This window comes from Pristiophorus japonicus, chromosome 18 (assembly GCF_044704955.1).
Source record: "Pristiophorus japonicus isolate sPriJap1 chromosome 18, sPriJap1.hap1, whole genome shotgun sequence".
In the NCBI taxonomy this organism is placed as follows: domain Eukaryota; kingdom Metazoa; phylum Chordata; class Chondrichthyes; family Pristiophoridae; genus Pristiophorus; species Pristiophorus japonicus.
In genome coordinates, this window is record NC_091994.1 from 26,670,048 (window position 1) to 26,958,405 (window position 288,358).

The 288,358-nt window shown below is 42.7% G+C and overlaps 2 protein-coding genes across 2 annotated transcripts in view; one reads left to right on the top strand and one right to left on the bottom strand.

Annotated features, from left to right (window-relative positions):
* Positions 1-16,521: 16,521 nt before the first annotated feature.
* On the top strand, positions 16,522-209,675 carry LOC139229006 (unconventional myosin-Va-like). Its single transcript, XM_070860669.1, has 37 exons — positions 16,522-16,548; positions 32,970-33,080; positions 41,279-41,450; positions 60,991-61,135; positions 72,183-72,339; positions 75,701-75,844; positions 81,853-81,934; positions 84,186-84,293; positions 92,329-92,441; positions 96,139-96,404; positions 96,490-96,571; positions 97,474-97,614; positions 103,948-104,073; positions 104,689-104,772; positions 111,773-111,910; positions 113,252-113,349; positions 115,068-115,154; positions 119,819-119,927; positions 130,374-130,585; positions 131,332-131,488; positions 133,128-133,367; positions 146,562-146,789; positions 148,372-148,465; positions 151,420-151,568; positions 153,863-153,913; positions 154,379-154,612; positions 159,863-159,960; positions 172,006-172,204; positions 179,849-179,927; positions 180,687-180,827; positions 186,776-186,930; positions 188,200-188,286; positions 189,091-189,241; positions 189,976-190,267; positions 203,065-203,239; positions 204,433-204,513; positions 209,523-209,675. The coding sequence occupies exons 1-37, from the start codon at positions 16,522-16,524 to the stop codon at positions 209,673-209,675; spliced, it is 5,166 nt and encodes a 1,721-aa protein (XP_070716770.1).
* Positions 209,676-219,949: 10,274 nt separating this feature from the next.
* unc13a (unc-13 homolog A (C. elegans)) overlaps positions 219,950-288,358 on the bottom strand; it is a 471,750-nt gene continuing 403,341 nt past the window's right edge. The window contains exons 29-40 of the mRNA XM_070859800.1: positions 287,800-287,943; positions 286,692-286,775; positions 283,569-283,646; positions 277,033-277,121; positions 276,379-276,531; positions 274,479-274,602; positions 257,771-257,827; positions 255,473-255,553; positions 246,998-247,145; positions 230,156-230,248; positions 223,348-223,507; positions 219,950-221,700 (exon numbers count right to left, since the gene is read on the bottom strand). Coding sequence (XP_070715901.1) covers positions 221,415-221,700; positions 223,348-223,507; positions 230,156-230,248; positions 246,998-247,145; positions 255,473-255,553; positions 257,771-257,827; positions 274,479-274,602; positions 276,379-276,531; positions 277,033-277,121; positions 283,569-283,646; positions 286,692-286,775; positions 287,800-287,943 — 1,497 coding nt within the window. The 3' untranslated portion in view covers positions 219,950-221,414. The remainder of the gene's footprint in view (positions 221,701-223,347; positions 223,508-230,155; positions 230,249-246,997; positions 247,146-255,472; positions 255,554-257,770; positions 257,828-274,478; positions 274,603-276,378; positions 276,532-277,032; positions 277,122-283,568; positions 283,647-286,691; positions 286,776-287,799; positions 287,944-288,358) is intronic.

Consider the following 288,358-nt stretch of genomic DNA (forward strand, 5'->3'; position numbering starts at 1 on the left):
GCCAACTCTGCCCTCATCCCACTGTAGTCCCTTTTGTTTAAGCATAGTATGCTCATTTGAGACATTACTTCCTCACCCTCAATCTGTATTACAAATTCAACCATACTGTGATCACCCATTCCAGGATGCTTTCATCTTGTATGAGAGCAGTGTCTCATTCCTGTTTGAGCTTCAGCCACAAGGCCAGAGCTGGTTGCTGGGGGACAAAGGTTACAGCCTCGCCACCTGCCTCATGACCCTCCTCCGCAACCCTCAGAAAGAAGCCGAGCATCGCTATAATGACAGCCATATAGCCACATGCAACATCATCAAAAAGTGCTGAAGCAGCGCTTCCAATGCCTGGACTACTTTGGAGGCTGCCTGCAATACTCCCCTCAGCAGGTCATTGTGGTGTGCTGCAGGATTTGCCACTGGGGACTGCAGGACCACCTCAGGAGGAGAGGGGGCGGGGGGGGGGGGGGGGTGGTGGTGGAGGAGGAGGTGGAGGAGGAGGAGGAGGAGGACGACGACGAGCCTGTCGACAAAGCCATGCCACCACCCCCACCACCACAGTGGAGGTCACGTGGAGCTTTCGCCACTGCAAAAGCCTTACGTCAGCAGCTCATAATTACACATTTTGCATGAAGGCTCCCTTGTTGCAGCTACAATCTGTCTCTCATGTCCACAGATAGTGTGGCAATGTTGCCGGAGATCCCACCCAGGACCTCGAGGAGCTTTCGGCTGAGCTGGATGCTCTCCTGAGACAGTCCCACCAAATCCAGGTGTGCCTCTGCCTGTCTTTCAGCAGACCGACTTTGCCGACTCAGCCTCCGCAGAGACGGTATACAGGATTCAACCCTGGGCGTGCTTTGCTGCAACCCACTTGGACTCGGGGCCTCGGATGGGGGAGAATTTGGTGACTTCCTCTGACGAACTGGTATCTGCAACTAAAGTAGTTGGTGCCTGCATGGACCCCCCCCCCCCCGCCACACTCACCCCTGTCCCCCAGTTAAATCATCGTCTTCGTCCTCCTCCTCCTCCCTTGGAGGTTCCTCGGCGTGGCTAATATCTGTGTCCTCCACCCCCGCAGGATCGGCTGAGGTGGGGGCTTCCACTGCAGGATGTGATGCCTCAGAATCCTCATTTGCAAAACAGAAAACTACAGACGACTGGTTAGCAGCAGGGGAAGGGGCAGGCTGACATGAGTAAGGTCACACAGCACAGGCTTATTTGAATGACCACCACTACTGCATTATATGTCGTCGACAGATACTGCATCACGTTACCCGAACCCTAGCCCACAGTCAGTACATCACGTTACCCGAACCCTAGCCCACAGACGGTACATCACATTGCCCAAAGCCTAGCCCACAGACAGTACATCACATTGCCCAAACCCTAGCCCACAGACAGTACATCACGTTGCCCGAACCCTAGCCCACAGACAGTACATCACATTGCCCCAAACCTAGCCCACAGACAGTACATCACGTTGCCCGAACCCTAGCCCACAGACAGTACATCACATTGCCCCAAACCTAGCCCACAGACAGTACATCACGTTGCCCGAACCCTAGCCCACAGACAGTACATCACATTGCCCCAAACCTAGCCCACAGACAGTACATCACGTTGCCCGAACCCTAGCCCACAGACAGTACATCACGTTGCCCAAACCCTAGCCCACAGACAGTACATCACGTTGCCCAAACCCTAGCCCACAGACAGTACATCACGTTGCCCAAACCCTAGCCCACAGACAGTACATCACGTTGCCCAAACCCTAGCCCACAGACGTTACATCACATTGCCCGACCCCTAGCCCACAGGCGTTACATCACATTGCCCGACCCCTAGCCCACAGACGGTACGTCACATTGCCCAAACCCGAGCCCATAGATGGTACATCACTTTGCCTGAACCCAAGTCCACAGATGGTACATCACTTTGCCTGAACCCAAGCTCACAGATGGTACATAGAAACATAGAAACATAGAAACATAGAAAATAGGTGCAGGAGTAGGCCATTCAGCCCTTCTAGCCTGCACCGCCATTCAATAAGTTCATGGCTGAACATGCAACTTCAGTACCCGCTTCCTGCTTTCTTGCCATACCCCTTGATCCCCCTAGTAGTAAGGACTTCATCTAACTCCTTTTTGAATATATTTAGTGAATTGGCCTCAACAACTTTCTGTGGTAGAGAATTCCACAGGTTCACCAGTCTCTGGGTGAAGAAGTTTCTCCTCATCTTGGTCCGAAATGGCTTACCCCTTATCCTTAGACTGTGACCCCTGGTTCTGGACTTCCCTAACATTGGGAACATTCTTCCTGCATCTAATCTGTCTAAACCCGTCAGAATTTTAAACGTTTCTATGAGGTCCCCTCTCATTCTTCTGAACTCCAGTGAATACAAACCCAGTTGATCCAGTCTTTCTTGATATGTCAGTCCCACCATCCCGGGAATCAGTCTGGTGAATCTTCGCTGCACTCCCTCAATTCAAGAATGTTCTTCCCCAAGTTAGGAGACCAAAACTGTACACAATACTCCAGGTGTGGCCTCACCAAGGCCCTGTACAACTGTAGCAACACCTCACTGCCCCTGTACTCAAATCCCCTCAGTATGAAGGCAACATGCCATTTGCTTTCTTAACCGCCTGCTGCACCTGCATGCCAACCTTCAATGACTGATGTACCATGACACCCAGGTCTTTTTGCACCTCCTTTTCCTAATCTGTCACCATTCAGATAATAGCCTGTCTCTCTGTTTTTACCACCAAAGTGGATAACCTCACATTTATCCACATTATACTTCATCTGCCATGCATTTGCCCACTCACCTAACCTATCCAAGTCACTCTGCAGCCACATAGCATCCTCCTCGCAGCTTACACTGTCACCCAACTTAGTGTCATCTGCAAATTTGGAGATACTACATTTAATCCCCTCGTCTAAATCATTAATTAACAATGTAAACAGCTGGGGCCCCAGCACAGAACCTTGCAGTACCCCACTAGTCACTGCCTGCCATTCTGAAAAGTATCCATTTACTCCTACTCTTTGCTTCCTGTCTGACAACCAGTTCTCAATCCACGTTAGCACACTACCCCCAATCCCATGTGCTTTAACTTTGCACATTAATCTCTTGTGTGGGACCTTGTCGAAAGCCTTCTGAAAGTCCAAATATACCACATCAACTGGTTCTCCCTTATCCACTCTACTGGAAACATCCTCAAAAAATTCCAGAAGATTTGTCAAGCATGATTTCCCTTTCACAAATCCATGCTGACTTGGACCTATCATGTCACCTTTTTCCAAATGCGCTGATATGACATCCTTAATAATTGATTCCATCATTTTACCCACTACTGAGGTCAGGCTGACCGGTCTATAATTCCCTGTTTTCTCTCTCCCTCCTTTTTTAAAAAGTGGGGTTACATTGGCTACCCTCTACTCGATAGGAACTGATCCAGAGTCAATGGAATGTTGGAAAATGACTGTCAATGCATCCGCTATTTCCAAGGCCACCTCCTTAAGTACTCTGGGATGCAGTCCATCAGGCCCTGGGGATTTATCGGCCTTCAATCCCATCAATTTCCCCAACACAATTTCCCGACTAATAAAGATTTCCCTCAGTTCTTCCTCCTTACTAGACCCTCTGACCCCTTTTATATCCGGAAGGTTGTTTGTGTCCTCCTTAGTGAATACCGAACCAAAGTACTTGTTCAATTGGTCTGCCATTTCTTTGTTCCCCGTTATGACTGCCCCTGATTCTAACTGCAGGGAACCTACGTTTGTCTTTACTAACCTTTTTCTCTTTGCATATCTATAGAAACTTTTGCAATCCACCTTAATGTTCCCTGCAAGCTTCTTCTCGTACTCCATTTTCCCTGCCCTAATCAAACCCTTTGTCCTCCTCTGATGAGTTCTAATTTTCTCCCAGTCCCCAGATTCGCTGCTATTTCTAGCCAATTTGTATGCCACTTCCTTGGCTTTAATACTATCCCTGATTTCCCTTGATAGCCACGGTTGAGCCACCTTCCCTTTTTTATTTTTACGCCAGACAGGAATGTACAATTGTTGTAGTTCATCCATGCGGTCTCTAAATGTCTGCCATTGCCCATCCATAGTCAACCCCTTAAGTATCATTCACCAATCTATCCGAGCCAATTCACGCCTCATACCTTCAAAGTTACCCTTCTTTAAGTTCTGGACCATGGTTTCTGAATTAACTGTTTCATTCTCCATCCTAATGCAGAATTCCACCATATTATGGTCACTCTTCCCCAAGGGGCCTCGCACAACGAGATTGCTAATTAATCCTCTCTCATTACACAACACCCAGTCTAAGATGGCCTCCCCGCTAGTTGGTTCCTCCACATATTGGTCTAGAAAACCATCCCTTATGCACTCCAGGAAATCCTCCTCCACCGTATTGCTTCCAGTTTGGCTAGCCCAATCTATGTGCATATGAAAGTCACCATTATAACTGCTGCACATTTATTGCATGCACGCCTAATTTCCTGTTTGATGCCCTCCCCAACATCACTACTACTGTTTGGAGGTCTGTACACAACTCCCACTAACGTTTTTGCCCTTTGGTGTTCTGCAGCTCTACCCATATAGATTCCACATCATCCAAGCTAATGTCCTTCCTAACTATTGCCTTAATCTCCTCTTTAACCAGCAATGCTACCCCACCTCCTTTTCCTTTTATTCTATCCTTCCTGAATGTTGAATACCCCTGTATGTTGAGTTCCCAGCCCTGATCATCCTGGAGCCACGTCTCCGTAATCCCGATCACATCATATTTGTTAACATCTATTTGCACAGTTAATTCATCCACCTTATTACGGATACTCCTTGCATTAAGACACAAAGCCTTCAGGCTTGTTTTATTAACACCCTTTGTCCTTTTAGAATTTTGCTGTACAGTGGCCCTTTTTGTTCTTTGCCTTGGGTTTCTCTGCCCTCCACTTTTCCTCATCTCCTTTCTGTCTTTTGCTTTTGTCTCCTTTTTGTTTCCCTCCGTCTCCCTGCATTGGTTCCCATCCCCCTACCATATTAGTTTAACTCCTCCCCAACAGCACTGGCAAACACTCCCCCTAGGACATTGGTTCCGGTCCTGCCCAGGTGCAGACCGTCCGGTTTGTATTGGTCCCACCTTCCCCAGAACCGGTTCCAATGCCCCAGGAATTTGAATCTCTCCCGGCTGCACCACTGCTCAAGCCACGTATTCATCTGCACTATCCTGCGATTCCTACTCTGACTAGCACGTGGCACTGGTAGCAATCCCGAGATTACTACTTTTGAGGTCCTACTTTTTAATTTAGCTCCTAGCTCCTTAAAGTCGTTTCGTAGGACCTCATCCCTTTTTTTACCTATGTCGTTGGTACCAATGTGCACCACGACAACTGGCTGTTCTCCCTCCCTTTTTAGAATGTCCTGCACCCGCTCCGAGACATCCTTGACCCTTGCACAGGGAGGCAACATACCATCCTGGAGTCTCGGTTGCGGCCGCAGAAATGCCTATCTATTCCCCTCACAATTGAATCCCCTATCACTATCGCTCTCCCACTCTTTTTCCTGCCCTCCTGTGCAGCAGAGCCAGCCACGGTGCCATGAACTTGGCTGCTGCTGCCCTCCCCTGATGAGTCATCCCCCCAACACCACTCAAAGCAGTGTATCTGTTTTGCAGGGGGATGACCCCAGGGGACCCCTGCACTACCTTCCTTGCACTACTCTTCCTGCTGGTCTTCCATTCCCTATCTGGCTGTGGACCCTTCTCCTGCGGTAAGATCAAATCGCTACACGTGCTACTCACGTCATTCTCAGCATCGTGGATGCTCCAGAGTGAATCCACCCTCAGCTCCAACTCCGCAACGCGGACCGTCAGGAGCTGGAGGTGGATACACTTCACGCACACGTAGTCGTCAGGGACATCACATTGCCCGAACCCTAGCCCACAGACGTTACATCACATTGCCCAAACCCCAGCCCACAGACAGTACATCACGTTGCTTGAACCCTAGCCCACAGACGTTACATCACATTGCCCCAACCCTAATCCACAGACGTTACATCACATTGCCCCAACCCCAGCCCACAGACGTTACATCACATTGCCCCAACCCTAATCCACAGACGTTACATCACATTGCCCCAACCCTAATCCACAGACGTTACATCACATTGCCCCAACCCTAGCCCACAGACGTTACATCACATTGCCCCAACCCTAGCCCACAGATGGTACATCACTTTGCCTGAACCGTAGCCCACAGATGGTACATCACTTTGCCAGAACCCTAGCCCACAGATGGTACATCACTTTGCCTGAACCCTAGCCCACAGATGGTAATCACTTTGCCTGAACCCTAGCCCACAGATGGTACATCACTTTGCCAGAACCCTAGCCCACAGATGGTACATCACTTTGCCTGAACCCTAGCCCACAGATGGTACATCACTTTGCCTGAACCGTAGCCCACAGATGGTACATCACTTTGCCAGAACCCTAGCCCACAGATGGTACATCACTTTGCCTGAACCCTAGCCCACAGATGGTAATCACTTTGCCTGAACCCTAGCCCACAGATGGTAATCACATTGCTCAAACCCTAGCCCACAGACATTGCCTGAACCCAGCCTGTGAATTTTGCAGAACTTACCCTCACTCAAAAACGAGGACTCAGCACCCCCATGGGTAGTTGACCTTGGTGAGGCACCAACCAGACCTGCCACTCACTCCTCGAGGTCGGTGAGTGGGATTATCTGGGATGGAACGCCGCCTGTGTGCCGCTGCTCCCCGCGGTTCTCAGACAACTTTCCCTGCAAAGGTGAGATGGGACTGTGAGATGGTGTATAAAGGCACTGCGCACCCCCCTCCCTCTCTCTCACAACTTTCCCTGCAAAGATAACAATACAAATGGACATGAGATGGTGAGATGGGACTTTGAGATGGTGTGTAAAGGCACTGCCCCCGCCTCCCTCTCTCTCTTTCACACCTCACAACTTTCCCTGCAAAGATAACAATACAAATGGTTACCAGAGGGACCTTCTGCTCTTGTGGCACACACACATAGTCATCAAAGCACAGAAACCATACGGTGTGCATTTAATACAGTCCTATGTTTAAAGGCCCTGGTAGTTGCAGGTGGTTCATGAGGAAGACATCAAAGTGCAGAAATATCTTTTGAGATGTCAAAAAGCAATCTTAATAATGTGTAACGATCATTCATGGCAAATAAGGTGCAACACTAAACCTACTGATACCAACATTTGTCACATTTGCAATTTAAGTAATGGGAGTGCATCAATAAAAATATTACTTATTCTGACAACCCTGCAGTGGTCATTCCACCTTTTTCTACATTGTTTGTGGTCCCTCCTTATGGAATCCACTGAGGAAACCTCCTCTGCTACTCTTTTCCACAGTCGTCTTAAAGCAGCTGGGGGGGGGTTTAGAATTACTTATTCATCTCCCCCATCTGCTTTCTTTAGCAGTAATGAGGGCCTCATTAACATTAGGAATGAATTTTCTGGCCCTCTTCCTGCTAAATTCACCTTGCATTTTGTATTATCTTGTCGATGAACCTCTTCAAATGAACTCTCAAATATAGATGATTCGGCCCTGGGTGTGCTGCGCATGCACGGGCACATCCTGACAGGTGACCAGGATCACGGGAAAAAAATCAGCAGAGAAAAAAAATCTGGGGAAAAAAAATTTGCACATGCACAGAAGCTCCGTTATTTTTAAGTTCGGTAGTTCCGTTTCAGGCGCAGAAATTTAGTTGTGCAAGGCCAGATTTTACCGCTATCACTATCGCCATTTACCCTTTGGCGAATTTTGCGAGCTAAAATGATTTCAGTATGTCGGTGATAAAAAAAACGGCACCACGATTAGCGCCAAAAATTGGTCATAGCGCTATTTGGCTAATTTCTAGCCCCAAATCTTCATTGAAGCCATGGGGTTGATATGAAGAGTTCTGAAGCTCAAATGGGTACCATTTACAACACTTGCAGCCAAGGGAACCTCTGATGAAAGTTGTGTGTCCCGTCCAGCTGGTAGCTCTTTTCCATATGATAACTGATGAAGGTGTTGCCCTTTGCAAAAATAGCAATTATCACTTCCCTGATAAATATGTACAGTACAGACCACCTGATATGGCAGATGCCTCCGGGGGCAGTTGGAAGGATACGGTGACATCAAAGCTTCATGTCTGGTAACCTATGGGAAGAGCTCTCCCTGATCAAGAAGTGCTGCAGCAGCTCTCATAATTCTATGGCAGCCTTGTAAAGTAGTGAAGACAGAGCTCCTCTAACATGTCCAAATGCAAAAGACCCAGGGTAGTTGGATTTAGAAGATATTGGATACAATCCTAAATACCATAGCATAAACTAGAATACACTCACTTCTACTGAAAGATTTAAAGGCTTCATCATCACTGGGTCGAAATCTATGTATTCCCTACCTAATACCAGCGTAGGAACACCATCATAGAATCATAGAAATTTACAACATGGAAGGAGGCCATTTCAACCCATCATATCCGCACTGGCTGGCCAAGAGCTATCCAGCCTAATCCCATTTTCCAGCTCTTGGTCCATAGCCCTGTAGGTTATGGCATTTTAAGTGCACATCCAAATATTTTCTAAATGTGGTGAGGGTCTCTGCAGTGAGTTCCAGAACCCCACCTCCCTCTGGGTGAAGACATTTCCTCTCATATCTCCTCGAAACCTGCCCCCAATTACTTTAAATGTATGCCCCCTGGTTGTTCACCCCTCTGCCAAGGGGTACAGTTCCTTCCGGTGTCCCTGACGATTACGTGTGCGGGAAGTGTATCAGCCTCCAGCTCCTGACGGTCCGTGTCGCGGAATTGGAGCTGAGGGTGGATTCACTCTGGAGTATCCACAATGCTGAGAACGACGTGAGTAGCACGTGTAGCGAGTTGGTCTTACCGCAGGAGAAGGGTCCACAGCCAGATAGGGAATGGAAGACCAGCAGGAAGAGTAGTGCAAGGAAGGTAGTGCAGGGGTCCCCTGGGGTCATCCCCCTGCAAAACAGATACACTGCTTTGAGTACTGTTGGGGGGATGACTCATCAGGGGAGGGCAGCAGCAGCCAAGTTCATGGCACCGTGGCAGGCTCTGTTGCACAGGAGGGCAGGAAAAAGAGTGGGAGAGCGATAGTGATAGGGTATTCAATTGTGAGGGGAATTGATAGGCGTTTCTGCGGCCGCAACCGAGACTCCAGGATGGTATGTTGCCTCCCTGTGCAAGGGTCAAGGATGTCTCGGAGCGGGTGCAGGACATTCTAAAAAGGGAGGGAGAACAGCCAGTTGTCGTGGTGCACATTGGTACCAACGACATAGGTAAAAAAAGGGATGAGGTCCTACGAAACGAATTTAAGAAGTTAGGAGCTAAATTAAAAAGTAGGACCTCAAAAGTAGTATTCTCGGGATTGCTACCAGTGCCATGTGCTAGTCAGAGTAGGAATCGCAGGATAGCGGAGATGAATACGTGGCTTGAGCAGTGGTGCAGCAGGGAGGGATTCAAATTCCTGGGGCATTGGAACCGGTTCTGGGGAAGGTGGGACCAATACAAACCGGACGGTCTGTACCTGGGCAGGACCGGAACCAATGTCCTAGGGGGAGTGTTTGCCAGTGCTGTTGGGGAGGAGTTAAACTAATATGGCAGGGGGATGGGAACCAATGCAGGGAGACAGAGGGAAACAAAAAGGAGACAAAAGCAAAAGACAGAAAGGAGATGAGGAAAAGTGGAGGGCAGAGAAACCCAAGGCAAAGAACAAAAAGGGCCACTGTACAGCAAAATTCTAAAAGGACAAAGGGTGTTAATAAAACAAGCCTGAAGGCTTTGTGTCTTAATGCAAGGAGTATCCGTAATAAGGTGGATGAATTAACTGTGCAAATAGATGTTAACAAATATGATGTGATCGGGATTACAGAGATGTGGCTCCAGGATGATCAGGGCTGGGAACTCAACATACAGGGGTATTCAACATTCAGGAAGGATAGAATAAAAGGAAAAGGAGGTGGGGTAGCATTGCTGGTTAAAGAGGAGATTAATGCAATAGTTAGGAAGGACATTAGCTTGGATGATGTGGAATCTATATGGGTAGAGCTGCAGAACACCAAAGGGCAAAAACGTTAGTGGGAGTTGTGTACAGACCTCCAAACAGTAGTAGTGATGTTGGGGAGGGCATCAAACAGGAAATTAGGCGTGCATGCAATAAAGGTGCAGCAGTTATAATGGTGACTTTAATATGCACATAGATTGGGCTAGCCAAACTGGAAGCAATACGGTGGAGGAGGATTTCCTGGAGTGCATAAGGGATGGTTTTCTAGACCAATATGTCGAGGAACCAACTAGGGGGGAGGCCATCTTAGACTGGGTGTTGTGTAATGAGAGAGGATTAATTAGCAATCTCGTTGTGCGAGTCCCCTTGGGGAAGAGTGACCATAATATGGTGGAATTCTGCATTAGGATGGAGAATGAAACAGTTAATTCAGAGACCATGGTCCAGAACTTAAAGAAGGGTAACTTTGAAGGTATGAGGCGTGAATTGGCTCGGATAGATTGGCGAATGATACTTAAGGGGTTGACTGTGGATGCGCAATGGTAGACATTTAGAGACCGCATGGATGAAATGCAACAATTGTACATTCCTGTCTGGCGTAAAAATAAAAAAGGGAAGGTGGCTCAACCGTGGCTATCAAGGGAAATCAGGGATAGTATTAAAGCATACAAATTGGCCAGAAATAGCAGCGAACCCGGGGACTGGGAGAAATTTAGAACTCAGCAGAGGAGGACAAAGGGTTGATTAGGGCAGGGAAAATGGAGTACGAGAAGAAGCTTGCAGGGAACATTAAGACGGATTGCAAAAGCTTCTATAGATATGTAAAGAGAAAAAGGTTAGTAAAGAAAAACGTAGGTCCCCTGCAGTCAGAATCAGGGGAAGTCATAACGGGGAACAAAGAAATGGCAGACCAATTGAACAAGTACTTTGGTTCGGTATTCACTAAGGAGGACACAAACAACCTTCCGGATATAAAAGGGGTCAGAGGGTCTAGTAAGGAGGAGGAACTGAGGGAAATCTTTATTAGTCGGGAAATTGTGTTGGGGAAATTGATGGGATTGAAGGCCGATTAATCCCCAGGGCCTGATGGACTGCATCCCAGAGTACTTAAGGAGGTGGCCTTGGAAATAGCGGATGCATTGACAGTCATTTTCCAACATTCCATTGACTCTGGATCAGTTCCTATCGAGTGGAGGGCAGCCAATGTAACCTCACTTTTTAAAAAATGAGGGAGAAAGAAAACAGGGAATTATAGACCGGTCAGCCTGACCTCAGTAGTGGGTAAAATGATGGAATCAATTATTAAGGATGTCATAGCAGCGCATTTGGAAAGAGGTGACATGATACGTCCAAATCAGCATGGATTTGTGAAAGGGAAATCATGCTTGACAAATCTTCTGGAATTTTTTGAGGATGTTTCCAGTAGAGTGGACAAGGGAGAACCAGTTGATGTGGTATATTTGGACTTTCAGAAGCCTTTCGACAAGGTCCCACACAAGAGATTAATGTGCAAAGTTAAAGCACATGGGATTGGGGGTAGTGTGCTGACATGGATTGAGAACTGGTTGTCAGACAGGAAGCAAAGAGTAGGAATAAATGGGTACTTTTCAGAATGGCAGGCAGTGACTAGTGGGGTACCGCAAGGTTCTGTGCTGGGGCCTCAGCTGTTTACACTGTACATTAATGATTTAGACGAGGGGTTTAAATGTAGTATCTCCAAATTTGCGGATGATACTAAGTTGGGTGGCAGTGTGAGCTGCGAGGAGGATGCTATGAGGCTGCAGAGTGACTTGGATAGGTTAGGTGAGTGGGCAAATGCATGGCAGATGAAGTATAATGTGGATAAATGTGAGATTATCCACTTTGGTGGTAAAAACAAAGAGACAGACTATTATCTGAATGGTGACAGATTAGGAAAAGGAGAGGTGCAACGAGACCTGGGTGTCATGGTACATCAGTCATTGAAGGTTGGCATGCAGGTACAGCAGGCGGTTAAGAAAGCAAATGGCATGTTGCCTTCATACCGAGGGGATTTGAGTACAGGGGCAGGGAGGTGTTACTACAGTTGTACAGGGCCTTGGTGAGGCCACACCTGGAGTATTGTGTACAGTTTTGGTCTCCTAACTTGAGGAAGGACATTCTTGCTATTGAGGGAGTGCAGCGAAGGTTCACCAGACTGATTCCCGGGATGGCGGAACTGACATATCAAGAAAGACTGGATCAACTGGGTTTGTATTCACTGGAGTTCAGAAGAATGAGAGGGGACCTCATAGAAACGTTTAAAATTCTGATGGGTTTAGACAGGTTAGATGCAGGAAGAATGTTCCCAATGTTGGGGAAGTCCAGAACCAGGGGTCACAGTCTAAGGATAAGGGGTAAGCCATTTAGGACCGAGATGAGGAGAAACTTCTTCACCCAGAGAGTGGTGAACCTGTGGAATTGTCTACCACAGAAAGTTGTTGAGGCCAATTTACTAAATATATTCAAAAGGGAGTTAGATGAAGTCCTTACTACTTGGGGGATCAAGGGGTATGGTGAGAAAGCAGGAAGGGGGTACTGAAGTTGCATGTTCAGCCATGAACTCATTGAATGGCGGTGCAGGCTAGAAGGGCCGAATGGCCTACTCCTGCACCTATTTTTCTATGTTTCTATGTTCCTATGTTTTATACAGAACTACCCACAGTACTCCAGCTGCGGCCTAACCAGTGTTTTATACAGTTCAAGCATAACCCCTCTGCTCTTGTATTCCATACCTCGACTAATAAAGGCAAGTATTCCATATATGAACATAACATAAGAACTAGGAGCAGGAGTAAGCCATACGGCCCTTTGAGCCTGCTCCGCCATTTTATAAGATCATGGCTGATCTGATCATGGACTCAGCTCCACTTATCCGCCCACTCCCCATAACCCCTTATCCCATTATCGTTTAAGAAACTGTCTATTTCTGTCTTAAATTTATTCAATGTTCCAACTTCCACAGCTCTCTGAGGCAGCGAATTCCACAGATTAACAGCCCTCTGAAGGAAGAAATTTCTCCTCATCTCTGTTTTAAATGGGCGGCCCCTTATTCTCTAGTTCTACTCTCCCCCATCAGTGGAAACATCCTCTCTGCATCCACCTTGTCAAGCCCCCTCATAATCTTATACGTTTCGATAAGATCACCTTTCATTCTTCTGAATTCCAATGCCTTCTTAACCACCTTAACTACCTGGCCTGCTACCTTCAGGGATCTGTGGACATGCACTCCCAGGTCCCTTTGTTCCTCAACACTTTTCAGTGTCATACCATTTAATGTGTATTCCCTTGCCTTGTTAGACCTCCCCAAATGCATTACTTCACACTTATCCGGATTGAATTCCATTTGCCAATGTTCTGCCCACCTAACTAGTATATTGATAGCTTCCTGCAGTCCGCAGCTTTCTTCTTCATTATCAACCACACAACCTATTTTAGTGTCATCTGCAAACTTCTTAATCATACCCCGAACATTTAAGGCCAAGTCATTGATATATACCACAAAAAGCAAGGCTTTAGACAGGTTAGATGCAGGAAGAATGTTCCCGATGTTGGGGGAGTCCAGAACCAGGGGGTCACAGTCTAAGGATAAGGGGTAAGCCATTTAGGACCGAGATGAGGAGAAACTTCTTTACCCAGAGAGTGGTGAACCTGTGGAATTCTGGACCACAAAAAATTGTTGAGGCCAATTCACTAAATGTATTCAAAAAGGAGTTAGATGTAGTCCTTACTACTAGGGGATCAAGGGGTATGGCGAGAAAGCAGGAATGGGGTACTGAAGTTGCATGTTCAGCCATGAACTCATTGAATGGTGGTGCAGGCTCGAAGGGCCGAATGGCCTACTCCTGCACCTATTTTCTATGTTTCTATGTTTGTACCCAGCACTGAGCCCTGCGGAACCCCACTGGATACAGCCTTCCGGTCACAAAAACATCCATCAACCATTACCCTTTGTTACCTGCCTCTGAGCCAATTTTGGATCCAACTTGCCACCTTGCCCTGGATCACATGGGCTATTACTTTCATGACCAGTCTGCCATGTGGGACCTTATCAAAAGCTTTGCTAAAATCCATATACACTACATCGTACGCACTGCCATCATCGACCCTCCTGGTTACCGCCTCGAAAAATTCAATCAAGTTAGTCAGACACAACCTTCCCTTAACAAATCCATGCTGACTGTCTTTGATTAATCCATGTCTTTTCAAATGAAGATTTATCCTGTCCCTCAGAATTTTTTCCAATAATTTCCCCAATGAATGGACTGCAGCAGTTCATGGAGAGGGCCCCCACCAATCTTTGGTTATTACCCTACATTTTTACAAGAGATTAAATGTGAATCTCAAGGGTGAGAAGGTCAGGAGAGTTAATGGTCAGTTTATTGGCCCCAAACAAACTCCACTTCTTCATCTCACCTTTGCAGTGTGTTCAGAACCCCCAGAGGAATACCCATCTTCACTTCTTTGTGAGGTGCAACATCAAAGCCAGCAGTATACAAGAATAATAAAGGATGGTATTGGTGGGGAAAGAAATTCATAACACATGACACAATGCCCTAAAAGGAGTCAAAATGTATTAGCTCACTTGCATGTGTTGTTTTTTATGTTGTTGTTCTTGGCATGTGTGTTCTTGGCAAGTCCACATATATTGCCCATTCCTAATTGCCCTGAGAAGTTGGTGGTGGGCCAGCTCCATGAACTGTTGCAGTCCATTCATTGATGGTGTTTCCCATGATGGTGTTAGGTAGGGAATTCCAAGATTGTGACCGAGTGGTGATGAAGCAACAGTAGTATACGTCTAGATAATGTGACTCCCCCAAGATGTTGGTGAGCGACTCAGTGATGGTGATACTGTTGCAGGCCAGGGACAGAACTTTTGTTGGAGATGGTTATCGCCTGGCACTTATGTGGCAGAAATAGTACATGGCACTAGTCAGCCCAAACAAAATATTGAGGGGCCTGGACATAGTGGATAGTAAGGGTCTATTTCCATTGGTGGAGGGGGCTATTACGAGGGGACATAGTTTTAAGGTGATTGGTGGAAGGTTTAGAAGGGCTTCTTTACGCAGAGGGTTGCGGATCTGGAACTCGCTGCCTGGAAGAGTGGTAGATGCAGAAACCCTCACCACTTTTAAGAGATGGTTGGATGGGCACTTTCCATAACCTGCAGGGTTACGGACCTAGAGGTGGTAATTGGGATTAGACTGGATGACCTTTGGTTGGATGGCGCAGATATAATGGTAAGTACTGCAGGGAATAGAATACGGCCAGAGTGATCTCCTGGACTAGTTTTGATCACCTGGATGGGTCGGAGAAGAATTTTCCCAGATTTTTTCTCCCTAAATTGGCCTGGGTTTTTATCTGGTTTTTGCCTCTCCCAGAAGATCACATGGCTCCGGTTGGGGTGAAGTGTACAGTGTTTCAGTATAAGGGGTGTTGCAGTGGTGTGGGGCGGATTGGTTGGGCTGGGTGCTCTTTGCCTTTCCGTCATTGTTCATAGGTTTGTAAGTAACCTTTAGGGCTGCTGACAAAGAGCCGTGGCCTTTTGTCGGCCGGCGCAGACACGATGAGCCGAAATGGCCTCCTTCTGTGCTGTAAATTTCTGTTTCTATGTTAAACCTGTCAAAGTCCTGCTGCAGGCTGGCAGGGACTGTTTCATTATTGGAGATGTTGTGGATGCAGCTGCACACTGTAGAATCATAAGCAAACAATCCCACTCTTGACCTTATGACAGAGGGCAGGCTGATGAAGCAGCTAAAGATGATTGAGCTGAGGATCCTATTCTGAGGAACACTGGCTGCGATAGTGTTCTCCTGGCCTCCTATATGCACCTGATGTGACTTTTAACAACCATTGACTTCAGTTTTGTTAGGGCTCCTTGGTACCAACTCACACCTCTCCTCTTCCATTTAGCTCACTTGGTAAAAGTGAGCTAAATTATTCTGGCTCTTCTCACTCCCAAACGTTGTTGTGAAGTCAGACCCTCTTTAACTTCATTGCTGGAGCATTTAAAGGCCTAGGTGTATAGTCAATACATAAGTTTTGATTATCCTTGTACATCTTACTCTTGTTCAATTTTACTCTTGAACTGATGAACGTTCAGGTTGGGCTTTATGATTAAGTGCGTTCTTTATCGATATGGCGGCATTGCAATGGCACACCGTGTTTAAAGTAATGCTGGCTGCCCTCACCCAATGATAAAGAGCTTGTTGTGGGCTGACTGAGGATCCTTCCTCAGAGATTGAGTGCAGGTGTTTGTGCGGCTTGCGGTCACGTGCAGAAAGTTAGTGCTGTCCGGGCGAAGGTCGGTGCCGAGCAGCCTCAGGCAGATGTGGAAGAGCTCGCACTTTAACAATAACAAAAACTTTCCCAAACGCATTTTTAGGGAGTGTGTGTTTCAGAAGAAGCGGATTTCTCTGTAGGAGCAAAATGTCTGTGGCTGAACTTTACACCAAGGTATGTCCAGCCAATAAGTTTTATTAAGCAATAAAAAGTGTTTAGTCATAATACTAATATAATTGATGCTTTCTAACTGCGGAACTTTTAAGGATTTGTATACCTGTACAGAGGGAGTTTTGTATTTAAAAGAAGTGTTTTTGGTTATTGTACGTGAATAAAGTTACATTAATGGCAATAGATTTTGGACTTTAATGTATAATTTGAAACAAGTAGTTTAAAATGTTTGGAATAGTCTATTTACTCCTAAACTCAATTTTCACATCACCTGTTAAAAGAATTCATGCAACAAAATGTAAAATTTTGGAGTTTGGGAAAGTGAGTGAAAGTTGTATTGAAATTAAAGCTGATGGTACCGTTGTCCAAGGACAGTCATGGGAATGCCGTTTTAAGAGTTAATCAAATATCAGTGTCTAGGAATGTCGTTTTAAGAGTTAATCAAATATCAGTGTCCGATATGTACAACAACAACTTGCATTTATATAGCGCCTTTAATGTATTTTATCGTGGACCAATGCCATTTAAAGCCAATTGATGTGAATATAATAGTAATTTGGGGTGTGATTAGGAAACAATGGCTGGATGTGTTTAAGTGTTCCACTTGAAGAAAAATAAGATTATTTTTGTATGTTATTGTAGCTTGTAAACAATAGGAAGCACTGTTGGTGTCCATCAGCTGAAATGGAAATTTGCCCAAGAAAATGTCTTTGCCCATCATCATATGGTCTCCTGTTGTCGGGCAGTGGCAGACACATTGTAGCTTAATTGTCAGATTTTTATATGTTCATAAAAAATACTAGGCTCTTGGTACATTTTATTTTACTAGGATATATGCATACAAAGATTTTATGAAGTTATTATACTTAAAAGGTGTACATGGTGCATACTTCATGAGCCATTGTATGATTAAAGACACACTCATTGTATATTTAAGTGTAAAAGTACACATTTGAGTGTAGATTCCCATCAATAGTTTGTGATGTTGTTGCATGGTATGGTGCCTGTAGGAGGAATGTACTGGGAACATTTGCAGATTGGGGGTTGAGGCAGTTTGATTGGCTCTGGGGGTTTGTGGGGCAGGGCCCTGCTTGTTGGTGGTTATGTTGGCTGGGGTTGGCGGTGCTTATGGCAAAAAGATGGGTGGGTTGCGTATTGAGTGGGCCAACAAGAATGAGCTCCATCCAGACTATCTGATATTTTCCCACTTCTAGGCAGAGACCAAAGATCACTTGTTCTGACTTAGTAAATAGTGTGTTTCAGCCACACATTTGTTGGGTGGGAGGAATGCATCATCATGTTAGTAATAAAAGTCAAGCTAGCTGCTCATTGAGCAGCCTTTTCTATCTGCGAGGCAAGCACGTTACTGGGTCCTGCACAATTGAGACTGGTTATGTTCCTAGGACCTTTTTGGAATCTCCAGAATATATATTGTGGACGTCACTGGCAAGGACAGTATCTACTGCCCTTGAAGGTGGTGATAAGCCGCCGCCTTGAACCACTGCAGTCCTTGTGGTGAAGGATCTCCCACAATGCTGTTAAGGAGGGAGTTCCAGGATTTTGACCCCGCGACGATGAAGGAACGACGATATATTTCCAAGTCGGGATAGTGTGTAACTTGGAGGGGAACTTGCAGGTGATGGTGCTCCCATGTGCCTGCTGCCCTTGTCCTTCTACGTGGTAAAGGTCATGGGTTTGGGAGGTGTAGTCAAAGATGCCTTGACGATTTGCTGCAGTGCATCTTGTAGATGGTACACACTGCAGCTATGGTGTACCAGTGGTGGAGGGAGTGAATGTTGAATGGGGTGCCAATCAAGCAGGCTGCTTTATCTTGGATGGTGTTGTTGGAGCTGCACTCATCCAGGCAAGTGGAGAGCATTCCATTACACTCCTGACTTGTGCCTTGTCGATGGTGGAAAGGCTTTGGGGAGTCTGGAGGTGAGTCACTTGCTGCAGAATACCCAGCCTCTGACCTGCATTGTTGCTATGGTATTTATGTGGCTCGTCCAGTTAAGTTTCTGGTCAATGGTGACCCCCAGAATGTTGATGGTGGAGGGATTCGGCGATAGTAATACCGTTGAATATCAAGGGGTGACTCTCACTTGTTGGAGATGGTCATTGCCTGGCACTTGTCATGAATGCTACTTGCCACTTATCAGCTCAAGCCTGAATATAGTCCAGGTCTTGCTACATGTGGGCATGGACTGCATTTTCTGAGGAGTTGCAATCATAAGTGAACATCCCCACTTCTAACATGATGGAGGGAAGATCATTGATGAAGCAGCTGAAGATGGTTGGGCCTAGGACACTGCCCTGAGGAACACTTGCAGCGATCTCCTGGGGCTGGGTTGATTGATCTCCAACACCCACAACTATCTTCCTTTGTGCTAGGTATAACTTCAGCCAGTGGAGAATTTTCCTCTTGATTCCCATTAACTTCAATTTTACAAGGGCTCCTTGATGCCACACTTTGTCCTTGACATCAAGGCAACATTTGACTGTCATTCTCGCCTCAACTCTGGAATTTAGTGCTTTTGTCCATGTTTGGACCAAGGCTATAATGTGGTTTTGGCAGATTCCAAACTGAACATTGGTGAGCAGGTTATTGGTAAGTGCCACTTGATAACACTATCGATGACTCCTTCTATCACATTACTGATTGAGAGTAGACGGATGGGGCAGTAATTGGCCAGATTGGATTTTTCCTGCTTTTTGTCGACCGGACATACCTGAGCATTGTCACGGGGATGGCAGTACTGTAGCTGTACTGGAACAGCTTAGCTCGTGGTGCGGCTCGTTCTGGAGCACAAGTCTTCAGCATGACAACCGGGATGTTATCCATAGCCTTTGCTGTATCCAGTGCGCTCAGCCGCTGCTTGATATCATGTGGAGTGAATCGAATTGGCTGATTACTGACTTCTGTGATGGTGGGCACCTCCGGATGGTTGCAAATGCTTCAGCCTTGTCTTTTGCATTGCGTGCTGGGCTCCGCCATCATCATTGAGGATGGGGATATTCATGGAGTTTCCTCCTCCCATTAGTTGTTTAATGGTCCACCACCATTCATAACTGGATGTGGCAGGACTGCAGAGCTTTGATGTGATCTGTTGATTGTGGGATTGCTTAGCTCTGTCAATAGCATGCTGCTTCCACTGCTTAGCATGCATGTAGTCCTGTGTTGCAGCTTCCCCCAGATTGGTACCTCATTTTTTGGTACACCTGGTGCTGCTCCTGGCATGCTCTTGTGCACACCTCATTGGACCAGGGTTGGTCCCCTGGCTTGATGGTAATGGTAGAGTGAGGGATATGCCGGGCCATGAGGTTACAGATTGTGATGGAATAAAATTCTGTGATGGTCCACAGTGTCTCATGGATGCCCAGTTTTGAGCTGCTAGATCTATTCAAAATCTATCCGATTTAGCATGGTGATACCGCCACACAACACAATGGAGGTCGTCTTCAGTGCGAAGACGACTTTGTCTCCACAATGGCTGTGCGGTGTTCAATGCTGTCGTGGACAGATGCATCTGCGACAGGTAGATTGGTGAGGATGAGATCAAGCAGATTTTTCTTTCTTCACCTGCTGCCACTCTTGGTGATGGACAGTGAAGTCCCACCCCAGAGTATATTCCATGCCCTCAGTGATTCTTCCAAGTGGTGTTCAACATGGAGAAGTACTGATTCATCAGGTAAGCTATTATGTATGTAAATCTGTAAATACCATGTCTAACCATCAGAGGGCTTATCCCTTGGGAGCACCTGTGTGTATATATAAGGAGGCATCACAGGCTGGAGAGGCACTCTGAGATCTGTAATAAAGGACTACGGTCACACCTTACTTTGAGCTTGCAGTATCTAGTCTGACACTTTATTCAAGATATAACATAAGCGAGGGCAGTAGATGGTAATCAGCAATAGGTTTCCTTGCTCATGCTTGACCTGAAGCCATTGACTCCAGATCCCATGAAGTCTCCAATGTTGAGGACTCCCAGGGCCACCCTGCTATTATTTTCTGTAGTGGCTTGTTACAACTGAGTGACTTGCTAGGGCAGTTAGTTAATAGTCAACCACATTGCTGTGGGTCTGGAGTCACGTATAGGCCAGACCAGGTAAGGGTGGCAGGTTTCCTTCCCTAAAGGACATGAGTGAACCAGATGGACTTTTACGACAATCTAGTAGTTTCAAGGTCACCATTACTGGCACTAGCTTTTTATTCCAGATTTTATTTTATTAATTTAACTGAATTAAAATTCCACAGCTACAGAGGTGGGATTTGAACTGGCGTCTCTGGATTATTAGTCCAGACCTCTGGATTACTAGTTCCATAATTTAACCACTATGCTACTGTTCCCGACAGGATAGTGTCCTTCTGGCTATAGCAGTTGTCTGCTATGGAAGTGGAATTTGTGGAGTGGTGTGTAGGTGTGGTATAATAACTGGATTTTCACTCCCCACTGGACGGGGCCGACTCAGCTGCTCCACCCAGTCACCATCAGCAGTGAGCCTCTGACCAGCTCCGAGCCCAGGTTTGGGCCCCAACTTCACTTCGTCCTCCCGCTCGGGCCTCCCCTCGGCCGCTGGTCCCACTCAACTGTGGAGCCTCTGTCGAGCACGTGCTGTGCACAATGGCTGTGGCCACTCTGACCTCCTTTCACGTAGTGGACATCTGGTTATCCCAATGCCTGCCCTCAGTCAGGAGTTGATACCTATGAGAGGGAAGCATTTCCTCAAATCTCTTTTTCTCTTTTTTTCCCCCCCCCCCATTTCCCACGCCTCGAATTTCTCGCCATCTTACCGAAGGGCGCTGCTCAGCACCGAGCTTACGGCTCCCATCCCACTGTAGGCAACCAGCCCCATACAGCAGTGCCTGGTTTCCAGTCGTCTCGGACCCCCTTGCCACTGGACTAAAACCTTGCTCTGCTGAGCCTGTGTGGTAGCTGGTGTGCAAAGGCCACTCCACGTTAAAAGAACTCTCACACAGGCATCTTCCACTCTTCAAAATGAAGTTCAGGACCCTCATGGACAACCCCAACAGCGACAGACCGGAATGCCTCATTGCCCGGCAACCCACAAACTTTGTTGACATCGCTGCCCTAAGTGAGACCCGGTGGGCAGGGGAAGGCCAGCTCAAAGAACAAGGTGGATGGAGGTTACACCTTTTTCTGGAAAGGCAAACCAGAAGAAGAACGCCGCCTCCATGGAGTTGGTTTTGCCACCAAGCGAGCTGGTCAGCCGCTTCACAAACTCTCCCTGTGGGATTAACGAATGTCTCATGACTCTCCGATTCACCCTATTTCCGGGACCAGTGTGCCACAGTCATCAGTGCGTACGCCCAAACACTCGACACAACAGATGAGGCCAAAAAAGAATTCTATTCCAGCCTCGAACAATTCCTGTCCTGAGTCCCTACGGACAACAAACTGATCCTTCTCGGTGACTTCAACGCCAGAATTGGTAAGGACGGACATCTGGGGAGATATGATCGACAGGGGGGGGTAGGGAAAACCAACTCCAGCGGTACTCTGCTCCTGACACTGCCTATTACGCGACCTCGTCATCACCAACACCTTGTTCCGCCAGAGGGACAAGTACAAGACATCGTGGCAACACCCTAACTCCAAGCACTGGCACCTGCTCGACTACGTCATAGTTTGAGCGAGGGACCGCAAGGACATGCGCATCACCTGTGCCATGACTGGTGCCGACGACTGCTGGACGGACCACCACCTAATCCGTTCTGTCTTCAACATTTAATATAGCCCCAAAGCGGCGACGGCAGCAGAAGCAGTGCCACAAAAAAAATCAATGCCGGGGCACTCAGACTCAATTAAGAGAGCCCTATACAGTCAGCGCCTCACTGCTAACCTGGCGACCCTCGATGACCCTGAGACGCAGAGTGCCCACAGCGCTTGGTCTGTCTCCAGGCCACCATAACCAGCGCCTGCAAAGAGACACTCGGTCACTCAACCAGGAAACACCAGGACTGGTTTGATGAGAGTGACCAGGAGATCCAGGAGCTAATAAACTGCAAGCACAAAGCATTTCTGAACTTAAAGCAGCAACCCAATTCATGAGCAGCAAAGCAGTTCTACAGGCGCCTGAAGGCAGAGGTCCAACAAAAAACCTGCAACCTAAAGAATAGATAGTGGGTGGAGAAAGCACAGGAGCTCCAGCAGCTGGCCGACAGCCATGACGTGCGAGGATTCTTCATCCCACAGCATCTGAAGTAGGTAAAAAAATACATGGGAGTGTAATGTATGTACATAAGGTCTGCCCACCACCAGGGGGTCCTACCGTTAGAGGTCCTATGGTCATACGTACACTCATGCTGGGCCCAGTATATAACCTGCACTTCACCTTTTTATATCTTCACTTCTGGAAGCCATTAAAGACTGACCAAGTTGCACCTAGTGACTGGCTCACAGTACGGAGTTCATTGTATCACTTCATACACTACAGGGAGAATGTGCATCTTTATTGTTCACCCTAGCCAAGAGTGAAGGGCAGGTTGTTCCATCCGGTTAGGTCAGTGAAGGTGGATGGTACATTGGATGGACTTTCATTTTGCATAGGGGTAATCAGTTTTGGCATAATGCAAAGGGACAGAATTACAGTATCTGTATGGAAAACCTCCTGTGTGACGGACATGCCTTCTGCTCTCGTGTAGTTGAGTTTGTAACCAGAGATTCATCCAAATTTTTTGTTTCGGAAACACTTGCCAAGATGTGGTTGGGTTGGTTACACATAGCTGTATCTCCAAAAGCATCTAAGGATATTTCATGTTCATTGCCTCCAGTCTGTACTGTGTATGAAAGCCTGGATTATTCTTTCTTCTGGGATGTGGGCATCGCTGGCAAGGCCAGCATTTATTGCCCATCTCTAATTGCCCTTGAGAAGGTGGTGGTGAGCCAACGCCTTGAACTGCTGCAGTCCTTGTGATGCCTATTCACCTGTTTGTTATGTGGTCAAGTCAAATGGGAAAGGAAAGTAAGTATCCTTGTGTGGTCCCCTGATTCAGTGGGAATGTAGGGGAACTGAGCCCAAAGGTGCACACTGAGGTGCAAAAACTGAATTGTAATCTAACTCTTGACTGTTTTGCCAAAACCTGTTCTGGAGTGCCGCCCAGGAATTTCCACTTGAGACAAAATGCCTTTTTTGCATTCAAGAATGCAAGGGCAGGTGTGTTGGTGCAATTGGGTGATGCACCACATTAGTCACCTTGTGTTCTATGATGGGTGGCACTGTATAAAGTCTGTGTGGACCAGCCCATGCATGACTATCTAGTCTGGAGGCTAAGATCGTGACCAGTATTTTAGTCAGCTTTGGGTTTCTTAACTGATCTGTAAACCTGCCCATCCCAAACTTTGGTCCTGCTAAAATCATTCTACCATCTAGCCTGTTTCTATGTCTCAATAGGCTTGTTGTTCATTGCTTCATCTGAATTGGGCAACGAAAGGGGCTGTTGGGCTGCAGTCCTCTGCTGCATGTCTCTCTTTGGAATCCACTTTCTTTTGAACTGTGATAAGCCCAGAATATCTTTCTTGGCTATTGAAGCAAACATACATGAATTCAAGAGAAAATAAAGTTCTTCTGGAGAAAAGGGATAGGTAGACAGTGCCCCACTGGTAAGAATCATGGCGTTCACTGTTGAGTAAATTAGCCAGCAACAGCACGTTTACAGTTAAACATGGAAATCGGGCAGTTGCTTTCCGAGTTGCCATGAAAGTTGGGACTTGTACATTCAAGTTAAAGTGAATTTTTAATGATGTAATAAGTCTTAATTTCTGCCAAATAACCTCTCTGGCACTGAAAATTGGGAGTCTCAGATCTTAATTATTGCAGATTAAAATTTTTTTAAACGTTATATATTATTACAAGTTGTTGCCTCTCTTGCTCTCGCACGCGCTCGCTCACATTCTAACTTGCACTTCCTGGTTTAGACTTTGTCGGCTGGATTTTTGGGTGTTTTGCGACCGGGTTTTCGCCACGTTTAGACGCTCTGCGGCGAAAGCCCAGTCGCGACCCTCAGTTCCTTGCTGCAGTGGCGCTTGGAAGTACCGCCGGGGAGAGCTGCGCCAGACATGTAATGACTCTCATTGCGTTACCGTCAGAGTTTCGGCACTCACCAGACCGGTACGCCGCGCCCTGAACAGACAGGTAAAATCTAGCGGTGTAGACCTGCCAGCAGCGGCAAGTTAGAAAATCTGAAAAAAGGTAAGTTAAAGGTTTTTTTTTAGTGATTTTATTAAGGGTCTTGGTAAAGTTTTTTGGAATCCCCCCCCCCCCACCCCCGCCAACTCCCAAGGCGCGCCTCGCAGTGCTCCCTGCCCTGCACTAAAGTTGGCAAGGATCTTTTGCGCCGCGAATAATTGTGCGACGCCTCGCTTTGCAACCCTAAAGGCCGAAAGTTAGGTCTTAAATTGGTAACTCAGCAAAAACTGTAATTTTCACACATCGCTTACGTTTTTGCTCAAATCCAGGCCACATCTCAGCAAGGATTTTTCAATCTGGTAGAGGAGACTCCTCGTTGCTTGCTCTGATCACATGGGTCCCAATCCCAGATCCTTTAACAGGCACAACACTGTTTTGGATTTCTAATTACCGCAAGTCCCAGTGCAAAAACCCATAGAATGTATGTGGGCAAGTGTAAGGAACAGCGAACACCGTTCGTTTGTTGCTGACAGCAAAATGTGGGCTGATATTTTTTTTAAAGTTTAAAAAGAAATCAGATTTAATTTTTAGGTGAAATAATGTTTTTCTGTTTCTAATATTTGAGTGTGTCCCAAGTAAATGTCTTCAGTACAGATGTAAATGTCCCACTTGTGTAAAGCAGCACAAGATCTTTTTAACTGCAGAGTAGCAATGAAAAGATCACAATCTGTGTCTTGCAAAGAAAATTGGTTTGCATTATATTAAACATTAATGGAGATTTGAAGTCTAGGTTACAACATCGGACCTAATAGTGCATTCTATTGGTATTAATGAGTAATCTCATCATGTGCTATCCATGATTATTGAGTTTATACCAGAAATAAATATTTTAATACTGTCTTTGGAGGCAGTTTTGCAGTCAAGTGATTTTATACAAGATGACAATTATTGATTTGACATAAATGAGCAAGGAAACTAATTGAATCACTTTGCAGTCAAATTGTGATGGTTTGGCAAAAATTGCACTTGAGATATAATGAGGCAGGCACAGCAATCCGTTTAAACCTGGCATTCCATTTGTGCTTCAATTGCATCAGTCAGTGTTCTTGGGGACACCTTGAGTCACTGGCTAGTAATGCTTTTCAAGAAGGGAGCAATTTCCAATTTTGGACACAGTGCTGTCCCTGAGACAGAAGAGTGTGTCGTCAAAGTGGCTGACTGCTTCTGTGCTGTGAGTGAGTGGCCAAGGTACTCAGCGATGATGAATATTAGTAACCACAAAGCCTGAGACCTGGCATGTGTGACTTCCAACAGAATGGCCAACTATTTCCTTGCTTTATTCCACAGTATGGTAAAGTATTGCTTATTTCTATGGTTCAATTGGGATTACTTGAAAGAAAGAACTTGCATTTGTATGGTGCCTTTCATGAGCATAGAACAGCCAAAGCACTTCACAGCTAATTAAATCATTATTGAAGTGTAGTCACTGTAATGTAGGGAAAAATTTGTGCGCAACAGGGTCCCATAAATGACCAGATAATCTGTCTTGGCGGCATTGGTTGAGGGATAAATGTTGACCAGAACACACACCAGAACTTTCTTGCTCTACTCTGGATGGTACCATGGGTCTTTTATAACTACCCGAGAGGATAGACAGGACACAGTGCTCTGCGATCATGCTGAGAAGGGGCCAAAGGCACTTTGGTCTTTCTCTGTTTTCAATCACCACAAGATTAATCTGTTCTTGTGCTGGTTGAGGGATAAATGATGGCCAGGATGCTAGGAGAACTTCCTTGGTGCTCTTGGAATAGTGTCATGGGATATTTATGTCCACTTCAACAGGCAGATGGGGCCTCTGTTTGTTTAATATCCCATCTGAAGGACAGCGTCTCAGACAATGCTCAAGTCCTAGAGTGGGGCTTGAACCCACAATCATCTGACCGATTTAATACTATCCCCTAATCCAGACTGACTAAAGTGTAGTTTTTGTCTTTTGCTAACTCATCCATTTTTCTCACGTGACCATTTGAGGCAGTCATTTTGGAATATATAGAAAAAATTGTTCAAGAACAAAAAAATACCAGATTCAGAATGTCTGCAGCTTCTTAATTAACTTTGCCCATCACACTTTGACTTTGCCTTGCTTTATTTATTTAAAGTTCGGATCTACCTGAATAGCAATTAAACTCTGATCTTCTGCAAATATGGTCAGTAAGTACAAAGAGCTGAACACAGACACTGTTGAAAAGAAAACTCATGAGTGAAAAAAGAGCATGTCTTCTTGAAATGGTCATATCAGTTGCGTTTATATAAAAAAAAAGTTTCCACTGAATTGTTTGGAGGGAGGTCCTGATATTAAAAATTAATTATATTTTGGTAACAAAGTACTGTTGTAGATATATTTGAGGAAAGAAACAAGTTAACGCCCAAAATTTTGTGGGTAAGTAGGGGCACGTTTAGTGTGTACACTGATATGTAAATAACAGCAATTTTGTGGTGAGGAAATGCCCCACGAGTTAAGAATGATCACAAGTTGCTGGATGATTTGTGCTGCTCCGCTATTAGCTCCTCAAAAATGGGAAGTTGCTGTCAAACCCTGCCCCCAGAGTTTCAAGGAATAGCTGCATTTGCACAGTAAATACAGATTAAACTTGCTGCAGACAGTTGGGGCTAGTACTTGACAGCAGAAGGACTCTTAACAATGAGATTTATGTTCCTCAACTTCTCCAGTTCAAAAAGGGAATCTCATTCCGACAAGTAATAAATTGTCCTTCAGAGATTTAAAAGAAAAATCAAATGTTTAATGTGTTCGTTTTCTTCCTTCTTTTGCTCTCAATCCAATCTTTATTTCCCCCTTGTTTTCTGTACCTAATTTGACTTTAATTCACCATATTTCCTTCTCTGCGGCTCCTGCTTTTTCCCCTATCCTTAAATTTTCTTGGTTAAGGAGATACGGTTGGTCCCATTATTCACCATGTCTCAGATGCTCCATTGTCCTGCTGTCATCACTTCCAGTCATTTGTGACACAAAAATTTCACACCGCTGTTTTGGACATCCCTTGTAGCCTTCTCTCCAACTTTTTGGGTGCAAATGTTCCCCACCCCCGCCCGCTCAGGTGTTAATTGTGAGTTAAAAATTACTGTAGGAAACCTGAAATTATTTAAGGTATATTACCATGTTATTAACTTTACACTGGACAGGCAGTAAATTGAACTTTTATGTTGATTAAAATCACATTTTATTTCACTGTCCTAAGCATATGATGTAGAAATACATCTTGCATTTGATTTTAGTTTTAAGGTGGTAAGTGTTAATGCAATCCAAACACAGTAGCTCGACCACCTTTTTTTACTGGTTCCATTTAAGCAGTAATTATGATTCACCATTTGGACAACTGTTCCTGTGTCAAATTCTAGACAAACTAGTTTCTGCACTTCCACCTATTAAGTGCAAAATGACATGCAATACAAGTATTCACAAGTTAATGTAGACTAGTCGTGTTCTACAGACTAAAGCACCAGATGTGTGTGTGTGTGTGTGTGTGTGTGTATAGTCCGCTGCCACCAATATAAGCAGGGACAACAATAGCCATTCAGTGCACATCATGAAGTTGTTCATTTAATATAGTAGCACTTGTAGAATATTTCTTTGTAATTCACCAATTTGCTTTTCCATGCTGTCAAACCTTTTACCTCTACCAAAATTGTCCATTTTTAAAATGAATCCACAAGCTGAGTGATGCAAGAAAATGTTAATTTTTGTTTAAGGTTCACATCTAAAAGACTGACGGGTCCAGTTTTCGCTCGTTTTATCAGCACAATCTGGGTGAAATTGATCGAACCCAAGTGTAATTGAGTCTCCACAATCTTTAACGCTGGTTTAAAAATCATTTTTGCCGGAGGCCCCCATGTCCCCCCCCCAAAAAAACCTGGTCTCTTTCTCTTTCCCTCCCCCCCCCCCCCCCCCCCCCCCCCCCCCCGGATCGAAATGGTGAGTTTTTGTCTCTTGCGGCCGTTCGAGGAAGGTCTTCAAATTGAACTCACCGTCTTCGGCGCACAGCACCTTCGTTTTTGCATATCAAAAATATTTTATTTATTCAACTGACTACTGTACACCAGTGAAACTAGCAAATGGTTCAGTATATTTTGTTTTAAAAGACATTTTCAGTGATTTTAAAATCAGGTTACTCACAGGTGGTGGACTGGAATCTCTTACTTAAATGCTTATTTTTTTGTGAAAACCATTTTCAGCTATATTAATAAAACTGCACCGGGTTACCATTGTTAAATACAGCAATGAATATTTTTTAATTGAAAGGAAAAACAAACTTGTTCTATTACGCTGACTGAGCTGGTTGTGGAAGATTTTACATTTGTGTTTAAGCAAATGGATTTTGGCGGAGACTTGAACTGTTTTTTTTTAAAAAAACTAGCACAATTTGCACCCAATTTCCTGATTTACGCCCAAAGCAGAAACCTGCCCCTTGGATTTTAAACAAGGAGAGGTAAGTTTCATTTTTAACACAAGTTTTCACAACATTTTGTAGCCACAAGTAGTTGTAAAATTAGTTACTTTCAATTCTACAACCCTGGGTTCTGAAATAGGCAGCTGCAGGTTTAGTGACTGCATTGGTTGTGATCGTCCAGAATTCCCGAGATTCTAGAATGGTCCCAGCAGATTGGAAGGTAACAAATGAAACCCTGCTACTCAAGTTCCCCGTTTTCTCTCTCCCTCATTTCTTAACAGGCCAGTTAGGATGCAATCAGTCGTTGGGAAAATCCTGGAATCCATTATTAAGGAAGTGGTAACAGGGTACTTAAATTATAAAACCATGTTGACTCTGCCGAATCATATTATGAAAGGGAAATCATGTTTGACAAATTTATGACTTTTTAGAAGGTGTAAATAGCAGGGTAGATAAAGGGGAACCAGTGGATGTAGTATATTTGGATTTCCAAAAGGCATTCGATAAGGTGTCACATAAGGTGATTATGCAAGATAAGGTCACGTGGGGGGGTAAATGTACTCGCATGGATAGTTCTGACGAAGGGTCATAACCTGAAACGTTAACTCTGTTTCGCTCTCCACAGATGCTGCCTGACCTGAGTATTTCCAGCATTTCCTGTTGTTATAGCGTGGATAGAGGATTGGTTAATGGACAGAAAACAAAGTAGGGATAAATGGGTCAGTTTCAGATTGGCAGGCTGTAACTAGTGGGTGCCGCAAGGTTCAGTGCTTGGGCCTCAGCTATTTACAATCTATATTAGTGCAATGTATCCAAGTTTGCTGACAATACAAAGCTAGGTAGGAAAGTAAGCTGTGAGGAGGACACAAAGCCTGTAAAGGGATATAGACCGGTTAAGTGAGTGGGGCAATAAGCTGGCAAATGGATATAATGTGGGGAAATGTGAGGTTATTCACTTTGGGAGGAAGAATAGATAAACAGAATTTTTTTAAATGTGAGAAACTAATAAATGTTGATGTTCAGAGCGATTTGGATGTTCTAGTACAAAGAGTTAGTAAGCACTTAAGGCAAATAGCATGTTGGCCTTTATTGCTAGAGGGTTGGAATGCAAGAGTAAGGAAGTCTAACTACAATTGTACAGGGCTTTGGTGAGACCTGGAGCACTGTGCACAGTTTTGGTTTCCTTATCTAAAGAAGGATGTACTTGCCTTATGGGCGGTGCAATGTTCACTAGCTTGATTCCTGGGATGAGGGGGTTGTCCTATGAGGAGAGATTAAGTAGATTGGGCCTATATTCTCGGGTGTTTAGGGGAATGAGAGATGATCGCATTGAAACATAATATTCTGAGGGGGATTGACAGGGTAGATGCTGAGAGGCATAGTCTCAGGATAAGGGGTTGGCCATTTAAGACTGAACTGAGGAGGAATTTCCTCACTTAGAGTTTGGAATTCTCTGCCTCAAACAGTTTGGATGCTCAGTTGTTGAGTATATTCAAGGCTGAGGGATTTTTGGACTCTAGAAAGATCAGCCTTGATCTTATTGATGGAGCAGGCACGAGGGGCCTTGTGAACTACTTTTGCTCCTAATTCTTAAGTTCTTGTGCTCTTAAATAGTATGTTGCTTCATATTTTGGATAAACCAATCTAAAGGATATGCTGGAGGCTGGACTTTATCTCTGAGTTCAGGTTTGCAAAGCTCAATTCTGAATATTTTTCCCCCAAAGAGAGGTACCTAACCCTCCACTTGGGCATTTCCTTTCTGTTCCCTTTGCACAGCAACAGCATCCAAGGACAATAACTCTGAGAAGTTCGTGCAATGTACCACCCTTGCCATCGTACTATTTTGTGTAGATGTTTGTTGACCTGAAGTCACTCAGTTGAATTTGGGGAAAAAAAACACTAGTAGGAAAAGAGAGATCATACACTTAGCATCGTTTATAAAGAAATTGCAAGCAGGTGGTACCAGAAGTTAATCTGAAATAAATACAAAAATAGCATTGCTCTTTAGCCTCTGTTCTGTTAACTTGTGCTGCTTTGATTGGGATTCAGTTGTCATGGAAACACAGCTAGGTTCTCTGTGGTGGTTGCCAATTTGCACTACACTCCCACACACACTTCAACTGTGGTACAGTATTTTTCAAAGGAATAAATGTTTAAAAATGTGATGCTCAGTATTGTGGTTGAGTCTCAAAATTGTAAAGTCAAACTCCATTCCAGGCCTGGAGAACATAATCTAGATTGACTCGCTGGTAGTGCATTGTTGGGAGGTGCCATCATTTAGATGCAACATTAAAGTGAAGCCTGCCTTCTATTGAAATGGACATCTGATCCTGCAGTATTCAGAGTTCTTGTGTCTGGGTGGTGGTCTGATTTCTGGGCCAATATTTCTTAAAAATAATAACTGGTTATTTATCTTATTACTGTTGTGGGATCTCTGTGCAAAATGACTTGTCTTAATCATTGCCCTTGAACATAATTTGTCTTGTGTGATAGCTATTTTTATTCATACAGCAGCACCTTTAATACATGCAGGTGCCATATTCTGCTTTTCACTGAACTCCTGATGCACTCTTCCTTTTTAGACTTCACTTTAGGGGCTCCCTGTAAATACTGGCATGCTCTTGGAACTGCTAAATGTAGCTTTTTGAAAGCATGGAATCTATCCAAAGGAAACTATGATATCGCAGAAAACATTATTAGTGTTGGCTACAGAAAGCATGGGCTAGTGAGTCAACAAATACATAAAGGAACGCTTGGCTCAAATGGGCATAATTCTGTTAGTCTTGCAATCCTTTGGGTCAACTTTTGGACCCTAGTTGAAAGCCGATGTACTGCACTGAGTAGACTTGTGACCAGTAAACTCCCAAGTGTCATCCTGGTACACAAGTAGTTAATGATGATCACCTCAAACTGAAAGTCTCTAGCGGTTTTGCTCGTAGCTGAGTTTCGATTATTTTTTTTTTCTTCAGGGTCATTTTGTGTAAATGTTAAACCTCTGCTGTGCAAAATAATGGGTAACAGATTTCATGGAGCAAAATAAAAGCAAATGAATGCATTGCAACAAAAAAAAGTCCCAGTGGGAATATTAAAGTATGAGTCATTGAGGGAGGGGGAGGCGTTGAATAGAGGGAGAAGGTAACAGTTTAGCTGGAATTTGCAAAAACCTAGGGCTAAAATTGATATGAATGGGAAGGCCAAATCGGGTGCATAATTACATTCTACTGAGTTCCATTAGGCCAAGTCTGAGCTGTACTGTCTTGTACCACTGTAGTATTAACCAGCTCTTTTTTTTTTAAAAAAAGCACTGAAATGAGTAATGTATGGTATCTTGGGAAAAATCTATCCTAGGCATCTAAATTGTGTGTAAATTATGACCTAGGGCAGGCTCGTGTGTTTGTGTTATGCATAATGTGTATGCAGCATTCCCCCAGTACTGCACTGATGTCAGCCTAGATATGTTTCTCGATTTGGGACTTAAATCAACAACAATCTGTGAGTTTGAGCATGCTACCATTGAGCCAAGGCTGATGACAAGTTCAGCTTTTGAGGCTGTCAGATTTCTGAGGCAGTTGGTCAGCTTCTGCGTTCTGCAGGTTGGCATATATATGCAGTAGAGAGATGGTGGCGGTACAGTTTGTGAGATTGGAGTAGGGAGAAAGTGTGATCAAAGTAGTGTTAATCAAATCATTCACTGTTGGTTTTGCCTCAAAGTAGTATATACCTGTACTTAAATTGCACATGATCTCTCTGGTGAAACTTTTTTTTTCAAAAATGTACTCTGACAGTGTCTACTTTTGTTTGTGTTAGTCGACCAAAGTATGGATTCCTGACCCCAAGGAGGTGTGGAAATCAGCGGAAGTAACAAAGGATTACAAGGAAGAGGACCACATCCTTTACCTTAAACTGGAAGATGGAACTGTAAGTTTAAGCAGTGCACAATATCGTGACTCCCTTGGGGTTTGCAGCAACAAATGTTGCAGATTTGTTTCAGATTTCTGTATTTCATGCTTTCTATCAGGTGTTTGTAATATTGAATACATGGAAGAGAAATTGTGTAGCAAAGGATTCTGGTCTGATTACTCTTTCTGAATGGCTTGCTCAGGTCTTTTGATGAATGTTAAAATATCATCTTCAAACATCAAAGCATAACTTCTCAGGTGTGTATTTATAATGTCTTGTCTTCTAACTACAATAGTTAAAGATCAAGTAATAGGTTACATTTGAACACAGTCTTTAAAAAATACATCTCTTGCAAATCTGGATAAACGCACCGTGCAATATGATATTGAGTCTTAGAGCGTCATTAAAAAATGATCCTCAACCAAAATCCTGTTGTCTGCTCATTACCCTGTTTGTGGGACCTTGCTGTATGACATTGGCTGTCCTGTTTCCCTACATTGCAATAGTGACTACTAAAAAGTACTTAATTGATTATGAAGCACTTTGGGTCATCCTGAGGTCATGAAGATGCTACAGAAATGTTCATTTTTTTTATTCCTTTGATCCAATGACAATTATCTTTGTAACTTCCTCAGCCTAATATCCAGCTGTGTTTCAAAGTCTCATCACTGCATGAAATTCCTTCTGATAATCTGATTTGAAGCTTACTTTTTGCTTAGAACTGGTCTTGCTATTCTGCCTTAGTTTAAAGCCAATTAGTTGCTTATGTACTTTAATTTTTTGCTATTCCTACCAGGCAGAAATCTGGTTAAAAGCATGGTTAGCACACTTTCTAATTGAAAAATACTAGCAGATCACTTGTGGCTTTGCTCATGGTGAGTTGGAGGTTTTGAGGAGTGGGGGAAGAGCAGGTTCAATAGCCTTGTAGATGAGGAGGAGCAGGAAAATGCTGCTTTACATCGTTTGAACTTTAAGGCTCCAACTCTTACTGTGTTACCACCTTTAAGTCTCCTCCTGACCTGTTGACAACCCCCTTTGCACCCTTGAGTGTTTATATATCAAAAAAAAATGCTCAGCCGTTCCTGTTTTGTGTTCTTGGATGTAAATCCATGGGTTGGGGTGCACATTTTGCCGATGTGTACGCATCAGAAGTGGCATATTCATCCATTAGAGCATCGTTGTTGAGTTTGCTGACTTACTGATGAATATTTTGGGGCGATTTATTAATTTTTTTTTGATTCGATCATTTCCTTGAGCAGCAAATGGTTCGGCAGGGATTCTATACCTCCGCTCTCGGCAATAAGAAGGAAGGCGGTAAAGGAATCCATTCTTGATGAACAATCTGTTAGGAAACAAAGAACCCACAATCAATGCTGCTAATTGCAGGTGTTTGTGAGCAGATCATAATAGAAAAGTGTCTTTAAATGCCTTCATTTACATAAAGTAAATCTTACAAAATTCAATTTGTGTAAAACTTTTTTTTTTGGGCAGAGAATCAAAAACTTAATCCTCAAGAGGATGGGACCCTTCTACCTTTCAACGCATGCACTGATTACATGCTGGGAAATTCTTTAATTTGCACATGCTTAATCCACAGATCTGGTTACAAGCTCCTAAGTGGACATTTTTTTTTTAAACCTCAAATCAAAACCAAGCGCTGGAATTTCCAATGGTTTCTGGGTGGTATTGGCCATTATGGGCGGTAATCAGGTGAGCGAAAATTTCCTTACCCGAGTTACCCCGACAGTTTCGAGGTACCGCTGGGGAGCGGCCCGCTGGCGTGCACTGTCCTGGGATCGCCCTGGCGCGATGTTTGGCTGAGCGGTGACCGATAGGTACGTTTTTTTATAAATTAAAAATTTTAAATATAAATAAATAAATAAAGTGCCCACGAGGATCAGTGGAGCTGGGCGGTAGGTAAGTAGCTCTTCAAGAAAAAGGTTAGTAATTTTTTTTTTTTTACTAATTATTTTAAAAATGTGTTGCGATTTAGTTTTTTTGGGCCCAACTTTGGCCAGAAGTTGCTCCTTTTTTTTTTTTTTTGGAGCAACTTGATTTTTCTGGAGTATCTTAAAAATCCCCATTCTGCATATTCAATTTGCACCAGTGTAAGTGAGGTAGTTAGGATTTTTTTTAGTTTAGTTTCAAAAGGGGGCATTACCAGCCACCTACGCCCATTTTGGCCATTTAAGTCCGTTTGGACAGCTAATAGTTGCTCCAAACTAACTTAGGCCAGCGTATGTGGTCGCACATAAAACCCTTGTGGATCGTTAACAAATCAGCGCAGGTAGCCAGAGATGGGGCTGGTGGCGGGGGTGAAGGGAAGCAGAGAGGACCTTGCAAAGCACTAAACACCTTCACAACAAAATTAAAGAAGCATAAAAAGCATCAACAATAAATAAAAAATAAATAAAAAAATAAAACTTAAGTCCTAGCTTCATAACTCTGCCCGGGAAGTCAGCGGGCCAACTCTGACTCACTCTCTGAGGGATTTCACTGCACTGCTCCGAGTGACCTCCAGCTGAGGGACGGGACTTCTCTCCTCTCCGCGGGAAGGCGGCGGCCGGCCTGTGCGGCAGGCCACTCGGCCCGGGATAGGGGCGGGACATGTTGGGTCCCACGCTGCAGGCACGCATCATCACAATCATGGGAGGAGCTACTGCACGTGTGCGAATGCTCTACTGTGCATGTGGACAGCTGCCAAAACTCTTTTAGGCGCAGGGCCCTATCTCTGCCCCCCAATGGACTTGCCGTGCCAAGCCCTGGGAGAGTCGGCAGAGGGGCCAGAATCCCGGGACATCTCTTTTTGGCGCCATTTGGATTGTAGGAAGTCGGCGTATATCACGTGCGCCGAAAAAACGGGAGGGGTAAATTTGGGCACAAAGTGTCTTGGAAATGGGTTTTTTTTTCATTTATTTTGAAAAATTATTATTTTTCTGGTGTTAGGCCCAACCCGCAGCCTCGGGGTAAATTTTTATTGATTTAACTTTCCGCCCATTTTGTTTACGAACCGCCCAATCGACCCTAAATTGCACTTTTTTGCCCAGAATGGGGGTGCAAGGCCCATGTTTTTCACTTGACAGATTAAAAATTTTTTCGGGGGGAAGTTTTCACTGGTGATGATCTTCCCCGTCTTAATTCTTTTGGGCGGCGATCGGATGCTGGCGGGCTGATGGGAAATTCTAGCCCTAAGACTTTTGAGGCAGGCTGAGGCTTTGATGTAAAAACATAAATGAAGGTTTCAAAAGACAGTTTTATAGGTACATCTAATGTTGTGTGTAGTTTTTCATTTTTCATTTCTTTTAAACATTATTTGGGGGATATTGAAATTTTGGTTGCTGAAGGAGGAAGTCAAACTCATTTATTTTCAGTTTGGTTGAGCAACGTGTGACAGCCGACGGTTACAATCAAATGTCGGCCTGTTTTAGGGCTGACCCATCGTGTAAATGTTTATAGAATTTCCATTCTAACCCGAGTTTTCCATTATAAAAGCATTACAGTTGCAGTAAGATTTATGGATGGGAAATCCATTCTATATGCAAGATTTTGAATATATGTGTATGTATATGTGTGTATATATTTTGTGTGTGTGTGTATATAGTGTGTGTATATATTTATTGTGTGTGTGTTGTTCGATAAGGCTCCAGGACCAGTTAATGCAGTAACTATTTTACATTTCAACCAAGTCTAGGATTTCTGCATGTTGGATCAGCATGAAGGTTAGATTAGTGACCTTCCAATGTTAAATTTTGAACGTGTGTTGTATTGGTCAAAAGACAAATGATGACCTTTTGAGGCTAAAAAATATATTCTATGAAATTGTTGTACTTCTTTTTAACGATGGCTACATTGGAAAATATGTAGCACTACACACTGCCCTCTAGTGGGGGTTTTACATTTGTTGCTGTGCATGTTTAAGTAATGGTAGGGAAATGTTCAATGCAGAAGTTTTGTTCCAAATGTTTGCATTTGTGGATATTGATACTGCTATTAAAAATAATTTGTCTTGTGGGAACATTTTTCATAATTCTAAGCAACAAAAAATAACATTGAATTCTATGTACAGTGTTAGCTATTAACCTAATTAATTCATTGGTAAACACTAGAATTTGATAAAATATATATTTTTATTCGCTAGGTCACTGGTGTTTAATTAGCAAGCTGATTTCCTCTGATTGAAGGTTACCCTGGAAATGGCTTGGTGGCATATAAAACTTTATTTGGCCATATTGAGCTTCTTAAATAGGAAGATCCCTGTGCGTGATTGCCAGAGTAGACTTGACTTTCAAAAATCCGATAAAATATTTGGTTGTAAAAATTGGCTTTGAAAATTTGTGTGCCTTGGACAATAGTCCTTTTTCATCTTTTGAAAAGTGGCTTATGTTGGGGCCAGAGCGATGCATGAAAACTTTAAAAAAAGTTATTTGTCTTTGCTGTGAAGCAGATATCGCCAAATTTCAACTGATGCAGCCCAAACAGCTATTTGATATTAATTGGGCAAATGTGCATGTCAGTGACTGGAATAGGAAATATTATGCTAGCAATGGCAGGGCTTACTTGGCTTTTTTAATGTGAACATTTATATTCTAAAGCTCCATTCTTGAATTGAGCATGGTTCACTTACACTTGTGAACTCAATTTGCTTTGATTCAAATTTCATTTTCCTTCATGCCACTTCTCTTACAAAAGAGGTGCTTGAAGCAATAGCTAGTTTGATTTGAGGCATACGTGAGGCTCTGTATAAATAAGCTTTGTGAAAACAATTGCAATATCTAATTGAGGTTGCCATTGTCTGCTGTCACGAAATTGATTTTGGAATTCTTTTTATAAACTTCTCAAGTGCTATGCGCAATAGACCTGGATTTTATATAATGGGGAAGTTTACCCAAAATTCATGGGTTAGTTATGGGTAAAATTGGGGGCCAGGGAGGCGAGGGTGAGCAGAATGAGAAAATATGCTAAATAGAAACATAGAAGAAACACACAAATCTACAGCGCAGAAGGAGGCCATTTCAGCCCATCGTGTCCGCGCCGGCTGACAAAGAGCCGCACGGCCTTTGGTCAGCAGCCCTAAAGGTTACATATAAACCTATGAACAATGACGGAAAGGCAAAGAGCAACCAGTCTGCGCCTCATAACTGCGACTGAAACACTCTACACTCCACCCCAACCGGAGCCATGTGATCTCCTGGGAGAGGCATAAAAACCAGACTAAAAACCCAGGCCAATTTAGGGAGAAAAAAATCTGGGAAAATTCCTCTCCGACCCATCCAGGTGATCGAAACTAGTCCAGGAGATCACCCTGGCTGTATTTCCCTCCCTGCAGTACTTGCCATTATATCTGCGCCGTCCAACAAAAGGTCATCTAGTCTAATCCCAATTACCAGCTCTAGATCCGTAACCCTGCAGGTTACTGCACTTTAAGTGCCTATCCAACCAAATGTGAGCTTTGGTGTGCTCTGTATGCCTGCATTGATCGAAAGCAGCATATTGACTAATGGGGATTCTAAAATCCCAGTGTGGTACTGAGGGAGTGCTTCATTGTTCAGGGTGCTGTCTTTTGGATGACGCGTTCAATCGTGTCCCTGTCTGCTCCCTTGGGTGAATGTAAAAGATCACATGGCAATATTCAAAGAAGAGCAGGGGAGTTCACCTTGGCCAATATTTATCCCTCAACCAACATCACACAGATTATCTGTTCATCACATTGCTGTTTGTGGAAGTTTGCTGTGTGCAAATTGGCTGCCATACTTCCAACATTACAACAGTGGGTACAGTAGCATAGTGATACTGGACTAGGAATCCAGAGGCTGGACAAATGATCGGAAGACGCGAGTTCAAATCCCACCACTGCAGCTGGGGAATTTAAATTCAATTAAATAAATCTGGAATAAAAGCTGGTGTTAGTAATGGTGACCATGTAACTACCGGATTGTTGTAAAAACCCATCTGGTTCACTAATGTCCTTTTTATGGAAGGAAATCTGCTGCCCTTGCCCAATTTGGCCTACAAGTGACTCCAGACCCCCAGGATGCGGTTGACTCTTAACTGCCCTCTGAAATGGCCTCGCAAGCCACTCGGTTGCATTCAAGGCGGCGGCTCACCACCACCTTCTCGAGGGCAATTGGGGATGGGCAAAAAAATGCTGGCCTTGCCAGTGGCATCCACATCCTGTGAATGGAGGTGTTTTTAAAAAAAAAAAAAAAATAAATAATTCAAAGTACATTGGCAGTAAAACGCTTTGTGCTGTCCAGAGGCTGTGAAAAGAGCTGTAAAATGCAAGTTTGTTCTTTGCTGACAAACTTGTTTCTGATAAAACCTTAAACTTGATCAGTGGGATCAGCTGGAGTATAGTGCTGTATCTTGCATAGCCACACTATAACTGATGCAGTGGATGATCCCATTATTAATGTTCCAGATTCTGTTACCTTTTGAATACACAGTTTATCTTGAGCAGACATTTTTTTTTAAATCTCCTTTCTTCTGCTAGCTTTTTATTGTTGCAGGAATTGGTGATTTTTCATAATATATATACAAAAAAACTTTAGAAATTAAATTTAGGGCTCCTGCAGCAACAAAACGCTGTTATGATTAGTAGCTATTAAATTATACATCTTTAAGATAATACAAACTTAACCTTGTCTGTCAGATTAGCCAGAGTATCAACAGTAGGACATTGTCAGCACTGCATGTTATCAGCTGTAGTATGGCTGCATGCCACAATGCAGCTGACTCCAGGGCTGCTGTATGTTTTTCTACTATCTTAACTATAACATTTAATAGCAAACCTAGTTTTTTTTAGCGGGAAGATTTTTATTTTTTTATTTAAAAAAAAATGCGATCTACTGCTATAACCTACGACTTGTGGCAAAAATCCCACTGTTGTAGCACGTTATACTATTCACAGGATTTGCCCTGCTTTGAAAGTTCACCTCCCTTTTATGAACCCTCTCAGCACAGCCAGCTTCCAGAGACGATAAAATCAATGCAGTAACTCTTTTTGTATCGCCCAGTCTTTAGTTGTTTCATCATCATTTGTAGAATTGTTTTAAAAAATTCCAAATGGTTAAAATGGATGACCTGAGTGCAATGTATTTATGTACATTTGCCACAGGGTGTGGCCTTGTGTATCTGACTAGAAAAGTAGCAACAGTCGGCCAATACCCCCATTAGGCTGACCACTTAAAAGGGCTGACGTGTGAAAGCAAGTTGTTACATTGTACCTTGAGGTTAGGCATGTATATTTCTTTGTGTTTCCCCCCCTCCAAAAACACAAATCTGTGGGCAATTGGTGGTGCATTTTACGAGTGCCCCTTGGAAAATGTTGAATTTTTAAATTTAGAATAATGCATTCTTATCCATGTTGAGCACTTTCATATTGCACAATTAGATTTTTTTTAAATAAAAAAAAACATTCTGACTTTCAACAATCACTTACCCAAAAGTTAATATAAATCCTCTCATACCTAAATCCCACTGCCCAGTTTACAACGACCTTCTATTCCCCCTCCCTGACTCCGTTCCCATCACTGGTACTCTTCTTCTCCACCTCTGTTAAGCACGCCTGCCGTGCTCCCTTCCTCAACTGTTCAAGATGGAATATTCTTTCCAACCGAGAGTTTGTGCTGGCCCTGCATTCCCACATCCTTAACCACTACTGGGGTACCCCTTCCTCGTCAGTGTTGCTTCGAACTTTTTGCTCGCTCTCCTCCGCTCTCACTCTCTTTTCCTCCCCTCCTCCCCGGGTAGGTCAGCTACTCCTGTCAACATGTTCGTTGTGCTACTAACCAAAATTGCAGCCTGTGCATACAGTACACAGGCATTTTTGTAATGTTCTAGCAAGAATTCCAACCTATAGTTACACAGGTGGAAATCTGGGCTGTTGGCCTTGGAAATGTGCTGACGGAAGTGGCCTTGTTTGATGCTTGAGCACTCTGACTTGGGAGTGGGAGGACTGCAAGGGTTGTGTTGTCTTGGAAAACTTGTTTCACTGTGGGCTCTCAATGCTGACCGTTGGTATGTAGGGGATTGTCCAATCTGTTATGGCTCACTAACATCCCTCCAATCACCTCAAAATAATCAAAAAAAGTAACCGAGAACTGTCTCTTGAGCTATAGACCCATTTCCCTACCTCTGTCGAGAAAATCTAGAGTCTTTCAAAAGTATATGCTAATAAATTCATGTCGGGTAATTGGTGGTTTTTTTTGTTGCTGTAGGATATCGAGCATCACATTAACCAAAAAACTCAAGAATTGCCATATCTGCGGAACCCTGACATTTTAATGGGCGAGAATGACTTGACTGCTCTCAGTTACCTACATGAACCTGCAGTGCTTCACAACTTGAAAGTGAGGTTTTTAGACTCCAACAATATCTATACGTATTGTGGTAAGTATATGAAAGTAGAATCATAGAAATTTATAGCATGAAAGGAGGCCATTTTGGCTCATCGTGTCGGCGTCGGCCGACAGAGCTATCCAGCCTAATCCCACTTCCCAGCTCTTGGTCCGTAAGGGTTAGGAGATGGCACTTCAAGTGCATATCCAAGTACTTTTAAAATATGATATGGGTTTCTGCCTCTACCCACCCTTTCAGCCTGTGCATACAGTACACAGGCATTTTTGTTCTGTTCTAGCAAGAATTCCCACCTATAGTTACACAGGTGGAAATTGGAACTGTGCTGACGGCAGTGGCTTTGTCTGATGCTTGAGCACTCTGACTTGGGAGTGGGAGGACTGGAAGGGTTGTGTTGTCTTAGAAAACCTGTTTCACTGTGGGCTCTCAATGCTGACCTCTGGGTGAAAAAAGTTCCCCTCAAAACCCCTCTAAACATCATACCAATTAGTTTAAATCTATGCCCCCTGTGGTTGTTCCCTCTGCAAAGGGAAATAGGCCACTCCATCCAGGCCCCTCATAATTTTATACACCTCTAAGTGCTCAGTTTACTTTTTGCAGCATTTGTTGTAATAACTTTTCTGTTTTTTAAAATTAAAATGTTATTGTTTAGAAAGCAAATTCTCCATCTATTCCACCCCACTGGTGGTCAAGACCTGTGCTGTTAGCATCACTTTCCTGCATTCTGACATTTGCCTGCTTCCTGTTCAATCTGGAACTTGTCCGTTTCTCTGGATGCTTTTGCTGATTTCATGCTTCCTGTTCTTGATGACGTTCTACTCCATCAGATAACAATTCAAAATGTGCAGTAGTTGTTTGTCATTTTTTTTGTGGTATCCCTTATCCTGAAACACTTAGTCCCCACTGACTTCCCCCCCCCCCCGCCCCCCCCTTCCGAAGGGTGTGGCGACTTATTCTGGGTACTGTTCGTGGCTGCGAGCAGCCCTCTGGATACCTCCCTAATGTGATCACTTTAAACTTGGATTTAATATATTTTTGGTCTTTTTCATCTACCTTGGAACCAGCCAATTAGTTTTGATCATTTTAAGAAAAGGCAATGGAAATGGCAGAACCAGCTGGAAGATGTTTGTACATTTGCCCATTTTTAGGAAGATTTTTTTTAATGTTGGAAAAACTGACCAAGCTCGCTATGTTCTTGATACATCTCCACATAAATCATCTTAAACTTATCAAGTTGACTGCTAAACATTACCACTTTGTAGCATTTGTAGGAGTAATCTGGCTAGGGTTCTAATCAAGTGGTTCATTAGAACTGCTTGCTTCAGCTCCCATCATGATTAGACGATGGTTCATTCCCTTCTTGGAAGAGAAACCAGATAGATGCTCGTCGCAATGGCAGCACATTCACCTGCAAGTCAGAAGAAAGTCCTGCTCCAACACCTGACGTGTAATCTAAGTTGACACATCAGTTTAATGTTTCATCCAAAATACAGCTCCTCTGGCAATCCACTGAAGACTGCCCCACCCCCACCCTTGCCAACACCACTAAAGCTAAAGCTGTTTAACATTGCCATTGCTGGACCTTGCTGTATGCAAAAATGGCTGCTGTCTTTCCATACATGACTGACATTTCAAAACAAGTCATTTAACCTTGAAGTGCTTTGGGATATAAAAGGTGCTGTATAAGCATCATTCTGTCTTTTGATCTGTACTCTACATCATCCAAGCCATATAGTCCTACTCCTCCTCCTCGACCGTTTCCTCATTGCACCCACCCCACCCCACCCAAATAATTTGGGGTCCTCAAAGAAACTAGGTAGTAGCAGCAACAACAATTTGCATTTATATAGTGCCTTTCAGATAGAAAACCTCCCAAGCTACTTTTGTAGGGGGGAGGAGGGAAAAAATACATGGGAGTTGTTGTATATGAATAGAGAGTCTGACCAGATACTGTGAGCTCAAAGTAAAATGTGACCGTAGTCTTTTATTACAGGTCTCCAGAGTGCCTCTCCAGCCTGTGAGGCCTCCTTAAGTACAGGTGCTCCCAAGGGATTGTGGGATCCCTTGGAACTCTCTGGTGGTTAAACAAGGTATTTACAGGTTTACATATATAACAGGAGTGTTATGTCTGTAATGTGCTTATGAATGACTCCATGTTGTACTCAAACTATAGTGACCTTGGTGCTTTATTCATAACTCGAGTGAGGCAGCCGCATGGTGGCTACCCTTTTATACAGCCCCTACCACCAGGGCACGAAGCCTCGGTCTCCACCAGTTGCACCCTCCAGCATAGTATATACACAGTGTAAATGTTATTGATAGTACATCAGGTAAACAAGTCTCCATCTTGTGCAACTATACAGTGACTACACAGAGGGTATATCTATAGTCTGCAAATATAACCAGGAGAAAGGAACATTTGCCAAGCCATGGTGAGCAAATTGAACGTTTGGTTTGAGAAGGATTTTTAAACATAGAAAAATAGGTGCAGGAATAGGCCATTCGGCCCTTCGAGCCTGCACCGCCTTTCAATAAGATCATGGCTGATCATTCCTTCAGTACCCCTTTCTTGCTTTCTCTCCATACCCCTTGATCCACTTAACCGTAAGAGCCATATCTAACTCCCTCTTGAATATATACAGTGAACTGGCATCAACAACACTCTGGGGCAGGGAATTCCACAGGTTAACAACTCTGAGTGAAGAAGTTTCTCCTCATCTCAGTCCTAAATGGCCTACCTCTTATCCTAAGACTATGTCCCTGGTTCTGGACTTCCCCAACATCGGGAACATTCTTCCCGCATCTATCCTGTCCAGTCCCGTCAGAATCTTATATTTCTATGAGATCCTTCTAAAATCCAGTGAATAAAGGCCCATTTGATCCAGTCTCTCCTCATGACAGCCCAGCCACCCCGGGAATCAGTCTGGTGAACCTTCGCTGCACTCCCTCAATAGCAAGAACATCCTTCCTCAGACTAGGAAACCAAAACTGAACACACTATTCCAGGTGAGGCCTCACCAAGGCCCTGTACAACTGCAGTAAGATACAATTGCATTGATTTCATCTTTAACCAGCAACGCCACCCCGCCTCCTTTTCCTTTCTGTCTATCCTTCTTAAATGCTGAATACCTTTGGATGTTGAGTTCCCAGACTTGGTCCCCCTGGAGCCATGTCTCCGTGATGCCAATCACATCGTATCCGTTAACTGCTATCTGCGCAGTTAATTCATCCACCTAATTCCGAATACTCCTCGCATTGAGGCACAGAGCCTTCAGCCTTGTTTTTTTTAACACACTTTGCCCCTTTAGAATTTTGCTGTAATTGTGGCCCTTTTTGTTTTTTGCCTTGGGTTTCACTTTTACTATTCTCCTTTCTATATTTTGCTTCTGCCTCCTTTTATTTCCCTCTGTCTCCCTGCATAGGTTCCCAGCCCCCTGCCACATTAGTTTAACTTCTCCTTCCCCCCCCCCCCCCCAAGGCAACAGCACCAGCAAACACTCCCCCTAGGACATTGGTTCCGGTCCTGTCCAGGTGCAGACCATCTGGTTTGTACTGGTCCCACCTCCCCCAGAACTGGTTCCAATGTCCCAAGAATTTGAATCCCTCCCTTCTGCACCACTCCTCAAGCCACGTATTCATCTGAGCTATCCTGCGATTCCTACGCTGGCTAGCATGTGGCATTGGTAGTAATCCTGAAATTACTACTTTTGAGGTCCTACTTTTTAAAATTTAGCTCCGAGCTCCCTAAATTCGCCTCTTAGGACCTCATCCCATTTTTTATCTATGTCATTAGTACCTATATGCACCACGACAACTGGTTGTTCACCTTTCCTTTTCAGAATGTCCTGCACCCGCTCCGAGACATCCTTGACCCTTGCACCAAGGAGGCAACATACCATCCTGGAGTCTCGGTTGCGGCTGCAGAAACGCCTATCTATTCCCCTTACAATTGAATCCCCTATCACTATCGTGCTCCCACTCTTTTTTTTTTTTTTCCTGCCCACCTGTGCAGCAGAGCCCGCCACGGTGCCATGAACTTGGCTGCTGCTCCCCCCTGATGAGTCATCCCCCCCCAACAGTACTCAAAGCGGTGTATCTGTTTTGCAGGGGGATGACTGCAATGGATCTCTGCACTACCTTCCTTGCACTGCTCTTCCTGTTGGTCTTCCATTCCCTATCTGGCTGTGTACCCTTTACCTGCGGTAAGACCAACTCACTAAAAGTGCTATTCACGTCATTCTCAGCATCGTGCATGCTCCAGACTAAATCCACCCGCAGCTCCAGTTCTGCAACGCGGTCCGTCAGTAGATGGAGGCAGATACACTTCCCGCACACGTAGTCGTCAGGGACACCGAAGGCATCCCTGATTTCCCACATAGTACAGGAGGAGCATAACACGTGACTCAGCTCTCCTGCCATGACTTAACCCTTGGATACAATTAAATTGGCAACAACAGTGCTAAAAGTTACTCACTGATCTAAAAAAGAAAAACTACTTGCCAATCACCAGCCATTAAAGGTGGAAACGAGGCAGTTTGGGCAAAGTAGTTGAAGGCTCCACCACTGATTTTGGTGGGGCAGAGTGAGGGATGTTGCACATGAGGCCTGAGAAAAATATCACACCAGTATTAGAGGACTGAAGGGTTAAGAGGGAAGAAATCTTGATACACAAAATGAGGTGGACAAAACCATATGGGAGTTTTAATACATTGGGTGATAGATGAATGGGACTTATTATGGTTCAGGATAGATATGCAGTCAAGGGTTGTGGAATTTATTTACAAAATGTAGATGGCACACACGATTTCAATGAAGTTGCACTCAGAAGCTGGGATTGTATTAAGAACAGAGAAGGTTAAGGGGAGCATAAATGAGAAATTGATTCCACTGGTGGGAGGGTTTATAACCGGAGGAGACAGATTTAAGGTAATTGGCAAAAGAACTAAAAGGGTAGATGAGAATTTTTTTTTAATGCAGCGAGTTATGATGATCTGGAATGGACTGCCTGAAAGTGATGGAAACAAATTCAGTCGTAATTTTCAAGAGGAAATTGGATGTATACAATTTGGATATATTGAACAGGGAAAATTTTGCAGGGCTATGGGGGAAGGAGCAGGGGAGTGGGACTAATTCGATAGTTCTTTCAAACAGTCGGCACAGACACGATGGGCTGAATGGCCATCTTCTGTGCTGTATGATTCTATGATGAAGCCAATTAATTGTCATTTTAATGGGCTCAATTTTCCCCAATGCCGTTTTTTGGCCCCGACTACTCCAAAAAAAAAAATAACTTGCAAGTTTCCCGCTCTATTTTTTGAAATTGGCGCCACGCAGCCTGTCCTTTAGCTTCAGGGGTGGAGCCTAATGTCTAGGCTGAAAAAACAATGCCCTGCCTTCTGAGCATGCGCGAAAAGAACAAGACGTTTTTGACGTGCCTGCCCACTATGCGGATAAGCCTGAAGAGAACATTTTCCAATCCCACCTTCCTGAGCATGAGGGGGAGGGGATGGATGAAGCACCCATTGTTGTGCTCACGGAGGAGGTGCAGGTGCCACCCATTGAGGTGGTAGGCCCTTTCCTGAGTGGTGTGAGTGTTGGGACATTCCAAGGTTTCTCACAGTCCAAGGCTGGGGATTCCAGTGGGATGCAGCGAGGCACACCGAGGGTGAGGGAGGGAAGGAGAGCTCCTGAGGTGTAGGATCTAACAGATGTAGTTCAGATGATGGCAATGAGTGCGGAGAGCATTGACCTTACCCAATCACTCCTGGACACCATCAGTGGGGTGGGTGATGAGGTATCGGGACTGTCGGGAGAAGTAACAACACTATCACGAGAAATGGAAAAACTGTCAAGGCACATGAGGGAGGGAATGTCAAAGTTAGCTGCTGCAATAAAGGAACACGCCCAGACCCCGCGGCCATTGATAGAATCAACTGGCACTCTCACTCCAATCCCCAGACCGGCCTCTGAAGAAGCCCAAGTCAGGTCTTCCGCATTACCACCTGCCCCCTCCACCCCCACCATCCCCATCAAAAAGTGCGTATTACCAGAGATGTTCGAAAGAATAAGCTTGGTACCAACCCGAGAAATGCTGCGCTACCTGCCTGCAGGAAGGGGTGGAATCAACTAGACCAAATGCAGCGGGCAGCCTTTAGAATAAGGTGGAGAGATGGTTGCAGCCTTTCTTTGCTGTTGTTGTTGTTGTGGTTGTGGTGTCCTTGGATGCTCTGATAATGACACCAGGAGGCGATGTGTTGTACTTGAACTGTAGTGACCTTAGTCCTTTATTTGCTAACTCCAGAGTGAGGATCATACCTGGTGGTCTGCCTTTTATGCTAGGCCAGGCACACCTGTACAGGTAACATACAAGTCTCCCACTGCTGTGCCCTCTGGTGGCACACCTTTTGATAGTACCAACAGTAGCCATGTAGGATACATGACAGTTACTGTTGTAACTGTCCTCAAATTAAAAGTTTTTTGTAAGTTATGTAAATTTACAAGTTAAAGTTTTTAAGTGATCTTAACTGAAAACTTTAAAGTTTGATACAAGAATATTTTTATTTAAGTTAAGTACAAAAAAGCGTTAAACTTTTGAATAAAATATATTTTAAATTATAACAATCATTTCCATTATTAACACAACTTTTTGAAGTAAAGAATCATCATTTTCATTATTTGTTCCATCAACAACATTACGGAACAGGTCCAAACATGGTCCATTTGTGATGGTTGTCGCTGAGCCTTCAGGCAACAAAGCGTTCACGGATGAGCTGCTAGCGCAAGGCTCGAGCAATCATTTAAGGGATACGATGGCCCGCCCTTCTCCCACCGTCGTGCTCCGGGTTCAGGTAGTTGCATGGCTTCCTTGTCATCCTCCTCCTAGTCATCTGCATCTTCCTCCTCATCAGCCACCATCACCTCAGGTGGGTCTTCTATTACCAGTTGCGGCTGCCTCATGATGACTTAGGCATGCAGCACACAACAGTGAACTGACCGACAACCTCGGGAGTATTGCAAGTAGCGTCCGGAATGGTCCAGGCATCGGAAACGCTGTTTCAAGCTGCCAATCGTTCTCTATTCTGCTGCGCATCGCAATGTGCGACATGTTTTCCCGGTTAGCTTCCGTTCGGGTTACATGTAGGGGTGTCATGAGCCAGGTGTGTCTCCCAGTAGCCAGCTCTGCTGTTCCGGCTGCTGCTGAAACATGGCAGATATATCACTCCTGCATAGGATGAACGCATCATGGGTGCTCCAAGGGTATCTCTCATCAACTGACATGATGCGATGCATGTCATCACAGACGAGCTGCACATTAACGGAGTGGAAGCCTTTTCTGTTCCTGTACATCTCTGAATCCTCCAGATGTGCGTACAATCAGTGCAGCCCTGTACTTTTTGGGAGGTCAGCAATCCTGAAGAAGCCCACAGCCCTTTCACGCATTGCCTCGGCGGTCACGGGGAACTTTATGTAGTAATTTCTCCGGGCATATAGTGCAGCAGTCACCTGCCGAATACAGATATATGTTGCATGTTGAGAAATGGCATGCACATCCCCAGTTGTGGCTTGGAATGATCCAAATGCATAGAATGAAAGTGCAGCTGTAATCTTCACTTCAACTGACAAAGCAGTTTTCCTGATGCTTCTAGGTTGCAGGTCTGCTTTTACTAACTCTGATCTCGGTTACAACTTCTTTGTGGAAACGCAGTCTTCTCACGCAGTCTGCAACACCTCGGGTGCAGGTATGAATGCCTGTCTCGATATACCCAATGTGGATAAGGCCTCCTGCCCATTGTCCTACGTGCTCTGAGGTTCCTCGTGATGATGTTGAATCAATCGTCTCCTCCGCAGCACCATTGTGCAAAAGGTTTGCATGAGGTATGGCATTGTCAATATTTTCTCCCATAATTAAATTGAAGCTTTGCAAGAAGCTCAAACAAGTACAAGGAGTTAAAGCTTCTTTCTCTACTACTCTCCTCTACTACTACTACTACTCCTCCTCCTACTCCTACTCCTACTCCTACTACTACTACTACTACTACTACTACTACTACTACTACTACTACTACTACTACCACTACTACTCTACTACCACTACTACTCTTCTACCACTACTACTCTTCTACCACTACTACTCTTCTACCACTACTACTCTTCTACCACTACTACTCTTCTACCACTACTACTCTTCTACCACTACTACTCTTCTACCACTACTACTCTTCTACCACTACTACTCTTCTACCACTACTACTCTTCTACCACTACTACTCTTCTACCACTACTACTCTTCTACCACTACTACTCTTCTACCACTACTACTCTTCTACCACTACTACTCTTCTACCACTACTACTCTTCTACCACTACTACTCTTCTACCACTACTACTCTTCTACCACTACTACTCTTCTACCACTACTACTCTTCTACCACTACTACTCTTCTACCACTACTACTCTTCTACCACTACTACTCTTCTACCACTACTACTCTTCTACCACTACTACTCTTCTACCACTACTACTCTTCTACCACTACTACTCTTCTACCACTACTACTCTTCTACCACTACTACTCTTCTACCACTACTATTCTTCTACCACTACTACTCTTCTACCACTACTACTCTTCTACCACTACTACTCTTCTACCACTACTACTCTTCTACCACTACTACTCTTCTACCACTACTACTCTTCTACCACTACTACTCTTCTACCACTACTACTCTTCTACCACTACTACTCTTCTACCACTACTACTCTTCTACCACTACTACTCTTCTACCACTACTACTCTTCTACCACTACTACTCTCCTCCCTCCTCCCACTACTACTCTCCTCCCTTCTACCACTACTACTCTCCTCTCTTCTACCACTACTACTACTACTCCTCTCTTCTCTACCACTACTACTCTCCTCTCTCCTCCCCCACTACTACTCCTCTCTTCTCTACCACTACTACTCTCCTCTCTTCTCCCACTACTACTCTCCTCCCTCCTCCCACTACTACTCTCCTCCCCAAGGATGACACCCGAGTATGGACCACACTGAGGTCTATGCATGTGCAATAGGCTTGCTTTAGAATGGGAAGCTAGGCATTCAATGAAGACATTTGGGGCAACGAGTCCAATGCAATCTTTTGCATAGTACCACCCCACCACGAGCCCAATGAGGAGACATTTGGTGGCGTGGCACTTTGAAAAAATCCAAAATTAAAGAATTGAATTAGACTTGCATTTTCTCCGTTTTAAGTTTGAAAAAATTAAGCTTCATGATGCATATTGTGTTCTTGACTTCCTCCAAAACTTTGTATAAAAACAATGGCGTCTTTCTGCGCCGATTTTGTAATGTGCACTGGTTTTTCTTAAGTGCCCAGAAGGTTTTTCGGGAGTGGTCACATACGGCGTCCTAGGAGAAATGTAAGTTGGCCAAACTTGCATAAATGTGAAAAACTGGCAGACATCCGGTTATGACGCAAAAAAAAACCTAAAAAAATCGTAATTAACTGAGTTACACTGGTGCAGAAACTTTGTGGAAACTTGGATATTTTAATTTACACCAAAAATTGCCGCAAATCACTGGGGAAGATTGAGTCCAAAGTAGTAATGTGTTCACTCCTGGGCTGAGGGGTCAAGTTTGAGATGCTTTCTCTTCTTCTGAACATGCACTAGTGTTAATGGAAGTTTTAGCTTATAAAAGAAATTTGTTAGTAATGCCGTCTTCTCAACGAGAGGAATTTTGAGAAATATGGAACTGTCAAGTTGTCAATCAAACATAATTTTAAATAAAAACACAAAATGCTGGAAATACTGGTGAGGCAGCATCTGTGGAGTGAGAAACAGTTAATGTTTCAGGTCGATGAACCTTTGTCAGAACTGGAAAAAGTTAGAGATGTAATAGTTTTTAAGCAAGTGTAGGGGTGGGGGAGGGGAGGAAAGGTCTGTGATGGGGTGGATGGCAGGAGAGATTAAGAAATAAAAGGGATGATGGTGCAAGGCAAAAGGAGATGGCAACGGGACAAGTTAAGAAACAAAAGATGAGTCTAGATAGGGTGTAAATGGGGATGGAAGAATCATCAGCTGCTGTGGGAAAGAGAAAACAATAGGGGCAGGGATTATGGCTTGAAATTATTGAACTCGATGAGTCCAGAAGACTGCAAAGTGCCTGAACAAAAGATAAGGTGCTGTTCCTCTACCTTCCGTTGAGCTTCATTGGAATAGTGTGAGGGATCAGAGTGGGAGTGGAGAATTAAAATGGAAGCTCTGGGGGGGGGGGTGGGGTCATGTCACATCACATTTGCAGACTGCATGGAGGTGTTCTGCAAAGTGGTCACCCAATCTGCATTTGCTCTCCCCAATGCAGAGGAGACCACATCGGGAGCAGTGAACACAGTATTCTAAATTACAAGTACAAGTAAATTGCTGTTTCACCTGAAATGAGTGTTTGGGGCCCTGGACAGTGGGGAGGAGGTAAAAGGGCAGGTGTTGCATCTCCTACATTTGCACAGGAAGGTGCCATGTGAAGGGGAGGGCATACTGGGGGGTGATTGCAGAATGGATCAGGGCGTTGTGGAGGGAACAGTCCCTTTTGGAATGCTGAGAGGGGAGGGGATGATGTGTTTGATGGTGGGATCCCGCTGGAGGTGGCAAAAATAATGGAGGATGATCTGTTGAGCGTGGAGGCTGGTGGGGTGAAAGGTGAGAACAAAGGGAACCCTATTGTTCTGGGAGGGAGGGCAAGGGGTGAGAGCAGAAGTGCGGGAAATAGAATGGACACGGTCGAGGGCCATGTCAACCATTGTAGAAGGGAATCCAATTGAGGAAAAAGGAAGACATATCGGAAGCACTAGTTTGGTGTTGTTGCAACAGATGCGACAGGAAGCGGGGTGGGAGGAAGTGTAGTTCAGGTAGCTGTGGGAGCCAGTGAGATAGCGAACGTATTGTCAATAGCCTATCCCCAGAAATGGAAATAGAGAAGTCGAGAAAGGGAAGGGAATATGCTTATTTATCCAGGCAATAGTTTGTGTGTGCAAATTAGTTTTGAAACATTAAGTATTCTATGAAAACATCTGGCATCTCCAGATTCGAGGCTCTTACTCCCTGTGTGGACGAGATCAGGGACTGCAGGGAGGATGAACAAACTGACCACAGCACTGTGCTATAGGGGGACATTCAAGTGGTGGGAGTAAACAGAAATGTTGTATTGGTAGGGGACAGTATCATTAAGGGGATAAATAAGGTTCTCTGCAGCCGAGGGAGAGAGTCCAGAGGGCTGTGTTGCCCGCCCGGTGCCAGAGTTAAGGACATCTCTGGGCTGGAGAGGAACTTGGAGTGGGAGGGGAAAGACCCAATTGTTGTGGTCCACATGGGTACCAATGACATGGGTAAGACAAAGAAAGAGGTTCTGCTGAGGGAGTATGAGCAGCTAGGGGCCAAATTAAAAAGAAGAACCACACAAAGGTGGTAATCTCTGGATTGCTACCTGAGCCATGAGCAAATTTGCATAGGGTAAATAAGATCAGAGTTAAACACGTGGCTCAAAGACTGGTGTGGGACACTGGCACCAGTACTGGGGTAAGAGGGAGCTGTTAAGTTGGAACGGACTCCACTGGGACTAGGGTCCTGGTGAATCAAATAACTAGGGCTATAGAGAGGGCTTTAAACTAATTAGTGGGGTGGGGGGGTGGAGGGGGTTCACGTGAATGAAAATTTTGCAAGTTAAAGAATAAGGAGAAGGCAATAGAGCAGGGTAGCACTGGAGGAAATGAAAACCAGAGCATGACAGGAAGGGACGGAATATATAAACATAAAAATCAAAATGGTTTTTAAAAAAAAACAAATTTAAAAGCTCTATCTGAATGCATGCAGCATTTGTCACAAAATAAATGAGTTGATGGCACAAATAGATACAAATGGGTATGATCTGATGGCCATTACAGAGATGTGGTTGCAAGGTGGCCAGGACTGGGAACTAAATATTCTGGGGTATTTGACAATTTGGAAGGACAGACACAAAGGAAAAGGAGGTGGGGTAGCACTGTTAATAAAGGATGCGATCAGTGCGTTAGTGAGAAATGATATTGTCTCAGATCAAGATGTTGAATCAGTTTGGGTGGAGATAAGGAATAATAAGGGGAAAAAGTCACTGGTGGGCACAGTCTATAGGCCCCCTAATAGTAGCTACACTGTTGGATGGAGTATATATCAAGAAATAAAGGAGGTTTGTATAAAAGGAATGGCAATAATCATGGGTGATTTTAACCTTCATATTGATTGCACAAAGCAAATTGGCCAGGGTAGCCTTGAGATAGAGTTCATCCAGGATAGTTCCCTTGAACAGTACATTGTGGAACCAACCAGGGAGCAGGCTATCTTAGATCTGGGACTGTGTAATACGTCAGGATTAATAAACAATCTCCTAGTAAAGGATCCTCTAGGAATGAGTGACCATAACATGGTTGAATTTCAATTCCGTTGGAGTGAGAAAGTTGGATCTCAAAACAGTATCCCAAGCTTAAATAAAGGAGACTACAAAGGTATGAAGGCAGAGTTGGCTAAAGTGGACTGGGGAAATAGATTAAAGTGTGGGACGGTTGATGAGCAGTGGTGTACATTTAAGGAGATATTTCATAACTCGCAACAAAAATATATCCCAATGAGAAGGAAAGACTAAGAAGGGATAACCATCCATGGCTAACTAAGGAAATATGGGATGGTATCAAATTGAAAACAAGGGCTTGTGGCCAAGACCAGTGGGAGGCCAGAGGATTGGGAAAATTTAAAAAACCAGCAAAGAATGACTTTTTAAAAAAAAACAATAATAGAGAGGGAAGATAGATTATGAAAGTAAACTAGCACAAAATATAAAAACAGTAAGAGTTTATGCAGGTACATAAAAAGGAAGAGTGGCTAAAGTAAATGTTGGTCCCTTAGAGGATGAAACTGGGGAATGAATAATGGGAAATGGCAGAGATGTTGAACAAATATTTTGTATAAGTCTTCATGGTAGAAGAGACTCAAAACATCCCAATAGTGGATAATCAAGGGGCTATAGAGAGGGAGGAACAATCGCCATCACTAAAGAAGCAGTACTCGGTAAATTAATGGAACTAAAGGTGGACAAGTCCCCATGACCTGATGGCTTACATCCTAGGATCTTAAAAGAAGTGGATGCATTGGTTGTAATCTACCAAAATTCCCTGGATTCTGGGGAGGTCCCAGCGGATTGGAAAACTGCAAATGTAACGCCCCTAATTTAAAAAAGAAGGCAGACAGAAAGCAGGAAACTAATAAACCAGTTAACCTAACATCTGTCATTGGGAAAATGCTGGAGTCCATTATTAAGGAAGCAGTAAAAAGATATTTGGAAAAGCATAATTCAATCCAGCAGAGTCAGCATGGTTTTATGAAAGGGAAATCATGTTTGACAAATTTGCTGGAGTTCTTTGAGGTTGTAACGAGCAAGGTGAATACGAGGGAATGTGGTGTATTTGGATTTCCAGAAGGCAATCAATAAGGTACACATAAAAGGTTACTGCACAAGATAAAAGTTCACGGGGTTGGGGGTAATATATTGGCATGGATAGAGGATTGGCTAACTAACAGAAAACAGAGTCGGGATAAATTGGTCATTTTCCAGTTGGCAAACAGTAACTAGTGTGGTGCCACAGGGATCGGTGCTTGGGCCTCAACTATTTACAATCTATATTAATGACTTGGATGAAGGGACTGAGTGTAATGTAGCCAAGTTTGCTGCTGATAAAGATGGGTGGGAAAGGAAATTGTGAGGGACACACACACAATCTGCAGAGGGATATAGACAGGCTAAGTGAGTCGACAAAAATTTGGCAGATGGAATATAATGTGGGAAAATGTGGGGTTATCCACTTTGGCAGAAAAAATACAAAAAGGAAATTATAATTTAAATGGAGAAAGATTGCAAAGTGCTGCAGTACAGAGGGACCTGGAGGTCCTTGTGCATGAAACACAGTTAGTATGCAGGTACAGCAAGTAATCAGGAAGGCAAATGGTATGTTGGCCTTTATTGCAAGGGGGGATAGAGTATAAAAGCAGAGAAGTCCTGCTACAACTGTATAGGGTATTGGTAAGGCCACATCTAGAGTACTGTGTGCAGTTTTGGTCACTGTATTTAAGAAAGGATATACTTGCATTGGAGGCTGTTCAGAGGAGGTTCACTAGGTTGATTCTGGAGATGAGGGGGTTGAGTTATGAAGATAGGTTGGGCCTATACTCATTGGAGTTCAGAAGAATGAGAGGTGATCTTATCGAAACACAAGATAATGAGGGGGCTTGACAAGGTGGATGCAGAGAGGATATTTCCACTCATAGGGGAAACTAAAACTAGGGTATGTAGTCTCAGAATAAGGGACCGCCCATTTAAAACTGAGGTGAGGAGGAATTTCTTCCCTGAGGGTTGTAAATCTATGGAATTCTCTGCCCCAGAGAGCTGTGGAGGCTGGGTCATTGAATATATTTAAGGCGGAGATAGACAGAATTTTGAGTGATAAGGGAGTAAAGGGTTATGGGGCATGGCTAGGGAAGTGGAGCTGAGTCCATGATCATAGCCATGATCTTATTGAATGGCAGAGCAGGCTCGAGGGGCCAAATGGCCTACTCCTGTCCTTATGTTCATGTGTCCCAGTGCAAGAGCACTGGATGTCTGATTTGGAGTTCAAATCCATGATGATTAATTTAAACTCTCATGCCCTTATTGGAGAATTAGCAAGTCTCAGCTAGTAGAAATGTAAATTTTGTTACCAAATCAGATAGTGGCAATATAGCCTTTTATGCGGTCACAAAACTTGAATGCACAAATAAATCCTTTTCTCAACTACATTGCATAGGGATCAAGTACAAGATTGTTGAACAGCACTACACACATCAGAAGGTATCATAAAGGATGCATCCACATCGAGTTCAACAATTTCAAATCATAACCTCTACCCCTATTTTTTCTCTTTTTTTTTTCTCTCTCCCATGGCAGCTGTTGATGATTCTGCTATCTCCATTTGCACCCTATCTAGACCCATCTTTTGTTTCTTAACTTGTCCCATTACCATCTCCTTTTGCCTCGCACCATCATCTCTTGTGTCACTTTTCTCCTGCCTTCCATCATATCAGACCTTCCCTTTTGTTCTTTCCTCCCCTCCCCCCCCCCCCCCCTTTCCCTGTCCCTACACGTGCTTAAAAACTTGTTTCATCAGAACTGGAAAAAGTTAGATATAAGAACTTTTCAGGTCAATGGCAACTCTGTTTCACTCTCCATAGATGTCGTCTGACCTGCTGAGTATTTCTGGCATTTTCTGTTTATTTCAGATTCCAGCATCTGCAGTATTTTGCTTATGTAAACATAATTTAAAGATGCCCATCACACAGGATTATTAAATTTAAGGGAATGGCTACACCTATTAATCTGTTCCAAACCTTTTGACGATTTTGGATTGTGAGGTATTATCACTTCTCTAGTTAGCCATCAAGGGATAGTGTTGGACAGTGACATTAGCATATCAAACTACCCTTTGTCCCACAGGAAGCTATAACTTCTCATTAATGCCTCTAGCATTCAAAACCATAAATGTATAACCTCTGCATTTTGTAGAAACAATTGGGATAATCGGTGTACACTTACTTTACAATGAAACAATACAACAGATAATCATAAAATGCATATTAGATTTTTTGGCGCAATGCATGCATAATGTAAACACTTGTTTAGGAGTGGAAGGGGGATAGAGACCCAGAATTTGAATAGAAGATGTCAATTCTAACATGCAGTGTCAGTATTGAGTAATCACCAGTACTTTGTAAAATAATAGCGGGATCATTTGGAGTATTATGCACAAATAAAATCACTTGGATAGAGAGAAAAGCATTAAAGACGGTTCAAAGTTGTAAGCTTTTTTTCAATGGAAAATTTGGAGTAGTTTGAGTCAATTTTAAAAATTGAGGTCACACTCTAGAAATGCATTTGCAAAACCACTTGGAAATGGAGCTTCCATAAGAAGAACCAGAGGACATAAATACTTTAAGCCACTAACAGAATGGGCATTTGCAGAGTTATTAATTTTGTTCAAACATTCAAAAGAGAATTGGATCAAGACCCGATTCAAAAAAAAGAAAGGATGACATTTAGTGAGGAGATTTGGATCACCTTTATTACCATACTTGCATTATATAGCCTTTTCCTGTACTGATTTTGGAAATGGGGAGGGTGGGTGGTATGGTGGGGTGGGGAGAGGGGGAACAAAATTAACTTTTTTGCTTTTAATATAAATTGATTGTCTCCAACAACTATTAATACCTGAAGGAATGAAACTCCTCACTTGCAATAGTGAATTTTCAGCCTTAAAGAGGTTGATTGGCAGTAATGAACAATGATCACTGTTAATTATTGTCAGAGCTGACTGGATTAGTGTTGTGATAGTTTTCTACATTACAACAGTGACTGCACTTCAAAAAGTACTTAATTGACTGCAAAGCACTGTGGGATGTGCTGAGGTTGCGCAAGGTGGTGTATATAAATGCAATCTCTTTCTATAACTCGTCCAGTGCCTTACCATCAAGATGCATTGGTGTGAATTTGCTGCACTTGCATGGTTGAATATGAACTAAACTCGCCACAAAGTTACATCATGTCATTACATGTACCCCTTTAACGACGTGATAACTGTTAATTATTGCCAATCAACCTCTAGCACTGAGAATTCTCTATTTAAAAATGAGGAATTTAATTCCTTCAGGTATTGATTGTTGAACATTTTTAAAATTACATTTTTAACTTTCTTTTTCTCTCTTTTTCTCTGCATCCAATCTTTCTTACCTTCACTTTATTTCTCGTATCTAATTTTAAATTGAATTCACCCACTCTAATTTATACTTCCTTTTCAGTCCTTGCACTGTTTATTTCACAATCCTTCAATCTGATTGGTTAAGGAGCTGCCCAATTGCTTGCCCTGTTTCCCTTGCTGCGTCATCAGCTCGCACTTTCAGCAACTTGCCACGCAAACAATGTAAAAACCTAAACATGCAAGAGCAAGATGAACCAATGGTAGATGCCCTGCTACAGAAAATTATGACCTATTATCAACTTGGGAGTGGGAATTCTTGCTTTGAAATGTTATAGTATGATCAACGTCACTGAGGACAGAAGGAAGGGCAAGGACAGAGCTTAAAATAACCTGCATATACTTAATTATTTAAGCAGTCTCACACAGTGCCTGTTTAGGACACTGACGCGTGTTGGTGTATTCCTGCCAATCTTGTAAATTGGTACTAGTGTGGGGATTAACACTAGCATATAATTATATTATGGGCCTGAAGCTAAGGTGTACACCGAAAACCTCTCCCGTAAAGCCGCACCTACCTCATGCAATTTCTCTTTCTCCCCCCACCCCACCAAGAACTTCCTTTAAAAAGCTGCAGAGCTCCACGCGATGTACTCCCCACGGAGTTAGAAGCGCACTGTTGTGCGAATGCGAACCCGGGATCACACAGAACGGTGATTCTTTTACTTCCGGATTCTTCTCTCTCAATCTACAGCTGAGCCCATGAGTACAAAGTGACAGGAGGAGGAATTCACTCGTGGGGCAAGAATGGAAATGATACTATCATGTCTTCAGATGCTCTAATAATGACTCCACGAGGTAGTGTGTTGTGCTTAAACTGTAGTGACCTTAGTCCATTTAATGTAACTCCAGAGTGAGGATCGCACATGGTGGCCTGCCTTTTATACTACGCGTGGCACACCTACAAGTCTCCCACTGCGGTGCCCTCTGGTAGCACACCTTGTAATAGTACAACCAGTAAACATGTAGGATACATGATAGAAACCTTCACAAATATAATCACTGAAATAAATCGTTCCCTTTTCGGCAACTAATGCTGCAGGAGTCAGTAGATTTTGATCTGGGGGTGGAGGAGATTACCAAGATAGGGAGGGGCGAGGCCATGGAGGGATTTGAAAACAAGGATGAGAATTTTGAAATCGAGACATTGGCTCCCATTTAAGCAATGTAGGTTGGTGAGTGGGACTTGGTGCAAGTTAGGACATGGGAAGCCGAGTTTTGGATCACCTCTAGTTTACATAGAGTAGAATGTGGGAGGCCAACCAGGAGTGTGTTGGAATAGTCAAGTCTAGAGGTCACGAAGGCATGGATGAGAACTTTAGCAGCGGATGAACTGAGGCAAGGGCGGAGACGGGCGATGTTATGGAGGTGGAAATGGGCGGTCTTAGTTATGCTGCAGATATGTGGTCAAAAGCTCAATTCCGAGTCAAATAGGACACCAAGGTTGCAAACCGTCTGGTTCAGCTTCAGACAGGAGTTGGGGGCAGCGGCTAGGGAATGGAGTTTGTGGCAGAGACTGAAAACAATGGTTTCAGTCTTACCAATTTTCAATTGTAGAAAATTTCTGCTCATCCAGAACTGGATGTCGGACAAGCAGTCTGACAATTTAGAGACCGTGGAGGGGTCGAGAGAAGTGGTGGTGAGGTAGAGCTGGGTGTTGTCAACATAATTTAGAGAGCATTAAGATGTCATAGATTATATTTGGACATGTCAATGGTATGTCTGTACACATTTATGACCATAGAACAGGGTCAGCAATAAGTAGCAGATATCAACAAAGTTATCAATCTAGTAGTGATAAAATGGAACATTATGGTAAATGACAATAAATGGATAGGTGAAATTACTATAAAAGAAATATAACCAATCTCAAGAACTTAAATATCATGGCTTGTAACATGTTTAACTCTACAGGAATTCGGCTGTAATTTTAGTTATTTCTCACCTCGAGATGGGCTCAATTGGCATTTGGTCCCCACTAAAGATCAATGAAACTGAGGGAATGCATTGGAAAGATATCATTAACGATTGAATTCCACAATTAAATAAGTTTTGTGTGTCTTTTTAATCATTGTCTATTACTGGCGAAAAAGTAAAGACTTGGGTGAGCCAATATGCAATACACTCGCCATTAAATGGAACATATTCTGCAGAAAAAAATGAAGATGCCGAATGACTGACTGCTTTCATGCTCGAATTAAATTGGGTTCTGATGAAGGATCCCACCCCAAATATTAACCTCTCTTTCTTTCAGGGTGCTGAGGGTGCATTTCCAATATTCCTGTTTTTTTTTAATCCAAATTTTCCAGCACTTGGGGTCCTTTTATCTCCCTCCTAAATCAAAGTCTGTTCCACTCCTCTTGCATTATGCAATAGGCTCTCTGCGTCTGCTTACACAAGACTTAAACATTGAAAGTGTAATTACTTTGGAGTAGGTGGTAATTAGCCCAAGTATTTGCCAGTATGTTGATTTCTAATCGGTGAAAGATGCAGCGAAGCCTCTGTGTAGTTGTAACTTGACAGATCGCAAGTTCGGGATTTAGCGCATGCATAAGTATATGGGAAATCTGAACTTGCAGTCAGTTTCAAAGGTGGTATGACGGCGTGCACTGACAGTTCACCGTCAGATTAAGCACAAATTCAGGGCCAACATCTTTAACTAACCTCGAGTTATTAAATTGTTTAACACTTTGAATTTTTCTTGTAGGTATTGTTCTAGTAGCCATCAATCCATATGAACAGCTCCCTCTTTATGGAGATGATGTAATTTATGCTTATAGTGGACAGAATGTGGGAGATATGGATCCTCATATCTTTGCTGTTGCTGAGGAAGCATACAAGCAGATGGCTAGGTAAGTCCATGGCTGAGATTCTGATGTGCGTGGTGCTGGTTTGAAAGACAGCTAAATATGGTCCCTTGTATCAAAATGAAGATGTCCAATTGCATAGCATAAAGCGAGAGCCAGTGTGTGTCTGTAAAGAGATTTGGATGTAGACCGTTCACCAGACTGGAAGACCAGCAAGCTCTTTATGGCTGAACAAACCAAAAGGTTAGAAGGTGGAACAAGTAGATATGAAGAATCAGATGTGCTGACGCCTGTAATGAATGGGTCGAATGGTCAGCAAGCTGCAAAGAGGTGCAAACTGGTAACAGATAATCAAAGTGAAGCCATGAACAATGACTTGCATTTATATAGCACCTTTTTAAACATAGGAACACATCCTCAGGTGTGTAATTGCTGAGACTAGAAGGGGTGACCAAATTCTTGGCAGGCAATTGGTTTTAAGGGGAGTCTTAAAGGAGCAGTGATTGAGGAGTTTAGGGAGGGAATTAGAGAGTGGGAGCTAGGTAGTTGGAGGTAAGGCTGCCAATGATGGGACGAAGGAAAGAGGGGATACAGCACAAACTAGATTTAGGGGAATGGAAAATTCTGCAAGGAAGGTGGGAGAAATCTGCTGGCCAATCAACTTATTAATTCCTCTTTGACTGGAGTTACTGCTGTTGATTCTTGATTCTCTTCTATTCTCATCCTGATCTTTCGTTCCTTTTTTTTTTTTCCCTCCCACCCCCTTCTGAAATGTTTAGTTCCATACTTAACACTGTTAACATAAAAAATATCATTTAGATGGATGTTGGGAATGGACATTGATTCAGGAAGAGAGAATAGATGATAAGGTGGAAATTTGTCAGTGAAGATTGAGATCTTTAAAGAGGTGACAAATCTAGAGCGAGTTCTAGAAAGCAGGACTGCTGTGACTGAAGGCTTTACTGCCAGTAGGGAGAGAGCTGGGGTCAGGAACACATGAATAGGTAGCCGAAGTTGGGGGAATGAAGCTTTTGCAAGTGGTATAAAGCGATAGGAGCTTGCAGAGGTGGGGTGGGGCCAGGCCAAGGAACGATAAATAGGCAAAGACTAATTTTAAATCTAATGACCATTTCTTTTAAGTACTCAAAAATGAAGGCTAACGTTGGACTCACTGCCATGCTTAACCAAGCATTGACAATTTTATTATACTACTTGGAAACTGACAATAGTTTGTCTGTGATATATTCTTTGACATCACTAACACACACCACCTATACAAGATGGCTCCAAAACATCTTGTGACTTTTATTGTATTTACATCAGCAGTTGCATTACCACAGTAGTCCACTAGGTGGAACTCTTAGAATTCATAAAATAATCATCATACACATGTATGGTTATACACAATGAAAGATAGGGACTTATTTGGAATAACCACTCTTGCACCCCACATGATACACTCTTTATCCACTGATAATTTATTCCTGTGACATTCCTACGAACCAAGTATGGATGGATATCTTTCTCTGAAACCTGGTTTGGCCAGCCATTTGCTATATAATCATACACCTTTGACATAACTGGGTCACACTTGGTTGCTCTACCAATCTCTTCAGCTGTGACTGGCAACTCATCAATGTATGAAAAATAGAACACTTCCCTATTGAGTGTAACTTGTGATGGGATGGCAACCTAGACATAGCATCAGCATTACTGTGATCAGCTGATCATCTGTATGCTGATAAAATCAAAGCCCATCTCTGCATTCAGGCTGCAGCTAAGGTTGGAACTGGGGACTTTGGATGGAGGATTGCTGTCGGGGGCTTGTGGTCAGTAATAAACTTCTGACCATGCAAGTATTTGTGGAACTTCTTGACCCCAAAAATGAATGTCAAAGCTTTCCTTTTGATCTGCGCATAATTACGCTCACTGGCACTGGAGAGTGCATGAAGCATCGCTCCACCCCACTAACTAGTACATGAGAGATCAGTGCACCAATTCCATACAGGGAGGCATCACATGCTGGCTTGATGATCTTGAACCTAGATATGTCATAGTGAACGAGCATGGTACTCTTTACCAACTGGCTTTTACACTCTTTGAATGCTGCATCACATTCTTCTGGCCACTTCCACTGGACCTGTTTTTTTTCAACAGCTCATTCAGTGGATGTAACACTATAGTGAAATTTGGTAGGAACTTCCCATAATAGTTCAAAAGACCCCAAATTGATCGAAGTTCAGCGACATTCTTGGGAGTAGATGCATTTCTGATTGCATCCAGCTTTTCCTTGGTTGGATGTAAACTATTTTTGTCTACTCTGTGCCCTAAATACTCCACTGAGTTTGAAATAACTCACTTGTGAGCAGATACTTGTACTCTGAACTTCTCTAGCTGTTTGAGCACTTCATTCAATACGTTATCGCTTTAGCTATTTGGTGCTGAAATGGGAGTATGTTATTTAGATGCCTTGCAAAATCTGGTTCATCACCCCTTGGAATATGGCAGTGGCAGAAGACACTCCAAATTATATGCTATTAAATTGATATAGGCCTAGATGACTATTTATAGTCAAGCATGATTTGGACTCATCTAGTTCAAGTTGTAAGTAGGCATTTGTAAGATCTAACTTTGAGAAGATCTGACCACATGTCAGTGTTGTGAACAAATCTTCCACATGTGGCAATGTATTGGGTAGATTACCCTCTAGAACCTGGTTTACGGTTACTTTATGATCACCACACAACCTTTACTTACCATCTAACTTGGGTACAACAACAATGGGTGTAGCCCAATTACTTGGATCTATCTTGAAGATAATGTTCAGTTTCGAGTCTTTTGAGTTCTTGCTCAACTTTCTCCTTGAGTGCGTATGGTACGGGATGTGGCTTGCAGTAAACTAGTCTAGAGTCCTTCTGTACCCTGACAATCACCTTGAAGTCTTGAATCGGACTGCCTATTTCACAGAATGCCTTTGGATACTTTTTGATGTCCTCTTTCAATGCAAATCTCATTTCAACATGAAAAATCTCATTCCAATCCAGCTTCAATGATCCTAACCAATTTCTACCTATTAAGGCAGGCTTGTCTCCTGCCACTACTAAGAGAGGCAAGCTCTGAAACTGATTCTTGTATTTCACCGATACGGTGATGCATCCTACGACAGGGATTTGCTCTCCTGCGTAGCCTCGCAGCTCTATCTTCGAGTTCTCCATCGTAAAATCAATCAACTTGTCAAGATATAGTGATTCCAGTACAATGCTCATGGATGCACCCATGTCAATTTCCATGGGTATCCTGGTTCCTGCAATGTCTACTTGGATGACGATACTTTGCAATCGTTGGGTACCCTTGTGCTCCTGATGACTTGTATCTCCAGAACCACCTCGTCCTGTTGCTTCTTTTCAATGCTATGTAGTCTCTGGTGATTTCTACTTTGAACATCGGTTTACTCTTCAGTCGGCATTCCTTCACAAGATGCTGAGCTTTCTGGCAGATGAAACACTGCCTGTACGTATGGACAGTTTTGAGGCAATGTTGTCCCAGGCACCGATAACACAACTTCAATTTACTGTTACTCTGGCCTTGGGGCCCAACTGCCTTTTACTTTTAAACCTGCAGGCAAGTCACCTCGGTTTTCTAATGATTGGAAATGCGAAATACTCTGGAGTATTGGTCGGCCATATCTGTCGACAGCAGTCTGACAAGCTAAATCCAGCGTCAAGTTAGGGGTTGTGAACAACTTTCTTCTGATTGCTTCCTTTTTCATCCCACAAACAAAGTGGTCACGCAATGCTCGGTCCTAAAAGTTTCTGAAATGACAGTGAATGGATAGCCTCTTTAAAGCTACATTGTATTCACTGATACTCTTGTCAATGAATTGATCCTGTATTCCAAAAGGATAATTTTCAGCAATTTCCAGGGGCTCAGAACAGCATTACAGTCCTATCAGTGATGTGTCCTTTGGCTTGATGGGGACAAGCACATTTTTCAGGGTTTCGTACATCTCAGGGCTGTCTTCCATCACTAATATAGCCTGTTTCCTTTCTAACACCACCCGGTTACAGTTTTCATCATCGGGGACTTCGATGATACTATTTGCAGTTGTCTAGCCACTCCACATATACTCTGAAAATCTGTCATGATAGAACTCACCCAAGCGCCCTATTATTCCCATAGGCGTGGCCATTTGGACTCTTCAGTTCAGCCAAGTGTGCTTGTAATTTACTTTAGATTTTTAGCTGTTCTGCAAAACAAAGAACCTCTTAAAGTCTCTCTCTTTGGATGGATCATCCACCAACAAAAATTTCAACTAGGGAATCCAATTATCCTATCCTATGTCGCTAATGTGATATATTCTTTACGACATCACTAACACACACATTCTACAAGATGGCTCCAATACATCATGTGGCTTTTATTGTATTTACATCAGCAGTTGCATTACCACAGTAGTCCATTAGGTGGAGCTCTTTATAACATTGATGTCATGAGATGAAAAGATGAAATGTTGCCCTGCGGCAGCAACATACATTTTTTTTTCATGAGTGCTTGTGATATTGTTGTACATCGCCATAGCACTGAGCATCGGTTTTGGAATTAATAAAACTATAAAAATGAACGTGGACAATTTTTGTGATCTCATTAGTCTTACTACAGGGTAGTTTAATTTGTTTACCCCTTTGGCTAGCAAAACAATTTAACTAAATTTATTAGTTTTAATGGACCCTCATTACATCTCATCTTCTCCGTGGCTGAAGAGCGCCTCCCAGAGTCGCAATGCGGATTCCGTCCACTAAGGTGTACAACGGACATGTAGTTGTCACATGGTGAAGATCAAGAGAAATGCAGGGAACAGCACCAACCCTTGTACATGGCCTCCTTTGACCTTTCGAAAGCCTTTGACACACTCAACTGTGAGGGATTATGGAGTGTTCTCCTCCATTTCGGCTGCCCTCAAAAGTTTGCCACCATCCTCCGCCTTCTCCACGATGACCTGCATGCTGTGATCATGACCAATGGATCCACCACAGACCCAATCCACGCCCGGACTGGGGTCAAGCAAGGCTGTGTCATCGCACCAACATTCTTCTCGATCTTCCTTGTTGCAATGCTTCATCTCTCCCTCAGCAAGCTCCCCGCTGGACTGGAAATAAACTATAGAATTAATCGGAATCTGTTCAACCTGCGCTAGCTCCTAGGTTGTCCCATCCTTGGTCATTGAACTACAGTATGCAGACGACGCTTACGTCTGCGCACACTCTGAGGCAGAACTCCAAGCCATCGTCAACAACTTCACCAAGGCGTACGCAAGCCTTTGATAAAGTCCCACATAAGGAGTTAGTGTGCAAAATTAAAGCACATAGGATTGGGGGTAATATACTGGCATGGATTGAAAATTGGTTAACCGACAGGAAAGAGAGAGTAGGAATAAACGGGTCTTTTTCGGGGTGGCAGGCAGTGACTAGTGGGGTACCACAGGAATCAATGCTTGGGCTCCAGCTAGTCACTATATATGGGATTTGGATGAGGGAACCAAATGTAATATTTCCAAGTTTGCTGACAACACAAAACTAGGTGGGATTGTGAGTTGTGAGGAGGTGCAAAGACACTGCAAGGCGATTTAGATAGGTTGAGTGAGTGGGCAAACACATGGCAGATGCAGTATAATGTGGATAAATGTGAAGTTATTCACTTTGGTAGGAAAAACATAAAGACAACGTATTATTTAAATGGTGATAGCTTGGGAAATGTCAGTGTACAAAGGGACCTTGGTGTCTTTGTACACCAGTCATTGAAAGCAAACATGCAGGTGCAGCAAGCAGTTAGGAAGGCAAATGGTATGTTGGCCTTTATTGCAAGAGGATTTGAATACAAGAGCAAGGATGTCTTACTACAGTAATACAGGGCCTTGGTGCGACTGCACCTGGAGTATTGTGTGCAGTTTTGGTGGTCTTACCCAAAAAAGGATATACTTGCCATAGAGGGAGTACAGCGAAGGTTCACCAGACTGATTCCTGGGATGGCAGGGCTGTCATATGAGGAGAGATTGTGTCGACTAGGCCTCTATTCAAGAGTTTAGAAGAATGAGAGGGGACCTCATTCCGACTGGGTTGGACAGATTGGATGCGGGGAGGATGTTCCCCTGGTTGGGAAGTCTAGAACAAAGGGTCACAGTCTCAGGATACGGGGTAGGAAACTTAGGACTGAGATGAGACATTTTTTCACTCCGCGGGTGGTGAACCTGTGGAATTCTCTACCACAGAAGGCTGTGGAGGTCAAGTCATTGAATATATTTAAGAAGGAGATAGATAGGTTTCTAGACACAAAAGGCATCAAGGGGTATGGGGGAAAAAACGGGAGTATGGTGTTGAGATGGAGGATCGGCCATGATATTGAATGGCGGTGCAGACTTGAAGGGCAGAATGGCCGACTACTGCTCCTATTCTCTTTTTTTTTTTTCTAAAGCATAGGCCTCATACTAAAATATTTGTAAAACAAAGGTCCCCAACCCCCGTTATCAAAATTCACAGCGACGTCTTGGACAATGTGGACCATTTTCCATACCTCGGGAGCCTACTGTCAGCCAGGGCAGACGTCGATGACGAGGTCCAACACTGCCTCCAGTGTGCTCGCATAGCCTTCGGTCGCCTGAGGAAGCTTATGGTTTACAGGGTAGTGGCGATACCCGCCCTCCTATATGCTGATATGGCTCGGAGATGTGGACTATATACAGCAGACATCTCAAAGCATTGGAGAAGCACCACCAGCGCTACATCCCCAAGATCCTGCAAATCCACTGGGAGGATAGGCGCACCAATGTCCGTGTTCTCGCCCAGGCCAACATCCCCAGCATCGATGCACTGACCACGCTCGATCAGCTCCATTGGGCGGGACACATCGTTCGCATGCCTGACATGAGACTCCCAAAGCAAGCACTCTACTCGGAGCTTCAACATGGCAAGCGAGCCCCAAGTGGGCAGAGAAAACTCTTCAAGGACACCCTCAAAGCCTCCTTGGCAAAGTGCAACATCCCCACCGGCACCTGGGAATCCCTGGCCCAAGACCACCCAAAGTGGAGGAAGATCATCTGGGAGGGCGCTGAGCTCTTCGAGTCTCATCGGTGAGCGCAAGCAGAAATCAAGCGCAGACAGCGGAAGGAGCGTGCATCAACCCAAGCTCCCTACCCACCCTTTCCTTTAACCACTGTCTGCCCCACCTGTGACAGAGACTGTAGATCCTGCATTGGACTCTTCGGCCACCTGAGAACTCACTTTTAGAGTGGAAGCAAGTCATCCTTGACTGAGGGATGCCTATGATGCATTAAAACAAATCTTACAGCTAAAATTATATATGGTATCTTTGTGTATTATGGATGCAGCAATTTAGCACTTTAGACCACATCTTCTACAAGAGGCCAAGAATATCCAAATTGTATATCTTGTACTATTAACCTGCAAAACTACTGTCATTTTGCTTTGCATTTAGGTTTTTTCAAGATCTATTTAGAAATGTTCTGTAATACATCTAAGTCCCATTCATGCAAGTAATTTGTACTAAGTAACAAAAAGCTATACTAATCTAATTGCTGAACAGAAATGTCAGTGCTTTTAACTTTGTAACTAATTACATTTCTTATCTTCATGACAAATTACCTTCATTACCTGTCTATTGTGCTTTCAATTAGAATGCTGCTCAACTAATTTTATTTGCATAAATAACCCATATCTGATCAGTTTGGTCTAATTTGCTTCATTGTTGTAAATTTTATGTTCAATAACTTTACTTGATATTGATTGACTGGTGTGAAATGCTGGACTTAAATGTTTGTGTTTTCTACATAAATGTTCCTCTTTACTGCAACTGCACTGTATAAATCTGAACTAAATGACCTCAAGCTCATAGAAACATAGAAAATAGGTGCAGGAGTAGGCCATTCAGCCTTTCGAGCTGCACCACCATTCAATATGATCATGGCTGATCATGCAACTTCAGTACCCCATCCCTACTTTCTCTCCATACCCCTTGATCCCTTTTAGCCGTAACGGCCACATCTAATTCCCTTTTGAATATATCTAACAAACTGGCCTCAACAACTTTCTGTGGTAGAGAAGTCCACAGTTTCACAATTCTTTAAGTGAAGTTTCTCCTCATCTCGGTCCTAGATGGCTTATCCCTTATCCTTTGACTGTGACCCCTGGTTCTGGACTTCCCCAATATTGGGAACATTCTTCCTGCATCTAATCTGTCCAATCCCGTCAGAATGTTATATTTCTATGAGATCTCTGCTCATTCATCTAAATTCCAGTGAATATAAGCCTAGTCAATCCAGTCTTTCTTCATATGTCAGTCCTGCCATCCCAGGAATCAGTCTGGTGAACCTTCGCTGCACTCCCTCAATAGCAAGAATGTCCTCCCTCAGATTAGGAGACCAAAACTGTACACAATATTCAAGGTGGCCTCACCAAGGCCCTGTACAACAGCATTAAGACCTCCCTGCTCCTGTACTCAAATCCCCTCGCTATGAAGGCCAACATGCCATTTGCTGCCTTCACCGCCTGCTGTACCTGCATTCCAACTTTCAATAATTGTACCATGACACCCAGGTCTCTTTGCACCTCCCCTTTTCCCAATCTGTCACCATTCAGATAATAATCTGCCTTCCTGTTTTTGCCACCAAAGTGGTAAGCTCACATTTATCTATATTATACTGCATTTGCCCACTCACCTAACCTGTCCAAGTCACCCTGCAGCCTTTTAGCATCCTCCTCACAGCTCTCACTGTCATCTGCAAACTTGGAGATATTACATTCAATTACTTCGTCTAAATCATTAATGTATATTGTAAATAGCTAGAGTCTCAGCATTGAACCTTGCGGTACTCCACTAGTCACTGCTTGCCATTCTGAAAAGGACCGGTTTATTCCTACTCTTTGCTTTCTGTCTGCCAACCAGTTCTCTATCCACGTCAATACATTACCCCCAATACCAAGTGCTTTAAATGTACACACTAATCTCTTGTGTGGGTCCGTGTCAAAAGCCTTTTGAAAGTCCAAATGCACCACATCCACTGGTTCTCCCTTGCCCATTTTACTATTACATCCTCAAAAAAATTCTGGAAAATTTGTCAAGCATGATTTCCCTTTCATAAATCCATGCTGACTTGAACTAATTCTGTCACTGCTTTCCAAATGCACTGCTATTACATCTTTAATAATTGATTCCAACATTTTCCCCACTACCAATGTCAGGCTGACCGGTCTATAATTCCCTGTTTTCTCTCTCTTTCCTTTTTTTAAAAAGTGGGGTTACATTAGCTACCCTCCAATCCATAGGAACTGATCCAGAGTCTATAGAATGTTGGAAAATGACCACCAATGCATCCACTAGGGCTGCTTCCTTAAGTACTCTGGGATGCAGATTATCAGGCCTTGGGGATTTATCGGCCTTCAATCCCATCAATTTCCCTAACACAATTTCCTATCTAATAAGGATTTCTTCAGCTCCTCCTTCTTGCTAGACCCTCGGTCCCCTAGTATTTATTTGTGTCTTCCTTAGTGAAGACAGAACCAAAGTATTTGTTCAATTGATCTGCCATTTCTTTGTTCCCCATTATAAATTCACCTGATTCTGACTGCAAGGGACCTACATTTGTCTTCACTAATCTCTTTCTCTTCACATATCTATAGAAGCTTTTGCAGTCAGTTTTTATGTTCCCAGCAAGCTTCCTCTCCTACTCTCTTTTCCACCTCCTAATTAAACCCTTTGTCCTCCTCTGTTGAATTCTAAATTTCTTCCAGTCCTCAGATTTGCTGCCTTTTCTAGCCAATTTATATGCCTCTTCCTTGGATTTAACATTATCCCTAATTTCTCATTAGCCATGGTTGAGCCACCTTCCCTGTTGTTTTTATGGCAGACAGGGATGTACAATTGTTGATGTTCATCCATGTGATCTTTAAATGTCTGCCATTGCTTATCCACCGTCAACCCTTTAGGTATCATTCGCCAGTCTACCTAGCCAATTCGCATCTCTTACCATCGAAATTACCTTTCTTTATGTTTAGGACCCTAGTCTCTGAAGTAACTGTCACTCTCCATCTTAATGAAGAATTCTACCATATTATGGTCACTGTGCACTGTGTTCTACTTGCATCCAAAAGTTTTTGAATCTGTTGTCCCACACTACCAAAAATGTTGATCGTGGTGTTTAATTGGCAGCAAAGCAAATGGAAAACTATCATTTTCTGAACCTGTATCTCAATTGAAGAGTTTTATTTTGTGGACTCCTCCTTGAATGTTTTGCAAAATTTGCACTTGCATATTGAGTTGCATTATCATGCATTTTGGGTTCTTGCAAGCTCAGCAGTGGTTATTTCAGCAAATCTGTTCATGGTTGGGTAGTGTATAGTGAGGAGGGCCAGCAGTTTAATCACTGTGATTTGAAGGAAGTGGACACTCAGCAAGAGGGAAGGTGCCATGGAATACCTTGTCCATTCTAGGGTCGCGTGTTCCAGTTGCATTAACCAGGAAGGCTGCTTTGTATTTCTCTAGTCCCCACTTCTACACCGTAGTCTTGTCGTACCATTTTGTCAGTCAGATATTCTATGGGTATAATTGTGTTTAGGGACTAGGGAATTTTATTCTACCCTTCTAGAAATGCACTAATCTGTTCACATGGCACCATATAAATGCAAGTCTTTTTTCTGTCTATTAATTGAAGTGGTAGTGGGATGTTTTTCTATTGTAAAGGTGCTATGTAAACCATATTGACACACCTCGAAGATCTACATTTCTTGGGCTGTGGTACTTTGTCTTTGTGTTGCCATATTATGTGGTGGGGTGTTTGGTTTTGGTTGTATTTGGGTTGCTAAGTAGGGTGTCTTCAAATATAATATCGGCACTGCAATCTGGCTTAATCTTTGAGGCTAGTGCTGGATCTTCCTGGTCATTCAACTGATGCTGCTCTCATTCACAACTTTGTGTCTGTCCCTGACTGCTGAAGTGGATTGAGCCAGTGGTCCAGTTTCTCCTGTTCTGTAGCTTGCAACTTATAGGATGGTACTGGAAATGACTTATCTAATTTGTTTAACAGGGATGAAAAGAACCAATCCATTATAATAAGTGGAGAATCTGGGGCAGGGAAAACAATGTCTGCTAAGTGCATGATGCGCTATTTTGCAACTGTTGGAGGATCTGCGAGTGAAACCAATGTGGAGGAAAAGGTTCTAGCATCCAACCCTATTATGGAGGTATGTATTGTATCGTGCCATATGAGGATTTGATATAAAAGTCTTGCACTATATTAGTGCCTCAAATATAAATTGTTTCAGATTAATTTCAGTCTTGTTTGCATTATAAAGAAACCTTCTCCGTGTCTTTAATTTAGAGCAGAGAGAAATTGTTAAATATTTCATGGTTAAACCAAGGATTAGGCCATATGTAACCTACATCTGTTTTACTTACCCCAGAGAGATAAGATACTCAATTTCGTGCTCTACGAGCACATTCTATAACTGAAGAAATGACAGTTTTATTGGAAAATCTATTTGCTAATTGTAATAAATACTTTACCAGGAGGACTAGAATAATGGGTCTGTCACATGACACAATTGTGCAATCGGAGTTAAAATAAACATTTAATTGCTGCACAGCTGGTGATCTTCAAGGATTGTGTATGAATGTTTAAATTGAATTCTGGTGCAAGATGTGCTATGTACAATCCCATGTCCTACATTAATTTATCAACTCTTTGTTTTTGATCTTGTCATGCAACTGAAATAATTGCTAATATATTAACTGAGAAATTAAGAGTTTATTTGATAAACGCTAGCATACCAACATCTAACTTGAAGTGCTTTATGTAAAATCTGATTGAGGAGGTTGATGGGAAAGAGAATGGAATTATTTCACTTAAGGTGCAGTAAATGAAGCCTTCATTCTTTTGCAAGGTAGTTTGATGGGGAAGTATTCAGTGCCCGGTTGGATTCTGACTGTTAAAGAATTGTTTAACGAGCCTGTTGTGTTGAGTGACTTGGTTTATTGTATATTCACAAAACTTAGACAGCAGTGTGAAGAGTCTAAATATTTAATGTAACATTTTGTTCCAATCTAAATCTGATGCCTCCAAACTAAAACACCAACATTGCAATGTTGTTAAATAGGTGGTTAGCCTGAGTTCCTCAATAAGCCAAGTCACTCAACACAACAGGCTCGTTAAACAATTCTTTAACAGTCAGAACCCAACCGGGCACTGAATACTTCCCCATCAAACTACCTTGCAAAAGAATGAAGGCTTCATTTACTGCACCTTAAGTGAAATAATTCCATTCTCTTTTCCATCAACCTCCTCAATCAGATTTTACATAAAGCACTTCAAGTTAGAAGATGTTGGTATGCTAGCGTTTATCAAATAAACTCTTAATTTCTAGTAGCACTTGCCACTGTTTCTGTTCATCCACAGGCAGGGAAACCTATTGAGGCCAACCATTGGGAATGGGCTGTAGCTACAAACATCTGCAGTTTTTGATTCAACTGTGCATGCACAATTTTTTTTAATCCGCTGCTGTTGTGGAATCTACCCCACAATGTGGAAAAAGTTGCATTCCTTATTAACAGGCTAGAGCATCATCAGCAGAAAAGTCTGGAATGAGTGCTCTTGGAGGCTATGAAGGATTGAGAAGGGGTAAAATATATGACGCAGTTTATAAATACATTCATGATTTGAGCTGTCTAGTTACAAAGTAGCCTTTTCCATATTTTAGGCAAGGTGAAGCAAGTGTTTATTTACCTTGTGTATTTTAAAATCTAGATAAACTTGCATCTTTCTACTTGTCATTAGCACACATCGTTTTGCATTAGTTTTGACATTTTATTTGCAGTTGTCTAATTTTTTTACAACAGCAGTCCAGATGGGGCAAGGTTTCTGAGGCTGAATTCATTTTACAAAGGTTCTCTGACTTCAACTGTGCTTTAGGCGTGATTGTAATCTAATTGCACACCACTTATTTTTTTCAACTAATGGCATGATTTGTATCTATAGATTTAAAACATTTTGCATATGGTGTTCACTCTGTCCACGTATGTTACTTCTTGCAAGGCTTATGCCAGTATTTTATAATGGGAAAGCCATATGTAAACATTTTGCAATGAGTTATAACCAATTGAATCACTCAATCTTTTTGGGGAAAAAAAATCCTCCAATTTTTTTTCTCAAACTGAAACTTCTAATGTTTAAAACTTTGCTTTTAACGAGAAGCAAAGTTCAAAATCGCATTTCATAATGTGGTCAAGTTTACCCATTGAAATGCCATGTCATTTTAAAGTGTTCATTTCAAGGCGTCTGCCTACTTCAAAAACCTGGGGTTCTATTAGAAACTTTTTACTTTGCAATAATTGGAGAGACATTTTAACTGCATTTGTATGCGGTGTGCAGAATTTCCCAGCGATGCAATCTGTGTTGGAGATTTGAGATTGTTTGCAATTTCCAGAAGAATTTGAAACTAACGAGAGTGAATTCTGCAAGCTTTATTTCAGGTCACATTGAAATTTATTCATGGATACTGGAAGTCATTTTAACTTTTGGTAGTGCAAAAGGAGCTGTATCTGATCGGCTGCCTGTTATACACCCTGCTTGACTTTCCTTTCCAGCCTCCTGTGGCTCCTGCTCTATAAGGCAATTAGACTCTGCTCCTGCACAACACTGCTAGATTGCAACAGACTCTGGCTGCCAGACTCTGGATATGCCCAATGCTCCAAACCCCCCCGCCTCAGTCCTAGTAAAAAACCTTTAATCAGTCCCTCCCCTTCGGCTCCCAGATCCCAGGGCTCCCCCTCTCTGCTCACTTTGTTTTAATTCACAGGATGTGGGCATCGCTGGCACGGCCAGCATTTATTACCCATACCTAGTTGCCCTTGAGAAGGTGATATGAGCTGCCGCCTTGAACTGCTGCAGTCCATGTGGTGCAGGTACTCCTAGTTCCATTGGATAGAGTGTTCCAGGTTTTGGCCCAGACCAGGCTTGAGGGACGGTTAAAACTCCACAGCATGTGGGAAACCTGGACTTCTGGGTTTGCTGTTCAAAACTCCACCTATGTAACCACCCCTGTTAATACCCAGGCCCATGTATTTCACACTTTTTTTTTTAAAATAGTTATAGGAAATGCAGGTTGTTCTGAATTTTTTTTTTTTACATTTGATACCAAGAGGTTTTTAGTTTTTTTTTATATATAGCTTTGTAGCCCAGTGACTTGGCACATTTAGTGTCCTGCTATAACCAGTGAGGTTTAGATTTTAAATGTAGTTTAGCTGATATGGTTTCTAGCGGAAGGCCAAACGTCAGTAAGAATCAAAAAGTTGACTTGAAGGCACAGAGTAGAGCTTCTCCGCATAACTGACTGAAAATGGTTGTACTTTAGTAGCCGTTACTGACTAGCAACAACAGCATTGGCAAAGGAGTCTGGGAGGAATGTTCTTTGAGGGTATGAAGAGTTCAAATGTTAAGAATGTGAAGCAATATTTAGTTGTGCTGCTCTTCTGAGTGTCATTAAATGATGCAGTGTATTGATTGGCAACTTTTTAATACTAGCTTTACAATCTATCGTTTTCAAACAGGCAATTGGAAATGCTAAAACTACAAGGAATGATAACAGTAGTCGGTTTGGAAAATACATCGAGATCAGTTTCGGTCACCGGTATCACATAATGGGAGCCAATATGAGAACATACTTGTTGGAGAAATCGAGAGTTGTGTTCCAGGTAAGGAATGCATTTTTTTCCTTCCACTCCTTCCTCTCCCTTCAAAAGAAACAAATAAATTACCTACTGGCCTTGTTCTTGTCCAGATAATGTCTATTTTCTACACGTACAAAACTGCAATATAAATTGAAAATGTAATTCAGAGAGGTGATGATGTAAAATTTATGGACAGTAAAATTTTGTACTCTGGACTTATCAGATTAAAAGCAGTATAAAAACTGTAAAGTTATTAATAGACCAGCACATACCCAAATTCCAGAATAATTGTTTTCCTTAATTAGTAATGGTGGTGATCATCCCAAGGGATTTCAAAACCAGAATAGGGAACACGACAGAGTATTAATCAGCATTTTGCCCACGATTCCAGTGTAAAATGTGCTGTGAGAAATTATAAATGTGAACCTGGATCTTACATTCTCAGTGTTTTCATAGAATCTTACAGCACAGAAGGAGGCCATTCATCCCATCATGCCTGTGCCAGCTCTTTGAAAGAGCTATCCAATTTTGTCCTACACCCTAGCTTTCTCTCCATCACCCTGCAAATTAGTTCCATTCTTGAAAGTTCCTGTGGAATCTGATTCCACCACCCTTTTTAGGTAGTGTGCTTCAGATCATCCTAACCCTCTGTGAAATTATTTATCCTCCTTTACTTCTAGTTCTTTTGCCAATTATTTTAAATTTGTGACTTCTAGTTATTTGCCACTTGCCAGAGGAAACAGGTTCAACCTACTTGCTCTATCAAAATCCCTCATAATTTTATCTGAATGGTGACAGATTAGGAAAAGGGAAGGTGCAACGAGACCTGGGTGTCATGGTACATCAGTCATTGAAGGTTAGCATGCAGGTACAGCAGGCGGTTAAGAAAGCAAATAGCATGTTGGCCTTCATAGCGAGGGGATTTGAATACAGGGGCAGGGAGGTGTTGCTACAGTTGTACAGGGCCTTGGTGAGGCCACACCTGGAGTATTGTGTACAGTTTTGGTCTCCTAACTTGAGGAAGGACATTCTTGCTATTGAGGGAGTGCAGCGAAGGTTCACCAGACTGATTCCCGGGATGGCGGGACTGACCTATCAAGAAAGATTGAATCAACTGGGCTTGTATTCACTGGAGTTCAGAAGAATGAGAGGGGACCTCATAGAAACGTTTAAAATTCTGATGGGTTTAGACAGGTTAGATGCAGAAAGAATGTTCCCAATGTTGGGGAAGTCCAGAACCAGGGGTCACAGTCTGAGGATAAGGGGTAAGCCATTTAGGACCGAGATGAGGAGAAACTTCTTCACCCAGAGAGTGGTGAACCTGTGGAATTCTCTACCACAGAAAGTAGTTGAGGCCAATTCACTAAATATATTCAAAAGGGAGTTAGATGAAGTCCTTACTACTCGGGGGATCAAGGGTTATGGCGAGAAAGCAGGAAGGGGGTACTGAAGTTTCATGTTCAGCCATGAACTCATTGAATGGCGGTGCAGGCTAGAAGGGCTGAATGGCCTGCTCCTGCACCTATTTTCTATGTTTCTATGTTTCTATAATTTTGAATACTTCTATTGGGTCTCCCCTTAACCATCTCTGCTTTAAAGAGAGAAATCAAATCTCTACACATAATAACTGGTGTCCCTAATATCACCCTGGTAAACCTTTTCTGTACACTCACCAAGCCTTGACTTCCTAAAGTGCGGTGCTCAGAATTGTACACAATACTCCAGCTGAGGCCTAACCAATGGTTTAAGGTTTAGCATGACTTCCCTGTTTTTTTTATTCAATGCCCCTATTTGCAAAGCCAATTATCCCATATGCTTTCTTAACTGGCTTATCAACTTGCTCTGCCACCTTCAAAGATTTATGAATATGTACCCCCAGGTTCCTCTGCTCTTGCACCCCATCAAAATAGAACTATTTAGATCATACTACCTCTCCATGTTGTTTCTCCCAAAGTGTATCACTTCACACTTATCCCCATTAAATTGCATCTGCCATGTGTCTGCCCATTTCACCAGTCTGCCTATGTCCTCCTGAAGTCTGCTACTATCCTGCTCATTCTTGATGTATGACCTCAATAGGCACACTTTTTTTTCTTTTTACATTAATTTCTATTTCTCTTTGGGTCACACACCAACTGCAGTGGAAAAGGAAAGATAGGCAACCTGTTGCCATGCCTGTAAACACATTTCTTGGAGCTGGATGAAAAATGACTTTTTTTTAAAAAATAAATATTTTTTCTCCCTTCTCTGCCACCGCCCCCCACCCCCCCCAACAGAAGGCTTGTTTTTTTCAGCTGCCCATCACGACTTGGTTATAATTGGAAGCTCAGAACTGAGGATTGGCCCTATGTGCCACTACTGTTATCAGCACTCTGTTGCTTAGGTGGCTTTAAAAATCAAAATGCTGAAAATTGGGATCTCGGTATTTTGCAAGTCACCTCAAAATCTGAATGAACAGCATTTAATGGCGATCAGAGCGAATATCTAGGTCAATATCTGTTTTTCTGAAACTCACTAAGTTAAATTCCAGGCTGCAGTGTTGAACAGTGCTGATTGAATTTACTAGATGTAAATTGTTCAGTCATCTGAACAATTATCTTGCTTTGACTTATTAGAAATAACCTCTTTTATTTAAAGTGACCAGAGATAGTTATAATCAGGTTCAAGTGCAAACCAATATGGTGGGTATATTGTGTTTAATCAGAGTTTGACGGAATATAACACATTAGTTATACAGCAAATACATACGACCGTGACAAGTAGCTGATACCAATCCAATCGGACAAATGGTTGACACACCATGAGCAATTCTGAGTGGCTTCTCTTTCATCTGGAGCTCTCTCGCGCTCTCGCTCTCTCCATCCATCTTTAAGGACAAGCTTTCAGGAGGTCACTTTTATTCTATTTTTTTTTAAGTGGGCCTGAAACGGGATATTGGCTAGACCTTTTAACCTATAGAGGTTCCCCCAAAAATTGAATACCCAATGGGGCTTCGAGTTCTTTGTCTTGATTCTCGAAACAAAGCCCACCCTAAAGATGTCTCATAATCTTGTTCACATGTCTTTTCTGTTTATAGTTACTGAAAGTCCTTCCTTTGGAATTTGTCTTCTCTCTCTCGTCCCTATAATCAGTACAAGGCCTAGTGCTCTACCCTTTCAACTATGAAGCCCAAAGCAGAGCGTTCACTTCAACCGGTCATTACCTCCTTTATGACCAAGCATTACTGCTTTGTGTTTACGTTAACTTCCACAACTTCCTTCCGTTATCTTCGCAAGCAGTTCTGTAAAGCTAGCTTTAATTCCTAATATACATAAAATACATAAACAAGGTTCAAGTCTTAATTTAAAAACAGCAGATAATCACTTAGCAACAGAGAGATTGAATGTAGTACATAATACTATACACTCCACAGGAAACCAAAACATTAGCACTTCTAAGTATCTATCTAGTCTGAGGAGACCTCTCGTCTGCAATTCGAACATAATCATTTAAACACAGCATTCTTCGGGTCACCATTTTAGTCGCATAACTATATACATTTTTAGGCATCTTTAGTTTCTAACAGACTTTTCATTTTTGCTACAGTCTTAATTTTTGAACCTTTGCATAACCCAGTTATACAAATGGGGTCATGTATATTTTTATGACCAATTAATGGAAGAGTAGCTTTGCAGGTCCTCGAGTCTTTTTTTCCTCTGTCAACAATTCTTTTATGTATTGGACAGTGCTTGCACACAAACATGGATCTGGAACGAGGCAATTTTTTAAGTTTAATTATTCAGCGTTATGAATGTGTACCATCTAAAATGGGAATTAAGATGCACTAGAGGTTTGTATTCATTCATCATCATCATTTCAGAATACTGTTTTTTGATGCTGTTTTGAATTGCCTGCCCCCTTTAAATAAATTGCTGATTGCTGTGAAGGCCGAAATACTTTGCTTTAAAGCCCACCTATTTACTCAGAGCTTGACGCTGCTTAATTCAAATTCCTTTTGAATAAAAATTGCCTACAGTGCACCTTAAATAACTGAATTCAAACTACTGGATAGTTCAATTTTTTTTCCAAGCAAAAGAAAAATTTGATTTAACTTGAGTGCAATGTGTGCTGCTATCTGATTTAGGGAGTCTTGTAATAGATCCATTTCTGAAGCGGGGAGGGGCTCTGATTTGAAGATTGTTGGTATGTTCATGCTTGCAAGCAGTCTGCGGCCTGGCATGGTAAGCTCTCTATGCTCAGTCTAGATTTTACAATCAAATTATAGACCCTTTGATGTCTTGATGCTTTTCCCTACTGCGTGTGAGTTACTGCTTTTAATGTAAACTTTTTACATGTTTCCTGTGTGTTATGTATGTATAATCCATCAGAATTGTGCTTTATTTTTCCCATTCTGGATAACTGATCACATGACTTTACAACCAATAGAAAAGGGATTTAGTTAGTATAACCTTTTAAATGCAGTGAATAAATACATATTTTATTGGGTCTGATGACATGGTAGAATTTGAACATGGTGTAGATACCGTTAGTGCATCTTTTGACTCTGCTGGACAACTCTGCATAGCCTAAATCTTTATTTTATGCTTCTTAAAATGTTGTTGGTATCATTTGTCTTGCAGTGCATCTCCTATTATAGAATTTTATATGGGTAACAAACCTATGTTTGTGTATTAAACATGTGGTTAGTTTGTGATTATGGAACAAAACTTTAGGAAGTGATTCATTTATAATGAACAATAGTAAGAGAGAGAAGGTGGGTTAAAAAATACCTTCCTTACCTATTATTTGTGCCAATGTCTTTTTAAAAAAAAAAACTTTTCCAAGGTTATTGCAAATCTCCTATACTAAGTGTGCAATGCATAGAAACATAGAAAATAGGTGCAGGCGTAGGCCATTCGGCCCTTCGAGCCTGCACTACCATTCAATAAGATCATGGCTGATCATTCCCTCAGTATCCCTTTCCTGCTTTCTCTCCATACCCCTTGATCCCTTTAGCCTTAAGTGGCATATCCAACTCCCTCTTGAATATATCCAATGAACTGGCATCAACAACTCTCTGCAGTAGGGAATTCCACAGGTTAACAACTCTGAGTGAAGAAGTTCCTCCTCATCTCCGTCCTAAATGGCCTACCACTTATCCTAAGACTATGTCCCCTAGTTCTGGACTTCCCCAACATCGGGAACATTCTTCCCGCATCTAACCTGTCCAGTCCGGTCAGAATCTTGTATGTTTCTGAGATCCCCTCTCATCCTTCTAAACTCCAGTGCATAAAGGCCCAGTTGATCCAGTCGTCTCATAGGTCAGTCCAGCCATCCCAGGAATCAGTCTGGTGAATCGCTGCACTCCCTCAATAGCAAGAACGTCTTCTAGTTATCTAGACTTTGTTTACAAATTAATATATTAAATGCACATTTCTCCAAGGATCTCCCTAGTATAGGGCTAGCTAAAATTGTATAATTCCTTCTCCAAATACCTTTTTTCTGCAACAGATTGCTGTTTCATATGTTACTTTATCTCCAGTGACCAACCTGGAACATCATTTGTTCATCTAATTAAAAGTATTGCAGATAATCTTTTGCATGAAAATCATTTGTCCCATTTTTCTGATTGGCTCAAGTAACTATTAAGTTACCTGAAAACTGCATCCTTCTTTGAAACATCTGGGCAGTTTGTAGTTCAGCTTATCCCAATAGCCACTCCAAGCCACATTGTTGCTCATCATGCCTGCCTCTGCCACACTGCTCAGTGACCTGCGCCCTTGTGCTCACCTGCCAAAGGCCTGTTCCGAAGTTTAATCCTGTTGTTCTCCTGAGTTCCCGGGTTCAGAACTTCCTGCTGCTCACTCCATCCCATATGGTCATGTGTTCTGTCTTGGGCTCGCTCTCCTGCATGCTCTCATGATCCCTTATGATACTACGTGCTCACTGTCTCTTGAGCTTTTTTTATTCTCTTCGCTTTCTGCCCTTATGGTTCCCACGATTTAACATGCATCTATAATTTTTGAATTTTGTAATATTGCTTCATTTCTCAGGCTGAGGAGGAGAGGAATTATCATATATTCTATCAGCTCTGTGCTTCAGCCAATCTGTCTGAATTTTCTGAATTGGAACTTGGTAAGTACTTACCATGAGGCACGTGAAGCATTAATGTAAATTGGTACATGTTTATTAAATGGTCATAGAATATACTGGATTGTAGTCGTGCACTTTGGCTATTATCCTTTGTATTTCAATGTATACATGTCTATATAAAACCACACTTTTACAAGAAGTGAGAACTGCCTTTGACATTAGATTATTAAAGAATTGCTGCTTTGTCGACTGCTGTGGCCCCACTTCATTATGGAGGCAATAAAAGCCGAGTTCCTGGGAGTTGCAGGTGGATCTGCTCGGTAACAGCTGAGTAGCCATTGATGGTATTTGTCTGGAGAGCCCACTAAGGATTAATGAATGATATGACCCTGCCACAATTGATTTTAGTCTTTTCCCAAATAATTACAGGCCATTTGCTGTCATTTCTTCCCCTTTCATGTCTGTCTAACCAATAGTTAATGACCTTTAAATAATTTATCACTTCTATCCTGATTTCTATTATACTTGATGACAACAGAATTAGGACCAGGAGTAGGATATTCAGCCCCTCAAGCCTGCTCCACTATTCAGTAAGATCATGGCTGATCTGCCTCAACTCCACTTTCCTGCACTATCTCTGTATCCCTTGATTCCCTTAATATTCAAAAATCTACTGATCTCTGCCTTGAATATACTCAACGATTGAGCATCCACAGTGGGGGAGGGGGAGGGGCAGGGGTGGGGGGGGTGCTGGGCTGGTGGTATAGAGAATTCCAAAGATTCAAAACCCTCTGAGTAAAGACATTTCTCCATTTCAGTGCTAAATGGCCGACCCCTTATTCTGAGACTGACACCTGGTTCTAGACTCCCCAGCCATAGAAAACATCCTCCCTGCATCTACCCTGTCAAGCCCTTTGAAATTTTGTATGTTTCAATGAGATCACCTCTCATTCTTCTAAACTCTAGAGAATATAGGCCTAGTCTACTCCATCTCACCTCATAGGACAATCTTCCTATCCCAGGAATCAGCATGGTGAACCTTTGTTGCACTCCCTCTGCCAAGTATATCCTTCCTAGGTAAGGAGACCAAAACTGTACACACTATTCCTGGTGTGGTCTCACCAGGGTCCACACTGCGATGTATGTGTGCACTAGGTCCGTGCAGTAGAGCTGGTATCCAGTTAATCCTTCCCACTGGACCGAGACCAAGCTCTGTCAAGCCTGTGTGGTGGCTGGTATGTAATGGTCACCACATGTTTATAAAAAAAAAAAAAAAAAAAAAATCCACACACAGGCATCTTCCACCATTCAAGATTTAGTTCGGGACCTGGAATTTTAGCTCCTTCATTGAAACACCTGTCAACTTTTTGACGTGGAAGCAAGTCATCCTTGATTCGAGGGACTGCCTATGATGATGATCTAATTGCAGTAAGACATCTTTACTCTTGTACTCTTATTCTCTTGTAATAAAGACCAACATACCATTTGCTTTCTCAATTGCTTGCTGTACCTGCATGTTAAAATTACTTGCTAATGTAATGCAATTTGGGATGCAGGGTCATAGAATTGAAATGTAGAAATGGGTCACTTGACCTATCAAGTTGTGTCAATATTTTTCTCCATGAGTTGTACAGTTCAATCTCATTCTTGATTCCCATACTTTTTCAATACCCTCTTTTTCAAACAGTTATTATTCTGAATCCAGAAAGCATGTTGGGATGTTCTCAACTTTTGGAGCAAGAGTTAGAGGTGTTAATTGATATGTAATTTGTATCCTTGCTGTGGTAGAGTTTTATGTTATAGATTGGTGCTTGAGCGCTTCACAAGTAACCATGACCAATAAAGTTTTGCCTCCACAAAGCTCTGCAGAGAAAATATATATGTTTGGGATAGAGCAGGATTATCACCAGAAAATATGAAATCTGGGAATTTTTATGCCTGCAGTTGTTCAAAATCCTAACTTTATCCATTGCTGTGCTTTCTTTGCTGCTTGAACAGAAGGTATTTGGTGAGAAATAGGAAATGTTTATTGAAGACCGATCTGGGTGAAATGATGGGATTGTGGTTGCCACCTGCTGGTGAGCCATTGTTTCTTGAGGCACTACTGTTAACATGAGCTAGCAAATTATTTCCTGTATTCCACAAGTCTCTTGGTAATTTTATACTTCTCTTCACCCTTGCACTTTCCAAGGATGTGCCCAGGACAGGAGAGAAGGTTATTGTAGTGCTTAACTTTCATAGGATGTAGTTCAGTTACTTTGTCAATAACTTTGACTTATTCATTGTCTTCCAGGTAGTGCCGAGAATTACTACTATGTTAATCAAGGAGGTGACATTTATATTGATGAAAGAGATGATGTTGCAGATCTTGAAAGAACTCGGAATGCCTTCTCTATGTTGGGTATGTATAGCCTAATATCAAATGCAGCAGAATTTCTGTATATCCAGGCTTCCTGTGAGCTAATTTGATTACTTTGATTCTCATTTTATTCTCGAGCACTGATTATGGTTCTTGTCCAGTTACGTGTTTTGTTCATTGTGCATATTCATCTCCAGATTAAAATATTCTCAATTGGATAATTAGAAAACCTTTGTGTGCTTTTTGCATCTTTTTAAAATACAATGAGCATATAAAATTCTCAAGTTTTAATTTAGAATTATTTTAGTACCAGAAGTTGGAGGCATTCTACATTTTAGGGTTGCTGCAGATGAGAGAAAAGATGATGCCCAACAATATAAAATTAGTATATATATTTTACTAATTCCAATATAACCTTGGGAAAGGAATCTACTAAGGTATATGCTTTTCTGCCTCAATTTTTTAATGATCCAATTTCTCTAATAATCCAACCAACTGGAGTGTTCATGCTTTTGCTTTCCAACCTTGTTTAAATTTACTGGAAATATCAGCACCGTGTTTTATCATTATTGCACGATGATTTACAAATGCATAATATCGAGTGTGTATGCACAGGAATCCATTTAAATGTACAAGTGAAATCAATTTTGTATTGGTGCCTGTATCATGTTTTCCCATTTGTCAGTAATTGCACTTATTTCTGCTCCCAATTTTTATTTTTTTGGGGGGTGGAGGGGGAAATGCACGCGAATTCCTTTCCTTTTGGTTATTTTCTGTCATGCTGGATGATTGGAGTAGATATAGGCTTCTCCAAAGGTTCTAGGGCTTGAAATAATGAGTGAGTTGCAGAACTTTTTCCATAGATGGAGAGGGAAACAACATTTGTGCTGTGATCCAGCTCTTAAGCACAAATAATAGCTGTGTGCAGAAAATGAGGGCAAAAGTGCAGAAAATGGAACCCTCACGCAATGGAACCTTCCTTTTTCTTTCCGTTCTCTGCTCTGCTCTTCTCTTCCCATACCCTCTTCCCATACCGCTAACAATAGACAGAGTAGTAATGAGCAATACTTTACTGAAAAGCCGTTAATACTGCATTGATTAAGTAATCTGCTATATGAATGCCTGGTTAAAGACTCCAATTGGTTGTTGAAAAATTGTGGTTTGCAGTGCTGTTGAAGTAACCTGAAGCTGTGGAATGCAACTGGTCTGGGTTGAATAGTGTAGATTAAAAACATTTTGACTCCAAGTGAACTTGCTGATTTTTGGTAGTTTTTCATCTTGGTTATACATTTCCCTCAGTAAATGAAGTTGGGGAGAATCTAAGCTCAGTTTATAAGTTAGAAGGTTTGAAGAAAGGCTTTGAAAACCTTCAGTTGTTATTTCTCATTTTATGTCCAGAGTCAGCTGGTGTCTCTTGGAAGTAATTGAATAAAAACTACCCTGAAAATGACAGGACCCACATAATTTTTTTAAAATAATTTAAAGTCTTGTGCTTATTTGGGGTGGGGCAGGAGCAGAAAGATTTTGTGTGTGCTATGTGTAATATCATTGTAAATATATTCTGTGAGCAGGTTTGTCAGTTTTAGGTATGATGTACAGCCAAAATATTTATTTATCTTTCTCTCCATTTCGCCCACTTCCCTTTCGCCCTCCCTTGGATAGTTTCCCCAGTACAAACATACTGCTTCAAATCCAGAGATCTAGTTTGAACTGTTGTTTCTAACTGCTTTCCAGAGGCAAAATATTGCTGTATATGTTGCAGCGAGTTCTTGTTTTGAGGTGACCTATTGAAATCCATTTTATTAAACAAAGTTTGAAATCCCTTTCAATAAGTCCCAATGTAACAATATTTGTCCTGGGCACTGTAGCGTATGTAGGTGTCAAAAGATGCAAAAGGCAGGAGGCAACAGAGCAGAGTAGCACTGGGGTAAGGGTAACCCACAAGGTGATAGGAAGGGACAATATTTATGAATAGAAAGGGGCTGCAGGAGGGGACAAAACTAAAAATCATGGTTTAAAAACTAGTATTAAAACACTCTACCTAAACGCACGCAGCATTCGAAATAAAGTAAATTAGTTGACGGCACAAATGGGTATGATTTGGTGGCCATTACAGAAACGTGGTTGCAGGGTGGCCAAGACTGGGAATTAAACATACAGGGGTATCTGACAATTCGGAAGGATAGACAAGAAAGGAAAGAAGATGGGGTAGCTCTGTTAATAAAGGATGATATCAGGGAAGTTGAGAGAGATGATATTGGCTCTAATGAACAAAATGTTGAATCATTGTGGGTGGAGATTAAAGATAGTAAGGGGAAAAAGTCACTGGTGGGCGTAGTTTATAGGCCCCCAAATAATAACTTCACAGTGGGGCGGACAATAATCAAGGGAATAATGAAGGCATGTGAAAAAGGAACGGCAGTAATCATGGGGGATTTTAACCTACATATCGATTGGTCTGATCAAATCGCATGGGGTAGCCTTGAGGAGGAATTCGTAGAATGCATACGGGATTGTTTCTTAGAACAGTATGTTACAGAACCTGCAAGGGAGCAAGCTATCTTAGATCTGGTCCTGTGTAATGAGACAGGAATAATAAACTATCTCCTAGTAAAAGATCCTCTCTGAATGAGTGATCTCAGTATGGTTGAATTTGTAATACAGATTGAGGGTGAGGAAGTAGTGTCTCAAACGAGCGTACTATACTTAAATAAAGGGGACAACAGTGGGATGAGGGCAGAGTTGGCTAAAGTAGACTGGGAACATAGACTAAACAGTGGCACAATTGAGGAGCAGTGGAGGACTTTTAAGGAGCTCTTTCATAATGCTCAACAAAAATATATTCCAGTGAAAAAGGGCAGTAAGAGAAGGGATAATCAGCTGTGGATAACCAAGGAAATAAAGGAGAGTATCAAATTAAAAACCAATGCGTATAAGGTGGCCAAGGTTAGTGGGAAACTAGAAGATTGGGAAAATTTTAAATGACAGCAAAGAATGCCTAAGAAAGCAATAAAGAAAGGAAAGATAGATTACGAAAGTAAACTTGCGCAAAACATAAAAACAGATAGTAAAAGCTTTTACCAACATATAAAACGGAAGAGAGTGACTAAAGTAAATGTTCGTCCCTTAGAAGATGAGAAGGGGGATTTAATAATGGGAAATGTGGAAATGGCCGAGACCTTAAACAATTATTTTGCTTCGGTCTTCACAGTGGAAGACACAAAAACCATGCCAAAAATTGCTGGTCACGGGAATGTGGGAAGGGAGGACCTTGAGATAATCACTATCACTAGGGGGGTTGTGCTGGACAGGCTAATGGAACTCAAGGTAGACAAGTCCCTTGGTCCTGATGAAATGCATCCCAGGGTATTAAAAGAGATGGCGGAAGTTATAGCCGATGCATTCGTTATAATCTACCAAAATTCTCTGGACTCTGGGGAGGTACCAGCGGATTGGAAAGCAGCTAATGTAACGCCTCTGTTTATAAAAAAAAAAGGGGGCAGACAAAAGGCAAGTAACTATAGGCCAGTTAGTTTAATATCTGTAGTGGGGAAAATACTTGAAGCTATCAATAAGGAAGAAATAGCGGGACATCTAGATAGGAATAGTGCAATCAAGCAGACGCAACATGGATTCATGAAGGGGAAATCATGTTTAACTAATTTACTGGAATTCTTTGAGGATATAACGAGCATGGTGGATAGAGGTGTACCGATGGATGTGGTGTATTTAGATTTCCAAAAGGCATTCGATAAGGTGCCACACAAAAGGTTACTGCAGAAGATAAAGGTACGCGGAGTCAGAGGAAATGTTTTAGCATGGATCCAGAATTGGCTGGCTAACAGGAAGCAGAGAGTCGGGATAAATGGGTCCTTTTTGGGTTGGAAATCGGTGGTTAGTGGTGTGCCACAGGGATCGGTGCTGGGACCGCAACTGTTTACAATATACATAGATGACCTGGAAGAGGAGACAGAGTGTAGTGTAACAAAATTTGCAGATGACGCAAAGATTAGTGGAAAAGTGGGTTGTGTAGAGGACACAGAGGCTGCAGAGATTTAGATAGGTTAAGCGAATGGGCTAAGGTTTGGCATATGGAATACAATGTTGGAAAATGTGAGGTCATCCACCTTGGAAAAAATAACAGTAAAAGGGAATGTTATTTGACTGGGGAGAAATTACAACATGCTGCGGTGCAGAGGGACCTAGGGGTCCTTGTGCATGAATCCCAAAAAGTTAGTTTGCAGGTGCAGCAGGTAATCAGGAAGGCGAATGGAATGTTGGCCTTCATTGCGAGAGGGATGGAGTTCAAAAGTAGGGAGGTCCTGCTGCAACTATATAAGGTATTGGTGAGGCCGCAGCTGGAGTACTGCGTGCAGTTTTGGTCACACTTAAGGAAGGATATACTAGCTTTGGAGGGGGTACAGAGACACTTCACTCTGCTGATTCCGGAGATGAGGGGGTTACCTTTATGATGACAGATTGAGTAGACTGGGTCTTTACTCGTTGGAGTTCAGAAGGATGAGGGGTGATCTTATAGAAACATTTAAAATAATGAAAAGGATAGACAAGATAGAGGCAGAGGTTGTTTCCACTGGTCAGGGAGACTAGAACTAGGGGGCACAGCCTCAAAATACCGGGGAGCCAATTTAAAACCGAGTTGAGAAGGAATTTCTTCTCCCAGAGGGTTGTGAATCTATGGAATTCTCTGCCCAAGGAAGCAGTTGAGGCTAGTCCATTGAATGTATTCAAATCACAGATCGATAGATTTTTAACCAATAAGGGAATTAAGGGTTATGGGGAGTGGGCGGGTAAGTGGAGCCGAGTGCACGGCCAGATCAGCCATGATCTTTTTGAATGGCAGAGCAGTCTCGAGAGGCTAGATGGCCTACTCCTGTTCCTAATTCTTATGTATTCAACTATCATTGTAACCCATGTATAAGCTGACCTAAGTTGTACACCTTGAGAACATTGACCACAAGGGGGTGAACTTGTGGGAAACAAACCTAATCTGGACTTTCAGGTATAAAAGGGGAAACTCCACCCACCTTCATCACTTGAGGTCTTGGTAATAAAGGTAACTGGTCACAGAGTGACCTTCTCTCAAGTATGGGCCTCGTGTGCATTTATACTGTATAGTAAAGACATATCAGTAGGCACCTTTAGTAAGCACTCCACGAGGCAGGGTATGATACTTAAACTGTGTAGACCTGTAGTCCTTTATTTGCAACTCCTGAGTGAGGACAACAAGCTGTGTTCTTTTTTTTGAAACTGGGCTACCTGCAGTGTGCAGGTAACCCTTGGGTCTCCAGCAGCAGCAGCACCCTCTGGTGTACAGGCAAGGTGTGTACAGTGTAAGGGGACATTCAGTGTTGCATAAGTGTTACAGACATCACACAGTAAACAGGCATGCATACACAACAGGCATACCCTTGGAAAGTGCAAGGCTGAAGAGAAGTATAAAATTACCAAGCGACTTGTGGAATACAGGAAATAATTTGCTGCAAACTTGAAAGATATAGCTCTGAGTTTGAGTGGGTTCCTTCTGTTCTCTTTTACTGAACCTCATAAATTGGATGTGTTCAATGAGTACTTTGTGTCTGTCTTTACCAAGGTAGAAGATGCATCCAAAGTCATAGTGAACAAGGAAGTGGTTGAGATACTAGATGAGATAAAAATTGATATTAGAAAGGCTGGCTGTGCTTAAAGTACATAAGTCACCAGGACCAGATGGGATGCATCCTAGGATGCAAAGGGAAGTAAAGGTGGAAATTGCGGAGGTACTGGCCATAATCTTCCAATCCTCCTTGGATACGGGGCTGGTACCAGAGGATTGGAGAATTGTAAATGTTACACCCTTCAAAAAAGGCTGCAAAGATGTAAACCCAGCAACTACAGGCCAGTCAATTTAACCTCGGTAGTGGAGAAGCTTTTGAGAAATGATAATTTTGTCCCTGATTAACAGTCACTTGGACAAGTATGGATTAATTGAGGAAAGCCAGCATGGATTTGTTCAAGGCAAATCGCATTTAACTAACTTGATTTAAGTTTTTTGATGAGGGCAATGCAGTTTGATGTGTACATGGACTTCCAAAAGGCGTTTGATAAAGTGTCACATTGTAGGCTTGCCAGCAAAGTTGAAGCCCATGCAATAAAAGGATAGTGGCAGCCCGGATCCAAAATTGGCTAAGTGACAGGAAACAGAGAGTAGTGGTGAACGGTTGTTTTTCATACCAGAGGAAGGTATACAGTGGTGTTCCCCAGGGGTCAGTACCAGGACCACTGCTTTCCTTGATGTATATTAAGGACTTGGACTTGGCTGTACAGGACACAATTTCAAAATTTGTAGATGAGAGAAAACTTGGAAGTATAGTGAACAGTGAGGAGGAAAGTGATAGGCTATCACTATCCCCCTCAGGCTGGTGGAATAGGCAGACACGTGGCAGATGAAATTGAATGCAGAAAAATGCGAAGTGATACATTTTGGTACGTAGAATGAGAAGAAGCAATATAAGCTAATCGGGGTGCATGAACCGTGAGACCTAGGGTGTAGGTGCACAAATCATTGAAGGTGGCAGGGCACGTTAAAAAAGCATAAGGGATCCTGGGCTTCATAAATCGAGGCATAGCGTACAAAAGCAAGGAACTTGTGATGAACCTTTACAAAACACTGGTTTGGCCTCAACTGGAGTATTGTCCAATTCTGGGCACCACACATTAGGAAGGATGTGAAGGCCTTAGAGAGGGTACGGAAAATATTTACAAGAATGATTCCAGGGATGAGGGACTTCAGCTATGTGGGTAGACTGGAGAAGCTGGGGTGGTTCTGCTTAGAGCAGAGAAGGTTAAGAGGAGATTTGATAGGTGTTCAAAATCGTGAGTTGTCTGGAGAGAGTAGAGAGAAACTGTTCCCATTGGTGAAAGGGTCGAGAATCAGAGGACACCGATTTAAGATGATTGGCAGAAGAACCAAAAGTGACATGAAAACTTTTTTATGCAGCGAGTGGTTCAGATCTGGAATTCACTGCCTGAAAAGGTGGTGGAGGCAGATTCAATTGTGGCTATAAAAAAGGGAATTTGATAAGTACTTGAAGGAAAACATTTGCCGGGCTGCAGGGAATGGCCGGAGCTGAAGTGCTCTTGCAGAGAGCCGGCACATGCCTGATGGGCCGAATGGCCGCCTTCTGTGCTGTAACCATTCTATGCTTCATTACTGCGCGCTCTCCATCTCCCAGATTTTGTATTTGACCTGATGAATTGTTTATATAGTTATCAGTAACCTAAAGGCATTCTACACTCCATTTATCCCCAGTTCATAGATACACTATTTCCTTTCCTCCTCCCTGTGCACCCCCCCCCCCCCCCACCCCAAATCTAGGTTTATGCTGGCACCTTGTTTAGTTAAAATGAGCGTTCAGGCTGTACTGAAATAATCTGGCGTGGTCTTTTCTTTGCACACCTAGAGTCTGGTCCCTTCATAGATATGAGATTGTCATTCTAAGCAGGAGATTTCTGCCAAATCACAGCAAGTTGGAACTGGGAGCGATGCTTTTCTTTGGCTTTTTTCCCCCCATCCCTGGGAGTCCAAGATTATATGTCTTTGCGTATCTCTATAGCCCTGCGTGGTATAGTAGTACTTTTAGAATGAAACATGCCGTTTAATCTGTGTGGTTGTGGGCTTTGCGATCTCATTATTTCCAGGAAATTGAAGGTTCAGCTACAAAAAAATGTTTGCATTTATTTTATTACACCTTTTATTAAATAACTAAATTAGGATTGCATGATAACGGACCCAAGTATCTAACTCACAACTTGAGAATTTGAATTTTTACTGTTTTAAAAAAAAAAAAAAATTATATTCATGAATATCCTGACCATGTGTTTCAAAATGTAATCTACATTTTAAACTTGAATATTGATGCTAATTCATAACTGAGGCAACATGCCTTTTGAAAATGACTGGCTATCCCAGATAAGCTCATTAATTTTGCAGTTGCTGTGTGTGTTTAATTGCAAATTGCAGGTGTATTAAAACTGTGTGGGGGAAGCTGTTTGACTGACTTTTTTTTTAATCCATCAGGTATCTGTGAATCTTATCAAATGGAGATTTTTCAAATTCTAGCTTCTGTTCTTCACCTGGGAAATATAAACATTCAATCAAATGAACGTGATGGTGAAAATAGCTTCATTAGTGTGAGTTCTATTTGCAATCTTAGTTTTATAAATGGCAAAATGAAGACAATTGCTAAATATTTGAACATACTTGGCCTTTATAAAAGGATTTATCTGAATGTTTTCAATGAACACCACCAAAAGCAGATTAATTAATCATTTTTGTGACGTTTTGCTGTGTATACATTGACTGCTGTGTGATAAGGTGGGGCAGACAGTGATTGAAGGAAAGGGTGGGTGGGGAGTCTGGTTTGCCGCACGCTTCTTCCGGTGTCTGCGCTTGATTTCCGCATGTTCTTGGCAACGAGATTCTGTGCTCAACGCCCTCCCGGATGCTCTTCCTCCAATTGGGGCGGTCTTGGGCCAGGGATTCCCAGGTGTCGGTGAGGATGTTGCACTTTATCAAGGAGGCTTTGAGGGTGTTCTTTTAACATTTCCTCTGCCCATCTGGGGCTCGCTTGCCGTGTCGGAGTTCCGAGTAGAGCGCTTGCTTAGGAAATTTTGTGTCCGGCGATGTGGCCTGCCCAACACAGCTGGTCGAGCATGGTCAGTGCTTCAATGCTGGGGAGGTTGGCCTGAGCGAGAACACTGACGTTGGTGCGTCTATCCTCCCAGTGGATTTGCAGGATCTTGCGGAGGCAGCACTGGTGGTACTTCTCCAGCACTTTGAGATGTCTGCTGTATGTAGTCTACGTCTCTAAGCCATGTAGTAGGATGGGTATCACTACTGCCCTGTAGACCATAAGCTTAGTGCCACATTTGAGGTCCTGGTCTTCAAACGCTCTTCCTCAAGCGACTGAAGACTGCGCTGGCACACTGGAGGAGGTGTTGGACCGCATCAAGGAGTGCCCTTGCTGAAAGTAGGCTCACAAGCTATGGAAAATGGTCCACGTTGTCCAAGGCCATGCCATGGATTTTGATGACCAGGGAGGCAGGGCTCTGTGGCGGGGTCAGGTTGGTAGAGGACCTTTGTCTTACGGACGTTTAGTGTAAGGCCCATGCTTTTGTACACCTCGGTGAAGGTGTTGATGTTGGCTTGGAGTTCGGCCTCTGAGTGTGCACAGACACTAGTGTCGTCCGCGTGCTATTGTTCGATGACCGAGGATGGGACATCCTTGGAACTATCCTGGAGGCAGCAAAGGTTGAACAGGTTCCCATTGGTTCTATAGTTTAGTTCCACTCCACTGGAGAGCTTATTGAGTGAAATGAAGCATTGCAGCAATGACTCAGCCCTGCTTGACCCCGGTCCGGACATGTATTGGGTCTGTGATGGATCCGTTGACCAGGATCGCAGCTTGCATGTCATCGTGGGGCAGGCGGAGGATGGTGACAAACTTTTGGGGCCAGCCAAAACTGAGGAGTGCACTCCATAGTCCCTCATGGTTGACAGTGTCGAAGGCCTTTGTGAGGTCAAAGAAGACCGTGTACAAGGGTTGGTGCTGTTCCCTGCATTTCTCTTGTAGTTGTCGTGCGGTGAAGATCATGTCCATTTAGTTACATCAGCCCTTATAATCATCTATACACAAAGGAGTACAAGCCTAGTCAGTGCAACCTGTCCTTGTAATTTAAGCCTTTTAGCCTTGGTATCATTCTGGTGAACCTGCGCTGCACTGCCTCCAAGGCCACTGTATGCTTCCTGAAGTGTGGTGCCCAGGACTGAATGTATTACTTCAGATAGGGTGTAACCAGAGCTCTCCACACCTGTAAGATAACTTCCAGCCCCTTTGAGATAAAGGCCTATGTTCCATTAACGTTTTAAACTTTTTTTATCTCTTCTATCCTTAAGTAATGGGGTGACATTGGCAGTTTTCCAATCCAAGCGGAGGATTCCTGAATCAAGAGTTTTGGAAGATCATGACTAACTCCTCAACAATTTACTCACCTTTTAATACCATTGGGTCCTGGAGATTTGTCTGTCTTTTAATCTCATTAGTTTCTCCATCACCATTGTTTTAAATGGTACTGATTCTAGGTAGTTCCTACCCTTGATTAATTTTAGCTTTCCTTGTATCTCTGGCACTTTATCCTTATCCTCCATTGTGGGCTGATACAAAGTAGCTATTTAGCAAGTCTGCCATTTCCGTATTGCCAAGTTGGAACGTCAGCACTTTTTCTGTTCTGTTTCCTTCTCCCTACCCTCCTGAAGTCAGGAAGAGGAGGAACAACTCCACTTTCATAGCTCAGCCCTCGGGACCCTTGTACATGCAGGCTTGCTTCATTTGTGAGCTGTTTTTCCCCATTGTAAAAGTTGGGATATGTTAACCATTAGACTAGATTACACTATCTGTCTTTAAGTCTTCACATCATGGATGCCTGACAGGAATTATTGAAAATATAATTTTAATCGTTCACACTCGGCACTTAAATTAATTTTGGAGCAAAGCTTGATTTTTACTGATTGCTGCTTCAAGCTGTATTGAAGCCAGACCATAAAGAAATAGAAACCTAGAAAATAGGTGCAGGAGTAGGCCATTCGGCCCTTCGAGCATGCACCGCCATTCAATGAGTTCATGGCTGAACATGCAACTTCAGTACCCCATTCCTGCTTTCCCGCCATACCCCTTGATCCCCCTAGTAGTAAGGACTACATCTAACTCCTTTTTGAATATATTTAGTGAATTAGCCTCAACAACTTTCTGTTGGAGAGAATTCCACAGGTTCACCACTCTCGGAGAAGAAGTTTCTCCTCATCTCGGTCCTAAATGGTTTGCCCCTTATCCTTAGACTGTGACCCCTGGTTCTGGGGGGAACATTCTTCCTGCATCTAACCTGTCTAAACCCATCAGAATTTTAAATGTTTCTATGAGATCCCCTCTCATTCATCTGAACTCCAGTGAATACAAGCCCAGTTGATCCAGTCTTTCTTGATATGTCAGTCCCGCCATCCTGGGAATCAGTCTGGTGAACCTTCGCTGCACTCCCTCAATAGCAAAAATGTCCTTCCTCAGATTAGGAGACCAAAACTGTACACAATACTCCAGGTGTGGCCTCCCCAAAGCCCTGTACAACTGTAGTAACACCTCCCTGACCCCGTACTCAAATCCCCTTGCTATGAAGGCCAACATGCCATTTGCTTTCTTAACCACCTGCTGTACCTGCATGCCAACCTTCAATGACTGATGTACCATGACACCCAGGTCTTGTTGCACCTCCCCTTTTCCTAATCTGTCACCAATAATGCACCATTAATCCTATTTTTGCCACTTTATCTCTTTTTTAAAAAAAAAACTAGGTAGCATATGGAATAAAACTAAAACTCACAGGGAATCCAAAGTTATCCAATATTTACAATTTGCCGTTTGGTCTGAAAACTGACCAGAATTAAATCACTGGACAGGCAAAATATCTGAGTTGCAAAAATGCAATGCTATGCACAAGGCTTCCATCACTGTTCAGAGCAGTGGAAGAGATTTGGTTTGTCAAACTGTTTTATTTTAAAATGCATTCTGCTTTAACAGACTGACTTGTATTGTGCATCTTAACGGATTGAGTGCTTCTTTAATAGAATACTTTAATATTCTTCAATAGAATACTTTGGAAATAGCAAATTTGTAAAAGAATGGAAAACCAAATCGGATTGGGAGTATGTTCCAAAGATAGGATTTCTCACACATTTACTTGACTGACTGAAATGAATTTACATTTGCTAATATTTTAGCTGTAGTTTATGAAAAAGAAACTTGACCTGAATTTTTGTGTTTTTTGTAATGGTCTGCAGTCAAATGATAAACATCTCGATCTATTCTGCAAGTTACTGGGACTGGAGAGAAATCAGTTGGCACATTGGCTTTGTCACCGTAAGCTTGTTACACTGAATGAAACCTACATCAAATCAATGACAATAAAGCAGGCCACTCGTTCCAGCGATGCTCTTGCAAAGCACATTTATGAACAGCTCTTCAACTGGATTGTGAATCAAATCAATAAAGCTCTAAGATCCTCTTCAAAGCAGCATGCCTTCATTGGTGTGTTAGATATTTATGGGTAAGAATGATGAGCTTTATGCTTACCAAGTATTTTTTTAAAAACTAGTCATAGTTGTAATTTAAACTTTTTAAATCATCTTTAGGTTTGAAACTTTTGAAAATAACAGCTTTGAACAGTTTTGCATTAATTATGCAAATGAAAAGCTCCAGCAGCAATTTAACTTGGTAAGAAGAGAATGTTTTAAAATGCTTTGCTGACATACTCTTAACATTAGTTGATTTTCTTGTCTCCTTTTTAAAAAAAAAAAATCTATTTAAATGCATTTTTTAATATGCACTTAGCCAGCAGAGGAAAGGGTGAAGGATGATCTTTGGTCATGAGCGCTGCTTTGATATTTCTGCTTCCAAGATTACATCCCGAGATGAAGTTTTGTTTAAATATGAATGAGTTTAGAGCTGACTAATTTGGGATAAGTGTTTGTAGTTGGTGCTTAATGAGGACATTTGATCCTTCAGTATAATATAGGTGAAAGCACAACCTACAAGTTGTGACGCATGGTGTTGAACAGCAATCTTCCTTACCACTTAATAAATCAGTTCAAATTGATGGGATCAAAGGTCTTATGTTTTAAAGGTTTTATGTAAAATGAGTTTGGGCTGTTTCAACGAAGTAACCAGAGTTTGTGGGAACCCTGCACAAAATTGGCAGTGTCCTTTGGAGGCCACAAGGTCGCTGATGTGAAACATGCAAAAAAAATGTATAGAATCCTAGAAATTTCAGCACGAGGGCCCTTCAGCCCATCATGCCTGTGCCAGTGCTCTTTAACTGGAGCTATTTACTATCGAAACTCATTTCCCTGCCAATCCTCATTTTTCAAAAATTATTTTCAAATGATTCGTTATCTGCCTTTTTTTTAATGTTTTGGTCACTACCTCAATAGCCATGTTACTGTTCTAATGATCCTCAAGTCTATGCCACCAGTGGAAATAATCTTTGACTATTTGCACACAATTTGAAACTTTCTTGCATCCACCTTAACTGTCCCTCCTTGTGAAGAGACTCAAATTTTCTATGTTAAATCTTTGTCCATGTGTGTGGAAACTTGTGTTTTATATTTTCCTTCTAGCATGTATTCAAGCTAGAGCAGGAAGAGTACTTGATTGAAGGATTATCATGGACACTTATTGATTACCATGACAATCAACCTTGTATTGATGTCATTGAAGCAAAGCTTGGCGTCTTGGATCTTCTAGATGAAGAATGTAGGGTGAGAATTAGTCTACACTGTTCAGTAGGTGTAATGCTGTACAATTTAGTTTAGGTGACGTATAACTGTACAAGCAAACATACGAGCAAATATCCTTGACTAATTGTTCCCCTTATCATTGTGTGTGTTTGGGGGTGAGGGGGAGAAAAGCTGGAGAGGCAAAACATAATGGTAAGAAATTCTATCAGTACTTCCAACAGTGAGGGCAGTCAGTCAGTCTGTCAGTGGAGGTGAGAATCATATAAAATGAAAATGACCTTGAAACAATAGGAGCACCAAATACCGTATATACTCGCGTATCCTGCGATCTCGCCTATCATGCGACCCCTAAATTTTCGTCCCCAAAACATGATTTCACCATATATCTCATGTATCATGCGAGTCACTTTTTTGAGATCGAATACAGACCTTAACATGAAACATCGAGTGGATTCTGCTGTGAAAGCTGTTCGCGAATCGAACACCGATACAGCAATCGTTCCAGCTGGCTTGACTAGCGTCGTTCAGCCACAGCCTCTACTGTGTTTGCGGGTAAAAGAAGCACGGGCTGAGATAGATGGAGCCTCTAATAATGCAGCAAACTTTAGAGGGAGTTGTGGGTGGCGGAGGTCGGGTCGCTGTGGGGGGGGGGGGTGAAGAGGAGGTCGGGTTGGGTCACCGGGGGGAAGCGGAGGTCGGGTTGCCGGGTGGGGGGGGAGTTGGGGGAGCGGAGGTCGGGTCGCCGGGGTAGGGAGAGCGGGGGTCAGGTCGGATCCGGTCCGGTCTCTTTCCTCCGCCCCCCCCCCCCCCCCCCCGACCTCCGCGACTCTCTCTTTCCCCCCCCCCCCCCCCCGACCTCCGCGACTCTCTCTCATCCCCCCCCCCGATACAGTACAAGCGACAATAGAGGCTGCAATCCAGCCCAGGCGATACCTGCCGAGATTCAGCGTGGATACGGTCTGCTTAACAGCCTAATCTTGGCCAGCACTTCACACCCGCAAATTTTGTATCTTGCGTATCATGCGACCCCCCCCAAATTTAGGTTACAATTTAGGTCTTCAAAAGTCGCATGATACGCGAGTATATACGGTAGTTGTTAATCTGTGATTATTTCCATTATATGGATTGTACCAAAAAAAATCTACAACTGATGAAAAGCCATTTATGGTTTACTTTTGAAGAATCAAGTTTCTAAACATTGTCAAAAGTTGAAGATAGAAATGGGAATTGTGCATGCTGCTGTCCTGTGAGCGTGGTCCAGGGAATTGGAATAAAGCTGCTTTATTTAAAAGTACGAGTGAACATAAGAAGAACATAAGAATTAGGAACAGGAGTAGGCCATCTAGCCCCTCGAGCCTACTCCGCCATTCAATAAGATCATGGCTGATCTGGCCGTAGACTCAGCTCTACTTACCCGCCCACTCCCCGTAACCCTTAATTCCCTTATTGGTTAAAAATCTATCTATCTGTGATTTGAATACATTCAATGGGCTAGCCTCAACTGCTTCCTTGGGCAGAGAATTCCACAGATTCACAACCCTCTGGGAGAAGAAATTCCTTCTCAACTCGGTTTTAAATTGGCTGCCCCGTATTTTGAGGCTGTGCCCCCTAGTTCTAGTCTCCCCAACCAGTGGAAACAACCTCTCCACCTCTATCTTGTCTATCCCTTTCATTATTTTAAATGTTTCTGTAAGATCACCCCTCATCCTTCTGAACTCCAATGAGTAAAGACCCAGTCTACTCAATCTATCATAAGGTAACCCCCCCTCATCTCCGGAATCAGCCTAGTGAATCGTCTCTGTACCCCCTCCAAAGCTAGTATATCCTTCCTTAAGTAAGGTGACCGAAATTACACGCAGTACTCCAGGTGCAGCCTCACCAGTACCCTGTACAGTTGCAGCAGGACTTCCCTGCTTTTGTACTCCATCCCTCTCGCAATGAAGGCCAACATTCCATTCGCCTTCCTGATTACCTGCTGCACCTGCAAACTAACTTTTTGGGATTCATGCACAAAGACCCTCCAGGTCCCTCTGCACTGCAGCATGTTGTAATTTCTCCCCATTCAAATAATAATCCCTTTTACTGTTGTTTTTTTCCAAGGTGGATGACCTCACATTTTCCGACATTGTATTCCATCTGCCAAACCTTAGCCCATTCGCTTAACCTATCTAAATCTCTTTGCAGCCTCTCGTGTCCTCTACACAACCCGCTTTCCCACTAATCTTTGTGTCATCTGCAAATTTTGTTACACTACACTCTGTCCCCTCTTCCAGGTCATCTATGTATATTGTAAACAGTTGTGGTTCCAGCACCAATCCCTGTAGCACATCACTAACCACCGATTTCCAACCCGAAAAGGATCCATTTATCCCGACTCTCTGCTTTCTGTTAGCCAGCCAATTCTGGATCCATGCTAATACATTTCCTCTGACTCCGCATGCCTTTATCTTCTGCAGTAATCTTTTGTGTGGCACCTTATCGAATGCCTTTTGGAAATCTAAATACACCAGGGAGATAGAGGGAAACAAAAAGGAGGCAAAAACAAAAGACAGAAAGGAGATGAGGAAAAGTGGAGGGCAGAGAAACCCAAGGCAAAGAACAAAAAGGGCCATTGTACAGCAAAATTCTAAAAGGACAGAGGGTGTTAAAAAAACAAGCCTAAAGGCTTTGTGTCTTAATGCAAGGAGTATCCGCAATAAAGTGGATGAATTAACTGTGCAAATAGATGTTAACAAATATGATGTGATTGGGATTACGGAGACGTGGCTGCAGGATGATCAGGGCTGGGAACTCAACATCCAGGGGTATTCAACATTCAGGAAGGATAGAATAAAAGGAAAAGGAGGTGGGGTAGCATTGCTGGTTAAGGAGGAGATTAATGCAATAGTTAGGAAGGACATTAGCTTGGATGATGTGGAATCTATATGGGTAGAGCTGCAGAACACCAAAGGGCAAAAAACGTTAGTGGGAGTTGTGTACAGACCTCCAAACAGTAGTAGTGATGTTGGGGAGGGCATCAAACATGAAATTAGGGGTGCGTGCAATAAAGGTGCAGCAGTTATAATGGGTGACTTTAATATGCACATAGATTGGGCTAACCAAACTGGAAGCAATACGGTGGAGGAGGATTTTCTGGAGTGCATAAGGGATGGTTTTTTAGACCAATATGTCGAGGAACCAACTAGGGGGGAGGCCATCTTAGACTGGGTGTTATGTAATGAGAGAGGATTAATTAACAATCTCGTTGTGCGAGGCCCCTTCGGGAAGAGTGACCATAATATGGTGGAATTCTGCATTGGGATGGAGAATGAAACAGTTAATTCAGAGACCATGGTCCAGAACTTAAAGAAGGCTAACTTTGAAGGTATGAGGCGTGAATTGGCTGGGATGGATTGGCGAATGATACTTAAGGGGTTGACTGTGGATGGGCAATGGCAGACATTTAGAGACCGCATGGATGAACTACAACAATTGTACATTCCTGTCTGGCATAAAAATAAAAAAGGGAAGGTGGCTCAACCGTGGCTATCAAGGGAAATCAGGGATAGTATTAAAGCCAAGGAAGTGGCATACAAATTGGCCAGAAATAGCAGCGAACCTGGGGACTGGGAGAAATTTAGAACTCAGCAGAGGAGGACAAAGGGTTTGATTAGGGCAGGGAAAATGGAGTATGAGAAGAAGCTTGCAGGGAACATTAAGACGGATTGCAAAAGTTTCTATAGATATGTAAAGAGAAAAAGGTTAGTAAAGACAAACGTAGGTCCCCTGCAGTCAGAATCAGGGGAAGTCATAACGGGGAACAAAGAAATGGCGGATCAATTGAACAAGTACTTTGGTTCGGTATTCGCGAAGGAGGACACGAACAACCTTCCGGTTATAAAAGGGGTCGGGGGGTCTAGTAAGGAGGAGGAACTGAGGGAAATCCTTATTAGCCGGGAAATTGATGGGATTGAAGGCCGATAAATCCCCAGGGCCTGATGGACTGCATCCCAGAGTACTTAAGGAGGTGGCCTTGGAAATAGTGGATGCGTTGACAGTCATTTTCCAACATTCCATTGACTCTGGATCAGTTCCTATGGCGTGGAGGGTAGCCAATGTAACCCCACTTTTTAAAAAAGGAGGGAGAGAGAAAACAGGGAATTATAGACCGGTCAGCCTGACATCGGTAGTGGGTAAAATGATGGAATCAATTATTAAGGATGTCATAGCAGTGCATTTGGAAAGAGGTGACATGATAGGTCCAAGTCAGCATGGATTTGTGAAAGGGAAATCATGCTTGACAAATCTTCTGGAATTTTTTGAGGATGTTTCCAGTAGAGTGGATAAGGGAGAACCAGTTGATGTGGTATATTTGGACTTTCAGAAGGCGTTCGACAAGGTCCCACACAAGAGATTGATGTGCAATGTTAGAGCACATGGGATTGGGGGTAGTGTACTGACATGGATTGAGAACTGGTTGTCAGACAGGAAGCAAAGAGTAGGAGTAAATGGGTACTTTTCAGAATGGCAGGCAGTGACTAGTGGGGTACCGCAAGGTTCTGTGCTGTGGCCCCAGCTGTTTACACTGTACATTAATGATTTAGACGAGGGGATTAAATGCTCGTTTGAGACACTACTTCCTCACCCTCAATCTGTTTTACAAATTCAACCACACTGTGATCACTCATTCCGAGAGGATCTTTTACTAGTAGATCGTTTATTTTTCCCGTCTTATTACATAGGACCAGATCTAAGATAGCTTGCTCCCTTGTAGGTTCTGCAACATACTGTTCTAAGAAACAATCTCGTATGCATTCTATGAATTGCTCTTCAAGGCTACCCTGTGCGATTTGATTTGACCAATCGATATGTAGGTTAAAATCCCCCATGATTACTGCCGTTCCTTTTTCACATGCCTCCATTATTCCCTTGATTATTGTCCGCCCCACCATGAAGTTATTATTTGGGGGCCTATAAACTATGCCCACCAGTGATTTTTTTCCCCTTACTATCTCTCATCTCCACCCACAATAATTTTGTTCATTAGAGCCAATATCATCTCTCAACTGCCCTGATATCATCCTTTATTAACAGAGCTACCCCACCTCCTTTCCCTTCTCGTCTATCTTTCCGAATTGTCAGATACCCCTGTATGTTTAATTCCCAGTCTTGGCCCCCTTGCAACCACGTTTCTGTAATGGCCACCAAATCATACCCATTTGTCATGATTTGTGCCGTCAACTCATTTACTTTATTTCGAATGCTGCGTGCATTTAAGTAGTGTTTTAATAGTTTTTAAACCAAGATTCTTAGTTTTGACCCCTCCTGCAGCCCCTTTATATTCATCGATATTGTCCCTTCCTATCACCTTGTGGTTTACACTTACCCCAGTGCTACTCTGCTCTGTTGCCTCCTGCCTTTTGCATTCTTTCGTGGGGTCCTGTTCATCTGAGCTCTCACCCACTCTAACTAGCTCAGAGCCCTCTCCTGGGTTCCGAATACTCCTCGCATTGAGGCACCGAGCTTTCATGCTTGCCTTTTTATTACACTTTGACCCTTTTAGAATTTTGCTGTACAGTGGCCCTTTTTGTTTTTTGCCTTGGGTTTCTCTGCCCTCCACTTTTACTCATCTCCTTTCTGTCTTTTGCTTCTGTCTCCATTTTGTTTCCCTCCATCTCCCTGCATTGGTTCCCATCCCCCTGCCATATTAGTTTAACTCCTCCCCAACAGCACTAGCAAACACTCCCCTTAAGACATTGGTTCCGGTCCTGCCCAGGTGCAGACTGTCCAGTTTTTACTGGTCCCACCTCCCCCAGAACTGGTTCCAATGCCCCAGGAATTTGAATCCCTCCCGGCTGCACCACTGCTCAAGCCACGTATTCATCTGAGCTATCCTGCGATTCCTACTCTGACTAGCACGTGGCACTAGTAGCAATCCCGGGATTACTACTTTTGAGGTCCTACGTTTTAATTTAGCTCCTAGCTCCTTAAATTCGTCTCGTAGGACCTCATCCCTTTTTTTTAACCTATATCGTTGGTACCAATGTGCACCACGACAACTGGCTGTTCACCACCCCTTTTCAGAATGTCCTGCACCCGCTCCGAGACATCCTTGAAGACTGAGGGAACTAGTTTATTATTTACTGTTGATTATAAACACACAGGCGTTGAGAGGATGTCAGGATTCATAAAAACTGTCTGCTGAAGCTATAACCCTGATTGTCTCAACTAAATTGGCAAACCAAGGTGATCAAAAATTGTAATCCTTCATGTATAGTTGGCTTAGTAACACATTTTAATCCCTGTAGTTGCTGATGCTTGTCCAATATGTTAATTGTATTGGTCTAAATAGGCTTAACTTTTTTTAAATTTTAGATACTAAATGGAACTGATGAGAAGTGGGCTCAAAAGCTATATGACCGACACGAGCATGCAAGTTATCACTTTCGGAAACCCAGGATGTCAAATTCTGCTTTTATTATTTTACATTTTGCTGATGATGTAGGTGGTGCTTTTGTTTCAACTTCTATAACCAAGCCTATTATTGAATTCAATTAATTTCTTGTCACAATCAATTGGATTAAAATGCAGAAAATAATGTTTCCAGGGCTTGGGAGATGAAATCAACTTGGAAGGACACAATGGATGTTGTGAAGTTCCAGTCTCAACTTAAAGAAGCATACATTTTGAATTTAGTGTGTGGCTATAACACTTAAGTTTAGACAGTGTCAACTTTAGTCTTATGGTGTAAACTTTAGTTCAGCAAAAACAGTGATAATTTTTACATTAAATTCAGTTTGAGACACAACACTGTTTCAGTAGGAGTGTTGCACTGATGTGAGCATGTTTCCTGCATCTGGTTGTTGTACCAAATTTGGGAATGCTTCATGTTGACACTAGATATTAAAAGTGGAATACTTTTCCATTTGCTTGGTTTGACATCCTTCACCTTGATGAAAAAACAAATGTTCCCCAGACTGAGAAGAGCTTTCGTTTTTTCATCAGTGTAAATATGATCTCGGCTATAAATCAAGAGCCATAAAATCCAGGAAGTGACTGGGTAAAAAAGGTTTATTCAATGTCGTATCTATAAAGAAGCTTATGTATTGTCTTCAGGTGCTGTATCAATGTGAAGGATTTTTAGAAAAAAATAGAGACACAGTTTATGAAGAACCAATTAACATTCTGAAAGCAAGCAAGGTAAGTTCTCTTGCATAACGACCTGGTTTAGAGAAGCATGCATTGTCCTGATTAGGTACGGTCGAGTTCATCAAGGGGGTGGGGTGGAATATTCTAATTATTGTAATACATTTTGAAAATTTCAAAGATTGTCTGTCATTTGGAACTTTAAAATACTCAAGCAATTGCAAAAAAATACAATGGTCTCTGATGTCAACCATTTTGGATGCAAAAGTGTTAGATATTGGTTCTAGAATGATTACTTTTTTAATGAAGCTTCTGTATATTTTTTTGTTTGGCATGAAATCATACAAATTACAGGAGGTCAATTGGTCCATGTGTATATACTAGATCTTCAGCTAAAATGATCTATTATCCCATTTCATGGTCCTTTTCTCATCCTCCTACACCCTTTCAAATACACAATTTTCTGTTAACTGAGGTTTCTTTTTCAATAGTCACTTGCATGTTCTGATAATCCTCTGTTAAAATGTTTGTTGTGATGATCCTAAACTCTGGTCCTTTTACTGATTGTTTTCATTGGCTTTAAGAAAAAAATCTTGCTAATCAAACCTTACATAATTTTGAAACCCCCATTACATCCTCTCCTTTGTTTCAGTGGGGATAGGGGTAGTTTTCAAAACCTTTCTTCAGAACTATAACTTCCCAGTCCTGGTGGTATCATTCTAGTCTGTTTTCACTATATCCACAATCATAATGGGCCCAAGTTTCGGGCTGCACCTAGAACGGCACAGCCTCGACCTGGACGCCCGTTTTTCGCGCCAGAAAGTGCGCCTAAAAAATACTTACTGATTCTCCGGCTCCATGCAGGTCCTTTGGAGCTGGGCGTGGCGCAGCACGAGCTGTGGGGGGCGGAGCCAGGTCCCTGCGCTGGAAACCGTGCCAGGACCTCTGCACAGGCGCGCTACAGTGGGTGCGCATGTGCAGTAGCTCCAGGCGCCCAAAACTGTCTGAGCGTACAAAAATCTACACTTACTCCATTCTAAGTTAGTTTGGAGTAAGTTTTCACTGCCTAAACTTTCAAAATGGGTGTAAGTGGCTGGACACTCTCCTTTGGAAAAGAAATCTGTTCCAAACTGAAACTGTTCTAACTGACTAGAATTGGAGCAAACTAAATGCAATTTCTAAGAGATTCCATTCTAAACCAGTTGCTCAAAAAAACAGGAGCAACTCGGGCCAAAACTTGGCCCCAATGTGTCTAAAGTTGCACAAATTAATACCCCAAAGTATTGTACAAGTTCAATATTGCTTATTTGTTTTTGTATTCAATGACCTATCATAAAACCTATAATCCCATTTGCTTTTTCATAGTTTTTTTTGGACTTGCATTTCCATCTTTTTTAAAGATCTATATCTGTAATCCTAAATCTTTGTGCCCCCACTTCAATGATTATTTAGATATACTTCCTCTGATCAGAATCTTCAAAAATATACAAATTCAGATTACTTTCCATGGAACTGCATTTGCCTTCTATCTGCCGCCTCTTTATCCTCTTGTGTTCTGTCTCTGCTTGTCAAGCCCATAGTTTGGTAATTGCAGCATACCTAGATATTTTTCTGAAATTTTTAATATAAATGGAAAATTCAAAAAGTCCCAGCAGAGATTCTGGGTTTCGCTGCTACTCTGATCCTGCCAATCTGAAAAGTATCCATTTATCAAGGTTCAATTCAATTGATCAAATGTGACTTGTTCTTTCCAAATCCATGTTTACTGTTCCTTATTCACCCAGCTTCATTGATTCCATATGTGGTGGTCTATAATGTACTACCTTTTTTTCCCTTGACCCAGACAAATTACGTCTGCGTTCCATCAGTAAAAAGTTTTCTTTCTACAGCTGTAATGTTTTTAATCTGACGCACTCTTCCTCTCCTAACTATGGGATGACAACCTACTTGTAAATGTGCATTCCAGAAATGCATCCTCCCTTTTTATGATGTGGGTGTCTCCAACTCTCATTATTTACTGGTTAACTCCTAATGACCTTTGGTGAGTGAGTTCCGCTGATCCATCAAACACTAGTTCAAAACTAAACTCTGTCTTAAGCACTGTTTCCACAGCTTGAGTGAGTGTTGCAGCAGGTGTGGTTACCTTGGTTACCCAATTCCTTCTGTCAAATTTGACAGTAAACATTCCCAGTGATCATTTTCTGTTCTGCAGAAAAAATATTGTAAAGTGTTTTCAAGTTTTGTGTCTGTGTGAGACTTTAAATGCATATTTAATAGTTGGCTAGATCAATAGCTGTGGACACAACTTATTTAAAGATTTCCTCCTTGTTCTCCTCATGGAATTCCTGATGTAATGTTCAGAAGGTAATTTTAACATTTTTGCATGCTCTATGCATGATCACTTTTTTCACTTAACTTTTAGCCCCACTAACTGGATATATTTAGCTAGTTGAGTTTAATACCAGACTAGGTTCAGTTTCCAGACCACTTCAACTAAACTGGATGTGCTTCATTCCTGTATTAACGCAGCCCTTCCCAATTACAACACTCTACAGGTTCTGTGAAATCTAATCAATTTCATTTTGCCATCTGCAGATTGGATTCCTCTCATCATTTCAATGAATTAATTTACATTAAAACTACAGACAGTAGACTTGCTTTTCGCAACATGGGAGACTTAGCCCAATTCTGTGTCTCCACAGCTTTAAGAAATTACCTATTTCAGAATGTTCTCAATGTGGCAATCAGTTTCACATGGCTCGGTATACATGCTACTTACAAATGACAAAATAAAATTTGGATTGCTGTATTCCTAACTTCCACTAGGGTGAAGGCCAGTTTTAACTTTGACTTTATAACCATACACTCAAACACCAGGTGTTAAATTGTGTAATTGAGTCTGAAGTAGACTTGAGCTTGCTTTAACTGCACATTTTTGTTATTTCACAACTGCCAAGAACCTGAATGTTTCACGATGATTTTCAGTATGGATGGATTTAAATTGAGGAATTAAATTGTGTTGCATATAGTAATAATTGTAAAGGGATCGGCCACCCCTAAATGCTTTAACATAAGTACATAAGCAATAGGAGCAGGAGTAGGCCAGTCGGCCCCTCGAGCCTGCTCTGCCATTTAATAAGATCATGGCTGATCTGATCATGGACTCAGCTCCACTTCCCCGCCTGCTCCCCATAACCCCTCATTGTTTAAGAAACTGTCTATTTCTGTCTTAAATTTATTCAAAAGTCCCAGCTTCCACAGCTCTGAGGCAGCAAATTCCACAGATTTACAACCCTCCGAGAAGAAATTTCTCCTCATTTTTGTTTTAAATGGGTGGCCCCTTATTCTAAGATCATGCCCTCTAATTCTAGTCTCCCCCATCAGTGGAAACATCCTCCCTGCATCCACCTTGTCAAGCCCCCTCATAATCTTATATGTTTCAATAAGATCACCTCTCATTCTTCTGAATTCCAGTGAGTAGAAGCCCAGCCTACTCAACCTTTCCTCATAAATCAACTCCCTCATCCCCAGAATCAACCTAGTGAAACTTCTCTGAATTGCCTCCAAAGCAAGTATATCCTTTCGTAAATATGGAAACCAAAACTGCACGCAGTATTCTTGATGTGGCCTCACCAATACCTTATATAGCTTTAGCAATACTTCCTTGCCTTTATACCCTTTGCAATAAAGGCTGTAAGATTCCATTGGCCTTCCTGATCACTTACTGCATACTATCCTTTTGTGTTTCATGCACAAATACTCCCAGGTCCCGCTGTACTGCGGCACTTTGCAATCTTTCTCCATTTAAATAATAACTTGCTCTTTGATTTTTTTTTTCTGCCAAAGTGCATGACCTCATACTTTCCAACATTATATTCCATCTGCCAAATTTTTGCCCACTCATTTAGCCTGTCTGTCCTTTTGCAGATTTTTTTGTACTAGTCACACATTGCTTTTCCTCCTATCTTTGTATCATCAGCAAACTTGGCTATGTTACACTCAGCCCCTTCTTCCAAGCCGTTAATATCGATTGTAAATAGTTGGGGTCCCAGCACTGATCCCTGTGGCACCCCACTAGTTACTGGTTGCCAACCAGAGAATGAACCAGTTATCCTGACTCTCTGTTTTCTGTTAGCATGGATAGAGGATTGGCTAACTAATATATTACCCTGAACCGCGTGAACTTTTTTATCTTGTGCAGTAACCTCTAATGTGGCACCTTGTCAAATGCCTTCTGGAAGTCCAATTGCACCACATCGACTGGTTCCCCTTTATCCACTCTGTTCGTTACATCAAAGAATTCTAGCAAATTTGTCAAACATGACTTCCCCTTCATAAATCCATGCTGACTCTGCCTGCCTGAATTTTGCTTATCCAAATGTTCTGCTACTGCTTTAATAATGTATTCCAACATTTTCCCAACCACAGATGTTAGGCTAACTGGTCTAAATTTCTTGCTTTTTGTCTGCCTCCTTTTTTTAAATAGGAGTTACATTTGCATTTTTTCAATCTGCTGGGACTACCCCAGAATCCAGGGGATTTTGGTAAATTACAACCAATGCATCCACAATCCCTGCTGCTACTTCTCAAGACCCTAGGATGCAAGCCATCCGGTCCAGGGGATTTATCTGCTTTTAGTCCAGAATAAACTAATGTGAGTGTGTACTGTACACGTGAGTAAGTGTGACCTTAGTCGCTTTATTCTAACTCCAGAATGTTTGTACGGCATGGGAGGCCTGCTTATATACAGTGCTCCCAAGGGATGCTGGGATTCCTTTGGACTCCAACAGATACGCCCTCTGGTGGCGGTAGAATGCTGGTTACATAGGGTTGCATACATAACAAGTCCCATTATCTTATTGAGTACCACCTCCATTGTGATTGTGTTAAGTTCCTCCCCCCCTTATAGCCCCTAGACTATCCACTGTTGGAATATTGTCAGTGTCCTCTACCATAAAGACTGATACAAAATATTTGTTCAGAGTTTCTGCCATCTCCATGTTCCTCATTACTAATTCCCTGGTCACGTCCTCTAAGGAACCAACATTTACTTTAGCCACCCTTTTCCTTTTTATATATCGATAGAAACTCTTACTATCTATTTATATTTTGTGCTAGTTTAATTAGTCTCTCTCCCCTTTCTTAATCATTTTTTTAGTTCTTTGCTGGCTTTTAAAAGCTTTCTAGTCTTCTGTCCTCCCAGTAGTTTTGGCCACTTGTATGCCCTTGTTTTTAATTGGATACTGTCCTTTAGTTAGCCACGGATGGCTATTTTTTTCTCTTACACCCTTTCCTCCTCACTGGAATATATTTTTCTTGAGAGTTGATAAACATCTCTTTAAATGTACACCACTGTTCATCAACCATCCTGCATTTTAATCTACTTTCCCAGTCCACTTTACCCAACACTGCCTGTGACTCTAGTCTTAGTGTGGTTGACTCTTGATGCCTTTAGGATAACTAGGAAGAGAAAAAAATACTGACTTGCCAACATCTCCATATCCTAAAAACACATCTTTTTCAAAATGACCACACAGCACATTGGAGCTATTCTCTTGCCCTTTGAGTTTTTTTTCCATCAAATGGATCAAAACATTTTTTGCTTCTTTATAAACACTTCATTTTAGTTTGTTTTGCCATGCCTTGTGCCTCTTCGTCAGGAGTCGGCCTGGGTGGGACTATACAGGTGCGGATGGCTGTCAGCCAACTACAAGGGTGTAACAGCAACGATAGTTTACATTTTTAATGCACCAAAACATTCCCCAGATGATTTACAAGATGGGGGGATGGGACAGAAAAAAGGAGCGGAGGAGGGAGGACACAACTGAGGGGAGATGACCAAAGTTGCGGTTTAAGAAGGTTTACGGAAGGCTTTTGAGGATGGTGGCAAAGCAGAGGGTTTCGGGAGAATTTGAGTACAAAGGCATGATGGCTGAAGTTTGTGTTGCCCATACTAGAGCGATGGGAGGATGTAGACTGGGGCACAGGGCTGCAAGGGTTTGCAGAAATGGGGTGGAGCCAAGTCATGGGATTTGTGGATGAGGATTTTAAAAGTTATGCCTTGGGACATGAGATTGTGAAGCCTATCCATGCACTGGTTGTAATTTATCAAAATTCCCTGGATTCTGGGGAGGTCCCAGCAGATTGGAAATGGGGAAGCTGGGTTTCATATGGGATAAGATGGTTTCAGGGAGTTCTGGATGATTTTGGAGTTTGTGCAGGGTGGAGCATGGGAGACTGGCAAGGAGAGCACTGGAGATGTCTAAAATTGAGATGTGGGTCTGTGGGTAAGGTATAAGCAGAGACTAGCAATATTGTGGAGGTAGAATTAGGCAGTCTTGCTGATGGTTCAGGTTTGAAGCCTGATTTTAGGTCAGAGGAGACAGTTTTTGCTTCATTGGTTTCTGCTTGTGAAGGGGAGTGGAATCAGGCTAAGGTGCAAATTGATGGGAGGTGAATACTATGATATTGCCAATATAGAGCTGGAGAAAGTTCTGGCTCATCCATGATTTGGTGCTGGACAGAGTAGTAGAGACAAATGGCTAATGGTTATAATTTGGCAATTTTTGGATGCTGGCCTGATTGGATAATGTTGCTAAGAGATAGAATGTAGATGTTTAGGAGGAAAAGTCAGTGCAGGAAATGTATCCGTTGGAATATCAAAATCGCACAATGATACAGTAGTTATATGGAGCTGGACCACAGATGGTGCAGAATAGTGTAGTTGAGCATACTGAAGTTTGAGGAATACAGTTGCAGTAACATTGGATGTAATTGGTAATTTAACTAGTGATCTCATTACTGAGAGTGGGCAGGAAATGATTCAAACAGAGTGGCTGGTGATGTCTGTGGGGTTTCTCTCTCCACAGCTCTGTGGTTGAGATTTGGGAATTCAGCATGTGGGTTCAAACTAACTGCTTTAATGCTGGTGCACGAAGTGGTTGGCCACAATTATCTAAGGTGTAGTCTGTGCTGTCATGAAATAATTGATTCTGCCCCAAAATGTCTCAATGTTGGGATCTCTTTTTATCTTGTTACCTGTGTTGTCTTAAAGTCCGAGTTGATTACTGAGCTTTTCCATGGCAAGGAAGCTGTTTCTGCAGGAAGAGGTCAGATCTCCAATGTAACTTTGAAATCTTTAAGAAAAACTTTGCCAGCAACAAGTGAGCACAAGAAAACCGTGGGCTATCAGGTAACCTAAAAACAAAAGCATTATTTTCCAAACCACAATATGCTTGGATTTTCAAAGTTGCCTTTACAACTGAATGGTTATAAAGTATAGTTTAATGTTTGCATTTTTCAAGAACAATGTGATGACCCTAACAATGGGGATTGTTTGACTTTGTCACACAAATAGAATAGATAGTAACACAACTAATGGTGATGCTTTCCACCAGTATGATAAACATAGGTATGCAAAGTTTTAATTTCCCAAAGATTTTTAAACTTGGATTTCCACTGATTGGCTATATATAATCTAATGGTCAAATTGAGCATCACGCAGTATAATTATAGACATGGACCTAAAAATTGCAATTCCCTTGTATGAAGGTCTTATCACTCTCTCTCTTCCCCCAAACTTTATTGCAAAAAATGAAAACATTGCACATAGCAGGCTGTGTGCAAGTGGTGGTTGTTGAAAAATGCATCAAATTTGCAACTGCACACAATGGGGCTAATGCAGCCCAAGCATCCAGCATGGAGTGCAAATGGACTGAGCATTTACTGGCACTCCAAGATTGTCTCATATAACATGACTGCCATGTCAGAGTTAAATATTTGGGTGCCAGCAGCCAGAGAAAAGATACTGACTGCCTACTGTGTGACTGACCACTTCCTGCCATGGTGGTAGGGATACCACTGGGGTCAGGATGCCTAATATTTTTAATCTATAGCTATCCATCTCCATCTCGAGTTCTCCATTCGATCAGAGAAGGCCAAGAGGAGATGAGAGATTTTTTTAAAGTATGAAGGGCTTTGAACTGAATAGGGAAGTATTGTTGCCTCTAGTTGGAGAGGGGGTGAGGGTGGGTAGGAGGATTTTCTTTACGCAGGGCTGTTGTAGCAAAGAATGTTTGTCACGGAATAGTTAACAGAGACCATACATGACTTAAGTGGATAAATATTTGAAGATGGGGAGAGTGCAGTGGATGTGACTTGATTTTGGATGCAGATGGGCAGAATAGCCTCCTTCTATGCTGGAAACATGTATGGTGATTTGGATCTTTTTCTCCCCCCCCCCCCCCCCCCCCCCCAAGCTCTGTTCCTTCATAGGAAGATGTCACATCTACGCTTGGTGTCGCAGAGCTAAGATTGGAGCCTCTGGGGTGGGGCAATTGAACAATATACTTCCAAACTTTGATGTGGCATGTTACTGTTCTAGCATATAGCATCTCACTTATCTACTGAAAACTGTTAAATGAAAAATGAGTATTCTTTTAAGAGCTAGCTGTTTGTGTCGACAAGGTTAGCGTAATATCTAGCATTTCAGTGTGTTTTCAAGTTGCTAACAAATGATAAACATTTTCTGTAGTTTAGAGCTTCACTCCATCTACTAATGGAGGCTTTGAATTCGACAACCCCTCACTATGTCCGCTGCCTAAAGCCAAACGATACAAAGCAACCATTCACGTGAGTTAATCCGGTCCTGTTGTTCTTAATGCCAGTAAGTATAGACACACTTGTAAGTGTCTCCTAAAATGGTGTTAAGTAAAACTAACAACTGCAGATAGGTAAAAATGTGCAAAATATGCCATAACATTTAATTTTACCAGTAAAAAGAACAGGAAAAAAATAGCAAATTAATCTTATCTGAAATTCTTGCCACTGCACAAAGACGTCAGTATTCAAGGGGAAATGCATAGAATCCATTTTAGCCCCATTCCCCGGCCCTTTCCTCAACTTCTCAAATTTTCCCTTTTCAAATATTTATCCACTTCCTTTTTACTGAACTATAATGGATTCTGCTTCTGTCACTGTTCCTGGTAGACCATTCCATAGCCTAATGATGCTCTACATTTAAAAAATAACTTTCTCCTGACCTCTGCCTTTGTTGTTTTGGTAAAGTTATGCGCTCTAGTTACTGATTCAATGACCAGTGAAAATACTTCATCCCTATTTACTTCATTAAAACCCCTCAGTTTTGAATTCTTTCACCCCTCTACTTCACTTCATTGAACCCTTCTCAAACCCATTTTTTTAGACCAGGCTTTTGTTCGCTGTTAATCTCTGCCTTTATGGCTTGGTGCACATTTCCCTGTGTCTTTCAGCTTGTGAAATGCCTTGAGATGTTTTTTTTTATTAAAGGAGCTATATAAATGCAAAATGGTGGTGACAACTACACTATTGGGGAAAGTGTTTCACTGTTGCTGTTTGGACTTCTGGAGGATGTTTTGATACTTAAAGGGAGGCTATAACATTTGTGTTTAGCATAGTTATTATCGTTAGATGTATTTGATACAACGTAGTCTTAATTTTCTGGAGAGAGGAAGTTCCTTTTGAAATGCTAACATTTTAGCAATTTAAGTTTAAGAACAACAATGATACCATGGTCAGTATATATTTACAATTAGAATTGAGCATTGACTTTATACAACTGTATGAATTTCATTATCCAGTTTGGAGGGTTGGGGTTGGTGGTGGTGTGACAACACCTGGAATTAGTGATCAATTTTATGCTATCCTGTTAAGAAAGGAAGATGACTGTAAAGCTGCTGCTATGTCCCACTTCCCAGCTATACCCTTTGATTCAGCATCCTGTGGGTTGGGGGGGTTTAAGCCCTAAAGAGAAACCATTTCCAGTGACACAAGGGCTGGTAACCAGTGAACACAAATTTAAGGTGATTGGTAAAAGAACCAGAGACGACATGAGGAAACTTTTTTTCACAGAGCGAGTTGTTGTGATCTGGAATATGCACTGCCTGACAGGGTGGTTGGAAACCGATTCAATAGTAACATTCAAAAGAGAATTGAATAAATACTTGAAGGGGAAAAAAATTACAGGGCTGTGTGGAAAGAGCAGGGGAGCTGGATTAATTGGATAGCTCCACCAAAGAGCTCCATTTCTGGCATAGGCACGATGGGCTGAATGGCTTCCTTCTGTGTTGTATCATGCTATGATTCTAATGTGAGCAGGCAACTGACTGCTACCCACTTGCAATGTTGAATAGTGGAAGGCAAAAACCAGCAGGTAACATTCTAAGGTTTGAAAAGAGCTTATGGATGATCAGCTCTTTAAAATATTGGAAATGACACAGCAGTGCAGTAGACCCCTTTTGAGTTTTTAGTATTTGAATTCTGCTTTCTCCATTTGTAATTATTGGCTACTGATCTCCATGTTTCTGCTACAGGTTTAATCCAAAGAGAATGGTACAACAATTAAGAGCATGTGGAGTTCTTGAGACGATCCGACTCAGTGCTGCTGGATATCCATCGAGGTCTGTGGGTTGAAAATGGTTCAAACTTACAAGAACTGTGTGTTGAGTTTCTTCATTTTATTTTTTTTGTCTTGTGATATTCTTGTATGTGAGCCCTAGCTCTCTGTGCCTTAGTGCTTTCACTTGCTCTGATATCTAGCCAAATTCATAATGTGCTGAGCGATTGAACACTCTTCAGTGTTTCAGCTAAAGGGTTTATCATGTGCCCTTAAGTCTTCATTCTCTTTTGGAAAGTGACAGTTTACCACTACACAGCCACAAACTTTGACTTGGACTTTAACTACAAGTGGGTAGGAGCAGTAACACTACATACCTTTTATAGTAGTTAAGCTTCATTGTTCCTCGTGATTGGGCCATAATTTGCTGTCAATATAACGGTGAGGCTAATGGCACTTGCCATTATTTATGCGCAAATGCTACAGGCAAGGGCAGATACGTGGTTAAACCTAGAAGTTGCTGTCCGAGATGCGCCACTCCGCTGTTAGTTTGGTGAAAATGCCATCTTACTGTCTGGTTCATGATAGAAATGCATTGAATGGTGTGAAGTTGCTGTATTTACACGGTAGATACGAATTAAACTTGCCACAGAAGGTTAAGACTTGTCCATTTCGGTTTAAGTTTCCTTTTAATGAAGTGATGAGTGTTCATTACTGCCAGTCAACCTCTCTGGCTCTGAACATTAACTATTACAAGTGTGGAGTCTCATTCCTTCACGTTTTAATTGTTGGAGATTTAAAAATGTAAGATTTAAAAAAAAAAAAAATCTTTTACTTTTACGTTTCCTTCTGCCTCTTCCACTCCCCCCCCCCCCCCCCCCCCCAATCTAATTTATTTCCTCCTTTATTTCTCTTTCTGTACCTGATTTGACATTGAATTCAACCACCCTAATCTACACTTTCGTCTCCGTCCTTGTGCTGTTAATTTCACAATCCTTTGGATTGGTTAAGGAGATGCACAATTGCTTTCCCAGTTCACTCGGGTCCCAGATCCTGTTACCCTCGCTGCGACGTTAGCCGCTCACACTTCCAGCAACTTGCCACGCAAAAAAATTAAACCTAAATGGGCAAGTAACTAACTGCAGATGCTTAGATTCACTCCTCCAGCAAATTATGACCCAATAGTTGGCAGTTGTGCTGAATTATGATGAAAGTAATATCCTTAGATTTTTTTTTTTCTCAGTTTGCACATGCTATCTAGTATGATATCTCTTTCTGTAGGCTCCAGACAAACTTGCTGATTTGATAATAAATAACTTCAAAAATTGCGAGCAAGCAGAGTTCTGAGTTGTGTTGTGAGTTGGAGCCCCGACCTGTGTGAGAACACCACCGCTATAAATAAAGCTGGAGTGCCGGGCCCTGGAACATCGTGAGTGACAGTGCGGCGAATAAGGGTAGGGGGCCCAGAAGAGCCGAGGATAGCACGGGCCAGCCCACACTGTGATATGTGTGCACACTAGGTCCGTGCAGCAGAGCAGGTCTCCAGTCGTCCTGGTTAACCCTTGCCACTGGATAAAAGCCTAGCTCTGTCGAGCCCGTGTGGTGGCTGATGTGCAACAGTCACAACACGTTTTTAAAAAAAAAAAAAGAATCCACGCACAGGCATCTTCCACCCCTTCAATTGGAGTTCAGGACTGGAACATCAACTCCTTCATTGAAACATCTGTGAACTCTTGTGGAAGCAAGTCATCCTCGTTCGAAGGACCGCCTATGATGATCAGAGATTTGTATATGAATGGAATGGCTTGGCCCCTGCACATACCCCAGCCACAGATGAATCTACCAAAACCGTAACCCGTGTAAATTAAACTGGGTTATAATTTGATTAAAACTGAATATTAATCCCATATGTACAGTGACAGAAGCCAGTATTATGCTAAACCTTTGACTAAAATACTTGGGGGGCCAAAATTGCCCCTTTCTCAAAGGGCTGAGGCGGACACGGGTCGGAAGGAATCACTGCTCGGTCAGCGGGAGGAGCCGCCATTTTGCATATTGCCCTCCTTTTGTGTTGGAGAGGTGTCTGGGACCGCCCCTACCGTTTTCCCGCCGTGTCGTGCGCGTGCCGACTCCTTACCGACCGTGGCAGCCCCCTTTCAGGAATTGCCCCGCAGGAGCACCGCCGCCGGTCGGTGCCACTGACTGCTTTTTCTGTCTGTGCCATTTTAGTAGCTGGGCGGCGCGGCCACCCTGATGGGGGAGGTCATACTGTTGGTGACTCCATTTTATTTTTAATTTTCAGCCAACTACCAGGTTGGGCCGACAATTGTGTCTGTGGGTACGACCGGGCCAGTGGCCTGGCACCCCCTCTTGGGTGCCAGGCCAGTGGCCCAGCCAAAACCCTCCCTGGTGGCCCAGTGTTTGCCACCTGGTGCTGGTGACTTGGAGCGTCAGCCCCTAGACCCGCCCCCACTTCCGATCCGCTAGTGGTGGCCAACTATTTGAGTTTGATAGAGACTTTCTGTGTTAATTAAGAAATGTGGATATTAGTAGGGTAAGCCCAAGTATCTTGATCGTTGACCATTCCAATGAAGGGGGAATACACAATTGTAAATTTCTTTGAATTAGCTGTAGTTCTTTACGATGGGAGGAAAAGTTGGCCTCGTGTTCAACTATCACTTCCTCAGAGCAACGTAGGCAGAGGCATGTGGGCACTAGACTGTCTGCCAGCCCCACTGTGTATGATCCAGAGGATGAAAAAGGTAATTGGAATCATTTCTAAAAATATTCAAATACTCAAATCAAAAGCAAACCCCCACCGTAATGATGGTAAGAACACACAACACAGTAAGGCAGGAGCTGCATTTTCCATTTTAGATTACCTCCTCCTCCGCACGCCCCCCCCCCCCCCCAAAAAAAAACCTGGTGATTTCTGAAACCAGCCATAATACAAACAGGACTGCTTCACAAGCTAGCAATGAGGCATTGTATCTGCAACACTGTCGTCGTTTTAAGCAGTCCTTGTTTCGATGATGACTTGCTTCCACACCAAAAAGGGATGAGTTCACAGATGTTTCAAAGAAGGACCTGACATTCCAGGTCCCGAACTAAATATTGAAGGGTGGAAGATGCCTGTGCTTAGATTTTTTTAACGTGTGGTGGCCACTGTAAGTGGTTTCACTCGAGTGTTTTCGAAGCACCCCTACTTTACAATAGTTCTAACGCTGGGAGTGATTACTCTACTGAACAGATGAATGAGTCCGGGACGGGTACCTTGGTCCGAGTACCAGCAATGCTTTTATTAAAGTTAAAACACATGCCTGCACCCAGTAAAACCACACACCCCCTGGTGTGTAAAACAAACACATTCCGTACAATATAGTCTGGCCCATCTAAACGGGCCCCTAACGCAAAGTATCCACGTCTAAAACCTCCCCTGAAAACCCCCAAGATATTGGTTGGGAGAACCCACGATACCCTCTCACACCGTGGCTGTGATCTTAAAAGGTGTGTGTGCAGAGATGATGTTCACCGATTCATTGGCTTATTTGCTGCTTCTCCTGATGAAACAGTGTCTCTTCTGGTTTCTTCTCTCTGTCCCATACGGAGGGCTTGGTCCTTGTAGAGGCGAGGCGAGCGAGAGCAAGAGAGCGATGTGTGGCCGCACGGTCTCTTTTATATCCCAATACTGTCCGCTCTTTCAGGCTGAATAAAGTTTTGTTTTGAGGCTTCCTGTGGGTGTCTTTTTTTTTGCCCAATAAAGTTTCCTTGTTTTTGAGGCTTCCTGTTTTGAGTCCAGTGATGGGTTTTTGCTTCCGATCGGTCTGGGCTTAATGGCTTTCTATTGTTCTGGTATCTCATCCAGGTAATGGCTCGATCACTGATCAGTTCACCTGATCTACCTTTGACAAGTTCACATTGCTTAACAATGGGCTCTCCATCTGCTCATCACCCGCGATGAATGTCCATGTCTTAGCCATTGTCTTCCCAGAACCCATCATTCTAAGTCCAACATGGAGAAGCTCCTGGGCCCCTCCCACAAACAGCTTCCAGCTTTTTCTGTGGTGAGAAAAATATTAAAACGCAATGTCCAATAAATTCTTGGATTAAAATGCAGTGTCCAGATCCTTGGGGATTCGATGCTTACAGTCCTTACAGCTGGAACATTGTGACCGATGCTTAAATACATTGCATCTTTTTGCAAGCGCACAAGGGGGTTTTATTAGACTGGAGATAGCGAAAGAAGATACCGATGTAACCATGGATCAGGTAGAAGGCTGAGAACAGAATGTAATTGATTAATGTGCATTGTACCTGTGCATGACAACCAATGAGTTCCAGCACACACTTTAGTCATGAAGAAAGCTTATGATCAGTGGCAATATCAAGTAGTGCGTTTATGTGTGGATGTAGGAACACTGTCCTATAAAATTAATTTGCTGGGGCTGAGTGACCTGTTTCATGTATGTATGCTTGGGTTTACTAGTCACTAGATGGTACCACTGTCTGAGGTCATTGGGCTGCGCGGCCCAGGTATAAAAGGCCAGCCATCTTGTAATGTAATCACTTTGGGCCCTAATAAAGTAGAGCCAAGTTTGTACCTGTTCGGAGTTTACAGTATTCAGTCTATTGAGTTATTGCATACACAACAATTTCTGTGCTGTAACATTTTATGATTCCATAAAAGATTGACTTTTGTGTTGAAGTTTACTCAATTTTGTTTTTCAGATGGACCTATGTAGATTTTTTTAGCCGCTATAGAGTTTTGATGAGAAAAAATGACATTCATGTAAACAAGAAACAGACCTGTAAAAATGTGTTGGAAAATCTAATCCAGGTAATCAGTTCTGTGCTGTATTTTTGTCATGCTTAAAGGGCAAGTTACTGGAGGGGAGGGGAAAGTGCCCTTTATATTGAAATAACTCTTCTGGGTCTTGATCAGAACATTTATTTGAAAATATTTGTTTCTTGATAAACTGGTTATTTGATTTACAGATTTACTTTGCATATTTAATTCACAGTATTTGGTATTTTTGCTGTGTGCAAAAACATTAATGAAAATATACAATTAGAACTGAAGCAATTACTTGATATTATATTCTGATACTCCATTAACTGTTGGTTGGGATTTTCAAATCTTCATCTACAAGTCTCATTGCTAGCTTGTGAAGCAGCCCTGTTTGTAGTGTGGCTGGTTTCAGAAATCACCAAGTTTGGGGGAGGGGGGTGGGGGGAAGAGGGAAGAGGAGAGGAAAGGAAAGAGAGAGAGAGAGTGAGAGGAGGAAGATGATGTGAAATGGAAAATGCTGCTCCTGCCTTATTGTTACCAGTTTGTACTTGAACATACTGGTAATTCTCCCACCTAACTGCTTTCTGCAAGAGGATTTCATGAATCATGTACATTGTGCTTGTGGGCATCTCGTATTTATGTGACTCTTCAGCTGTAATTCATATTAACTATTCTGCCTGTGCGGAAACTAAAGAATTAAGAATGATTTCTCTGGCGAGTGAGCAAAACTCATTTAACTTTACTATTTACATTATTCAGCTTTTTCCAGATACCTCTTGGCCTTAGCAATTATACTTGAAGTATTCAATCTGTTTATCATTATGTGGATATCATTTGATCCATCGATTAGCCAGACGTAATGATAACCAGGAAGGCAACATGATCTCAAAGACCATTTCTTGTGTAGATAGGAGTGGATCCTAAAGGGTGTTTTTTAAATGCAGAAAACCCCTGTGATGTATAGATTCATTTATTGTGGTTGAAGGCTATCGGAGCCCAGAAATTAGCTTTCCATGGGGGCAGGAAATTTAGTATAGGCAGGAAACACTTTCCTGTCTACGTGCAGAACCTAAATCTGAATCATGTCCAGTTCTGCAAAATGTATCTACACCAGGCGAGCCGCAAAACAATATTATATTGGGTTGGGGGTTCACGTTGAATAGCATTTCCTGATAGTGTGCATTTTAAGAGCAATGGGCTTATATTTCTCCCTGTTCAGCAGGTCTTTTACTGTCCTTGGGTATTAATGTTCAGAGCTAAATAGAACAGATTGATCGGTCCGCTATCTGCGGTTTGCTGTTCCTGTGGTTTCAAGGATTTTTTAAATGCGGGTCTTAACACAAACTATTCCAATGTATAATGCTGAATAAAGGAGAGGATTCAAATTAAAGTGAGGAGGATTTGGGCATTGAAGGCTCAAGGGCAGAGATGGCCAAACAGATAATGGGCTGGATTTTCAGCTAATTTGTGCCCCGTTTAGCGCTTTGGTGGGTGAAAAAATATTTCTTTTGCGTGAAAAGAAACGCACAAGTCTTTGTGCCCGGATGGAACTTTTGGCATTGGTTTTGCTTAGCGCCCGCCCGCTGTTTTCACCGTTTGGATGATGTAAATTGTCGTGCGACGCTGCGCTAATGTCCCGGACGCAACGTTTGAGCATATCGCCCGATTTAGCATCCACCCGAGAACCCGCCAGCAAAAAGCAGTCGTGCCCCGGGCTAACAGCACCATCTTGGAAATGGAGGAGAAAGTCAGAGTTCTGAATGATCAAGGAGAAAGCTGCGTTACTTTATACTTTTCATTGTGAGGTTTGAGAGTTTATAGTTTGTTTTAAAGGACATTTAAGGATATTTTAAAAGATGGGGGTTATACTATGTCAGCCATTAATCCTGGCTGCTATATTTATACGGCGTCAAACTGAAAGAAGGCTTATTGATGATTTTTAACGTAATCGAAGAGGTCGCAGACGTTCCCACTGACACTTGGGAGTCCCTAATTGGAGGAAGCGCATCCGGGAGGACGCTGAGCACCTCAAGTCTCATCACCGAGAGCATGCAGAAATCAAGCGCAGGCAGCGGAAAGAGCGTGCGGCAAACCTGTCCCACCCACCCTTTCCCTCAACGGCTGTCCCACCAGTGACCGAGACTGTGGTTCTCATATTGGACTGTTCAACCTCCTAAGGACTCATTTTTAGAATGGAAGCCAGTCTTCCTCGATTCTGAGGGACTGCCTATGATGATGATGTATGGGGAAGAGGCCTTAACCCACACGAGTTTACAGGGAACATCGCTCATGCCTGCAGCTCTCTGAGGCACAGTGCGTTAGAAGGCTGCGCTTCCGAAAAGAAGTGCTGACAGAGATATGCTAACTCGTACAAGCAGACCTACAACCTGCCAGCGGCAACAAGACTGCACTGCCATCGAGGTGAAGGTAACTGCAGAAAGTGGTTAGTGTTGTAACTTAAAGACTCTGACCAGATACTGTAAGCTCAAAGTAGTGTGTGACCATAGTCCTTTATTACAGATCTCCAGAGTGCCTCTCCAGCCTGTGAGGCCTCCTTATGTACAGGTGCTCCCAAGAGATTGTGGGATCCCTTGGGACTCCAGGGGATGAGCCCTCTGGTGGTTAAACACGGAATTTACAGGTTCACATATATAACAGTTAGAATGTGGAACTCGCTGCCACACAGCAGTTGAGGTGACTGGCATAGATGCATTTAAAGGGAAGCTAGATAAACACGAGGGAAAAAGGAAGTGAAGACTTTGTTGATGATGTTAGATGAAAAAGGGTGGGAGGTGACTCGAGTGGAGCATAAAGACCGGCACGGACCTGCTGGGCTGAATAGCCTGTTTCTGTGCTTTAAATACTATATAATACTGTGCAAAATATTTATCTCATTGCTGTTTGGGACCTTGCTGTGTTGTGTGAAAATAGGCTGCTTCATTTTTCTAGGTAGGTAATGAGAGGGGATTAATTAGCAATCTTGTTGTGCGAGGCCCCTTGAGGAAAAGTGACCATAATATGGTGGAATTCTGCATTAGGAATGAAACAGTTAATTCAGAGACCATGGTCCAGAACTTAAAGAAGGCTAACTTTGAAGGCATGAGGCGTGAATTGGCTAGGATAGATTGGCGAATGATACTTAAGGGGTTGACTATTGATGGGCAATGGCAGACATTTAGAGATCGCATGGATGAACTACAACAATTGTACATTCCTGTCTGGCGTAAAAATAAAAAAGGGAAGGTGGCTCAACCGTGGCTATCAAGGGAAATCAGGGATAGTATTAAAGCCAAGGAAGTGGCATACAAATTGGCCAGAAATAGCAGCGAACTCGGGGACTGGGAGAAATTTAGAACTCAGCAGAGGAGGACAAAGGGTTTGATTAGGGCAGGGAAAATAGAGTATGAGAAGAAGCTTGAAGCGAACATTAAGACGGATTGCAAAAGTTTCTATAGATATGTAAAGAGAAAAAGGTTAGTAATGACAAACGTAGGTCCCCTGCAGTCAGAATCAGGGGAAGTCATAACGGGGAACAAAGAAATGGCAGACCAATTGAACAAGTACTTTGGTTCGGTATTCACGAAGGAGGACACAAACAACTTTCCGGATATAAAAGGGGTCAGAGGGTTTAGTAAAGCGGAGGAACTGAGGGAAATCCTTATTAGTTGGGAAATTGTGTTGGGGAAATTGATGGGATTGAAGGCCGATAAATCCCCAGGGCCTGATGGACTGCATCCCAGAGTACTTGAGGTGGCCTTGGAAATAGCAGATGCATTGACAGTCATTTTCCAACATTCCATAGACTCTGGATCAGTTCCTATCGAGTGGAGGGTAGTCAATGTAACCCCACTTTTTAAAAAAGGAGGGAGAGAAAACGGAATTATAGACTGGTCAGCCTGACCGCAGTAGTGGGTAAAATGATGGAATCAATTATTAAGGATGTCATAGCAGTGCATTTGGAAAGAGGTGACATGATAGGTCCAAGTCAGCATGTATTTGAGAAAGGGAAATCATGCTTGACAAATCTTCTGGAATTTTTTGAGGATGTTTCCAGTAGAGTGGACAAGGGAGAACCAGTTGATGTGGTATATTTGGACTTTCAGAAGGCTTTCGACAAGGTCCCACACAAGAGATTAATGTGCAAAGTTAAAGCACATGGGATTGGGGGTAGTGTGCTGACATGGATTGAGAACTGGTTGTCAGACAGGAAGCAAAGCGTAGGAGTAAATGGGTACTTTTCAGAATGGCAGGCAGTGACTAGTGGGGTACCGCAAGGTTCTGTGCTGGGGCCCCAGTTGTTTACACTGTACATTAATGATTTAGACGAGGGGATTAAATGTAGTATCTCCAAATTTGCAGATGACACTAAGTTGGGTGGCAGTGTGAGCTGCGAGGAAGCTGCTATGAGGTTGCAGAGTGACTTGGATAGGTTAGGTGAGTGGGCAAATGCATGGCAGATGAAGTATAATGTGGATAAATGTGAGGTTATCCACTTTGGTGGTAAAAACAGAGAGACAGACTATTATCTGAATGGTGACAGATTAGGAAAAGGGGAGGTGCAACGAGACCTGGGTGTCATGGTACATCAGTCATTGAAGGTTGGCTTGCAGGTACAGCAGGCGGTTAAGAAAGCAAATGGCATGTTGGCCTTCGTAGCGAGGGGATTTGAGTACAGGGACAGGGAGGTGTTGCTACAGTTGTACAGGGCCTTGGTGAGGCCACACCTAGAGTATTGTGTACAGTTTTGGTCTCCTAACTTGAGGAAGGACATTCTTGCTATTGAGGGAGTGCAGCGAAGGTTCACCAGATTGATTCCCGGGATGGCGGGACTGACCTATCAAAGACTGGATCAACTGGGCTTGTATTCACTGGAGTTCAGAAGAATGAGAGGGGATCTCATAGAAACGTTTAAAATTCTGACGGGTTTAGACAGGTTAGATGCAGGAAGAATGTTCCCAATGTTGGGGAAGTCCAGAACCAGGGGTCACAGTCTAAGGATAAGGGGTAAGCCATTTAGGACTGAGATGAGGAGAAACTTCTTCACCCAGAGAGTGGTCAACCTGTGGAATTCTCTACCACAGAAAGTTGTTGAGGCCAATTCACTAAATATATTCAAAAGGGAGTTAGATGAAGTCCTTACTACTAGGGGGATCAAGGGGTATGGCGAGAAAGCAGGAATGGGGTACTGAAGTTGCATGTTCAGCCATGAACTCATTAAATGGCGGAGCAGGCTAGAAGGGCCGAATGGCCTACTCCACCTATTTTCTATGTTTCTAAATACACTTCAAATGAATTGCTGAGATTTCCTGAGGACATGAAAGGCGCTATATAAATGTGTTTTCTTTCTATTTTTGGCTCTTTTAGTGCTTTTGTTTAGTTACCATGTCCATGCACTCTAATTTGCATTCCTGGAACCAGAATAATCAACTACAGCTATATGTTTTTAATTGTAATATGTTAACTATTCATAGACAAGACAAGTGCCCTTCTGTTATAACACTAATGAGGAGTGGATCCTTGGTCTGACATTTCTGAAAAATAAAACCTTTCCTTTTATGATGCAAACATCTATTTAGGAAATAGATTTAATGTGATTGACCTTTTTCTCTCAAACGCTTTCAATTAAACAGTATCTCCCTCCTTCCCCCAAGAATTTTTAATGTGTTAATTATAGTATTGTGTTCTCAAATACAAACAGTCAACTACCTAATTTTGGAAAGATGGATTCTTTTGAAATGTCTCCAAAATTGATTGTTCCACCTAGAAGGATTAACGTACTGCCCAATGTAAAGTTACTAACTTTCTTACTGTTCTGTAGTGTGTTTAACATTAGGTTTGCTTTCTAGCTTATGATTGATAAAGCCCTAGAAATTCTAATGAACTGTAATGAATATTGGTCGTTTTGTCTCGACGGTTTGCTGCATTTCTGGGCCGTTCTTTCCCACCTACCTGATTCTAATTTACAAAATGGCCCATCTGATATTTTGTGACCTTACAGAATATTACTTTATGGGACCTAAAATCCTAAATCAGCTAAGTGGTTATAGATATAAATGTATGTATATATTTTCCATCTTTTAAGCTTTGTAAAGTTGGGCTGTAAGCTATAAAGGGACAGGGTTGAACTTTTTAATTTCAGAAAGGATTGAAGGGTCTTGATTTATATCTCTGAAATGTTGAGGCATGGGATATTGTAATCATAAGCAGGCCATTTAACTTGGACTGTGAATGCAGAATTAATGAGCCTCAACTGAGTAGAGATTAGAAGGAAGTATGTTCCCACAGAAGTGGAACAGACTCTCTGCAAAAGCTGTTAATTTTTTTTGGAAGATGCATAAACAGCAAAGGTTTGAAGTGATTGGAGGGGGAGAAAGAATTTTTTAAAAACGCCTTGATTTTATGATGCTGCATTGCACAGAAATTAGCTAAAATTTGTCCTAAACTTACCATTGGAGCATGCACTCAAATTTCCTGCGGCGATTGTTCTCCTATGCCAGAACATCATAACTGACTTAAAACAGTGCCACCAATAGGGGAACTTTATCAAGCTGCTGTTTTCTGTAATGGAACATTGGGCCCAAGTTTCAGGCCGTGCCTAGAACGACGCAGCCCTGACCTGGACACCCGTTTTTCGCGTCACAAAGTGCGCCTAAAAAAAACTTCCAGATTCTCCAGCTCCCTGCAGGTCGTTTGCAGCTCGGCGCTCGAGCTGTGGGGGGCGGGACCTCTGCACATGCGCGCTAGCTTCAGGCGCCCAAAACTGTGTAGGAGGGGTCTGAAGCGCACAGCCCCTAGCCCTGGCCAAATGGCCTCACTGGGGCTGCGTGCATAAAGCTCCTCCCACACCCAGCTCCTGCTTCCTCTCGACCTGACTTGACTCCCACTCCCACCCCCCCCCCCCCCGACCCGACCTCCGCTTCCCCCGCTCCCGACCTTCTCCCTCCCCCCCCCCCCCCCTCCGTTCCCGACCGCTGTCCCCACCCCCACCCCCCCCCGACTGATCTCGGCACACCGATCTCCGACCGACTGACCTCTCTCCCCTCCGCCCCGACCCACGCTCCCGCCCCCCCCCCCACGATCGACCGACCTCCCTCCCCTCCGCCCGGACCCTGGACCCGATGCCACCTACCTGTCAAACTGGTAAGTCTAAGCTCGAAGTCTTGGGCCCAGCCCGGCCCGTTCAGCCTCCCTCTCCACTCACGCACTCACGCACTCACGCACCATCCCAGCACGCTGTTGGAGGGCCCCCGGTGCTGCAGTCGCTAAGTAGAAAATGTTTTGTTGTATTGATTTTTTTTTAATAATTTTTTTTTGATTTGTTGATGTTTTTATCATTTATTATTGATGATGGCTCTTTATTTGTAACACTGAAGTGTTTAATGTTTTTAAACCCCCCCCCCCCCCCCATTCCCTACGCCTGATTTGTAACCTACGCCTGATTTTCTAAAGTGTCGACAAGGTTTTTTCGAGCGTACAAAAATCTTTACTTACTCCATTCTAAGTTAGTTTGGAGTAAGTTTTCACTGCCGAAACTTTGAAATCAGGCGTAAGTGGCTGGACATGCCCCCTTTTGGAAAAAAAATTCTGTTCCAAAGTGAAACTGTTCTAACCGACTAGAACTGGAGCAAACTAAATGCCGAGAATTTGAATTTCTAAGATACTCCGTTCTACACCAGTTGCTCCAAAAAATAAGGAGCAACTGAGGCCGAAACTTGGGCCCATTGTATGTAAATTTCTGAGTATTCAAATGTCATTACTTAGCTTGTCCACCTAATTACTCCAGATCCCTCTTGAATGCTATCTGATATGCTAGTCATATGCAAGAACAACCTTCCTGCATATCCTTTTGTAAATGATGTCAGAATATACCATTGTAAAATTAAGTCGTCAGTTTCCAAAACTGAGTATCTCCCCCCCCACTATGACATCTAAATACACTCTTGCTATCAGTCATTGGCCCAGAAATTCCTCTGGGGGTCTTTCCGCAGGCAATTGCCTCCTCGCTGGATATTTTTTATGAATTTACCTGGTGGTCTAGGAGGCGCCCTGATTTCCGATGGGGAGGCCTTCACCTCCCACACTGTGAAGCGGCTCCCGTGCAGAGGGTCCTGACGTGGAAGATGCAGTCATGTGTGACTGCTCAGCCAATCAGAAATATTTCACAGGTTCCCATTAGTAGCACTGAGACTCGTGTATCTACGAGTTCTCAATGCTATTAATGGGAACAAAAGCAATCGCAATAATAAAAAATAAACATCACATATATTTAAAATTAATTGAAATTAAAGTTATTATGTCTTTAAAAATTAGGAATATATTTCATTTTTATAAGTTTTTTAAATTATGGTTAAAAATAAACTTACTGTAGTGGGGAGGGTTTTTAGGAATAATGTGTTTTTATAACTTTATTTAAAAATTTTTTTGTGTATTTTTAAGCACTTGCACCTGTAAAAGTAGGCTATACGCCTGCTTTTTCAGGCACAAGATTTTTGAGGACATTTTCAGGGCAAGATATTCGTAAATATCAGAAATCTTGCCCTGCAAGTGTCCTCGCTCCCGATCTGCGGGTGATCTGTCAAGCCAGAAACTTGACAGATTGGGAAACGTGTGCATTGCGCGCTGAAAACTGGCTTTTCCAATGCCTTCCCGGGTCCGTAGAAACTTCGTACGGACCAGAGACATCGTAATTCCAGCACAATTGTGTTTTTTGCAGTTTTAGTTTTGGATATTCTAGGATTAAAATTGAAGATTAAAGTCTTACCAAGACCTACATTTAATCTTCTGGAACTCCCATCACCTGTAAGCATAAAGATCATGAAAGAATACTGCCAAAAAAATATGATTACAACAGTAATTGTGTTAATATTTCATCACTATGCCGATCAGTTGTTAGTACAGTACTTCCTAATACTGAGGCATTACAAAATGCACATTGCATGCTAGCAATTGACGTATATGTTTGTGGAAACAATAGTTTGAAGTTTGCAAAAATTTAAAGCTTAACTGCAAATTTGGCACAAGAATTTTTTTTAAATGTAAAATTAAAGGCAGAATAAGTCGCAAAAAATGTTAGTATGCAAATATTGCAAGGTTGTGAGGCTGTGGTCGTGCCCACAGTAACTCAGCAACTGAAAATGGGGAAACTGCTGCACATCACTGCACAAATTTAGAGATCTTGTGTGTTCTTGCAGAACCTGATGTGTCAGCATCACATGTAGAAACGATCTTTTTTAGAAGCCATTTTAAATTCCAGTAATTATAGTTATAGGGATTTCAATGTTTTATAAATTGCTGTCTAATCGTGTGATATTATGGAGATTAATGCTCCAGCACTGGGTGTGTTATGGTCAGACCCTGGAAAGAACTGATTTTTCCTCCATGGCGCAAACAGCTGAAAAGGCGAGCATGTCCACTCCAAAAGTGACCAATTTACAGCTATGCTTGACATTTAACCTATTTTTCTGTGTTGTGTTGATTCATTTACAAATATCCAGCTTGTGCTGCTGTGTTGTCTGACCTAAAGTGTTTAAAGCTGACGTAATGTGCTTAAAGGTTTCCTGAATCCGACTTGCCTGTTTTCATTGTAATGTTTTCAGGAACCTCTGCCCAAGCATAAGAACATATGAATTAGGAGCAGGAGTATGTGTAGGCCATTCGGCCCCTCAAACCTGCTCCGCCATTCAATAAGATCATAACTGATCTTCTACCTCAACTCCACTTTCCTGCACTATCCTCATATCCCTTGATTCCCTTAATATCCAAAAATCTATTGATCTCTGTCTTGAATATACTCAAAGACTGAGCATCCACAGACTCTGAGAATTCTAAAGATTCACTGCCCTCTAAATGAAGAAATTTCTCCTCATCGCAGTCCTAAATGGTCGACTATATTTATTCTGAGACTGTGAGCCCTGGTTCTAGATTCCCAGCCAGAGGAAATATTCTCCCTGCATTTACCCTGTCAAGCCCTGTAAGAATTTTGTATGTTTCAATGAGATCACATCTCATTCTTCTAACCTCTAGAGAATATAGGCCTAGTCTACTCAATCTCTCCTCATAGGACAATCCCCCACATCCCAGGAATCAGTCTGGTGAATCTACGTTGCACTCCCTCTATATCCTTCCTTGGGTAAGGAGACCAAAACTGAACACAATATTCCGGGTGCGGTCTCACCAGGGCCCTATATAATTGCAATAAGACATCTTTACTATTATACTTAAATCCTTTTGTAATAAAGGCCAATATATTATTTGCTTTCTTAATTACTTGCTGTACCACATAGCACATGTAGAATTGAAAGAGGGAAATATTACACTTTTTTTGTAAGGTCAAGGATGGGTATAGATAGATTTGTACTTACTGTTACTGCTGGTGTCTGGATTTATGATCTACAAATATGAAAATGGAAATAGCAAGTCTTGCGATTTTGGAAATGTTTCTTTTTTGTAGGATAAAAAATAACTGCTTTTTAAGGTATTCTTTATTATTCACAGGAGGAAAACAAGTATCAATTTGGAGACACCAAGATCTTCTTTTGTGCAGGACAAGTAGCTTATTTAGAAAAGCTCCGTGCAAACCAGCTCCGAGCTGCCTGCATAATGGTACAGAAGATGATGAGAGGTTGGCTTCAAAGGAAAAAATATCAGCAGATATGCAAAGCCGTTATCATCATACAGAGATATACAAGAAGGTTTCTAGCAAAACAGTAAGTGTGGTCACCTGTCACAACACACCACGAGCTAAGATTAATTGCATAGTACGGTGGGGAAACTTGTATTTGCTGTTGGTGACTCAAAAAACTAACCACTATTCCAAGATGTGACTCAAATGTTTGCTCCAATAACTTATCATGCAAGGAACTCTCATTTTGTACACTCTTCTCTCAAGGTTAGTGTTATGTATGCAGCACCTTGTAACCAGCATTCTACCACCACCAGAGGGCGCATCTGTTGGAGTCCCAAGGAATCCCAGCATCCCTTGGGAGCACTGCCTATAAGCAGGCCTCCCATGCTGTGCCAGCACTCGAGTCAGAATAAAGAGACTAAGGTCACACTTACTCAAGTCTACAGTACTCAGTCACATTGTTTTATTTGAGACATAAGTTAGTACTAAGTGCATGTACATAGCTAGGTAATGCACGATTTAAAAATAATTCTCCTTGTGTCACTTGCCACCACATATCCTCCTTCGACTGACATGACAGGTTGGATCATACTGGATATTTCTTCTGCATATTGAAAGTTTCATTACTGTGGCACTTTAAAAATGAACACTTGTTGCAGTTTGAACCATCCCTCCAGTGGATATATATAGTTAATGAACTTTTAGAAGATTCACTTATGTTGCCAATGCAATGGCAGCGTCGCGTCATTCACATTGCTATGCTGTGTATGCTGACTTGGAGCTTGCATGTCTGAAGAGCACACATGTAATATTTATGTTTTTTTTTAGACTAGTTGAACACTTAAGACAGACAAGGGCTGCCATAATTCTCCAGAAACAATACAGAATGTTGGCGGTGAGGAGGCTGTATACACTCATCCGTACAGCTGCGATTACTATTCAAGCTTGTGCAAAAGGCATGGCTACAAGACGAATGTATCGTAAGGCAAGTCTTTGTGGAAAATGTTTATTGTCTGAGCAGCTTTAGGAAACATGTAGATTCTTTAATTTTGAAAATGATTTATTCTGATTTCTTATGAACAACTTATGCTGATTTCTTGAGACCTATTCCGGCTGGAGGCAATGTTTGAAGACCATCTCTTTATTTCCAGGGATAATGCTGGTAGAAAAAGCTAAAATCAAATGATAATTACTGGAAACAGTCCACCATTTTTTCCATGACCCAGTGTTCTGTCAATGTGTTTGTTCTCTCTGAAGGCACTGATTCTAGCTGCAGTATAACAGCAAACTTCCAGTACTTCACCAAAACGGCCGTTTGTCATGAGTCTGGACAATGAGAACTATCAGGGTATTTAAGTAGGGAAAGCATTACAGCCAACCCTGATCCTATCCTCACTAAATGCCCAAGTACAGGTTAATGATCAGGGGCAGCAGCACTGGTTGTTTTTTGATCTGCTCCCACAGTCCATGAACTTTGAGGCCAATTGTAACATCCCAGCTGCTGCCCTGGCTGAGATCAGACAAACAGCTGAGAATCAAACCTAGGACTTTCTGATCTGTGTGGTTTCGTGCTACACTAGGTGGTACCTTTACTCACTAGGTCATTGGGGAACTGGTGATATGTGGCTTACATCAATGATTCATGCAAGTATTGGGCATTGGCATTGTAACTCTAGGAAAAGGTTTCCCAATAAGAGTTTCTTGGGTGCTGCTGTGACTCAGTGGGTAGCACTCTAGCCTCCGAGTCAGAAGATTGTGGGTTCAAGTCCAACTCCAAAGACTTGAGCACAAAATCCAGCCTGAAACTCCAGTGCCATACTGACAAAGTGCTGTACTGTCGGAGGTGCTGTCTTTCAGATGAGACGCTAAACAGAGGCCACGGCTGCCCCCTCAGCTGGATGTAAAAGATCCTATGGCACTATTTTGAAGAACAGCAGGAAAGTTCTCCCCGGTGTCCTGGTCAATATTTATCCCTCAACTAACCTCATGATCACATTTCTGTTTGTGAGACCTTGCTGTCTGCAAAATAGACTGTCTGGTTTCCCACATTACAATAGTGACTACACTTCAAAGTACTTCATTGGCTGTAAAGGGCTTTGGGATGTCCTGAGGTCATGAAAGGTGCTATATGTCGTATATATACATGCTGTGTGTAGCCACCAGATGGTGTCATTGTTGGAGGCCATTGAGCAGCACGCACATGGTGCTGCTCTGGTATAAAAGGCTAGCCATTTTGGAGTGAGACACTTTGGGCTGCAATAAAGCAGAGACAAGGGTGTACCTTGTTCAGTTAAACAGTACTCAATTTGTACCTTTATTGCATACATAACACTATATACATGCAAATATTTTTGTCTTTCAATACCCTCAAACTCATCTGTTTTTGAGACACAAAACGGCTTTAGTATTGTCCAACTGTGTGTGTATAAGTTTAATTTCATCATTCTTGTATGTTTGAGAACCATTATATCAAGTTAAGCTTCCTGTGGGTAAAGGACAGCAGGCATCTGTGGATGAGGGGTGGAAAGTGGGGCAGTTGGTGGAAGAGAGTTTAGATCTGATCACTACTGAAATAGGTAATTGTTTAGCTTTACTAAAGATGCATACACTTATTTTTAAACTAGATGGTCCAGGAGAAAAAGGCCACTATCCTACAGAAATATGTACGAGGATGGCTAGCCTTTTTGAGATATCAAAGAATTCGGCATGCTGTTATCCACTTGCAGTGTTGTTACCGGCGCATGATGGCACATCGCCAACTTAAGAAACTGAAGTTTGAAGCCCGCTCAGTTGAGCACTACAAAAAACTGAACAAAGGAATGGAAAACAAGATCTTGCAGCTGCAGTGCAAAGTGAATGATCAGGTAAAATGAATAACTTTAAAGTTGGGTAATCAGATCCAAAAAATGGGCGATGTTCCAGCGAACATGAAGGCTGACACATTGCCAAGGCTGGAACATTGCCCATTTTTTTGAGCGGTAGCCAGCAAAGTGGAAAGTCTAGCCCCATGTGTATGAGTCAATCCAATCTCGTAAAATGCTCTACTGCTATATATCTGCCTCAACTGGCTCACTTCTGCTAACCAGCTCTCTTTCCTATCTGGGTTCAAGTTACATGAGTCACAACTTCTTTCAATGGAACATCTGGAAGGCAGAAGCCATCATTCTTGGTGTCCATCACAAACTTTGCTCCCTTGGGTGGACTGGGGTTAGTGCAGACTAAGATCTGCACAGTTGCATTTGGAGCCAGTCAGAGTTTATGAAACGAGGACAAAGACCAGCAAGCGGAGCATTGCAATAATCAAGTATGGAGGGGGGCGATAAGGTTTTTAGTGCCAGAGTCAGGAAGAGTGTCCGAGACTGGTAATGTTGTTGAGATGAAAGTAAGTGGTCTTGCTGATGGGAGAGGATGCAGTGTTTGAAGCTCAAATCTGAATCAGACAGAATGACAAGGTTTTCTATAGTCTTGCTCAGGCTGAGAGGGAAACCAGGGAGGGTTATTGAATTAATGTAAAGGGAGCAGAGTTTGTGGTGGGCACCAAGAACGATGGCTTCTGCCTTCCAGATGTTCCATTGAAAGAAGTTGTGACTCATATAACTTGAACCCAGATAGGAAAGAGCTAGTTAGCAGAAGCGAGCCAGTGGAGCTGGACAGCATAATCAATTGTCATGCTATGGACAGATAGATATGGGTTGCTCACCACAGTCAGAGAATGTAATTTATTATGATGTTCAAGCAAGTCTCAGTGCTATGACATGGGTGAAAGCCAAGTGGAGGGTTTCAAATCAGGAGTTCCAAAGAGCTGGGTACAGAATGGAGAGGCCACAACACATGCAAACCTTGGAAATTAAAAGGAGGTATAGGAGTTGTCCATGAGGGTCCTGACGTTCCAGGTCCCGGACGGATGGGCTGGTGACAGCAGTTTTAAAATGGAGAGGGATAATGCTAGAGTAAGGGAAACCAGTAGCCATGTCTGCTAGCATGGGTACTTGAGTGATTAGGAGTTGGGTAGGGAGGGGGATCAAGAGAGCAGAAAGTGGATGTGTGCGGAGACTTAAGGTGAGGAGAGTTTTGGACTCTGATGCCTTTGCAGTTGAATAGGCTGATGCTTGATGATGAGATTGGAACATGAATAATGGCCATTTTGATGGGGTTCCAGAGGGTGCCCAGCAACTGGAACAGTATGCAAGGTGCCAAAATGCCTGAAAGAAAAGTGGCGAAGACGGTTGAGGGGTGTGGGGAAGTAGTAGAGCTCAAAGCAGCACCCTCGATCTAAACTGTTCCTATAAACCAAGGTATTGTTTAGAATGTATTGGGTAGACAAGGTATCCATTAATTGTATAGCATGGAATGAATATGCACATAATGGAACGTGATACTGAATCGAGTCACTTTGAACTTGTTTATCACTTGTTAACCAGACATTTTCTCAATGTGCAGTCAAGTTTTTCTGGTTGTTGACCAGTTTATACTGAAGATCTGTGTCTCTTGTGTAGAGCACGACCAGTTCATTAAACTCTTGTTAGCAGCAGGCAATGATACAGTTTTCTTCCTTTCTGATGTAAAACTAATTCAGGTAACTGAACCAGAAACATGTTCTAAGGTTTACAGTACACTGACTGAAAGCAATCTACTACACAGAGAAAGAATGATCACGGGATGAACATGGACAGCAGGGGTCTGAAACATCATCTGATGGCTCAGATTTTTGCTTTAGAGACTTGATTAACTAAATTGCAAACTCTAATGATTTGAGCGTCTGAGATTCACAAATTGATAACCTTTACATTCTGACTTGTTTAGTTGCAACTTTTTATTCAAATTTAATGATACAGGGTATATCTTAAATAGCTAACTCTGTTACTTTGGAACAGTCAGGCTGTAACATATACTGGTATTTTATCACTCATTCTGAAAGACCCATTAATGTAGGGCCCTCTTGATAAAAGGGAAATGGAGAATTAGAGTTAGTAAAATTATGTATGTAGTGAGTCCCTGTACACTCTCATCCACTATTTTTACCCTGGCATTCTCCACTGTTCTTCATCATCGGTCCCTTGAACGAGGATGACTTGCTTCCACACGAGTTCACAGATGTTTTAATGAAGGATCTGATGTTCCAGTCCTGAACTCCAGTTGAAGTGGTGGAAGATGCCTGTGCGTAGATTTTTTTTTTTAAAACATGTGGTGACCGTTGCACATCAGCCACCACACTGGTTTAACAGAACTAGGCCTTTATTCAGTGGCAAGGGTTAACCAGGACGACTGGAGACCTGCTCTGCTGCATGGACCTAGTGTGCGCACATCGCAGTGTGGGCTGGCCTGTGCTGCCCCTGGGCCCTCGGCTCTTCTGGGCCCCGTACCCTCATTTGCCGTTCCTCCACCACGATCTCTCGCCGTTCCTCTGCCACAAACTTTTGACGCACCTACGCCATGTGATCTCTCACTGCGCCAAACATTTGCTAAGCCTCCGCCACGATCACCCACCGAATCTCAGCCACGATCCCTCAACGCTCCTCCGCCTCGATCACTCATCGCACTTCCGCCACGACCTTCCCACTCCTCTGCTTTACCAGGGCCCCTTTTATGACACTGATCAATGCTGATTGATGTGATGCTAGATAGCATTTGATATGTTTATGGTTCACCAAACTGCTGAGCTAGGCTTATTTCTCTCCTGTACATGATCATTGTTTAAGAGTTTGGTACTGACTAAGCTCATTCCACTTGCAGTTCAGAATCCAGTTATATTTGATTTGAGTTCAAACTTGTGGCTTAATTGTCCAAATGAACATGCGTGACTATATCTCACCCTTGATGTCTATTAGTAAACCAGAGCTCAAATAGGTGTACAAGCATTATAAACCCATTGCATGAATCATTCTGCTACATCTGCATATAACAATCCTGATGTCAAAGGCAGATGCCATCTTAGCCTAGAAAATCTACAGAGCATTAATTTCAAACAACTGTCTCCACAGTTCCATAGTCCTAGCTGTTGAGGGGAGAGAGGGAAGGCTTCTTTTCCCATGAGCGGGCCCATTGATATAGAGGGTCGACACTCGCCCCAGCCCACGTAGCAATTCTCGAAGTTAGCAGACAGAGACGGATGGCAAAGTATAACGATCTTTATTACAAACATCTGGGGACACCCCTCATCACAGCCGCCTGTGAGTGGAGATGCTCCCCGAACAGCACACTCGTACAACTTTTATACATTTCAAAAACCCCTCTGTTCCCGGACAAGACCTCCCTAGATTTCTAATTGGACTACCTTATCAGTACTACTTCGGATTGACAGATCATGAGCTCTGACTGACAGGCCATGATCTTGTGACCATCTTAGACCGTACCCAGAATGGTATCATTAGGTTGGAATTTGTTATACATTGCCTTTGGTGCCATGAAGTCTATCTCGGGCCTCTTCTCACAGCCTTATCAGTGGTCTGTTTAGGTTCTCTCCTATTGACATTCCTTATTGGAATACTATCTGGTATCCCAACCCATAACCGTACCTTCTGGAACCTTGGTGCTGGAATGTACAAGGTGTGAGAAGAAAGGCTTTTACCTCCTTATGGGTCAGTGCAGGAACCAGCACTTTAACCCTTGTCCCGCTGGTACCCCTAATGACACATTTTTCTTGCATATTCCCCCCTTTTGGCCCTTGGCTATACGCCAAGCTGGCCATATTTCCCGATAACTATCTCCCTGTATGCAAGTTCCAGATAGGTTCTTTCACCTGGGTAGCCATCTCCCAAGCTTTAGGACCTCCTGAGACCTTCCCATAGTTATATAAGGCAAGTCCTTCCTGTAGGACTGCTTAAATTTTCATCCCTTATGACCTTAATCATAGCGCGTGTTCTACCGTGTTATTTGGCCTGGTTAATTCGTGCACATGTTAATCCCATCATGACCATCAGAACCAGACCCTGTATTACTACAAGTACATGTGATATTATTTTTATCCATGGGTGAATTTGAATATTAAGTCCAATGTCCCACAGCTTTGAGTACCAGGGCTGATCAGCCAGCATTGCGTTAGTGTCTGTCTAAGTTGTCTATTTCTTCCATCAGCTGGATATACTGTTGTCTTTGATTCTGGATTCCTTGCACCAAACATAATTGTTCCTCATTTAATTCTGGTATCTGTTTGCCTTGCGGTTCCCATACCACCTCCTTGTACCCCTCTCGGAGGATATCTGTGACTGTTCCGTGGATAATTTCCGTTGTCTCGGGATGTATGTGATATCCGTCTGTCTATTTCTCCCTTGGGTCTGAAGCAGAAGTTAGGACTAATGAGGACACTGGGTGACTCCTTCCCTGGTCTTAATGGTTAAGTTGGCTGCCCCCGTGCTCACGCACCACTCTCCGTTCCCTTGCGGGGCAGCGATGGTCTCAAGATCGTGTTCAAGAGGAGTGATACTCAGCATACATCCATTTATCTGGTGGAATCCACAATCATCATTCGTCATTTGTGGCGTACCTCGACATAAAACCACTTGGTTATTTTTATAGCAGTCGGTTATGCCAATGCCTTTGGTACTATTGTTAACTTTAATCACCCATCTGGCAGGCTGATGGTAACGTGACCGAGTTTGGTTTCTCACTTCACCAATATTATCGATCTGGTATAAGGGGTCGCCCTTTGTTGCATCATACTGTGGTATGGACAACACAAATCCGATCATATTCACCCGCCCAGTAATGCATCTGAATTTTGGCACCCATGCGTGACTATTCCTTCGCATGTGTTGTTCATTTTTTTTAATCTAGAGTTCAATTGTTAAGTATGCTGTTTGGGAGTTGCTCCAAATTATGTTGTACCTCACTTAATATCCAGGCCCCATACACGGAGCAAACTATCTCGGCTTGTAATCGTTTACTTATTTTGTTTCCCATTGCGTGGATCAAATTTATTGTCTTGGCATGTTTCTGTAATGTATGAGCCATCTGTAACCGTTCCCCATCCGCGCTATCTCCCAACCGCGCTTGTAGGGCTTGGTTATCCACGTCCCTCCCCAATAAACCCCTTAAGATTTGTGTCAAGTTATTGACCCTATCGTCTATCGCATACATGTCTATGATATTCACTGTTGCAAGGCCCGCAGCATAACCCGTGCCCAGCATTTCCAGTAAATCCCTTTTTGTTCGACCTCGTTCTATTCCCCTTTTGATATTGAATCTCATGGTTGTGGATTCCGGGCCTTCAAGAATTCGCTGAGTCAGATTCTGGTACAGACTTATAGTCTCATTCCGACAGAAGCTAGGAAGGATGATATCCGTGAGGTTTAGGACCACCGTAAGTAGCCGTTGCCGCACCCCAAAATGTATCCTCTTCTTAGATTCCTTTATTACTAGTCCCTCTGTGACTCCTGGCATGTGGGAGGGGGATGTGTGGTGGTACTATAAAGAGTTGTAGTTCCCAGAGTGGTTGTTGGAGCAACGGTGGCGGGTCTATTCTAGACCCGAATGTCCCAACACCACTGATCTGTACCCACACACAGGGAGGCCGGGTATATTCTCCACCTGGTATCCCCTGGTTGAGGTCTCCGAGAATTTGGCAAAGACAGGCGTGTACCTTATTTGTGCCCCCTCCCTATAAGTGCAACTTCTCCGTTTTCTCTCGCACGAAGCACACTGAGGTCTCGTTTACTATTACTGTTTTCCCCTATTATTGGTCCACCCCCAATGTCGATTGACATCCGTGTTGAGTTGAGTTATGCCCATTAGTCCGATGCTACAATTTAAATCTACTGTTGTACCGGCTACCACCACTAAGGCGCTCAAATCACAGTTAATGGTTTCAGATGTTTTATAGTATAGGCCTTGGGGTCTGTAGCTTCCTTCGTCGGAGGACGTCCCGGCTCCAAGAAGGAATAGGATCCTGTAAAACACAACGTTTCCGGTGTTCACCGGTCGGTTAAGATCCAAATTGTTTCAACTGGGTCCAGTGCTTCCATCTACCAATACCCCCCAATATCTATGCAAGCGCATGTGTCGCTGATCATGATCACTTGGTGGGGTCCGGTCCATTTTGGTGAGAATCCGGGTCTCTCTGGATTCAACCTCACCATGACCTGGCCTCCCTATGGGGGGTACCTGAACCCTTTGTTCCTTTGTATCCCTTTCTAAATCTTTAATGGTTTGTTGGTCCCTAGCTTGCGCTCGTAATCCATGCAGCTGTTTACATAGCTCCATGACGAACCTCCATATCTTGTCCTTGTAAGGTCCTACGTCCTCACTCCCAGATACTAATACTTCTGGCAATCTCATAGCTCTGCCTGTCATTAGCTCAAAGGGGGTCAGTCCGGTGGTTCGGCTCGGGGTGGCTCTTAATTTCATTAGGATTCGTGGAAGTAACTCCACCCACCCCTTCCCGGTCTCCTCGATTGCCTTGGCTAATGCGATTTTTAGGGTCCTATTCATCCGCTCTACTAATCCGGATGGTACGAGATGTGGAATTTTTGTTTAATCCCTAGCAGGGCACAGGCTTGTTTCATGACTTTCCCCATAAAATGCGTACCTTGATCTGAGTCCAACTGCAGTGGCATCCCCCACCTGGGTATTATTTCCCCAGCCAGGATTTTAGCCACTGTATCGGCGGTGCAATTCCTAGTAGCAAAGGCTTCTACCCACTTTGTAAATTGATCTATTACTACCAGGCAGTACATTTTTCCCCTCTGGCTGGGCAGTGGCCCGGTAAAATCTATTTGTAGGGCTTCCCAGGGTCCCTTTGGGCGGGGTTGGTGTCCCAGCCGGACTTCTATCTTGTTTCCCGGGTTGTGTTTTGCGCAGGTTATACACCTCCTACAATAGTTTTCTACGTCTCTCCCCATTCCTTCCCACCACCAACATCGTGACATGGAGTTTACCAATAGATTCTGTCGGAGACATCCCGGGGCCACCACGTTGTCACTTCTCCTCCACACTCCATCCACCCCATTTCTTGCTCCATTCTGTTCCCACCCTTCTATTTCTTGCGAGATGGATTCTCCCTGTACCTTGAGTCTGTTCATTTCTTCTGTTTGGGTGATACATGAGCCAATCGGGGTTTTACTGGTCATATCTACTTCAGCTGCCTGTCTGGCAGCTTCATCTGCCCAGGCATTTCCCTGCTGGTGCCTGTCTGTGATTTTTGAGTGCGCTTTAATTTTTATTACTGCACATTCCTGAGGGAGGAGGGAAGCTTCTACCAATCCCTTGACTATCTCTTCATGCCTAATGGGTCCCCCTCCCGAAGTCACGTATCTCCGCCTCTTCCAAGCAGTCATGTAGTCGTGCACCACTCCGAAGGCGTACCAACTATCAGTGTATATGTTGACCCTTTTTCCTGCTGCTAGTTTCAATGCCTGGGTGAGGGCTACCAATGCTGCTACCTGAGCTGATAGATTTCCCTCTAGGGCACCCTTTCCCCTGTCTTGCCCATTGCTGTCCACGACTGCCCACCCTGTCCGGGGGGGTTCCATTTACATATCGACTGGATCCATCCACATAAAGATCCATATCTGCCCTTTCGAGTGGGGTTTCCCTAATCTGGCTCGCTTCCTATATGGGGTCACACTGGTGCTCTTTGCCTTTGGTGACTATCCAGCCTGCGGGATTGTTCCCGCTATCCTTTATTATAGTCAAGGCGCCATTTGGGGGCAAAAGCATTGCTTCCCAATTGGCGTGTCGTGTGTCGGATATCATCCTTAGCCTCCCGGTATTAAGCAACTCCACAAGGGTATGTGGTGTATGCAGGATAATTTGCCCGGTCATTATGATAGGCTCGCTCGCCCTCACGGCCCATGCCGCACAATCAAGGGCTGCGACACATCGAGATAGACCTGCGGCTACCGCTCCTTGTTTCATGGAGTAGTATGCGACGGGTCTTTGTCTATCCCCGTGTTCCTGGGTTACCACTGCATTGTAGTGGGTCTCACTATTGCACATGTACAGGTGGAAGGGCCTATTCTGATCCGGCAACCCCAAGGCGGGTGCGCTCATAAGGGCATGTTTAAGCTGTGTGAATGCCGCCTCCTGGGATGGTTTACCTCCTTTCACTAGATCTTTTATTGGGTGGGCCATTTCTGCATATTCTGGGATAGAGTTCTGGCAATTAAATAGCCCCAATATCTGTCGGACCCTTCTCACTGTCCGTGGTCTAGGCATAGTTCTAATAGCCTCCTTTCTATCGGCGGGCATCTGTCTGTTCCCTTGAGATACTATGTATCCCAAATATGCAACCTCCCTTCTTCCGACCTGGCTTTCCTAGGGTTAGCCTTCAACCCCGAGCGCTGTAAGGCCCCTAGTACTGTAGTTAGGGCCACCAGGTGTTGTGCCTCAGTACCTGAGGCGATAAGGATATCATCCACGTACTTCCTTCCCCTACATCCAGGGATTCCAAGATCCCTGACAACGCCCAGTGAAATATTCCCGGGCTATTGTGAAATCCCTGGGACACTCTGGTCCATGTATATTGTCTCCCCTTTATAGTGAAGGCAAACTTCTGTGACTCCTCCTCTAAAGGTATGGCCCAGAACCCGTTTGCTATGTCAAGTACAGTGAAGATTTTATGTTGGGGGTTCAAGCCGTTGAACACAGTCAAAGGGCTCGCCACAATCGGGTATTCCCTTGGGGTGACTTTGTTCAGGGCGGTACAATCAACGGTGAACCTATAAGTCCCGTCGGGTTTCTTCACAGGCCACACCGGTGAATTAATGGTGGCTGTTACTTGCTTCACCACCCCTTGCGCTTCTAACTCTTGGACTATTTGGTGGACTGCTGCATCAGCCTCGGGTTTTAAAGGGTATTGTTTATGGGCCTTATGCTCCGGCCCGGGAACATTGACCGGGTTCATCCGGGCCAGCCCACAATCTTATTTGTGCCGTGCCCACAGTGTCGGGTATAGTCGGCAGACACTGCCCCACACGCCCTTCATTTCCCATTCGGGCTGTATTGGGACTATCCTTGCTACTCGCTGCTGCGGATGCCCCGGGCAATCGAGCTTCTGTTTGGTCTGATGTTTTCCTCCTCATATAATTCGATTACGCTGGGGGTCTATAAGTGCCCCTAATTCCATCAAAGTGTCTATCCCTAGTATGGTGCCTTCTGGGTTAGGGCAGCACCAGAATTGGGTGGGTATCATTATGCCCTGTATCTCCAGAGGTACTACTTCACTCAATGTTGCTTTTTTAAATCTCCCCCCCCCCCCCCCCCCCCATTCCCTGAATATTGTCTGTGGTCTGGGTAAGGGGGAGGTCTAGGTTGGTTATGGATACCGACGCTCCCGTGTCTACTAGCATGTTGCACTGCCGGCCCCCTAACACCGCACTAATAAACATACCGGAATCTAGCGTTGGCCGTTCCAACCGTCCTTCGGGGGCCGGTAACCCCTAGCGGCCACCACTAGCCAGTCTGAGCAGGTTGAGGAGCTCTTCATTAGAGGGTGGCTCCGGTGGGGGCAATGTTTTTTGCTGGAGGATCTCCACCAGTTCCTCACGGGTAATGAGCGTCCCAGTTTGTTTCCCGGTTTGGGGGGTTTGTTTCCCAGGTTGCTGGGGACCTTTTCCTGCCTCCCGCCCCCCCTCCCGGTGCCCGGCATCTTCTTGCTATGTGTCCCAGTTTATTGCAATTATGGCACCTGGGTCTATACGTCCCCTTCCCAACCTCCTTTCGCGGGCATTCTCTGCTTAAAATATCCGTCCTGATGACGTGTAACACGTCAAGGGGGCGGCGCGGAGGTCCCCATCCCCTTCCTTTCCTTCTTTTGCTAGTGCTGCTGCCATCATCTTCGACACTTTCTCCTTCTGCTCGGCCTTTAGCTCCTCTACATTCTGTGTCTACTCTAAGATCTCCTCATAGTCATCACCTATCTTGAATCCTAGTTTAATTATTTTTTGACGCGCCTCCTCCAGCCCATCCGTAAACATTTCTAGGAATGCCTCGTCATCTTTCTCGGGGTCATTAGCACCGGAGTGGTCCTTGTACGCGAGCCATTTCCGCTCCCCATACTCTCCTGCAGTTTCGTTTGGCTTCTGGGTTATCTTTAATATTCTGCTGCAGTTAGTTCTTATAGGTCCCCAACATCCATCCATCCCGTGTTTTCGGTCTAGTAACCGCTGTGGCTTGGTCCGGTTCCCTATCGTCATCCAGTTGCCATGTTGCATTCCTAGGGTAGCCCTCTGCCAATTTACACTACCGGTTTTGGCCTTTACCAATCTGCGTATGTCACCCAAGGTTAAGTTATGTGCATCGAACATTTCCTCAACCTTTTGCCAGGTCCTGTTGCAACTGTATAGAGTATTGGTGAGGCCGCACCTGGAGTACTGCGTGCAGTTTTGGTCACCTTACTTAAGGAAGGATATACTGGCTTTGGAGGGGGTACAGAGACAATTCACTAGGCTAATTCCAGAGATGAGGGGGTTACCTTATGATAGATTGAGTAGACTGGGTCTTTACTCGGAGTTCAGAAGGATGAGGGGTGATCTTATAGAAACATTTAAAATAATGAAAGGGATAGACAAGATAGAGGCGGAGAGGTTGTTTCCGCTGGTCGGGGAGACTAGAACTAGGGGGCACAGCCTCAAAATACGGGGGAGCCAATTTAAAACTGAGTTGAGAAGGAATTTCTTCACCCAGAGGGTTGTGAATCTGTGGAATTCTCTGCCCAAGGAAGCAGTTGAGGCTAGCTCATTGAATGTATTCAAATCACAGATGGATAGATTTTTAACCATTAAGGGTTACGGGGAGCGGGCGGGTAAGTGGAGCTGAGTCCACGGCCAGATCAGCCATGATATTATTGAATGGCGGAGCAGGCTCGAGGGGCTAGATGGCCTACTCCTGTTCCTAATTCTTATGTTCTTATGTAACTCAGTATTTCTGCTATTGGGTTTGGGTGTGGTTAGATCCTTTTAATAGTGTCTGTGTCTCATGCGGGGTAAGGGGAACTTCTTGTATAGTGACTAGAGCAGGTTGCTGTCCGTGTGCAGGGGTGGTAGTCGTGCGTACGGGAGCTGCCTGTGTGTATTCATTATATGCCGGGGGCTCTCTCTGCGTTCCATCATCTGGAGGCTCTCCTACTGGTATTTTCTCCAGGGAGGGATACATTGGAGCGGTTATAGGGGCTACCTTTAGGTTGGGTATTGCTGATGCACACTGTAGGGGCTTACTGTTCTCCTTTACGACCCTTTCTAAGGTTGTTATTTTCATGTTTAATCTCTGAATCAGCTCAACTTGAGTATCTATTTCCATTACTAGTTCCCGGTAGCAGGTGAGGATAATTGCCTGAGCCATTCTAACCTTGTTTTTGGTCTGACTATCCCACCATTTTTTCTGCCCATCAGGGGCATCCGTGGGCTGCCACCCTTTCCGTTTCATTCCTTCCATTAAGGTTGCGTAGTTGTTACTTACTAACTCTAATAGAGACCCTTCGGGTCCCCGGTTACACACTCTCTTCCCTTGTTTAATGGCCTGGGTCCCCGTTCCCTCACCAGCTCCATTTGTTCTTTTACTTGCCAAGTTACCCATCTTCTTCGGGCTATGAGGGTCTTGGGTACTCCCTTTAATTCGTGTTTGTTATGCAGGACGTTATTTATATCTGTGTCTTCCCTTGGCGCCGTACACTCGTACTGCCATGCTTTGGGTCAATATACCCCATCGCTGCGGGGACGTCGTCTCTATGTCCTCGCTCTCTCATCCTTGCACCGTGCGCTCGTACCACTTTGGGTCAATAGACCTTCCCCATATCTTCCCTTGCGTCGCACCCTCGCACTGCCGCGCTACCTACACGCACGCATCTTAGGATATACCTTTGACCCCCTTCCACCCCTAGATCGTTCTTGTCCACCGTCTCTGTCCCTCCGGGACTCACTACAGATGGTTCTTTGTATGGATATCCTTCCCTTGCGGTTTACAATGCCACAGCTCTAACTTGACGGTGGTAAATTAAAACATATTCACCCCAACAGCTGGGCCATTGTTCCGTTCAGGAAGTCTGTACCCTGCTCGCAGCGCCAAATGTTGAGGGGAGAGAGGGAAGGCTTCCTCTCCCACGAGCGGGCCCACTGATAGAGGGTCGACGCTCGCCCCAGCCCACGTAGCAATTCTCGAAGTTAGCAGACAGAGACGGATGGCAAAGTATAACCATCTTTATTACGAACGTCTGGGAACATCCCTCATCACAGCTGCCTGTGAGAGGAGATGCTCCCCGAACAGCACAATCATACAACTTTTATACATTTCAAAACCCCTCTGTTCCTGGACAAGACCTCCCTAGATTTCTAATTGGACTACCTTATCAGTACTACTCCGGATTGACAGATCATGAGCTCTGACTGACAGGCCATGATCTCGTGACCATCTTAGACTGTACCCAGAATGGTATCATAGGTTGGAATTTGTTATACATTTCCTTTGGTGCCATGAAGTCTATCTCGGGCCTCTTCTCACCGCCTTATCAGCGGTCTGTTTAGGTTCTCTCCTATTGACATTCCTTGTTGGAATACTATCTGGTATCCCAACCCATAACAGTACCTTCTGGAGCCTTGGTGCTGGAATGTACAAGGCGCAAGAAGAAAGGCCTTTACCTCCTTATGGGTCAGTGCAGGAACCAGCACTTTAACCCTTGTCCTGCTGGTACCCCTAATGCCAAATTTTTCTCTTACACTAGCCTTTGTCCTGTTTGAGTTCAACAGGATTCAAGTAACAAGAAAAACAAATTGGAAGTGCAGAGTGGATCAGTCCATGTCCGTAAAGAGCAGATGACTTATGCTATTTTGATATGTACCCTTGATCAAACTCGGTTTGATGAAGGACATACACACAACTTTTCTCTTTTAGATGTTGACTGACCTAAGATGGAATCAAATGATTGACGTTAGTTTGATTTAAGGACTACTAATAACTGATCTGTGTTTAAAACAATCTAAATATTAATCTTTCCCTCCATTACAACTTGTCATATCCTAATTTTTTTGACTGATGTACATGGAACAGTTGCTAACTCCCAAATACGAAGACTTACCACTGATGTTTGCTGGCAATGCAACATCATCTCGTTTGTAAATTTTTATTTTCAGAATAAAGAGAACAAAATATTGGTAGAGCAAGTGACAACACTTACTGCTTCTCAAAAAAATGAGGTGGAGAAACTTAAGAATGAAATAGAGCGGTGTAGAGTGGAAGAAACCAAAGTCTTGAATCTGCAGCAACAAATCACAAAACTCCAAGAGGAACTGGAGAGAGCGCGCACACAGAGAAGAGATGCAGAAGTTAGAGCTTCTCGAGACCTAACTCAATGGAAACAGGTCAGATTTTATGTAGTTTAATGCTTTTAATGCTTTTGCGCAGTCTGTGTCAACAGTGAATGACGGACCGCATTTCAGGATTTCTGCTATCACCTGCGCCAAATCCCGAAGTTGCGGTCAGTTTCAAACGCGGAATGGCGGTGAATGCTGCCAGTTCGTCCTTATCTGGACCGCAACTTCCGCGCCATTAAATTTAATGTTTTCAGGTGAGCAATGATTTTGCTGCAGCTTTATTTAAAATGTTAGAATGCACACGGTCTTTAAATGTTTATACATCATTTTTGCATTGAACAATGTTGCTATGGTTACTCAAAGCTTTGACAAAATTGCCATTTGAGCAAATTGCAAGAAATAATATAACGTGAATTCTGATCAAAAACCTGTTGCCAAAAAACTGCAGTGTGAAGAGGAATGAGGTAACTTGTTTTAAGGCAGCTGTGGGTATGGTAGCGTAGTAATGTTACTGGGCTAATCTAGAGAACGAGAGTTCAAATCCCACCATGCCAGTTTAAGAATTTAAATTCTGGTCTTTTTAAGATAAAATCTGGGGGAAAAAATTGTGTCAGTAAAAGTAACCATGAAACACCATAACAACCTAACTGGTTCACTAACATCCTTTGGAGAAGGAAACTTGCCATCCTTACCCGGTCTGGCCTATAGGTGACTCCAATCCCACACCAACGTGGTTGACTCTTCTCTGCACTCTGAAGTGGCCTAGCGAGCCATTCAAGTATCAAACCCAGGACAACCGGGGATGGCCAATAGCACAGGCTTGGCCAGTGGCTCCACATCCTAAGAATGAATACTTTAAAAAAAAACGAGGCAAAATTCATGATCAAAACAAAGTAATGCTCAAAGGAAAAAGAACCAACCCCAATTCAAACTGTGCAATTATAAAGAGCAGTAATTTGGTGATTGTTGCAATGCTCCACACTTGCAGCAATTACTTTTTTCACCTTGTCTTTATAATTGAAAATAAGGAAGATTGTCACCTTTTTGGAGTTTAAAAAAAAATGAATTACATCAGTTATGAACATACTCCTTTTCAATAACGATGTGTATGTGCAGCTGAAATCTACTGAGTGCCCAGGGTCCAGCTCTGAATAATGACATTCCAGAGGCACAAGATGGAGATCAGCCACTTGTGTATGAAAACACTGTTCTTAATTTGAACTTGACTGCCAAAGTCAGAATCCCTTTCGCTAGGTTGGAGAATGTTCATTGATCCTGGCCTCAAACTTTAGCTGCACTGCAAGTACACCCTAAAATATGTTCCTCTACTTTGACAACTCTACAGAGAAGCTTGTGCCTTATGTTGCTCAAACTCACAAGATTGCCTTTATTTTGTCAAGTTCCTAGGTGACTCTACATTTTCACTTGTGCATGTCCAAGCTGTACTGAGCTTTGAGCAAGCATAATGCTTGCTTTTTTAAAATCTTATAAGTATGCTTTCATACTGAGAGGTTGTACATGACTCCAGTTTGTTGGTCTGGAAATATTCCTGCATCAAATTTATAAATGGCTGCTTTTACTGCGTGATTTAACTTTTTGATGTATAAAAGCTTTTATTTTTTTTTTTCAGTGCCTTGCTGTCTTTGAAAAGGAAAAAATTGAGTTAAGTGATAAAAAAGAAGCATTTAACAAATATATTCTGGAGCAGTCAACGATTATTGAAGGTATTTTTTTTAAAACCAGTTTTTAAAAATTCATATTCCTTTTTGACATACTTTACTGGTAGATTCAGTTCTAAGCAACATTTTGTTACAAATACCAATTTGCATTAAGATCTCAATACTTGACACGGGTGTGACATAAGTGGACATGAGTACTGAAGTTGGCACTAAATTTTTTTTTTTCTTGGATAAGATTGTGAAGCAAGAAATTAGAGAAGGACATCAAGTCCATCATGTATAAAGAACACAAGAATTAGGAGTAGGCCGTACGGCCCTTTTTGAGCCTGTTCCTCCATTCGATCTCAACTGCACCTCCCCCTCCCCACCCCTGATCCCCATATATCATGGGTGAGAAATTGCCTCTTTATGGGTTCGATAACAAACCAACATGATCTCTGTCTGTCTCTCTCTGTCTGTCTCTCTCTGTCTGTCTCTCTCTGTCTGTCTCTGTCTGTCTGTCTGTCTCTCTGTCTCTCTCTGTCTCTCTCTGTCTCTCTCTGTCTCTCTCTGTCTCTGTCTCTCTGTCTCTGTCTCTCTGTCTCTGTCTCTGTCTCTGTCTCTGTCTCGCTCTCTGTCTCGCTCTCCCACTGCTCATATCCTTACGACATAGCAAACTGCCTGTATTTACATTAATTCCTATAAACTTCCTTCCATTCTAAGCCTTTTCTATACAAATTGTCTTAAAGATACATAAATAAACCGAAGCTTTAACTTGAAAACCACAGATAATTAGCATTTCTAAGCATTCCCTATCATTCTAAGGAGACACCATGATTTAAAACACAGCATCCATATCAGTTTTATACATTTTTAGGCATCCTTTGTTTCTAACATGTACATTTTCTAAAATGTACAACACGTACATTTTAACTAATACCTACTCTCCATATCTATACAATCACTTAAAAGAAAAGTTCTGTGAATACTCATCCCAAAGGTAGAGCAAACTCGAATTACCTTCCCTAAACCTAAGCTAGCTGCTCAGGCCCCTCCCAAGAGGCACAGGAAGCATTGTGTCCTATAGAGTGTCCAATTCTGGGACTTTGGGTTCCCCCATCCAGTCCCCCCTGCCCCAATCTATCCCTGCCGTGACATCTTGCGCATAGCTGGCATTTCCCAGACTTCTGCATGCTCCTGAAATATCTCCCATTCCCAAAGAAGTATGAGATTCCCACACGTACTCAGTGTATTGTTGCCAGGGAGATTGTGTGAGGAAGCTGTGGAATAGATGGTGGAATTGTAATTCCTAAATCAGCGTCTACTGCAACGTGCTCAGTAGGTGAGGTTGTGGCAGTGGTGTAGCACAACTGCTCTGGGACTGTTTTAGATTGGGACAATTCAAAGCTGTTTTACATTTTTAGCTGTGCAGGGAGCATTCTGCCCCTTTGCTCACTTCTTGTCACTTTTGGAAATGAACTAAAATTGCCAATGTGGGTTTAATTAAGTGCACCATTCAAGGCTGATACACTAATCAGAATCTTCTTTGGTTTGGCCAGCAAATGTTATTACAAATTCACTCTGCTAAATAGTTTGTGAACCTCTTAATACTATGCATTAAAAATATTCTAGTTGGTAAATGTACTGTTTGGTACTGAGCAATACAGGCCTTGAAGGTACTGGTTTGTGGTGTTCGTGACTAGGGCAGTGGGGACACTACTGTTTACCTCCATGTCCTTGAGCTAAAGGGGGGAAAATGCGAAAAATCAGCTGGGGCTCTTGCTCCTGATTCACTATTCTCTGTTGGAATGTGCTTGTGTGTAAGAGATGTTCCCTGTTTGTGTAGAACAGACTAATAGTTACTAGCTTCTCATTGACAAACATCACTTATGTTAAGTAGCAGAGAGCTTATTGGCCCCCATAAAACAATATCAGTTATTTTTCAAGGGAAGGGCAAAAAATTGGAATTAAAAAAAAAAAATCTACCATATTCAATACTACTAGGGGCCAAAATTCAGCCTCCCAAAAAAGCCTCTAACCGTCTGAATGCAGCGGAGGCGAATGGCCTCCACCAGCGAAATTCACCTCGCGGTGGGGATTTTATCCGGCGGTTCCCACTTCCGTTGCACTGCTGCCGTAGGTGCGTAATCAAAGCGCGCACCGCCGATCTTCCGCACCTCCAGCCAAATTCACCGCGAAAAGTCTTTGTCTTTAAGTCTTTGATCTGCCACGCGGTGCCCCCAACAGCTTTTGTTGGTGCACCTTGCTTTCAGTGTGAGAGACATGGCAGTGCGGCAGGTATACAACTGGGAGGGCCCACTGCCGCCATGTTTTTTTGTTAACTGATTGCCAGGTCGGGCCGACAATTATGCCCCCAGTCTCGCCTGGGCCACTAACAGACAGCCTGGCACCCCCTCATGGGTGCCAGGCCTCTGGCCCGGCTGAAACCCTCCCCAGTGGATCGAAGTTTTGAAATGCCGAAGGCTCTCCCCTTTAAGCGAAGGGGAGAGCCGTGGTGACGCACGTGCGTCATGATGTCATCACCACTCCGCTGATGAATGACAGCGGCCGCGACTCCGTCCCGCCTCCATTTCCGCCCCTCTCATTGACAATCTTCTGCTTTTCGCCCCCAGTATGGCCGACTTCCGGTCTGCCTGAAAAATAATGGCTAAATTTCCCGAAAGAGGCCACACAACGCGGCGAAAAAAGCACTTTAAAAATGGTAGGTGCGCCAGGTTTCCGGTGGGCTTGACTTTCTACCCCCTGGTGTGCAGACTTTTGTTTAAAGACGCATGTTCATTAATTTTGTATCGCTTTAATTAAAGCAAACTGAAGGGTTGCATTTTATCCGAATATTTTATAGAAGTTTGAGCACTGGCATTTTAAGACCCTTCCCTTCTCCTGCACCTCGCACCCCCCGCCCCCCCCCCCACCACACCGGGGCCCACGCACACGCACACAATTAATGGAACGAGCATATAAGCAAGATAAGTTCTTCTTTCCTTTTTTGTGTCTTAAAGAACAAATTGCCCTGAAGGTGGCATCAAAGAGTCATCAGTTCCAGGTTGAATTTGAGGAAGAGCGATTCCATTACCAGAACCTTGTGAAAGAATTCTCCCGCCTAGAACAAAGATATGAAAATCTGAAAGATGAAATGACCTATATTAAGGTAATTTTAGCTGAATTTTGTCAACTTATTGTAAATATTTGGAGGAAATTCATGTGCCACAACTTTTTTAACAAACAAATCCAAGAGCGATTTTTGACTGTGTATATGATTCCCCATATTTTATCCACTCTTAAACATTCAGAACTCATCAGTAATGGGCAGAAACAATGACCAGATTCTTTTATGGGGCACTACAGCAAACTAATGCTGCAATTATACTGCATTTCTTGCTTTACTGAAATGAGTGTTTCACCCTGCAGCAATATAAGATGAACTGTATAACTGATATTTTCTGTTAGAGGCAGTAGTTTGACCTACTTTGGCTTTTCACGAGTATAAAATCAACCCTAAGCTTCAGAGTCTGCTGGGCTGCCAATGTTTCTACAATAGACAATCTCCTCTTTTCTCTCGCACATAGTGGTTGCTGTTTCCTTCCTTTATTCGGAAAGGAATGACTTGTACTGGATTATGTCTTCTGTCCATTTTGATACCTGAGGACAGGGTTTTGGCAGACTGTTTGAGGAGCGCCCAGCAGGACCTCCTAATTTTCTCCAACATCCACTTATTTCTTTGTCAGTCACTTGGAGACCAAGAGCAAAAATCTAGGCCATCTTTTTTCAAGCTCTCCCAGTTTAGGGGCTCTGATCCCCTCTCCTATTCTCTATATGGGATATATTTATTCTTTGAATTTGTTTATTCAGAAGTTTTATATCCTACATTATCAAAATATATTTAATGTTGATGTATTTAGGGAACTCATTCTTTTAATGAAAGACTTATCAAAGTAATTTCTCTGTGCAGCAAGGTTTAATTATTAGAAACCATTTATTATGTTGAAAATGACATTTAGGAAAACTCACTTCAAAATTTAATGCAGTCAACTGTTGTGTATGCAATAACTCAATAGGCTTAGTACCGTGAACTCAATCAGGTGCGACCTGACTCTACTTCATTAGCTCTCAGTGAGGATTAAACACTGAGGCTTTCTTTATATACAAGGGCTGCACGTGTGTGTTTGTGGCCCAATGACCACCTCCAGTCGCTCCCTCTGGTGGTAGGTAAACCCAGGCATACATACATTATATCAACCTTTTTTTAAATTTTGGCCAACTCCAGGTCATGTAAGAAATTGTCCAGTCGGAGCAGCCTAATCTGATGTCAGTTGTAGTCTTTTTGGAAGAAGCAGAAGCCATTGCACAGGAACTGGACATAAGAAAATGCCCCTTTGTTTTGTAATTTCTGATAACTTCCCCTGTGGAAATGTAAACTGTTACTAAATGTGAAGTCATTTTAACCTAACCTGCCTGATGGGGAAACAGGCGGGATGAGATTGGCCACGCATTTTATACTCTGCCCCATTTCCTAATCAAGATGAGTGAGAACTTCCTTCAACTCCACATCAAGACCAAGGCTATCCTGTTCAGCTATCACCAAAAAAACGCTACCTCCTTCCTAGGTGACCACTTGGGTTGAGGCCGACAGTGAGCAACTTCAGTGACCTATTTAACCTGAGCTGAGTTTCAAATCCCACATTCTCGCTCCTGCTGTCTCTTTCTACTTCTACATTATTGCCTGCCTTCACCCCGTTTCACTCCTGCTGTTGGAACCCTTTCCCACATCTGAGAGTTCTTGTGACTCACATTTGTGTACTTAGTGGTAAGTTTTTGTTTCAAGTTTCTTTTTCCCAAATTTTCTTTCACACCAAAGTTCTTGCTGTTTGCTCCAAAATCTTCAGTAGTTCTCTTGCTTTGCTATTTCCTTGTGTGCTGTCAATATATCGTTACTTGTTTTCAGAAGATTGTCAATTGACATTCTCTTACTACTCCCAATTTGTGAAGCACCTTTGAGTATAATTTTAACTTTTTTAAAGAAATATTATTGGTGTTCGGCTGTTCAATATATTTTTCTTGTATTGTCCTGCTGTGTCTCTGGCTATACTTGTGTCTCAATATTGCTAACACATTGTTGGTTTAACTATGCCTTTCTTTTTAGTCCTTTGTTTACTTGATTTTTAACTATTCCAAATAAATTACTTTTTATTAAACTGATTGATTTATTCTCAATTCACCCAAGTTTTTTTTGGAGTTCAATCTTTTACTCCTGGGTTTTAGAATGATAAATGGTGCCTTTAATCTTTGCAGATAGATGTAACCAGATATCACTGGCAGCTGTTTTCCTGTACTGTACCTCATTGCTTATCCCTGGCCGGAATCGAATTGATTCAGTATTTTAAACTATTATGTTACCACGTGCTATCATCATTTGTGACTCAGCATGCTTACATTTTTAAATAGGTAAATGAAATGAGAGGTGTAGATACTGCAGAGACATGTAGCACGATTAAGGTATTGTAAATATTTTTACAGATTTACAGAATTGTCCAGATATAGAAGTGACTAGATTTGAATTCTAAACAAGTCTGAATTGTAAAGCTATGTTTGCTATAATGCTGAGTTGTTGCCGTAAGTATCATCCACAAGTAATTAGCTACGAGTTGGATCTCATAGTAACTTAAATTTGATTTACAGCACTTTATTCCTACCCTTCGCTGTATTGGATGAGGACGAGTGGTAATAATGAAGCATTATGTAATCTATCATTAGTGTGTATTTTAAATCAAATACTGATTTCTTTCTAGCTTGCTGTTGCTTGTGAACTATGGCAATCTATGTAAAGAACATCCTTGAGATAGTTGGCATTTTGTTGGGTTGAACTAATTTTATAAGCTTTGTGAAAATAAATTCTAATGCTCACTTCAATGTAGAGTACAAAGAATAATGAGCCTACAGTAATATTTAAATGTTTACTAGTTTCAAGAGCTTGAAAATGAGAACCAGAAACAAAAGAATGAGATCGATCAGCCAAGAGAAGTTGTTGGTGATACTGCTACAAATGACACCAGAGAACAAAACGATGCTACTTACAATCTGCTAAGCCAGCTCAAAGCAGCCACTGAAGAGGCTGAAATACTTAAAGAACAACAGATTTGGCTAAAATCTCAGCTCCTTGGGGCAAGAAAGGAGATTGATGCTATGAAAAACAAGGTAAGTGAAGTTTGATGCTGTACTAAAGAAATACTATTCCAGAGCTCTGAATCAAATGCATTTTAGGGTCTCTTGGGTTCCTTCAGTTGTACCCAAAATAATTCCAGGGATACCTAGCGGTTTGCTTTTGATTTGTCTACAATCGTTTTTTGATATAATGGAAAAGTTGCTGGTGCCTGAACTTACAAGCAGATCATTCAATTTCCTCCTTGTGAGCAAACATTTCATGCCATTGGCCATTTCTTCTGAAATTATTGCTTATTTATATTCAGAGCGTGTAATCGCATCATTTTCTTTTTGGCACTGCCTTGCAGCCACTTCTAGATATTTTAAACTGAAGTTTGTATGAGGAATATGTATAGGGCTGAGATTTAAATTGAGTGCTTCAACTAAGTGTATGCTTCACTTCTCCATTAAACAATTGCATTTCTCTCATGCTGTGTAGGTCTCTCTTGTAGTGTGGCATAAATTAACATGTTCAAACACTAAATCAGTGTGGTTTTGCAGCATAGAAATGGCATTAAAGGTTGGAACAAGACAAAATGTTATACCAACATGTTTTGACTTGGGAGTTCATAGAATTATAGAAATTTATAGCACGGAAGGAGGTCATTTCAGCCCATGTCCGTGCCAGCCGGCTGGCCAAGAGCTATCCAGCCTAATCCCACTTTCCAGCTTTTTGGTCCATAGCCCTGTAGGTTACGGCATTTCAGGTGCATATCCAAGTATTTTTTAAATGTGGTGAGGGTTTCTGCTTCTGCCACCCTTTCAGGCAGTGAGCTCCAGACCCCCACCACCCTCAGGGTGAAGAAATTTCCCTCGTATCTCCCCTCAATTACTTTAAATCTGTGTCCCTGGTTGTTGACCCCTCTGCCAGGGGAAACATAACCTTCCTTTCTACTCTCTCCAAGCCTCTGATGTATAAAATTGAATCAGGTCTCCCCTCAGCCTCCTCTGTTCCAAAGAAAACCGACCCAGACACAGTTATATTATGTAGATTTGCATCTTTAACTTTCCACATAGTTTGAATTCCAATCTAACTCATGCCATCTGGTAGAAATGAGGGAATCGAATTTGGGTTGTGGATGCCGCCTGTTACCACATGCGGGGGGTAGCAAAGGCCTACCTTCGACGGTAAGTGTTGTCCATGCCCTGGCTGAAATTCAGTAGGCTCTTTGGCAGAGGCAATGCTGCACCAGCTAACGTCGCCCGCATAGTGATGTCATCCAGCGTGCAACGCCTCTATCGTGATGTTTAGTTTTAGTTAGTCGGTCTTCCCGGCAGGCTGGAATAAGTGGTAAGTAAACAGCGGAACTCGGGCATAATCGGAGCGCAAGATAAGTTTAAAAAAAATATATATATTTTTTTTCATTAGTTGTAACAGGGAAGCTTGTGCGTGCGTGTGTGTGTGGGGGGGGTGGGGGGCGGCGAGGAGGAGAAGTTTGAGGTTTTTTTCCTGTTTTCCAGCTAGCTTGGCGGCAGCCTCCCACAGCGAACTTCAGTCGGCCTCCTGAGCTCCCGCTCGAGAATGAGTGTGCAATGCCACTTTTTAGCATTGCTCTCATCTTTGGGCGTAAAAACTGAATTTGGCAGTTGGTGCCTGCACCTAACGCCTGGCGGTAAAATCAGTATTCGGGCGGTGACACCACCTCAAAAACGGCGGTACCGAATTTCGACCCCGAGGTATTTTGCCCTATTAGAGAAAAATTGAGAGTTCAATTCATATCCCTTTGATTGTTTCTGTTTATCTGCGGAAGTGGCTTTTGTTTGGCAGATCCTCAATACACAACTTTGGAATTGTGCATATGAAATTGATGCATTTTCATGCTACCACAGGCTTAACTTCAATATCTGAGCACTTGTTTTGTGATCTTATGTGCTATATAAACCTTGTAAAGATTTTCATCAAGGTATCTTAATATTGATTAACTGAGTTTGGTCTTCAGTTGTGGTATGGGCTGGTTAGCAACCATTGTAGTCTGAAAATACCACCAATTTATAGCAACATACAAGGAATTCACATTGCATAACAATGTGTCACGGTCTGCTGTGTATGCATTTTCCATCTATAACAGTTACATTTGGCTTTGAAATCAAAATGTTTACCATCATTTAGATAACTCAAATATTTCTGCGAGTTTCTAATTTATTGCCCTAAAGTAAAGTTGAGCTGTACAGAGGCAAGGAGTATTCATTTTGATTCTAATTGTCACAATTTTTCACTGAGGTTGAAGCCTCCTGCTACATACACTGGAGACCTCTGGAGTTTAATTAACTTTACAGTATCTCCCAAAGGATGAATTCTAATTTTTAGACTGCTATTTTTGGCGCAGGGATTTAAAAAAAAACATTTTAATAGGTCAACTTCAAATATCCACAATAGAATTCAGGACTTGGGTATTTACAATCCTTTTGTTAATTGGAGCATTATGGATTTATGATTGCTGTGCCCCTCAATTGGGCAAATTCATATTAATTTAACATGACTAATATATTATTTTTTGTAATTTCATTTGCACGCTCCTACATAAACCATGAAAGTTGCCCAGTGGGAAGATCTCCATTCCCAGTTAGTTTGTGTAGAGTTGAGTTTTGGTAAAGATCTTTTCTGCATTTCAACTTAGTTTTATATTACCTTCACTCATTTTATATAATCTAATGAGAAATAAATTCAATATGTTAAAAGATAAATAACATTAGTATATCCATTTTTAAAAATATCAATTGGATCGAGGCTTTTCAGCATAGTGATATTTTCACCAGGGTAAGAACTTTCACAGTGCTTTGCTATGTGTTGTCTGTCTTTAAATGACTCACTTGGTGTGAATTTTTATATTCTTCAAAATGAAGGATGTCTGTCCTGGAAATTTTGGACATCCATTGTCTGCATGGAGCACTTCCGGGTTAGGAATAGCATATATAAAAAAAAAGAAAATGCTGGGGACTCTCAGCTGGTTAGGCAGCATCTGTGGAGAGAGAAATCATTAATGTTTTAGGTTAATGACCTTTCATCTGAACTGGAAGATGTTGGAGATGAACAGCCTCTAAGCAGTTGCATCCCTGTCGCTCACCATCTCGCCGAAGGGTGCTCCTCAGTGCATCCCACCGTAGGCAACTAGGCCCATACAGTAGAGCCTGGTCTCCAGTCGTCTTGAACCCCCTTGCCACTGGACCAAGACCTTGCTCTGCTAAGTCAGTGTGGTGGCTGGTCTGCAATGGTCATCCCAAATAAAAAGAAGTCACGCACAGGCATCTTCCACCCTTCAATATGAAGTTCGGGACCTGGAACATCAGGACCCTCATCGACAATCCCAACAGCGACAGACTGGAATACTGCACCGCCATCGTTGCCTGGGAACTCAGATGCTTCAACGTCGACATCGCCGTCCTAAGTGAGATCCGGCGGGCAGGGGAAGGCCAGCTCAAAGAACAAGGTGGTGGTTACCCAGAAAGGCAACCCAGAAGAAGAATGCTGTCTCCATGGAGTTGGCTTTGCCATCAAGAATGAGCTGCTCGGCCACCTCAGACTCCCCTGCGGGGTAAGCGAACGTCTCATGACTCTCCGGTTCATCCTATCCCGGGACCAGTGCGCCGCAGTTATCAGCGTGTACACCCCAACACTCGACGCAACAGATGAGACCAAAAAAGAATTCTACTCCAGCCTCGAACAATCACTGTCCCGAGTCCCTACGGACGACAAACTGATCCTCCTCGGGGACTTCAACGCCAGTCGGTAAGGACACAGACCTCCTGGAGAGGCGTGATCAGCAGAGAGGGGGTAGGGAAAACCAACTCCAGCGGTACCCTGCTCCTGACAAAATGCCTGGAACATGACCATGTCATCACCGCGAACACCTTGTTCCACCAGAGGGACAAGTACAAGGCATCGTGGCAACACCCTCGCTCCAAGCACTGGCACCTGCTCGACTATGTCGTCATCCGAGCGAGGGACCGCAAGGACGTGTGCATCACCCACGCCATGACAGGAGCCGACGACTGCTGGATGGACCACCACCTAATCCGCTCAGTCATTAACATCAATATAGCCCCAAAGCAGCGATGGGAACAGAAACAATGCCACAGAAAAATCGACGCCGGGGCACTCAAAGACCCAGTTAAGAAAGCCCTATAGAGCCAGAGCCTCGCTGCTAACCTGGCAACCCTTGATGACCCCGAGACGCAGAGTGCCCACAGAGCCTGGTCTGCCCTCAAGGCCACCATAACCAGAGCCTGCGACGAGACGCTCGGTCACTCAACCAGGAAACACCAAGACTGGTTTGACGAAAATGACCAGGAGATCCAGGAGCTTAAAGCAGCAACCCAATTCGGGAGCAGCAAAGCAGTTCTACAGGTAGCTGAAGGCCGAGGTCCAACAAAAAATCCGCGACCTAAAGAATAGATGGTGGGACAATAGCATACCGGGAGATCTCCGATGCTGTAATCGTGACCATCTTCAAAAAAGGGAGCAAGTCCGACTGCGGCAACTACAGAGGAATCTCATAGCTGTCGGCCACTGGGAAAGTCATCGCAAGAATCCTCCAACTGTCTTCTCCCTGTGGCTGAAGAGCTCCTCCCAGATTCACAATGCGGATTCTGTCCACTAAGGAGTACAACGGACATGATCGCTTTTTGAATCTAGTCACAATACAAGAAGTTTGAAATTTAGTTGCAGCTGTAATGGTCTACCAAGCTTAATTCTATACAGATGTTTTCAGTCGTGTTTGGTTGTCTGCAAAGCTTCAGGGAAGAACCAAGATCCCAAACAAACATGGCATAATTTGTTCACTTATTTTGACAGGTACACACATCCAGAAAGCCCCAGTATCTGTTTTTGAGAATAATTATAAAAGACCCAACTGAGTTAGTTTGTAATTTTTCCAAGAGAATAGTTCAAGCCAATTTCAGCCCCATGGGTGATGGGAAATACAAGAAAAGAAACACTGTTTATAAAATCAGCACATTTTCTCTCAAATCTGATCTTTGGGAGCGATGCACACAAGATTGAGTCCATATTTTATAGGGGTTCCCCATTAATGGCAAATTGTAGGAAAAATATGGTATCGGTTTTGTTTCCAAGAGGCTATTGTATCTTGCAGGTCCAGTGACTTGATGGGATAAATCAGTTGTTGGGTAGTTGAGGCTTAAACCAACATACCATAGTAGTTAAAATGTTGCCTATTTGCACAATTCTTTTCAATTGCCTACATCAGCTAACCTATTCCGTGGTTAATGGAGTATTTCTGTTTACAGGCTGGTATGGCCGACCTATTTGGATTGCCTAAAGTTGGAAATAAAATGTCTGAGGAGGATCTCCGATGTGCTTATGATGCTGTTCGTGTGGCCAACAAGTAAGTAAATGTGAATTTGATTGGAGCAGAAGCAGATTCATAAATGTAATCAAGGAGAACAATCTTGTGTATTGGCCCTTTTTATCTATTTGTGTCTCTTTCTCTCCCATTTCTTTTCCTTCAGAATAACCAAACTGACCCATAGGGCACATATGAAATCTGCCATTTGAAACCCAGGCAACTCATCGTCTTTGTATTCATGTACTACTTGCTGGTTTGTCCTAGAATTCTAGTGGCGTAGAATCAACACAGCAGCACAGAAGGAGGCCATTCAACCCATTGTGCCTGTGCTGACTGTTAGAAAGAGTTTATCGAATGAATCCCATTCACTGCTCTTTCCCTACAGCCCTGCAAACTAGTAAACATTGAATTATCTTTTGAAAGTTATTACTGAATCTGCTTCCTCCATCCTTTTTAGGCAATGCATTCCAGATCATCATAATTCACTGTAAATAATACAATATTCTCCTCATCTCCCTCTGGTTCTCTTTATAATTATCTTAAGTGTCCTCTGGTTACTGACCCTCCTGCCAGTGGAAACAGTTTCTCCTTATTTACTCTATCAAAACCCTTCGTAATATTGAACACCTCTATTAAATCTCCCCTCCTCCTGTTTAGATCTTGCGGAATGTGCTGGTGGACCTTGATACTGAGCACCAACATAAGAACATAAAAAATAGGAGCAGGACATACTGCCCCTCGAGCCTGCTCTTCCATTTTAATATGATCATGGCTGATCCGATCATGGACTCTGGTCCATTTCCCTGCCTGTTCCCCATAACCCCTTATTCTCTTATCGTTTAAAAACTGCCTATTTCTGTCTTAAATTTATTCAATGTCCCAGCTTCCACAGTTCTCTGAGGCAGCGAATTCCACAAATCCACAACCCTCGCAGAAATTTTTCCTCATTCAGTTTTAAATGGGCAGCCCCTGATTCTAAGATCATGCCCTCTAGTTCCAGTCTCCCCTATCAGTGGAAACATCCTCTCTGCATCCACCTCGTCAAGCCCCCTCATAATTTTATACATTTCAATAAGATCACCTGTCACTCTTCTGAATTCCAATGAGTAGAGGCCCAAACTACTCAACCTTTCCTCATAAGTCAGCCCCCTCATCTTCGGAATCAACCTAGTGAACCTTCTCTGAACTGCCTCCAAAGCAAGTATATGCTTTCGTAATTATGGAAACCAAAACTGCATGCAGTATTCCAGGTGTGGCCTCACCAATACCCTATACAACTGTAGCCAGACTTCCCTGCTTTTATACTCCATCCCCTTTGCAATAAAGGCCAAGATTCCACTGGCCTTCCTGATCACTTGCTGTACCTGCACAAGTACCCCCAGGTTCTGCTGTACTGCAGCACTTTGCAATCTTTCTCCATTTAAATAATAACTTGCTCTTTTTTTTTCTGCCAAAGTGCATGACCTCACACTTTCCAGCATTATACTCCATCTGCCAAATTTTTGCCCACTCACTTAGTCTGTCTATGTTCTTTTGCAGATTTTTGTGTCCTCGCACATTGCTTTTCCTCCCATCTTTGTATCGTCAGCAAATTTGGCTATGTTACACTCTGTCCCTTCCTCCAAGTCGTTAATATAGATTGTAAATAATTGGGGTGCCAGCACTGAGATTGCCGACCCGAAAATGAGCCATTTATCCCGACTCTCTGTTTTCTGTTAGTTAGCCAATCCTCTATCCGTATTAATATATTACCCCCAACCCCGTGAACTTTTATCTTGTGCAGTAACCTTTTTATGTGACATCTTGTCAAATGCCTTCTGGAAATCCAAATACACCAGATCTGTTCATGTCTGCAGCTTGAGGAGGATGCAAATTAATGGCAATGTGGATCATAGCGTGATGAGACACTGAGCATTGTAGAACTAAAAGTAAATTAAAAAGGAGGAACTTTAGGATAGCTGAAAGAAAGGCAGGGAAAGGAGCAGTTTGAGGGAAGGTCAGGGTGAGCAGCCAGTGAAACTGATAGAGCAAGTGGAAGGAAGATGGGAAGGGGCAAGGGGAAATCAGTGGAGGGAAGGGACAGGAATCAAAATGAAAAATGGGCTAAACTCACCCCAGGAAGTTAAGTCTTATTCTTTCAGTCTAAGTACCCTTTTAACAATGTGATCGATGTAAATTACTGCCAATCAACCTCTCTGACACTCAAAATGAACTATTACAAGTGTGAAGTCTCATTCTTTCAGGTTTTATTGTTTGAGATTTTAAAAATGGAAAATTAACAAAAATTACTTTTCCTTTTTGTATTTTTTCTCCCTCTCTTAATCCAATTTCCCCCTCTCTTTTTCTTGACTTTGGATTCACCCACTCTAACTTACACTTCCTTTTCAGTCTTTGCGCTTTTTACTTCACAAGCCTTGAATCTGATTGGTTAAGGAGATGCACAGTTGCTTTCCCTGTTCACTCGGGACCCAGATGATCTTTTTCCCTCACTGCGCCTTTATCAGCTCGCACTTCCAGCAGCTTGCCACGCAAAAAATAAAAAACCGAAACATGCAGGGGCAAGTCTAACGAACGGCAGATGCCCTGCTACTGCAAATTATGGCCCATTATTTTTCAGGATTTCCTTGAATGAATGATGTATGCAGGAAGATTAGTTGTATCCTCTGACTGTAGAGACCCTGAACCTAATTAAATAATGGTGTGTTAGGTGGAGAACTGGAGCTTTTGAAACTGGTTTACTCCAATAAAACATTAGAAATATAGCCTTAATTATTAAAAACAGAAATGCAGTTTCAGCCGAGATGTGGGCCGCAATTTCTCCACACGCGATGGAGAACCTCTTGCCTTCCCATGGACAGCAGGGACCTCCCCAAGACACCCATGCAACCTGGTTGCACATTGCACAGGAGGGCACAAGCAGGGATGTGGTCAGGAGGATCTGGCTGCAGTGGCAAAAACCCTTCAATGATCTCAGCAGATCACGAAACGTTACTGCAAAGCCACACTCCACCTCATCCTGTTGTGCCACTCATCACATCCCTATCACTCTGCCTTCCCTACTCTACACCTGCACATCCTTGCTCACACCAACTTAAATTGCACTTCCACCCATCCTCCTCTCTCGCTCTTGCATCTTCATTATCAGTTCCCCATCTCACTATCCACCCCTCACACTCAACCTCATCCTTGTCCAATTGTACCAACTAACAACATACAAGGGTAGGCACTTGGGTCCTTTAGCCATTGTTCATGTATAGTTAATATTGATTTGTTGTCAAACATTGACATCTTTATTTTCAGGACTTTGCGTACTTGGACAGATTTGTGGGCATCTTTTGGAAGTGGCTTAGTGAGTTGTAGTGAATGGTGAGATGTAAGGGTCCCCCACAATGGTGATTAGTGTGAAAGGAATGGTTTGGGCATTGCAGGGATGCTTTATGGAGCTGGTGTGGGGTGGTGCCAACCTGGCGCATCATATGGCAGTCAGGGTGTACAGCGTGGTGAAGTAAATATGGCCATGGTGAGGACATCATTGGCCTCCCAGGCGGCATTGTGGTCGGGTGCTGATGCCCGCTGTCCTGTGCAGCATTAGGTGATTGCGGAGAAGGTTTGTGTTGGTGGTGATGCTGGTGTGTTTAGTAGTGATGGGGTTGATCGTGGTGGGATTCTGTGGACGATGGTGAAACGTTTTCAATGGCAATGTGCTGCTGGAATAGATGGCAGGTGAGGTTGAGATGACAGAAGCGCCCTGTCATCTCAACAGTGAGAGAATTTGCTCCAAGGAGTTCACTGCAAACACTTCCAAATCTTTTCCAAAACCTGCATGTTTCAGCTTCTGACATTGGAAAGTGAACAGCTGTGAAATGGTAACTTTTATACAACTTCTGCAGCTATCAACTAGCCAAAGCAATACAGTCACTAAAAACCTGACTCCACTTACCTAGCGTGAAACCTGAGGGATGGCAAACCCGTCAAAAAGTTGGTAAAATTGTAAGTACCTGCGTTTAACCATTTTAACTATCATTTAGTACCTTTTAACGATTACCTGTCCCGCTGCTTGCTGTCGGGTCAGCAATCTGAATGCCGACCTGACAGTTGAGAAACTCAAACGGAGGTGAGTTTACAGGGGATCCTGACCCACTGTCAATCAAAGCCGTTTTGACAGCAGGCCCGCTTCCAAAGCTGCACTCGCAGGGCTGGGAAGATTCCGGCTGTGGTATCTTGAATTAATCCTTTGGACCCAGCGTACCCTGGCTACATTGCAATAACATTTAAAATACAAACTCTGCACTGTGCGGATGATGTCTGCTTTATGGGTCAGACCCATTGAGGCTATATACTATAGCCTATGTTCTTTATTCTCTGCTAGTTTGCAGTTGCAGGGGGTATGCGGATGTATCACCTAATCACGCTCTGGTTTCCAGGCAGTTGACCAAACAGAATGCATCAAACTGAGAAATCAAGTACCAAGAAATCATTATTTTAAAAATAAGACACTTGGGGAATTGCAATCGATTTCTACGTGGATTCATTCGAAAGCAGCATATTTACATGATGCAGGATTTTGATGTTATACAAAAAGAGGCTGTTATGCCAGAGAGGCAGTGTGATTTTTTTTTTTAAAGCAGATAATAGTCAGAATACACAACTTGTCCATCAGCATTTGTGAAGAGTAAATACAGGTTAACATTTTGGGTGTAGACCCTTGAGAATTGGAAGATGAGGGTGCACCACAACAGGACTGAACAAAACCTGGGGAAGGAACAAAAGAACCGTTAGAAATCGAGGATCCGAAATGTTGAAGTCCAACAATTGTGCCCTGTACCTTGCTTGTGTGCTGTGCCTTAACCATATCAAAAGTTCAGATCAGCCATGATCTTATTAAATGGCAGAGCAGGCTTGAGGGTACAAATGGCTGCCTAGTCCTATTATGTTCTTATGTAAACCAAGATCTTCTCAATTATAGGAAAACAAACCATTCTTGTATCAAGTGGTGGAAATGTGCAAAATGTTGAATTTCTCAGATGCTTCTCCCCATCGCTTGCAAGGTGCATTTATATCATCATCATAGGCAGTCCCTCGAAATCAAGGGAGATTTGCTTCCAATCTAAAAATGAGTTCTCGGGTGACTACAGTCCAATATGGGAATTACAGTCTGTCACAGGTGGGACAGACAGTGGTTGAAGGAAAGGGTGGGTGGGGAGTCTGGTTTGCCGCAAGCTCCTTCCGCTGCCTGCGCTTGTTTTCTGCATGCTCTCGGCAACGAGACTCTAGGAGCTCAGCGCCCTCTCTGATGCTCTTCTTCCATTTAGGCCGGTCTTTGGCCAGGGACTCCCAGGTGTCGGTGAGGATGTTGCATTTTATCAAGGAGACTTTGAGGGTGTCCTTGAAACGTTTCCTCTGCCCACCTGGGGCTCGGTGCCATCTAAAAGCTCAGAGTAGAGCGCTTGCTTTTGGGAGTCTTGTGTCAGGCATACGAACAATGTGGCCCGCCCAACGGAGCTGGTCGAGTGTGGTCAGTGCTTTGATACTGGGATGTTGGCCTGATCAAGGACACTAACGTTGGTGAGTCTGTCCTCCATGGGGCTTTGCAGGATCTTGCAGAAACATCATTGGTATTTCTCCAACAATTTGAGGTGTCTACTGTATATGGTCCACATCTGAGTTGTACCAGCAGCGTTCAATCTGGGTATCCAAGCATATGTGACTACTGTCGCATCCTTTCCTGAACCATTAGTTTTGGGGTTGGTCGTTCTCGCTTGCTACTTGTTTTGTGAGCTAAATGCAGGTTGTGTGCAAAACCTTTTTCTATTTACTACCTGGGATCTTAATATAGTCCTTCATTTGAGCTGCTTCAGGTGTCAGCTGTGGCTCAGTTGTAACACTCTTGCCTTTTGAGTGACCAGGTTTAGTTCAATTCCACTCCAGGGACCCGAGCACACAATCCAGGCTGACACCACAGTGCAGTACTGAGGGAGTGCTGCACTGTCTAATGTGCTGCCTTTCGGTTGAGACATTTAAAGCAAGGTGCCACATGTCCTCGCAGTTTGGGCATAAACATTTCTATGACACTATTTGAAGAAGAGCAGGGGAAGTCTCCTGTCCTGGACAACATTTAGCCCTCAACCAACCCCTTAAAAACAGATGATCTGGTCATTAACTCATTGCTGTTTGTGGAACTTGCTGTGTTTCCTACATTACAACAGTGATTACACATCAAAAGTACTTCATTGGCTGTAAAGCACATTGGGATATCCTGAGTCATGAAGGGCACTATATAAATGCAAGTCTTTTTTAAAAATTTGAGTTGCTTTGAAAGTGAGATTTTAAATTTGTTATTTGAAAGGCAGGGATTGTAAGTAAGGTTAATGAGCTGCAGCTTTTAGTTGATTAGTCTTATTGGATTTCACTCTTCTATATTCGAGGGAATACAAGTTTAGACTATGCAGCCTGTCATAATTTAACCCTTTTGCCCCTGATATCATTCTGGTGAATCATGCTGCACCCCCTCGAAGGCACATATATCCTTCCTGAGGGGCATGCTTAAGCAAGTAATTGATTCTGGGGAACTCCAAATCGGTTAGGCTTTTAGTGTGTGAATGACACAAACCCCTCAAGGTAGGTAATCTGCATATGAAACAAGATGGAATTTAATTGGCGGCATCACGACCAAACTTGATTTTGTCCTAACCCGATGTCCTCACTCACTTCTAACAGAGACCATTGGTTAATGATTGGATGTGGGAGGTTTTTTTCCACTTACTCCGTAATCCAGGGGCACTAATGCTAACTGGAGAACCCCTGATGCTGTTTGGAGCGCAGACTGGGGAGCTTCCTGGTCTGTGATCAGCTGCTAACTGCCCGAAAAATAGTCATCGAGGAACCTTGAAGTCTTGACTGTTTTACTAGTTTGAGATACAGTACTTCAATATTATAGAAGCACAAGTAGCTTAGAAATGTAAATTAATGTTCTTGTTCAGCATGATGAAATTCCTTAATGTGCAGGAAGCAAGCTTTTCATGTACTTTTTAAACAATATCTTCGTGCTCATGTAATGCCATGGATGTAGTCCTAGAAAACATTGATTGAAGGTACTGGGATTGTTTCCAAGAAAATCATGTTTGATTTTGCAGTCTGCTACATGTCAGGCAGCAGGATTCATCTGTCTCCTCCACAGTTATAGCTCTTTCTGTAGTCAGTCACATGATTAGAAATGCTGATTATATTTTTTTTAAAAAACAGATTATACGATCATTGAATTCACACAATATTCCAGTGATGGACAGCAGTGTGTCCGAAGCATAATTTGTTTGACTATTTCAATATGTAAGTTGCTTTGAACTACTTTGCAGCAAATGACAAGTTTAATTAAGCTTACAAATATGCAGTAACACATCAGCAATCACAGTATGTTATAAGTAATTTTTGTGTTTTTTGGTGTGATTTACACATCCAATTTCCATATCTAACAGCTGCCTCTGCAGTTTGGTAATCTGCTGCAGTGCTATTTGCATTGCCAGGTGCCTTCTAGATGTTTTGCAGTGTAAGATCCACCATCGAACACCATCTGTTCCAACTGCCATAAATATCCTTTGTTCCTGGTCGCGCAGTTTCTGTCCCCAGTGAGATTTAGCAGTTCTATTATTTGTTACTAGGCATTGCATTTGAAGATCTCAGCAGTTTTATTTTCAAAAATTGTGCTACTTTGTTTTTTTAAAAAAAAAAGAAACCTGTTGTTGCTAATGACTTTGTCCGTCGATCATTGTGCCACTTTGTGTGGCTCCCACTTTCCTTTCCCTTTGCAAACATTCCACGTGTGTAAACCTTTTAGTCATTTCCAAGTCCACAGCACTGAACTGACTATAATTCCACACTGCTTGCTATGGAATGAGTAGTCTTGCTTGAGCCTTAAAGATGGCTATGTAGCAAATTAAAATGTCAGGCCTGGGTTTTGGTTAATCATTTTAAGGTTGGGCTCAGAATTTCTCCCTCTCGGTGGAATCCTGTTTTCACGTATCCTGAGTCTTCTGCCAAAGTTATGGTGGCAGATCAAATGAACTCCCAAGGAAATTTCCCATGTGAATGTTTAAAAAGTTAGAATGATCGCATGTCTCATTTACGTTCTTTCTATTCTACCTTTTGCTTGCCCCAAAAATAACACATTCAAAGGGATGGTATCAAACTAAAAATGAGGGCATACAAAGTGGCCAAGACTAGTGGGAGGCCAGAGGATTGGGAAACTTTTAAAAGCTAGCAAAGAAAGATTAAAAAATAACAGCGAGGGAAGATAGTTTATGAAAGCAAACTAGCACGAAATGTAAAAACAGATAGTAAGAGTTTCTACAGGTAAATAAAACAGGAAAAGAGTGGCTAAAGTAAATGGTCCCTTAGAGGATGAGACTGGGGAATTAATAATGGGGAACAGGGAAATGGCAGCGACTTTGAACAAATATTTTGTATCGGTCTTCATAGTAGTAAGCATCAAAAACATCCCAATAGTGGATAAATCAAGGGGCTATAGGGAGGGAGGAACTTAATACAATCACCATCACTAAAGAAGTAGTACTTGGTACAATAATGGGACTAAAGGCGCACAAGTACCCTGGACCTGATGGCTTGCATTCTAGGGTCTTTAAAGGAAGTGGCTGCAGAGATAATGGATGCATTGGTTGTAATCTACCAAAATTCCCTGGATTCTGGGGAAATCCCAGCAGATTGAAAAACCGCAAATGTAACACTCCCATTTAAAAAAAAAAAAAGGTGGCAGACAAAAAGCAGGAAAATATAGGCAAACTGGTCTAACATCTGTCATTGGGAAAATGCTGGGGTCCATTATTAAGGAAGCAGAAGCAGGACATTTGGAAAAGCATGATTCAATCAAGCAGAGTCAACATGGTTTTATGAAGGGGAAATAATGTTTGACAAATTTGCTGGAGTTCTTTGAGGATGTAATGAGCAGGTGGATAAGGGGGAAGCAGTGGATGTGGTGTATTTGGATTTCCAGAAGGACTTCGATGAGGTGCCACACAAAAGGTTACTGCACAAGATAAAAGTTCACTGGGTTGGGGGTAATATATTAGCATGGATAGCAGATTTGCTAACAGAAAACAGAGAATCAGGATAAATGGGTAATTTTCTGGTTGGCTAACAGTAACTAATGGGGTGCCGCAGGGATCGGTGCTGAAGCCTCAACTATATTTACAATCTATATTAATGACTTGGATGAAGGGACTGAGTGTAATGTAGCCAAGTTTGCTGCTGATACAAACATGGGTGGGAAAGAAAATTGTGAGGAGGACACACAAAATCTGCAAAGGGATATAGACAGGCTAAGTGAGTGGGCAAACATTTGGCAGATGGAGTATAATGTGGGAAAATGTGAGGTTATCCATTTTGGCAGAAATAATAGAAAAGCAAATTATAATTTAAATGGAGAAAAATTGCAAAGTGCTGCAGTATAGAGGGACTGGGGGTCCTTGTACATGAAACACAAAAAGTTAGTATGCAGGTACAGCAAGCAATCAGGAAGGCAAATGGAATGTTGGCCTTTATTGCAAGGGGGATAGAGTATAAAAGCAGAGAAGTCCTGCTACAACTGTACAGGGTATTGGTGAGGCCACACCTGGAGTACTGCATACAGTTTTGGTCGCCGTATTTAAGGAGGGATAGACTTGCATTGGAGGCTGTTCAGAGAAGGTTCACTAGGTTGATTCCTGAGATGAGAGGGTTGACTTATGAGGATAGGTTGAGTAGGTTAGGCCTGTACACATTGGAGCTCAGAAGAATGAGGGGTGATCTTAGTGAAACTTATAAGATAATGAGGGCGCTCGACAAGATGGATGCAGAGAGGATATTTCCATTCATAGGGGAAACTAAAACTAGGGGACATAGTCTGTTTTAAATGGGCGACCCCTTATTCTGAGATAAGGAGAAATTTCTTCTCTCAAAGGGTTGTAAATCTATGGAATTCTCTGCCTCAGAGAGCTGTGGAGGCTGGGTCATTGTCTATCTCCGCCTTAAATATATTCAGAATTTTGAGCGATAAAGGGAGTAAAGGGTTGTGGTAAGCGGGCAGGGAAGTGGAGCGGAGTCCATGATCAGATCAGCTATGATCTTATTGAATGGCGGAGCAGGCTCGAGGGGCCAAATGACCTACTCCTGTCCTATTATGTTCTCATGTTCTTACTATGGAAATGGATTAAGTAACTTGTATTAAATGCCACAGGATTTCGAAACTTTCAGCTTGAAAGTAAAATTTAAAGTTTTAATACTATACCTATAGTATTGACGAGCTGCATGAGTGAAGCTGGTATTCTGGTTTTTGTACTTGCATAAATGGCTTTCAAATTTTATAGTATGATTTTTTAAAAACATCTATACTTTTGGCATTGGCCTCCTTGAGATGGTAATTTGTGTCTGGGTGCAACTGTTATATATGTGGACTTGTATTTACTCTGTACAGCCACCAGAGGGCTCATCCCCTGGAGTCCCAAGGGATCCCATAATCCTTTGGGAAGCACCGGTATTTAAGGAGGCTTCACAGGTTGGAGAGGCACTCTGGAGACCTGCAATAAAAGACTGACGTCACACTTTACTTTGAGCTCAGTGTTCAGTCTGACTCTTTCTCCATATACATCAGCAACCATTTATCTCAAAGGTGCAGGGAGGTGTTAACAATACCAGTAAATGCTGTTTAGTTTAGTTGAAATGTCGTGGACACTCAACTTTTCATCTATTTGGAGCCCTTGGTTGAATTACAGCTGTAAACGTAACTTTTTTTTTGAAGATGACTGCCTACTATCCAGAACCTAGCTCCTGACCTCATGGTATCGGGTCCTTTTTAGTTGTTTGCAGCCTAAATAAATCTAGTCAAGAACTGATGTAGGCCAGGTACATGTATTCAAGACCCATGAAGATAGAGAATTATGATTGCCAAGTGCTACCACAAGGATCTGTGTTAGGACATCTTGCATTCTCTCTATCGTGAATGACTTGGACATGTTTGTAGAGAGAAAAATATTAAATTTATTGGTAACCTCAAATTAAAAGATGTTGCATATTTAACGAGCAGGAGGATAGATTGAGTTTAAAAAGCTGACCTGAATTATTGCTTCAAATTAAATTGCAGAAGTAGAACCAGGGGACATATTCAAACGAGTAAAAGATAACATTAGTACTGATTAAGAAATTCTTCACGTAGTGTGATCAATATATTGAGTAACCTCCAGATATAGTGGAGGCAGAAACTCTGGAATCGTTTAAGAAATGTATAACTGCAATAATAGTGGGTGTGTGGGGGCTGCGGGGAATTAACTAAGATGGGTCGACTAGCCTTCCTCATCCATTTGAAGTACGTTGGTTAGACAACTGGGCAGATGAGTGGGTGATGCCATTCAATGCAAGGTAGTAGGTTTTAGAGTGAATAGAAATTTACACTAAACAGTAAGATTCTTAATGGACTGAAGGAACCGAGATCTATGGGTGCAGATATACAAATCTTTAAAAGCAGGATTGCAGGTGGAACAAGCCATAGAACGGGAAAACGGGATTCTGGGATAATAGTCTTGGTTGGAGTCATGTAGTTTTCGCCACCTTGTTATAGAAAGGCTAGTGGAACTATGCCACTTAAAATGGCATTTTTATTTATATGGCAATCATTGGTTGAAACATAATTCTGTCACCTTATTTTATGAATTGCAGTAGTTAAAGGATGATTTGTGTTGGGTGTACACACCTACCCATGTGTGCTGTAGTAAATTTTAAGGAACTTTTAAACACTTGGACTGGAAGGTAAGCAAGCTGAACTTTCATTTGAGATTTGAATTTTCTCCTTAATTTGGGAGTCCCTTTTTTGTGGCTACTGATCAAAAATAACCAAGTGTGTATATTGTGACAAACATTCGCCTTTACCTGGTCATTGGGCAACTCTTAGTTCTTGGGGACTGCTGCATTGCTTTGTTTGTCTGCTATGCCTCCGTCACCACCTCCTTTTTCCTCCCCCACCCTGAAGATTAAAGTTGACTTGATCAGTTGGCTACACAATACTTTATCACCATCTTAGAAACGTTTTCTCTCCCTGTACAGACTTCTCATGGACCAGTTGAATGAACAGAAGGCACGGCATGTGAAAGAAATAGAAGCTTTTCAAATTGAAGCCAGAAACTTTAAAGAGAAGTTGAATGAACAGCAGCAGTATTTTGCTCAGGCTCTCCAGCTGCCCTCAGGGGCACAAATGGAAGTTGGTTTACAGCAGGAAATAGCACGGCTCATCAATGAAAACCTGGTAATACCATTGTAGAAGCATTTTTGTTCTGTGCATATTTGACCGAATTCAGCATCCTATTCTTGGATGTTGGTTGTTGGTCAATATCAAAGCTTAAGGTCCTATGGAGTTTCTCCCCTTTTTATTTATATACATTGTGACATATATGTGAAATTGACAGATATGTTACCAGGGCTGAGGGCATAGTTATGAAGAAAGACTTGGGAACTGAGACAGTTAAGCAGTGACCTTAACGAGGTCTTCAAGATTCTGAAAGGTTAGTTAAATCTGATATTGTTTGAGCCAAGGGAACAAATTTAAGGTAATGAATTCAAGAGGAAGCAATATATTTTTTTAACACCTGTTTAGAATGTGGAGTTCTACACCGGATACTATTGTAGCAGAGTCCATTAATATTTCTGGAAAAACAGGAATGTTAAAGGTTATGGGGAGTGAGCAGGATTGATGTTGGACTAAACACGCAGGCACAAACGTCATGGGCCAAATGGCCTGTCTGTGCTGTAGCACTGTAATAAATGGTCTGTTTAAAATTGTGCTTCATTTATTTTATGCCAAATTTTCCCCTCCTGTCATCTTAATGTATTCTTTTCTAGCGTATTTAAAAGATGTCACCTGGTATGGGTATTCTTTGAGCGTTTAGACTGGCTTTGATATTCACCACAATGGTGGGAGAGGGTGGAGGGGGGTTTAAAATGTTCATAATGGGGAAAGCATCCCCAACCCGCTGTGCACGGCCCATCACAGTTATTACAGCAGCAGGTAGCGTGCTGCGCAAGCGTCATGGTCTCGAGAGGCGGGACACATCATTAACATCGTTTAAATTGGGCTCACGCAGTGCAATTTGGAGCCTGATTTAAATGTAACTGTTTCTGGCCATGATGGAAACCCAGCAGTGAAATGGAGGCAGGAGTTGGCCGGCTCCAGAATTTTCCGTGCTTTTTATAGCGTTCATTGGGCTCCCCAGCCCCTCGAGGAAGCCTTTGCCTCCCTTCTGTCAATTGTGGCATCTCACTCTGTATTCGCCCCTTGCTGAGATCAGCGACTTCACCGCCCCCCCCCCCACCTCCCACCTCCCTTGATCGACTTCTCACGATTGACACTCTCTTCCTTCCCCTCCCTATTGGCAGGGACCATCCCCAAGGGATCCAGTCAGCCTACTGTTGGTTTTCCTGCAAATTGGCCTGCGTGCTAATGCTACTGCGCTTCCTCCACACCCTCCCTGCTGCCCTGTAAGTATCAGATCCAATGTTGGTAATCTATTCTGGGGAGGAAGGAGACCCCTGTCCTGTCCTCGCCTTGCATCTACAAATAGGCATTTTCAGCATGGGTATGTCAAACCATGTTTTTCTCTCTATAACCGGAGGGTAGCTATTCAGCCCTTGCTGCTTTCTTGGCTCAGCACATAACTGGAATTGAACCTGGAATCTATCTGCTCCTTGTAGCTTGGCTGCTTAACCAGCTTGTCATGGGGAGTTAAATTCCAGAGGTGAGAGTGACTGTCCTTGACATCAAGGCAGCATTTGACTGAGTGTGGCATCAAATGAGGCCATATGGGTCGAATTGAAAAATAAAAAAAGGGGCGATCACACTGCTGGCGTGTATTATAGAGCCCCAAACAACGGGAGGGAGATAGAGGAGCAAATGTGTAGGCAAATTGCTGTGAAGTCCAAAAACCATAGGGTAGTAATAATAGGGGATTTTAACTATCCAAATATTGATTGGGATAAATTTAATGTGAAGGGTATAGAGGGTGTGGCATTCTTGATGCATTCAAGAAAACTTTTTTAGTCAGTATGTAGCAAGCCTGTCTTGGATTTAGTTTTGGGGAATGAAACTGGGCAGATTGAAGGGATATTTGTGGGAGAGCACTTGCGTGCCAGTGACCATAATTCAGTCAGATTCAAGTTGGTTATGGATAAGGACAAGATTAGGCCTGGAATAAAAATTCTGATTTGGGGGAAAAGCTAATTTTGCTAAGTTAAGGAGCGATTTAGCCATGGTGGACTGGAAACAGCTACCTGTGGGTAAATCAGTGTTGGAACATTGGGAGGCCTTTTAAGGAGGAGATCCGGCAGGCTCAGGCCAAACATGTGCCCTTAAAGAAAAAGGCTGGGGAAAATAATTCTAGAGCCCCTTGGATGTCTAGGGACTTACAGGGGAGGCTTAAGAAAAAAAGGGATGCTTGTATCATATATCAACAGCTAAATACTATAGAATCTTTAGAGGAATATAGAAAGTTAAGAGGCAAAATTAAAAAGGATATTATGAATGCTAAGCGAGAGCATGAAAAATTCTTGGCCAGTAAAATTAAGGAAAACCCTAAGATGATCTTTAGTTTCCCTCTTACTCTTAATATATTTAAAGAAAGGGATGAGACCATGAAGGATAATTTTTGTTTGGAGGCAGAAGATGTTGGTAGAGTTCTTAACAAATACTTTACCCCTTTCCTTTGTGAAAACAGATAATGTAGATACTGCTATTGAGGAGAAGTGTGATATTCTGGATGAAATAAATATAGTGAGAGGAAGTATTAAGTGGTTGAGCTGCTTTGAAAGTAGATAAATCCCCAGGCCCAGATGAAATGCATCCCAGGCTGTTGAGCGAAGTAAAAGAGTAAATAGCAGAGGTCTTGACCATCATTTTCCAGTCCTCTTTGGATCTGGGCATGGTGCTGGAGGATTGGAAGACTGCTAATGTAATACCCTTGTTTAAGAAGGGGAAAAAGAGATAGGCCGAGTAATTACAGGCCTGTCAGCCTAACCTCAGTGGTGGGAAAATTATTGGAAAAAATCCTGAAAGACAGGATAAATCTGCATTTGGAAAGGCAAGGATTAATTAGGGACAGTCAGCACGGATTTGTTAAGGGAAGATCATGTTTGACTAACCTGATTGAATTTTTTGAGGAGGTAACCAAGAGGGTCGATGAGGATAGTGTGTACGATGTAGTATATATGGACTTTAGCAAGGCTTTTGATAAGGTCTCACATGGTAGACTGGTCATGAAGGTTAAAGCCCATGGGATACATGGCAAAGTGGCAAGTTGGATCCAAAATTGGCTTGGAGGTAGGAAGCAAAGGGTAATGATGGATGTTTTTGTGACTGGAAGGATGTTTCCAGTGGGGTTCTGCAGGGCTCAGTACTGGGTCCCTTGCTTTTTGTGGTATATATCGACGATTTAGATTTGAATATAGGGAGTATGATTAAGAAGTTTGCAGATGATACTAAAATTGGCTGTGTGGTTGATAATAAAGAGGAAAGTCATGAGCTGTAGGAGGATATCAATCTACTGGTCAGGTGGGCAGCGCAGTGGCAAATGGAATTTAATTCAGAGTGTGAAATGATGCACTTTGGGAGGACTAATAAGGAAAGGGTATACACATTAAGCGGTAGACCACTTAATAATAATATAGATGAACAAAGGGACCTTGGAGTGCTTGTCCACAGATCCCTGAAAGTAGCAGGCCAGGTAGATAAGGTGGTTAAGGCGGCATACGGAATGCTTGCCTTTATTGGCCAAGGCATTGAATATAAGAGCAGGGAGGTTATGCTTAAATTGTATAATACTCTGGTTAGGCCACAGCTGGAGTACTGCGTGCAGTTCTGTTCGCCGTATTATAGGAAGGACGTGATTGCACTAGAGAGGGTGTAGAGGAGATTTACTAGAATGTTGCCTGGAATGGAGAATCGTAGTAATGAGGACAGATTGGATAGGCTGGGTTTGTTCTCATTAGAACAGAGGAGGTTGAGAGGAGACCTCATCGAGGTGTACAAAATATTGAGGGCCCTGGACATAGTAAGGGTCTATTTCCATTGGTGGAGTGGGCATAATTTTAAGGTGGTTGCTGGGAGGTTTAGAGAGGATTTGAGGGACGGGGGGGGCTTCTTTATGCAGAGGTTTGTGGGGATCTGGAACTCTCGCTGCCTGGAAGAATGGTGGATGCAGAAACCCTCACCACTTTTAAGAGATGGTTGGATGGGCACTTAAAGTGCAGTAACTTGCAGGGTTATGGACCTAGAGCTGGTAATTGGGATTAGACTAGATGACCTTTTGTTAGCGCAGATATAATGGTAAGTACTGCAGGGAATAGAATACGTCTAGGGTGATCTCCTGGTTTGTTTCGATCGCATGGATGGGTCGGAGAGGAATTTTCCAAGATTTTTTTTTTCTCCCTAAATTGGCCTGGGTTTTTATCTGGTTTTTGCGCCTCCCAGGAGATCACATGGCACCGGTTGGGGTGGAGTGTAGAATGTATTCAGTGTAAGGGGTGTCACAGTTGTGTGAAGTGGACTGATTGGGCTGGGTGCTTTTTGCCTTTCCGTCATTGTTCATAGCTTTATATGTAAACTTTAGGGCTGCTGACCAAGGGCCGTGAGGCTCTTTGTCGGCCTGTGCGGACACGATGGGCCGAAATGGCCTCCTTCTGCGCTGTAAATTTCTATGTTTCTATCAAGGAGCCCTAGTAAAACTGAAATCAATGGGAATCGGGGGGGGAAACCCTCCACTGGCTGGAGTCATGCCTAGCACAAAGGAAGATAGTTGTGGTTGTTGGAGGTCAATCATCCCAGCTCCAGGACATCACTGCAGGAGTTCCTCAGGGCAGTGTTCTAGGCCCAACCATCTTGAGCTGCTTCATCAATGACCTGCCGTCCATCATAAGGCCGGAAGTGAGGATGTTCGCTGATGACTGCACAGTGTTCAATGCCATTCACAACTCCTCAGATAATGAAGCAATCCATGCCTGCATGCAGCAAGATCTGGACAACATTCAGGCTTGGGCTGATAAGTGGCAAGTAACGTTCGTGTCAGGCAATGACCATCTCCAATAAACGAGAATTTAACCACCCCACCTTGATAATTCAATGCCATTACCTTCGCCAAATCCATCAACATCCTGGGGGTCACCATTGACCAGAAACTTAACCGGACCAGCCACATAAATACTGTGGAACAAGAGCAGATCAGAGGCTGGGTATTTTGTGGTGAGTGTCTCACCTCACAACTCTCCAAAGCCTTTCCACCATCTACAAGGCACAAGTCAGGAGTGTAATCCAATACTCTCCACTTGTCTGATGAGTGCAGCTCCAACAACAATCAAGAAGCCCAATACCATGCAGGACAAAGCAACCTGCTTGATTAGCACCCCATCCACCACCTTCAACATTCACACCCTCCACCACTGGCGCACCGCGGCTGCAGTGTGTACCATCTAAGATGCACTGCAGCAACTCGCCAAGGCTTCTTTTGCAGCACCTCCAAAACCCGTGGCCTCTACCACCTAGAAGGATAAGGGCAGCAGGTGCATGGGAACACCACCACCTGCAAGTTCCCCTCCAAGTTACACACCACCCTGACTTGAAAATATATTGCTGTTCCTTCATCGTCACTGGGTCAAAATCCTGGAGCTCGCTAACAGCACTGTGGGAATACCTTCACTACAAGGACTGCAGCGGTTCAAGAAGGCAACTCACCACCACCTTCTCGAGGGCTATTGGGAATGGCCAATAAATGCTGGCCTTGTCAATGACGCCCACATCCCAGAACAAATTTTAAAAAAAACTTTTAGTAGAGATTAATCTGCAACACCATGATGTTGCATGTGGATGGTGGCGGCTGGGTTAATATAAATTTGCTGTTTTATTTGGCGTTTTTTTTTCTAGAAACCTAACTAGATGTATCGTCAAAGTTTGATGTATTTGTAGTGGAGCATTTTAAGCAGAAATATTACTGTTCAAATAAAACAAATAGAAAGATCCGTTACCAGCCCCAGGGAAGAACTTACTCTTTTTGAAAATTATTTTTATTAACCTGGAAAGTAATATGCAGCTAATGACTCTTGTTTTTACTTTTTTTACTGTTCATAGCACAAACTATCAGTATGTGATTCTAAGTCTTCTTGGCTCTTAAAGTTTAATGGCCCCTTGAAGGCTCACTTGGCAACCATGGTTCGAACACAATTCTGACCATAGTGCAGAAATCCAATGTACCATTTCTGCCTACCTGCATTAGACATGAGCCCTGACGCAAGCATAAAATGGATTGACCAGTTTGCTTTTCACAGGATTTAGCTCCACAAGTGACGCACTCATGACTCATGCAATCAGGACAGCACGTTCATATCTCTGGAGTCCTTTACTGTCTGCTCGTGGTTTAGCCTTGGTTTCTTAGTTATCCTGACCTATTTTCTGTTAACTTATCATAATTCCTGCAAAATATCCAGTTCTAGAATTTGTCTAAGCAACAAATGGTTGAGTGAAATTTGTTGGTTTTTATGCAAGGGAGTTCCTAGCTGCAGCATTAATTGGGGGAGGTGGTGGTTGGGGGGGAGGGGAGAGAGAAGAGAAGAGAAGAGAGGGTATATAAAATATAAAGGACAATCCTTCTCCATTTCCTGTCTGCTCATGCAGAATGCACAGAGCTTCTTTCTAAATATTCTCCTTGAAAATAGCTCCTCTTACTTGGCTACTGTTCTTTGGGTACTAGCATCTCTCATCATTTAACCAAATGGCCATTTTTCAGACGTTGGGGCAGTTTATTTAGGTTGGGAGAGATTGCATCTGAATTTGAAACTACACAAGGACCCTGCAGCAGAAATCAATGGAGAGTGATCAGCAATGGAAATGCTGAATTAACACTTTCTCCCCCACAATGCAGGAATGCTGAGGACATTTCTACCATCACCACATTGGACATTAGCTAGCACAGTGTAGAATAGGGAGCAAACCTCCGATTTTCACTGCTATCTCTGGATCATTAAAACAACTTGTAGAAAATTGGTATATCCTTTCATTAAAATATTCCATCCTAAACCCCAATTGAACCAAATGGAAAGATTCCATGTATTTGCCTCTACTCCTCTGGAAAACCATTCCAGGTAATAATCACTGGTGTGAAGCGGTTCTTCACATCAGTGGTGAGGTTGTCTTTGCCAGCTTATGCCCAAGTCCCCTTGTCCTGCAGTATTATAACTTGGAAGTTGTGGTCAAAAATAACCTTTTCTAATCTACTGAGTTACTTTTATCGATAAGGATCCGCACCGCTTCATTTCTTGCTTTGTTTTACTGAATCCAGGTCATTCATATAGATCATAAACAGTTGCAGCCCTAGCACAGATTCCCAAGACACGTCACTACATATGTCTCCTCAGTTCGGCATCAATCACCGACCTAGTTCCAGCTACTTCCCCTCTTTTAGGCAATAACTTGTCCACCTCCAAATCTTGCCGAGGAAATCCACAATCTTAAGCTTGTCTAGCAGCCTTTCATGTGCCGTTTTGTTGGAAGACTTTCTGGTAGTCTGGGTATATCATGGGGCATGGGATGTTATTTTATCAAATATTTTAGTCAAACAGAATGCACCCCTCTGAACGTGTTGGCTGTCACATTGTTACTTTCGTATCGATACTCAGATTTGTTCCTAATCAATTCCACTGTTTTCCATTTACTGAAACAGCTGTTGTGTGGGTTTCACCATTCTGAAGGTGTGCTATTCCTTTGCTTTCAATCAAACCTCTACTCATTGCCCTTCGAATAATTAATATTGGAAGAATTTCTTGCTTAATCAATGTAACAAGTAGTTTGTGGGTCAACATTATATCAAACACGGCTATTTTCCACTCCCAATTTAAACAATGTTGTGTTCTGTAGGATCTAATGGAGCAGATTGAGAAGCAGGATAAGACCGTACATAAACTGAAGACACAGCTGAAATCCATGACAGAGTCAGGTATGTTTCATTGTCATTTAACATTTTGAATGAAGATGTTGCATTTTCTGGGTCTTTTCTGTCCTTATTTTAGATTGCCTTCTGTATTTTAGATTATTCTATTTTAAAGATGAGTTTGTTTACTCCATCTTAAGTATCTTCATTGGCCCTGACATTTATAGATAAGTTTCTGATGTTGAGTCCAGAATAATGAACAGACAGCCTTTCTCTAAATTGCTTTAGCTACCGGATTTATTCTCCATCTTTAAAGCATCAGGTTATCACAAAATTGGACTCTATTTTAGACTTTATTGAGCACATTTTTGAACAAGCAAAATTGGCAAATGGATAACTAGTATACTTGCAATGGATATCCCAACATGCTCCCCAAACACAGTGTAATCTGTATGCTGAGCTATTATTTTGTAGTTGGCTTTTATAAACCGTATTCTTGTAGCCTTCCTAACGGCAGAAGCTAAATTGGCTTAACCTACTTCTCCTTTGAAGTTTCCATCCAACTCAACTCCACTTGTTGAACAGCTTCAGTTTATGAAATAACACTTTCTCTCTCCGCCCCAGGTTCCCAGGTTGTGTCAAAACCCTTCATTGTTCAGTTACAGTACCTTAGCTCAGGATAGAATATCTAATGTATTTTGCAAAAGGAAGATCATAATTGACCAGAACAAACTATTGGTGTTTGGCCTAACTAAACGATTCTGTTCACTGCGGTCGGCACTAGAGTTTGTGTTGTAATCTTTTCCTTATTCTCTTGCCGAGCAGAAAAACTGAAGTATGTGGTTGAGTCCAAGGTGTGTGAACTACCCAACATACCTGCCATCCCATGGAAATCTCAGGATTTCCAAGGAATGTTGGAATGCAGGAAAGAAGATGAAGCTCACTTAATCAGGAACCTTATCACTGGTAAGACGGTGCATTTAATAGTTGACTGGATTACTAGGCTTAAGAAATGCCAATGAATTTTAAAAATATTTTCTGATTTTTCTAAGATTGAATTGCTTTTTTTTTAAACCTTCAAGAAAGAAGTTGTAATTTTTCTGAATTAAAAAAAAAATCTGAGCTTGATTTTAACTCCGGGGCAAGGCCGGTCTAATGAGTGTGTGTTTGGCCTGTCTGGGAGCAGTGGCACGCAGGATTTTAATGCCCAGGCCTCAATAACATGCTGCTTTCTAACTTCACGACTAAAACGTATGATAAGTGGGCGGGAAGCCGCCGTCTGGCTGTTAAAATCGGGCAGCAGGAGGCCATTGCCGGAGACCCAGAGAAACTGTCCACAGCACGAGGTAAGTGCTCTGGGAAGGGAATCCTGGTCAGTGGAGAGGAGAGGAGAGGAGAGGAGAACAGTCCAAGGTTTCCTTGTGGGGGCCGGGAGAGCACTCCTACTCCTGGCCCATGAGGAAACTGGGCTTCAACAGTGAAGAGCTGTTTTGGATTTTGTATTTTCTCCTTTGGTTAGTGCAGAACCTTATTGCATCATAAATTCTAGCCATTGAGTTTACAGTCAGTTGATGAACATAAAAGGTCTGATGGATTAAAATGGTCTTTTAACTCATGCTTTTGTGTGTGTTTATATTCGGGTTTATCATTTAATCGTTTTTGTTTCTTTTTCAGAACCTAAAACAAAAGTGGTTTCAAAGCCAATTAGAAAATGTTGCTTGGTTTTTCATTAAACTGAACTGTGTGCAGTGATTGTTGTCTGTCAACTGTTTATCTGCAGGTGGTTCATAGCACCTGGTGTGCATAATTGTCTTACTGTGTTAAAATTTGCCATTTCCTGTCTGTTAAATTACTCTGACTTGCAATTACCTATCACTAAATGGTTTAATTTCTGCTTGGATAAAATCCCTGGTAGATTTGATTCCTGGTGGCAAGGCAGGAGGTCTCCGTCAAAGCCTGGACAAGTGAAATTCTGCAAAGGATCAGTCTGTGTTCCCTACTTTAATAAAAAAAAAAAATTCATTCATGGGATGTGGGCGTCACTGGCAAGGCCAGCATTTATTGCCCATCCCTAATTGCCCTTATGAGGGTGGTGGTGAGCCACCTTCTTGAACCACTACAGTCCGTGTAGTGAAGGTACTCCCACAGTGCTTGAAAGGGAGAGAGATCTAGGATTTTTGACCCAGTGACCATGAAGGAATGATGATATATTTCTAAATCTTGGTGTGTAATTTGGAGGGGAACTTGCAGGTGATGGTGTTCCCATGCGCCTGCTGCCCTTGTCCTTCTAGGTAGTATAGATCACGGGTTTGAGAGGTGATGTCGAAGAAGCCTTGGCAAGTTGCTGCAGTGCATCATGTAGAAGATACAAACTGCAGCCACGATGCACCGGTGGTGGAGGGAGTGAACATTTAAAGTGGTGGATGGGATGCCAATTAAGTGGGCTGTTTTGTCCTGGAGGGTGTTGGAGCTGCACTCATCATGCAAGTGGAGAATATTCCATCACACTCCTGACTTGTGACTTGTAGATGGTGGAAAGGCTTTGGGGAGTCGTGACGTGAGACACTCACCACAGAATACCCAGTCTCTGACCTGTTCTTGTAGCCACAGTATTTATGTGGCTGGCCCAGTTAAGTTTTTGGTCAATGGTGATGTTCAGGATGTTGATGGTGGGGGATTCAGCGATGGTAATGCTGTTGAATGCCAAGGGGCGGTGGTTAAACTCTTCCTTATTGGAGATAGTCATTGCCTGGCACTTGTGTAGTGTGAATGTGACTTGCCACTTATCAGCCCAAGCCTGAATGTCATCCAGATCTTGCGTGCATGCATGGACTGCTTCATTATCTGAGGAATAGCAAATGGAACTAAACACTGCAATCATCAGTGAACATCTCCACTTCTGACCTTATGATCGAGGGAAGGTCATTGATGAAGCAGCTGAAGATGGTTGGCTTTGGACACTACCCTGGGGAACTCCTGCAGCGATGTCCTGAGGCTGAGATAATTGGCCTCCAACAACCACAGCCGTCTTCCTTTGTGCTAGGTATGACTCCAGTCAATGGAGAATTTTTGCTTTGATTCCCATTGACCAGCTTTACTAGGGCTCCTTGATGCCACACTTGGTCAAATGCTGCCTTGATGTCAAGGGCAGTCACTCTCGCCTCATCTCTGAAAATCAGCTTCATGTTTGGGCCAAGGCTGTAATGATGGAACCCCAAACAGGGCATCGGTGAGCAAGTGCCACTTGGAAGGTGTCGTCGACAGAGCTATCATCACTTTGCTGCTGATTCGAGTAGACTGATGGGGTGGTAATTGGCCAGATTGAATTTGTCCTGCTATTTGTGGACCGGACATACCTGGGCAGTTTTCAATATTGTCAGGTAGATGCCAGTGTTGTAGCTGTACTGGAACAGCTTGGCTAGAGGCACGGCTTGTTCTGGCGCACAAGTCTTCAGCACGACAGGGCTCATAGCCTTTGCTGTATCCAGTGCACTCAGTCATTTCTTGATATCGTGGGGTGAATCAAATTGGCTGAAGATTGGCTTCTGTGATGGTGGGGACCTCAGGACGAGGCTGATATTGATCATCCACTCGGCACTTCTGGTTGAAGATGGTTTAAAATTCTTCAGCCTTGTCTTTTGCACTCACGTGATTGGCTCCACCATCATTGAGGAAGGGGATATTCATGGAGCCTCTTCCTCCTGTTAGTTGTTTAATTGTCTATCACCATTCACGACTGGATATGGCAGGACTGCAGAGCTTTAATCTGATCCATTTTACAAATGATATAGAGGGGTATGTTTATAAAGATGATCATTGTCATGGGCTGATATACTGTTGTTTTCACCTCCAGGGTTTGAGTTTAAATAGAAGCCAGAAGAATATTCACTGCAGGATTTTCTATAAAATGTGTGAAAGTTACTGAGGTTTCAACATTAAGCTTATTCTGTTTTGCCTGTTCAAAAAATGAAAATGGTTAATGATGAGGGTTATTACCCGGACATCAAGGGGGCTTTGTGTTCAGAGGAGAGTGATCATGAGGAGTCTGGGGTTTTGTGCTCTTATGAAGAGACTGCAGAACTGAATTCCCCTCTTTCCCTCCCCCTCCCCACCCCAATCGCCTTCGTGGACTCATGAAAATTGAGAGGGGACGTGCTCTAGTTCATTTAAAATTCTGACGAGGGAGGATAAAGATGTGTTTTAACCTATTCTGTGACTACAGGATACAAATGTCAAGTAATGTATAAGAGTAGAAGAAATTCCTGCCCTTTAAAGATAGTACATCGATCCACCTCATCGAGAACAGTAGCTGTAGCACCACTTGTGCTCGATGAAATGCAGGATAAATGAAATAAGTCTCTGAACTGCAAGCTATTCAGTGTGCCTATTTTAAAAAAAAATCTGTGTTTTTCTGTGCCTAAAATATGGTAATCCAATACTCAAAAGGTGCATGGTCTCATTTTTGATACACGAAGTGGATTTGCTTCAAACACAGAGGCCATGAACACACTTGATAGTAGCAGTTACTAGATAATAATCAGGAGCCAGGACAGGTCCATATTTCCCTTTCACCCCACCCCTCCTCAGCCTAAGGATGCTGAAAACCATTTCAACGCTCTTACTGCTGTCTACGTTAGTTCAGCATAGACCAGATGCTAAGCCTGGAATCTGGATAAATATCTTCCTGATCCACACCAGGTGGTGGACTTGCCAAATGGATCATTGAAGAAAGTTATCAATGTTTTAAGTAACTTTTTTTTTCCATAACTCGGTTGATGAAATTACTATTTAGAAGCTATAAACACAATTAAAATACTGTAGTTATAAATCTAATTCCCAGGTTCTTGCTTCAAGTTCACTTTTTTTTTGGTTTGGATACTAAAAGCATTAATGTTTTTGCATTTATATACCACCTTTCATTCTTCAGGATATTCAAAATTGCTCCACAGACAATGTAGTACTTCGTGAAGCATAGTCACTGTTGTAGCAAAACACGACAACCAATTTGTACACAGCAAGGACCCAACTTTTGAAATGGGGCTTGAACCCATGACCTTCTGAGTCAATGGCAAGAGTGCTACCATTGAGCTAAGGCTGACACTATTCCTTTTGAATAAGGGGTCGTCCATAAGTGAAAAATATCCTATTGTTTAACCATCTATTTATTTTTTCCTTCTCGCCCCCTACAACCAAAAATGTATTTTTTTTTTAAATTTTTATAAAGATAATGTACATAAAGCAACCCATCCTCAGAATACTTGTGAAAATTATTATAATTATACGTAACCCTAAAGTGCCTGATACTTAATTGGTGACTTGATTCAGGCTTTGATTGTAACACGCTTCTACTTAAAAGCATAATCTATTTATCTTCTACACTTACTGTAAAGCCTCCTTCCTCATCCATCTTTGTGCTCAATTGAACACACTGATATAAATGGGCAAAATCACTGGTCAATACTTTTTTAGATTCCCCCATCCCCTTGCAGTATTTATTGAAGCAAGCCTTTGCTGTATGCTGTAAAAACAGGGTTGAGTATCATGCATTGTATACTTGTAAAAACCGTCCATTTAACTTGACAGAGCCAAGTTTCAGCTACATGGCTGTTGCAAGTTAATTTAAAATGAGATTGTGTGTTTGGACTTTGTTTTTGTCTAGTTTTTTTTGTCTGAAGTGGGTTTTTCTGGGTTCAAATTCTTCAATTGATATTTGTAATGAATTTGGATCATAGGACATATTTTGCATCAGACCAATGATCCATAAAAGGGCCTAGAGCTTTTTCTAGAAAGATTATGCTCAACACACTGGGTCTGGCCCTAGCTGGACTCGCTACAAAGCATTGACCAAAGCTTTGGGTGCAGCCACATGAATCAGATTTCACTTTACTCCTCAGACAGTTGTGACTGCCTCAGATATTAAATAGTTAGCTATGGAAACACTTGAATGTGTGTGTGCCCCATATTAGCAGATCTGCTGCCTCCACCAAAATGACCAAGACAAGGCTATGCTGAGGGATATCACATTACTATGAGGTAATGATCTCATTCTCTTATTTAGATGTTGGCCTTTTTGCTTGTGGAAGAACTATATTCAAACTAGCTGTTTTCAAGCTGGTTCAAAGACTCTCGAATAAGTTACAATGGCCCAGAATTTGCTGTAATTGATCAATCATTAGTGCCGACCGTTAGTTAGCCTTTCTCTCGGCTGTTTAATCTCTGCTGGAAGTGTGAGATGGAAATGGCGTGACATCCTCTACAAAGTATCTGGGACCAGAGTGAACAAACTAAACAACTGTGTATCTCCTTAACCAATCAGATTGAAGGGTTGTGAAATTAACAGCGCCAGGACAGAGTAGGAAGTGTAAGTTAGTGGGCGAATTCAATTGCAAATCAGTTACTGCAAGAGAAATAGAGAGGAAAGATTGGATTGAGAGAAAAATGATGCAAGAAAAAAATGTAAATACACAATTCATTTTAAATTCAAAAAAATTCTCAAAGAATGAAACTCCACATTTGTAAAAGTTAATTTTCAATGCCGGAGAGGTTGACCGCATGTAATTGTCAAAAGAGCACTTAGACTTGAAACGCCTTGTCTTAATTTTCTGTGGCGTATTTAGTTCATATCTAATGTGCAAATACAGCAACTTCATGCTGTTCGATGCATTTCAGTGGCAGGCAGCAAGATGCTGTATTCATGAAGCTAATGGTGGAGCAGCACATCTTGGACAGCAACTTTTATTTCTGCATTTAATCACATATCTGCCCTCACCTGAAGTTGCTGTGACATTTGTGCATTAAATAACAGCGAGCGTTATTGGCTTCACCATTACTTTGACAGCAAAATTTGGGCCAATATTTGTTTAATTATGTCGCACACAATTATACAGTGACCAATATATTTTTTAAATTTTTAGATCTCAATCTGCAATCTGATGCATTAAGTGCACTACCAACACTCCCAGCTTTCATTCTGTTCATGTGCATCAGACATGCAGATTACGCAAACGATGAACAGAGAGCCCATTCCCTGTTTACAGCTGTGCTTGGAGGTATCAAAAAAGTTCTAAAGGTAGGAATAGGATATTGAACTACTCCAGATTTAAGATCTGGTTTCAAAAAGTTTAAAAATTTCAGTTTCTAAATGAACCTTTGTCTCTATGTCTGGGAAAAGTTGATTTCCTTTCTCCCCATAATGCCGGTATTCCACGATTGACAATTCACCAATGAGATGTTTCCAGATCTCCGAGGTTGTGTGATTAATCTGGGTTGATATCTCCCCATTTTTTATTTGACTCTATGGGGAAGGACTTTGACTCTGGCCTATCAAGCGGGTTAAGGTTTGCTTATATTGGCTTACAAATGTCTTATATTTTGGATATACCTTCAGAAATTACACCAGTAGATGTGGGAATCCCAGATCCGAATCTCGGGCACAGCACATTATAATGCCCACATGTTTGATTATTACAATAACTAAACTCCAAGGCTTTAAGATTGCTTTTGCAGCATATTCCAGTAATATAAAAGAAAATAAGCCAATTATTTGCAATTCTAAGGTGCCGTATCACATCCTGTGGACTTTTCAGAGTAAAACAATTCAATCTCAGCAGGATAGGCAGCATACCAAAATGTTTATCCATTTCAGTGGGGAGAAAATAATGACCCAGGATTGCAGTATATTTAATCCATTAAAAAAAAAAATCACTTAAGTGCTTCAAGGCCTATGTTTGAGATTTAAGTTCAAAGATGCTTGGGTTTACAAAAAAAAACGGTTTGTAGTGTTTTATGTTTCAGTTTCACTATCTGTTTCTGGATTAATTTTTTCTCATTCCATATCATTCCCTAAATAGAATGATCCATTCCAGACTCCTGCTAATGCGAGATGGTGCTTTTCTAATACCAATCTTTCCATTTTCACTGTCCTTTTCCGTAGCCAAGGTCTGAACTGTAATGTGGCAAATTGCAAATGACTACATTCTGAAAACATGTGTAATTATCACAAAATAATCTTGTGAATAAAATGTTCCTGTTCAATTTCTTTGCTCACTGTAGAAAATATTTTAACAATTTTCAAACTAAGGCAGGCAAAAAATATATTAATTATTGATGGATACAAAGTCTCAACACATGCAGTATTTGCACGGGAACTGGTACTGTTAGCAGCAGTGTATCTATGTGGTTTCTCTCTGTCATGTACCTCCTGAAGCAAAGCTATAATTCACAAAGTAGAACAGTAACAAGTAATAATTTGCTTGAGGTGTCACAACTTGAACTGTAGATGGAAAAACTGAACACCTGCCATGAGTGACTGTGTCTTGATTTTATTTAAATTTTGCAGAAAAAATATGATTTTGAGATGGTGGCATTCTGGCTATCCAACACTTATCGTCTGTTGGTCTGCATAAGGCAATACAGTGGGGATGAGGTGAGTATTTTAATTTTACTTTGAGAAGCCAATGTGGAAGATCATAGTGCAGGACACCAAGATTACAAAAGTAAGATGGATTAAATCTGGAAATGGTTAAATGTCAAGGATAGGCTTTAAAAGGCTGAAGATTAAATTACTTTCCACTATAAATCAATGCTGCTGATGTGCTATTATATCTTTTAAGTTAGGTTTATCACAGATTTGGATTCTAACTCTTTTATCTCAACATAAATGAGTGCCCTTCTTGAATTTTTAAAAATACGTTTGCATATTTTCAGTGACGTCACTGTGCAGTTTAGTTGCATGGTTCCTCCACCGATAACATTCAGTCGTTGGTTGGGATCGTGGCAATGTGTTCTCATTTTTGGGGGGGAGACACGTGGCCCCTTTAACTGGATGCACAGCCCGTTCAACATTCTGCGCATGCGCGGTTTTTCCATTGAAAAGCCGGTGAGCTGGTTACACGGGTCCTCCAGAGCGCTTTACAGCCATGCAGCTTAAAGGGAACATTAATCATGGGTCAATGGGTGGATTATTGTACAAAGGACTGAGGCAGTTTGCTGAATGATCCTTCAAGAATGATAATCCCATCCTTAAATAATTCTCCCCTATAATATATACATACACATACACACATCTGCCTCACCTCGCCCATCCCATCTCTACTGAAGGCTTCAGAATTGAGCAGAATGCGCACTTTGACTCCGTAATAATGCACGTATATAGAGAGATGTTTATCAGGACCATAGCTCGAGCAGTAACTATGAAGTCCAATAACTGATTTTTTTTTTTGTTTAACAGAACTCTGTTGAAATGAACACACCTGAGCAAAGAAAACACGTCTTGAGGAATTTTGATCTTTCCCAACATTGCCTGATTTTGTCTGACCTTGCCATTCAACTTTATCACCAATTAATCAAAGCTGCAGAGGAAAAACTTCAGCAAATGATAGGCAAGTTATTGTGTCCTAAGTACAATACACTCTGGGTATTGGTAGTTAGGAAAAAAAAACTTCAAAAAATGTAATCTGCAGAACTTCTGACATTTCTATATTCAAAACTGCCTTACTAATCAGTGTATGTAAGCACTTTTGGGTGTAGGATGAAAGATTTAAAAAATATTCAATAATGCTCATTTTTTTGTAAAAAATTAAATGTTAGGGGGAAACGGACTCTGTCTTGAACAAATCACGAGTCCTGTTTGCTTACCTGCAAATGAGGATTGATCCAAGCATCAGAAGAGCTCATTTCATCCCATCTGGGGATTTGGGGGAATAAATTAACTTTCATTTGTTTACATATACTTCAAGAAATGTACAGAGGAAAATCTAAAAGACTTGGAGAATAATATTTTTATTGCACTGGACAGTGATAGATTTTCCTTGCTACCAACGACATGTAAATTTGGATAATATATTTTTAAAATCAAAATGTAATATTCTTGGACTTTGGACATTATCAGGTGGGAACTGACAAGAGAAAACATTCAGGAAAGAGGGTTTGAACATTTGGAAGTTTGATTCTGTAATTTGAGAATTCCATGTTTATTACATCAACCATCATTAAAGTTCCTCAGTAACCTTTCTAAAATATTCTGTGCCCATGAAGTAGTTATGCATAATGTGCAATGGTTTTAAACATAAAAATAATTCTTGCAATAAAGTTTGTTTTTAATCTCTGCTTGCAGTGTCTGGAATGCTAGAAAATGATACTATTCAGAGCATTTCAAGTATGACAGCAAGACCAACCGGTTATAGAAAGAAAACAGGAAGTCTTCCTGGAGATAATGCCACATATACACTGGATTCCATCCTTCATCAATTAAACTCGTTCCATAACATCATCTCCAAACATGGCTTGCATCCTGAAATTATTAAACAAGTTTACCGGCAGATTTACTACATCATTGCAGCAGTCACACTGAACAACTTGCTTCTAAGGAGGGATGTGTGTTCCTTTAGTAATGGAGTCCAAATCAGGTAAAAGTTTCTCTGATCAATGTTGGGATTTTGTAAAATCTTTTATTTTTGCACTTGCTGCCAAGATTGAACTTTTGCTGTAGAGGTCAACACGGTAAAAGGGCAGATAAACTGCTGGCTCAGCTGAAGTGCTGTTTTAATTTCGAGCAATCAATTGCAGACGAGACATTGTCCAATGTCTGAGGCAATTCACATAATTTGGCATAGAGGATGAGTACAATTCAGAGTTTCTTTTAGCTAAAATGGCATCAGATATAACTACTTTTTTTTGTCTATGTAATGGCATAATTGGCAGTGGAATGCCATGAAGTTGATATGCGACTAGAGCTGCTTTTCTACCATGTCCCAGGTCTTTGGAGAATGAGTCAACTATGCTGTTTTCCTGTACTTGCCTTTTAATGTAAATTAACTGTACGGCACATGCACCGACTTGACATTTTGGCCAATGTGCATGTGTGGAGTAGTGCAGCCATGATTTTGCATTGCAAGATCACTATAGAGAAAATAGCAGTGAGGGGGGTGTGATGTCATGACATTACCACCACCAAAGTGCATGGCTGTCAGCAGAGAAATGTGTTTATTAGTCCCTGGAAAATGCAGTTTTAAAAAAAAAAAAAGTATTTCTGGCTGGTCTTAAAATAAACTAATTTTTAAAATATAATTATCTCTAGTAAGTTTACATGGGTGTGCTTGCAAGCTGCAGGAGCCAGTAGCTGAAGACCAATATAAAAGCCCCAATGAACTGTGCTGAAACAGTGACGGCTGGCCATTTTATATTAAAAAAAGAACCCAGTCATTCTTCCCATGCTATTCAACTACGAACACGCATAATTGGAACAGTTTGTTTTGAACTGTAAAGACTTGCATTTTAATGTGAATAACTAAAAAAAAAATGCAAATTTTTGGATCCAAAACATAGGATTCTTGATTCCTTGTATGGGGGAAATTAGTTGCTTAGCAGTAATGTAATCCTTGATTTTAAATAAACTTCTAAGTAATTTGCTCTCTTTGGCAGAGTGTTAAATCCTCATCACTGCGGAATATTAAACTGCATTTAATGGCCCAAAATTGGAACAACTGTTCTGTCGTTTGTTAGTATTGAGCTGTCGGTCTTAAAATATCCACCTAGCAATTATTGCTGATATGATGGCCTTTCCTGTTAGTTACTGACACCGCAGTGCAATAACCAGTATTGTGATCGCCCTGTTGTATTTACTGGAGAATTATACAAAATGTCCACTACAGTTTGCAAGATGGCACAAATTAGGCCCTAAAACCTTGCCAGGAACTGTATTCGAGGTGAATACAAAGACTGTTTTGAAGAAGAGCACTTATAATGAAATGTATAAATGTGTTTTATGGATCTGCTTGTTTTGGTGGTTCCATTTACGCTATTGACTGACTGTATCCTGGTTTTGTTGATGAGCAAACCCATTTAGTTGTAGGAAAGGTGGTTTATAAAAATCTTTGCAGTTTGTAAATTTCCACAGAACCCAATATCCAACTTTAACTCTAATAATAAATTCAATTTTGATACAGTGCAATTAATCTGAAATAAAGACTGAACTTCAGTGTAATCTCCGGAAAAGTCAAATCTTTGGGTGCAGGTTTAACTGCAGCCTATCCAATATTATAAGATTAACTTCAGCAAGGTGTTGGCCAGAAATGAGTGAACGATTGGCAGTGAAATGTAAAAGGACTACAGATGACTTGCCATGAGGCATATGAAAGCATACCATCCATGTGACAAAGGTCCTCAACCAGCCTGTTCTCGCTGCACAGCATTGCCCCCCCGTCATCAAGATTCACCGTGCGGCCCTTGACAACGTGGATCATTTCCCATACCTCTGGAGCCTCTTGTCAACAAAAGCAGACATTGATGTGGAGATTCAACACCATCTCCAGTGCGCCAGCGCAGCCTTTGGCCGCCTGAGGAAAAGTGTTCGAAGACCAGGCCCTCAAACCAAGCTCGTGGTCTACACCCGCCCTCCTATATGGATCAGAGGCATGGATGATGTACAGAAGACACATCAAGTCGCTGGAGATATATCACCAATGATGTCTCCACAAGATCCTGCAAATCCCCTGGGAGGACAGGGGCACCAACATTAGTGTCCTCCTTTAGGCTAACAACCCCAGCATTGAAGCACTGACCACATTTGATCAGCTTCGCTGGGCAGGCCATATGGTTCGCATGCCAGACACGAGACTCTCTAAGCAAATGCTTTATGCGGAGCTCCTTCACGGCAAACAAGCCAAAGGTGGGCAGCGAAAACGTTACAAGGACGCCCTCAAAGCCTCCCTGGTAAAGTGCGACATCACCATCGACACCTGGGAGTCCCTGGCCGAAGACCTCCCTAGGTGGAGAAAGTGCATCTGGGAGGGCGATGAGCTCTTCGAATCTCAACGCCGAGGGCGTGAAGAGGTCAAGCGCAGGCAGTGGAAGGAGCGTGTGGCAAACCAGTCCCACCCAACTCTTCCCTCAGCGACTATCTGTCCCACCTGTGACTGTCTATGGCTCTCGTATTGGACTGTTCAGCCACCAAAGAACTAGCTTCAGGAGTGGAAGCAAGTCTTCCTCGATTCAGAGGGACTGCCTATGATGATGACTTGCCAAAGGCAGACCTCGCATGTCTGAATCAATGCTATTTTTATAGAGCTGTGTAATTCTGAAGCCATGTTCATGATTATGCCAACGTGTTGACTATTGTATTATCCTTGCATACATAGAAATTGTACACTAAACTGTTTTTAGAAATATTTCACTTTTTTCATTCCTTTATCTGAATTGAATAGAAAGTTAAATGCTGTTCTCATCAGTGCTGCATTCTAGTCGTGCTGATGCCTAGGATTTGATAGTCTTTTTTTTACTGAGTTAAGCAGGGATGGGTCTCTTCTTTCATCGCACTACAACCATGGATATAAATCTGAATCCTGATTAATGTTCAAGTGGGGTTTGTAAATTAAAACTGTAGTTATTTAAAATAAGTGTAAATACAAGAGTTTCACAAGACTGCCAATTATGCTATTAAATTGTACTGTAGACTAAATTGCATGCAGGCCTATGGTTTGTGGTATACCATATATACAATATTGCTAACATTTCACTTTGGACTATATGCTTCTGTAAGATTTCTAAATCTCTGGCATTAAATTTGACAGTGAGATGATTCTTTTAAAACAATTGGAACAGTTTATTAAAACACATGCATGCACCTATCAGCAGTCAATTATCCTACAGATCGAAGCTACCACAGAGATACAGTGAGGTTATAATAAAAAGCGATATACGTTACTTCTCTTTGGGTGGCTGGTTTGAACACACTGCTTGCTGATTCAGCTGGTCTTCAGCAGGAGGTCTTGTTCCATGTATCTGTAAGGGGAAAACGGGAAGGCTTCTCCTCCCACGAGTGGGCCCCCTGACAGAGGGTCGATGCTTGCCCCAACCCGTGTAACAGCCCCCGGAGTTAGCAGACAGAGGCAAATGGCAAGGTATAATTTTTTATTACGAACGTCCGGGAACACCTCTCATCACAGCCGCCTCTGAGTGGAGATGCTCTCCGAACAGCACAATCATACAACTTTTATACATTTCAAAAACCGTTCCCTGGTACGACCTCCCCAGATCTCTAATTGGACAACCTTATCAGTGCTACTTCTCTAATTGGACTACCTTATTAATGCTACTTTGGATTGTCAGGCCAAGACCCTCGTGACCATCTTAGGCCGTGACTAGAATGACTTCATTAGGTCAGAATTTGTTGATTCTCCTTGATGCCCGTGAGTCTGCCTTGAGCCTCTTCGCAAGGTCTTTATCAATGTCTGTTTAGGTTCTCACATCGTATCCTGTCGGAATATTATTGAATTGATAACTTTTGGAGCCTTGGTACTGGAATGTACAAGGCCAAAGAGAGGCCTTTTACCTCATTATGGGTCGGTGCAGGAACCAGCACTTTAACCCTTGTCCCACTGATGCCCCTAATGCCAAATTTTTCTCTTGCATGTCCAGAAGAGAGAGGGAGAACAATTCCTGATTTGCGTTTTTTTTTATACCTCTCAAGTTCATTGTTCCTCAAAGCCTCAGGATTGGACCTTGGTGCCAGGGCAGTTCCTTATTGGCTCTCCTCACACGTGGCTGTCTGGACTAGCCCAGCTATCTCTTGATTAGTTTAAATGGCTTTCCAATACACAAAATGCTGCAGCTCTGAGGGCTTCCATTTTGTTTCTTTCAAACTCAGCCTTTCTGTATAATGTACACTTTTAACATTTATACATGCACAGAATCAATGTTAATCATTAATAACCACTTTTATTCTTACAAACTCCCCACCTTGAGGGAGAAATATCCTTATTAACTCCTCATATGGTTTATCTCCTCAGGGTTCACATATAAACATTGCGAGGGAGAGAGAGAGAAAAGTGGATGCCTGACTTGTCCCCCACCTCGTAAGGTATAGGCCATGTTGGGGATTTACTATAATAAAATAACCCCTCCAGCGGAGACCCTCCCCTTCCCGTATCTTCAGTGCACCGTCGCTTCTCGAAGCACATTGATAATTGATGTTCGTGAGTCATGCTGCAGCTCCTGTTTCTCTCTCTCCCCTCTGCTTCGGTCTTGGCCAGAATCATTCTGACAATTGTGAGGATCCGTAACATGGTCTGTGGGAAACAAGATCAGTGCAGTATTTACTCTGGCAGTTTTTAAACTGATTAATGTGAAACCACTTCTTGTACTTAACACCCTTTTTCCCCCGGTAACTGAACCCCGCAGTCTATTTGAATCGGTCTATAATCGTATGCTGTCCCCACCACCTGGGCTTAAAGGCAGCTTCTTTTTCCCATAATTTGGAATCATTACTGAGTCTCCCACCTTGTATTCAAAGGGACGTACTTTCTTAAAGTACCTTTTAATTTGTCTTTTTGACTTCCCCAATTTGGTGGCCACAAATCGATTGATCTGATCGTTGTGATCTACCACTTGTTCCAGCCACTTGGAACTACATGGTTTCATTGTCAGGGGACTCATCCCTGTTAGTGTTAGCTGGCCTGGTGTTCTCATGAGCCTCCCCGTCATGGCATGATATGGGGAGACCCTTGTTCTATGAGGTGTGGGCCTCATTGCCATTAAGCACATTGGCAGCATGTTAGCCCATTGAGTGGGGTGGTCTGCGCACAATTTTTTGTTGACATTAACTTGAGGGTCCTGTTCTCCCTTTCAACCCCTCCGGATGACTGGGGGCGGTGAGCAATATGTAATTTGTGTTTTATCCCCAACATTTCCTGCAGGTGGGTAAAAACTTTACCGGTAAAGTGTGAACCTTGATCGCTGTCCACTTGTACTGGTACTCCCCACCTACAAAACACATGATTTAATAGTGTTTTGGCTACTGTGATTGCGGTGTTGGAGAGGCAGGGGAATGCTTCGATCCATTTAGTGAATTGATCCACCACCACTAGGGCATGCTGAAAATTGCCTTGCACCTGTGGAAGTAGCCCAATGAAGTCTCTCTGGAGGTGAGTCCATGGCCTTTTTGAGGTGGGGGTGTGCTTTGAAGCAAGGCTCGGTTAGTGCATGCGGGAGGATTGTATTGCAGGCACGGTAGGCATCATGCCACGTATTGTTTCCCTCATGGAAGGCCACCAAGCTGTGGATGCTACCTTTTATAGAAGGTTACCAGGGCCAAATAGTGCCCTGCTGTGGGGTGGGAGTGAAAGAGGGAGAGCAGTTCCTGACCCACCTCTGGTGAAAAACACATCACCGGGCAGGCGTTTGGCTTTCTTTTGAACATCAGCAACTGCTCATGTGAGTCAGGGGCAGTGGTTAGTAAAATTGCAGCCATTCTTTTGTGGAGTATCGTGGGGGCATTGTGGAACCCCTGAGGCAGGCATGTCCAGGTGTAGCTCTGATCCTCAAATGTGAACGCAAATTTGTACTGGTCTTCCCTCTTAACAGGGATACTCCAGAACCCATTGGCGATGTCGAGGGTCGAGAAATACTTGGAACCAGTAGGAATTTGAGATAATATGGTGGGAGTTACTACCGGTGAGCAGGCTGGTGTTACAGAATTTAACTTTCTGTAATCAATAGTCAGTCGGCAGCTGCTATCAGGCCTTTTAACTGGCCATGTGGGTGAATTGGCCGTGAAAGTGCCTGTCCTAAGAACACCCTGCTCGACTAGGGATTTTATGGTGTCTCGGATGTAAGGGTGACTCTCCCTTGGGATGGGGTACTGTTTAGTGAATGAGTGGGGGGGTCCCTCAATTGATTCCTCACCTGCCATTTTTCCACAGTCATGCTTGCATGTGGCAGACACCGCTAGGTGTTCCTGAATTCGTTTTGCCACAGCTTCATTTTTGCTCCCCGGAGCGTCATACTCAGAAGGCTTTTTAATAGCAAAAACTGATAGAAATTTCAGATGCTCAATCAGTCCTGCCTTATCTCTCAATCCCATCCAAACACAGTCCTGATTATAATCTATCACCGCGCCATACTGATCCAACAAATCAGTCCCTACAATTCCCCTTCCGTCGGGGGTGGTCATCAGCATCGGTGCTGGGACCTTACAGGTGAGGCCTCCCAACTGAAGTTCAGTGGCCTTCCCTGTATACGCGGTGGTTGTATTGCCGTTAAACCCTTTAAGGATCATATAACCCTTGCTTGCCGCCACATGGCGTTCAGGGTATGGGGTGTGGATGATGGTAACGGCTGAGTCAGTATTGATGAGCATAATCTGCTGCCTGTCTCCTTTTAAGACGAGGGCTGCTACCATTACGTCGGAACCCCACTTCCGACCAATCTTTGGGGGCCGAACCTCATCATAGGGTTGATCCTTGAATGGGTCTCTCTAATGAGTGTGCATCGGCGATTGCGTGCACCGGTAAATGATTTTGCATCCTCCCCGTGGCAATTTGGGTTTGTATGAGGGTTATCAATTGATCCAATCGTTGATCTGTCCCAGAGGGCTTGGATTCGTCCCTTGAGGTATCTCTGCGTTGCATCATGGTTCGGTGCTGGTCTGGATCTGCTGCAGTCTTTTGCTAGGTGGCCTACCTTCTTACAATTAAAGCACTGTCCCTTAAAGGGGTCGTTTCGAGATCCCTCCACCATTGACACTGGTTTAATTGCAGTGGGTGGTGACTTCCCGTTTAACTTGTCTTTTACCATCTCCCTGGCTATTTCAGCGCAGGTCTCTATCTGTCCACTGATTGGACCTCATGGCTATTCCCAGGGTGGTTTTAACTAGAGGGTGGAGTTGGGTCAGGAACATCGATTAAAATTGTTCCTGATTCTTTCCTATGGTAGCATTTGCGGGTGCCTGATTCTGCGTACCTTGATATACAAGTGATTACTGAAAGCTCTAGGGGTCTCTTCTGGCTGCTGCTTGGTCTGATTAAGCAGAGCCACCAAGTTCAAATTTTGGATCCCTAAATGGTTTAGGATCTCGGTCATGAGTGCATCGGCTGCTGCGCCAGGCTGGAGGACTGCGCCTGGCAGATTATCTTTTAGGGAAGTGGAACAGACCAAGAGGAGGACTCGTGTTAAGTCTCCCTCTTCCAACCTGGGGTGACCCCTCCTGAAATTTGCCCACCTCTTATTAACTTTCAGTGGGTTGACCCCATCATTAATGGGCCCCAACTCGTGGCTACACGCCGTGGCGTCAGCACCAGATATGGGCGGTGAGTTGGTATGGTTACTGGTGATGCGACTGTGCGTATTACGTCGTAAAGAAGTGGTTTCTACGGCTACGATTGGCCCTTGTCTCCAAGGTATCCCATCCTACACCACCCTCCTGGGGATTATACTGACTGCCTTCCTCTTCCCAATCGGTCTCCCACTTGTCTCCTTCTGCTGTCTCTGTTATGGCTCCCCATGTTACTGCGGATACCAGGGCCTGCTGCTCCCCGAACTTACTTTTTAGCCTCACCATTTCTAGTTGGCCACTGGCAGTGGTCTGCCTCCCCATGTGGCTTCTTAATTACTTCCCTTAATGTCCCCCTAGCATCTTCTATCTCTTGCTGGAGCCTCAAGTTTTCCTATTTATATTTTTTTAAACTCTAATTTGTTTTCATTTGCTTCAACAATGGCTGTTACGGCATTTAAGTTTGAGACTGTTGTAGCAATGAAGCTGCCTGTTCGGCCCTTCTTACTAATTGCTTAACATTGTGGTTTAATTGGCCAATTTCTTGTCTTAAATGCTGTATTTCTCCCTCGTAACTGCTTCACAAATTGTTTTATACCTTCAGTCTCTCTTAGTTGAATCTTTCTTACTTGCAATTCTTTCAAATCTTGTATCACTTTGGCGTCCTGTCTCATTAATTCCTCATCTCTCTGGGCACAATAAAATGCGCTGACTGCCACGAGACTTTTTGTCCGTTTTGGCCTTAGCTCGCCCTTATCCCACTCTCTCTTGGATAAGTTTCACCATCTCCCCAAATGAAGCAGGTTGACCCCTGTGGTGTGCCGTGCCTGTGCCTTTAACTCTTCTGTGTCTTGTATCGGGAACTTTTTGGACACCACCTCCTGATAAACTAGCTCAACATTTCCTTTTATTGATGTTTTTCTGTCCATGACTGATCCCTTCATCCTTTGCTTTTGAATATAACTACTGGTGGGTCCCCACTTAAACAGTTACAACTATTGAGAGAACTGCCATGTGCTACTCAGAATAGGAATCACAGGATAGCTCAGATGAATATGTGGCATGAGTGGTGGTGCAGAAGGGAGGGATTCAAATTCCTGGGACATTGGAACTGGTTCTGAGGGAGGTGGGACCAGTACAAACCGGATGGTCTGCACCTCGGCAGGACCGAAACCAATTTCCTAGGGCTAGTGCTGTTGGGGAGGGATTTGGCAAGGGGATGGGAACCTATGCAGGGAGACACAGGGAAGTAGAATGGGGACAGAAGCAAAAGATAGAAGAAAAGTAAAAGTGGAGGGCAGAGAAACCCAAGGCAAAAAGGGTCACATTATAGCAAAATCCTAAAGGGGCAAAGGGTGTTAAAAAGACAAGCCTAAAGACCCTGTGCCTCAATGCGAGGAGTATTCTGAATAAGCTGGACGAATTAACTGCGCAGATAGCAGTTAACGGATATGATTTAATTGGCATCACGGAGACATGACTCCAGGGTGACCAAGGCTGGGAACTCAACATCCAGGGGTATTCAACGTTTAGGAAGGAAAGACAGAATGGAAAAGGAGGTGGGGTGGCGTTGCTGGTTAAAGAGGAAATTAATGCAATAGTTAGGAAGGACATTAGCTTAGATGATGTGGAATCTGTATGGGTGGAGCTACAGAATACCAAAGGACAGAAAACAATAGTGGGAGTTGTGTACAGACCACCAAACAGTAGTAGTGAGGTTGGGGACAGCATCAAACAAGAAATTAGGGATGCGTGCAATAAAGGTACAGCAGTTATCATGGTAACTTTAATCTACATATTGATTGGGCTAACCAAACTGGCAGCAATGCGGTGGAGGAAGATTTCCTGGAGTGTATTAGGGATGGTTTTCTAGACCAATAAGTCGAGGAACCAACTAGAGGGCTGGCCATCCTAGACTGGGTGATGTGTAATGAGAAAGGACTAATTAACAATCTTGTTGTGCGAGGCCCCTTGGGGGAAGAGTGACCATAATATGGTAGAATTCTTTAAGATGGAGAGTGACAGTTAATTCAGAGTCTAGGGTCCTGAACTTAAGGAAAGGTAACTTCGATGGTATGAAACGTGAATTGGCTAGAATAGACTGGTGAGTGATACCTAGAGGGTTGACGGTGGATAGGCAATGGCAAACATTTAAAGATCACATGGATGAACTTCAACAATTGTACCTCCCTGTCTGGAGTAAAAATAAAATGGGGAAGGTGGCTCAACCGTGGCTAACAAGGGAAATGAAGGATAGTGTTAAATCCAAAAGAGGCATATAAATTGGCCAGAAAAAGCAGCAAACCTGAGGACTGGGAGAATTTTGTAATACAGCAGAGGAGGACAAAGGGTTTAATTAGGAGGGGGAAAATAAGAATACGAGAGGAAGCTTGCTGGGTACATAAAAACGGACTGAAAAAGCTTCTATAGATATGTGAAGAGAAAAAGATTAGTGAAAACAAATGTAGGTCCCTTGCAGTCAGATTCAGGTGAATTTATAATGGGGAACAAAGAAATGGCAGGCCAGTTAAACAAATACTTTGGTTCTGTTTTCACGAAGGAAGACACAAATAACCTTCCGGAAATACTAGGGGACCGAGGGTCTAGTGAGAAGGAGGAACTGAAGGAAATCCTTTTATAAAGCAGGAAATTGTGTTAGGGAAATTGATGGAATTGAAGGCTGATGGTCTGCATCCCAGAGTACTTAAGGAAGTGGCCATAGAATTAGTGGATGCATTGGTGATCATTTTCCATCAGTCTATCAACTCTGGATCAGTTCCTATGGACTAGAGGGTAGCTAATGTAACACCACTGTTTAAAAAAGGAGGGAGAGAGAAAATGGATAATTATAGACCGGTTAGCCTGACATCAGTAGTGGGAAAAATGTTGGAATCAATTATTAAAGATGAAATAGCAGCGCATTTGGAAAGCAGTGAGAGGATCGGTCCAAGTCAGCATGGATTTATGAAAGGGAAATCATGCTTGACAAATCTTCTGGAATTTTTTGAGGATGTAACTTGTAGAGTGGACAAGAGCGAACCAGTGAATGTGGTGCATTTGGACTTTCAAAAGGTTTTTGATCAGGTCCCACACAAGAGAATGGTGTGCAAAATCAAAGCACATGGTATTGGGGGTAATGTACTGACGTGGATAGAGAACTGGTTGGCAGACAGGAAGCAGAGAGTCAGGATAAACGGGTCCTTTTCAGAATGGCAGGTAGTGACTAGTGGAGTGCTGCAGGGCTCAGTGCTGGGACCCCAGCTATTTACAATATACATTAATGATTTAGATGAAGGAATTGAGTGTAATATATCCAAGTTTGCAGATGACACTAAACTGGGTGGTGTGAGCTGTGAGGAGGACACTAAAAGGCTGCAGGGCGACTTGGACAGGTTAGGTGAGTGAGCAAATGCATGGTAGATGCAGTATAATGTGGATAAATGTGAGGTTATCCACTTTGGGGGCAAAAACATGAAGGCAGAATATTATCTGAATGGGGGCAGATTAGGCGAGGGGGAGGTGCAACGAGACCGGAGTGTCATGGTTCATCAGTCACTGAAAATTGGCATGCAGGTACAGCAGGCGGTGAAGAAGGCAAATGGTATGTTGGCTTTCATAACTAGGGGATTTGCATATAGGAGCAGGGAGGTCTTACTGGAGTTGTACAGGGCCTTGGTGAGGCCGCACCTGGAATATTGTGTTCAATTTTGGTCGTCTAATCTGAGGAAGGACGTTCTTGCTATTGAGGGAATGCAGCAAAGGTTCACTAGACTGTTTCCCGGGATGGCTGGACTGACATGAGAAGAGACTGGATCAACTGGGCCTGTATTCACTGGAGTTTAGAAGGATGAGAGGGGATCTCATAGAAACATATAAAATTCTGACGGGACTGGACAGGTTCGATGCAGGAAGAATGTTCTCGATGATGGGGAAGTCCAGAACCAAGGGGTCACAGCCTTAGGATAAGGGGTAAGCCATTTAGGACTGAGATGAGGAGAAACTTCTTTGCTCAGAGAGTTGTTAAGCTGTGGAATTCCCTACTGCAGAGATGCCAGTTCATTGGATATATTCAAGAGGGAGTTAGATATGGCCCTTACAGCTAAAGGGATCCAGGGGTATGGAGAGAAAGCAGGAAAGGGGTACTGAGCGAATGATGAGCCATGATCTTATTGAATGGTGGTGCAGGCTCGAAGGGCCGAATGGCCTACTCCACCTATTTTCTATGTTTCTAAGATGCAATTTCTCCTGATCCGTTTAATCGTTTATAACGTATACTTTGCAACACATTAGAATTACAACTCCTGAGATTTCCAATTGTTCAAATAAATCATCAAAAAGCTGTCTCGCCATTGCCTGCGTTCTCCATCAATTGTAAGATATCTAAATCTCTGGCATTAAATTTGACAGACGATTCTTTTTAAAACAATTGGAACAGTTTATTAAAACGCACACAAATGCACATAGCGTCAATTATCCTATAGATCTACCTTAGTTACAACAGAGATATAATGAGGTTATAATAAAAAGCGATATACGTTACTTCCCTTTTGGCTGGTTGGTTTGAACGCATGGCTTGCTGTTTCAGCTGGTCTTCAGCGGGAGGTTTTGTGCCATGTGTCCAGAAGAGAGAGGGAGAACAGTTCCTGACTTGCATTTTTTTTTATACCTCAAGTTCATTGTTCCTCAAAGCCTCAGGATTGGACCTTGGTTCCAGGGCAGTTCCTTATTGGCTCTCCTCACACATGTGGCTGTCTGGACTAGCCCAGCCATCTCTTAATTAGTTTAATGGCTTTCCAATACACAAAACCTATGCTGCAGCTCTGTGGGCTTTCATTTTGTTTCTTTCAAAACTCAACTTTTCTGTGTAACCTGCACTTTTAACATTGATTCTGTGTTTGCATAAATGTTAATCATTAATAACCACTTTTATTCTTACACTGTAGACTGAATTGCAAGCAGGTCTATGTTTTGTGGTATACCATATATATATATATGTACAATATTTCTAACATTTCACATTTGACTATATGCTTCGCATCATAAAACTTGGCAGACTGTTGAGAAACGTGCTTATTCTTGATTCCACGTGAGTCTTACATGGATTGCTGAAATATTTGCTGGCGTGGTTTCATCCTCCTACTCTTCCTCCTGATCCAGGAACAATGTCAGCCATCTGATCGAATGGCTAAGAGGGAAGAACCTGCACCAGAGTGGTGCACTTGAGACTTTGGAGCCACTGATACAAGCTACACTGCTCTTGCAATTGAATAAGATGACTGATGCAGATGCTGAGGCAATCTGCGCAATGTGCACAGCACTCTCAAAGCCTCAGGTACATTTCAATTTACCACCATATTTAAAGCATAAAAATCACAGCTGTCTAAAACGTTGGTTCAGTTGTATTTTTTCTTTGAAAGTACTAGCTTGATGGAAGATAAAGGTCTAACTGGAATGTATTTAAGCTGGAGTCAAAATGTTGCTGGAATAATGGATACCGAGTGCAGTACAGTTAGGGAACATGAAGATCATAGGGCTCACCGTTCTGGTCTCGAGTACAAAACGGATATTGCAGCTATTGAAAGGACACTAGAGTTTGAGGGGATGGAGGGATTGGATTATGAGGAGCGATTTATGTAAATTGGGTATGTTCTCACTGGAATAAGAGAATGTTGGGATTCTAAAGGGACTAGATAATGTAAATCACGAAGAGCTGTTTTACCTTGTCCAGAACAGTCGAACCAGAGGACACTGCACCTGAGAGTGTGCAAATTCAAAACCAATCTATTATTGCAGTTAGTGAGTAAATCGAAAGAACAACCTCCCTAGAGAGACTATGGAAACAGATAATATTGATTCATTCAAATGCAAATTAGATATTTATTTCAGAATTTTTGGGGGTATACAGTATGAGTAATTTGAAGAAGGATGTGTCAAGTGTAGCCTGGGTGGAACAAGTAACTTTGGTTCCCAAAGCTGTCCACTATGGGGTTTCCTTACTTCGTATCTGCATTGTTGAGGACTCATTGATAATTGCCATGATTCGTTAGCTACTCCATTATAGGCTATGAAGATAACCAAGAATCGGCCTGAGATGGCAGACTGGGTCGTCTAAATTTCAAACACTAGCATTACTTTTGGAAACCCAACTGAAGGCACCAGTGTCTGGCTCCACCCTTAACGTTTTGCTCGTTATGGAAGCTAATGCCACTTTACTGCCCATGTCAACTAGCAAGAGCCTGAGAGCAACCAATTATATATCTAGACTCTGCCAAGCATGTGAGAAACTTGCACTGCCCTGGGGGCCTGCTACTGCACCATAGTGGCATTCCTGGTGAGGTACAGTCTCGAGAGCTGGATAGACACCCTGACTGCTTCAAGAGACTTAATTTCTCAAACCATACTCTGAATTAGGACAATTGGCTTTTACATTACAGCATCTATTCTATAACTAACTTTGAAATTGGAATTGTTGATGCTTTTATGCTGACAATTTCTTCTACTTTTGTATCATTTGTTTTGCAACAGATTGTGAAAATACTGACCCTGTATACACCTATTAATGAATTTGAAGAACGTGTGCCAGTAGCTTTTATAAAGAATATTCGGGTAGGTTTATAAAGGATGTTCAGTAATTGCACCTAATTTTGCATCAGTCGTGTTTAGATATTGAAACATTTTTGTACATGATCCTTTCCCCTCATTCCTTTTTGAGGGAAGTAGTAGTGGGGGAGTAAGGGATTGGCTTTTGGGGCATAGCTTTTCAAGCTTTCTGTTGCATGACTTCAGTGTTTCCATTGGTGACTGTTTCCCAGTATTTTTTTTCTCTTCACTGCTCTATAAACATAAAAACTAGGAGCAGGAGTAGGCTATTTGGCCCCTCGAGCCTGCTCTGCAATTCAATAAGATCATGGCTGATCTGATCATGGACTCGGCTCCACTTCCCTGCCCGCTCCCTATAGCCCTTTATTCTCTGCTCAAAAATCTGACTATCTCTGCCTTAAATATATTCAATGACCCGGCCTCCACAGCTCTCAGGGACAGAGAATTCCATAGATTTACAACCCTCAGAGAAGAAATTCCTCCTCATCTCAGTTTTAAATGGGCGGCCCCTTATTCTGAGCCTATATCCCCTAATTTTAGTTTCCCCTATGAGTGGAAATATCCTCTCTGCATCCAACTTGTCGAGCCCCCTCATTATCTTATATGTTTTGATAAGATCACCTCTCATTCTTCTGAACTCCAATGAGTATAGGCCCAACCTACTCAACCTATCCTCAAAAGTCAACCCTCTCATCTCCGGAATCAACCTAGTGAACCTTCTTTGAACAGCCTCCAATGCAAGTAGAGGTGTAGCGTTCAAAATCCGGAGTTCCGGGATGCTCTGTGGCAGGGTCATCCAGAATCCGTAAAATGTTGTGGGATCCGGACAAATGCCGCTGCCCGCCCTTACCTCGGGGCCTCACCGCTGCGCGCCCTGCCCTTACCTTGGGGCCTCGCCTTGCCAGCCGGCCCGACGATGACCTCGGCGGGGCCGGACAGTCCAAACAGTTCTTCGGCAGGAATTCCCCCCGGCTTTCTGATGATCCGAAATCTGGAAAACCCGAACCTGGGCTTGGGTGTTTCTGGGTTCGTGACGTCAGAAATCAAATCTCTAATCCGGAACTGCCTCGGTCCTGAATTTTGGACGCGCAACCTGTATATCCTTCCTTAAATACGGAGACCAAAACTGTATGCAGTACTCCAGATGTGGCTTCACCAATACGCTATACAGTTGTAGCAGGATTTCTCTGCTTTTATACTCTATTACCCTTGCAATAAAGGCCAACATTCCATTTGCCGTCCTGATTAGTTGCTGTACCTGCAAACTAACTTTTTGTGTTTCATGCACAAGGACCCCCAGGTCCCTCTGTGCTGCAGCACTTTACAATTTTTCTCCATTTAAATTATAATCTTTTCTATTATTTCTGCCAAAGTGGATAACCTCACATTTCCCCACATTATACTCCATCTGCCAAATTTTTGCCCACTCATTTAGCCTGTCTATATCCCTTTGCAGATTTTGTGTGTCCTCCTCACGATTTGCTTTCCCACCCATCTTTGTATCATCAGCAAACTTGGCTACATTACACTCTGTCCCTTCATTCAAATCATTAATATAGATTGTAAATAGTTGAGGACCCAGCACTGATCCCTGCTTCACCCCACTAGTTACTGTTTGCTAACTGGAAAATGGCCCATTTATCCCGACGCTCTGTTTTCTGTTGGTTCGTCAAACCTCTCTCCATGCTAGTATATTGCCCCAACCCCGTGAACTTTTATCTTGTGCAGTATCCTTTAATGTGGCACTTTATTGAATGCCTTCTGGAAGTCCAAATACACCACATCCACTGGTTCCTCTTTATCCATAAAAATAATGGATGCATTGGCGATCATTTTCCAACAGTCTATCGACTCTGGATCAGTTCCTATGGGCTGGAGGGTAGCTAATGTAACACCACTTTTTAAAAAGGGAGGGAGAGAGAAAACGGGTAATTATAGACCGGTTAGCCTGACATCAGTGGTGGGAAAAATGTTGGAATCAATTGTTAAGGATGAAATAGCAGCGCATTTGGAAAGCAGTGACAGGATCGGTCCAAGTCAGCATGGATTTATGAAGGGGAAATCATGCTCGACAAATCTTCTGGAATTTTTTGAGGATGTAACTTGTAGAGTGGACAAGGGAGAACCAGTGGATGTGGTGTATTTGGACTGTCAAAAGACTTTTGACAAGGTCCCACACAAGAGATTGGTGTGCAAAATCAAAGCACATGGTATTGGGGATAATATACTGACGTGGATAGAGAACTGGTTGGCAGACGGTAAGCAGAGAGTCAGGATAAACGGGTCCTTTTCAGAATGGCAGGCAGTGACTAGTGGAGTGCCGCAGGGCTCAGTGCTGGGACCCCAGCTCTTTACAATATACATCAATGATTTGGATGAAGGAATTGAGTGTAATATCTCCAAGTTTGCAGATGACACTAAGCTGGATGGCGGTGTGAGCTGTGAGGGGGACACTAAGAGGCTGCAGGGTGACTTGGACAAGTTAGGTAAGTGGGCAAATGCATGGCAGATAAATGTGATGTTATCCATTTTGGGGGCAAAAACTCAAGACAGAATATTATGAATGGTGGCAGATTAGGAAAAAGGGAGGTGTAATGAGACTGGGTGTCATGGTTCATCAGTCACTGAAAGTTGGCATACAGGTACAGCAGGCGGTGAAGAAGGCAAATGGTATGTTGGCCTTCATAGCTAGGGGATTTGAGTATAGGAGCAGGGAGGTCTTACTGCAGTTGTACAGGGCCTTGGTGAGGCATCACCTGGAATATTGTGTTCAGTTTTGGTCTCCTAATCTGAGGAAGGACGTTCTTGCTAATGAGGGAGTGCAGTGAAGGTTCACCAGACTGATTCCTGGGATGGCTGAATTGATACATGAGGAGAGACTGGATCAACTGGGCCTTTATACACGAGTTTAGAAGGATGAGAGTGGATCTCATAGAAACATACAAGATTCTGATGGGATGGGGCAGGTTAGAAGCGGGTAGATTGTTCTCGATGTTGGGGAAGTCCAGAACCAGGGGACACAGTCTTAGGATAAGGGTAGGCCATTTAGGACTGAGATGAGTAGAAACTTCTTCACTCAGAGAGTTGTTAACCTGTGGAATTCCCTGCCGCAGAGAGTTGTTGATGCCAGTTCATTGGATATATTCAAGAGGTAGTTAGATATGGCCCTCGTGTCTAAGGGGATCAAGGGGTATGGAGAGAAAGCAGGAAAGGGGTACTGAGGGAATGATCAGCCATGATCTTATTGAATGGTGGTGCAGGCTCGAAGGGCCAAATGGCCTACTCCTGCATCTATTTTCTATGTTTCTATGTTTCTATCCACCCTGTTTGTTACATCCTCAAAGAACGCCAGCAAATTTGTCAAACATAATTTTCCTTTCATAAAACCATGCTGGCTCTGCTTGATTGAATTTTGCTTTGCAAATGTCCTGCTACTGCTTCTTTAATAATGGCCCCCAACATCTTCCCTACGATCGATGTTAGGCTAACTGGCCTATAGTTCCCTGCTTTCTGTCTGCCTCCTTCTTTAAATAGGGGCGTTACATTTGAGGTTTTCCAATCCGCTGGGATCTCCCTAGAATCTAGGGAATTTTGGCAGATTACAAAATGCATCCACTATCTCTGCAGCCACTTCTTTTAAGACCGTAGGATGCAAGCCATCAGGTCCAGGAGGCTTGTCTGCCTTTAGTCCCATTATTTTACTGAGTACTGCTTTAGTGATGATGATTGTATCAAGTTCCTCCCTCCCTATAGCCCCTTGATTAACCACTATTGGGATGTTTTTAGTGTCTTCTACCGTGAAGACTGATACAAAATATTTGTTCAACATCTGCCATTTCCCTGTTCCCCAGTCTCATCCGCGAAGGGACCAACATTTACTTTAGCCACTCTCTCTTCCTTTTTATGTACCTGTAGAAACTCTTACTATCTGTTTTTATATTTTGTACTAGTTTACTTTCATCTACCTTCCCTCATTTTTTTTTTTAGTTCTTTGCTGGCATTTAAAAGATCCCCAATCCTCTGGCCTCTCACTAGTCTTGGCCACTTTGTATGCCCTTGTTTTCAATTTGATACCATCCCTTATTTCCTTAGTTAGCCACGGATAGCTATCCCTTCTTAGTCTTTCCTTCTCATTGGGATATATTTTTGTTGCAAATTATGAAATATCTCCTTAAATGTCTGCCACTGCTCATCAACCGTCCCACACTTTAATCTATTTTCTCAGACCATTTTAGCCAAAGCAAGGACATGTACTACAACTGGAAAGATGTAATCATTTATTTTAGCAATTGCCAACCTACCTATTCCCTTGGGCTTCTGCACATAATGAAAGGTCATCAACCTGAAATGTTAACTTTGTTTCTCTCTCCACAGATGCTGTCTGATCTGAGTATTTCCAGCATTTTGTTTTTATTTAATACTGCAATCTGCATACCCTTATCAGATGTGCATGTTCTTGAAAATAAAATATTGATTGGCAGTGCTTAACTCTTTGGATTAGGGTAGATTTATCCTTTATCATTCCATGAGAGTTTATATCCATGATGTGTGGAATTTAGTGAATGAAGAATTGTGGATTACTCAAACTTGGGTATAGTGGCCTTTAAAGTGCTCTTCATATCGCATTTCCCTCAAATCTTCCCTGGATCTTGCTCATGATGGGGAATCTTCCCATCACTATAGTTATGTAAATTTGTTTTACTTTTGTTAAATGGACAACTAAGTCCTCTTCTCTCCCTTTATAAAAAAAAATCCAGTCAGTGGGAGACTTATTTTCCTCCAACAGGACTTCAGCACTAAATGATGCGCTGAACTGACTCCTAGATTAAAGTACTGAAAATTGCTGACATTAACTTGCTGGGCAAGTGTTTGGACTTGTGATTGTTTTGGTGAAAAATAGTCTATTTCCATGATTACTACAGTTGGATGGGCTACCTTACCCGTGGTGTGCAGAGTACATCGAACTTTATTACAGTGAATGGAGAGTAACTTAATATTTGTATTGTTTTCTACAGAATCTACTGGCGAACAGAAGTCCAAGTCGACACCTGCTAATGGAATTGAAGCACGTGTTTGCTGTAAACTTTCCCATCATACCTTCTCCAGTGCGCCTTGATAAGATTAAAATCCCTGAAATATTGAACCTGGACTTTCTAAATAGATTCTGAGGATGTATTTGATGGATAATGGATTTGGTGATCAGTAGCAGATTACAACTTGTTGGGTTTTGGTTAAAAGCTGCATATTCTTGCAGAAGTAGCAGCTTTTTGCAAATCATTGTCTAGAACATGATTGAACAGCTTAGTCCTCTTATTGCTAAAGATATTTTAAGTAAATTCAATTGCAAAGACAGCTTTTAACGCAAGTACTTTATTTACAGTTCCTTTGAATTTTGCAATGTAATTCTGAAATGATGTGTGGTATCTTTGAGCAGACTAATGCATAAATACAGTCAAGCTCAAAACCTCGGGGAGAAGAATAATTCATGAACTGCAGATTCCTTTTGTTGAGATGCAAGGGCATTAATGAGAATTTAGCTCACAGTAATTAATTCAGGCACACTGGAATTGTTTGAAATGTAGATTCAGCACTTTGATTAATTCACATGCACTCAATTAACATTTGCTCAGGTGTTCAGTTTAGTTGTGAAAAACAGATGGTGCTGAGCCAATTCATATGGTTAACTTAATCACAATGTTGTTTGTATTTCTATAAAACTTTTTCATTGCTGTGCATTCTTTGTCCACTTGAGGGGTTGGGCACTCGAGACTTATTGTCACTGATTAACAAGGAGAAAATTTGAGAGATGGTCAGAATCATTCCACTGATTTAACCCCCCACTCACTACTTTCTTTCATTGGTCTATCTCCAGAGGGGAAACTCAACTAAATAAAACACATGTGAGATTGACATGGTTCTGTCTCATGTTTGTATTTAAACCACTTGTTTTTGCATAATTCATAATAAAATCAATGTTTTAATTTTAAGAGGGCATATTTTGTTTAACATTGACTAGCAGATTATTGCAGAGGGGCATGTAAACATTGAATGTGCATTTAACGTGTAATTGGACTAATGCACACTTTCAAGATGCGACAGTGACAATATTATATCTGTATGAGGCGCCAATGCAGCATTGGCATTAGTATATGAGAAACTGTATTCTATAATTCAAACTGCGGAAGAAATTTAAGCTTTGATTTTAGGAACGACAGAACTATTTCAAAATGCACAACCTTGTAGCTATGCTGTAATGTATTCATGTACTTTAATACATTTGATCCTGATTGCCAGATTGGATGTTGGTCCTCTTTTGGGGATGTTCTTTAATTGTCAATATCAGATTATTCTCTCATAAAATATTATTAAATAACAATGAGCAGCTGCAACATGGCTCTGGCCCAGGAAGGCCACATTATTTTGATGATGAGGATTATTTTTAAGACCTGACAAACAATATTTCTTTCAACATTGAATAACACACGCACACATGCTTCAATCATTTTCAAACACTAATAATTTTTGGTAACCTGATTGATGACATTATATGACATGTAATCTTTTTGCGTGCACGTTGAGGAAGTTAAGTACTGCTGCACAAAAGATATTGGTTGGGTTTATTTCGAATTTTGATTATTTGACTTTTATTTAAAGCTACCATATATTTGCCATCTTAATGTTGCAATATTTGGTCCTGAAGTCTGCTGGTACCAACGTGGAGTGATGGGACAAAGGGTATGCATTTTTCATTCTCCAGAATGAAGAGTTTCGATCTTGATTTTTGCCTTCGGGAAAAGTGGCTTGTGAATATTATACAGTCTCATGGAAGATTTCATTGTAAATGCCATTGTCACCTAGGTCCAGATTCATGCTCTCTGAAAACCATTGCTGTAATCTGGATTTAATATTTTATATTTGAACAGATGGGTTGACTGTAGTGGGTTATTTTATACTGCTGCCTCTTGAGAGTTCCACAATGTAATAGCTTTTTTTGTATTTGGAAATGTTTTCCTTGTACAAGTAGGCAGAACATACAAGTGTAAATCTTTCATGATATCTTATAGCTAAATAAGTACCTGCTGAATGCCTCAGTATGCTTGAAGATGAAACTGATGAAATTGGAGATCAAACTAGTCATTGGAGATCAGATTTTGCACTTAATTAATACATACTTCAATTGTTATGGAAATAACTAAGTAGAATTGATTCTAATCCAGACTACTAGATATGAAAGGGATTTGGAGAAACCCTGAACAGTGGGTGAAGAGGGAAACTAACAGTTAGTTAATCTTACTATAAAAGCAGCTCCAGCATTTGTTTCTCCCTCCCGCACCACCTTTCAAAAGTTGAAGGTATCTCTTTTCCACTTAAATGGCCCGAGTGCAAGGTATCCATTTAATACTTGGACACACTATTTTTCCTTATTGGAAACCAAGGCTCAAATTGTAATTTATTGGATCACGTAAGGGACCTATTTGCAAAATAAAAAAATCAAGGTGGTTCAATGACAGCATATGATCAAGGGTTTATGCTTGTAATTGTTGGAATTTTTTTGTGCTGTCATTCATCTTTGTGTTATGGTAAATATTTAAAGTGTTTTTCTGTTTGGGGAAAAATTGGAGCGTCAAGCAAGAATCTTTCATTTTCATACTAATTTGATGACTGGTGTAAAAAATAATAATTCACCAACAGTTTGCTGATAGCAACAAAGTAGATGTTTGTCAATTATGTAAATGTTAACATTCATGCCCATCCAACAAGACATTGTATGTTGTGTTTTCAGAATCACAGGACCTTAAGTAAACCAGACTGCTTATTTTGTATTTGTGAATAAGCTATCTTCTGGTCTGTTGCCTAGAATTTTTTTTTAGAACACCTATCGCCTGGTATATTCAAATCTTCAAAGCTTCTTGAAGCTGATTTTTATATCTAAGTGTTCTATGCTGACCAGTAGCAAATGAAACATGTTTTCAAATTATGCAGATTGCAGTAGTACAAGGCACTCCTAGGTCACATCTGCTTAATACTCTGGTCTTGCATTGCGATGACTAGTCCAATGTGCAAGCTGTGAATCCTGACCTCGCAATTGAGCTTTAGTTTACTTTATTAGCAGGAATTCCATTACTCAAGTTCAATTTTTTTTCTACATCTTCAAATTCTGAGCAACTAAACAAAATACTGTGCTGCCTCTCATTCCAGTTGCTCTGTTGCTGGTGACTTTTTTTTAATAAGCATTCTAAGAAGGCATATTTTTTCAGTGTCACATGGCTTTGAGTAATTGAGTTACTAATTGTAATAACAGTACTCAACAACAACAGAAACTTGCATTTATATAACACCTTTAACATAGTAAAATGTTCCAAGGAGCTTTACAAACTGGTCATTTTTTGAGAAAGGAATGTTGGCAAGTATCAATGAGCAAATTGAATTTTCATTGTCACTGGCTAAACAATGCTAATTTTATGATGTGAATCATGCACCATAATCAAGAAATGTTAGTATTCGTCAACCTTAGTATGCTGGAGAATGACATTTCAGGAGATTTCTATTTAACTGGGAATCTCTGCTCCAGTACTTCAAATGTTATTTACAATAGAATGAATATAATAAATTTGTGTATAGCTTCCCTTCATATCTCCAAGTGTACCATCATATGAAGTCTGTTAGTTGCAGCCTAAATAAAGCAGATTTTTTACTGGTTACACCAGTTAAATCACTCCATTCGTAGTGGTTGAACATAATAAAATGGCATGGTTAGATGTGAAGACTAGTTCATTATTTAAAAACTTAAATTGAAAGCCTATTCAACCTTTAAAAATGTACTTTTTCAAAATTTCCCTACTGTCCTCCAGCTAGCTGGCTACCAACAAAGTTGACTTGGAGGTGTAACTAGTTTCAGTTTGAAGGAAAACTGAGCGAGTAGAAACCAATCTATGGTACTTAAATATTATGACCTTGGTGCTTTTCCTTCCAGATCTGACCGCTGTATCCCTCATTTCCTATCTCTATCCTTCCTGAACACTACCTCCTTCATACTGTATTTAAAAAAAAAAAAAAAAATGTTTCATTTGTTCACAGGATGTGGGTGTCACTGGCAAGGCCAGCATTTATTGCCCATTCCTAATTGCCCTTGTGGTGGTGGTGAGCTACCTTCCTGAACCACTGCAGTCTGTGTGGCGAAGGTACTCCCACAGTGCTGTTGGGGAGGGAGTTCCAGGACTTTGACCCAGTGATGATGAAGGAATAACGATATCACACAATGAGAGATGATATTGGCTCTAATGAACAAAATGTTGAATCATTGTGGGTGGAGATTAGAGATAGTAAGGGAAAAAAGTCACTGGTGGGCGTAGTTTATAGGCCCCCAAATAATAACTTCACGGTGGGGCGGACAATAATCAAGGGAATAATAGAGGCATGTGAAAAAGGAATGACAGTAATCATGGGGGATTTTAACCTACATATCGATTGGTCAAATCAAATCGCACGGGATAGCCTGGAGGAGGAATTCATAGAATGCATACGGGATTGTTTCTTAGAACAGTATGTTACAGAACCTACAAGGGAGCAAGCTATCTTGAACTAGAAGATTGGGAAAATTTTAAACGACAGCAAAGTATGACTAAGAAAGCAATAAAGAAAGGAAAGATAGATTACGAAAGTAAACGTGCGCAAAACATAAAAACAGATAGTAAAAGCTTTTACCGATATAAAAAGGAAAACAGTGACTAAAATAAATGTTGGTCCTCTAGAAGATGAGAAGGGGGATTTAGTAATGGGAAATGTGGAAATGGCTGAGACCTTAAACAACTATTTTGTTTCGTTCTTCACTGGCAGACACAAAAACCATGCCAAAAATTGCTGGTCACGGGAATGGGGGAAGGGAGGACCTTGAGACAATCACTATCACTAGGGGGATAGTGCTGGACAGGCTAATGGGACTCGAGGTAGACAAGTCCCCTGGTCCTGATGAAATGCATCCCAGGGTATTAAAAGAGATGGCGGAAGTTATAGCAGATGCATTCGTTATAATGTACCAAAATTCTCTGGACTCTGGGGAGGTACCAGCGGATTGGAAAGCAGCTAATGTAACGCCTCTGTTTAAAAAAAGGGGCAGACAAAAGGCCGGTTAGTTTAACATCTGTAGTGGGGAAAATGCTTGAAGCTATCATTAAGGAAGAAATAGCGGGACATCTAGATAGGAATAGTGCAATCAAGCAGACGCAACATGGATTCATGAAGGGGAAATCATGTTTAACTAATTTACTGAAATTCTTTTGAGGATATAACGAGCATGGTGGATAGAGGTGTACGATGGATGTGGTGTATTTAGATTTCCAAAAGGCATTCGATAAGGTGCCACACAAAAGGTTACTGCAGAAGATAAAGGTACGCGGAGTCAGCGGAAATGTATTAGCATGGATAGAGAATTGGCTGGCTAACAGAAAGCAGAGAGTCGGGATAAATGGGTCCTTTTCAGATTGAAAATCGGTGGTTAGTGGTGTGCTACAGGGATCGGTGCTGGGACCACAACTGTTTACAATATACATAGATGACCTGGAGGAGGGGACAGAGTGTAGTGTGACAAAATTTGCAGATGACACAAAGATTAGTGGGAAAGCGGGTTGTGTAGAGGACACAGAGAGGCTGCAAAGAGATTTAGATAGGTTAAGCGAATGGGCTAAGGTTTGGCAGATGGAATACAATGTCAGAAAATGTGAGGTCATCCACCTTGGGGGGGGGGGGGGGGGGAAACAGTAAAAGGGAATATTATTTGAATGGGGAGAAATTACAACATGCTGTGGTGCAGAGGGACCTGGGGGTCCTTGTGCATGAATCCCAAAAAGTTAGTTTGTAGGTAATCAGGAAGGCGAATGGAATGTTGGCCTTCATTGCAAGAGGGATGGAGTCCAAAAGTAGGGAGGTCCTGCTACAACTGTACAGGGTATTGGTGAGGCCGCACCTGGAGTACTGCGTGCAGTTTTGGTCACCTTACTTGAGGAAGGATATACTAGCCTTTGGGGGGGGGGGGGGCGGCGGTTACAGAGACGATTCACTAGGCTGATTCCAGAGATGAGGGGGTTACCTTATGATAGATTGAGTAGACTGGGTCTTTACTCGTTGGAGTTCAGAAGGATGAGGGGTGATCTTATAGAAACATTTAAAATAATGAAAGGAATAGACAAGATAGAGGCAGAGAGGTTGTTTCCACTGGTTGGGGAGACTAGAACTAGAGGGCATAGCCTCAAAATATGGGGGAGCCAATTTAAAACCGAGTTGAGAAGGAATTTCTTCTCCCAGAGGGTTGTGAATCTGTGGAATTCTCTGCCCAGGGAAGCAGTTGAGGCTAGCTCATTGAATGTATTCAAATCACAGAGATTTTTAACCAATAAGGGAATTAAGGGTTATGCGGAGCGGGTGGGTAAGTGGAGCTGAGTCCACGGCCAGATCAGCCATGATCTTTTTGAATGGCGGAGCAGGCTCGAGGGGCTAGATGGCCTACTCCTGTTCCTAATTCTTATGTTCTAAATCAGGATGGTGTGTAACTTGGAGGGGAACATGGAGGTGGTGGTGCTCCCATGCGACTGCTGCCCTTCTAGGTGGTGGAGGTCGTGGGTTTGGGAGGTGCTGCCGAAGAAGCCTTGGCGAGTTGCTTGGTACACTGCAGCCATGGTACATCGGTGATGGAGGGAGTGAATGTTTGTTTGTTTCAGGTGGTGGATGGGGTGCTAAACAAGCAGGCTGCTTTGTCCTGGATGCTGTCGAGCTTTTTGAGTGTTGTTGGAGCTGCACTCATCCAGGCAAGTGGACAGCATTCCAGCACACTCCTGACTTGTGCCTTGTAGATGGTGGAAAGACTTTGGGGAGTCAGGTGATGAGACACTCACCACAGAATAACCAGCCTCTGACCTGTATCCATTTCATCCTACTGAGTCAAGCCTTGCTTTCAGTTATTATTGCATTGTGTGCCTTATTGCTATCATAGGCTGTAGTTCAGGCATTTTATATACACCTTCATAAAGATTTACCTTGTGCTTTTGTGAAAATACAATCCAGTATTTATTAGTGTTAAGCTAATCATGCTTTTATCTTCCCCTCCCTGCATCTAGTTTAAATAATTTCCAATAGCTGTTCCCATGTTCTTTGCTAATTTTGCTAATAGATCCAAAATAGCCCCTTTCTATAAGGCCTCTGGCTGCCTGAAAGCGGCAGCCACGGGTTGGAATGGCCGCAGAGGGGCCGCCATTTAAAAAATTGCCCTTCCTCAGGTTTGGAGTGGTGTAGGGGACCGCTCAGCCCGTTTTCCCTCCACGCCGTGCACGCACCGACCCTTACTGACCAACGGCGCCCCTTTCCTGGAATTGCCCTGTGGGAGCTTTTACTGTCAGTACACTCTGTGGTTTGACGGCAAGGCCGCCCTTAAAGGGAAGGTGGTGCTGCCAGCGATGCCATGTTCTTTTATTTGTCGGCCGACAATTATAGCCGCGAGTTCGGTGGCAGCCTGGCACCCTCTCTTGGGTGGCCTAGTGTTTGCCACTAAAATGGCTGCAGAGTTGCAGCAGCCCTCCCCTTTAACTGATGACTGATCGAGATGGCTGACGCGCTGCAAGGGCACTTACGCCCCGCAGCCGACTGGAACACCGCCCCAAGGCAAACATTTCAAAGATGTGAATTTCTCTGGTATCTCCACCCCATAGACTGGGGTGGAGAAAAACTTTCAAAAATAGTAGGTACGTCCCGTTTGGGGTGGAGCTCAATTTCGGCCCCTATATCTTTTCTAAGCAAGTCTGGTTTTTGTCCTCAACGCTCCCAATTACTTGGTTTGCCAGCCATTTTGTTTATTACAGATTTCTTAGTAAATACATCCCTTTTATCAAATACTGATCTGTAATATACACTGGGAACATTTTGGTAATATGTCTGCCTATTAAGACAGAGGTGATAGTCGACACGGCCAAATCAGGCACAAATAACAAACACAACCACTTGTTTGAGGAAAAGGTAGGATTACTGATAATGTAGAATTCTATCTCCAGCTAGACAACTCGCTCTTCTGTGACGTGTATCTTTATGAGCAAGCTGGTTATCCACTTTTCAGTGCCTTTCATGACTTCAAGATGTTCCAAACTGCTTCACAGCCAACAAAGTAGTAACACGCTTGATTAGCACTCCATCCACTACCTTAAAAATTCACTCCCTCCATCAGCGGTGCACTATGACTGCAGTGTGTACCATCTACAAAATTAAGTGCAACAACTCACCAAGGCTTCTTCAGCAGCACCTCCCAAACCTGTGACCTCTACCACCTAGGTCAAATGCAGCAGGTGCATTGGAACACTATCACCTGCAAATTCCTCACCATCCTGACTTGGAAATATACTGCTGTTCCTTCATAGTCACTGGGTCAAAATCCTGGAACTCCTTCTCTAATAGTACTGTGGGAGTACTTTCACCATGTGGACTGCAGCAGTTCAAGGAGGTGGCTCACCACCACCTTCTCAAGGGCATTTAAGGAAGGGCAATAAATGCTAGCCTTGCCAGCAACATCCACATCCTGGAACAAATAAATTAAAAAAAACAGAACTGAGCCATTCAGCCTCTTGAGCCTGTTCTACGATTCAATTAGATTATGGCTGATCTGTACCTCAATTCCATATCCCTTGACATCCTTAACCAACATAAATCTATCGATCTCCAGTAGGAGACCCCTTAATATGATTTTGCTACTTTCCCCAAAGATACGGAGAAGAATTGTACGACTTCGTTGGTACCCTAGTGAAATGACTCCATAGAACTTGAGATTACGCTTTATCCCCTCCTGAGCTATATGGTGAGTGTTAAATCTGATACTGCTAGGAAGCTGAGCTGTTGTAGTTCTAATGCTGAATATTATAAAGTGGAATAAAATAACCTATCAATCAATCAATCTGCTTAAATTGAAAAGTTTTTTAAAAAGTGTAAAAATGTAAAGATTAATCCATGAAATTGAAATAAAACCAAAATTAATGTTTATTCTAGGAGGGAATCTCAACTTCTCTTGGGTGTATGGCACAGATTGGTTGCTGACCAAGAAACAAAACCATTTTGCAAAGTATTTTTGAAATACAAATTATATATTTAAAAAAAAAAGGCAAAACCCTTAAGGTACCATAAATGGGCAACAGCAAAAGGTTTTCTTCTTGAAGACCAGTTTGGAACAGGATCTTACAGGTGAAAGCAGTAATAGTGCAAATTATTTCACACCATTCAACTCGTATTGAACATTTTGCATTCGATGCAATGAAAATGGGCTGCTTTGTTCAAGGTGTACTGAAACAGTTTTCAGCATCCTGGGTGCTGAAAGCATATCAAAAACACAACTCATTTTAAATGACTTAAAAAAAAATGTATTAAGCTTCATGCTATTTCTCCACAAGTCTTCAAACAAAATGAATATTCAGCCATAGAAAGTGCCACACCCTTCATTTGGAACTATTTTACTTTCATGCATTCCCTCACTTACAAAAAAAAAAATCAATTCTTACATTAAACTTCGCATGTAAGGCAGCAAAACAAATGTCACCCTCAGTGAACATGTGAGAATACCATTGTTGGTACAGCAATGTGGGTTCCAAACCAAAAGCAAAGCTTACTTTAAGATTATCAAGGATTAGACAAAAGTTTTTGTTTGTAAAATACATAATGAGCTATCGGGAAAATAGTGCTGATGCTGTTCTCTTCTTTTCTCCCCCCTGATGTATTTAATGTGGGATATTGTTTTTTTAAAGTCAACAATTCTGCAGCTGTAAAATGGTAATTTTACTTATTGTGTATGAATTGCTCCAATTTTAATCTTAGTCCATTCTTGGTCAGGCAAAAGACTTTTTTTGTCTCGACTCTGAATGGACATGCACATCCAGTCAGAGTGCCACTGGTTGCTAAGGGTACTAAGACATCACTAACATTACTGAAATATTGTCATTTCTCCCTGTTTGAGAAAGCCAGGAATGAATAGAAGTGACATTTTTGAACTTAGTCATGGCATGCCATGATAAGATGGTGAAATACTTAAAGGTGAGTTTATATATAAACTCACCTTTGTCATTCCTTTCAATATAGAGAGAGTTGTCTTTTACTGAATATTCAAATCAGGTAATTGTAGAGCTTTATTCTAGAGGAGTTATTTAAGAATACTCACATGATCTTTTCCCATTTACATTGCTTAAAACTATTTAATACTTGTGTGAATGTTAACCCATTTTTATGCTTGTAACTGATGGCTGAAGTTTTGATTTTTTTCCCCCTAAAAATTTATATATATTTGAATATATAAATAAGCAAATAGTAATTCTGATTAAATATGTTCAGACTTTTCTGCTGACGGGCTTCATTTTAGATAAAAGCACTAAGTATTTTGTCTTACTAGATGCTAATAAAATACTATGTTCTTTTCATGTCAGGCAAGATCATCATGTGAGCCTTGTTGAAGCTTGTTTTAATCTTTAATATTTTTTTGTGACATGACAAAATAAATTTATTAAAGGCAACAATTTCAAAAACAAATACAACAAAAACTTAGTTGCAAGGGTGCAGGGCCCACTTGGGCTTTGGCTAATGTTTACCTAAAGGTAGAATTATGTTAGCAGCAGTCTCAAGTTGCAAACCATCACTGGGGAATACAAAAAAAACACCTTTGATTGGATTGGAGGAAATCCTAATGTCTGCTTTCCTCCTCCTCCTCCTCCTCATTTTAACATTGAAAAGTGCCAAATATTTTCAAGTGTAAATGGACTTTATGCAATACATGGATCAATGTAGAGCCAGAGGACTTATTTGATGCCTTTATTGGTCATCTTCCGAGTCTTGCAAATTCTCTGTGCCTTTCGGTTCTTCGTTTACAAAAATTGGCAGAAGATTGGTATGTTTTTTTTAAAAGTTGTCCCCAAATTACCACACAAGACAGTGGGAGCAAGGAAAAAAAGTGGTAGATTAGAATAGATGATTGGCAGTATATTTGGAGCAAAATTAAAGTTTAAAGTCGAGGTAGAAAATGTGAAAAGGATATGATTACATTTGTATAATTGTTTTTCAATTGTGGCTAATACAATAATAAGGCTATTCATGATGCTTATTACAGTAATATTTTTTCAGTCAGTGCAAGAGCTGAAAAAACAGAATTGATTGGCCTAGGTAAATGGGTATTTCTCTGGACTGACCCAAGGGTCTATAGTCCGTGGAACCGCTATTAAATGTTATCTTTTCCATTCTCACATTACACCAGAATTTTAAATGGATGTTAATTAACTAAGCCATTATTTAACAGCAGTTATTTTTTGCAACGCAATAAATTAAATCCAAAAACTTGGGTCTAATCCTGTGGTTTGTAAAATACCAAGCCTGTTTGTGAATACAGCTCAGAGTAACAATCTGTTCAGGAAATACTGTGGAATGTGTAAGAAATTGGCTACACCAGTGAGTATAAAGACACTTTGGCAGTTTGGTGTTGAAGAGGAAGGTTAACTGAGGCTTTTCACAAGAGGTATATAAGTTCTCTCAGCTGTAGGTCTCTCCACAAGGACGGATCACAGTGCTCATTGTACACGGGTTCAGTCGAGTCATGCGGGATTTATTTACACAAGTGACATTAGCCTTAAGGTAAAAGTCAATCCATGTGAATATTCAGATTTCTAAGGGGGTAGGTGCTGCCTCTCATGAACAAAAAATAAAATTGTCCACGCTGGCAAAAAATGAACTACAGAGACATGCATATACCAAAACTTGAATCAGGCCTCTTGCTGAATTATTTTTTGCTTACTTCATAATTGGAACATGTGGCTTCATTTTAGATGAGAAAACTGAAGCTCCAAAGAGCTTAAGAAATTAAAGTTTTAAATGCCGATCTACTTTTTGATTTTTGGCCACCTTTTTCAACTGCCCTCTTCAGCAGAACGTATGTCGGATTTTAATTTTACAAACTCCTTTGCCACCTCATCATTGTTTCTTTGTGAAAGTATCCGGAGAACAGTTAGTCCTGTCTCGTCCATATGTATCCTGCGGCCAAGTGGTAACCAGCAGGCACAGCTTCCCTTCTGAATGATATCACGCAGCTGCATCACGGCGATACCAACACTCCGATCTTCTCGGGCAAAACAGTAATCCTTCACACAAATCTGGAGTTCATAACATTCTGGGCCATCCTCAGCGCTCAAGGTGCTGCAAAATAATTGGATAAATTATTAGAAATAAAGTATGTCTATTCCCAACGCCCTAATCATTTTTATGTCTAATGTGATAATACAGGTACAATGTCTCCAATCTGGCTGTCTAAAAACCGGTTTAAAAAAATTGCAGCGCGGGGGGAGGTCGGCAAAAAGCAGGGGGTCAGGGTGGTGGCACCAAGGTCCGAAATCCAAAAAGCGGCACAGTCTTGGTCCTGAGCTTGCCGGATTTCAGACGTTGTACCTGTAGTTGCAATAACTCTGTTTATTTTGTTCCAACTGAGTCTAGATTTTGGGGAAAGTATAATTTAAAAAAAAAAAATTACAGTACATGTATGCTGCTTCTGTTTTTTTTTAAAAAGAGGGCCCAAAATGTTGTTCTCCATTAAAAGGGGAGAACAACATAAAGCGATTACACACAATGTTAACTACTCTGCACCCCTCTCCCTGCGTTAGATTAATCTAAGTAACCTCCTGTATCTCAAAATTCTAACAATAACATTAGTTGTAAACAGTAAATATTTAATCATTTTTACTTTTAATAACTGTAGAAAAATTCAATGTTTGGTTTATAGACTAAATAAAAATCAGAAGGAGAATTGTTCTCCCACCCCAATATTACAAATATGGGCACATTATACTTATCTATCTTTAATAGCTTCAGTGCTTGAATCATTAATGAGTCAGTTTGTGAAGTATTGCAATTCAGTCTACTTCAAACTGAGAGAGGTTCAATTATCTCATCCCAAGATGGTTTCTGTAGTAAGTTGCATCAAAATGAGATGTGCTTACATTTGTTACTCAGCAATGCAAAACTGTAATCATTGTATCTGGCCTCATCTCACTAAAATGTTTCAATCCCCTCTCAGAAAATTGGAGACGTGTACACAAGTGAACGATGCAACATCCAGTTCAGATCATAAGGGGGTTCTATGGTAACACCTCTTAGGTACACTTATTAGATAGTACAGTCCTGAACCTAAGGCACTTGGACCACTTACAAGAGTGACCAGCACACACTAACCAAGTGACTATCTGACAGGAGCAATTCAGGAAGGAAGTTCTAGAAACTATGCTTGTAGGTGATGGAAATGGACAATGATTAAGTACAACAGAGGTGCCTATTCAAGGGTTTTGTCAATTTATGGTGGAGGGGAAAAATGGTGGCTGAGTTAAAAATGAAGAATTTCAGAAGCTCTGGTGTCAAAGGGTGAGACATCACCGTGAATGTGACAGACAGGGAACCTGGGGGAAAAAAAAGGGATGGAAAAAAGCACAATCCACTTTGTTGCAAGAAGCAGTGGGCTTGTATTCAATCTGTGAATTTCAGGAATGGGAGGGAGGAGTTAGAGAGATGGACCATATAAAGTAGAGGAATGGGTTCAAATTGGAATCGAGGTTAATGATTTGGAAAATAGAATTCAATTTCAGTAAATATTTGAAAATTACCACTGGGATGGTTCTTAGCCATTTAGAACTGATGTACAATAGTGTACACAAATTAGCCCCATTGACTTTCTTCAGGTGGTGGATAACTGTTGTACTAACAGCTAAAGAAATGGCCAAATGTGCCACACAGCATCTGGAATAATCAAGTTACATGAAGCAAACATTTTACTGAATGGAGATTGAAGGTACATACAATTGAAAGGTTTCACTGAATTTTGGAGCCCAGCTGTTGTTTTTGGATTTAGTGGCAAACCTCCTCTTCTTGTCACTAAGATGGGGCCCGATCATATTAACTTCAACAAATGGACGGAAAATACCGGTTGTTTGCCACTTTAGATCATTGGCAGCCACAACTGCAAAGAAAGGGAAAGAAAACCATAGACTTAAATTCCTGCATAAAGAAACTGTATTTAAATCTGCATTTGAGGATTAACATGCAATTTAGGTCAAGGAGTCACAGTTGTGGCCACAACACAATATAGGATTCTATCACTATTAGTCCATGATGTACCTGCACCAAGAATGCTGCAGCATTAAGCATAACTGTAGACTGTTTAATCCATTCATTATTGCAAATATATAGTAGCATTATTTCTTAATTATGGTAATACACTTCCTATATTTACTGCAAATAAAAACCAAATGTGCTTTGAGAATTTCTGATTTTTCATTATTGCCAATAAGCATGATCAGTGATTCATAGAAAAATTACAACACAAAAGGAGGCCATTCAGCCTATTGTGTCTGTGCTGGTCGAAAAAGAGCTACCTTGCCTTATCCCACCTTCTAGCACTAGGTCCGTAGCCCTGTAGATTACAGCTCTTTAAGTGTATATCCAAGTACTTTTTAAATGTGATGAGAGTTTCTGCCTCTACCACCCTTTTAGGCAGCGAGTTCCAGGACCCCCACCACCGTCTGGGTGAAGAGAGTTTTCCGCATCTCCCCTCTAATCCTTCTATGTCCCCTGGTTATTGACTCCTCTGCTAAGGGGACTAGGTCCTTTCTATCTATCTAGGCTCCTCATCATTTTATACACTTCAATTAAATCTCCCCTCAGCCTCCTCTGTTCCAAGGAAAACAACTCAAGCCTATCCAATCTTTCCTCATAGCTAAAGTTTGCCAGTCCTAGCAACATCCTCGTAAATCTCCTCTAAACCCTCTCTAGTGCAATCACATCCTTCCTGTAATGTGGTGACCAGAACTGCACGCAGTACTCCAGCTGTGGCCTAACTAATGTTGTGTACAGTTCTAGCATAACTTCCCTGCTCTTGTATTCTATGCCTCGGCTAATAAAGGCAAGCATTCCGTATGCCTTTTTTAACTACCTTATCGGTTCTTGGACATTTAATAGGATATTTATTAATAGCTGTTTAAAATTTCACCAACTGTATACTTACATTTTTTACAGTAGCTTAAAACCTGTTAGTTTGGTTTTCAGCAGATCATGGTTCCCATGGCCTAAATATGGATTTAACCCATTAATAACAAATGTCAAGAATGAAGAGAGTCCATTTGGCTTATGAAATGTTATCCTCCTGGTAAATAAATGCTCCCATCGTAGGGTTGAATTTTCGCCACCATTGTGTCGTTTTTTTTGCAAGTTTCGCCAAAGTTTCTGTACCATCCTAAACTACTTACAGCTGATTTTTTGATGTCACTGGGGGTGCCGGCTGCACCATTTCTGGCCATTTAAGCGAGCTTGGCCAAGTAGGATTTTTTCAAAAACGGCGCGGTGCACCATTCTGAAAAACCTTACCTGCACTTAAGAAAATCAGTGCAGAGATGAGAAAATCGGTGCAGAGAAGACGCCATTGTTTTGACCGAACTGAAGACACGGCGCAGGGGGTGAGGGGCCTTTTGGTCCAGGATAGAAGCGGCAAGCACTGGATGTGGGGGGCCTTTTGGCCTGGGATAGAAGCGGCAACCGGGATAATCGAGAATAAGTTTGTTGAATCCCAGAAACTATATGAAACAACACAAAAGGGTACAGAATAGAACTCAACTTTAGAATTAGATTTTATTCACCAGCATTTTGAAATATTTGTTTAGATGTATCCGGAAAGGTTTTTTTTTAAGATAGTACAGCGAATCCTGAATTAACTTGGAGCGGGAAGATACACAGAATCTTAATGACTGAGATAACAACCATCTGAGTAAGAAATCTCCTAAAAATGTGCAAGCCCTGGGAGCATATCTGTCAAATAGGCAATAACAAATGTCACATTCTGATACAGTCAAGGCACAGTCCCTCATAACCCTGGCAACCTCAGTTTTTCAGCGCAGACCTTAAGCTCCACCCACAGAGCTTAAGGACAATCTGCGCCACTCCAAAATGAAAGGTTATGCCGGCGAAACTTGGAACCTTTTATTCTGGCGCAGTCAGTCACTAAAAAAAAATCGGACGTACCTCTACAACTGTGCCAGAAAAGTCCATGTACAATTTTGTGCCCATAGTATCTAGTCTATTTTGTTTTCCCTTGGTGTAGAGTGAAAGTGGGTCAAGGAGAGAAAGAGAGAGAGAGAGAGAGCGCGAAACTAATACTATACTGCTGGGTGTTTACCAGAATTCAGAGCATCAGTGACAGTGCCCTATTAAAATTATTGGACTCTAAATCTTATAGCGGGATTTTGCTGGCACTATTGATTCCCTTGCGAGTGTGATCGATGCAGCTTGCCACTTCTAATCATATTTATGGTTTAGGACTGAAGTGACATCTTGGGAATGTGGTTGACTTGTGATTGAAAAGCTCTCGCCTACAATTTGGACAATGTTGAAAGTTCTAGCTTCATCTTTAGTCCACAGTGCACTTCGACCATGCCAACAAATCACTGCTTGGCATTATGGTCCTTCACTAAGATTTGGTGAGAACACTAGTTTAACATAACTAGGATCAGGAGTAGGCCATACGGCACCTCGAACCTGCTCTGCCATTCAGTAAGTACATGGCTGATCTGATCGTGGCTTCAACTCCTCTTTCTTGCCTGTTCCCCATAACCCTCGACTCCCCTATAGTTCAAGAATCTGTTTATCTCTGCCTTGAAATATATTCAATGACTCAGCTTCCACAGCTCTCTGGGGTAGAGAATGCCAAAGATTCACGACCCTCAGAGAAGAATTTCCTCCTCGTTGCTGTCTTAAATGGGCGATCCCTTATTCTGAAACTATATCCCCTGGTTCTAGATTCCCCCACGAGGGGAACTGTAAGGGGGTTAAAATGTACACTTGAATAAGAAGCATAAGGGAATGGCATGGAATCCGGTTAAAGGGAATTAGGTTAAAGGGAATAGCTTTGCTTGTGTGATTATCTTTAAAAACTGTAGGCGAAGCTGAAAAAGCCAGAGCAAGATTAAGACTGTGGAACAACACATTCCAATAGACTGAGATGCTATGGGAGATGGACAGGTTGGGAAACCACTCAGCAGCCAGTCTGATAAGGGTCAACGAATCAATGAAGCTCCGCTGATAAGCAGTCAGCCAACTGGTGGCCATAGAAGTTTTGTAGGAGGGTCGCCCACCTTGAAAAATGTATAATTGTAATTGTAAAGCCTTTGTTCTAAGAAGTCTTCATCGGAACCCTTCCCTAGAATGCTTGAATAAAAACCGGTTAACCGAGGTTTAGTCTGAATGATTCCGTGGCCGTTATATGAGAGAGGGTGGGTGTCAATTCTTTATATCAGGGAGTCCATCTTGAAGAGAAGTCTTCTTTTTACCCCAACAGGAAACATCCTCTCAGCATCTACCCTGTCAAGCCCCTTCAGAATCTAATATGTTTCAATAAGATCATCTCATTCTTCTAAACTCCAATGAGTACAGGCCCAATCTGCTCAACCTTTCCTCATAAGACAACCCTTTCATCCCAAGAATCAACCTAGTGAACCTTTTCTGAACTGCCTCCACATGCAAGTATATCCCTCCTTAAATAAGGAGACCAAAACTGTACACAGTACTCTAGGTGTGGTCTCACCAACGCCCTGTACAGTTGTAGCAAGACATCCCTACTTTTATACTCCATCCCCCTTGCAATAAAGCCAACATTCCATTTGCCTTCCCAATTACTTACTGTATCTGCATGCTAACTTCTTGTGTTTCATGTACGAGGACACCCAGATCCCTCTGTACCACATTTTTCTCCATTTAAATAATATTTTGCTTTTCTATTCTTCCTACCAGAGTGGATAACCTCACATTTTCCATCATTATACTCCATCTGCCAAATTTTTGCCCACTCACTTAACCTATCTTTATCCCTTTGCAGACTCTGTCCTTCTCACAATTTGCTTTCCCACCTATTTTTGTATCGTCAGCAAATTTGGCTACAATACACTCGGTCCCTTCATCCAAGTCATTAATATAGATTGCAAATAGTTGAGGCCCCAGCACTGACCCTGTGGCACCCCACTTGTTAGTTTGCCAACCTGAAAATGACCCATTTATCCCAACTCTGTTAGTTAGCCAATCCTCTATCCATGCTAATATATTTCCCCCAACACCATGAACTCTTATCTTGTGTAGTAACCTTTTATGCAGCACCTTATTGAATGCCTTTTGGAAATCCAAATTCATTACATCTACAGATTCCCCTCTATCCACCCTGCTCATTACATCCTCAAAGAACTCTAATAAATTTGTCAAACACAAGTTCCTTTTCATAAAACCATGTTGGCTCTGCTTGAGTGTATTATTATTTTCTAAATGTTCTGCTACTACTTCCTTAAGAATGGATTCCAGCATTTTCCCAATGACAGATGTTAGGCTAACTGGCCTATAGTTTCCTGCTTTGTCTCCCTCCTTTCTTGAATAGGGGTGTTACATTTGCGGTTTCCCAATCCGCTGGGACCTTTCCAGAATCTAGGGAATTTTGGAAGATTACAACCAATGCATCCACTGTCTCTGCAGCCATTTCTGTTAAGTCCCTAGGATGCAGGCCATTAGGTCCAGGGGATTTGTCAGCCCTTAGTTCCTGTAGTTGGCCTAGTACTTTTTCTCTAGTGATAATTGTTTTAATTTCCTCCCTTCCTTTTGCCTTCCAATTTTCTAGTGCTTTTAGTGTCTTCTTCCAGGAAGAGATACAAAATATTTGTTCAAAGTCTCTGCCACAACCATAACACACACAACCTGCTTATTTTAAAAGTGAGGCCAATCACTTTCTCTTATTACTACACTTAATTTTGTCTGTTCATTACACTGATTATTTCCTTACTATTTATTCCTCTACTCAAACTTTTATATAGGCCATGAGAAATATTTTTTTGTCCCTGTAAAAAGTTATAAGGTATTTAAGATGTCTCCGTTCCCAGGCAAACCCAATGCCATATGACATTGGCCTCGTTCTCATTTCATAAATAAAATCAACACGGAGGGGTGGATGGGCTATTTAAGTATTTCAGATGCAATTTTACCAAAAGATATTTTTTGTAGCTAACAAAAAAAAACAAGCCTCCGCTCGTAATGCAAATTCCAAAAAATAGCAGTCGAAAAGCTTCAGCAATCAAGCTGCTTTGTTATAGTACAAAGTTTGGTAAGTATTATTGAACATTTTAGGCCCAAATCTGGCCAGGAGTTGCTCCGTTTTTTTCTGGAGTATCTTAAAAATCCCCATTCTGCACATTTAATTTGCGCTATTGTAAGTTAGGATTTTTTTTTAGTTGTTTTTTTTTCAAAAGGGGGTGTTACCAGCCACCTACGCCCTGTTTTGGCCATTTAAGCCAGTTTGAACAGCTAATAGTTGCTCCAAACTAACTTAGGCCAGCGTATGTGGCCACTTGTGGCCCGCACAGGTAACCCTTGCAGAGAGTTAAGAAATCAGTGCAGGTAGCCGGGGGTGGGGGAAAGGGAAGTGAGAGGATCTTGCAAAGCACTAAACACCTTCACCACAACATTAAAGCAGCATAAAAACCATCAATAATAAATAAAAAATAAAAAGTCCTACCTTGGCCCCGGGAAGTCAGCAGGAGAACGCACTCACTGCAGCACACACCGTCAAGCCCTTCGGCCAGGGCTAGGGGCGGTGGGTGGGAAGCCCGGGCAGGAGAGCAGTGAACTGGTCACACACCCAAGAAGCAGCAGGCTGGACTCAGGGGGGGCTGGCAGGAGGAAACTTAAAGGGGGGGGGGGGGGGGGGCTAGGCTCAGCAGAACACACAGGCTGTGCAGGAATGAGCCAGGCGGCAACAGGCTGGGGGGTGGACACGAGGAGGGAGAGAGAAGTCACATGACTGAAGGGGGAGGGAGAGAGAACAAAAGACCTTTGGTTGTGGTCCATATACATACCTTGGGTGGAGAGGGAGAAGTGCTTGTCTGCCATTTTTCACATTCCTTGACCGTTGAAAGTTTACGTTTTACATTAAGTATGGGTGCTGCAATATCAGGCACCAAAAATCAATGAGAAGGCTTTCCCTTTAAAATGGCCGATTGCCAATGTTAGTCCCCCATTGTGCATGCGCGAATGCTCCAATGCGCAACGCTGCTGGTACTGTTACAGACGCTGGGCCCTAGTCCCGCCCCCTGCCGGCTCTCTTTCAACAGCTCGGCCCTCCACTGCTTTTGCCACATCAAGCCCTAGGACAGTCTGAGGAGCAGGGAGAATACGGAGCTACATTTTCGGCGCCGTTTTTGGAGCAGAAAGTTGGCGCACTTCAGGCAAGTGCGGCGAAAAAACCGGAGGGCCAAATTTGGGCCCTTTAAGTGTAGAACACAAGTTTAACATTTGACTAGTTTACAAGTCTATTCTCATTCTAAAGGGCTACTCCCATATTATTTGGAATTTGGCAGAAGTCAAGCTAATACAGGTTGGATAGCTTATTAAGTGCTTTTCAAAAACATCACCACTCTGCGACCTTAGAGGGATTATGAAACTGATGCTTATATCAGAAATTGCTGCAATTGGGTTGTTACATCTATGAGATATCTGGAGGCCACAGCTTTTAACTTTATTGTATTTATATAATTCCATGAATACCAAAAAGAAAGCTAGGGTGTGGGTGATGCTCATACTAACTAACCTTTAACTGTGATTTTGTGCTCTCCAGTTCCTGGATGTGTGAAAAGCTCTACATGGATGGACACTTCTCCTACTGGATCATCCACACCAGATCCTGTGAAATTGCAGAGAGATTTAAAATTTAAAATGCCATTTAATGATGATGATGATGAACTGTTTTTACAGCATTCAGTGCAAGACTCACTATGTGCGAAGTGAGCCCTGGTGAAGGGCTTAATTTAGTAACTGGGACAGTCCAATGAGTCACATGCTTAAACTCATCCAATTGAAATACATTTCCTCCCTCATTGGCCCAGTGCAAGCAAAATTTCAGCCATCATGATGCCACTGGTTCTGCTGTGGTGAGTTTGATGCAATTAAAAATAACAGACACCAGCCTACATTCGAATCTGCATGACAAACACATTCATTCAGTTTGTTGGGAGTCAAATTGCAATTAAAATTAGACAATATAGCCAAGTTGTGATTACTGGTCGAAAACAATAGATTTTGTAGATCATGCAAGAGCTTCTGCTCCTCAACAGATATTCAAACCTTGATTTGTTTTCTCTCTCCTTACAAACTGAATATATTATTTCAGAGGCAATTCCATTTCAGGGTCTTGCAAAAACCTTTCCTTTTACCCAAATGAAAAAGTCCTCCATAATTACAACTGTAACAAGCAAACCACTACATTGTGTTGACTTTCTGTAGGAAGCTGCTTGCTACAAAAACATGCACAAGGACTGCTCAATTCGGGATGCTTAGTACTAGATTCTTGAAAGTCCCACTTTGGCATCAACTGAACAGTTGTTTTAAGCCCAAACATTCTAATGCTGCCATTAACGGCAACATTATGCTCGAACGTACCCTTTTCAGGATAAACCTCCTCGCTATGGGTAAATCTAATACCCTTCCCACCATGCACTGAGTTGTGAAATCAAAACCAGACGGCAGGCGAAAATGAAAGGAAGAAGAAATTGAAGTGAGAATACGCACAATAGACAGACGCATCAGTTGTCCTAACAAACATCTTTAGACAAATGAAGAATATCAGTGAAAACAGTTCTAGCCAATCACAGATACTACCACTTTAAGTCAAAGGTCTGTCGAGGTCAAATGACAATGTTGAGAATCTGAATAAAAAAGACATTTCAGTTTTGTTACCTTGTTTTAAGTCAGTATTATTGATTGGTTAATATGGTGTTACAGTTGATATATTGTTAAAAGAATGCTTGGTTGCAACATCCTATTAATACTGTTATGGATATTTATAGGATCCAATTAATTGTTCACCCGTTTTCCAATTTAATTCAATTAAATATGTACATAATCATGAATTGCTCGATAATCCCTCAATGTTACTTAAGGGGGAGACTGATACCTAGCCCTTACTACCATACTTTATACTTTCAAAATAATATTTAATAGTAGTAATTTGGGAGCAAAAATTGTGGATAGACTTTCCCAGATGTCCAATTCAAACACTAGTATTTCTTATTATGGAGAAATTCAGTAAATATATTCCAATGTATCATATAATGATATTATAATTAGCTACATCATTAAGAAAACAAACTTCTTTCCAAAATATATGCTAAATTTTCATTATTACACATACGAATTATAACAAAAATGTTGTTTAAGAAGGGAGAAAGGGATAGACCGAGTAATTACAAACCAGTCAGCCTAATCTCAGTGGTGGGAAAATTATCGGAAAAAGTCCTGAAGGACAGGATAAAGCTTCACTTAGAAAGACACGGATTAATCAAGGGCAATCAGCACGGAATTGTTAAGGGAAGGTCATGTCTGACTAACTTGATTGAATTTTGAGAGGAGGTAACCAGGAGGGTCGATGAGTGCAAAGCGTAAGATGTAGTGTATATGGATTTTAGCAAAGCTTTTGATAAGGTCCCACATGGCAGACTGGTCACAAAAGTAAACGCTGGATCCAAAATTGCCTCAGAGGCAGGAAGCAAAGGGTAATTGTTGATGGGTGTTTTTGTGATTGTAAGGATGTTTCCAGTGGGGTTCTGCAATTAGGTCTCTTGCTTTTTGTGAGACACATCAATGATCTAGACGAATATAAGGGGTATGATTAAGAAGTTTGCAGATGATACTAAAATCGATTCTGTAGTTGATAATGAAGAAGAAAGCTGTGGCCTGCAGGAAGATATCAGTCAACTCGTCAGGTGGGCAGAACAGTGGCAAATGGAATTTAATCCAGAGAAGTGTGAGGTAATGCATTTGGGGAGGGCTAACAAGGAAAGGGAATACACATTAAATGATAGGACACTGAGAAGTGTAGAGAAAAAAGGGACCTTGGAGTGCATATCCACGGATCCCTGAAAATAGCAGGCCAGGTAGATAAGGTGGTTAAGAAAAAATATGGAATGCTTGTCTTTATTAGCCGAGGCATAGAAAACAAGAGCTGGGGAGGGAGTTATGCTTGAACTGTTGGTTACGCCACAGCTGGAGCACTACTTACAGTTCATTACAGGAAGGACATGATTGCACTGGAGAGGGTACAGAGGAGATTCATGAGGATGTTGCCGGGAGTGGAGAATCTAAGCTATGAGGACAGATTAGATAGGCTGGATTTGTTTTCATTGGAATAAAGGAGGCTGAGGGGAGACCTCATTGAGGTATATAAAATTATGAGGGGCCAAGATATAGTGGATAGAAAGTGCCTATTTCCCTTAGCAGAGGGGTCAACAACCAGGAGGCATAAATTTAGAGTAATTGGTAGAAGGTTTAGAGGGGAAATTTCTTCACGCAGAGGTCTGTGGGGGTCTGGAACTCTCTGCCTGAAAGGGTGGCAGAACCCTCATCACATTTTAAAAGTACTTGGACATGCACCTGAAGCGTCATAATCTGCAGGGTTACGGACCTAGAGATGGAAAGTGGGATTAGGCTGGATAGCCTCTTGTTGGCCGGCATGGACACGATGGGCCAAAATGGCCTCCTTCCGTCATATAAACTTCTATGATGCTCTATGAAAAAAAACTCTCGTATAATTACTATTTACAATCCCCGTTTTACTTGCTAAATGTATCAGAATTGAGCTGGGTCGAATGGAATATGTATTTTTTACTATAATTTATTCAGATTTTAAGCTGAAAATTAATTAGGGAACTATGAAATATGGAATTATTGCAAAAATAAAACTTTATAAGCCAATCTGTCAGGTTTTACTCGTATAACTAATTTTGTTTTTCACATTTGCCCCTAACCTGATATATACAAAAACAAATTTGAACATTAAAGTTATAAAATAAAATGCAGATCAACTTTTATTGGGAAACTATAAAACCTTGTCAACTGACCTTTAAACAGCATTATAATTTAGGACAAATCATACATTGTGCATTATGAGTTATGTTTTTGTCACAGTAATGGGATGTAAACAAACGGAAAACTAAGCATGATTATTTCTGTTAAGATTTAGCTTTACTTTTGTTATGTCCCAACATATTGATAATATTTAATTCCTGAGATGAATTACCATTTACAATCCATGTTTAACAGTGCGGTGATCTTAGCAGAGTTTGACTGCATATAACTGACATTTCAACAGTACATTTTGATACAAGACAATAAACAATGACTAAATTGTGATCACACGCAACATGTATATCAATATCGATATTGAAATGCACTGTACACTATATATAAAACACAGGCAATGTTAGTTTCACTATCTTTTTGCAAAAAAAAAGCCCAAGTTAAATGCAGGGTGAAATTCCTGCTAATCTGCCACAATGTGCCAAAGCCGTATTGCACAAGTGTGACATCCATTTCTTATACCTGCATCAGCTCAAGATGATCTGTCAATTTAGTGACAATTAATGCAGAATCATGAGCAGCCTTGTGCTTGCAAACTATGAGAACAATAGAGCACTAGAGGCTGGCCAAACTCATTTCATATTTAAATCCAAGTGATAAAACATTAATTCCAATTGATGTGAGGAAGGTGATCAATGTCACAAATTACATCAATGCGACTGTGGTAAACGATTTCGCCCCTTCTTATTGACCCGTTTGCAGCCTTTGACATGGTTGACCACACCATTCTCCGCCAACACCTCTCCTCCGTCGTCCAGCTGGGTGGGACTGCGCTCACCTGGTTCCATTCTTATCTATCCAGTCGTAGCCAAAGAATCACCTGGAATTCTCTCTCTTCCCGCTCCCCACTGTTACCTCTGGAATCCTCCAAAGATCTATCCTTGACCTCTTTCTATTACTCATCTGCATGCTGCCCCTCGCCGACATCATCTGAAAACACATCAGGTTCCACATGTATGCTGATGGCACCCAGCCCTACCTCAGCACCATCTCTATCAATCCCTCCACTGTCTCTGATTTGTCGCGCTGTTTGTCTGACATCCAGTTCTGGATGAGCAGAAATTTCTGGCAACTAAATATTGGGAAGACCGAAGCTATTGTCTTCAGTCTCCGCCACAAACTCCGTTCCCAAGCCACCGACTCCATCCCACTCCCTGGTCACCGTTTGAGGCTGAACCAGACCATTCGCAGCTGAACCAGACCATTCGCAACCTTGCCGTCCTATGTGACCCCAAGGTGAGCTTCCACCTACATATCTGCTCTATTGCCAAGACCACCTTCTTCCAACTCTGTAATATCACCCATTTCCTTCCCGACCTCTCCACAGCTGCTGCTGAAACCCTCATACATGTTTTTGATACCTCTAGATGACTATTCCAATGCTCTCCTAGCTTGCCTCCCATCTTCCACCCTCCATAACTCCATAAGCTTGAACTCTGCTGCCTGTATCCTAACTTGCATCAAGTCGCATTCACCCATCATCTCTGTGCTCACTGATATATTATTGATTTACGGTTTGGCAATGCCTCGATGTTAAAATTCTCATCCTGGTTTTTAAATCCCTGCATGGCTTCGCCTCTCCCCATCTCCTCGATCATAAAACTCTCTGAGATCTCTGCTCTCCTCCAATTCTAGCCTCTTGCTCATTCCCAATTGTAATCACTCCACCATTGGCGGTCGTGCCTTCAGCTGCCTGGGCCCTAGGCTCTGGAATTCCCTCCCTAAATCTCTCTGCCTCGCTATTCTCCGTTAGATGGTCCTTAAAACCTATGACTTTAATCAAGCCTGCCCAAATATTTGAAAAAAAAAGATCAAGAGTTGATGATTATATCTATGTGCTAAAACAGCTTTAATAGCTGCTGGAACTCATAGGTAAGCTGAGCTGTACATCTGAAGTTCAATCCTGAATGAAATGAACCAGCTGCTGTGGTTATCCTGTGGCACAGCTGGTCCCATCTGTTTATCACTGATGATCCATTTGTTCAAATAAAATATTTAGGTTATTGGGAAAAGTGTTGGCCCATATCAGGTTCTGAACATTTACACAACATCTGTTTCATTGCATCTACTGACAAGCTACTGAAACAGTCCTGCAGTCTAAAATATATGACTAATTGCACAAATGTTAGTAACTCCATGTGGATTCAACAGGACTTAGTTAAAAGATGTGTCTGTGAAATCAGCTCTTAAACCTGGAAAATTATATTGTTACTCACTTGCTCAGCAAAAATGATGATACAAAACTTTGCATGCAATCAAACTTCAATTATTTATTGAATGGTACAGTGGTTAAGCAATGGTAGTTCTAAAGTCCGAGACCCGAGAGCTTAATGATTTGATGTATAGTTGACAAGAGGGTGGCTAATTTAGCAAGTACAAATATCAAACAAATTAGGCTGTGAATAACAAATTGTTATTTTTTTTTTAGAAAAATGTATTTTTGTACATAAACAAGGAAAACAGAACATATCAGAAATAAAGGCAACCAATAATATTTAAAGATAGCAGTAATTTCCTTTCTCACATTTTTTTCTAAACTGTTTAATTCTAGACAAATTTTCATACAACTATGTGGGTCGGTAAACAGTTGGGGCGGAAGTGCCAACATTTTGTAAATTGCCCTCGTTTATTTTTGTGGCGGTGGATGCTACCACCCCGCCCCACGGGCCGCGCGCCGACCCCTTTCTGCATCGTGTGGGAAATTGCCCCGCGGGAGCGTATCGACCGTCGCTTAGTGCCCCCGACAGCTTTCTCCTGCGGGAAGCTGCTTGTGGCTGGGTGGCGCATCCGCCCTTAAAGGGGAGAGCACACTGCCCCGCCCACCATTTGATTTTAATTGTCGTCCGATTCCGAAATCGGCACGACAATGGTGGCCACGGGTTCAGCCGGGCCGCCAACAGGCAGCCTGGCACCCCCTCTTGGGTACCAGGCTGCTCACCCAGTCGAAACCCTCCTTGGTGGCCCAGTGGGCACTACCAAAGTCTGCAGAGCTCACAGCGGCCCTCCCTGTTGTGTCCTTGCACACTACAGCAAATCAACACGAGGCACATACTGGAGACAAGGTCACTCTGTGACCTGTACCTTTATTCACAGGACCAAGAAGTGATGACCCTGTATGGGACCTCCCTTTATATACCTGGATGACCAGGTGAGGAGTGTCTCCCACAAGTTCACCCCCTATGGTCAAGGTGTGTATTTCTCAGGTGTATACAGTGTACAGTGTTGTTACATAAAGGTTACAGTTATGTGAAGGTTACAAACATGACATCACCTCCCCCCAACGTCTTTGGGTCAAAGATTGAGTCTTTCAGGCGGTCGACGCTCTCTCGTGGAGCGCCGCATTTGGGGCTCTGGTTGTTAAGCCTTTGCATGCGTCTTTGTCACCTGTGGTGATTCCGGCTCGTCCGGACTGGCCGCAGGGACTGTACATGCTGCTGACGGTTCTTGTTGCTGGTTCTCTGGCAGTGGTGTGGGCAGCATCTCATGATGTTCTTCAGATTCCTCACTGTCCATGCTGAACCTTTTTTTTTTTACTTGGTCCAGATGCTTGCGGCATATCTGCCCATTGTTGAGTCTGACCACTATGACCCTATTCCCCTCTTTACCAATTGCAGTACCCTCGAGCCACTTGGGCCCCACAGCGTGATTAAGAACAAATACAGGATCATCGAATTCTATCCATCTCCCCTTTGAGTTACGGTCATTTTGGGACTGGCGCTTGTCCTCAACAATGTCTGACAAGACTGGATGAACGAGGGACAGCCGAGTTTTAAGTGTATGTTTCATGAGTAGTTCTGCTGGCGGGACTCCTGTGAGCGAGTGCGGTCGGGACTTGTAGGCCAGCAGGAGGCGCGATAGATGGTATTGAAGGGAGGGTCCTTGAATTCGGAGCATGCCTTGCTTTATGATTTGGACCACACGTTCCGCCTGGCCATTGGAAGCCGGCTTGAACGGCGCTGTCCTGACATGTTTGATGCCATTACCTGACATGAACTCCCGGAATTCATAGCTAGTGAAACACGGGCCGTTGTCGCTAACTAGGATGTCCGGCAAGCCGTGGGTAGCAAAGACCATGCACAGACTCTCCACTGTGGTGGATGTCGTGCACGAATTCAATATGATGCACTCGATCCATTTCGAGTACGCAACAACAACAATGCGGAACATTTTTCCCATAAACGGGCCCGTGTAGTCTACGTGAATTCGTGACCATGGCTTGATGGGCCAGGGCCACAGGCTAAGTGGGGCCTCCCTGGGGGCATTGCCCAGCTGGGCACACGTCGTGCACCTGCGAACACAGTGTTCCAGGTCTGCATCAATTCCCAGCTACCATACATGTGACCAGGCAATGGCCTTTATTAGCATAATGCCTGGGTGCTCGCTGTGGAGTTCCCTGATAAATGCTTCCTTTCCCTTCTGGGGCATGACTATCCGGCTGCCCCATAGTAGGCAGTCGGCTTGGATGGAGAGTTCATCCAGTCGTCTGTGGAACGGTCTGACCTCTTCAGGGCATGCTCCGTGTGCGGGCGCCCAATCCCCAGTCAGGACACATTTCTTAATCAGAGATAGGAGGGGATCTCTGTTTGTGCAGGTTTTGATCTGGTGGGCTGTGATGAGGGAGCCTGTGCTGTCAAAGGCATCGACAGCCATGACCATCTCTGCGCTTTGCTCCACTGCCCCCTCAGCGGTGGCCAGTGGAAGCCTGCTGAGCAAGTCAGCGCAATTTTCGGAGCCTGGCCGGTGCCGTATGGTGTAGCCATACGCAGCCAGTGTGAGAGCCCATCGCTGTATGTGAGCTGATGCATTGGCATTGACAGCTTTGCTGTTGGACAACAGGGATGTTAACGGCTTGTGGTCCGTTTCTAACTCGAACCTTCTGCCAAAAAGGTACTGGTGCATCTTTTTCACCCCATTGACACATGCAAGTGCTTCCTTTTCAACCATCCCATACCCCCTTTCTGCTTGGGAGAGCGACCTGGAGGCATAAGCCACAGGTTGGAGCTGGCCCTCATCATTACTCTGCTGCAACATGCACCCAACCCCATAGGATGATGCATCACATGTCAAACCAATTTCTTATAGGGGTTGTACAGGGTCAATAACTTATTAGAACAAAGCAGGTTCCACGCCCGATTGAAAGCCCGTTCCTGACAGTCCCCCCAAAACCAATTGCAACCCTTACGCAGGAGCACGTGTAGCGGCTCCAACAATGTGCTTAAGTTTGGCAGAAAGTTTCCGAAATAGTTCAATAGTTCCAGAAATGAACACAACTCCGATGCGTTGCCAGGCCTGGGCGCGCGACGGATCGCCTCAGTTTTGGATTTGGTAGGCCGGATCCCGTCTGCGGCAACCCTCCTGCCCAAAAACTCGACCTCTGGGGCCAAAAACACACACTTGGACTTCTTTAGTCGCAGGCCTACCCGGTCAAGTCGGCGTAGCACCTCCTCCAGGTTGTGGAGGTGTTCCTCGGTGTCTCGACCCGTGATAAGGATGTCGTCCTGAAATACGATTGTTCCAGGGATGGATTTGAGCAAGCTTTCCATGTTCCTCTGAAAGATAGCGGCTGCTGAACGAATGCCAAACGGATACCTGTTGTAGCCAAACAGCCCCTTGTGTGTGGTGATGGTGGTCAGTAGCTTGGATTCTTCGGCCAGTTCCTGGGTCATGTAGGCCGAAGTGAGGTCCAACTTGGTGAACAGCTTGCCGCCTGCCAGCATGGCAAAAAGATCCTCTGTTCTCGGAAGCGGGTATTGGTCCTGAAGGGACACTCGGTTGATGGTGGCCTTGTAGCCGCCACAGATCCTGACCGAGCCATCCGTTTTTAGAACAGGGACGATGGGGCTTGCCCAGTCGCTGAATTCAATGGGCAAAATTATGCCCTCTCTTAGCAACCTGTCCAATTCACCCTCAATTTTCTCCCGCATCACATACGGCACAGCTCTGGCTTTGTGATGCACTGGTGTGGCAGCCGGAGTGATGCGTATCACTACTTTGGTGCCTTTGAAAGTCCCGATGCCAGGTTGAAATAATGACTCGAACTTTTGTAGGACCTGTGAGCATGAACTTCGCTCCACAGATGAAATGGCGTGCACATCCCCCCATTTCCAATTCATCTCGGCTAGCCAGCTCCTCCCCAAAAGCACGGGACCATTTCCCAGGCCAATCCAGAGTGGCAGCAGGCTCTGAGATCCATTATGTGTGGCCACCAACATTGCACTGCCTAGCACTGGGATGATCTCTTTGGTGTACGTCTGTAATTGCATGTCAATGCGTTCAAGTTTGGGTCTGCTAGCTCTGAGTGGTCACAGTTTCTCGAATTGTTGGACACTCATAAGTGACTGGCTGGCTCCTGTGTCCAACTCCATGCGTACCGGGATATCGTTTAACAGTACTCTCATTATCATAGGTGGCGTTCTTGTGTATGAGCTGTGGATGTTTGCCACCCGAACCCGCTGAACTTCAGCATCCATTGCTGTGTCCCAGGCATACCCCTGCCTTGCAGACCCCTGTTGTGGTTCATCCACTTCATAAACCAGCCTCGCTGCGGGCTTCATGCACATCCTGGCTAAATGTCCACTCAAGTTACAATTTATGCAGATGAATTGTTGAAACCGGCAGGTCTTCGCAGCATGTTTGCCCCCGCACCTCCAGCATGTAATGAGATTGTTGTGAACAAAAGAGCCGTTACCAGGCATTCCTCTCTGATTGTCTCTTTGATTACTCTTGGGCACTCTGTTTGTGGGTGTCAATGGTCCCATCCCGGGACGTATTGTCCCTTGTGATGATGTAAATGTCCGTTCAACCTGCCATTGTCTCTGTTGAGGACCCACCCTAGAGTCTGTGACTGCCTGGTTGGTGTCGAATTGCCCTTGCCTGCCTGTGGGGTTCTGAGTCACGTTTACCATGTTAACTCCCTGCTCCATCGCCACGTTGGGAGCAGAGTTGCGCGCGTATATGATCTTGGTTTCCTCCTCCCCCGCCATGAAGGTTCGAGCCAACAACGCCGCTGCTTCCAAGGTCAAGTCCTTGGTCTCAATTAGTTTCCTAAAAATCCCGGCATGACCAATGCCCTCAATGAAGAAATCCCGTAACATCTCCCCCCTGCAGGCATCTGTAAACTTAGAGGCTGGCCAAGCGCTGAAGGTCCGCAACTAAGTCCGGTATGCTCTGCCCTTCCTGACATCGGTGCGTATAGAATCGGTGTCGGGCCACGTGTATACCACTCGCTGGTTTGAGGTGCTCACCGATCAGTTTGTTGAGCTCCTCGAAGGTCTTGTCCGCCGGCTTCTCAGGTGCGAGCAGGTCTTTCATCAGCGCGTACGTCTTAGGTCCACAGCTGGTCAGTAGATGCGCTCTCCGCTTGTCAGCCGCTGCCGCTCCCAGCCAGTCCTTCGTGACAAAACTCTGCTGGAGCCTCTCAACGAAATTGTCCCAGTCTTCACTAACACAGTACCATTCCTCCGTGCTACCGGTGGCCATTCTCTTGAGTCGTTGATTCCCGTTTCTCGTCGCCAAATGTTGTGTCCTTGCACACTACAGCAAATCAACACGAGGCACATAATGGAGACAAGGTCACTCTGTGACCTGTACCTTTATTCACAGGACCAAGAAGTGATGACCCTGCGTGGGACCTCCCTTTATATACCTGGATGACCAGGTGAGGAGTGTCTCCCACAAGTTCACCCCCTGTGGTCAAGGTGTGCATTTCTCAGGTGTATACAGTGTACAGTGTTGTTACATAAAGGTTACAGTTATGTGAAGGTTACAAACATGACACTCCCCTTTGACTGAAGGGGAGGAACGTTGTGACAAGTCAGCGCAACAATTGGGGCGGTAAATCAACAAAGAGAATGGTGCGTATGCCCCGTTTTGGTCGGAGGGTAATTTTGTTCCCTGAGACTCTAAAAAAAGCAAAGCACCAATCACTTGAAAAACCTTCTGAGTACGAGCTATGATTACTCATTTGCAAAAAAAAAGCTCCTTTAAATGAAAACTAGGATTGGACAGCCAACAGGTTACTGTTGGTAGATGTTTGTACAAGTTGAAGCTTTTCACTCCTGCATCTCAGATCTTACTGATCACATGTGTTCCAACACAAAAGAAAGTCATGCATTTATTTGGGGCCTTTCATGACCACCATAGTCTCAAAGTACTTTACAGCCAATCAAGTGCTTATGGAGTGTAGTCACTGTTGTAATGTAATTAGGCACCCAACTGTGAAAATATTGTATTACCTGTACCTCATCCCTGAATGAGTAAGCTATTTACATCATGAATGCATTTTCATGGTCTTTAACTGCTTGTCACCTTTAAAATAAACGTTAGTGTGGATACTTGACGGTACAGGAGAGGTGTGGTGACCATGACACTTTCCAGTCAAACCTGAAGATGATATACTAAATAAGTACTTCTGTTGTTACTGTTGTAGTTATGCACAAACATTCGTAAAACTTCACGAGTACGATAATGATGAATTTAGTGTGACTGAAATCTGTGATAAGTTCATTCATCTACACATATACGCTTCCTATAACTTATACACTGTTCCAGTTTACTATGAATTAAAACTGGCTTCTTTGTTCTAACATATGGGGTTTTCCCATGCTGTATTTTGTATTATAAAAGCCACCTTCCTATTCATTGTGAATCTTAGCAATGCATCGCAGATCATTACATTCAGATGAGGAAGGCTGTTCGGACCATCTTTGATGAGGTATTGAGAAAGACACTACAGTACCCCTACAACAGCATTTAACTGTTTACCAAATGTTTCCAGGATTTTTGTCTCTGCTATCTACCCAGAAGCCCATTTCATGTGTTGACCACTAATAACGTGAAGAACTTCCTGTCATCAGTCCTAAATTAGCCTTTTATTCATTTGAATCTGTGTCCCAATGTCTTACAGTCACAGTTTAATTTAAAGTAGTATTTCAGACCAACTTTTTCTATATTGTTTACTATTCTTCTTAGGCAGTTCCCCGGAGTCGAGGATGATTTGCTTCCACACTAATATGAGTTCTAAGGTGACCGATGCCAGGTCCTGAACTTTATTCTAGAGGGTGGAAGGTGCCTGTGCGTGAATTATTTTAACGCGAGGTGGCCGTTGCACACTAGCTACCACACGAACTTGACAGAACAAGGTCTTGGTCCAATGGCAAGGGGACCCAAGACGATTGGAGGCCAGAGTGCGAATGGAGCGCGGATCATGGTGGCGACTGGGTTACCACCGGGTCTCTCCAGTCTGTCGGCATCGGGCATCGAGAAAACTGATAAAAACTGCGGCATTAGGGGTCAGAGGGCAGCGGGTTGAAGAATCGGGAGACCTTTCACTGCAACCGGCAGGAGAGTAACCAGAGGAAATAATCCCGGGAAACGGGAGCGGCGATACACTGTGATATGGTACACAACCACAATCACCAGGAAAAATTCCAGATGTCAGCAGATCAGTGTTTACTATTATACACCTCTACAAGATCATCTTTTAGTCCCTTCCTTTCAAGGCTGTGAAGCACAAATTCCACCCGTCTTTCTTAATATTTTAGTTCTCTGACACGAGTTGTTTTCTGGTGCCTTTTTTGTCCAGGACTTGAATGCTTGCCTTGTGTTAATGACTAGAATTGGTAACAGCACTCAACATGTCTCTTAGTCTGTCTTAGTAATTGGGAATAAACACCACCCAACACTAGGATTTATTTGTTTTGGGCCCTTTCTGCCTGTCCTGCCTCTCCTCGATGCCCAAATTGTTAATTGTACTTGAATTATTGCTATTTAGGGAGGGATCGATTCTGCCTTATAGAATACTTTGAGGAAGTACTTATTTAGTATATCATCTTCAGATTTGACACCATCAATTCAATGGGGAGGTAACAAGCCAAAGTAGACCAGCAATCTGCACTCCACCAGATTGCTCCGGATACTGAGGCTCTACCCTGGGGGAGTGGCAGGCCATCGGTCGAGATGGAACATGATTTCCTCACTCAGGAGGACATCATTCCGTCTCCCGCCCCTGCCATTCTGCCTTTGCACCTGCCGCGGTCTGCTCCCCAGCCATCCTACACTGCTGCTGCCCATTGTCAGACGGGGCTGTCAGCAGCCGGGCCTTCCAGGCACAGAGTTGGTTCAGGTTGTTGTACTAGGCCATCTGTCCTGTCTCCCTCAGACACACAGCAGCCCTCTAGTGACCTTGCTGCAGGCACTGAGGACCCATTGAGGAGGAGCAGTAGGCAGGGGAGGGGGGGGGGGGGGGCGGTGGCAGTGAGGCAGAAGGGTGGGAAATGCCTATGCAAGACCCACTGATGAAAGGTGTGGTCCTATGTAAAAAAGGTGTAAATGTTATTCATCTGTTGTATTATTTGAAGGGGTCGGTACCCCATTGTTTTCTTTGAGGGGGATGGGGTTTGAGTATATATATTGTAAATGTTATTCATTTGTTATATTATTTGAAGGGGTGGGTGCCCCATTGTGTTTTCTTTGAGGGGGGTGGGGGTTTTGAGTTGTTTGAGGGATGTGTTTGCAATAAAATGTAACGTTAAACGTCTAGTGTATGACTGTTGACTTGTAACGGAGGGGTGGTATTATCGTGCCACAACACGTGCTCATTATTAGCTGCATCCCTCAGCACCCTCCATTTAAGTGAAGTGTTCCCCTATGAGTCGCTGCTGAATAGCCCTGCCGCCGCCAACATTACCACGCTGCCTCCTCTGTGGATGCTGTTGGTCATCGTCTTGTTGCTGCTCATTCGGGGCGTTGGCACGCTCCTGTTCTTCCTCCTCCCCCTCCTGAGGTGGGCCTCCAATCCCCACCGGCAAGGCTTGGGCCTTCAGGATGGTCAAGTTGTACAGCATACCACAATGAATAGTGGGACCTGTTGAGGGGAGTATTGAAGGCTGCCTCCAGTGCGGTCCAGGCATCGGAATCGCTGCTTCAGGACCCCTATAGTCTGGTCTGCTCTATGATGCGGGTGGTGACATGGGGTGGTCTTATTGTAGAATTTGTCCGTTCTGTGGTGGGGTTGCGGGGGTCATTAGCCAGGTGGCCAGGACATATCCTTTGTCCCTGAGCAGCCAGCCTCGGTCTTGCCATGGGGCTGAAACAATCGAGGCACAGTGCTCTCCCGCAGGATCAAGGCGGCATGTGCATTTCCAGGATGCGCTGCATGTAGTCGCACATTTAGGGAGTGGTATCCTTTTGTATTTCTGAAGACCTCTGCATTCTGGAATGTTGCTCGCAAGGTGCATGCAGTCAATTGCTCCTTGCACCCTCGGGAACCCTGCTATCCTGGCAAACCCATCTGCGCGCTCATCCCTGGTCATCAGGAAGGTAAGGAAGGCAATGAAGTCTATTCTGCATGTGTAGAGAGCCTGTGACATGTCACGGATGCAGCAATGTATTGCGAATTGTGATGCGCTGCATATGTGCCCTGATGCAGCCTGGAAGGAGCCGGAGGCATAGAAGGTGAGTGCCACCATGACCGTCACAGCGACAGGCAGTGCAGTCCTGGTGCCGATGTAAGGCTGCAGGTCTTCCTGCAAGAGATGGCATATCTCTGTAACAACCTCCTTTCGGAAGCGCAGCCTTCTGACACACTGCTCCTTGGACAGGTCCAGGTATGAGCGTTACCGCCGGTAAAGCCAGTTGGGGGGGGGGGTTAAGGCCTCCTGCCCCGATGTCTAGGGGTTCTCCTTCTTCGGCTGCCGACATGGCCAACAGCCCTTCTCTCTTCACTTCGCCTTGCTAGAGCATATAAAATGCGACGTTGGCGAACAAGTAATACCCCCATTAAGGTTTTAGAAATAAGTTTCTCTCAAGCTCAACTGGTATGTTTGTCTGCCGCTGCAAACTCAGAGACTCACCACCGTGCTGTGTGTAAACGTTACACTGACTGTGACCTCTAACGGAAGCACTTCCTCATCCCTTTAAGTAGCCACCAGTTAACGATTCTGCAAGCCTGTACCAACTGTTTTTGCAGATGTTGTTCTTGGCGGGTGCTAAATAAGGCAGCCGCACCCAACTTTTCGACCGGGGCGCAAACGTGCGCGTTGTACCAGAACTGACGTCAGGATCTCACTGATCGTCAGCAGCCAGGCACTATTGGTTTGCGCCCCCGGTAAGCCTCTAATAAATTTACGGTCGGGGCGCTAACTGCTGTGCTCCTGGTTGGTAACCTCTTGCGCTTCCATTAATGCCCCCTCTGGCTGCCGTGGTGGGATATGAACTCATTTCTCTGGATCATTAGTCCAGGCCTCTGGATTATTAGTTCAGTAACATAACCACTATGTTACCGTACCATACTGAATACTGTACCGCAGAAAAGCCCAAGATTTTATCAGTTTCACTGATTACGGGCTATGGTGGTGGTAGTGGTGGAGGGGGGGTGGGGAGAAGAGAGAGGGCGAGGCCACAGCTCAGCCAGTGTCGGAGCAGTGAATGACTGACCGCAACTTTAGGATTTCCGCGTTCAGATATGAATGTGCTACATCCTGAAGTTGCGGTTAATTTCAAAGCGGTAATAACAGTGAGTCGCCAATTGCGACCAAAGCAGAAACTCTACCCCAATAAATTTAATAAGAGCCCAAAAAATGTAAATTTATTAATTCTAAGATCAGAAATATGATTGGACAGTCAGTAAATGACTATATATAGAAGTTTACTGCTATGTCAGATTTAACTGCTTGCATCTACTCTAAAGAAACTGTAGTGTGAGGGCCCCTCTTATTCGGGCTGCTCGTCTCTGGTTTTACAAATAAATACAACATAAAAATTATAAAAGAACATAACACCTAATGAATTGAATTAGTTAAAGATTGTATATTAGACTTTCGTCAACAGCAGACTAACAGCATATTCAAGGAAAAATTTGCCTTGGTGAATAAATATTATTTATATGCAACTGGCATGCTTAGCAAAATAAATGAATCCCAACTTGGTGACATTTGACAGCAACTAATGTCCCCAATAAAGCATAATAGTTGCAGCTATTTCTCTATCATAACTGCTTAGATTATAATGGGACCCTTGATGATCCGTAATCCTGGCACTTATGGAAATCTAGTTGTTTCATAATGAAATTTAGCATAGTAGCCTATTAATAAGTAGTACATTAGATAGGTAAATACATAAATTACTTGGTTTTTTTACTGTTTTAGATTGGAAACTCTTCAATCATAAATTACTGATACAAATGCCACTTTGCTGTTATGGTTATAATGAATATTTCAGTGCAATTGTGTTGGAGTAAAGGCAGAGTTGATTAAACAAGGTGCTTCAAAGCAGTAACAATGGCAGTTCAAGTATTTCTTGTGCATATTTTGCACCAATACATTTTGTTCCAGGACTGTAGGCCTTTAACGTTCATTCATGCCTACTCGTATGGTCAGTTATATTGATGCTCCACAATAATTAGTCTACAATATTAGTTCAAATGATTTAAATGTTACAGAATATACAATAAAACATACTAAAAACGATAAAGCTGTATGGCATCTAGCAAACAAGACAGATCGACTGAAGCAGTACTTACCCTGAGATGACTGAGACTGGATAAATGTTTTAATAAGGGTGTCAGTAGCCTGTGTGTAGAGCGACAGAGCATACCGTAGAGATTGCAGGTCTGGACTCTTTTCTAAGAAGGTCTTCTTCAGGCCAACTCCACCCGCATGGAAATATTGCTAAATTATTAAAGACCCTCAGTCAGCTCCATGAATCACATTTGAAGATCACAAAATTAAAGTTTCATACAGGAGAGCAACCAGGTTAACTATGAACAATTGCTCCTTTTGGTCAACATGTGCTATTTATCTGCATTACAAGGTTTGCCTGACATCGTATTGATAAAGCCAAGTCATTCGCAATATTTGAGAGAATTAGGTAAACACTTGAAGATAAAATGTTAATAATGCAAAAATAGTGAAATAGGATTACAGTAAAGAGCTGTAATGTGGAGATAGCACCTGAACAGGGCTAATGTGTCAAATAGGCTCCTTCTGAGCTTCTCCCTAGATAGTCTTGACTCTATAATTAGGCTTTGATATAACACATAAAAAGGTAAAATTATTATAATTTTGATGTGTTCTTTTTAGTCCTCCATCTCAACTCACCATGCTCTCTTTCCTGAGTTCACTGCCCTCCTATTCTCCCTTAAACTCTCCCTCCATATAAACTCCTGCACCCATATTAACAGCTTGCCCTTGACCTTGCAATGTCATGTGGCCTCGCTACTCACACTGTGTCAATCACAGATAAGGCCATCGCTGATCACTTCCTTGTATCGATCTCCACCCACATCCTCCTTCCTCCTCCCAACCCTACTTCCTTGTCCGCCCTTGGAAAAAAAAACTCTCCCAATTTACTTACAACTGCACTCTCAATTCTCTAGCCTTCGACCCTCCATTCACTACAACATTTTTGCAGCTACCGATCTGTTCAATCACACCCTCACCTCCACCTTTGATGCACTCGTCCCCATTAAAACCATTGTTCTCTCACACGCTGGTCGTTTTCCCCGGTACGGCCCATCTTTCCCGGAACTCGATGTTTGAATCCCTCCAATCAGGTTTCCGCCCCGCCACAGTACCAAAAGTCAAAAATGACATCTGATGTGACTATGAACATGGTAAACTATCCTTCCACGTCCTTCTCAATCTGTCTGCAGTTGTTAACATGGTCGATCACACCATCCTCCCCCAATGCCTCTCCATCATCCAGTTGGGTGGGACTGCACTCGTCTAGTTCTATTCTTATTTGTTCAATCATAGCCAGAGTTACCTGCAATGGCTTCTCTGCCCGCTCCCGCATCATTGCCTCTGGAGTCCCCCAAGGATCCATCCTTGGCCCCCTCCTATTTCTCATCGACATGCTGCCCCTCGGCGACATCTTCTGAAAACACGTCAGGTTCCACATGTACGCTGACGACACCCAGCTCTACTTCACCACCACCTCGCCGTCTCTAAATTGTCAGACTGTTTGTCCAACATCCAATTCCTTTCAACTAAAATACTGGAAAGACCAAAGCCGCTGGGGCCGTAAGTGTCCCTCTCCTTAAGGCCTGTTACCACCTCAAATTGGCGGCCATGCTGTGGAGCGGAGTGGCCGCCGACTTTTCGTGGAATGGCTGCTGATAGCCCAATTATCGTTCCGACGTTTCCTGGCAGGCCCCGATTTCCCCCCCTCCCCCCCCCACCCCTACTGCTCTGCCGATCCGCGTTAAGTGCATCATCACCATGCGCACCGCTGATCTACGCCCCCACCCCCAACATTCTCCACTGAAAATCCAGCCTGCCCGATGGTGCCAAAACCTGTTTTTTCCCGATGGTCCAGTGAGGCTGTGGCCTTCTGCAATGGCAGTGTGGCTTCCCTTAAAGGGGAGGATGTACTGCCGCTGTGCCATGTTTTTATTTTGGTGCCAGGTCGGCCCGACAATTATGCCCCCGGGTTTGGCCAGGCCGCCAACAGGCTCTTGGGTGCCAGGCCACTGTCCCGGCCGAAACCCTCCCCAGTGGTCCAAAGTTTTAAATCGCAAAGGCTCTCCCCTTTAAGTGAAGGGGAGAGCCATGGTGACGCGGCGCCTTGATGACGTCATCTCACGGTCACTCCGCACCGCTTGCAACTTCCGCCCCTCAGGTGTTGCCACTGCCACGTATCCACCCCTGTAGTGTAGTCACGCCCCCATTAAGAGCACCTTCCGGATCCGAATTTAAAAAAACAGCAAAGAGCAGAATTTCGATCAAGAGGCGACCTTAACCACAGCTGCATTAAAAAACATTGAAACAGGGTGCGGCGCCCCGTTTCGGGCGGAGGCAATTTCGGCACCATTGTCTTCGGTTCTCACCACAAACTCTGTTTCCTAGCCACCGGCTCCATCCCTCTCCCTGGCAATTGTCTGAGGCTCAACCAGACTGTTTGTAACCTTGGTGTCATTTTGAGATGAGCTTCTGACCTCATATCCGCGTCATCACGAAGACCGCCTCCGTAACATCGCCCGACTCCGACCCTGCTTCAGCTTATCTGTTGCTGAAGCCCTCATCCATGCCATTGTTATCTCTAGACTTGACTATTCCAATGCACTCCTGGCCGGCCTCCCATCTTCCAACCTCCATAAATTTGAATTCATCCAAAACTCTGCTGCTCCTATCCTAACATGCACCAAGTCCCGTTCATCCATCACCCCTGTGCTCACTGAGGTACATTGGCACCTGGTTGAGTAACGCCTCGATTTTAAAATTCTCTTCCTTTTTTTAAATCCCTCCATGGCCTCGTTTCTCCCTAGCTCTGTAACCTCTTCCAGCCCTACAACCCTCAGATATCTGTGCTCCTCCAATTCTGGCCTCTTGCACATCCCTGATTTCAATCGTTCCACTATTGGAGACTGTGCCTTCAGCTGCTTAGGCCCTAAGCTCTGGAATTCTCTCTCTAACCCTCACCACCTCGCTTTTGTCCTTTAAGACGCTCATTAAAACCTACCTCGCATCTTCCTTAATATCGCATGTGCTTGGTGTCAAATGTTTGATAACGCTCCCGTGCAGCGCCTTGCGATGTTGTACTATGTTAAATTTGCTATATCTACACCTATGTATGCAAGTTGTTGTTGCAGTTTCACAGCAAATGCATTCCTTGCGTTTCATCTCAGCATGGGATGAACTAAAATGTGTTCCAGCCTTACAACGTATATATTTTAATTTGGTAATTAAAAAGTTTTAATGGGTTAATATCAGGTTCAGTGCTGTGGAAGAGCAGAAAATTTGGAGGTTCACAGGACATTAAAGGCTACGGTTAATAAGGCTTTAACAAATTGGGGGTATTTCATTGGAACAACAGATTATGGGGGTGAATTGAGATAAGTGTTTAAAATTATGAAAGCATATGACAGGGTAGATAGAAGCAGATCATTTCCAGTAGCTGAGAGGTCAAGAAAAAGGGCTGTAGATTCAAGATTAAATGTAAGAGATATAGAACAGTCAGGAGTAACTTCTTTACAGAGAATTGTAAGACTGTGGAATTCACTTTCAAAGTGAGTGTTGAGGGAGCAACTATGTGAACATTCAGGAAAAGGGGGTGAAGGGAAATGGGGGTAATGTGATTCGAACAATTTACTTATGTGGAGGGAAAATGTTAACATGGAGTGGTTCGGTTGAATGATCTGTTTCCATGTTGTAACTTCTATGTATTTCTATGTGGGTCCCACGGCAAGAACCTTTCAGTGGCATTACCCACTCTTCCATGTCACAGAGCATCCAATTAAAAATGGGCTATTCTCCATAATTTCAGAACTTTAAATGACATTAATAAAAACACAATTAAAAAATTAGTACCTTTATGTTTAACAATTTAATTCTTTCAGCAATATTGCAAGGCATAATTTCTTTAAAGTAATTTATTGCATCACTGTCATAGTTTGGGATGAGTCAAAGCACATTAAATATAACATGAAAATAAAATTATTAATTCAATATGCTTCGAAAATGTAGTGACTACCTGGCAGTTGTCAGTGAAGACAGGAGGCAATTTACTATCAGAGACTTTCACAGGACAAAGTACACAAATCTAATCATGCGAAGATAGTGGAATAACACAATCATTTATTATTTCATTACAGTGATTCACAAAGGACTGAATCACAATTTGAAATCCAATCAATCACATTCTAGCAAATGTTGGTTGACCAGTATTGTTTTTGAACTACATCTTACTACAAGGACTTCAAGAATAATGACAAGAAAGGAAGGAAGGGAAGGGAAGGGAGGGAGGGAGGGAGAAAGGGCTGGATTTTAACAGGGAAGACGGGTTGGAGGGCTCCAAGGCAGGCGGGAAACCCGGAGAACGGTTTTCCCCGCAGACTCTGTCGACTTTAACGGCAGGGCATGACTTGCATGGAAAGCCTCTGTTTCCCACCCGCAGCCAGCCAGATTAAGAGGGCGGGCAGGTTTGCGGCACTAGGCAGAAAAAAGAGAGGGAGGGATTGAGGGTGGCCAGAGGAGCATGGGGTAGACCGGACCAGCACGGTGGGGGGGGGGGGGGGCGGCGGGGGGGTCAGTGTGAGGAAGATCAAGTGGCGGCCGGTGAAGGATCGGGTGGCAGCCATGAGGAAGACCGGGGTTCGGGTCGCGATTGGAAAAGTATCGAGGTGGGCAGGCTGCGAGGAAGATCGGGTGCTGGGGTCGCCCGGGACAGCAAAGAGTGGTTGGGGGGGGAGGTGGGGGGGAAGATGGGGAGGCACAAGGAAGATCGAGTGGCAGCCACAAGGCAGATTGGGGTGCCCGGGTGGTAGCTGGCATAGTAATGCGGGGGTGGGGGGAAGGGTGGTGGGTGGGTATGAGGAAGATCAGGAGCAGTATAGCAAGGGTGTAAGGGTGTGTGTGTGTGTGTGTCTGTCGCAGATTGTGAGCCAATGGGCCACAAGGCGGCTGGTGGAGCAGGTGGGGGGGGGGGGGGGGGGGTGGTGGGGAAGAGAAGGGGGATCGGGTCCAGGGAAGACTCGAGCTGCGCGGGGCAGGCCTCGGAGGCCGGGGGTGGAAATCAGAGGGCTGGGAGGGGCGGGGGGAACATGGGTTTCTGATCGCGGGGGTGTTGGCAGGGACCCTGAATCCAGGAGGTAGGTGTAAAGGCACTTAACTCCTGGATGCAGCAGTCCTTGCCTTGCTGTAACTGCCGGGTTTTATGAAGTGTGTAAAACCCGTCCACATGCAGTTAAACGCAAAATGGAGTTTAAAGAAGAGGCGTCCAGCCTCATTATAATATTTATGTAGATAGCTTGTGTCAAGGCAGCGGGTTGGCTGCCCGCCTCCATTAAAAACAGAAGTGGGTGGGTTCAGTTTGAACTCACATTTTTAACACTTTAACTACCCCCATGTTCCCCACCTGAGTTAAAATTCACCCCAATGTGTATGATAATTGAAGGACAACTAAGTATGAAATTGCACAAGTCCAATGTATAAAGTCTACAGTTGATCAGTTTAGCCATGGTTATGAGGCTCTAATTTTCATATTGATACAACATTGTACCAGTGTGCACTAAATATAAACTGGATTGAAATATGTGCTATTGAAATTTTAATATAATCTGACTCTGTTAACACTCTAATGGATATGTATTACTACATCACTCTATCTTATGCTAAGTATTTTACCAATTGTTTTATGCTTCTCAAGACTGTTTATTCTGGTTAATGTTGTGTGCTCCCTGTGGAATTTCTATTATGTGGAGCAAATTAAGGCAATAGTTCGGAAGGACATTAGCTTGGATGATGTGGAATCTATATGGGTAGAGCTGCAGAATACCAAAGGACAAAAAACGTTAGTGGGAGTTGTGTACAGACCTCCAAACAGTAGTAGTGATGTTGGGGAGGGCATCAAACATGAAATTAGGGGTGCGTGCAATAAAGGTGCAGCAGTTATAATGGGTGACTTTAATATGCACATAGATTGGGTTAACCAAACTGGAAGCAATATGGTAGAGGAGGATTTCCTGGAGTGCATAAGGGATGGTTTTTTAGACCAATATGTCGAGGAACCAACTAGGGGGGAGGCCATCTTAGACTGGGTGTTGTGTAATGAGAGAGGATTAATTAGCAATCTTGTTGTGCGAGGCCCCTTGGGGAAGAGTGACCATAATATGGTGGAATTCTGCATTAGGATGGAGAATGAAACAGTTAATTCAGAGACCATGGTCCAGAACTTAAAGAAGGGTAACTTTGAAGGTATGAGGCGTGAATTGGCTAGGATAGATTGGCGAATGATACTGAAGGGGTTGACTGTGGATGGGCAATGGCAGACATTTAGAGACCGCATGGATGAACTACAACAATTGTACATTCCTGTCTGTCGTAAAAATAAAAAAGGGAAGGTGGCTCAACCGTGGCTATCAAGGGAAATCAGGGATAGCATTAAAGCCAAGGAAGTGGCATACAAATTGGCCAGAAATAGCAGAGAACCCGGGGACTGGGAGAAATTTAGAACTCAGCAGAGGAGGACAAAGGGTTTGATTCGGGCAGGGAAAATGGAGTACGAGAAGAAGCTTGCAGGGAACATTAAGACGGATTGCAAAAGTTTCTATAGATATGTAAAGAGAAAAAGGTTAGTAAAGACAAACGTAGGTCCCCTGCAGTCAGAATCAGGGGAAGTCATAACGGGGAACAAAGAAATGGCGGACCAATTGAACAAGTACTTTGGTTCGGTATTCACTGAGGAGGACACAAACAACCTTCCGGATATAAAAGGGGTCGGAGGGTCTAGTAAGGAGGAGGAACTGAGGGAAATCCTTATTAGTCGGGAAATTGTGTTGGGGAAATTGATGGGATTGAAGGCTGATAAATCCCCAGGGCCTGATGGACTGCATCCCAGAGTACTTAAGGAGGTGGCCTTGGAAATAGTGGATGCATTGACAGTCATTTTCCAACATTCCATTGACTCTGGATCAGTTCCTATGGAGTGGAGGGTAGCCAATGTAACCCCACTTTTTAAAAAAGGAGGGAGAGAGAAAACAGGGAATTACAGACCGGTCAGCCTGACATCGGTAGTGGGTAAAATGATGGAATCAATTATTAAGGATGTCATAGCAGTGCATTTGGAAAGAGGTAATATAATAGGTCCAAGTCAGCATGGATTTGCGAAAGGGAAATCAGGCTTGACAAATCTTCTGGAATTTTTTGAGGATGTTTCCAGTAGAGTGGACAAGGGAGAACCAGTTGATGTGGTATATTTGGACTTTCAGAAGGCTTTTGACAAGGTCCCACACAAGAGATTAATGTGCAAAGTTAAAGCACATGGGATTGGGGGTAGTGTGCTGACATGGATTGAGAACTGGTTGTCAGACAGGAAGCAAAGAGTAGGAGTAAATGGGGACTTTTCAGAATGGCAGGCAGTGACTAGTGGGGTACCGCAAGGTTCTGTGCTGGGGCCCCAGCTGTTTACACTGTACATTAATGATTTAGACGAGGGGATTAAATGTAGTATCTCCAAATTTGCGGATGACACTAAGTTGGGTGGCAGTGTGAGCTGCAAGGAGGATTCTATGAGGCTGCAGAGTGACTTGGATAGGTTAGGTGAGTGGGCAAATGCATGGCAGATGAAGTATAATGTGGATAAATGTGAGGTTATCCACTTTGGTGGTAAAAACAGAGAGACAGACTATTATCTGAATGGTGACAGATTAGGAAAAGGGCAGGTGCAAAGAGACCTGGGTGTCATGGTACATCAGTCATTGAAGGTTGGCATGCAGGTACAGCAGGCGGTTAAGAAAGCAAATGGCATGTTGGCCTTCATAGCGAGGGGATTTGAATACAAGGGCAGGGAGGTGTTGCTACAATTGTACAGGGCCTTGGTGAGGCCACACCTGGAGTATTGTGTACAGTTTTGGTCTCCTAACCTGAGGAAGGACATTCTTGCTATTGAGGGAGTGCAGTGAAGGTTCACCAGACTGATTCCCGGGATGGCGGGACTGACCTATCAAGAAAGACTGGATCAACTGGGCTTGTATTCACTGGAATTCAGAAGAATGAGAGGGGACCTCATAGAAACATTTAAAATTCTGATGGGGTTAGACAGGTTAGATGCAGGAAGAATGTTCCCAATGTTGGGGAAGTCCAGAACCAGGGGACACAGTCTAAGGATAAGGAGGAAGCCATTTAGGACCGAGATGAGGAGGAATTTCTTCACCCAGAGAGTGGTGAACCTGTGGAATTCTCTACCACAGAAAGTTGTTGAGGCCAATTCACTAAATATATTCAAAAAGGAGTTAGATGAAGTCCTTACTACTAGGGGAATCAAGGGGTATGGTGAGAAAGCAGGAATGGGGTACTGAAGTTGCATGTTCAGCCATGAACTCATTGAATGGCGGTGCAGGCTAGAAGGGCCGAATGGCCTACTCCTGCACCTATTTTCTATGTTTCTATATACTATATTGTGCTGCCTCATAATAATCAATACAGATTTGACTAGTAAGTACATTTATGAACAAGAACTACAAATATCAAATGTTTACTGAAATACAACCCTTTGTTACCTTAATAGTATCCAGTGCAAGCTCCACTACAGCACACTGCTTGGGGGAAAGACTTTTGGCTTCTTCTCTGACCATATGATCCTGAAAGTACAATCAGACTTTATAAATCAGTATCAAAACAAAATAATGAAAGTACAAGATGACTTCAAAAAAGTCATATCACTAACACAATGGGCCCAAGTTGCCACATGATTTGCGCCTGATTTTTAGGAGCAACTGGTGGAGACCGGACTATCTTAGAAATTGCAATTCTCCACATTTTTTTTTTCTGCAGTTCTAGTCAGGTAGAACAGTTCCACTTTGGAACAGAATTTTTTCTTCAAAAGGGAGCGTGTCCGGCCACTGACGCCTGATTTGAAAGTTTCCACAGTGAAAACGTACTCCAAACTAACGTAGAATGGAGCAAGTGAAGATTTTTGTAGAACTGAAAAAACCTGTTCTACACATTAAAAAATCAGGCGCAGGTTACAAATTAGGCGTCCAGAACGAGGTGGGGGGGAGGGGGGGGAAGGGAAGTCATTAAATTCTACAATAAATCCTTATTTATACTTATACAAATAAATCCAAACTTTATAAGCAAAGAAAAGATTAAATAAACCATCTTCCTACCTGTGTGAAAGTGCTTCAGCCAGGGAGAATGCTGCAGGAAGCCTCACAAAACGAGGCAGCCGTTCCCGAACGGGGGGGGGGGTAGGAAGCCGTTCCAGACGGCCGGGCGGGTACCGACCGACCGAACGCGGGGGTGGGGGGGGGGAAGGGAGGAAGCCGTTCCAGACGGCGGGCGGGAGGGAGGGAACCGACTGACCGAGCGCAGGGGGGGGGGGGGGGGGAGGAAGCCATTCCAGACAGCGGGGAGGGACCCAACCGACCGACCGAACGCAGCGGGGGGGGGGGGAGGAAGCTGTTCCAGACGGCGGGAGGGAGGGAGGGAGGGAAGGAGACAGAAGGCTGCAGGAAGCCTCAGAAATTGAGGAGCCATTTCCCGACGGCAAAAGGGGGAGGTCGTCGGGAAACGGCTGCCTCAACTTTCTGAGGCTTCCTGCAGCCTTCTCAGTGCTGATGTGCTGATAGCAATGTGCTTTTATTAAAAAATGTTCAAAAACTAAACAGCTACAAAGAACTACAAAAATGGCCGAGTGCCAATGTTTCCTTCACACTGCGTGTGCGCGAATGCTCCAACGCGCACGCGCAGCGTTGCCGGCAGGAAAAAAACTAATTTAAATAGTACCCGCCCCCTCCCACTTACAAAATCGGCGCGAGTGTAGGCTCCACCCCCCTGGGCGCCGCGCCAGGCAGACAAGGAGCTGCAGAACGCTCCAGAATCGCGCGTTTTTTTTCCGGCGCCGTTTTAGGCGCGAAAAACGGGCGCCCAGCTCGGAGGGGCGCCCGTTTTTTATCATGTGGAAACTTGGGCCCTAAATTTCTCATTCCAATTTTAACCATTTTCTTCTTCCAAAAGAATGACCTATATCCTCTACTAAGTATTGGGTCTTTATTTTCTACATAAGATATTGTTGAGTTTCAAATGTAATTTTTGGGTGCACTTTTACTGTTACCGTCGTTACCATTGTAGAGCTGGAGGAAGTTACAGAGATAGTGAGGGGCAAGGCCATGAAGAGATTTAAGCACAATGATGAGAATTTTGAATTGGAGGTGTTGGGAATCAGGAGCCAGTGTATCTCAGCAAGAACAGGAGTGATGGGTGAGTGGGACTTGCCACAGGATAGGTTAAGAACAGCAGAGTTTTGAATGAGCTGGAGTTTACTAAGCCTGAGAGGCCAGCAAGGAGAGACTGGAATAGTCTGCAGGTGACAAAGCATGCATGAAAGTTTCAGCAGCTGATGGATCATTGACGAAGGTGGATGCTGGTGGTTTTTGTGAAGGAGAGGGTATGGGATCAGCAAGCATGGTGGCCAAGAAGGAAAGTTGGGTGGTCAACAGTTTAGTGTGATTAGGCTCAAGAGAGTAAGAGGTTGTTATAATTTACCTATTACCTATAAATAAAACAAGCTAACAGAATATACATTTTAATACATGGATAGGATGAGCTTGGAGAGGCCATGAGGGGAGATAGGAGAGAAACTAGAGAGAGACATGGTATCGCTGCATTTTTATGCTTAGTTTTTAGTCTAATTAAGACTCACAACAAAATTGGTGGAATAAATTGTGCTTATTTTGTACTATGAGCTGGAATCATAATGTTTACCGAGCAACAGGAATACTAGAAGCCACTTCACTAGATAGATGATTGCATGTCACAGGGGTAATGGTGTGGATTAAGATGCATTACATTCCTACCTTTAGCTTTGAAAGCTGCCCCAGTTCTTTTGCAGCATTGAAAATAAGCTGCGTGCCCTTTGGAACAGAAAAGACAAAATAAAATGAATGCCAAAACTCAGCTAAAATAACAGTTTAAAAAAACAACTGTTACAAGTTTGCACTGCACAAAACATTTCAAAATACAGTCACAGACACATTCAACACTGAATTATTTTCTTACATCGCTGTGACAGACAAGCTTCACCCTTCCCTGAAAAGAGAATATTTATTACTTTTCACATATTGCTTATCAATTGAATGTAAAATGTTATCAACAAAAATTCACAATGGTGATCACATATTTAGGGAGAGAATTTCACAATGAGAAATTATAAAATCAGATAAATCTACCTTAAATACCTGATAATTAAAGAAATATGGAGTGATTAATTGGAGTTTGTGTGTCATGGATACAAATGTACAAAACATAGCAGATGGTAAGATTGCAGTGCATAAAACTAGGTTGCAAATTCAGGCTCAAGTTACTGTTTAGATTAACCCCAATAAAATCATACAATGCAACACACACAGTGTACATGTGTATAGTGAAACTCTATAGTGTTTAGAGTGAAAAACTCTGATGTAACAGAACATAAATGAATTGAACAACAATCTTGTTATGAATATTACAACTATGAACAATTGGCTAAATTTTCCTTGTTTAGCTCACAAGAGCAATTAAAGGCTTCTCTTGATCAATGGAAACTTCTGTCATAAAGTGTTTCATCTGCTTGCCTGCTGGCAAGAATCTACTGATGGCACGGTCTATAAAAATGTTTCCCTTCCAATCTAAGTCACTTCATCCTCTGTCCTGAAGTGGTTCATCATCATGAATGTCACAAATGCACGTGTTCTTGTCCGTCAATTTAAATAGAATTTAGACAAGGATCAGTGGGCACATAATTGTAGTTGCAGGGCTTCCTGTGATCTGACCAAGCCAAATTTGTTTCTTATTGACAATGTCTGGAAACTAGTAATTTGAGTGAACCTTTGGAGACAAAATATATGTTCCCTCAGAGATGTTTAAATTTGTCTCTAGTTACCCACTTGCATACCACAACAACTTTTATTCATAAAGCACCTTTAACGCAGTAAAATGTCCCAAGGCGCTTCACAGGTGTGCTATAAAACAAAATTTGACACTGAACCATAAAAAGAGAAATTAAGGCAGAGTCAAAGAGGTAAGTTTTAAGGAACATCTTAAAGGGGGAAAGAGAGATAGAGTGTTTAGGAAGGAAATTCCAAAACTTAGAGCTTAGGCAGCTAAAGGCACGGCCACCAATGGTTAAGCGATTAAAATCAGGGATGCTCAAGAGGCTAAAATTAGAGGAGTGCAGAGATCTCGGGTGAAGGAGATGACAGAGATAGGGAGGAGTGAGGCCAGGGAGGGATTTGAAAACAAGGATGAGAATTTTAAAGTTGCGCCGTTGCTTAACCAGGAGCCAATGTAGGTCAGCGAGCACAGGGGTGATGGGTGAACAAGACTTGGTGCAAGTTAGGACACGGGCAGCCGAGTTTTAGATGACTTCAAGTTTACGCATATATATTTTCCCCACATTGTTGTATAAAGCATTTGTATTTTTTAGAATAAATCCTTGTGTGTTCAGGATACTTGTAGGTATCTTCTATGTTAATCATTTAACATGCATCATTATTTGTTTAGTCTGGGAAGGGTAAATTATTGAGATAAATGGGTTTATACCTCAGTTAAAATAGCAGACAAGGAAGGTCATGCAAATGTATTAAGCTTTCATTGGCTAATTTTACGAAGTCATTTCTAGGCTTATGCGTCGTATCTCTGGGTGAAGGCCGTGGATGTTTTGAAACTTTGTTATTGGATAAATGCTACAACCAATACAAGAGAATTATTGTTTATTCTTTTAACAATAAATAGAAGAAAAACTTTACTTGTCTCTTAATTTGTATTGTGGTCTTCAAAGTAACAGGTGACATTGTTGGGAATGGAACACTATTCCACTTTGCTCGAGTGAGTGTAATGGAGAGAAATACCATTTCAGATCTTACAAATATCAACTCTTATGATGCCTATGACTTGAGTTAAGCCAACTAAACATAGGAAATGTGTTGAACATTCTGAAGATGTAACATAAAACCCTTATTGCAATAGTATTGAACAGTCAGAGCATCTCATAATACACAACATTCGCTGTATTGTCTTATCTAGAAGTCTCAAACAAGACCCCTGAAGAGCACTCAACTGCCTGTGCGACAACCATTTCCTACATTTTATTCAAGTAGGAAAATTTTTGACTCGTCACAAATCTGAGACCAGTTTTAGAACCATATACGTTAACAGCACAGGAAATATACAGTCCATCGTATCTGTGCCTGCTCTATGCTAGAACAATTCAAAACTAATCCCACTGCCCTACTTTCACCTCAAAAATAAAACATTTGCATTTATAGCTCGGTATCTTCCTCTGCTTCAAATATTTATCTAATTTTCCCTTATAAGATGCAATTGTCTCTGCCTCAATCACTCTATATGGCAAATCATTTCATGTTCCAACAATCGTCTGTGCAAAGAGACTTCTCCCAACCTCTCTCCTCACTGAGCTATGGCTGACAACTTATTGAACATCTTCTGAAACGACATCAATTCATTTCCTTCCTCCAATTAGTCATATCTTCAAAAACTACTTCCAAACCTGATTTACCTTAAATAATTCTGTGCTGGCTGTCCTTGATTAATACGTACATTTCTAAATACTTACAAATGTTAAATAAAATTATGGATTCCAAGGTCCCGATATTTACAGGGAGGCGGAGAGAATGTGTGTTTGCGGGGGGGGTACCTGGAAATCACGAGAAGGTGGAGGTCCTGCCAAATTTAATGGCAGAACCTTTATCATTTTTTTAATTGTTTCCCAGCTGACTAGATTAACAGGCTGACCTCCTGCCGGGCGGGAAAGCCACAGCCTTTGGGGATGATCCCTGGTAATCAGGAAGGATCGCGGCTAAAGGGGTATGGCAAAGAAATTTTGGTTGAGGGGTCAGGGGAGCACTCCTGCTCTTCCTTGCTCTCAAGCATTGCATTTATCTGCTTGATCCGGCTGTTCCCGTCTCCATTTAGCTGCCGAGTTTTCCGAGCGCTGGGAAACCCAGCCGGCCAGGGTTAAATTTAAATCAGGCTCGCAACTGCACTGTAGGAGCCAGATATAAATATTAAAATGAACTGTCCCGCTTCTCGAGAGCAGGCCACAGACACAGCTTACAGACGCATATGGGGTGGGTTGGGTTCACATTCCGTGATTTTAAATTTTTAACCACCCGACGTGGAGGTTGGAACATGAAATGGTCTCCCACCTGTCGTGGGAGTAGGGGGTTAGAATCTCTCCCCTCCCAAGAGTTTGCCAACAAATGACATTAAACTAACAAATCTTTAGTTACCTCGTTTATCCTTCTCCTCCCTTCTTCAACAAGGGTGTTATATTGCTACTCAGCAGCCTATGGTGCATTTCATCAAGGCCCAGTAATATACACCTTGACTTCTGCTAACTTTTTCAGAACCAATTCCTTTCTAAAGTTATGTGACAATTGGTCCATATTCTTCTCTAATACATATACATTCTTTTTTCCACCATAATTTGCAAAATCTGTTAGCGTTTCTTCATATTCCCATCTAATCTCCCTTTTCACCGCCATACTACACTTTCTATATCTCTTATTATTCTTAGTAAGAAAGAACTTGCATTAATATAACACCTTTCATGTGCTTAGGATATCCCAAAGTTATTCACAGCCAACAAAGTACTTTTGAAGTACAGTCACTGTTGTAATGTAGGCAAACACGGCAGCCAATTTGCACATGTTAAGATCCCAAAAACAGCATTAAGGCAGATGATCAAAAAATTTGTACTAGGTGATGTTGATTGAGGAATAAATGTTGTCTGGCACACTGGGAGAACTCCCTGCTCTTCTTTAAATAGCACCATAGAATCTTTTATGCAGACAGTCGGGGCCTGGGTTTAATGTCTCATTTGAAAGACGGCACCTCTGACTCCCTCAGTACTGCACTGAAGTCTCAGACTAGATCATGTGTTCAAGACTCTGGAGTGGGCCGTGAACCCATGAGCTCTATTTGAAAGGTAAAAATGCTAACACTCAGCCAAGGACGACATTTGTTAGCCCCAACTTTATCACGTCTTCTTCAGTTTGGTTTTAATCTCTCTCTTTATCGACTGGAATAACAATTGAGGCATCCCAAATCATTTCATGTATGGCCACTATCATGCATCAGAGTGAAATCCATTTTGTCTGGCAAAGTTCAAACTCATGTCTCATAAGTATTGGTTAAGAGATAATTATCTAATACAATGCCGTTTTTATATCTGACCTAAAGCAAAACAACAGGTTTTGTAACTTTGTGGTAGTAGTATCTTATTGACATTATGACAAAGATATTATTGTTCTTTGATTAAGCTTTGTTCCTGAAGGACAAAGATAAAAAAAACTGGATGAGATATCATTGCCTCTTAGACAGAAATGCACATAAAGCACGTTCATCAAGATTGCTGGCCAGCTTTAGGCCTAAAATATTCAGGGTTTCGCCGGTTTGGCCAGAGTACTTTTATGATTTATTGTGACTCGGGAAAGATGCAACAAACTCAGAAATTCAAAACTTTTCCCCTAAAGAAAAGAAAAATCTTAGTAATCTATGTAAAAGATAATAAGAACACAAGAAATAAGAGCAGGAGTAGGTTATTTGGTTCCTCGAGCCTGCTCCGCTATTTATAAGATCATGGCTGATCTTCTACCTCAAGAAGGAAAGGGCGTAAGAGAAAAGATAGCAATCTGTGGCTAACTAAAGAAATAAAGGACAGTATCCAATTAAAAACAAGGGCATACAATGTGCCAAAACTAGTGGGAGGACGGAAGATTGGGAAGCGTTTAAAAGTCAACAAAGAATGACTAAAAAAATGATTAAGAAAGGGAAGATAGACTATGAAAGTAAACCAGCATGAAATATAAAAACAGATAGCAAGAGTTTCTATAGGTATATAAAAAGGAAAAGCGTGGCTAATGTAAATGTTGGTCCCTTGGAGGACGTGACCGGGGAATTAGTAATGGGGAACATGGAGATGACAGACACTTTGAACAAATATTTTGTATCGGTCTTTACTGTAGAGGACACTAATAATATTCCAACAGTGGATAGTCAAGGGGCTATAGAGGGAGAGGAACTTAACACAATCACAATCACTAAGGAGATGATACTCAGTAAGATAATGGGACGAAAGGCAGATAAATCCCCTGGACCTGATTGCTTGCATCATAGGGTCTTAAGAGAAGTAGTGGCAGGGATAATGGATGCATTAGTTGTAATTTACTAAAATTCCCTGGATTCTGGGGAGATCCCAGCAGATTGGAAAATTGCAAATGTAACGCCCCTATTTAAAAAAGGAGGCAGACAAAAAGCAAGAAACTATAGACCAGTTAACCTAACATCTGTGATTAGGGAGATGTTGGAGTCCATTATTAAAGAAGCAGTAGCAGGACATTTGGAAAACCAAAATTCGGTCAGACAGAGTCAGCATGGATTTATGAAAGGGGAGTCATGTTTGACAAATTTTCTAGAATTCTTTGAGGATGTAACGAATAGGGTGGATAAAGGGGAACCAGTGGATGTGGTGTATTTGGAGTTCCAGAAGGCATTTGACAAGGTGCCACATAAAAGGATACTGCACAAGATAAAAGTTCACGGGGTTGGGGGTAATATATTAGCATGGATAGAGGATTGGCTAACGAACAGAAAACAGAGTAGGGATAAATGGTTAATTCTCGGGTTGGCAATCAGTAGCCAGTGGGGTGGCTGCAGGGACCAGTGCTGGGACCCCAACTATTTACAATCTATATTAACGACTTGGAGGAAGGGACTGAGTGTAACATAGCTAAGTTTGCCAACAATACAAGGCTGGGAGGAAAAGCAATGTGTGAGGAGAACACACAAAATCTGCAAAAGGACATAGACAGGCTAAGTGAGTGGGAAAAAATTTGGCAGTTGGAGTATAATGTTGGAAAGTGTGCGGTCATGCACTTTGGCAGAAAAAAATTAAAGAGCAAGTTATTATTTAAATGGCAAAGTGCTGCAGTACAGTGGGACCTGGAGGTACTTGTGCATGAAACACAAAAGGTTAGTATGCAGGTACAGCAAGTGATCAGGAAGGCCAATGGAATCTTGGCATTTATCGCAAAGGGGATGGAGTATAAAAGCAGGGAAGTCTTGCTACAGTTGTATAGGGTATTGGTGAGGCCACATGTGGAATACTGCGTGCACTTTTGGTTTCCATATTTATGAAAGGATATACTTGCTTTGGAGGCAGTTCAGAGAAGATTCACAAGGTTGATTCCAGAGATGACTGGGTTGACTTATGAGGAAAGGTTGAGTAGGTTGGGCCTCTATTCATTGGAATTCAGAAGAATGAGAGGTGATCTTGTCGAAACGTATAAGATTATGTGGGGGCTTGACAAGGTGGATGCAGAGAGGATGTTTCCACTGATAGGGGAGACTAGAAGTAGAGGGCATAATCTTAGAATAAGGGGCCGTCCATTTAAAACTGAGAGGAGGAGAAATTTCTTCTCTCAGAGGATTGTGGATCTGTGGAATTCGCTGCCTCAGAGAACTGTGGAAGATGGGACGTTGAATAAATTTAAGACAGAAATAGACAATTTCTTTAACGATAAGGGAATAAGGAGTTATGGAAAGCGGGCAGGGAAGTGGACCTGAGTCCATGATCGGATCAGCCATGATAGTATTAAATGACAGAACAGGCTCGAGGGGCCATATGGCCTACTCCTGCTCCTATTTCTTATGTTCTTATTAACTCCACTTTCTTGCACTATCCCCATATCCCTGGATTCCCTTAATATCCAAAAATATATCGATTTCTGTGTTGAATATACTCAAAGACTGAGTTTCCACTGGGGTAGAGGATTCCAAAGATTCACCACCCTCTGAGTGAAGAAATTTCTCTTTATCTCAGTCCTAAATGGACGACCCATTATTCTGAGACTGTGACCCCTGGTTCGAGACTCCCCAGCCAGGGGAAACATCCCCCCTGCATTTACCCGGTCAAGCCCTGTAAGAATTTTGTATGTTTCAATTATGTCACCTCTCATTTTTCTAAACTCTAGAGAATACAGGCCTAGTTTACTTAATCTCGCCTCCTAGGACAATCCCCCAAGCCCAAGAATCAGTCTGGTGAACCTTCATTGCACTCCCTCTATGGCAAGTATATCCTTCCTTAAATAAGGAGACCAAAACTGTACACAATACTCCAGGTGTGGTCACACTAGGGCCCTATATAATTGCAGTAAGATGTCTTTACTCTTATACTCAAATCCTCTTGTAATAAAGGCCAACATACCATTTGCTTTCCTAATTGTTTGCTGCACCTTCATATTAACTTTGTGATTCATGTACAAGGATACCCAGGTCCCTCTGAACACCAACATTTCCTAATCTCTCACCATTTAAAAAATACTGTGTGTTTCTATTTTTCCTACCGAAGTGGATAACTTCACATTTCTCCACATTATGGGCTCAATTTTCCCCAAGCTTTTTTTTGGCGTAGTTACGCACGATTTTTTGGGGCCCAAGTACGCCAAAAAAAAAATGTTCTAAGTTTCCCCGTTGGATTTCTTCATTTTGGAGTGGCCTAACCTGTCCTTTAGTTTTGGGGATGGAGCCTTGATCGGTGCCAAAAAGATCAGGCTGCCATGGTAACCAGGGATACAATGCAAACTGAGGCTGCAAAGTGAAGCATACAGCCAGCTCCCAACACATTAAAAGAATTGAAAAACACATAGCGGCAACTTACCTCCAACCCCGCCTGAAGGGCTTGCCGGTCCAGTCCCATTCTCGGTCCCCAAGGACTGGACAGCCTTCGGGCAGGGTTGGAGGCAAGTTGCTGCTATGTGTTTTTCAATTCTTTTAGTATGTGTCTGCACCTGCTGCTCGGATTTCCTTACTTGCACCAATTTATTTAACTCTCACCAAGGGTTTTCTGGAGAGGCCACATACACTGGCCTAAGCAGAACTGGAGTAACTCTCAGCTGGCCAAACTTCCATAAATGACCAGAATTAGCATGCGTGGCTGGTTACGCCCCCTTTGGCTGAAAAAAAAACTGACCTACAAAAATCGTAACTAACGGAGTTACACTAGTGCAAATTGATTTGGGAAACTCTGGTTTTTCAACTTAGGCCAAAAAGAGCTGCCTGCTCCAAATAAAACAGCGCAAATCACTGGGGAAAATTGAGTCCTATATTCCATTTGCCATGTTCTTGCCCACTCGCATAGCCTGTCTATATCCCCTTGAAACCTCTATGTCCTCCTCACAACTTACATCTCCTAGCTTTGTATCATTAGCAATCTTGGATTGCTAATCATCCAAATCATTGATATAGATTGTGAATAGCTGAGGCCCTCACGTGACTGATGAGTCCAATGCGGGATCTACAGTCTCTGTTGCATGTGGGACAGACGGTGGTTGAGGGGACGGGTGGGTGGGATGTTTGGGTTGTCGTATGCTCCTTCCGCTGTTTGCACTTGGCTTCCGCTTGCTCCCGACGAAGAGACTCGAGGTGTTTGGCGCCTTCCCGGATGCTTCTCCTCCACTTTGAGCAGTCTTGGGCCAGGGATCGAAACACTCTACCACCAATTCTCAGAATGAACCAAATACAATAGTTCCCTTGTCTGGTTCGACTTGTGAAATTATGCATAGTATCAACTTCAACTTTCTGGACAATGGACAATAAAAATCTACATTGAAGCCTGAAGCTCCCACACCTGCCTAACAATTTTGCTTATTAGATAAATTAATGGTAATTCTCAGGGACAATTTAATGTTACAGCCTTTAACCTAATATATAAATCTTACTAATAAAGGTTACAAACTTTTATAAGGATGCCTTCAAGTTAATTTCTTCCTCTTGCAGATAATATGCTGAGAGGAATGAATAGTTTGGGGCTCCAGTTTCTTCTTGCCCACTGTCCATAACTTTTCATAATCGGCCATTTTAGGTGCATTTCTGCACTGCTGGACAGTAGCTAATAACACATTTCCTCCTTTTCCAGGATTGAGTACCACACAAAGCTTTCTTTATCTAGTAGTCTGGATCAGAAATGCTGACATTTTCCTGATAAGAATAAGTCTATATAAATCAGGGTAAATGCTTAGATTCAAACTCTGGTTGATTGAGAGTCAAATGCAATGCCACTAAAGTGTGCACATACTTATCAGACCTTGGGGCTGAAATTCACCGCCCCCGAAGGGACAGCTACCGTGGAGTTTGGGCGGTCTGGTACTTTTCCCTCCCCGAGCCATATTCAGCTCGGGGAGGATTTCAGTGGTGTTCACTTTCGCTGGAAACAGAGGGGTGAAGCTGCTGTAAAGGAAACTTTCCAGTGGTGAGCTCTGCAGCATGCAGGTTGCTGGAAAGGGATTACCATGGCGATATTCACCGAGGAAAAGGTAGGACTTTTCCTGACTGTGCCCCCGCGAGGTTTTCGATGCGGTGCTCGAGCGCGATACCGCTGAGGCTCTTTGGTAGGTTGAAAAGTTTGATTACTTATTATAGTTTTAATTTCATTTTTCAGCATGCATCCGCAGTATTTATCTTTTGAAAAAGTTTTATTACTTATTATAGTTTTTATTTCATTTTTCAGCATGCATCCGCAGTATTTATCTTTTGATATAGTTTTATTAATTATTAGTGTTTTTATTTCATTTTCCATGGTCCGCAGTATTTATCTCTTGATATAGTTTTATTAATTGTTTTGGCTCCATTAAACCTGAGTGCTGCTCAGGTTTGCACATACCTCTGTACTTTTGTACAACTTTCAGGTCTGACTTTTTAGTGGAGTCCTGTGGGCTGCAGAGACCTGCTTGGCGGGGTTCACCCTGAGGATGGGAGGAGTGTTGGGAGGGTGACACCTGGTACACCTGGTCAGAGGCAGGGCGGCACACAGGAGAAGGCATCGCCGTCAGCACCGTGCAGCCAGGCAGTGGGCAAGGGAGGTAGCAGCCACGATTCGTTCATTCTGTGCCAGACCAGTGTGCCCGCCGTCTTCACTGGCCCGAATCAGGATTGCAGTTGGCTGCTTGGAACAAGGGATATCCCCTGTCCACTTGGCTGCTCACTCCTCTGCGGAACCCCAGGACAGCGCCAGAGCATGCATACAATGACGCTCATTGTGCCACCAGGTGCATCATCGAGCAGTGCATAGGCATCCTTAAGCAGAGGTTCCAGAGCCTGGACCGCTCTGGTGGCACCTTGCAGTACTCTTCTCAATGGGTCTCCACAATCGTTGTGATCTGCTGCATGCTGCACAACCTGGCCATCATGAGGGGACAGCCATTGGAGGTCGAGCCAGCAAACCCACCTGAGGAGGGGGAGGCGCAGGAGGAGGAGGAGGATCCCCGTCGCCCCAGAGCTGGGTGCAGACTGGCCAGCACCCTCCTGAGAGGATGTGTCCTCACATATATAGAGGTGCCTGACACCTCCCCTGCAATCTCCCTCCATGTATTATGTATTGGCGGTCTGCCAGGTCTCCCTACGTCAGGAAACAGTATTCTCCTTCTGTCCTCCAAACCATCCATCAGTGTCTCCAGCTCCATATCAGTGAACCTGTTGGCTCTCTTTTCACCTCTTACACCAGCCATCCTTACAACCTCCTTCCCCCTCAGGGTTTTGCTGCAAACCCCAGCCTTTAAAAAGGCCAGGGAGCAGCTGGCTCATTAGAAACCCTTACATGCATGCTGAATTTCTCAGTGGTGAATTAAAATTGCCACTCCGCTGAAAAATCCACATTGGAAAGGTTCATTAGCGCTGGAACCCATTTGTTCACTTTTGGAGCTGAATATGGGGTGGCGCAACCTCGAAAAAATTTGGCACTAGTGGCCACAAAAAGGTGCGGGGGAGCACCAGCTTTCCAGCGGTACTGAATTTCGGGCCCCTTAACTCTTAATGCATTTTGATACATTTATTTTGCATCATGACAAAACATCAAAACTATTATTTGTAAGGGGGATGAGTTAACTTGCAGGTATCTTCCCAAGGTGTGTAGCCTTTATTAGTAAGATTTATATTTTGGGGTAAAGGCTGTAATATTAAATTTAACAATAATTACTATTAATCTATCTTCATTATGACTAATGAGCTAAATTGTTTGGCAGATTTGGAGGCTTCAGGCTTTAGAAGGTTTTTGCCAAAGTTAGGTTTTTGTGACAATCCAACAGCTTCATGATTATTTTTACTGATACCAGCTGACTAACTTTGGTAGGTTAATTTGAACATAGCATTCAAAAATGTGCCCATCATGCATCTCAGAATTTCAGGTTGTTCTACAAGATCCTGTACAGCGATCATTTGAAACAATTACTGGTATTTAGTTAGCGGATGTTTTTTTAAAAAAAAACAGGCATCACAACTGGGCAGACCTATGAAAATTATGCTTTAAAAATAAATAAATTAGTCAATCATCACTGCTAAAATCTCCAGCAGAAGAAGCACGTGATCTTGCAGTCACAATGTGTACATCCAAGTGGCTCTACATGTGAGCATACTACATGACATTTGGGTTTCCCTCTTGATTTTAACGGCAAATTTGAATTTATTCTCCATGGTGTATGGTTGATATAACTTTTACAGATTTTGAGTTTATTGTATGTCTGTGGGCATCAGGTGAGAACAGTGTCTTCCACTGTCATAAACAATTACTTGGGTTAGGTGTTGGAGAACTACTATGGCGGAGTAAAAGAAAAACAAGAGCAGTGGCGAAAGGGGAAGTCCGTGCCTCTCAGTTACATCAGCTTGTGATAACTATTCTGATGACTACGCAATAATTGTATTTATTTCTAATCTGCGATTATATTAATTCTAATGTTTTAACTATTAAACTTGTTATTCAACATCAATAATCAAAGCAACTAAGAGCACAGGATGTCATATTTCAACTAAGTTAAGAAAACAATTTTAGAATAAGATCGCAGCACATATTATTAGCAACTCTTATGAATAATGAACAAAACATGACTGCAGATGCATTTCAGCATGGTATCTCTGAAAGGGTATCTCTTGCAGAAAAAGAATCAGCCAAAAGGTTCAAAACACAAAAACAGCAGCTGTTAATTAAACAGTGGCAGCAACTGATACACGTAAGAACATTTCAACAAAGACAAGCAGTTAGCTTTTACTTAGATGGACATTTCCTTGATATGCACATCTAGCATCGAGCCGTAAACATACAACACACTTCTAACAGACTTTTTAAATCCAAAGGAGCAAACATTCAAGTGACAAAACAAGGGAAACTTCAGGTATGGGAGCCTAGCAGGGGTAGTATTATTAACCAGAGTCAGCCATGTGCACCAGCTTGTGGCAGCATACACTGACGAGCGCAGCCACACACAACGGCCCCAAGTTTCCACACGCGGCAAAAAAGGCGCACCTCAGAGCTGGGCGCCTGTTTTTCGTGCCGAAAACGGCGCCGGAAAAAAAGTGCGGTATTCTCGAGCACAGGGGGCGGAGCCTACCACTCACGCCGATTTTGTAAGTAGGAGGGGGCGGGTACAATTGAAATGAGGCTTCTTGGTGCCGGCAACCCTGCGCGTGCGCGTTGGAGCGTTCGCGCATGCGCAGTCTGAAGTAAACACTGGCACTCGGCCATTTTTAAAAGTACTGCAGAAAAAGTGAAGATTTGTTTCTTGGACCCCTGCAAAGGCTTGTATTTTAATTTTCTTGATATTTCTGTGTGTGGGAGTGCTTTTAGCAGCACTTCTGAATAAATCACCTGCTGAAATCAGTGAGTTCAGCTTTTCACTGCTAAACTTGCAGAACCGGTGCCTGCAAATTAAGGACTGTGTGTTTGGAGAAATAAAAGTGCCAATTCAACTTTGCAATGGATCAACGTCCACCAAGAACAAAGAATTTCTTGCATGAGGAAGCAAACCATTGCATAATATGTGGTGTTGACAATGCAGCACCCATTCTGCAAATTTAAATATAAAGATGTCGATGTGGCTGCTTCTCCCTGTCCAAATGGCCTCAGTCAGTCCTCCTCACAGCTCGAAGGCTGCTGCTGTTCTTTCTTCGGCTCCCGGCCAGCCACTGACGCCGCTGCAATCCCATGGCCGAATGGCCTCACGTCGGCTCCTGATTCTTCGGCTGCCTTCGAGCCACTGACGCCGCCCCATAAGCGTGGCCGAACGGCCTAAAAAATTTTAAATCTGTAGCTGCGTGTGTCCTGTGTTCATTCTTCGGCTCCCGGCCAGCCACTGACACCGCTGCAATCCCATGGCCGAATGGCCTCAAGTCCGTCCGGGTGCTGCATCTTCGCGGGGAATGAAGGCCTGCCTCAAGCACCGCAGCTCAGCTCGAAGGCTGCTTGCTGCCTGCCGCTGCCGTCGAGACGAGACACTGACGCCACACCGCTGCCTGTCTCCAACATGAAAGGCCTGCCTGAAGCACAGCAGCTGCTGCTGTTTCACACAGGTAGGAAGATGGTTTATTTAATATTTTCTTTGCTTATACATTTTTATTCAGGTTTGATTTATTTGTCTAATATTTGTATAAGTATAACTAAGGATTGATTGTACAATTTAATGACTTCCCTTCCCCCCCCACCTCGTTCCCTACGCCTAATTTGTAACCTACGCCTGATTTTCTAAAGTGTAGACAAGGTTTTTTCCAGCGTACAAAAATCTTCACTTACTCCATTCTAAGTTAGTTTGGAGTAAGTTTTCACTGTGGAAACTTTGAAAACAGGCGTAAGTGGCCGGACGCGCCCCCTTTTGAAAAAAAAAATTCTGTTCAAAAGTGAAACTGTTCTAACTGGAGCACACTCAATGTGGAGAATACCGATTTCTAAGATACTCCGTTCTACACCAGTTGCTCCTAAAAATCAGGAGCAAATCATGTGGAAACTTGGGGCCAACAATACTGGCTGATTCTACTGAACGCACAGCAGACAGACAGACAGACACATAGTGCTGTACTTACAATCATCTGCCATTATCAGAGAGCAGAACAATTAAAGAAAATGATGATCAGACCAGCATATTACTATCACTTTTCTAGTTTAATGCAACTTTTCAAATCAGTTGATTTCACAACCCTGTTAAAGAAAACTGTTAGATCCTTTAGCCCTTTGGTTATATTACAAAAATATAGACTGAAATCTGAAGGTTTTAATTATTAAAAAATAACAGTATAAGTACTGTCAATACAGACCACTTTTGTTGAGAATTTAAAAGATTTTTTAAATTGTTGCCCTTTCAAACAGATCTTGATTACATTGTTTAATAAAAAAAAAGATTTGCAAAATAAAGAACATGCATTGTATCTGTGCCCTGACAATGCACTCTGAAAAAGATCCTAATCTCTTGATGATGCAAAAAATAAAAAAGGAATTGGTGGATGTTAATTATTGGCTGCTAAACAATTAATATTAAAACATTTTTTTCAAACTGCACAATTTTTTTGCAATGGAGGATATATTCAATAATAATAGATTTAAAAGCTTGCTTATATCAGAATATAAGAACATAAGAAATAGGAGTAGGCCATACGGCTCCTCGAGCCTGCTCCGCCATTCAATACGATGATGGCTGATCCGATCATGGATTCAGGTCCACCTGCCTGCCCGCTCTCCATAACCTCTTATTCCCTTATCGTTTAAGAAACTGTCTATTTCTGCCTTAAATTTTTTCAATGTCCCAGCTTCCATAGCTCTCTGAGGCAGTAAGTTCCACAGATTTACAACCCTCAGAGAAGAAATTTCTCCTCATCTCAGTTTTAAATGGACGGCCCCTTATTCTAAGATTTTGCCCTCTAGTTCGAGTCTCCCCTATCAGTGGAAACATCCTCTCTGCATCCACCTTGTCAAGCCCCCTCATAATCCTGTACGTTTCGATAAGATCACACCTCATTCTTCTGAATTCCAATTAGAGGCCCAACCCACTCACCCTTTCCTCATAAGACAACCCCCTCATCTCCAGAATCAGCCCTGTGAACCTTCTCTGAACTGCCTCCAAAGGAAGTATATCCTTTCGTAAATATGGAAATCAAAACTGTACAGTATTCCAGGTGTGGCCTCACCAATACCCTGTACAACTGTAGTAAGACTTCCCTGCTTTTATACTCCATCCCCTTTGCGATAAAGACCAAGATACCATTGGCCTTCCTGATCACTTGCAGTACCTGCATACTAACCTTTTGTGTTTCTTGCACAAGTACCCCCTTGGTCCCGCTGTACTGCAGCATTTTGCAATCTTTCTCCATTTAAATAATAACCTGCTCTTCGATTTTTTCTGCAAAAGTGCATAACCTTACACTTTACAACATTATATTCCATCTGCCAAATTTTTGCCCACCCACTTAGCCTGTCTATGTCCTTTTGCTGATTTTTTGTATCCTCCTCACACATTGCTTTTCCTCCCATCTTTGTATAGTCAGCAAACTTGGCTACGTTACACTCAGTCTCTTCTTCCAAGTCGTTAATATAGATTGTAAATAGTTGGGGTCCCAACACTGATCCCTGCGGCACCCCACTGATTGCCAACCCGAGAATTAACCATTTATCCCTACTCTCTGTTTGTTAGCCAATCCTCTATCCATGCTAATATATTACCCGCAACCCCGTGAACTTTTATCTTGTGCAGTAACCTTTTATGTGGCCCCTTGTCAAATGCCTTCTGGAAGTCCAAATACACCACATCCACTGGTTCCCCTTTATCCACCCTGCTCGTTACATCCTCAAAGAATTCCAGCAAATTTGTCAAACATGACTTCCCCTTCATAAATCCATGCTGACTCTGCCTGACCGAATTCTGCTTTTCCAAATGTCCTGCTACTGCTTCTTTAATAATGGACTCCAACATCTTCCCAACCATAGATGTTAGGCTAACTGGTCCATAGTTTCCTGCTTTTTGTCTGCCTCCTTTTTTAAATAGGGGCGTTACATTTACAGTTTTCCAATCTGCTGGGACCTCCCCAGAATCCAGGGAATTTTGGTAAATTGCAACTAATACATCCACAATCCCTGCCGCTACTTCTCTTAAGACCCTAGAATGCAAGCCATCAGGTCCAGGGGTTTATCTGCCTTTAGTCCAATTATCTTACTGAGTACCACTTCTTAGTGATTGTCATATCTACTGGAAATTAATTTAGATTAGCAATGTTTTTTCCCCCCACACCTTTACCTAAGCCAAACCCCTGAGAAATAGTCTGTTGCTTTATTTCCATTGCAGTTTTAACATTGGTGAATAAAAACAATGCTTATAATGATTGGAACAGAATGCACTCTTCTAGCATTTACATTGACCAATGCCTCAATTCAGCTCATGCACTAGGAGGTATCAAAATGACCAACCCAATCCATGTGGTGAGTTTTTGTTCCTATATACATTTTATTACCAACATATTTACTACATCTTCTTCTTGACTTGTAATAAAGCATAAACTGGATTTTTAGGTAACTTATTAATACGAAGTATGGAGATTATTAACATTACATGATACTATAAAATTAACATGACTGGTTATTTTATCTTTCTACAGATATGATAGATCAATCCAATAATTTATTCGGTTGCGCTACATTAATTTGCTGTGTAGTCTCGCTAAGCCAAAAGTATGGCTTGAAATGCAGAAGCTGCTACTCACCGTTTGATCAGTTAAAGGCGGTAGGACAATAGTTTTCTCCATTGTGTTCATTACAATCTTCCATAATTCTTTTAGGACACGCTTCAACACAGTTTTCTCACAGATCTTTGCAAAGAGTGTCAAACTGGAGGAGGAAGTACACACATGCACTAATGTTCAAACTAACAAATACAACTTGCATTTATATAGCGCCTTCAATTTAGGAAAACTTCACAGATGTGTTATCAAACAAAATTTGACACTGAACCACATAAAGAGATATCAGGATAGGTGACTACAAGCTTGGTCAAAGAGGTAGGTTTTAAAGAGCAGTCTTAAAGCAGAAAAGAGAGGTAGAGAGATTTAGGGAGGGAATTCCAGAACTTAGGGCCTAGGCAGTTGAAGAAATGGCCACCAATGGTGCGGCAATGAAAATCGAGGTTATGGCAGAGACCAGAATAGGAGAACAGAGATCTCAGAGGGTTGTAAGTCTGGAGAAGGTTACAGAGATAGAGAGGGGTGAGGTCATGGAGGGATTTGAACACCAGGATGAGAATTTTAAATTTGAGGTGTTGCCGGTCCGGGAGCCAATGTAGGTCAGAGAACACCGGGGTGATGGGTAAACGGGACTTGGTGCGAATTATGATACGGACAGCAGAGTTCTGAATGCACTGAAGTTTACAGAGGGTGGAAGGCCAGCCTAGAGAGCATTGGAATCGTCGATTCTGGAGGTGACAAAAGCATGGATGAAGGTTTCAGCAGTCAATGGGCTGAGGCAGGGGACGTGCAATATTAGGGTGGTGGAAGTAGGCGATCTTGGTGATGGAGAGGATATGGGGTCAGAATGGCTTTGCAACTAAAGAACAGTAGTTTCCACTGCTTTAAGAACTACAACTCAACCTTACTAAGGCTGTTTTTCCCCTTATTGCCATAAAGAAATAAAGAACTTCTATGTATATTGCGCCTTTCACAACCTCGTGATGTCCCAAAGCGCTTTACAGCCAATTAAATATTTTTTGAAGTGTGGTCAATGTTGTAAACGCAACAGCCAGTTGTGGATAAACAGCAATGTGATTATGACCAGATTATCTGTTTTTTAGTGATGTTGGTTGAGGAATAAATATTGGCTGGAACGCCTCTGCTCCTTTTTGAAATAGTGCCATGGAATCTTTTATGTTCACCTGAAATGTCTCATCCGAAAGACGGCACCTCCAACATTGCAGCATTCCCTCAGTACTGCAATGGAGTGTCAACCTAGACTTTGTGCTTAAGTCTTTTGAGTGGGACTTGAACCCACAACCTTCTGACTCAGAGGCGACAGTGCTACCACTACGCCATGGCCAATACCTATTAGAAAATGCCCCTGTTGCACTTATAATCAGGTACATAAGATACCTTTAAATATAATATAAAAATCTTCACTTTTTCAGAGTCGCCATATCATGCACTATTTTGACTGGGAGGGTAGATGTAATTAAACTTAAATCCTCCCCTGTAATATTATAAATTTTTAAATAAAGTCAAAATAGATCCCGTTCCATTCTTTTCTTCATATTACAATGGCCAACATGCTGGAGGAACACCAAGGCTTCCTTCGATCTTAAATTAAATTTAGTTGATTTGTTTTGTAACGCTAATGGAAGTGGCTTGATATCATGACTACATGTCAACGTGAGGTGATGTCTTTCTCCCACTGGACCCAACAGGGGTAATTTTGACCTTTGGTGATAGTGCAAAATTAGCAACATTAGCTCGGCCACCTGTTACACACCTCTCCTGATTTGTGCTTCCATTAACTTAATGAAAACATATCAGCTGTCATTTTGAAAGTGCATGAGTAGGGTTCAAGTCTACTCTCTCAAGAGCCAACGACATGCTAAACAAACATTCTAAATTAAAAATGTAGAAAACCCTAACTTACTTGCTATCCAGCAGGTCCATGAGTGGTTGGAGAACATTGTCAGCATCCTGAGCCACACTGTTACAAGTGCTGGCAGGGACATTTCCAGTTCCTTTCACCTGGCTGAGAATATCTCCCATCTGTTTCACAGATTCCTCAATGTGAGGCTGAAAACTGAAAGTACCAAAGAGATTCAAGCAAATAAATCATATTTTAAAACAAGCAAAGCTCTGGCATCTTTTTTGTTACAATGTTAATTTTCTTTATAAGGGTTAAAGTGCAAGTAAAACATTAAAAAATTATATATTTATAGTCATAATAATTAAAATAAATGATCAGAAATTCTTATCCCAATGGAACAGTCATTAACTCACTGGAGTTATTATCTATTAGTTAACATTAAAAAATTTATGCTGGTTATAAAGACAATTTGTCAAGTGATAGATATCAAAATTACCAACTCTGTATATTGTATTGTCTAGTCTTACTACAGCTGTTTGTTGTAGGACTTTTAACTGGCACTTTACATTAGAACACCAGACTAACAAATTACCAAATGTACCTTAGTTTTGAAACTACTGATCGCTTAAAACAATTTTCGTCTGATAAAATGTGACCTGACTATATTTAATTGCAGATGTGCCTTAAATATTACAAGCATGTTGAAATCCTTACCTTAGTGCAAACACCCTGCTGAGGTCATCCAGCACATTATTGAGTTTTATCTGCAGCTCTTTTAAAATGTCACTGGCTTCAGCATTCAGCTGAAAATAGAGACAGTTATTCACTGTATATACCGCAGTCATTCAGAAAACTACTAGCCAAGATGAACATGGTGGGTAGGAGAGGAAATGAGTGGAGAATTAAAAAAAATAGAATGGACTGTAGATGGTCAGAAGCAACATGCAAGATGGCCAAATGATCTTTTCCCCCATTCTATGCTTTCTTATATGCTTATGTCTTTTTTCTTAACTGCACAAGTGGACCACAGACCAATAAATCAATGAGAAATCCTGAAGCTGAAGTACTGTCCCCGGAGTGTGTGTAAAATGCAGAGTGTGCAAGTTATGGAGATGAACAGTAAGAGAACCACTAAGCAACACGCATCAATACTCCTCTTGAATGACAGACTAACTGGACTATATAATTTTTTTAAAAACTGACATAAAGCTCATCACTAATAGTTATACTCTAGTTAAATCTAGGTCAGTCTTGTCTTGACAGATGTAAGCACTCCAACTCAGAAGCAATAGGTTGTGTGTGGTCCTGAAGAGTGATGCTTTTTCAGTATAAGTTAACTGTAAATAATAGCCAGCCTAGAAGGAGAAAGTATTTATTTTTTATGTAACAAAGTAGCACTCCAACTCTAATGCCTCTGTTCTTTTTTTCTGTTTGGATTTTGACAATACACAGGAAAAGTACACAAAAAGTTGTTTAAAGTTTCAGAATAACATTTTTGGTTAAAATATTAACTGCTTAGAAGCTGGGATCTGTATAACGATTTTGAACTCAAAGGTAACACGTGAAAATAAATTTGTTTTAATAAAGCAGAAGGTGAAATTCCTCACGACCTTTGGCAGTACCGCTGTAGTTATGCCATTATAGCGCCAAAAAAATCAAGGAAATTTGTGTTTTAGTGAATTACGCCGCTTATGTCTGTTATTGCACTAAACACAAATTTCCATGAGTGCCAATGTAATGCCTGTCAAAACTCCTCAGGATACATTTCCATAGCTGAATTATTCAAGTGCACGGAAGTTTCGTGGGTTAATGCCAGTCCTCCAATTGGTGTTACTTTAGACCCCAAAAAACAGGTGCAGCATTTCAGACAAGTGTAAGTGAGGAGTTGATGAGCTGAAGAGAGCATCAACTTCACTTAATGATTACAGGCTTCCAATTATCTATTTTAACCTCTTCCTTCACATTTTGTAATCACTGACACCTGCACTTCCTTTTATCACAGTACTCTCCACTTTTCCCAGAAAAATATTTGGAAAACCCCCGACTTTCCCCACCACCAAACCCACACTCAGATCAATTTTAGACAAGAGATGACTTTCCCCATGGGTGCATCATAATGGTGGAGGAGTTGCAGCAGCAGGAAAATCAGGAAGCAAGGCAGAGGACAGAACCCACCAGATATTACCCATACCACGTGTACTGGTCCCTAAGAGGACCGCTCCGAGCAGTTGTGCATCAGACAGCTGCGTCTCTCCAAGGGTGCCATTGGGCATCACTGCCAACTTCATCACAAAGATCTGCAAATTTTCTTTACTGCCGGAACTGCTCTGGTCGTGGCAATTAAAGTGACAGCATCCTTCAACTTTTACAGTTTTGGATCCTTCCAGTTTGCTACAGGGCAAATGTGCAGCATTAACCAAGGAGCTGTCAAGAGTGCAGGTGCCACGAAGACATGCATGTGGCATTAAAGGTGCCAACCAACCAAGGAGTTGCTGGTGCGTGAATAGGAAGGGGTAGCATTCCCATGTCAAGCTACTCGTCTGTGACACCAAACCAGGCTGTGTTCTCAGTTGCTGCTACAAGGGGCATAGAGGGCAGATTCTGATCAACTGACGGACTGCAGTGGCATCACCTCAGTCTTACCTTCTTCTACCAACCCTACCAGATAACACCAGAGCAGACCACTTTGGCCCAACAGGACTTTGCCACGAAGCATCACTTGAATCCACACCAAATGAGTGCTCCCTTTCCTTAAAGAGTATCATAACCATAAGTAACGAAGCACAAGATCACTGCACAGTGTATTCCGAACAAAACAGTACATTTATTCATTACAAAAAAATATTTATTCCTGCTCTTAGCACAGTGGTTCCTCCTCGTGTCTAGCCGTGCACTCCTACCTCCTATTCGTGTGCTGTGTTTAAGTGCTTCCTCAGGGCTTGTAGTGTGAGAAATAGTTGATCCCTCATGCTGTAGAAAGGGGCCATTAGATGGAAGTGGACCTCGACTCATGGCAGCTGGTTCCTGAGAGGAAACTTCTGCTGGCTGCATCTCTGGAGGGTGCTCCTGGGCAGCCTGGTGTCACCCACAACTATATGCAGAAATACTGGGGGGTATCGCCAGAATCCTGGCATGTGTGGCTGTCTTGAGAAAAGGCAGTATCTGGCACGTGGACTCCAGCTGCTGCCATTCCACTGGGACCTGGATCTGCAGCTCTACTGATCAGTTGGATGGCTGGTCTAATGGCAGCAATGAGGTCTGACCAGCCAAGAAATGACAATGGTCATGGTCTGGAGGCCACAATCAATGCTGCGCTCCAATTATCTCCATTGCTGCAGTATGTGCGTTTATGAAGGTGGAAGTCCCCACTGGTTCCTGGCTGCCTTTCATCTGGGGCTCCGCTGTAGCTGCCCCTTGCTGCATTGTTACCTGCAAAGAAGAGAAGCCTTCCGAGATGTTGTCACAAAGGAGAAATGTAGACTCGATAGCCATACCTCTCACCTGCCACACATCCTGGAGGATTGCCCTTGCGCATAGGTTTGATGTTCCTCCAACATCCTTTTTTTGAGGTGAGTACCCACGAGGTCTGGGTCCCACAACTCTGAAGTCATCGGCAGCCTTCTCGTCTGCCTCCGCACATCTTGATCCACCTCCCAACTCTGCCGGTTCCATCATGCTCAGTGACTCACACCTGTTGGTAATTCCTCACTATCACTATATAAATTCCCACCAGGTAAAACTCTGTGAGCTGGTGCCTGGTAGAGAGGAAGCCAGTGACGAGTGATGCAGATGGTAATCTGGGTGATGGGTTTGGGTCAGAGGTGGACAGGCCGGAATGGCTTGGCTCTCCCTGTTGCCAAGGCTTCTTGTCCTTTTCATCCATCTCATTAGGCACTAGGTCAAAGGATGCACCCAGGTCTTCTTCCTGCTCCTCTTCCTGTAGAAGTGATGGATTTGCAGGAAAGCATAGTAGAATTTGAGAAGAACGGAGTTTGCACCATTGTAGTTTCTCACCTCTGGCGCAGATGAGGTGTAGTGTTTGCCCACAAGGACCAGGGCTTCTCCTTATGGGGCGGGGGGGGCACCTCCAATGGCTTTATGTTGCGCTCCAGTTTCTTCTGCAATGATTTATGCGAATAAGGGTAAAGCTGGCAGCAGAAGAGTATGTGGTGAGTGTGATTGGAGGGATGTAGGGTGTGAAACATAGAAACATAGAAAATAGGTGCAGGAGTAGGTCATTCAGCCCTTCGAGCCTGCACCACCATTCAATAAGATCATGGCTGATCATATTCACCTCAGTACCCCTTATTCTGCTTTCTCTCCATACCCCTTGATCCCTTTAGCCGTAAGGGCCATATCTAACTCCCTCTTGAATATATCCAATGAACTGCCATCAACAACGCTCTGCGGTAGGGAATTTCACAGGTTTACAACTCTGAGTGAGGAAGTTTCTCCTCATCTCAGTCCTAAATGGCTTACCCCTTATCCTTAGACTATGTCCCCTGGTTCTGGACTTTCCCAACATTGGGAACATTCTTCCAGCATCTAACCTGTCCAGTCCCATCAGAATTTTATATGTTTCTATGAGATCCCCTCTCATCCTTCTAAACTCCAGTGAATACAGGCCCAGTCAATCCAGTCTCTCCTCATATGTCAGTCCCCATCCCGGGAATTAGTCTGGTGAACCTTTGCATCACTCTCTCAACGCCCTTCCTCAGATTAGGAGACCAAAACTGAACACAATATTCCAGGTGAGGCCTCACTAAGGCCCTGTACAACTGCAGTAAGACCTCCCTGCTCCTATACTCAAATCTCTAGCTATAAAGGCCAACACATCATTTGCCTTCTTCACCGCCTGCTGTACTTGCATGCCAACTTTCAATGACTGATGTACCATGATACCCAGGTCTTGTTGCACCTCCCCTTTTCCTAATCTGCCGCCATTCAGATAATAGTCTGCCTTCGTGTTTTTGCCACCAAAGTGGATAACCTCACATTTATCCACATTATACTGCATCTGCCATGCATTTGCCCACTCACCAAACCTGTCCAAGTTACCCGGCAGCCTCTTAACATCCTCCTCACAGCTCACACCTCCTCCCAGCTTAGTGTCATCTGCAAACTTGGCGATATTACACAATTCCTTCATTTAAATCATTGATGTATATTGTAAATAGCTGGGGTCCCAGCACTGAGCCCTGCGGCATCCCACTAGTCACTGCCTGCCATTCTGAAAAGGACCCGTTTATCCCGACTCTCTGCTTCCTGTCTGCCAACCAGTTCTCTATCCACGTCAGTACATTACTCCCAATACCATGTGCTTTAATTTTGCACACCAATCTCTTGTGTGGGACCTCGTCAAAAAGCCTTTTGAAGGTCCAAATGCACCACATCCACTGGTTCTCCCTTGTCCACTCTACCAGTTACATCCTCAAAAAATTCCAGAAGATTTGTCAAGCATGATTTCCTTTTCATAAATCCATGCTGACTGGACCGATCCTGTCACTGCTTTCCAAATGCGCTGCTATTTCATCTTTAATAATTGATTCCAACATTTTCCCCACTACTGATGTCAGGCTAACCAGTCTATAATTACCCGTTTTCTCTCCCCCTCCTTTCTTAAAAAGTGGTGTTACATTAGCTACCCTCCAGTCCATAGGAACTGATCCAAAGTCGATAGACTGTTGGAAAATGATCACCAATGCATCCACTATTTCTAGAACCACTTCCTTAAGTACTCTGGGATTCAGACTATCAGGCCCTGGGGATTTATCAGCCTTCAATCCCATCAATTTCCCTAACACAATCTCCTGCCTAATAAGGATTTCCTTCAGTTCCTCCTTCTCACTAGACCCTCGGTCCCCTAGTATTTCCGGAAGGTTATTTGTGTCTTCCTTCGTGAAGACAGAACCAAAGTATTTGTTTAACTGGTCCGCCATTTCTTTGTTCCCCATTATAAATTCACCTGAATCTGACTGCAAGGGACCTACGTTTGTCTTCACTAATCTTTTTCTCTTCATATATCTATAGAAGCTTTTGCAGTCAGTTTTTATGTTCCCAGCAATCTTCCTCTCATGCTCTATTTTCCCCCTCCTAATTAAACCCTTTGTCCTCCTCTGCTGAATTATAAAATTCTTCTAGTCCTCAGGTTTGTTGCTTTTTCTGGCCAATTTATATGCCTCTTCCTTGGATTTAACACTATCCTTAATTTCCCTTGTTAGCCACGGTTGAGCCACCTTCCCTGTTTTATTTTTACTCCAGACAGGGATGTACAATTGTTGAAGTTCATCCATGTGATCTTTAAATGCTTGCCATTGTCTATCCACCGTCAACCCTTTAAGTATCACTCACCAGTCTATTCTAGCCAATTCACGTCTCATACCATCGAAGTTACCTTTCCTCAAGTTCAGGACCTGAAGATGTTAAGAGTAGAGGATGGTGTTTTAGGGATTGTGCAAAACTGTTTCGTGTGTTAGGGAAGTGTATAGCCATAGTGCATGCTCTGCAGTAAGTAGATGCCTTTAACTAGAGTGCAGTGTGAGAGGTTAGAAGTGTGAGTGTTGAAGAGTGTGGTAGTGCTCAGAGTGGGAAGGAGCGAAAGGAAAATCAATATGACTGCCTTACCATGTTTAAATCAGATAGATCATTGAATTTCTTCTTGTACTGCTCTGCGAAGGGAGTTGGCAGACAGTGCCACCTCCCTTAAGGCAGCGCGGCTTACAGGACAGTAGTCCTAGGAAGTTTTGTCTCGAAGTTTTGAGCTCCACCACCTAGAACTTCACCGTTCTCCTGCTCTAAGCTCTTCTACCTGCTTGTCTAGTGAGCACAGATGATGCCTGTATTGCCAATTGCTGGCAACATAGAATAAAGATGTGTGTTGGAGATATTTGAGCAGAACTAAGGGAGAAAACACCCGAGGTTCAATCTTACCGTCAGTGTTGCAGGGTTGTGCTGAAGACAGAGGTTTGCAGTATTGCGCAATTATGGCACTCAAATTTCCTGGGGTTTCAGCTGCTTACATTTATATAAACACATGAATTATCCCAGAACTGACAACTGCTCATAAGCAAATGTTTTTACACAGGAAATTTCCATGCTGTCCCCCCAGCTAGTAAATGGTGTTATTTTCTGGCACTATAACAGTGCTACAGATATCAAGGAAATTTAGGGCCAAAATTAACATAATTTCATATACTATTAACTCCAAAGTATTTAAAAGTAAAAATAAATTGAGAATTTCAGGGTCTTACGTCTTTTCCTCCCATCGCTTCAAACATCTTCTCCAGTTGCACTCGAAGCTGCTGGATGTTGTTTATCAGGATACACGGCTACAAAAGGTTTAACACGATATTATGAGTCATTATTTTTATAGCTACAGCCTTTTACTTTCAATGAAAATAAATGTTAAAAATTGATATATCTATGTAAATGAATGTGAAAATAAATGTAATATATTTTAAAGGCTTATACTGAATTCAATTTTATTTGCCATAATTCATAATTACAAATATTAATGATGTTTAAAAACATCTTATATTCTATTAAATTATATATAAAACATTTATAAAATTAGTTTGCATTTCTGAAGGATTGAACAATTATTGACTCCTGAATAGTGACAGTAATTTTAAGGGAATATCACAGACAAATATTTCAGACACCAAACAAGCAAAGAAAAATAACAAAATTGTATAAAAAATATAATTAATTATTTTCACGACAATATTACAAGACAAGTATTGGCATAAACCATAAAGGAACAACATTTTTATACAGTTACAGCCAACCATAAGTAACTATTGCACAACAATTAAACAGGTAATTTTCAAAATAAAGATATATGAGGATCGGGTGGGAAAATGGAGTTGAGGTCGAAGATCAGCCATGATCTCATTCAATGGTGGAGCAGGTTCGAGGAGTTGTATTGCCTACTCCTGCTCCTATTTCTTATGTTCTTAAAGAGGTGCCTGGATTCCTTAGCCATTTTTCTCATCTACATATTTGTCTCACAAGGATTAAAGCAAATGGGACCTGTATCTGGCCAAGTGTTACATTTTGATCTCTTTTAAAATATGAGATGGCAGAACACCAGCAGGATGTTGGAGACAAACAGAATAATGAGGCATGCCGTACTAAATTCTCCTTGATCATTCCTAGGTACATAATAACATTTTGTGAAATTGTACCGAGATGCCAATGAGCGAGTCATAGATTTCCCATAGCCTTCTGCATTTTCCATTTCTGAAACAATATTTGATTGTTTGAAAGTTACCTTTTTGTAACTTTTAACAATGTTTGATTTCCTAGCACATAATGGCTCCCGAGAGAATTTTCAGCATGTTTCTGCTGTTGAATTTTGTAAATTAGCAAGCAAGGAATGCAGAGACGATGCCTTTTTTTATGTTCTTGTGAATAAAATGTAACACTTCCATCTTGTTATGCAGTAGAACCTTATATTACCACAACACATTTATTAGCTGAGTGGAGAACATAAAACAGGCATAATAAAATGAAGAAAAGTAGAAACATGTAAGAAAATGATTGAAATAATAAAAAGGGAACGCAGGCTTAAGAGGTACAAAAGGTACAGTGAGATATGGGACTGCATTTTCGGGTCATTTGCGACCCAGTTTTCGCCGTTTTTTGACCCTCCGTGGCGAAAAATGGGGCGGTCAGCTGTTTTTCGCCCAATCGCGATCCTTGGCTCGGTTTTTCCCTTTAGAAGCACCGCCGGTAATGCAACGGCTCGCATTGCGACACCGCTGTGAGTTTCGGCAATCACCCGACCCGAAAGCCGCGAAACACGCCCCACGATGACCGCCAGGGAAAACACAGTGGTGCAGCCCTGCCGGCGGCAGTGAGTTGGATAAACTGGAAAAAAGCTAAGTTAAAGTTTTTATTTTTTTGCAGTGATTTGTGAGGCAAGGGTGTTGGCAATGTTTTTTTAAAATTTTCTCCCCCCGCCGCCCCCTCCCAAGGCCTCTCTGGGAGCGCTCCCGGCCCCGCGCTAAAATTGGCGACGATCCCGTTTTTGCACGCAAAAGTAGTTTAATGCCTCCCTTTGCGCTGCGCCGCTGGCACAGAGCATAAATGACAAAAGTTAGGCAATTAATCACTAACGCTAACTGAACGGTAATTTTCCTGTTCCCGCCTCCATTTTCACCGTGAAAACGGAGAAGCCGAAAATCTAGCCCATGGAGTTGCAAGAGCCAACAAGTGACAAAAGTTTTAGACAAGGTGCAGGGTGGTGTGCATGGGATTTATTTGTGCATACAGATCAAAAAGAGATTAAGGGGGTGAAACTGCCCCTCTCAGAAAGGCCCGTTAGCACCTATGGAAGCTAATGGGGCGGTAAAGGGTTTTCTCCCCAGACACGGTGGCCAGAGCGCTCACCCCCGGGGCTCGGAGCGCGAAAAATGTTTTAGTGCACCGCCATGCATCGCTCTGCACCAACCCCTTTGCGCCCCGCAGGGGAAATTGCCCCACAGGATGAGAGGTCGGCATGCAGCGATGCCACCGAGAGCATCGTGGGGTGAGAAGCTGTGGTGGCTGGAGCGACTCGGCTACCCTTAAAGGGGAGGTGGTAGCGTCGCGGCTGCAATCTTTACTGTGTTGTCCCAACAATGGCGTGCACTGGTGCGGCCGAGCCACCAACATGCAGCCTGATGTGCTGAACATGGCGCTGAGTGTTGCGCCCCGCGAACGCCCCGGTACTGGCACACAATATTTTTTGGCTCTAAGAACTCAATTCCGGAACATTTGCCGGCCCATCTACGCAGGGCACTACATTTTCTTTTAATTCAAACTGTGTACCCCAAACCCAGCGCGGGGCAATTTCGGCCCTAAGACGTCTAAAAGGAACCAAATAGTTCCTTACGGAATAGTAACAGATAACAACGGCAACTATGTAAAAGGGATTGGCAGGAGATGACAGAAAGAAAAAACTGTAAATCTGAAATAAAAACAGAAATGTTGGAAAGAAAGAAAAAACTTGTATATGTATGGTGTCTTTCATGACCTCATGACATTCCAAAGCACTTTACAGCCAATAAGTACTTGTAAAGTGTAGTCACTGTTGTAATCTAGGAAAAGCAGCAGCCAACTTGCGCACAAACAGAAATATGATAATGACCCGATAACCTGTTTTTAAGTGAGGTTAGCTGAGGGATACATTTTAGCCAGGACACACAAATATAGATCAGGCCTGTTAGTATCTGTAAAGAGGAAACACAATTTCTGCATCCAAAACATTAACCCACCGTTTCTCTTTACAGATGCTAACAAAACTGCTGTGTTTTACCAATATTATTTTTTATCTATTATTATTATAGGGTGCTTGTGTGCTACAGTAAATATATGGAGCAATAGGTTACCACTTTCTCTTTCTCCTTCGAACAGTATGATGCATAATCCTTAGCTATTATCTCAGCGTACTGCAGTAGCACATTGCTGATAGTCTGGAAAATAAAATAATTGAGAGAGAAACACAAGAGTTTGTCTTTTTTTTTAAACCACAGAAAGGATGACAAAAAGATGGCAGATATTGAAATGTTGAACCAGTGTGTAATTTATTTGAAGTTTCTCATGTTTCCTGGCTAAGTATTATGTCTGCCTCATATTTTTGCTACAAGAATGTTTAAAAAATGAGTTATATTAAAGTATCATGTGTTCATTCTAGCAAACCTCAATGAGAGAGCTTTAGCTTTTTTGAGACATTTAAAGCAACAAATCAAAAAAGAACAAGAAAGCAGTCCAACAGTTTCCAGACACAACGGTCCAGGTTTTCCACCCGTTTTGTGGCAAGAAGCTGTTCCACAAGCTCCCCAGCACCTGTTGCCAGTTCAGGGACTTTGATAGGATAATAATGGGAATACATCATCTGACACACTTCCCATCATTAAAGGCTTCAACAATGCTGGGTTTCAGGCATCCAGCATTTCTAAGGCAGAAGATGGCAAGTGGAGGGGTGGTGTGCTATACAATTTAATGTGCTGCCAAACCCAGTCCAATTGATTGCAGGGTGATCGACTGCAATAAGCAAGACCCGTTATTTTTGAAAATTGTTTTCGTCATTGCACCGCTGATCAAGGTGTCTTGGCGTGGAGCCACAATGATCTCCCCCCACCCCCACCGCCAACAACCCGAAGCAGGTGACTCAGTGGCACCGTAAGAATCCCAGGAACAGACTATGAACAAAAAAGTGAGCATGACCCTAGAAGTGCGATGACGGTGAGAATTCTGGGAGACAGACAGATACAAAGCCTGTACTGCCATCAATCGGCCAGGAACCCTGCGGCTACAATAACAAAATCTAGGCTAATACGTGTCAAAGTTTTAACACAAGAGAAATTTCCATCTTTGAATTCGATATATGAAAGCATTTTGATTGATAATAAAACTGAATTTTGATTTTACAGCAATTTTATGTTAATTGGCAAGATGTCTTTTCACCTAATTTCCTCGCAAATGCTCATTCTTTACCTTGGCAAATCTTCTCATATAATGTCCCACTATCCGAGGATCAGGGCACTCCAGCTTCTTAATGATTTCAAAACTCTGGTTCAATTGTGAGAATACATCCACCACAGAACAGGAGAAGAGGGCGTGCTCGGATGTTTGCTGGAACTGTGATTAAAAACAAAAAAAATTACTTTGATTTTCATCTTCCTACTCCTAAGAACAAGTATAAGTGCAAATGGAAGGAGGTGGCAGGTAACAGAATTAAAAATACATTTTAAGTCTCATAATCAGTAGAGCACAAAATTAAAGTTATTATAGTTGTCTCCTTTTTAAAGGGACATAGTACAGAATTTAAAGTTTACTTAAATGCAGTGCAAGAATAGTGTTTGCACAATATATTCAAATGAATATTACAATCTAGTATTTTTAGTACAAAACATTTATCTGCATAATTAAAAATATCCATAATGCTAAAGTGTTTGCAGAGCATGGGAAATTATTTGGCTGTAGGGTATAAAGCTTGCCAATTGGTGCAAATGTCCCATTCACTAAACAGTCAAAAAAATGGGGATGATTTTAT

Bases quoted from the DNA above. Each gene is read 5' to 3' on its own strand.
- LOC139229006 (XM_070860669.1), top strand. From the start codon at position 16,522: ATGTCTGTGGCTGAACTTTACACCAAG. The intron at 97,615-103,947 runs GTGAGAATTAGT...TTTAAATTTTAG, and splicing joins TTCTAGATGAAGAATGTAGG to ATACTAAATGGAACTGATGA. The intron at 188,287-189,090 runs GTGAGTATTTTA...TTTGTTTAACAG, and splicing joins GGCAATACAGTGGGGATGAG to AACTCTGTTGAAATGAACAC.